The 213,177-nt window shown below is 41.0% G+C and overlaps 1 protein-coding gene and 1 long non-coding RNA gene across 7 annotated transcripts; one reads left to right on the top strand and one right to left on the bottom strand.

Annotated features, from left to right (window-relative positions):
* Positions 1–32,026: 32,026 nt before the first annotated feature.
* LOC117535833 (rho family-interacting cell polarization regulator 1-like) lies at positions 32,027–176,447 on the bottom strand. Of its 6 annotated transcripts, XM_034200429.1 has the most exons (16): positions 176,223–176,427; positions 145,791–145,895; positions 145,321–145,487; positions 137,243–137,383; positions 56,446–56,569; positions 55,745–55,897; positions 53,977–54,055; positions 53,631–53,654; positions 53,149–53,202; positions 43,048–43,197; positions 39,182–39,245; positions 38,539–38,582; positions 37,756–37,881; positions 37,431–37,579; positions 36,637–36,769; positions 32,027–32,203 (listed from the first exon to the last, which is right to left on the bottom strand). In XM_034200429.1, the coding sequence occupies exons 5-16, from the start codon at positions 56,541–56,543 to the stop codon at positions 32,042–32,044; spliced, it is 1,236 nt and encodes a 411-aa protein (XP_034056320.1). In that variant the 5' UTR covers positions 56,544–56,569; positions 137,243–137,383; positions 145,321–145,487; positions 145,791–145,895; positions 176,223–176,427; the 3' UTR covers positions 32,027–32,041. The 6 variants fall into 6 exon arrangements, with proteins under 6 accessions (XP_034056320.1, XP_034056319.1, XP_034056318.1 ...); XM_034200428.1 differs by lacking the exon at positions 145,791–145,895 and having other exon boundaries at positions 176,223–176,447; XM_034200427.1 differs by lacking the exons at positions 145,321–145,487; positions 145,791–145,895.
* Positions 176,448–201,492: 25,045 nt separating this feature from the next.
* Positions 201,493–203,316, top strand: LOC117535834. The gene is made up of 4 exons (XR_004567462.1): positions 201,493–201,820; positions 202,186–202,279; positions 202,466–202,677; positions 202,778–203,316. It is a non-coding gene; the product is annotated as an uncharacterized LOC117535834 (long non-coding RNA).
* Positions 203,317–213,177: the final 9,861 nt, after the last annotated feature.

The following is a 213,177-nucleotide window of genomic DNA, read 5'->3' as shown; positions in this document are numbered from 1 at the left end:
TTCCTCCTTCAGACCGGTCTCACCTACTCATCACCACCACCAGTGTCTAGACCCCGGGGATTTCATCGGAGCGGTGCTTTCCCTCCTGAATGATTATCCTGCAAACCGGGGCCTAATCGCCAAACACCATTACATTCTCCTGTTGTATTATCATGGCAATCATTTCATTCATATGACGTGTAAACAATAAATATGTAATTCTTACATCACGTCTCTCCCGGTTTGAACTATAGTAAAAAGCTTAATAAATGAGCTTCAGTAACCGACCTGGCAACAAAAGGAGGGTTGAGATGTTGTGATTAGCTGTGGTTCTTTACAGTGAAACTGCACCTTAAACTAAAATGTATTGTTGTTCTAATCTTTTTTGTGGTGTGATGTTTGCGCTAAAGTGGACTAAACATGTTAAAGACCTGATTTTGTACTGGCTGTTAATTGATATAATCCCTTTTATTATCTGAATGTTAACATTATCTTTGTAAGGCTTCAACTTTGTCTTTGAATAATAGTGGTTCAATCAGGAGAGACGGATGTTGGAATATATTTATTATCGGTCACATTATATAAATGAAACATAATGATGACAGTTTATAACAAGTGAATGAAATGGTGTTTTGGCGATTAGGCCCAGGTTTTGTAGGATATCAATCGGGAAGGGAAGAACCGTTTCCGATGAACCCCCCTGGGTCTAGACACTGGTGGTGGTGATAAGTGGTTAGGTCCGGTTGGAAGGGAGAAGGTTAAGCTTGGCCCTGAGTTGAAAGCAGGAGGCGAAGGGGTGGAGGAGGGTTGCGAGTTGACACCTGGAAGACAGCTGATAGGAAAGGGGAGAGCATATATAGAGGGATTAACAGGTGCGATAATTAGGCTTGTAAATGGAGGGGAGTGATAGGTTAGCTGAGGAGTGGCGCTCCCTGTCATTTAGTGCAGGGAGCGAGTATTGCCATGACGTGCAATACGGAGTGATAGGTCTTCCTGTCTGAACTTGCGCTAAGCTTCATTAGAAGAAATGCTTGGTTCTTTTACTTAGGTTAAAGTAATAATACCACAGTATAAAATACTCTGTTATAAGCAATAGTCTATGTACTAAAACTAAAAAAAAGTACTCACAAAGCAGAATGGTCCTTTATGGAATTATACACATTGTATCACATTATTTTAATGATTGACCCATTAATATGCACATCTTTGACACTTGGACATGGTAAAGGTGGAGCCAACTTTAATGGTGTTTTATATTGCCAGCTATCTTAATCTACAATAGCACTTGATTATTTATCAGACAATTTAATTGCTGTATTAATAATGTAACTTCCAAATACCTAACTTCTCTTGTTGGAAAAATGCAATGAGTGAAAATCACAAAATTGACTTCTAAATATTAGTAAAAGTATGAAGTAGCATAAATTAGAAATACTCAAGCAAAGTATCTCAACAATGACCTTAAGTACAGCACTTGAGTTTACTTAGTTACTGTCAGCCAGTGTTAGTAAGTGTTGGAAAAATACTGAATGTACTCTTCCAATATCAGAGTAGCACATGATAACAAAGGCCCTACGTAGCTGTATACGTAACCGGATGTATGATGACCTAGAAGAGCTTCAGGATACACTGTTTTAGGCATATGATAGCTATGTATGTACACTGTTCTAGTATTTTTTCCATGCAGCTCTTTATGTGATGACTACTTCCATTCTTGCAAGGATAATAAATACATGTATCCTGATGTTGAAGATCAAGCCGGTGACGAGTGATATTTTCTTAACAGTAAGGATGAGTACACACACAGCCATTTGAAACTCTTTGAGTACATTGTCTTATTGCATTCATCCGTGGAGACCTGTGCACATCCATCCTGTGGAAGCTTGGGGAACAACCTGTAAAAAAAAACCCTAAGAGGCTGCTTTCCTTACCTCAGAGACCTGATTCCAGCTTGAACATTGAGACATGAAGCGGTTCCCACGCCTCTGCCTTTAAATCACTAATCTTCTTCAGACAGATGGTGGGAGTGTGTGAGGTCTAGTCTGTGAATCTGCCTATGTGTGCATGTGTGTATAGGAGCAGTGGGATGTATTACAAAGGATGGTTTACAAAAGGCTTACCTAGAAGAGGGGGGCTTAACCATTGATTGCTCTTCATCTAATTTACTTAATTTCAGACTTTCGTTGAGCACTTAATTCTCTAAATCAATGAAAACGAGCTCGAGATGGAAATGGCTCTGCTTACAAGGGAATCATTTCATAATAGTTAATCTAAACCCAAATTCTAAAAAGAAAGTCATCCCATTGGCCAAAACAATTAGAAAAGTCAGTGATAAAACTGTAGAAAAAGGAATTTGAGGCACATGATTACAACATTTAGATTTACCAGATATATCCTCAGCATCAATAAAGTGTCTTAATCATTTTCAGTAAATAATTGTGCACGATTTAAGCTATGATTGAACCATTTAAGTGATTGTTGTACAGTCTGGGAGAACAGCATCCCCCGTATCCTGTAAAAGACATGCTGACAGTCAGATGAAAAAAATCAGGCAAATGTTTTCACTACAATTTTCAGAGATGGAGATTTAAAATGATCATTATCCAGCTTTTATGTTCCCCAAAGTGCTGTATAATTCTGCCATAAGAACACACTGGTCATTATAGTTTTTTAAATAAAAAACATCTTGTTGTGATGACCTCATTTTACAAACTTCTTCTGTTCTGAATTTAAATGGAAAGGGAGAGAAAACAAAAATGCTGACTATCCCTCAACATAAAGAACGTGTTGAAAGCTAACTTAAAAAGTTCAGCCTTAGAATATATTTTGTAAGCTGATGTTTCATCTGTGTCTTGTCTAATGTCCCGATTAAGCAAATGGTACAGGAATCACTGAGACAAGCGGTAAAGAAGAGTGCAGAGAGAGGTCATGATTTGTCTTTATATCATATATCGTTCGAGCAGCGCAACAGCAGATGTTGGCGTGAGTGTATTTGTAAAAGGTACCGTTGAAAAACTGCCTGGCAAACTGATTGAGAGAGAATATTATATATACTATTATGTTTTTCATCAATATATTATAGGTCTCAGATATAAGTGTTTGACTCGAAATACCAAACAGATCATTGTAGCATCCCATAACCCCCTCTGTTTCAGCCCTGTTTCAAAAGTGCTGATTCTCTGTCTTTTACTTTAGATGAAAATAAGGGTCCACTCCCCATGCCCCTCTGGGAGATATTTGGTTATAAAGAACACAATGGTGCTCTAGGAGGAGATTCAGGTGTTAAGGTGTGTGTGTGTGGGGGGGGGTTACCTTGGTTGGTTATTGGCTATATAAAGTGGCCAAAATCTGATCAGCTCATTTTCAGTTTTTATATAAATGGATCAGGACAACAAGAGAGCGAATATTTTTTCCTGAAACTTTCAGAATCTCTTTACACAGAGGGGAAACATGTTTATGTGTAAAAGACATGAAAAAGTAGATTTTGCATAATAGGTAACCTTTAGAAGAAACCAAAAGGTGTAGAGAAGACCAAACAATGAAAGCTTTGAAGAACAATTGCTTAGAGTACACGTTCCCAACCAAGGAGTGTGGTATTAGAGCAATTGATGGTGGTTTAAAGGAGTGAGTGGGAGTTGTTCAAGCCCTGTAAAGTGAAATGCCACTTAAGCTAATATAGAGGCCACTTCTAAAAGAAATGACTGAGGTCAGAAAGCATGTTCATATTGGCAAAGCTTTAGATGGATTCTGTGCCGCTGTACATTATTCATAATTATGTGTAACTGGAGACCGAAACAGAGTTGATGAGGCAGGGATGTGTAAATCTGCTGAATTATGTGTCCTTGCACGAGTGATGAATTCAAGATGACAGTGACAAAGAGGACACCTTGTTCACTCAAAAAACAGACATGTAACCTCCACTTAAATGTCCTGTTGTCTGTCAGCAAATATCCTCCCTGTCATTGTTAAAAAGTTGGATTTCCATGCATGCATTGAATCCTTTTAGTGTTCGGTTAATGCCAAGGTCGAGCAGCTGAGTTCTCATTTCATACAGTCACTCTTAGTAATGTCAATCAAGCCCAAGTGAGCAGAAGCAGTGGGATGGAGAGTGGGAATGAGCATGGTACAAGACTGAGTCGCTCCATGCTTAATGACCTGATCAATAATAAATCCCCTGTCTAATTATGAATTGGTCAAAACTAATCAGATTTCTGCCACCCGTTTTCTAATAAACCCATTATCATTTCCACTCACTCACAAATGATCAAATCTGCATATGTCATGGTAGTTGAAGCCTGAAAACGTTTTGTTTTTGCATGCATTGTTCCTACTGCTAATACGTGTTCAGTGCTGTAAAATAATGAAACTTCCTGTATGTGTATGTAGTTGTCTGATGTACTGTATTTTGCCCATGGGGCATTTTTCCCTTACACAATCTTTGGAAAATGCACAGCTGTAAAATTGTGTTTTTTTTGTTGCTCACTCCCTAAAATGACTCCTGTTGTCATTTAAGTTTCCATCCGTCGAATAAACTTTTGGAAAAATAGCAGAATGACTCCATTATTGAATCCCATTGCTGTGTGCAGGGAGCCAACACGAAGTCCAACTGATGTCAGATTAGGCTATCATAGTCATAAAATCTTGGCCACGAGACCAATCATAGCTCGCAGTCTTTCACGACTCACATGATTTCATTTGGATGAGGTGCTGGGGTTTAACTTTGAGGAACAGAATGTAAACAAACTGTAGCGGGATGTATGGTGCTGGCTGACCCCTTGAGAAGCCTAAAAATATCAATAAAAGCTGTGAACTTTCCTCTGTTTCACAGTTGCATTTCCAGTTCCAGCTGCAGCATTGATGACAACATCTATATGTTATCATCAGTTATCTTTTGCATGATTACATTAGCAAAGCTTTGTGGGTCAAAGTGACACACTGGAAGGCAAAGGATAAATAACATGCTGTTTTCTCTGTCGTGAGGTGGTTATTATCTAATCTCAATAAAAACCCAATACACAAGATTTTTCTGTTGGACTGGTTTTGGTTTCCTTTTAATAAAGCCCCCTACCCCCAGTGGCTTGCATTTTTATAGCAAAAGCGGAGATCGGATTTCATCTTCTAAGACACACTATTTCGGGACAAAACAATGGATTGACACAAGCGGCGCCTGTTTCATTCGAGCCGCTACTCTACAACGGCCAGGATAGTCTAAAACGGGCATATCAGTATTCAGGGGCGCCGTCAGGGATTTTGGGCCCTATGAAAAGATATCACATTGGTTACTTAAACATTTTTTTCTTAATGTTCTAAAATAGTTTGGGCCCCTGTCAGTCACAGCCCCTTAGAATCGTCCTAACTTTTCACCCCCTTACGGCACCCCTGTCAGTATCCACAGAGACTGATGTTTCTTGATGGCAGAGCGGAGTGGCACGTTCATCCAAAATGTTACCTGATTTTACAGTATTCCATCAAATCTGCTTTCATATAGAGTGACACCACATATTGAAGGGTTTTTGGGGAGGAATCAGTGCCTGAGGGTTAACAGCACAGCATAGATGCATGACATAATGTTTGGACAGCTGGAATTCAACCAGCTGCATTAGTATTTAGGCCCTTAGGCCCACATGCAGTTGATGATCCGATTACCAGTTGTAAAAGGTGGTACTCATTATATCGATGATATGTATGTTAATATGTATGTTAATGACTGATTGAACCACAGCAATATTGTTTTAGAGTTGTTATGTTTAACTGCTATGCCTGTCATCTTTGCTCTATGTGTTTGTGTTGTTGTCTCCTGGGTTCTGTAGTGCCCGGAGTCTGTCTTTTTTTTTTTCTTTCTCCCAAACCCCATCCCCTCAGGAAGCCTTTGCCTCCTGTCAGGTCATCATTGTAAATAAGAATTTGTTCTTAATTGATTTTCCTGGATAAATAAAGGTTAAAAAAAAAATAAAAAATAAATAATGTAAAAACATATCATCGATATAATAACAGTCTGTCAGCACACTGTGATTTCTTGCATGAGCTACTCGGAAAAACATGGACCTTGGTGTAACATGAAGGCAGCAACTTATTTTACTTTTTAATTATTGTTGACAGTAAACTATGTATGTGTCAGCCTAGCATAAAGGATGAGCGTGAATTTGGGTCATCCCCAAGCCAGCCTCAAACTCCACTCTGCTGCTGCAGCGCTATGAATAATCTTTTTATCAATCCAGCACACATTGCTCCAAAATGACTGCCTTTAGGACATGTTTTAGGATATGTTTTGTTAATAGAGGCTTGCAGGTGTGTAAGTTATTCTCCATAGTTATACTGTTATACATACTTATACATGCATTTTCATTTTGCATTCCTATTTTGCATGTAAAGTGACGATTTGATTGTTTTCCTACACTGAGCTCAAGACATCTTGGAACTACTTACCCGTTGATAAAGTTTGCAGTTCTGAAATCTTATAATACGTTTTATTAAGAATTCTTTGTTTTATCATTATCATTTTATCATCATCAGGAACATCATGGTGCCACAGATAACCAATTGACAATCTACATTCCTTGGTGAGGCATTAAATCACATTTTAGATCTCAGATGCAATTGGATACCATGGCACCATTTTCATTAGGGTCACAGTTTATTGAATTTAACATTTCTCCTGCCCTGCCCGAATGTACCAGTGAAAATCCCATCATGATCTGCTCCAGTGATTTACCGTTACTCATGGAAAATGAATGGGAGGCAGTGTCTCCACAGCATCTGGCAGAGACTCAAAGAGAGGCTGTTGCAGATTCATTTAAAAAGTGTTCGTTCGTTAGAGATAAGTTCAGATAACAGGGTACTGCATTTTGTGCACAAAGGAACCATTCATTTTAATAAATCAAATTAAAGTAACGGCTACTAAGTGATTTGATTAAATTGACAAAGTCCTATAATGAAGAAAAAAAAGAAAAAAGCCTGGCAGTGCTTGTTACCTAACACATTATGTAATCGTTGCTGTTTGGTAGTATGTGTGTGTGTGTGTGTGTGTGTGTGTGGTGTGTGTGTGTGTGTGTGTGTGTGTGTGTGTGTGTGTGTGTGTGTGTGTGTGTGTGTGTGTGTGTGTGTGTGTGTGTGTGTGTGTGTGTGTGTGTGTGTGTCTTTGAGGATAGCAATCAGGACAAGCAATTGAAATGTAGCAGATGTTTGTCTGTCTAAACTGATGAAGCATTATGTCTGTCATTTTTGCTAAATCTTTTCATGTATTTTATCGCCAGACTAAAGATACATCCTTGACAGAACAACAATAGGATAACAAAAAAAAGAAGATTACAAGGACAGTGAGTAGAGGACAGGTAACAAAATGCTTTCAATGGATCAGAGGAGTGTGTGTTTGGGTGCAAGTTTGTGTGTGTGTGTGTGTGTGTGTGTGTGTGTGTGTGTGTGTGTGTGTGTGTGTGTGTGTGTGTGTGTGTGTGTGTGTGTGTGGGGGGGGGGGCATTGTTTATTAGCCAGGTTACTTTTGAGAGCTTATATATAATATGTGTTTGTATTCAGTCAAACACTGCTCTCTGTGATTGCAGTTTATAAAAATGTTTTGAAGGAGGGAACACAACTACACGTATCTAGCCATTAACTGCAACTATTATTAAATGTGCTCTGGTAATTTCGAATGTTGCCATCTAAACATGCATTAGTACCTTTTTTATTACTGGACCCCCTGAATTATTTTAATCAATGTTCATATTCGGTCAAATACTGATGTCTTTAATTGCAGTTTTTCTAAGTTTGTTGAAGCATGCAAACACAATTATCCATCCAAATGTTACACCTATTATTAAATGTGCTCTAGTGATTGTTAATGTTGCCTACAAGCACCAATACTTTCATGTTGAACTTATTGTCTCTCTTATTGGTTGGACCTCTTAAACTCCTGTTGATTGAACACCCTGGGTTTCAACTTTTTAACAAAATAATAATTTCTGTACTGCACATGCATTCCAATAAACACACTTACAAAAACGCATAAATACTTAAATACAAGGGCATCTTGTCACAAGTAGATCCGTATGAAGTGGTTTGCCAAAGCCCTGAAGCCATGCAATATCTTGTGCCAATAATTAGTTTGAATATATTAGCCAGTTTATTTGGCTCAACTAACACTGAATAACGACTTGGAAATTAGTCCAAATTATTCATTGTTGATATATTTTGCTGCTTCACATTAAGGGAGTATAGAAAAACAGAGAACTGATCTCAGCTAATTGGTCTGTTGGTAATTCAATCCTGTTGTATGATATTGTGTTCACTATATGACAAAATGATGTTAAAAAAAATCAAGGCAAAGGTTGTGACACATTTGAAACCTGCATATTTCACTGGCACTGATGTCCTTACGTGCCCTTGGATGACACAAAAATAAAGGACACAAAACACTCAATGTCATTACGGGCAACCATGGCCATTCCAACCCAGTCTCACATTAAACGTGTAATAACTACGTTGGTCCACAACTTGGGACGTAGTATTTCTACAAAAACGCCTCTGAAATTGTAGGATCCCTACGTTTTGTATCACCATTCATTTCCAATGGCTGGCTGGCTGTATACCTCCAGCAATGTTAACTATGTTGAAGCACTTATTTTAACTGATATTGTATTATACTCTTATATGATGTATGTAGATAGTATAAGAAATGTGCAGAATATGACAGTTTAATGGTGGAGGAATACACACATATTGATAGATGTCTTGTAATGCACTGTTGAGGAACCTGCGACCCAAGTCCTTCATTGCATAACTACACCGTAGTTGTGTATAATATGATATGTCAATAAACCTTAGAAAATCTTGAAATCTTGAAAGGGATGTGCAAAATAGTCATTATATACAGTCTTTAATTAACTATTAGTAGAGAATAACGAGTAATTATACTTTATAGGGATCCTATTAATATCTAATAATAAAAAAATAAATTCAATAACGTGCTTTAACCACTAGGTGTCCCTTTTATCAGCTGTGCACCTTTATGGTGTAAATACAGCCTATCTACCAATTGGATCAAATATAAAAGTCAGCCGAATTAGTGTTGATACTGCAAGGAGACGTATTGTGTGAAAGAAATTAAGATGTTGTTTAATTGCTGATATATTTATGATCCACGTCACGTTTCAGTTTTGGCGGCAGTTATTCCTGTTTGTCTAGAAGTCTTCTCATCAGGGCTCTATAAATAGAACTACGGCAGATATGTAATATTTAATGCAGCCGAACCGTGTATTACAATGCCGTTATGTATGACTTTCAAAGAGAAAAGCAAGCACACTCGGAATAAAGTATTATTTTTAAAAAATGTTTTCGGATTTCACATCGCAAAACACCATTTCCCAACGTGCATTGCGGCTAAACCATCCAATCACCGAGCTGAGGATCTTGCCTACGTCTGTTTCCGGTATTTGTTATGACGATGTGATGTGAGATGTGAGACTGGGTTGGAGAATTGCACAGGGGAAAATAACGTATCTATGCCACAATTTTAGATGCGGATTTTGTTAAACTAATACGTTTGCGCTGTGGACCAACACTATACATTGACGGGGAAGGGGGTAGCAATAAAGATAACACCATTAAACAGTTACACAACATAACAGAAATAATATCGATAGCAGCGTCCCTAGCAACCACCTTGGTAACAATGAAAACGTTGTATGGACACAATTTCCTGAAGTAATCTTCGTAATAACTAGCAAACTAAAGATCATGTACATCCACTGCACACATAATCTGAAATAACAACTCATATTTCTCGCATCAAATGACATCAAAACGCATTTTAATGGCCAAACTAACCTTAAAATAGGCATTTTCCACCGAGAATAAAACGAAGGTCGGCCATGTTTTTTTTTTCTGCAGGGAGAAATTTGAAGATCACGTGACATAGACGCCAGCCATTGGAAATGAATGGTGAAAAAAAACGTAGGGATCCTCCAATTTCAGAGGCGTTTTTGTAAAAATACTACGTCCCAAGTTGTGGACCAACGTTTAGATGTGAGACTGGGTTGGCCATTCACACATGACAAATATCGACATGCTTACCTTACAGTTTCCTAATCTAGCGGATTGCCCCTGCCTTGACCATCATTGTTTTAACAAACAGCTAGCATGCTCATGTTGCAGACACCCGATCCACAGTCGCATTGATTTGCTGACTCATTACATCTATGACTTTGGAAAGGACAAATGGTCGTTGGAACTGATATGGCGTGAAGAGCAACATGAACCAGGCAAGATGAGGAGAGTATTTATGGGCTACAGAACATACTAACAGCACACGCAGCTGACTGGAATGGAGGGGATTAATTAACATTAGCAATAAGATCACGAGTTGACCTTGACCGGCTAACGTCTGCCATGTCAGGGATGTTGTAGTCAATTTATAGTGTGGACAGCAAAATTGTAAGAGCAACCACCAGATGGAAGGTGAAACATCAGTGGTGATGGTTTGAAGGACCCAAATGATAACATAACTTTATGCAATAAAGTCATCCAAAAAGTATACATTTAAATGATATATATTATAACAGAACAGAATACTTTTATTTTCTCTACAAGAGAAGCAAGTTTTTGTGGTAAAAAGCACATCAATCAACACTGTCACTACTGTCTAAAAAATGCAACTTGACATTTAATTTCCAGAATCAAAACCAAGAAGATAACACCATTGTTTCAGAAAAGGCATTATGTTTTTGTTATTACTACACACAATACCATTTCTATGAGATATTTCAATTTATTTTCTTCCTATGTCATCCCACGTCTTACTGTTTGAACAAAGGACAGTGGACTGCGTTGCGTAGGTGTAAGATAATAAGCAATCTTCAAAATAAACATATCCAACCCCTCATTGGTCAAACAATGCATATGTGTGTGTATTTTTAGCTGCTCCGTTTTTTTATAATTTCTGTAGGTTTTAATGTTTTGATGACTTGTGTATCTGGTTATCAAAGAACAAATAGAGGATATAATTTAGTAATGAATCAGGTGTGCAGCCATGCAGATGGACAGTAACACGAAGCATTCAATGAGCAGACGGTTGAGGGCTACAAAGCCAGATCTGTATCCCCCTCACAGCTGTGGAAGAGCTTTTCCTTTTAAATGGCTTATGAATATCTATACAAATAGATAGTGGACTGCTTGAAAAGTAAGCATGACAGCAATAATAGCCTTTGTGTTGTTAATACTTTTTAAATTTATGATCAGAGCACTTTCTGTTTCCATTAAACTTAGCTCAGAATGCCGTAAACATGCCTTTTCTGAGATTTTAGTAGCTATTTTGCAGAGGCAACCAACACCAATCTGGTGTCCCTTAAGAGCCCCACATTGCACCAGGCTGCAATATTACAACTGTAATGGATTTGATATTTTTGGCTACTTGTATCAATGGGCTCTGTGTTCCAAAATGGCAAAGAAACTGGAGTCTTTATCAGCGGCAGAAAGCTGATGGCTGTTCCATGAGTTTGGTCTCAGTACTTTTGAATATGAAGTCCGTTGTGAGTCTGAGTCTAAGGTTGTTGTTTGAAACAGTGCTAGGTAAGAATTACTTTTGTTGATAAGTTATAATTGGATACTTTACTATTGGTTTATATTAATCGGGTATTCCTAAGTTTGTAGGCTTGTTTGTGTTTTACCCTTCTTTTTTTCTTTTAGGGGTCAGGGTTAGAAGCCATATATATTTGTCTTATTTTAAGGTAAAATATGGACCTCCAATAATCCTGCTTGAACAGAAAATATTATGTTTGAATGTGGATGTTAACACTGATTCTAAGAGAGTGTGTTGTATTATACATTGAATATTGATAGTTGTATACATTTATTTTTGTGAACCCAGTGGTATTTCTTTGCCCAGTATGGTGGGGAGTACCAAACACACATTTGCTATTTCTAAACTCACTGAAGGGAGGTGCACAATGTAAAATAATCCTTCCCCCAATAATTGTGTAGACTGCTTCATCAGTCTTCTATCTGTGTTGTCAGGCTGTTATTAGCCATAATGAAAATAACACGTTGTTGAATTGCCTGATCACATCAGCTATTTAAAAAAAGTAAAATTAAGCTATGAATGTTTTTTAAAAAAGGATCAAAGTAGTTTTAAATGGAATGGCAATTCGGGAACGTTTGGTGTGTATTTGTGGGATGATGGTGTGGGTGTTGATGGGTGGGATGATTGAGGTTGAGAACAGGGATGAAGGAGGGTTGTGAGGTTGATTTCAGTGAAAGATTGGGGTTGAGGTCAGGAATTAAAAGAGGATCAGTTACAAAGGAAGGAACATGAGTTAAATGTTGGCCTGGTTGGATGAAGAGGGTCCAGGAGAGGAATGAAAGGGTTGGATTAAGTGGGGAAGAATGTTGCGATGTGGCTGGAGCACCTTTAGAAACCAGAGGCCAAACTGATTTACCTGTTAGAGTGTTATAGTACACACTTAGAAAAATATATGATGATATGATAAAAATGTTAATAATAAAATAAATACATGTTATCATAACGCTATTAAGAGACATTGGACTATTTCCTCAGATGATTTAACTGCAATTACGTAACGGATGTGTGCTTTGCATTTAAAGATGAGGATGACTAATACATTAATTTGGTCTCGAACTGGTGGACATGCAAGCCAGAGCAGCCCATTATTGAACTCAGAACATCTTTTTAATTTGGTGATTCATTCACTAAATCTATTCATGTAATTATCACCTGCATAAAAGCTGATGATCATAAAATGACTGTCTGAATGCTGCTCTCAGACAGTCGATGACAACATAACATTTCAATTTGATTAAAAAGTCAACCTAGGTGTAAATTAAAGAAATGCATTTTCATTTTCAGCGTGTCACTGTGCACATGGTGTGTTCATGAAATGTAACCATCTCATCATATCTGATGTCATAATTATGCTGATAACATTGGATGTATAAAATAAATTCACAATATTCTTCATCTATGAAGTGATCAATAGTGACCTCATAGATTCCCTTTTAATTTCTACTTTTTTTAATACAATGCATAATCCCCTAAAAAGGTGAAACAGTATTGGTTGAAAAAAATCGAATACACAACTAATCCACGATCGTCAAACCTCATCCTCTTTATTTAAGTAACAAATTAGCTTTAAACTATTTGAAAGTTTGCTCATGATCTGAGGTTTGTGGACATTTTCCCCAATTCATAGAATAAAAAAACAAAAGCCCTTGTTCGACTTTCAGCTCAAACCCAAAACAACACAACAGAACAAAGACTAGCAGCGATAAAAAAATGATAATTTTTTGGAAATTCAGTTTGAGTCAGCAGCATGGCTCTGTTGTTTTGCTGACATAGCATTCCTCATTAGAACGAATACCTCCTATATCCCCCCTCCCTCTTCAATCTTCTCTCGTCTTACTCTGTCCTTCCCTGTACTGTAAGTTCAACATCAAAGGGATCAATTAGCATATGGCGAGAAGGGAGTACTGAGAGCCAACCTTGTCTAGCTGGTCTAGCTGGTCAGTGGAGGGTGCTGATAGGCTGCTGACAGATGAAAGGAAACTGTTCTTCTACCCAAACCTCATGAGGACAGCCTCTTGTATTCCAACTTGCATGATAATAGATATTTCTCGCAGTAGAGGTTAACATCCTCACCACAATCATAATTATGGATTTAAAAGAACAAAAACATAAACATGTATGACCTCCAATGAGCTCCTTGCTGAATGATGTACCTGCTCGTTTTAATTTGAGTGCATTCACTATTATGTGCAATTTATCATTTAGATCAAGAGCTTGATAGGCAAACAGAGACTGTTGATCATGATAATAAGGGATTCTCCGCCAACATTAATAAAACCTTATCACAATAGGCGCGTTCACACCGGAGTACTATTCCCCGTACTTTTCCTGTTTAGTTCCGTTAGTAGGCCTACCCCTTATTTTGCGTTCACACCAAAAAGAGTACTTAGTGCCGGGAACTTTTACCCCCATTTTTAGTGCCTGCTAGAGAGGTGGTACTATCCGGGGGGAAAAGTACCAATTTCTATTGGCTGGGCGAATTGCAAACCACGCCCCGTAAAACTCTGAAAAGTGTTGTGAAGCCGCCATTGTATTTGCTGGCATTAGCATTATTAGCACCAACGGAGAGAGAATAACTTATGGCAACACAAAAAAAACATGGGAGCGGTGGAGTGATGAGGAGGTGTCGGCATTCTGGCGATTTACTTAGAAGGCTTCAGTAGAAGCTGAAGCCAGTAGGCTACCCAACTCCGGGGTCTTTTGGCCGGGGACTTCGGGTGGCAGTTGTATATGCCGTGGAGTTATTTGTGGCCTGCTAATAAGCCCAAAGCAGAAGAAGACGAAGTGACGTCAGTGGCTCATTTGCGTAATCTTCCCTCAGGGAATTTATTCCGGTGTGAACGCGATCTGTACTAAGTTCCATGGGGGTACTAAGTGCCGGCACTAAGTACGGCAAAGTACTTGGTGTGAAAGCGGCTATTGTCACATTAATCACAGTGACTGGGTTCATTCAGATTGTGTGCGTGTGTTTGGGTTTACAAGTCTGAGCATGTGTTAACAAGGCTGTATGCATGCTCTCTGCATCACTGATTCACATCACCTGTAATGAGATTACACGCTCTATATTCATGGCTGCACAAATACTGGCAGAAGGAGTGCTACACAAAAATTGCTATTTTCTTGACCTTGAAATTATCTTTCAAATCTGTAGGGTGTTTTTGTTCTCAGCGCACACGGCACACAGATAGCAGTAGGAGCTGCAAACAGAAGATGTCTTTGGAAGAAGCAAGCAAAAAAAGTTTAGTTAAAAGTTAGTTTTTTTGCAATAACATAGTCTGTATGATTGCTAACAATGGTTTCTGTGTAAGGGATCATTTAAACTAATACACATAGCACCTTTTTTTGGCAGAAAGGCGCTAGCAGGGCGCTCGGGAACGCACCAACCAAAACATATTTGCTCTCACACTTTTAATGAATGAGCATGTCCCTCTGTCTGACAGCCATATAGGAAGGGCAACAAGTCCTCCAACTCATACGGCCAAATAGGTTGATTGTTCAAGCCCTTATTACGACCAAATAGGTCGATTGTACAAGCGTTTTACGACCTATAATCACGTTTTAAAGTTTTCGACCTTTAGTGCTCCCGTTAACTGCAAACGCTCCAGAGGATCGTATATTCACAAATAACCCTCTCTGTAAAATCCTAAATTGTAGGATAGTTTGGCCATTAAAATGCTTTTTGATTCGATTTCTAGCGAGAAGTGTATATTGTACTTTTAGAATCCACGTCCAGTGGATGTGTAGGATCTGTAGTTTGATAGATATTACAAAGATGATTTGAGGTCTCGCCAGGAGAACGTGTAACGGCAGCGTCCATGTAAAGTTAGCGTCAACCCTCACGGGGTGAAAAGAATATTTCCGGTCTCGAAGTTTTCATAATAAAACCATATTCCCCTCACTGTCAACTGATTTTATAGTGATATCTGCCATACTCATCCACTAACAAACATCAGTTTATCCTTGTTAATAACACAACATTAATTGGTTTAAATTGTGTACACTGCTTTTGTGTTTTTCCCATAGATTTTTCCCTTTTGATACTGAGAGACACATTTCTTTTTTCAGAGGTTTTGATAGGCTAAAACATCGAACTACCTATAATCCTCAACTATCGTTGAAGCTCGGTGATTGGATGTTTTAGCCGCAATGCACGTTGCGATATGGTGTTTATGCGATGTGAAATCCGAAAACATTTTTTTTTAAAAATACTTTATTCCGAGTGTGCTTGCTTTTGTCTTTGAAAGTCATCACATAACGGCATTGTAATATACGGTTCGGCTGCCTTACATATTACACATCTGCCGTAGTTCTCTATTTATAGAGCCCTGATGAGAAGACCTTTGGACAAACTAGAAGAAATGCCGCCGAAACTGAATACGTGATGTGGATCATAAATATATCAGCAATTAAACAACATCTTCAATTTCTCTTCACACAATACGTCTCCTTGCAGTATCAACACTAATTCGGCTGACTTTTATATTTGATCCAATTGGTAGATAGGTTATATTTACACCATAACGGTGCATAGCTTATAGAAAAGGACTTGTCGTTTTTAAAGATATTACTGATTTTCTTTGAATTAAAGATTATAAATACTGTGTTGAGAGAATAGTCAGGGGTTTTGGGTGATGGGAGACACATCTATGGATTCAGAATTTCAATAGCTTACCATTAAATGACGGATATACCTCAGATATTAATGTGTAGAACTACAATATGTAAAATAATATAGCAATATCCTGTAAAATTACATGAAAACATGAATAAAACTACACATCTTCAGATGTTATACATACATAAGTGTCCTACACTAATAATACAAAGTTATTATGACATTGTATGCTGTGTGATATTTGTAACATCTTCATAAAGTATCATTTATTGTGTTAAAACTGTAAACTTGACAGTTTTTTAACCCGCACCGCCTAGTGGTTAAAGCACGTTATTGAATTTTGTTGTTGAATATGTTATATTTGATGAAAACATTTCAATATTAAGAGTAGCCTATATTCAAAATAGGGGGAAAGTAGAAGGTCAATGATAGAAATATAGAATAGAAAATATCAAGAAGATACTGTAGTGATCTCTCCAATAAAACAGCTAGTGGAGGACGTCCAAAGATTATAATAGGAGGATGTGCAAAACATACAAACTAATAAGGCTTTATTTAAACATTAAAGAATACTTTAAGTCAAGGTCTTCTTTTGAATAAGAAAGACACTTTGGGGGTATCCACTCTAGATCGTGTTTGTTGTAAGTTAAAAAGAGACGATGGAGTCTCGGAAAAGTTCAAATGAGTAATTTAATTAAGTACCGTGGTTTTGGATCAAACAAAGCAGGTCAACACAGCGCCGTGTCCAGAGAAGAAGAGAGGACGAGTGTCCATGCTGCGTGTACTGTGTACATGTGATTCTTGGCTCCTCTTCTCATTGGCTGCTTCAACGATGGGCGGGTCTTAGGTCCCCTTCGTTCCTCTGGATTCATTTCACATAAAATAAGAAGATCTAGACGTTGTGTGTTTAATGTATAACCCCACAAGCCTTTTCTCCTCATTTATGACTGTTGTGCACCGACAGAAATGTTAAGAGAGTTTCATTTTTATGTTGTTTTATGGTTGTTTTGTCACTCACCATTTACCTGTCATTCCAGGTTTCCTGATTATCCACCTCTTGTGTGTTTCCCATGCTCATCAGCACCAGCCCCGCCCCTGATTGTCCCCACCTGTGTCTTGTTATCCTGTGTTTAAATTCCCCAGTCTCCCATGTGTTCTTCGTCAGTTCATCTGGTCTCTTGCGTGGGTCAGATCTATGCTCTCCTTGAAACCATGATGTTTTTGTTCTTCACTACGTGAGCGATTTTCTTTTGTTCACCTTTCGTCATCTCATCAAGAGATTAGAAAGTGTTTATTTTTTTGTTCATCGACTTGAAAATAAATTATCTTACCAATACTTTACCTCTGTCTCCTGGGTCGTGCAATTGGGTCCTATACCATGAGTTTCTGAGTTCGTAACAATGACTTTTTGTTTGATACATTCTAAAAGGCTGAAAACATAGGCCGTGTCTCAATTCAGGGGTTGCATCGTTCGAAGGGTGCATTCGTAGACCGCCTTACGTCACTTCCGCCGAAAGAAGGCTGTCCCAATTTTAAAAAAAGACGAGACTCCTCCGAATGCGGCCCACGAATGCAGCCTACTTTTCCCCAATTTGAAGGATACATCTGATGTACACTCCGCGGCCTACCATATCCCAGGGTGCAATGCGCGCAGGGAAGAGGGACTTTTTTTCAAATGAAATGGCTTCCGGTCTCCCCAGCAGAGTGGATTTAAAAGCAGCAGCGAGCGGAGGAATCACTAATAAATGTGAGTATTGGGTTTTAACTTACTTTAAATTAACTAACGTCACACACGTCAAACCCAAGGGGCATTAAAACGTACATTTCGTTAAATAATACGGATAAATATGTGACGCTAACTAGCTAGCTGGACGTGCTGCACTGTTGTTTACACTTATTTTTAATTAAATTCAGAAGTTTACTAAAGTCATACAGAGATCTTGGCTCTGTTATAGATAAGTTTATCTACTTTATATTACATAAATAGACCAAAGTGAAAACATTTAGACCGATAAAGCCTACAGTACGGTGGGATTTATAAAACGCTACCCTGACGTGTGGCTGCTGTTAGCTTTATTTATTTTTCTGACATGTTCCAATTTTGTACTGTTTATTGAATTTTGGGACAACATTACAGCCTTTGTATTCAGCTCATGCTGCTTTGAGGTACCGCCAAAAAAAGCCTATTTTAAATTTTCCACCAGATTTGATCATCTTTTATTTAGGTTAAAGTGTATTTAATTTATCCTAATCCCATAGTAATAATAAGACAATCAAAAATAGACAGCATCCTTTAGCTTGATTTAGTTTGTGCTGTCAAAGGGATGCAGGTGTGACTGTCATTTCATCTCTTTAGTTTTTTAAAAACCAGAACAGTACATAATTTTAAATGATCCTTTATGGATTGTTTGTCTGAAATGCTGAGAATTACATTTTGCAATAATACTTCTGCAACACTGTTTTATATGATTAATTCACTTTTTTATTTTTCTCTTTTTTTTCTCTGTAATTAGGACAATTCTGGAGAAATGGATCTGCTGGAGAAGGACCCCTAACCCCAGCGGATCATCAGGACAGAGCTGCCATCCAGCTGGACCCCCCGTGGTGCTGAAGAAAGCAAAACGGTGATCAGGAACTTCCTCCACCCAGACCTCTGCTTACTGCCGTCCTACAGACTCGTGTCTTAGTTTCAGAATTTGATTTTGTATGTGTCCTTTCTTTTAATAGATATTTAACGATTATAGCTTGAGTCTGTCTGATTCCTCAAACAGCTGCTTCTATATACTTGCTGCACATATAATACAAATAAACAACTCCATAAACACACTTTTGCTGATATTTGTTTTACTGCTGATGATGTTAAATAACATGATTGGATTTCCTCTGTCTCAATGATGAAAGTTATAATAATAGAAAACATGAAGCTGCAGAGAGAGGATGGATATATTCTTACCTCTACTTTGTGATAAGATGAAAATACAATATTAAATTGTAACTGTTGTAACACATTGTTTATTTCATTTACTGAGGTTTTAACCATTATTTACAGCATGTGTACATAAGCAGTGGAATAATAGGATATCTCTAGGTCATTAAACTGTCTTCAGTTTAATTTGATTAATACAAAAAATAGGTCATAGAAAATGTTTAATTGTGTATTTCAGCAGAGCGGGGGGGCACGGTGCTGCTGGACCTGGAGGTGCTGACCTGGGGTCAGTGGGACATCATCTGGGCAGGTTTAGGGGAAGAAGGAGAATATAAACTGTTATAATTACAGCTATTAAGATTAGAACACTAATATTGTTAACAATCAATCTATACAACATGCTTTTGTTCATTTAAAAAACATATTGTTTTATTAGTACAGAAAAATTAAGACTTATTTTAAATATGAAATAATATGATTAAATTACATCAGCTATATTTAATTCATTTGTTAACTTACTAATGTAACATTACTGGGGGCTAAAGGAACAGCTTCATCTTATTTACCTGGCCATGGTTCTCTTTATTTCATCACCGACAGTGATCTCCAAAAAATGTAAAAGTAAAGTTTCTGGATCCTTTTCAGCTAATTTGCTAGCAGGCTACTGGAGGAACGCAACCAAACAGCGCGTATCACGTGACGTAAATACGAAGCGCTCCGTAGGCTAGACCGTCTCATTTCGTAGGCCGCTCGGTCCAGCCTACCCGGTCTACGTGGGCTGGGTCCTCCGTGGACCGCGTAAGCTGCGTACTCCGAAGGGTCCAGCCCCTGAATTGAGACACGGCCATAAATAATGTGAAACCGGAAGTGACGTCATGTAACACCGGAAGTGACATCATAAACGACGGGGTTGTCCTTCAAAATAAAGCTTTCCAAAATAACGGTGCATCCACTCAATATTAAAGTGTCATATTGATTTTAATTTCTTACGCTACAGATAAATATTAAGCCTGACAAAGTACTACACTGAATTGTCATCTTGAAAAAGGTACTCACAACAATTCCGCAACAACTTCATATTCATATTGTCTGCATCTGGACCCGGTGACAACATTACCTATTGACGCAGCAACCACTGTAGTTATATTCTTGTTTAATTAGACTTCTCGGTTTCATTTATTCGACTCTGTATAATTGTTACTGTAGCTAAAACGGCTAAAATCGCTTTTGAGAGATTTTAAACTCTCAGATCTGCTCAGGCGAAACCTGCTTTAACACGCTCTCAGCACTCAAGCCTGCATTATTAACATAGGCAGGGCCAGTCTATTGATTGCGTGAAGTAGAACTGCTTGACTCAGTCATCCTTTAGCTCAAAAAGCATTTAAATACCCGCATTTAGAAACTGATGAACTCAGTGTGCATCTGGACCCGGTGACAACATTACCTATTGACGCAGCAACCACTGTAAGTTATATTCTTGTTTAATTAGACTTCTCGGTTTCATTTATATTCGACTCTGTATAATTGTTACTGTAGCTAAAACGGCTAAATCGCTTTTGAGAGATTTTAAATCTCAGATCTGCTCAGGCGAAACCTGCTTTACAGCTCTCTCAGCACTCAAGCCTGCATTATTAACCATAGGCAGGGCCAGTCTATTGATTGCGTGAGTAGAACTGCGTGAACTCAGTCATCCTTTAGCTCAAAAAGCATTTAATAAATACCGCATTTAGAAACTGATGAAACTCAGTGTGCATCTGGACCCGGTGACAACATTACCTATTGACGCAGCAACCACTGTAAGTTATATTCTTGTTTAATTAGACTTCCTCGGTTTCATTTATTCGACTCTGTATAATTGTTACTGTAGCTAAAACGGCTAAATCGCTTTGAGAGATTTTAAATCTCAGATCTGCTCAGGCGAACCTGCTTTAACAGCTCTCAGCACTCAAGCCTGCATTATTAACATAGGCAGGGCCAGTCTATTGATTGCGTGAAGTAGAACTGCGTGACTCAGTCATCCTTTAGCTCAAAAAGCATTTAAATACCCGCATTTAGAAACTGATGAACTCATTGTGCATCTGGACCCGGTGACAACATTACCTATTGACGCAGCAAACCACTGTAAGTTATATTCTTGTTTAATTAGACTTTCTCGGTTTCATTTATTCGACTCTGTATAATTGTTACTGTAGCTAAAACGGCTAAATCGCTTTTGAGAGATTTTAAATCTCAGATCTGCTCAGGCGAAACCTGCTTTACAGCTCTCAGCACTCAAGCCTGCATTATTAACATAGGCAGGGCCAGTCTATTGATTGCGTGAAGTAGAACTGCGTGACTCAGTCATCCTTTAGCTCAAAAAGCATTTAAATACCGCATTTAGAAACTGATGAACTCAGTGTGCATCTGGACCCGGTGACAACATTACCTATTGACGCAGCAACCACTGTAAGTTATATTCTTGTTTAATTAGACTTCTCGGTTTCATTTATTCGACTCTGTATAATTGTTACTGTAGCTAAAACGGCTAAATCGCTTTTGAGAGATTTTAAATCTCAGATCTGCTCAGGCGAAACCTGCTTTACAGCTCTCAGCACTCAAGCCTGCATTATTAACATAGGCAGGGCCAGTCTATTGCGCCCATCAGCTGTAGATAGTTAACTAATTACTTCAGCTGTGAGAACTGAGCAATCAGGCGTCCATTTCGGGTAGCTCTTTCCTGGAGCGGCAGCTTCAGCGGCAGACAGGCTAAGACTGACAAAAGACATTAGAGTCCTACGGGAGTAAGACTGACAAAGACATTAGAGTCCTACGGGAGTCACTAGGGAGGCAAAGAGGAGGCAAATCCTACTTTGATTGAGCTAAGTATCGTTGGCGTTTTAATTTTACTTTTGTTGTTTAGCCCCTCATGCTATAATCATGTGTATTTTCTCCATTCCTGTTCATGTGTCTTCTCGCAATTATCACTGGCCCTGTGTATCTCCTAATCGATATAACCGGCCTGCTCTCGTCTATCCCACGTGCTCCACTGAGATCCATCAGTCTAGTTTCAGGTGGCCTGTGGAACTGCCAGTCAGCTGTTCCTAAGGCTGACTTCATCTCTGGCTACACCTCCCTGCAGTCTCTGGATTTCCTTGCTCTCACTGAGACCTGGATTACTCCATCCAACACATCCACCCCAGCAGCTCTCTCCACTGCATATTCCTTCTCCCATACACCCAGACCCACTGGCAGAGGAGGTGGCACTGGTCTCCTGCTCTCTCCCAAATGGAGCTTTTCCCTCTTCAAGCTACCTAACTTTACTCCTTCCCACCTTTGAGTTCCATGCCGTCACAGTAACCCATCCTATACAGTTAACCATTGTTGTTCTCTTCTACCGTCCACCAGGCGCCTTGGGGGACTTCTTGGAGGAATTAGATCATCTCCTCTCACACATCCCTGAAACTGGCCCTCCCGCTGTACTTCTCGGAGACTTCAACCTCCAGATGGGGAAGATAGACGAACTAACATCTCTGTTAACCGCCTTTTGCTTTCTCACTCTCTCCGTCCCCACCGACTCATAAAGCTGGCAATGTCCTTGATCTCATATTCTCAAGGAACTGCGCTACTTCTAACCTCTCTGTAAACCCCGCTCCACACATCCGATCACTTCTTCATTTCATTCTCTCTATCCCTTTCCAAACATAACAAAACTAATCTCTTCCCATCCTACACTTGTCCGCCGTAACCTTCGCTCCCTCTCCTCCCTCTACTAACCTTTGCCTCGTCGGTGCTCTCAGCCCTCCCTTCCTCTGATTCGTTCCAACTACTGCCTCCAAACTCTGCTGCAGAAAACTCTCCTCTCTACTCTCTCATCCACTCTGGACTCGCTCTGTCCTCTGACATCTCGGCAGGCTCGTCAGTCCTCTCCGGCTCCCTGGCTAAAATGATGCACTGTGTGCTAATAGAACCGTCCTTAGGGGCAGCAGAGCGGAAATGGTGGAAATCCAAACACTGTGACGACCTCCTAACCTATCAAGCTCTCCTCTCCTCTTTCTCTGCTTCGATCTCTCAGGCAAAAAGCACTTTCTTTCAAGATAAGATCCAATCTTCCTATTCCAATCCTAAAAAACTATTTTCCATCTTCTCCACCCTCTGGACCCTCCAAAAGCTCCTCCCCCCTCCTCACTTCTGTCAAGCGACTTGTTACCCACTTTGAAAAAAAGGTTAATGATATTCGCTCTTCTTTTTCTGACTCACCTTTACTCACCGCTGGGTCACCAGACCTTCCTTCCACCAACACACTAACCTCCTTTTCCCCTCTCTCTCCAAGTGAGGTTCTTACCCTCATTACCTCTGCCCGCCCCCTACCACCTGTCCTCTGGACCCTATCCCTTCAAACCTCCTTCAGACTATTGCTCATGATATTCTACCGTTTCTCACCCATTTCATCAACACTTCTCTAACTTCTGGTCACTTTCCAACAGTCTCAAGGAGGCAAGAGTAAACCCTCTCCTAAAGAAACCCACTCTCAACCCGTCTGATGTTATAAACTACAGGCCTGTCTCTCTCCTCCCGTTCCTGTCTAAATCACTTGAACGCGCTGTCTTTAAACAACTCTCCTGTTATCTCAATCAGAACAACCTTCTGGATCCGCACCAGTCTGGTTTCAAGGCAGGTCACTCCACAGAAAACTGCTCTCATTGCTGTCACGGAGGAACTGCACACTGCCAAAACTGCATCCCTCTCCTCTGTCATCATCCTGTTGGACCTGTCTGCTGCATTCGACACGGTGAATCATCAGATCCCTCCTTCGCACTCTCCAAAAACTTGGAGTTTCTGGCTCTGCACTTTCCCTCCTCACCTCATACCTGAAAGACCGTACCTACAGGGTGACTTGGAGAGGGTCTGAGTCCGACCCTTGTCATTTAACTACGGGGGTCCCTCAGGGCTCTGTTCTTGGTCCCCTCCTCTTCTCCTTGTACACAAACTCGCTCGGATCAGTCATTAGCCCGCATGGTTTTCTTACCACTGCTACGCTGACGACACCCAATTAATTCTGTCCTTTCCCCGCTCAGAGACCCAGGTCGTCGCACGCATCTCTGCTTGTCTAGCTGACATCTCTCAGTGGATGTCTGCTCACCACCTCAAGCTCAACCTTGACAAGACTGAGCTGCTCTTCCTCCCGGGAAAAGATTGTCCAACTCTTGACCTGACAATCAACATCGGCACCTCAGTTGTTTCCCCGACTCAGACTGCAAGGAATCTGGGTGTGACCCTAGATAACAACCTGTCCTTCACTGCAAACATCGCTGCTACAACCCGCTGCTTGCAGATACACGCTTTACAACATCAGGAAGATACGTCCCCAGCTGACTCAGAAAGCGACTCAGGTTCTGGTCCAGGCTCTCGTCATCTCACGCCTAGACTACTGCAACTCCCTCCTGGCTGGTCTACCTGCATGTGCCATCCGACCTCTGCAGCTCATCCAGAATGCAGCGGCTCGTCTGGTTTTCAACCTTCCTAAATTCTCCCACACCACTCCGCTCCTCCGCTCCCTTCACTGGCTTCCGGTAACTGCTAGAATCCACTTCAAGACACTGGTACTTGCTTACCGTGCTGCGAATGGATCTGGCCCTTCCTACATCCAGGACATGGTTAAACCGTACACCCCAGCGCGTGCACTACGCTCTGCATCAGCCAAACGACTCGTTGCGCCCTCGCTGCGAGGGGGACCCAAGTTCCCATCGGCGAAAACACGTGGGTTTGCTATCCTGGCTCCAAGATGGTGGAATGAGCTCCCCATTGACATCAGGACGGCAGATAGCTTGCACATCTTCCGGCGCAAACTGAAAACTCATCTCTTTCGACTCCACTTCGAGCGTTAGAACGATTAACGAAGCACTTTTATACCAATAAAGGACTGGATTACCTAAAGCCAGTTGAGTAGCACTTGAAATGTTTGGCTCTATGAAACCTGATATACTTATATGATTCTGTTTTCTTCAAGGTTGTGTCTTCCTGGTCGAATGTACTTATTGTAAGTCGCTTTGGACAAAAGCGTCAGCTAAATGCAATGTAATGTAATGTAATGTGCAGGCCTTCTGCTGTCCTGATGTCAATGGGGAGCTCATTCCACCATTTTGGAGCCAGGATAGCAAACCGACATGTTTTTGCTGATGGGAACTTCGGTCCCCCTCGCAGTGCGGGTGCAGCGAGCTGTTTGGCTGATGCAGAGCGGAGTGCACGTGCTGGGGTGTACAGTTTAACCATGGGGTGTACAGTTTAACCATGTAGGAAGGATGTAGGAAGGGCCAGATCCATTCGCAGCATGGTACGCAAGTACCAGTGTCTTGAAGTGGATTCTAGCAGTTACCGGAAGCCAGTAAAGGGAGCGGAGGAGCGGCGTGGTGTGGGAAAATTTAGGAAGGTTGAAGACCAGACGAGCCGCTGCATTCTGGATGAGCTGCAGAGGACGGATGGCACATGCAGATAGACCAGCCAGACCAGAACCTGCGTCGCTTTCTGGGTCCGGTGGGGACGTATCCTCCTGATGTTGTAAAGAGTGTATCTGCAGCAGCGGGTTGTAGCAGCGATGTTTGCAGTGAAGGACAGTTTGTTATCTAGGGTCACACCCAGATCCTTGCAGTCTGAGTCGGGGAAACAATAGAGGTGCCGATGTGATTGTCAGGTCAAGAGTGGGACAATCTTTTCCCGGAAGGAAAAGCAGTTCAGTCCTTGTCAAGGTTGAGCTTGAGGTGGTGAGCAGACATCCACTGAGAGATGTCAGCTAGACAAGCAGAGATGCGTGCAACGACCTGGGTCTCTGAGCGGGGAAAGGACAGAATTAAATTGGGTGTAGTCAGCGTAGCGATGGTAATGAAAAACCATGCGGGCTAATGACAGATCCGAGCGAGTTTGTGTACAGGGAGAAGAGGAGGGGACCAAGAACAGAGCCCTGAGGGACCCCCGTAGTTAATTGACAAGGGTCGGACTCGGACCCTCTCCAAGTTACCCTGTAGGTACGGTCTTTGAGGTATGAGGTGAGGAGGGAAAGTGCAGAGCCTGAAACTCCAAGTTCTTGGAGAGTGCGAAGGAGGATCTGATGATTCACCGTGTCGAATGCAGCAGACAGGTCCAGAAGGATGATGACAGAGGAGAGGGAGGCTGCTTTAGCTGTGTGCAGTTCCTCAGATACAGCAAGGAGGGCAGTTTCTGTTGAGAGACCTGCCTTGAAACCAGACTGGTGCGGATCCAGAAGGTTGTTCTGATGGAGATAACAGGAGAGTTGTTTAAAGACAGCGCGTTCAAGTGTTTTAGACAGGAACGGGAGGAGAGAGACAGGCCTGTTTATCCAGGGCTTTTGATTTGGGAATGTCCGTACTGAAACCTTCGGTACCACGTCATCGATGAATTTCCAATGTAGCAGATGACCGTGTCCGTGTGTGTATTGATGTTATTGTCCTCAAACACACTCCAATCCGTAGATGCAAAGCAATCCTGCAGTGCTGAATCTGACTCCTCACTCCATCGCTGTACTGTCCTTGTTACCGGTCTGTCCCGTTTAAGTTTCTGCCTGCAGCAGCAGTGAGATGTGGTCTGATTTGCCGAGGGCGAGCCTTATATCCATGTCGAAAAGGGGAATAAACATGGTCCAGTATGTTTCCCCCGCGCGTCGGGCAGCTGATGTGTTGAATGTATCTCGTAGAAATTAAGTTCGTATTATTATGCCGTGCAACGGTGTGTGGAGTTGATGTCGCCCCCGCAAGAAACACAAGATGTATGGGAACAAATAATACCATAAATATAAATTGATTTTTTATGAATAGTCCCAATTGTTTTGATACATAAATGAGTAAACACATATTGAATGCAGTAGGTTTACTATAATTTCTAAAAAGGGCAGAGAAATGACGTTATCAGAGTCACTCGATGCGTGTGGCCCTGTGTCTCATGTTTAGTTTGCCCCAGTCATGAGTCCAGACAGGAGGGATTCCCCGATCATTCCTGACAGTTTCTCATAAAGGGTGTCACCCCTTTCCAAAAGTCCCTACCGACACCCTGCCTGTATAAGGCTGTGTATATTTTGGCATCCACTGTTCCATTCACCAGAGAAGATTATTGACTTGTATCCCATCCCCATCAAGTACTTTGATTTCCCACACATGTACTTTCTTTTTGAGCCACTCAAGGCGTTTCCGACAATTGCAGGCAGTATAAACAAATATGAATAGGGGGGGGGGGTTCACTTACTATATATAGGCTACAGTGGGCATAACGGGAATCTTGCAAAGTTGATTGTGACTTATTAAGGGAAAAAGGCGTAGGCTGGTGTGTGCACTGTTTCATAAATCAGAATATTAATTTATTAATACTTGTGTAATTTTGAGGGAGGTTGTTAAAAATCACAAAACTCTCCTCCATACCTGCATCACCACCTCAACTGTCAATCAAGTATAGACCACACCCCTACCCTAGCTAATAAATCTCCGCCCTTCAGGCCGGTCACTCCCTTCTTTCCCTCTCAATACTGCAAGCAGAACAAAGCAAGTGAGTTTGCGTATGAACTTTTCACTTCTGTACATTACCCAATCGACATTTTTTATTTAGATGTTAACAGATTAAATTGTATTTGTTATGCTAGATCCATATTGATTTATCCCATGTTGTGAGGAAAAGGTAGACACCTAACACTGTTAATGCATTAATGTTAAGTCATATTTAAGACTAATTTTCCTAAAGGTCCTAAAGTGGTAGTGAGCTGTAGGTCCTATCTGTTCTATAGCTTACAGGCAGCAAGTCGAGAGACAGGATTGAACTGTGAATTAAAACGCTGGTGCCCATGCATATAATAAGGAAAGAAACATGTATTAGTAAGTGATGGAGGGCTGAGATTGTATTGCACAGAATTGCATATGAAAATATCTTTAAGGTGTACAGCAACAAACAAAGCATTGTGTGAGGCCTGCATCCTTGTTATGCTGTTTGACATGCAAAGCCTTTCTTGATTAAATGCTCTGTTAGTAGACTTAGTGGTTATTAAACCCTCAGAGCACCTAAAACAAACAGAGTAAACATTGTAAACAGTGTAACAGTGTGCTCTGTACTGTGACAATTAAATATATCCTAATCCCTGTGGAACATGCTAACATACGCCATCATTTCGTTGGCTAATCTGCTTTAGGACAGACTCAGCACAAAGTGTGTTGATGGCAACAAAGGATGCAGCCTGACAGGAAGTGCTGCTCAGAGCCTAGCATGACTGTTTGCACTTAGGCCCATTCCCAAACCGCCCCCTACACCCTACCCCTCCGTTTGCGCGTTCACGCGGAGGGTCCGCCATATCAAGGGCTGTTCCAAACCAACGAGTGTGGAGCGGTATGGAGGGGGAGTGGGCTATCAAGCCCTCAAACAGCGAGTCTGCAGCGATGTTGACTTGAGACTGGTCTTTACCTGACCGGAGTCACGCTGTGTGTGTCCGTCAGGAAACACGCTGTTTACAAGTAGTTCCAGCAAACATCCACTGATAAACTGCGATGTTAACAACCTCATGATAACCTCATATGTTTTTAACTTAGGATCGTACCTGTGTTTAGTCTAGAAAAAGGTAAATGTGTGCATTTTATTATAAAATTGTGTATATTTACAGACTGTTGCAAAAACTAAGAAGCTTATAAACATCAGGTTTAAAACTAAAAGAGCTTTACAAAAAAGTAACACAATTAAAGATGTTTGGAGTTTTATTTTAGTTATTAATTTAAATGTTTTGTCTATGCTGATTTGAAACCGTTGTTACATACAGTTACGGCATTTCCTGTTTCTGCCGTAGAGAGGGGAGGCCGTCCCAAAGCTTGCTGCTGTATTCACTCCCTCCATCTGACAGGAGGGAGCCTCGTTGAGCTGCGAGTGTGGCTACAGACGGAGTTCACTCCGTCACGGAGGCGTAGGGTCGAGGGAGTGGTTTGGGATTGGGCCTTACAAACAGGAAAGGGTATTTTCTATCTTTGTTTAGAGTGAAAGAATGGTATAATGGACGCCAGAGGTGAGAAGTAACTACGTTCACAAGCGACCCTGCAGTATACAAAGTCATTCAAACTAGCTGCACCTTTACCAGCTTTGAGAACACTTTAATGATCAATCATTATAAAACATATCATATATATTATTCTGAAATGGACCAATCTGCACAATGACTACTTTTACTGTCGCTACTTTAACTATATTTTGATGAGAATTAGGCATGCTCCGATCGATCGGTCACCGATCGAGATCGGCCGATACTCACTCTCTACCGATCGATCGGTGCTCTCTAAACATGCCGATCGCGAGAGCCGATCGCATGACGTAAAATACATGATACTTTTCTCTGTGTGCGGCAAAACAAGCTCGCCAAAATGGCTTCACCAGTCTGGCATTATTTTAAGGTGTCCGAAAAAGACAGTAAAATAGCGGTATGCAACGTGTGTGAAGCAGAAATCCTGCAGCTCCGCCCGCCGGACCGGTGAGCGGAGCGAAACACACAAGAGTTGGACCTAACACACTTTATCTACCTCTGGAACAAGCTAAACTAGTTATTATACATATATGTATTCTTCACTGTCGGGTCACTCATTACTGGATCAGTGAGCTGCATGAGATACTGACAGGCTGTCAGGAGAGAGAGAGGGGGGGAGAGAGAGAGGGAGAGAGGAAAAGAGAGCGCTTCCGCTCATTTCTCCCGTGTTATTATCCAAAGTGAATGTAAACTTGAATAATGTACATCATTTGAATGTAATAATTAAGTTGATTGTTGTTTGTGGAAGCTCCAGTGAATGAGCCCCATTAACTGAGTGTTAAACATCACTTTAAATGGAAGATTTAAATCTTCCATTTAGGCCCCGCCCACTCGATCGGATCGGCGATTGGTATCGGCCGATACTGATTCCGGCAATCGGCCCCGAAATTGGCGATCGGAGCATCCCTAATGAGAATACTTTAGTACTTTTATTTTAAACATTTTGATAGCAGAAATGTACTTGTAACAGAGTATTCCTAATCTCTGGTACTTCGACTTTTACTGAAGTACAAGATCTGAGTACTTCTCCCACTTCTGCTCATAGTAAAGTGTAAAAAGGATTCAGTGTAACATAAACTGTTAAATTACAGTCTGAGTATTTCTACCACCTCTGATAGAACCTCTAAATGAGGTGTAGTTTAGGTTGACCAGCCAACAGGAGTTAGTAACATATTCAAAATGTTCCTTCCACTCTCGATCTACACTGAACAAAAATATAAATGCAACACTTTTGTTTTTGCTCCCATTTTTCATGAGATGAACTCAAAGATCTAAAACATTTTCTATATACACAAAATAACCATTTCTCTCAAATATTGTTCACAAATCTGAAAAAATCTGTGATAGTGAGCACTTCTCCTTTGCCGAGATAATCCATCCCACCTCACAGGTGTGGCATATCAAGATGCTGATTAGACAGCATGATTATTGCACAGGTGTGCCTTAGGCTGGCCACAATAAAAGGCCACTCTGAAACGTGCAGTTTTGCTTTATTGGGAGGGTCTGGGGGGGTCCGAAAACCAGTCAGTATCTGGTGTGACCACCATTTGCCTCACGCAGTGCAACACATCTCCTTCGCATAGAGTTGATCAGGTTGTTGATTGTGGCCTGTGGAATGTTGGTCCACTCCTCTTCAATGGCTGTGCGAAGTTGCTGGATATTGGCAGGAACTGGAACACGCTGTCGTATACGCCGATCCAGAGCATCCCAAACATGCTCAATGGGTGACATGTCCGGTGAGTATGCTGGCCATGCAAGAACTGGGATGTTTTCAGCCTCCAGGAATTGTGTACAGATCCTTGCAACATGGGGCCGTGCATTATCATGCTGCAACATGAGGTGATGGTCGTGGATGAATGGCACAACAATGGGCCTCAGGATCTCGTCACGGTATCTCTGTGCATTCACAATGCCATAAATAAAATGCACCTGTGTTCGTCGTCCATAACATACGCCTGCCCATACCATACACCTGTCCATACCATACACCTGTCCATACCATAACCCCACCACCACCATGGGCCACTCGATTCACAACATTGACATCAGAAAACCGCTCACCCACACGACGCCACACACGCTGTCTGCCATCTGCCCTGAACAGTGAAAACCGGGATTCATCCGTGAAGAGAACACTTCTCCAACGTGCCAGACGCCATCGAATGTGAGCATTTGCCCACTCAAGTCGGTGACGACGACAAACCGGAGTCAGGTCGAGACCCCGATGAGGACGACGAGCATGCAGATGAGCTTCCCTGAGACGGTTTCTGACAGTTTGTGCAGAAATTCTTTGGTTATGCAAACCGATTGTTGCAGCTGCTGTCCGAGTGGCTGGTCTCAGACGATCTTGGAGGTGAACATGCTGGATGTGGAGGTCCTGGGCTGGTGTGGTTACACGTGGTCTGCGGTTGTGAGGCCGGTTGGATGTACTGCCAAATTCTCTGAAACGCCTTTGGAGACGGCTTATGGTAGAGAAATGAACATTCAATTCACGGGCAACAGCTCTGGTGGACATTCCTGCTGTCAGCATGCCAATTGCACGCTCCCTCAAAACTTGCGACATCTGTGGCATTGTGCTGTGTGATAAAACTGAACATTTTAGAGTGGCCTTTTATTGTGGCCAGCCTAAGGCACACCTGTGCAATAATCATGCTGTCTAATCAGCATCTTGATATGCCACACCTGTGAGGTGGGATGGATTATCTCGGCAAAGGAGAAGTGCTCACTATCATAGATTTTTTCAGATTTGTGAACAATATTTGAGAGAAATGGTTATTTTGTGTATATAGAACATGTTTTAGATCTTTGAGTTCATCTCATGTAAAATGGGAGCAAAAACAAAAGTGTTGCATTTATATTTTTGTTCAGTGTAGTTAACCAATCCTTAGGAAAGATAGTGATGAAGTAGATTCAATTATATTAAAGATACAAACACGGGTACACGTTGTGTGTTACCTTATGATGCGTAGAGGTGCGTAGCCCCCCCACAGACAGCCGAGGACTGGAGGAGTCATCAGAAGACTCAGAGGAGTTGGACCACGCTGTTCCGTTCTCCATGTCCTCATGACGCCGCAGCATGTTCTGGAAGAGAGCAGCAGTGTAAGAGGGAAGGCTGATGGGATACTGAGAAGGAGCAGATATATCCACATATTCCCTTTTATTCTTGTATTTTTTATGTTATTTGATTGTCTTTACTTTTTAATGACTGTTATTAAATACCATTTTATAATGTGTTACCGCAGCACTATTTTTTAAGGCTCTTAATGTCTTTCATTTTTTAAAAGCATTTGAATTGCCTTGTGTTGAAAGGTGCTATATAACTAAACTTGCCTTGCCTTGTCTTGCTCCCTGAGCCTCTGTGTGTGAAAGTAAAAAGGTGATTGCTGACTTTATTAAATGCACTTTGAGAAGTTGCTAAGAAGTGCTATATAAATGCAGTCCATTTACCATTTGTATTTCAGAGAAATCCATTAACCTGGAAACCTCAATTGTTTTCCATTATTAAAAATCCTGGAGACTACTTGACGAAAAAGCCTTTCTTCCACCCTGGATCGAGGCCATGAGCTTCAGCAGACTGATTCACTGATCACAGAACAAACTGCTTCACACATCTCACACACTGTCTGCCCCCCCTGATCATTCTCACTGAGTATCACTCTGGGTTCTTCCACTTTGCTGATCAGTCACACTTCACATGCTGTAAACAGATCAACTGATGTGTTGGTTTAATTGGAGGGTGTTTCAGATTAAACAATCTGGCAAATACACACTCATTAATTATCTTCGGTTCAGTTTCCACTCTGCTTTGTCCCGTCTACTCTGCTCCACTGACCACATTTTGTAGAAAACTGAGTACCCTGAACAAGAACAACCAACAGAGAAACTGATATGCAAACAAGCTGAGTGGACACACTCCCAAGTGTGTGTGAGTTTCAGAAAGTGTAAATCACACTGAACTGAATATAAACAGAGCAATGTGCTAAATGAAATGACCTGTTTTAAAGCTGCTCTATTGGGAATGTAAGGATTCTTTTTCAGTCATCAGTATTGAGTATAAAGTAATATTTAGCAGACTACATTGTTGTAATGGATGGCAGAAGTGTATAATTCAAACCAAATGCAGAAACAGAAATTCAACAACGTATGAAACAATAAGTGTGACCCGCACCAATCCAGAAAAATGACGACATTTTCCACCTGGTGTTGTGCTGTTTATCAGTCATAATTATCCTATTGTTGTCACAATGCCTCAGCGTTCTTCAAACTAAATGTACGTTGGATTGTTTAACGCAAACACATTTCACAATGATCAAATACATTGTTTTTTTTTATTGTGACAATCCTGTTATCTCACTGCTGGTTTTTCTACAGACTGTTTCTCAGATCTCAGCAGTAACTAGGAGAGTACAGTTTATTATCAACATGATCTATCCTTCACAACTACTGCCACAATATGTTTCTCTATATTATTTGCAGTCTTGCAGGTTTTACAGTGTCATAACTCACAATAACTTTCAGAACACTGTCATCCTGCTAAACTGCCTTCAGGACATCCGCAAGTGGAACATTTCCTGCAGCTTAATGCTGATAGGACAGAAATAATGATTACATGGCAAGATGATAGTTCAGTCACCAACATAACAAACAGTCTTGGTTCTCTGTCCAAAACCCAGTATTGCAGTCATATTTTCTAAACTGTAATCCATAATTTCATCCCCACCTCCAGCCGGTCCAACACTCTGCTGTTAGGATTTTAACTCAGACTAGGAAATATGACGACATCACAGAGATTCTGGCTTCCTCACACTGGCAACCTGTTGCTTTTAGAACCAATTTAATTTCAAACCTTTATTTAATCAGGTGAATCCCATTGAGATCATCGATCTCTTTTTCAAGGGAGACCTGCTCAAGTAGCTGCAAATCTTAGGATTTTTGTATTAGTTACAAAGCCCTGTAACTAGGCCTCTCCCTGAGTTATTTGTCAGACCTCTTACTGTTCTATGTCCCTTCTGCAACCTAAGATACTCAGATGTGTCGCTACTGGTCGTTCCAAATTCCTATATATAGGTACTATATAAATAAATATATAGCTTTTTGGAGTTGACCCTTTCCTGTAGTGTGTTATATAGGTTTTAGTGCACGTAAATGGTCTGCAAAGGCTAAAATGCCTGTGTTCCCTTTTCTCCCACACTCTTCCCCCCCCCCCCCCCCTCCTGCCTGAAACGCCTCCATTGGAATCCTTTGTTTAATTCAAGAACATAGTGACATCACATGTGCTTCTATTGGCTAGCGCTCCAACACATTGTACGTGATAAGCTAGAGGCAGGACATCTCTAAGCGGTTGACCAATCAAAACAGAGCCGGCCAGCTAACCAATCAGAGCAGACTGGGCTCTGGTTTCAGACAGAGGGTGAAAAGAGGTGCTGCAGCACAGGCAGTATGAGAAAAATAAAGAGCTTTTTGAACACTAAAGCATGAAGACATGTCACAGTAGAGACAATACATACTGATATGAAGCTGAAGATGAGTAGAATCTGAACTTGTTAAATATACAGAATTATAGGCTCAAGATTCTTAAAGGTTCCTCATTACGAGTTCATACCAGGGGGGCCTAATGTATGGTCTAGTTGTGTTGGGAGGTTCTAAATGACCTAAAGGCATTCATTAAAGCTCGGCTCTGTGTGTGTGTGTGGGAACGAGCCATTTTGAGAGAGCGCACCTGTACCGGAGATCGTAGTTGTTAGCTTCTGGTGCTAGCGAGCTACGCTAACGGATATAAGGAGTTTTTTCAACAACAAGGGGAGGAGAGTCCTCTCCTGTCAGACTGAGAGTCTCAGTGAGCTAAAGGACTCTCTGAGTGTTTAGATAGTTAACTTTAGTCTAAGTTATCTCAGTGGGTCTCAAACGTTTTGGTCACCATTAATGTAAACAATTATTTCCGAGGCACACGTTTATATGATCATTATAGTTGTAAAAAAACAAGAGAATAAATGAAAAATAGGTATGAAATACTATATGACAGTAAAACAAGAATAAAGTTTAAAAGGGTGATTTGTAAAATATCCATAAAGAAAAAGTAAATCTCTTTACAGTTCTGTTTCAAATGGGTGTTGAGAGATGTATCCATAGATCTCTTCATTTTGCTCTCAAAGTGCACCAGATTGATGCTTTTAACTTCAATATTTAAAAATAAATCTTCCCAGGGGAGCTTGCCCCCAGACCCTCCTATGTGAGGTACACACACCACCTATAAAAATAGCACTTTACCCCTGCTTACACCTATATGCCTCGAGCCTTCATTGTAACTGTCACACTGTGTATTTGCATGTGGGGATTGTTGCAGTAGAACATTCCACTGTAGCGACCGGCACATTAATCGGAAACCCTAAATGTTTGAGCACCCTCTATGAAACGTCAAGCTACCCCACAGCACCCCAAAATAAATATCTGGCACCGCCACTGAGCCTAACAATTTGTGTTGGGGGGCCCAACTTTTTTTTTTCTCCAAAGGGGGTGCCTGACAGAAAAAGTTTGAGAACCACTGCTCTAACTCCTGCTCTCAAATGGAAGCTGACACTCAGTGAAATCAGCTGTTTGGAAACTGTGCAAACATACCGCATGGCTCCACGAAGCTACATTCAACACATGGAGACTACTGTTACAGGTTTCTAATGTTCTACACCACTGTCTCTAGTCACTACACCAGTGGCTCCTACATGGTTGGGGGGTTCCAATCATCAGGACTTACTGCACTTGGTCCTGTAGGTGAGCTGTCATTACAAGGACAGCTGTGGCTAAGAGTGTCTCTGAAGATCTCCATCAGCGGCCAGTGCTGCCGCCGGCTCAGACTGCGGGGCAGAGACTGTGGGTCCACAGCAGGAGGACAGAGGGCAGCAGCAGTTTACACTTTCATTCTAAACCATGATATTTCAACTGTTCCCTTTTCAGCCAATTCCAGACATGTAATGAATCTAAATCCTTTTTTGCTTGGATTTTCAATTAAGTTTCCTAGGACGATCCCAGATGGCTGCCTCTTTGTTGTATTTAAGGGTTAATTGTTGTATGGTTATTGTACCTACTTATTTGTATATTTCTTATAAACTTTTTTTCTTTGCAATTTAAATTTAAATTAAAAATGTTGTAATGGTTCTATTTTTGCTCTTCTTTATTTAACAATGATTCCTGTAGTTAAATTCCTCTCACTGTGTGATACATGCAAACCTACTTGGCAATAAAACTAATTCTGATTCAGAATGTATATGAAATCTACAAACACTCGGCTAAAAGGCCAGAAACATACTAAATGAAGAGTCTATGATCATCCCTCAGTTGTCTGCACCTCTTGCATTTAGGTGTTTCATTCAATGACTAAATACAAAAACAGTGAATATCACACAAAATACCAGCAACTTTAAGCTTATACTCCAGAGTTACTATCTAATAAGCATAGTTAAAATGTTACTGTGGAAAGAAGAAGGTTCAAAGAGAGGCCACCAGAATAGAGAAGGGCTTACATAGAAGGCCTGTTCTCGTAGAGAGGGTGTGTCCGGCGGGCTCTGGTTGAAGATGGTGGAGAGTCTCTTACTGATGGTGGGAGCTTTGGTGATGGTGCTGGCCACTGACCCCATGTCATCTTTATCAAATGGACTGAAAGAGCGGGAACAAATAAGTGAGGAAGGGGAATCACAACATAACATTTCATATTATATTAAAGCAATAGAGTGGTGCAGCGAGGATGTATTTCTGTTGGCCAACATGGACGTTAGCATGGCATGACGAAAAAACAATGGGATTATTCCATTGGATTTTTGTAAAAAATAAGATCTGTCAAAAATATGTTTGGGATACTTACATGTTTTGTTCAACAGGATTATCTCCATATATATATATATATATATATACACTATAACACATTTTTACATCAGTTGAAACCTAAATGCTATTGCCCGAAGTAAAAGGGTAAGGTAAGGCTATGAGCTAACTACATCACTGTTGCATAAATTCATGTAACCACCGCTAAGCTAAAGGCAGCTCATGTTTGACATGATGACATTTAGCATTTAGCCCCTTGTTTGTTTATTTTTATGAGACAAATAAGCCTCTAAGGGTGTTGTTACCACACGCCTTTTGTAAGACATTTGACCAAATGTGTGGGATACAAGGCTAAACTGCTATGTCATCTCCGAGTTGTATGACTCAATTATGCATCACTATGTTTATTTAATAAATAACTCTTGGACAAAAAGTAGAGTACTCGTTAAGCTCATTATAATATTCAGTTTACAGCAGCATGTTTAGGAAAACTCACTTCCAGGTGACTTCCAGGCTCAGCTTAATAGTCCCAAGATCATTAATATCCACGGCAACCGTCTGGGGGAGTGCAGCAAACAGGTCCTTTGTCTCGCAGGAAACACTTCCTACAACCACGTGATTGGCTAAGCTCTTCAGCTCTGTCACCTAGGAGACCACAGATATATAGCCATGTCAATCATACACTGTTGGCGTCAGAGAAATTAAAGCAAGACAGAAAGTGAAAGATAGGACTGACTCACCGGTAAAAAAATAACACAACGTCACTAACAGAACCAGGAACAGACCAGAAGTCTCACATTAAACTATTGGACTTGACTGACCTTCACAGAGAGGAAGTCGCTGACGAGCGGCAGGAACACCATGTCCTCGCTGTCCCACACCTGTCTGCCGTTCAGCTCGATCCTGCCTCGGAGCTTCCACCGCTGCCGACCGTACCTCATAAAGATCTGAGAACGAACACACACACACACACACACACACACACACACACACACACACACACACCAAACACACACACACACACACAACACACACACACACACACACACACACACACACACACACACACACACACACACACACACAACACACTACACACACACACACACACACACACACACACACACCACACACACACACACACACACACAACACACACACACACACACACACACACACACACACACACACACACCAGTCTTACTTCACACATGAGCCATGTGTATACTTTTGTGCTCACAGTCCTCATAATTGTTTTACTTTTGAGGATGTTTTAATTGATTGATTTAATATTTTCATTGAGCATTCACTATGAATGTACATACATTAGGTGGTAGATAACACAGAGAGAGATACTCCCTCAAACTGACAAAACGACAACATATACATGTATTTTTAAAATAGTGTGTTCCCAATATTTAAACTATATTACATTTTATGTTCTCAAAATGAATCATACGCACGCACTCTGTTTTCCTCTTTGTCTTTTTTTCCGTAAAAATATATTTCACTGTATCGTATAATGTTTTCAGTATACAGTACTTTGGCAATATTGCATGTGATCATGGTCATTTATAATTAGACAGCCAGACAGACAGACTAACCTCATACTGGTCTCCAGCACATAATCTAGCGAATCCAGCCAGCCCTGAAAGACAGACAGAAAGAGATGCAAATCCTTTAGGAAGTTTGAACTAAATGTAAGTATTTAGAAGCTGCTGAATTAGTTCTCCCTATGGCAGCCATGCTTCTTCAGTTATCGTAGAACAACTGCTAAAAAGATCCTACATGTTTCAGCTGTAGTGTCCAATAGGTTCCTCTTTATGTATTTTAATATTGTTACAGAAAAGACAAAATAACAGATTGATGATCTGAGCGTTTGTTCACTTTTCAATTTTACAGAGTAGCTGCAACTCAACTATAACAGCGAAATGATTAGGTGTAACCATAATCTTTTTCCCAAAAATGTGAGTCCAAAGATGCTGCATGCCAAATGTGGAGATTAAACGGCTTGTCAATAATTCATGAAAAAATAGTTCTATCAAAACATCTTTTTTGTATTACGCCAGCCTCTCATCACCAGTGTGTTGTGGAGGGTGAACTCTTTCTCCAGAGTTGAGTGATATTTGTTGAGACACAGGTAAGTCAAGGTAAACAGTAGTTCAAGAAGAGGATGGATAAAGGAGGGAAGAAAACACGGAGGATGAGATTAAGGTTGGAAGAAAGCACAGATGGCTTCATTCTCACCTTTCATCTTAATGTGGAACTCCCCCAGATGGTTCTCCAAGTCGTTCTCCAACAAGCACATGTTCTACGGAGAGAAAATATTTATTTTACCAAACAGAAATGAATTACAGAGCTGCAGTTTATAAATGATCCACATTAGTTAAGCTTTTTTTATACTTTAATGTATTCCTTTACTAGTTGGTGGTGCAGTGATTATTTTATTTAACGGTGGCTCCCTCAACGAAATACAATGGGTCTTTTCAATTCAATTTCAAATAGTTCAGAAAATAAGATTTTTTTCAGCACGATAATAACACCTATTTTATAATTGTTTAAGCGTGAATACAATCTCCAGAAGTAAAAAGCTAACGTTAGGCTATAAACAAACCGCGTTTGACTTCATGTCAACACTGCTAAGCTAAAGGCAGCTAACGTTGCTAAAGTATGCTGAATTAGTCACTTGTTGGCAACCGCCGTTTTTATGACACATATAAGTTTCAGACATGTTGGGTATTTAGCAGAGGTGGGAGTAAGTCATACATGTGCAAGTCATGAGCAAGTCTCAAGTCTTAACCTACAAGTCTCAAGCAAGTCCCAAGTCACTGTGGTGAGAGTCAAGCAAGTCATAAGTCAAGTCATACGAAATTCTGATGAATAACCCCAGTTTCCGCATTTAAATCAGTTAAAATATTGTGGTTATAAAAAGTTTTAGTTTTATTTTCAACATAAACAACAATGGAGAGTGGGGCGCTGAAATTATTCACCCTATAAATTCTAAAAGGGCTCTAAAGTGATAACAGGATATTCTACCATGTTAGCCTCCTCCTGCCCTGGCTCTCCCCTTCAGCCGGGTCACCAGCATTTCTCCATGGTCTGTCTAAGGTGCTCCCAGATGGACACTGTCCCATTGTTTTTCCTTACTGTGTCTGTGCACAAAGAAATATTGCATCATAAGCAAATACAACGAATAGTGTGCACTGCACACACACAACCAACACACCCACGCACACACACACACACACACACACCACAAACACCCACATAAGGTCACACACAATCACACATACACACATACACACACACAATCACAACACACACACACACACACACACACACAACACACACACCAACAAACACACACACCACCACACACGCACACACACACACACACACACACACACACACACACACACACACACACACACACACACACACACCTCACCACCACACACACACACACACAAACCACACCACCCACACACACACAGAGAGCTCAGCAGAGCACAACAACAACACACATCATGGCGCCTTAGTGACCGGACCATTTCCTTCATAAAACGAGTAAATAGGAGATTAATCGGGCAGTTCGATGTGTGTAGAAGTGTGTGTGGTTAAAACACAGCAGCCTGTGGTAGCTCTTCAGCTGTTCTAACGAAAGTAAAGCCAGTGAAGGCGTTGCGAAAGGCACAGCTCTTTGAGCGCTGGTGCTGCACTTCTCAGATACCTCATTCACACCAACGGTGTTTCAGGGCCGGTTCGGAGCTGGAGCTTGAAAAGCACCGGGTTTTCCTCTTCACACGGCAGCGGAGCAGCCTCTTATACCTCATTCACACCAACGGTGTTTCAGGGCCGGTTCGGGGCTGGAGCTTGAAAAGCACCGGGTTTTCCTCTTCACACGGCAGCGGAGCAGCCTCTTAGCTCCGGAATCCGGTTCGTTTCAAGCACCAAAAAATGGTCCGGCCAGAGCAAAAGCACCGCTTACGGCGAGGCGGGGGAAGGGGCGGGATCAACTCCTGAACAACAACAAAAAGCCGGCGTTGTATCCAGTTTGTACACAACGATGGAGAAACTTAACAAGCAGCAGTGGTCCACTGACGAGACCAGCTACCTACTGGGAATCTGGTCTTCCGAAGAGGTACAGAGGAAGCTGGAGCACAATCGGCCATTGTTGTTGTTGTCAGTGTCAGCTGTGAGGGGTTTCCGCGCGGTTTGGCTTTATGAAGCAGGCACGCAAACGGTTACGTCATGACGCAAACGATGACGCAATGACGCAGCACCAGTCGGACTCTGGGCAGTGTGAAAAGAGCCGGAGCTAAACCGAAGAACCGGTTCTGAACCTGAAAAGCTCTAGCACGGAGCTTGAACCGGAGTTGCGTTGGTGTGAATGAGGTAAGAGGCGGAGTTACACGTCCCGCTGCCTCCTGGTGCTGTAGCGATTTCATGAAGTGAATGAGAGTCCGAGTTCGAAGTATATCCAAAATAATGTATGCACTGCCATTTCCCAACATAAACATTACAGTCTGCAATGAAACGGTTGTCTCCTGTGTGCTCCACTTCCTACTTGGTGCTCCGGTAACTCTCTCGTGCAGGGGCGGTTCTAACACTGACCTCTGACCCCCCTGTGGCCCCCCTAAAAATGAAAAGTGAAAAAAATGAAAAATGTATGATTTATTACACGATTTATTGAATGACGGAATAGGCGGAACTAACGTTATTGGTCATTCTAGTCGGACCCATTAGAGCAGTGCATTCAGGACCCATTAGAGCGGTGCACTCACTTTCACTGTCCGGCTGAAGCGCGCGAAAAACAAACACTTTTCATCTCGGATCATCAGAGGCTGTTGCATCCAAGAAAGACTGATTGAAACCTACGTTTCGAGAGACTACCACGATAATTGAAGGTGAGTTAAACTATTGTATCCGTGTAATTGTTACAAGGTAAGACTTTAGGTCAGTAAGTGTTGTTGTTGACTAACGTTAGTTAACGTGGTGTGCAAAGTAATCAGCGACAGCAAACAGTTTGCTTTCATCATCTGTCACCTGTCAGCGCCTTAAATGATGCCGTTTAAAATGTCAGTCTCGTGCGAACGAGATACAGTATCTTTTTTTTTTTCATTGCCCTTTAGGGGCTCCGTACAATACAAAAACAAATGCAAATATTTAATTTTAAAAAGTAAAGTCCTTTTGAGTCATTTGTCTCAAGTCAAGTCTCATGTCATGAATACCAAGTCAAAGTCAAGTCAAGTCTTTTATCAATGTTAGTCGAGCAAGTCTCAAGTCCAAAAATATGCGACTCGAGTCTGACTCGAGTCAAGTCATGTGACTCGAGTCCCCCACCTCTGGTATTTAGAGACACATTTCATTTTCCTAGAACAAAACATCAACATCTCTTCAGTTTGTGTTATTATGCCTAATTTCAGGCATCTAACCAAAAACATGTTTAAAAAAAAAGGATGACTTCAAACAACAAAACCGGAAGTGGTTAAATGCTTTTCAGGGTTTTAGGACTCATTCCTGCACCACTCCATGGCCCTGTTCTTCCTCAACACATTTACAATTGTTCTTCATCCTATCTTATTCCACTTTTTAAAAAAACATTTTTTTGTAGGGGACGGGTGGCGCAGTGGTCTGTGCATCTGATCATCAGATCAAGGGTGCTGGGGAACTCCAGTTCGAAACCCGCTCCTGCCGCCACTGCGTCAGGCCGTTGTGTCCTTGGGCAAGACACTTCACCCGGATTTTCTCCTGTGGGTATTGTCCACAGTACATGTATGATATCAATGTGTACCTGTAAAAGCGCCTCGATGACTTCGAGGCGTGAAGATGGACGGTGTGGCGCAGTGCGCTGTGCAATGATCATCAGATTAAAGGGTGAAACCCGCCGCTGCTGCGTCTGTTAAGCCGTTGTGTCCTTGGGCAAGACACTTCACCTGAACTTGCTCCTGTGGGTATTGTCCACAGTGACCATTGCATGTATAAAAAATATGTGTAATGTGTATTTGTAAAGCGCTTTGAGCATCTGGAAAAGCGCTATAATAAATGTAAGGAATTATTATTATTATTATTTTTCATTCCATCTCCCCACTCCTCCGTCCTCTTCATCTTACCTCTGTGTACTCTTTGTATCCTTTATTGGCTTCTGCTAGACTCTCCTTGGCCTCCTTGCTGCTCACAGAGGTGGTGTAAGCCTTCACCATCTTGTTCGCTCCGTCTCTGAGTCTCCTCTGCAGGCAGTACGCTTCGTAGAGCTCCTCGATCTGCGGAGAGGAAACACAGTTCATCTCCAATCCAAAGTAGACATAAGCCTCATGACAGTGTCATGTGGCCAAAAAAACTGTATTTTCACAAAAGGAGAAAAGATCTATTGCACCATATTTAAATATGTGCTAATTTCTGCAAACATTACATTCAAAGTTTAAAATAAAATTCACATTTAATTTAGGTTGGTCATAAAAGGTGTTAGCACTCGCAAATAACCTAAAATCCTTGATGCGTGAAAAAAATATGAAAAGTCTCCTATTATACTATTTTTAGGCATATATTATAGGTCTCGAATATATACAAATATATAAAACACATACCAAACAGTTCACCCATTCTAGCCATGCCTCATCCCCCTCTATTTCAGCCCTGTTAGAAAAGTGCTGATTCTCAGTCCGTAGCTTTAAAAAAAAAAAAAAAGATGGGGGGAGCGAATGCAGGAGAATTCTACCGGCAGATACTCAGCTAAATGCTGCCGTGATTAAACGCCATATCATAGCCAGAGGAATTTCATTTGAAACTTTTCAATTGAAGGTAAAACTGATCACATGACGTATCTGGGCATCAAGGCTACTAATCTGTATAGAAAGTTATTTGAGGAAAATGTTACCCCCCTTCTTGAAAGAAAGAAGGGGGGTAACAGAGTGTGGGAGAAAAGGGAACACAGGCATTTTAGCCTTTGCAGACCATTTACGTGCACTAAAACCTATATAACACACTACAGGAAAGGGTCAACTCCAAAAAGCTATATATTTATTTATATAGTACCTATATATAGGAATTTGGAACGACCAGTAGCGACACATCTGAGTATCTTAGGTTGCAGAAGGGACATAGAACAGTAAGAGGTCTGACAAATAACTCAGGGAGAGGCCTAGTTACAGGGCTTTGTAACTAATACAAAAATCCTAAGATTTGCAGCTACTTGAGCAGGTCTCCCTTGAAAAAGAGATCGATGATCTCAATGGGATTCACCTGATTAAATAAAGGTTTGAAATTAAATTGGTTCTAAAAGCAACAGGTTGCCAGTGTGAGGAAGCCAGAATCTCTGTGATGTCGTCATATTTCCTAGTCTGAGTTAAAATCCTAACAGCAGAGTGTTGGACCGGCTGGAGGTGGGGATGAAATTATGGATTACAGTTTAGAAAATATGACTGCAATACTGGGTTTTGGACAGAGAACCAAGACTGTTTGTTATGTTGGTGACTGAACTATCATCAAGATTTTCAGAGATGGGGCAATCTCCCATTATCGCTAATTGGACGCATTAATGTAGTGAAAATGAACATCTTACCTAAATTATTATATTTGTTTCAATGTATTCCAACTTGTATACCAACAAAGTATTTTAATACTCTGGACCAGCGGTTTTCAAAGTGTGAGGCTCGCCTCCCAGGGGGGGCGCCAGAGAGCTTCAGGGGAGGCGTAGCGTGAGAAAAAAATAATGAGAAACAGTGAAATCTAGCTTGTTAACTTCAGCTAACTTTATGCGAGCGGCAACATGGATTGATTTTTAGTGAAGTTACCTAAAGTGAGAGAGGAGACAGCGTCTGGCAGAAAACATCACTTGCATACTTTTGGCTGTCTGTGGAGACCGAGTTCCCCCACCTTGCCAAAAAGGCTGTAAAAGTGCTCATTCCCTTCACCTCCGCCTACCTGTGTGAGTGCGAGTTTTCCGCATTGACTTTGATCAAAAGCAAATACAAGGTCAAGCAGGGGCGGATCTACCGGTAATAATAATAACCAGTAATAATCCACCGCGAGCTTGGAAATGTGATTGTCGGCGATTTGATTTGAACGGGACGGCGGCGGCACAAAACGAGAAGCATTCGGACTCAAGTAGACGGAAGGAATGAGGTATTTGCGGTCTACAATGACAGAGAAGAGACTGTCAAGTTTGGCTGTACTCAGCATTGAATCAAAACGCACTAAAGCTTTAGATCTTAATACGTTTATGAGGCGTTTTGCTGAACAAGATGGTAATCGCCGCATTCAGCTGTAATAGGCATGCCAACTTGATGCTCTGCTCACGGATGACTCGATGAGCATAACAAACTGTTAAGATGATGACCTTACGTGTGTAAATATATTGTTTTCTTTGTGGGGGTCTGCCCCCAAAAAACAGTTTTAAGTCCTGAGAAAGTCAAATAAGACGTTGTGTAAAACTGCACTGCCCAGCCAAAAAAAAGTAACCACTTTCATTTAACTAGGCCAGTAGGTGGTAAGGGCATTTCACTGGATAATAATACCCCTGCATTATAGCAACAACAACAATAATAATAATAGCAATAATAATTGGGAGGGGGGGGGGCGCGGCTGTTCTTATGTTCTCTGAGGGGAGCAAGGGCGCCGGAAGCGGGGGGGCCAGGTGGCCATTGGCCCCCCCACTTTTCAGCCCTGCCCCACATTTTCACAGCAGCAGAATTATTTATTATAATATTTTTTTTTCCAGTCTTTATTTTTAACAGATTAAAAAATAACAAATAAAAAATAACAAATGTGAAAAACAGAATACCGTATTGTTATAATACAGTATTTATCCACATTCATGGTAATATTTGTATATTCAACAAAAAAAGTCTTCATATTAATAATAATAATAATAATAAATCATATGTGCCCGAAAGGGAGTAGGAGGAAGCAAATGCTTATTAATTCCCACCCCTTACTTGATCAATGATTGTCCTTTAAATCATTATGCAAGTTATTCCTACTTAGATTTACATTTATACATATACAATAATTTCTTGTCTTCAATCACCTTTCTTCATTCTCATATTTTTCCAAAAAAGTGTTTCTGTACATCCTTTTAAACTGAATTATGCTTGTGCTTTGTTTGAACTCCTGCTCCAAACCATTCCATAAAATCACCCCACAGATTGTTAAACTCATACTTCTCAGAGTTGTTCTGACCTTGAGTTGTTTCAAATGTAGATTTCCTCTCAAATGATACCCACCCTCTCTGTCTACGAACAATGTTTTTAATTTCCTAGGAAGTAGATTATGTCTTGCTCTGTACATGATTTGTGCCGTTTTAAATTTAACCAGATCAGTGAACTTCAATATGTGTGACTTCAAAAATAATACATTAGTGTGTTCAAGATATCCAACATTATTGATAACTCTTATAGCCCTTTTCTGTAATGTGCATAACGGCTGTAGGTTGGTTTTGCACGCGTTTCCCCAAATCTCCACACAGTAAATCAGACATGGCAATATTAGTGTGTTATATAGAGTATACAATGAGTTATAGTCCAGAATGTATCTGGCTTTTCCCAATATTGCGATAGTTTTAGCCAGTTTTGCTTTTACATGAGTGATATGAGGTTTCCAGCTGATTTTGTGGTCTAAAACCACACCAAGGAACTTCATTTCATATACTCTTTCTATGTTTATGTTATCTAGTATTAAGTGTATCTGTGGATTTGTTTTATGTTTTCCAAATAACATAATCTTTGTTTTGCTTATATTTAATGATAATTTGTTTGTGTCAAACCAATGTTTTACTTTAATCATTTCTGCTGTTATCACTTCCATTATCTCTTTCAAATTGTCACCGGAACAAAACATATTAGTGTCATCTGCAAATAAAATACATTTCAATATATTTGATACTCTGCAAATGTCGTTGATGTATATTATGAACAGCTTTGGACCCAACACGGACCCCTGAGGTACTCCACAAGTTATGTTCATGTATTCTGATTTATGTTCACTAATTTCAACAAATTGTTGTCTGTTGCTTAAATAATCTCTCACCCAGTTTAATCCCACCCCTCTGATGCCATACCGTTCCAGTTTTGTCAGTAAAATATTGTGATCTATGGTGTCAAATTCTTTTTGTAAGTCTATAAATATTCCCACTGCTTGTTTTTTATTGTCCATGCAGTTTGCTATTTCCTCACTTAATTCCATTAGTGCCATAGATGTTGATCTGTCTTTCCTGAATCCATATTGACTGTCGTCCAAAAGCTGATGTGTTTCCATGAAACTGTGCCGCGGAAAACTGTACAAATCCCGTTTCAATATTTCCCCTCTACTCTAAAGTCGCATCTAAAACGTGATCTGATCTAGCTGTGTATATTTTGTTATTTTTGATTGTTATATTCAATCTCACTAGCTACAGGCATGTTTGAAGCTTGTAAAGGGAAGATGACAGCTCTCACCACTCTGCTGTTCCTCAGCGCCGCCCCCCTCCCTCCCGCTGAAATTATGAATGTAAGGTGTAATCATAGATAACACGGCAGGGTCCGTTACAGTTTGTTTTGATCTGATTTCAAATAAGCAAAGTCTTGGCTTTCAGAATATTAAACTTGTTTCGGCAAATTCAGATGATAAATACAACTTTGAAGCTTCGGCATAATTACAAGCGGAGAACGGAGTCGCTTAACGTCACAGCAGGCATAACAACAGCCGGTGTTTCTCGTGAGTACAGTAATCCAAACGAAAATATCTTCCCTCCGTAGTATTTTGATCATTTGCTCCGCTAATAATCAATCATGATGATTGATGATGAGAAATGATGGATTCCAGAGAAGAGAAAACTTTAAAGGCCTTTTTCTCAAAATGATGACTCTGTAACAGTCATTATATAATGTGACATATTTTGCTTAATATTTGGAGTACAAAAACAATCCTGATATCATTAGAAAGCTAGAAATCAAAATGTGTCTTCGGGTCAATGCGACTGATTTCGATGGAGCAGGTCACTTTGCATTAGGTAAAATAAAGCAGGCAGACATGCAGTAACAGGAAGAATATGTACATTTTAACCCAATCAAATAGGACATTGTCACACCATTCAAATGTATCCATGTAAATTACAACCAATAAAAAAGCTTAGATTTGTTTATTTGTTACGTTGTTTACTTCATTTGTTACGTTGTTCTGTGTGTGTCAGCCGTTAACCAAGAAATAATATATACACTTGCAAACATGTCAGAAGAACCAGCGCAGAAGAAAACTAAATACAGTCAATCTAAACTTAAATGTAACAACTGGAAGGTCACATCCCTGACATCCACATCTCCGGAGCCTGGACCTTCATCAATCAGAGAAACAGCGAAGCCAGATGAACCCAAAAGCAGCACCTCTGCGGCCGCAGAAACTGTCAAAACCGCCGCCGCCCCCACCGCCGTTGTTGAACCGAAACAGGCTGGTTCCGACTGCATGGAGGTTCCATCTGACAGGAGGGAGCCTCATGTGTCACTCCACGGAGTTCACTCCGTCACGGAGGGGGAGTGTGTAGGTGTAGGGCGTGGTTTGGGATTGGGCCATACACACGCACTTTTTTTGCCCCCCCCCACTTCTAAAATGAATCCGGCGCGCCTGGAGGGGAGGCTCACCTTCCTACACTTTGAAAACCCCTGCTCTGGACAAATATATTTCTGCATTTATTTGGAAAGAAAATTATCTAGGATTCGTGAAGATTTCCTTCAAAGAACAAAACAATCAGGAGGGCTAGCCCTACCCAATTTCCAATTCTATTATCGGGCGGTGAAAGTACGGAATATGCTCTATTGGCTAAGTGCTCCTTCTATAGAGACACCAGCTTGGATTCTTATTGAATCGGCCTACTGCGGTAAAACTTAATTGCGGGCTTTGCTTGGATCAGCTCTTCCATTGGAATTGTATACCTACAACAGTAATCAGTTAGTATATAATTCTCTTTTGGGTACAGTGTAGGAAACGGTTTGGATTACATATCATGTCTATACGATCACCGATTTATTCTAACCATATGTTCCATCTGTGATGGATTCTGCTTTTAAGATCTGGAATAATGGGGAAATACGTAGTTTTGAAGATCTGTATATAAACAAGGTATTTGCCTCATTTAGTCAGTTGACAGACACATTTTGTATTCCACCCGGCCATCTTTTCAGATATTTCCAAATTCGAAATTTCACACGTAGCAAATACCCGCAGTTTCCAAATAAACCAACAGAAACAACCTTAGATAGGATTCTTCAAATAAATGTGCAGAATAGAGGAGTAATTATAAGTGTTGTATAATGTACTTTCCTCCCTGCATTCTCCCTCTCTTTCGACAATCAGATCTCAGTGGGATGATGATTTAGCATTTGAAATAACAGATGATAATTGGCAATCCATCCTTCAAAGAGTTCACTCTTCCTCAATTTGTGCCAGACATGGCCAATACCTTCATTTATCAAAGGAAAAGCTATCAAAGATGTATCCAGGGGTAAATCCCTTATGCAACAGATATAAGTCAGTAACAGGGTCCCTCATTCATACTTTCTGAACATGTCCAAATCTTCATAATTATTGGACATCTATATTTGATATGTTTTCTGAGATTTTTAAAGTAAAATGTACCCCTACTCCTCTTACTGCAATTTTTGGACTCGTCCCGGACGACATTGTCCTTTCCAGACATTATTCAAACGCTGTTGCTTTTGCTTCCCTAATTGCTAGGCGACTTATACTTATGAGGTGGAAGCAGGAGGCGTCTCCCACTCATGTCCATTGGGTGACAGAACTTATGAAGTTTCTACACATGGAGAAAATAAAGTGTACTTTGGGTGGCTCCATTTATAAATTATATAGGACATGGCAACCATTTTTAACGTACATGGAAAGTTTGAAACTGCCTACTCTTCCTGATTCTTTATTTTTTATTTTTTACATTTAATAAAAAACTGAATTTAGAAAACAGATTTTCTATAATCAACCATGACTAACATGTATTTTTTGGGGGGGTTAACACAAAATGGACAACCTGCACCTTTTTTTTTGTCACTGAAACTGTATGTGTTGTTTAAGAAAAAGGAAAATAAAGTTTATAAAAAATAAAACGCCATACAGTATGTTCCAAACCAGATCAAGGATTATTTCTGAATCAGTATGGAGCTCAAATGCTTTTTCTCTTGCAGGTTTACCACGAGGTGAGTTCCTTTTTATATCCTGCTTTTTTACACATACTCTCTCCAGTACAGGTTAGCCCTGAGTGTTAGCGATTATTGCTCATTTAATTTAATTTCAAACCTTTATTTAACGAGATTGGTCCCATTGAGATCATAGATCTCTTTTTCAAGGGAGACCTGCAGCATATAGGTTCCACATGAAACATAAAACAATAAAGGACATCATACATTATATTTACAGGATACATTTACATAGTTATAGACATTTACAAGTGCCCATAAAATGTAAACAAAGACCAGATTATTTACAAAACACGTAGCGCATTGTTTCTGATAGGGCCGTGGGTTTAAAGCCAGCACACATTTCCGATATTACGTCATATCGGCAGCAAATCTGGATCAGCTCCGTTGTACCCCAGTTTTTAGAGATTTGGGTAAGGAGGAAAAGAGAGAGGGTTTTGTTTTCTGACACTTTGTGAGTTCCCTGACACACCGGGGACACATATTTATGTATAAAAGACATTAATGCAAATTAATCACATTTCCATGTTTTTGTCGATATTTTAAGTGTCGGAAAATTGTCAGACTTCATGCCAACAATACAGAAATCATGTTATAATAAAGTTAAAACCGTCTAATTTGTCTTTCCAGTGTGTCATGCATGTCTTTATGACAACACCACACATGTTTTTGTCGCATCCCCTCCAAAAATACGTAAGTAAGTAAATACTAGTTTTAAACGTACTACTTTAATTCAATAATTTATCCAACATACATGTGTATTTTAACCACTACTACACCCAACACTCATTGCACACTGCAATATAAAACACAATATATTTCATTTCGACCTCTGCAGGATGCTTAATGTTGACTGAAAACTGACCAATACAATTGTTGCTAGTCAGTAGGGCTGTCCCAAATACCATTTTTCGGGCTCCGGATATTCGGTAGTAATCAGCGTGGGGGGGTGCGTAGTAATCAGCAGTGAACCGCTTCAACACGTGTATTTCGGTTTATTCACGGCATTCATTTTGTTATTCTACACTACAGTATTGTTGTTTTATAGTATACAACCCAATTTGTGTTCTTTGCAATTGAAAAGGATTTTTGTGTGTGTTACTTTCGTTGCAGTTGTATACGTCTTAAGTGTAATTTGGCTTGGCTTCCTATTTTGTATGGACATCATGCTTTTATTTTGAAGGAGAGGTAGCGCTCTTGACAGGAAGTTGTTGTTGCTATGGAAACAACATGACGGAGATTAACGGAGAAAAAGTAATAGTGATGGGCATTTTGATTCCCTTCGGGGACACGAATCTTTTGATTCAGTTCACTTTAAAGATTCGTTCACTGATTCGTTCACTGATTCGTTCACCAGTTCGCGAACGACTTCTGGTGATTTGCACGTTCGCGAACGATTCGTCTTTGTACTTAATTCTTTCAGTAAGTCTTCACTACTGCCGAAGTCCGTACAAGAAGTTTGCTGGCGTAAAAAGTATGATATTAAAACACATTTTACACCTCACCTTGTTGCCCCATGAATTATGCTCTGGGAATAGGCTACATATTATTCAAGAAATATAATTGGCCATTGTTAAATCTCATAAATTTGTGCATGACTATACGATGTATTACAGCAGGCTAGTACGTTATACTTTCAAACCCATGCACGTACTATGTGGCCTAACTTAAATCTCAAAGCATTAAACTCCATTTGGCCGAGTTCAAAGTGAATCAAAAAATATATCCTCTATATCGGTGACGATTTATTCATATTCTATGTACCCATCTATGTTTACCTTTAGCTAGCGGCTAAGCTAGTGGGACGCTACGGAGCCCAGCTATCTGCCCTCTGAAGCTTTTAGGGCCGACAGGGGGAGGAGAATGTCTCGCTAACGCTGTGTGTGTGAACTGTAGGAACTAGGAAGCAGTTCTGAACTGTTTCCGCCAGTTCTTCAAGTTCGTCGTTCGCAAACAGCTTTTCTTTAGCTTTTGGCAGAGACTCAAACAAACGAATCGTTTTGTGGGAGGAATCAGTTCATCTTGTTCATTTCAAAGATTCGTTCAAAAAGAACGAATCGTTCGCGAACGACCCATCACTAAAAAGTAATATCTACATATAAAGACGGATAAAGTAAACAATAACGTTTATGGTTAAGTGTTAGCACCCCCCGAAGAGGCACAAGCTCTTATGTTGATATTGGAGTTTTCAATAAATTCAAAAAAACAAACAAAATGAATATCCGAATAACGAAATTGAAACCCGAATAGTACTCCCTCGAACGAATATTCGGATATTCGGGTACAGCCCTACTAGTCAGAACTCTACTTAAGCTGCCACATGCACTGGTTATTTATGTTTGGTTTCAGAACAGAAAGGTAGGACATCTCCAACACTTGATATCTAAATATGACCATTTAGTCAGTCAGTGTCCACAAATATCAACCAGTATCTTCAGCAAAAGCTCTTTAGTCCAGGACTGATGCTATGTACTATAATGTTGTTACTGTTTAACCTGCCTCTGCAGATAAAGTAACCCAACAACAGATACAGTCATCCCACAACACAATCAAATGTCAGGGTGCATTAATGTGAAGACAGAAACACCTTCTAAACGTAACCAGACTGTAGAAAACAATAGTTGTTTTGGAACATTCCACATCACCCCCATTATCGTATCATTAATGGACTCATCCAAACGGCACCTGGTCGGTATGGCAGAAACATTCCTATCAATCCGCAGTGAAGCGACTACAGACTGGCATGTTTTGTGTGTTGTGGATATACAGTATGTACCAGCATTTTTAAATTTCATATACCGCTGATAAACAACAACGTTTTGCAGTTATAGGGATCAGACTGTGGACTGCCATACTTTAATATGAGTCAACTACACCTTCTAACAGAGGACAGGAACATCTAGATGCAGCACAACAGTATTCACATACACAGTGTCCCTTATACAGTTGTGTAACTTTTTCAAAATGTTCTTTCAAGTTTATTTTTCTTTAACATTAACTGCTGTCGCGAGGTATTAACTGAGATCATGGTGGTCTTACCTTGCTGAGGTGGAACTCCAGTCGTCTGATATACCGTTCTGTCACCTTCACTTGCTGTCAGAGGGAGGCACAGAGTCATTTTTATATCCAATTGGTCAACAAAGACTGGACTTTTTCCTTTTCTAAATAAAGGCTTAGGTCAGCGCTACAAAAAAAAGGCATATGCATACTAACATTTCCACAGCACACACAACGCAATCACACATATTTGATTTAAAGCCTGGAAGGAAGGGGCTTTGAGTGGTTTGAACGATTTTTATTGTGCAACATAATGAATGTAAAGCGTGCAAAAAAATCCCGGAGACGTAAAAGTGACTGTACATAATTTGCGAGAAGCGAAAGTGAGATGGATCTGTTGTACTGATGGAATTAATACTGCCGACATTTAAATTACACTGAATTATCAATGCAGAAGGGAAACACGGAGAAAGTATTGTTGAGTCTGCATTAATAGCGTCTCACTTAAATAGAGAGTAGCTCACCTTGTCCAGCTCATACAGGAAACCCTGAAAGAGAGAAACATTTGTTATTAAGTCGCAGCACAATATGATGTACACTCTTTATGTTAAGTAATATTTTACTATTTCAGAACATTTTCATTTTTACAACCTGAGTTACCTTCAAGATGTAAATGTTTTGTTGTGCCAGCAGCTAATTTTGATATTTTTCTCAACTTTAAAAAGAGACCTTTTCAAAACCTCTGCCTGCAATATGCCACAAAACTCAAGTGCTTCATGTCCACATAAAACATAAGAAAATGGTCATAGAATTAAACCGGTAAAGGAGCGTTTTCCTTTTCACCGGTAGTGGCGAGCCAACAGAACGTACCAGTCTGGAGTTCCTCTTTGATTCTTTCATCTGTCGGCTGAGGCTGTCCGAGTCCATCTGATGGACCTGTAGGTAAGAGCTGAGGGAGAAACACTGGTTTAACATATACACATCACATCACTAATGAATTCTCATAAAAAAATATTTGTAAAGCTTGTTTCAGGTCAGAACATAAAAGCACACATTCACTATCAGGGTTTAAGCTTTTAAGAGTTTTGTAGAATTGAACCCAAATTGCTGAAAAAAACGTTTTAACGTAGATAAGGATACATTAACACATGTTATTACATGACTTAGGTGAATATTGATTCTGATTGGTCAATTTGCACATTCAGTAGCCCGCTCCTCTTGGATAGCAAACCGCTGCTAATGAAGCTCTTATCAAGGGAGTATGTGTTATCATTAGGGCTGTCAAACGATTAAAAATGTTAATCAGATTAATCACAGCTTAAAAATTAATTAATCATGATTAATCACCATTCGAACTATGTCCAAAATATGCCATTTATTTATGCATATTGTTGTGGGAATGGAAAGATACATGAAAGAAGGCGGATATATCCATTTAACATACAGTATCTATGTTTATTATAACGTTTTTCTGCGTGTCAAAATGAAAGACAGCCCACACACCTATCAATCATCAAACCGTGGGGTCTTAATTAATTACTTGTTGATTTCTATCAACGGGGGAGTACTTCAGGAAAGTCGACGGGGGGGGCGGCTAATGGAGTACTTCGTGACCACAGAGTGTGAACGTTGTGATCAGCTGTTTTAGCGCAGTTCTCCATTTTAGGGATGGGGGGGTAGTCTCCCTCAGTAGCCGGTTGGCGTAGTTTTGGCACAATTCCGTTGTACAGACCGACGTTAACAGCAGCCCTGTCTGTGCACACGGAGACCGACTCTGTCGTCCGGTGATCTAACCGCCTTCTGGAAAAGCTTCACAAGTAGCCTACGTCGGTACGCAAATGCGCTTTGTGACACAAGTGACGGTACGCATTTCAGAGAGATTACGCACATAACCTGCGTACCAGTTATGTGCACCCCTGTACTACAGCAAAAGTATTCTCCGTCGGGACTTCCTGCAACAACACCACGCCGTTATCAAAGATGTTCTATTGAGAGGACGATCACTACGTGACAAAAGTTTTCAAAACCGTGGCTACTGAAATCAATCTTACTAACTGCTGTCTGTGCAATTTACTCCGCGCGAGTTGGCAGACTTTATTTTTGCTTCATTTAACATCATTTAACATCATTTTTCATGGTGGGGCTAAGCCATTTCTTGGTATGGGTGTATACCGCAGCCATACCCTGGCGCTGCCACTGGTGGCACGTATGGGGCGGGCCATTCTGCACATGCGTTAAATGCGTTAAATATTTTAACGCAATTAATTCAAAAAATTAATTACCGCCGTTAACGCGATAATTTTGACAGCACTAGTTATCATATAAATCCGCACAAAGTAGTCTGGTCAACTTAACATCAGCTCTGTCCACAAAAACAGACCTATAGCTTTCAGTTTATTTTCAGAAAACACCCCAAATACTTTGTGGAGATCATAACACTTTGGATTCAAGCCAAAACAGCGCAAGAGAAGAAAAGAGGTTAAAAAGTAGCAATAAGCAGGATCGTGTGTGTGTGTGTGTGTGTGTGTGTGTGTGTGTGTGTGTGGTGTGTGTGTGTGTGTGTGTGTGTGTGTGTGTGTGTGTGTGTGTGTGTGTGTGTGGTGTGTGTGTGTGTGTGTGTGTGTGTGTACACACTCACTGAAGGCCTTTTTTCAGCACCTCATAGACCTGATCAAGTCTCTCTGGTTGGGGGACTTTGGGTGGAGGGTTGGACTTGGTGGACATGGTGAACATCCTGCTGGCTCTGCTGGGCTTCCTGCTAACGCCTGGAGTGCTGAACACTGAGAGGCTCCTGCAAATCAGAAACACCAACATCAGACATATGACATTCTCAGCATCACATCACACTGACACCATCAGAACGCTGATCCTGTGCCACAACACATATTCAAGTTGTTCTATGTGTTGCTGGAGTTCTGAGCTCTTCAGACCTTTTCCCTTCTTCTGCACCTTGGAAGTAGCTGAAGTAGCATGTAAAGGGACGTTCTGTCCCCAGTGCAAATTGTTCATGTCTTAATGATATATTTTTCAAAGTATTCTGTTTTGATAAGCAGCTTTGTTTTGTTAAGACATTTAATATAATATGGTAGTGTATCACCTTTTGTCATTAGATCAACTAATGCCTTTGTTATTACACTCAATTGATCTTAATAAAAAAGTGAAATTTTTAACACTGGGACCAGTTTTTATTAATTAAACACTGACGAAGTATTTTAAAGCTACGATAGATATAACCCTATGTTGGTAAATCATTATGTAAAGGAGAACGTTTCACGATATATACATTATAAAGTTAAATGATACATTTTTAAACCGAGAAACATGTTTGAGTGTGTGTACCTGTAAGGCTTGTCGTTGGTGTTGACTCCAGTGAAGCTCTGGCTCCTAGTGATGGATCTGGAGGTGAGGCGTCTGGCGGGGCGAACAGAGAGCGACATGGTGGAGAGAGCTCGGGACGGACCCCCTAAACAGAGCAGAGAAGAAGAGCCATCAACACATGCACTGCTGACACACAGCATGACCCCACAGTCATAGAGCAACTAGAGCAGTGGGTTGCGAGCCAAAAGTGGGTCGCAGACCCGTTTGGAGTGGGTCGCGGATGTGTGAGTGAAGAAAAAAAAATAGAATTTTTTTTTTAATTGAATTGAATTTTTTTTTTTTGTGGGAAAAACTCAAACTTTTATTTTGAAGGCCCGATTTTCTAACTCTGTGCATGCAGTCGGCGTTGGACTGGAAGTACCGGAGACCATAAACGGTTTTGAAAACTTCTGTCACGTAGTGATCATCTTCTCAATAAAATATCTTTGCTGATGTTTTTTCGAGTCTTCTGGCCAATCAGAATCAAGATTGTTGCCGGAAGTCCCCACGGAGAATAACTTTGCGGTAGAACTCTTCTTTATACATCCATGAGTACAACTTCAGATACAAAAGAACACATAATCAAATATGACCCCGGTTTGATGATTGACAGGTCACAGAACAATGGGGGCTATCTACCCTTACCCACAATTTAAAGTAAGTCACACAGACTCTCTCCTCTTTGCTCTTCTCGCAGCAAGATGTCAGAACAAAGTGAAAAACAAACAATGGCATCAAATATCATTAATATGTCGGGTAGTAATAGATTTATTTATTTTCTTCTCAGTGTACCAGAATGCATAGTTTATGTTAGTATTTCTAAAAATGTCCTGGGGGAGAATCCCCCCAGACCCCCCTGCTGGGGTTGGGTTTTCAGCACGTGTGCCTTTTTATATAGTTCAGCTTTGATTCCATCATCTCATTAAACCTTTTTTAAAAGCATACTTTAGTTCTGTGAAGGGATATAAGGGATATATGCACTGTACTTCACTTTTATTAATATTGTATGCTGAAAAGGTATATATTACAGCACGTTTTTTTGTTGAATAGATTTGAGTGCTTCAAAATGTTGGGTCGCGATGTATTGACCAAGTAAAAAGTGGGTCCCGAGGCCTGACCAGTTGAGAACCACTGAACTAGAGAAAACTGAGTCAAATGGAAACTGAAACGAAAACAAACTTGACCAGGAGAGTATTGTTGCTGCCAGTAGCCCCGCTGGCTAGCCCCTGTCAGAGAAGAGCTCTTTGAAACCCTATTAGACCTTAACCTCTCTAACACGATCAGGTCACATGAGTTTCAGGACTCCCTGATAATCATATCATATCAATAATTTGAAGTAAAAAAGTGTATAATCCTCAACCAAGAACTCTAGCATTAAACAGTGCAAGGTGATTCTAACGTCAATGCTTTTAACTACAGTAATGCCTGCCCAGTGTCTACAGACAAATACTTGCCATTTGGCTAACTGACATATTATGTTCCAAACCACATCAAGCATTATTTCTGAAACAGTATGGAGCTCAAACGCTTTCTCTCTTGCGGGTTTACCACAAGGTGAGTACCTTTTTATATCCGGCTTCTTACACATACTCTCTCCAGTACAGGTTAGCTCTGAGTGTCAGCGAAGCTTGCTAAAGTAAACAAAGACCATATTACGTCCAAAACACGTCACACATTGTTTCTGATAGCGACGTTTATGACGAAATATTGGAAATGTGGGCATAAAGCCAGCCCACATTTCTGATGTTACGTCATATCGGCAGCAAATCTGGATCAGCTCCATTGTTCCCCCGTTTTTAGAGATTTGGGTAAAGAAAAGAGAAAAAAGGAAATGAGAGAGAGTTTTCTTTTCTGACACTTTGTGAGTCTCCTGACACACCGGGGACACATATTTATGTATAAAACTTTCTGATAGGGGACGATAGATTAGGATGTAGGCGGAACCTTGCCAGGATCTCAACGTAAAGCCATCCCACATTTGAGTAATGTTGTCATGAACGCAGCAAATCTGGATCAGCTCCTTTGTATCCCCGTTTTTTAGATATGTGGTTAAGGAGGGAAAGAAAGAGGGTTGTATTTTCTGACACGGATGTTATGTGACAGTATTTCTGAGAAAAAGTCAGCTGCTGGAGGGACAGAGACAGCGACAGGCAGACCTCACGGCCCAGAAGGCCAGAAAAGAGGAAGAAACATCTAAGCGGGAGGAGCTGGTAAAAATCCTGGAGGCGAATAACCGCCAGATGAAGAGCGAGCGGCCGCTAAGAAGCTGGAGAAGGTGAACAGCAGCCTGCAGCGTCACCTGCAGCGCAGCACAGAGGAGGAGCGTGAGAGGGAGCTCATCCATATGAAGCAGCAGATAGCCACTTTGATGCAACCGGGCGGATCCCGCTCAGCTAGAGAGGCCGCAGTCCTGGCTCTCTAAGAAGAAACTGGCAGAGGAGAAGGAAACTAAAGACAAGGAAGATGCTCTTCTGGCTGAGGAGGAGCGGGTGAAAATGGCCGAGAAGATCTGTCAGGAGAGAGAGCTCGTCAGACAGCAGAACCAGCAGGAGCGCATGAGGAAGAATCAGATCCCGAAGAGAAAGAAAGGGAAGCTTCACGCCCCCCCCCCCCCTGAGGAAACCATGCTGCACAGGGGGAAGCAGAAACCTTGCAGGGAAGCCAACATTTCCAAGACACTGTGCTTCCAGGGGAGAGGGGTGAGGAAATGTAACAGAGGTGATCTTTGGGGCCATAGATCTCGGCCTCCGTTATGAATTGTGTAGTTTTGTTGGTGGCGAAGTGTAGGTAGTGTGTGCATCTGTCTGTGTTTTAGTTTGTCTGTCTCTGTTTGCTGGTTTTATGTTGAAAAGTGTTCCTCCATGTCTGTTGCTGTTGATTGTGTGCACCTGGTGCCCCGTGTTGTCTCCCCCCCCCACCTGTGTCTAATTGCTGATTAGTGTGTGTGTGTATTTAGGCTCTGTTGCCCTGTCTGTTTTGGGGCAGGTAGTGTGTGTGAGATTCTTGTGGCTGGTGACTGTGCTCACAAAAACAGCAAGATTGAGGCTGTGTCCTGGGCTTGAGTTTAATAAATGCCCACACCGGGTTATATTTTTGGACGTTCTGCCTCCTTGCTTGGTCGGCTGCTCAATTGTCAGCTTCACAAAGTGAATCATTTGAGGAGAAATATGAATCAAACTATAAACACATTTCTAACAAATTATTTAATTATGAAAAATAAGAAGTGTACATTTAAAATGTAACAATTACAGATGTTGAATGTCTACTAGGTAAATGTAATGATAAACCACCAGGAGTGGATAATTTAGTTGCAGAGCCTATCTGCCATATTATAAATTTGAGTATTGAAAAATGTACTTGCCCACAGGCACGGAAAATAGCAAACATTATTCCACTTGCAAAAAATCCAGCTGGACCATTTTCTGGTACAAATAGCCGCCCAATAAGTTTGTTACCAGCGTTAGCAAAGATAATGGAGAGAATAATGTGTTGCTTTTGATGTCATTGACCATTCTTTGTTACACAAGCTAGAACAATATGGTTTTAATTTTGATACGCGAGGTGGTTAGAAAGTTACCTGACAAATCAAAGTCAAACCGTTTTTTTTTAATGGAAGTCTGTCAAAGATGAAGACAGTCACTTGCGGAGTACCTCAGGGTAGTTGTTTGGGACCACTTTTATTTTCTATTTTTACAAATGACCTACCATTAGTGTTAGAAAAAGCCAAAATTGTAATGTATGCAGATGACTCGACAATATATTATGCAGCATCGACTATAAGAGAGTTGACAAATGTTATGAATAAAGTTCTACTACTGATATCAGAGTGGGTCAAAAATAATAAGTTGGTACTTAATGCTGGAACAAAAAATCTTTAATAATAGGATCAAATCATCAGTTAAAAGGTGAACCAAAATTGCAACTACATTTAAACCATATTCAAGTTGAACAGGTCAAGGAGACAACATTTCTAGGTATAACCCTGGATCATAAATGATCTTGATCTAAACAAATTGATGTTGTATGTAAAATGGGAAGGGGTGTGTCACTTGTAAAAATAATTGCCAATGGATGTCAGTAGACAAGTTCTGGATGCTTTGGTTCTGTCGCAGCTTGATTATTGTTTGGTTATATGGTCTAGTGCTGCAGAAAAAGACTTAAACAAACTACAAGTGGCACAAAATAAGGCAGCACGATGTGCACTGCAATGCTCCTGCAGAACCAGAGTACCTGAAATGCTGGAGACACTGAAATGGCTAAGTGTCAGACAGAGGTCAACTTATATTTAGTTACATTTTGTCAGAAATATTACAGTGACTCACTCACCACATATATTATCACAAAGGTTTATAGCGCAGTATGCCCAACTATCAAACACGACATACAATAGAAGGAAGGTTTGTATTACCCAAATCTAAATCAAATAAGGGACAGAAAACAGTCATGTACAGAGCCATGGTCAGCTGGAACTCTTTACCCCCATATCATTCAGGAACCTTCTCAAGTACGTTTCAAAAGGTAGCAAAAAAAGTATTTAAGTATTATAAAGTACATTTGAACTGTGCCTGTGGCTATGTATGCAATGCATATATTATTATGTACACTTATTTGTATTTACTTTTTGTTTGGCCTTAGGATGGCGATAATTGGATGACCAATTTTCTTTTAATTCATACAGCACTGCAAATTGCATGAAATTATGAGCCGTTTTGTTTTATTTTAATTTTGTTGTATGTGTGTTTATGTATGTTTTGTGTGTGTGAGGACCCCAGGAAGAATAGCCAATGCTCATGCTAGTGCTAATGGGGATCCTAATAAAGACAATAAAGACAACAACAATAGAGCTGCAGTATGATAGCAGCAGAGATAATTATGATCTGTGTAGCTAACATTATACAGAGGGAGTCACAGCGGCTCAATGTGACAGTGGCTTTGTTGATGCTTTAGCTAAGTGTCAGAAAATGTTTGGACACCATGCCAATAGTTCAGAAATCATCTTATAATAAAAGAAAAAACCGTTGGATTTCTCTAACCAGTTGTCATGCATTTCTTAATTACAACAGCACACGTGTATTTGTTATATTTCCCCAAAATACAAGTAAATAGTAGTCCTTTAAAGCATCTGATAAATCATGATTGAACTTCTTTTTCTTTTCAATTGCCAGCACTATTTATAATATACTAATTAAAAAAATGTATAGCTGATGCAGCAAATGTCTTTATTTTGAAAATCATGAAGAGCTTCTGATGTCACTCACAACCCATCATTCAGAAGAGAGACGTTATATTGTTTGGCATTCAAAATTAAAATGGTTTTTCACTAGTATTAATGTCACATAAAAAAGACTAATCCAATGAAGCTGCTGTGGTCTTAACCCAACCTCTGAAGTCTGAGTCCTGAAGCAGGGAGCTGTTATTGTGGCTGAAGTCAGCGGTAAATATGTGTCAGTTCAAGCAGTGTTTTCCTACTGTGGCCTGTCCAGTGTCCTGCATCCTGTTTCTTCAAACAGCTGAAAGGCCTTCACAAGACGCCTTCCAGATCCCACCCCCCCTCCCACAGAACAGGAAATGTCACAATCCTACAGGAAGTCAGAAGCCACAGCCTCTCCTGACAGGAAATGTAACAAAGGGAGATAGTCCTGAGGGCCGCAGTCATCTGGCTCAAGAGAAAAGGTCAATTCTGCTGGAGTGGAACTGAATCACAGGGGATGGAAACAATACTGACTTAACTGATGCTGTTCAACTTTCATATTATCCTTTTAAGTCAAATACAAAGGGTTAACATGTGCTTTTACTTTACTCTTAACTGGGAGTAAGAATTCCTTTGAAAAGAGTAACAGCAGAGGAAGAATGCGTGTGTGTGTGTTGTGGGAGTCTGTGTCCAACCATTTGTTGACTTAACCTAGTTTAAGTGCTCAGAGTGAGAACATAGGAGAGAGCGATAAGAGAAGAGCACATTTCAGAGAGAGAAACTGAGCCTGACAGAGGTGCAGAGAGGACAAATAAAGCTAGTGGAAAAGTTGAGTCATGCTGGGTCCATCACATCCAGGCACCTTCCTCTTTAACTTCCTGTTTGAACATCATGTTGTGCACCATCTCTATCAGAAAGTCTAGATAATGAATTTGGTTTTGGTGGACTGTTCCTGCTCACTAAGAAGTCTCCACAAAACCTTTTATCTTAGTTCAATGGGTTATAGTCAGGCAGCTCATTGTGGAATAGCCTCCCAACTGAGATAGGGGATTGTCCCACACTCAATAGCTTCAAAGGTCAACTCAAAGAATGGTTGAGAAACAAACATCCGTGCAATCACCGCTAAATGCACTTTAATACAGGGGTATCTCCTCTTGCACTTTATGTAGCTCTTGTATCTTCTCTTGCACTTTATATGTCGTTGCTGCTATATTGTATTACCATGTCATAAATACTTGCGTATGCTGATCTTGCTCTTTTGCACCTTTTGCATATCATGTATTTTGTTTTTGCTATGTTTGTAAAATGTAAACTTCTTAAATGTTTTATGTGAGGGACTGCGAATGGAAATTAGCTCAAAGCTAAATCTGGCACTGTTACACTTGACACATTTGAATGTTTTAGGTGTTACTGTGTTATTACTGTGCATTGTCCCTGCCAAATAAACGATAAAAAAAAATTAGTTGTCAGTCTTTTACTAATGCCACCATATAATACGCCTAGATGTGTTGAGGGCTGCATCGTTATCAAACCTGTGACGTTTTTGGCCGTTTGGAGCATGTTCAATGGAGTTACGACAACATCGTGTTTTATGGCGAGGGATGCCATGGAAACGGCATATGATCACACCCCATAATTGACATAGAGCTGTTCAGGGCTGGACCATTAACTGTCATCTGAAGTCTGGTGCCGTTTTGGACCATTTTCCATTGAGTTACGACAACATCATGTTTTTTGGCGAGGGCCATGGAAACGGCATATGATGACACCCCATAATTGACATAGAGCTGTTCAGGGCCGGACCATTAGCCATCATCTGAAATCTGGTGCTGTTTGGACGATTTTCCATTGAGTTACGACAACATCGTGTTTTATGGCGAGGGATGCGTTGCCATGGAAACAGCATATGATGACACCCCAATGGACATAAAGCTGTTGAGGGCCGGACCATTAGCCATCATCTGAAGTCTGGTGCCGTTATGAGCATGTCAGTTGGAGTTTTGACATCATCGTGTTCCATGGCGAGGGATCGCTTAGCATCGAGTGAACGCAAACTTTGGCGCCAAATCACGGCTATGCCGTGCGAAAGAAAAAAATGTCATGATATCGTTTTGGCGCCCGTGTCTGGAGACGCTACCCGATGAATTTGGAGTCGTTCGGATAAAGTCCCTAGGAGGAGATTGCAGGTTTTTGTTTTTACTAGATTTATGCTTAACCTTGCCTGAAAATTACAATTAAAAAAGTTAATGCAGGATTTGATATGTTTTACGAGACATAAGGGCAGGAATTGCTACTAAAAACTGCTTTTTTTTACGTCATACGTCAAACGCGTCATATTACGTCACATGGGGGAGCAACTTTCTCACACACCTTCTCTGCCCAATCCGGGGTAGTAGTTTGTAGTTGGTTTGAGCGGTTGTGATTTAGTGAGCTGGTATTTTTTCGGTAATTAGTGCGAATGCTGTTTACAGCATTCCACTATAGTTCTTTGAATCTTTATTCTTATTTCAACAAATATTTTGCCGTTGAATAGCTTCAGCATACTTTCAGCTACAGAAACCATTCAAATATCAAACTATTCAGCCTTTCCAGCAATCGATGGGAAACTTTCAACTTTTTCTAAATATTTCATACTTTTTGAAATATTCAGCTTTTTAAACTCTTTTTTTAACATGGAAGTCAATGTCCTCTTTTACCTACACCTTGTGCCAAATGCTTCTCCTTCCACATACTTTGAGCTACAGACTTCATTCCAACTTTAAAATGATCACAAGACCTTTGTCACATCCTGGCCCTGGCTGATCGCCTCACTCCCTCACCTGTGTATTTTCGCTCCCTGTTAATCACCTGCCTGGTCTCAATGAGCCTCAGCTGTCCCTAATGATCACTCCTCACCTGTGTATTTAGTCTGTGCTGTTTCCTTGGTCAGTGCCAGTTCGTCTTGTCTGTATAGCAGAAGGTGCTCCATGTTTCTCTTCTGACGTAAACTATTGTTCTAGCTGCTTAGCATTTGTACCAACCTAGTTGGTTGTTTTTTTGTTACTTCAAGTCAGTACATTTTTTGATCATTGCCTGTTTTATTTTTACCTTTTGGATTAAAACGCTTGACTAAAGACCTTATTGCCTGGTTGTGCTCTTGAGTCCTATTTTTGCTCGTGCCCGTACTTGTGCTTGATAACCTTCAGCTATACAACTTGTTCTTTTTTAACATTTCACTTTCAAGTTTTCAACAAAATCATTGCAATGCATTTGAGCTGTAACAATTTGATTCAAATCATTTCACTTTTCTGCATTTCTCCGCTAAGTTCAGCACGACACTTACTTGGTTTGACTTGGAGACCATTCAACTAATAACATATTCAGCTTTTTCTGCTGCTAGCTTTCGTTCCTGGGTGCGTTGTGCGAGGTGCATCCACCTCCCTGCAGCACATACTCTCCACAGCTGATGCCTATCAAACAAAACGTTTATCAGGAAATTACATCTCTCCCCCCCCCTTCGCTGCTCTCTCTCTCCCCCATTTGTTCCCCTCTCTCTCCCCCCAGGGGTAGACATTAAGGGTAAAATTCCACTGGTCCTCCGGGCCAGTTGAATTTTATTGTCACTGGCCCCACCATTGTAACCACTGGCCCAAGAGCATTCGTCCAAAAAATCTACTAATAATGAAGACAATTAACACATTCGTTGCAATAGTAATTTATGCACAAACTACATTACTACTTGTACTACAACATTTGAATCATCAGTTTTTCCTAATTTTCCTCAATTGTTCATATTTGGTTTATTAAAATAATTATATTGTTAAAAAATATCTGCTATTATAATTATTATGAGTATTATTATTTGTATAATGCGCTTTCTGCCTTCCTGTCATTAAGAGTTAGACATGTAATGGCCAGGGGCGGATCTACCGGGGTGGTATGGGGTGGCAACTGCCACCCTAAACAATAGCCTTGCCACCCCAGCTGCCACCCCAGTTGGCATCTTTGTTTTGAAAGTAAAGTTGTGGCTCATCGGACATTTATGAGAGAAAGTCTCTAATGTCCGAGTGCAAGTGAATGCAGCACAAGATGCACGTCATGTAACCCCTCCCCCGGTCCTGGCGCGAGAGTGGAAATATGATTGGTGGCGAATTCACTTGAACGGGGGGACGGCGCAAAACGAGAAGCCTTTCGGACCCAAGCACTGAAGGAATGAGGTATTTGCAGTCTACAATGACAGAGAAGAGAATGTCAAGTTTGGCTGTACTCAGCATTGAATCAAAACGCACTACAGCTGTTGATCTTAATACGTTTGTGAGGCGTTTTGCTGAACAAAATAGTAATCGCCGCATTCAGCTGTAATAGACATGCCAACTTGATGCTCTGCTCACGGATGACTCGATGAGAATAACAAACTGTTAAGATGATGACCTTGTATGCGTGTATATATTTTTTTCTTTGTGGGGGTCTGCCCCCAAAAAACTGTTTTAAGTCCTGAGAAAGTAAAATCAGACGGTGTGTAAAACTACACTGCCCAGCCAACAGAAAGTAACCACTTTGATTTAACTAGGCCAGTAGGTAAGGACCTTCCACTGGATAATAACTGCAGCGATGTTTTAGCTGAATACACGTTTTTTAACCCTAACTGATGCAGTTAGTCACTTCTTTAATGTTTGTTCTTTCTGATGTAAAGTCAAGGTTGTAACTGTATATCAATAATGATATAATTACTTGTTTTCAAATTTGAAGGAGGGCGAGCAAGCATCTTGATGAACATTCATCATTAACTCCTCCAAAAAATATAGTTTATTCAATAATAAATGAATATGTGAATCATAACAGTTCTTCACTATATCTGTAAAGCGTCTTTGAGCACCTGTAAAAACGCTAACAAATTAAATCTATTATTATTTATTAACAGTGATTGACAGCTGTCAGGAATAATATGATTGTTAATAGTATCATATTCATTCAGACAAACATTAATGAGACAGTTAATTAATGTAGATTTGGTACCCCTGCTGGTCTAAGAGTGAGACAAACTCATTCAGTTATTGTTCAGTTAAAATTCATTAAATTACGTCTGCCACCTTGTAAGGCTTTACTGATGTGCCACAATAATATCACCTATGTGATTGAGTTAAAATATTAATATTGTGGCTTTCCAAGTTAACATTGATTGTAGGGGTGTAACGGTTCACAAACATTTCGGTTCAGTACGTACCTCGTTTTTAGGTCACGGTTCGGTTCGGTTCGTTACGTTTTCGGTACAGCAGAAACAATTATCACAAAACATTAAATATTTTTTTTTAATTATTATTAAACTGTGACTAATGTATTCAAATAAATACAAAATATAGTAAAATAAACATTAAGGTGCAGCATTTCGATGAACTGAAATAATCTGTATTTGAACTGTACTAGTATCTAAACAGCCAGCTTGACATTAGGACTTGCTTGTCATTGTATTTTCATGTTGTTTAAAGAAAGATGAACTTGTCCACATTGCTTTCTGAAATGGCAGATCTGCTGGCACTAACCATGTCTCCTGCTGTGGAGAACACCCTCTCTAGGGACAGTGGCAGCAGATACAGCCAGGTAGCGCTTTGCTAACATGGCAACATAAGGATATTTGGTGTTTGTAATAGCTTTGGCTCGGTCTGAACTTTCTGCGAGTGGTGGAGGCTTACATGCTAGCGGGAGTTGGGTTTGCACTTCAGTCTTTTTTCTTTTGGTACCGGTGATATTCACATTCGGTGATGCCTTTTCAAATGAGTGTGATGTATTGCCAGCCGCGTAACCAATGTTAGTTGAACAATGCCGACAAACAGCTTTGGTTCAGTCCACCTGTCTTTGTCCGTCATCCTTGTACGTAACTGCGAAACCAAAATGTTCCAAAACCGGAGACTACAATGATGCTGGAGGATTTTCAGCTCAACTTGATCTGCGTTCGCCATTTCCACAGTTCCTCAAATTACTGACTACATTTGAACGCATCCCTGTGAACAGCTCTCATAGTATGCCTCTCGTCCAATGAAATGACTTGCTCGCTCTATGATATATACCTGAGATTACTTCCAGAAAGTTGTTCATGTTCTCAATTTTTTACGTTTAACGCTATCGTTCGGTACCGAACCGAAGGGCCCGTACCGAATAATTTCAGTACGGGTACCGTTACACCCCTAATTGATTGATATGATTGCGATTTAAATCAGCATATACTTCTGTCAGGGGATACCACCCCTCAAAATCTCCTGCCACCCTCTTGCCACCCCATGAATAGTTGTCTAGATCCGCCCCTGGTAATGGCTATGTAATAGATTAGATCCGAACACCCAAGGCTCTATCCACTGCGCCACACGCCTCCTTTTAGATTTAGGGATGCTCCGATCGCCAATTTTGTGGCCGATCGCCGGAATCAGTATCGGTCGATACCGATCGCCGATCCGATCGAGTGGGCGGGGCCTATGGGGACCTTCCATTTAAAGTGATGTTTAAAACTCAGTTAATGGGGCTCATGCACTGGCGCTTCCACAAACAACAACCAACATAATTATTACATTCAAATGAAGTACATTATTCAAGTTTACATTCACTTTGGATAATAACACGGGAGAAATGAGCGGAAGCGCTCTCTTTTCCTCTCTCCCCCTCTTTCTCCCTCTCCTGACAGCCTGTCAGTATCTCATGCAGCTCACTGATCCAGTAATGAGTGACCCGACAGTGAAGAATAAATATATTTATAACTAGTTTAGCTTGTTCCAGAGGTAGATAAAATAGCTAAGTGTGTTAGGTCTAACTCTTAGTGTGTGTTTTGCTCTGCTCACCGGTCCGTCACAGCGGGTGGAGCTGCAGGATTTCTGCTTCACACACGTTGCATACCGCTATTTTATTGTCATTTTCGGACACTTTAAAATAATGCCAGACCGGTGAAGCCATTTTGGCGAGCTTGTTTTGCCGCGCACAGAGAAAAGTGTCATGTATTTTACGTCATGCGATCGGCTCTTGCGATCAGCATTTGTGAGAGAGTGAGTATCGGCCGATATCGATCGGCGGCCGATCTTTCAGAGCATCTCTAATTAGATTAGAACCTTCATTATCCTAAACTGCTGGGACATTTCCCTATAGCGAATATACCTTTATATTTTCTACTCTTCACTTACTTGTCAGCATAGGTCGGCATTGATGTACAGACCCACAAAAGACCTTGTTTATATTGGCATCATATTGAAGCCAACTCCATCGATCAAGCCAGTGTGGCTGAAACTTTCTCTCCCTCTTCTTCTCATACTCCCTGTCATTCTCCTTTATCTCCTCCAGTGACATTCTTTTATTTGAAGATTGTTTTTTTGCCTGGCGCTTGGCCGGTTACCGCTGGTATTAAAAACATTTTGGCGAATGGTTAGGTGGCGAGAAAGTCTGTAGTGAACGAGCGCGCTCCCGCTCCACAGCAAACAGCTGTTTGCTTTTCACCCAACAACGACAACTGCCTCACGAAACACTATGTTGTAGCATTAATAAACGAAACACTTTAACAAAATTGCTAGTCAAAATACCTATACCACCAACACAGTCTCACTCCCTGATCGTCCAATAGCGAAGCTTGGTCAGGGTCCTTTGGCGTGCAGTTGTGACGTGCCGAGCCTCCTTCAGCTTCATAAAGAAGAGCTTTCAAGTGATTGCAATGTATTCCCATCGACGGCGGTATTTGACGCTCAGGGAAGCACCGCATCGGTCCATGTCGGCGGCAGTTAAAGGCAATGTGAGCATCCATTCCATCCATTAAGTATTCTCCTTACTGTCGATTGATTTTACAGTGATATCTGCACTACTCATCAACTCAAAAATACCAGATTATCCTTGTTAATTACACAACATTGATCGGTTTAAATTGTGTACAATGCTTTTGTATTTTTCCCCTTCGATTCAGAGAAACAAGTATTTTTTCGGAGTTTAGGATTGCCGAAGACCAGTGGTGTAGTGGGCGTTGGACGGGGGGGTACGCCGTACCCCCACTTATTTGGAGCATGATCTTTTTTTTAATAGTCTAATAAATATGGGGGTGTGTCAGTGACACACCCACGGCCAGCTCGCCGCCCGCCGGTTTTGCGGCAGCTCTTTCCCTCAAGAACGCTAACGAAAAAGCTCTATAATGGCAGGCAAACATTTTTCACTTGACTTATTTTCTAAAAAGAATATAATTCACAAGAAGAAAGAGGCTAGCAGCACCGAAGCTTCAAGTGAAGCTGCTAGTACTACATCACCAGAAGAGCCGCCTAAAGACGTGGATAGTGGATAATGCTAGCACTAACGTTAACGTTAGCTGCGCTAGCAACGTTCCCCTGGCTAGCTCAAGCTCACCTTTCCCAGAGGTATGGACGGAGGAGATGTGGCGGAGGAAACAAGAGGCTTACCCGTGGATAGACTGCAAAGCTGGGAAACTGGGCTGTAAAGTTTCTTCATCCATTTCGGATTTATCAGTCTTCAAAACCTAAAGTGTGTGTGTGTGTGTGTGTGTGTGTGTGTGTGTGTGTGTGTGTGTGTGTGTGTGTGTGTGTGTGTGTGTGTGTGTGTGTGTGTGTGTGTGAAGCAGCGCTCTCTGCTTATTTGCAATATAGTCTAGGCCTAATCAGAATAATTTCAAGTCCAGATTCAATGTTGTTTGCATAAGTAGGCTATATTTTTGGTTTCGTTTATTTAATAAGTTAATTTCAGGACAACTTTGGGAATTTTGTGTATTTGTTATGAGTTTTAAATAGATTTTGAAAGTGGAGATAGAGAGAGAAGCTGCTTAGTTGCAATACTGTAGCTTATGCAATTTAGGCCTATAAATTGTTTATGTAATTTATGTGCCTGTGTGTCCATGGTTTTGAGTCTGTGTGTGTTGAGCGCAGCGACGTCTGCTTTTTGCAGTACAGTAACTAAAGTAGGACTAAGCATACCGGTAGTTTCTGTGGACCTGTCTGCCCGTTTTGTGAGTGCACTGCACGCGTGCGCACTTTTGTGGCATTGTTTGGGATGACCTGATTAAAATAGCGTCCCCCCAGTAAAAAAATCCCCACTACACCACTGCCGAAGACACTACACTACCCAGAATCCTCAGCTATCGTTCCGCTTTGCTCGACAAACCCCGTGACTAGTCCTCAAGCTCTGTGATTGGTTGACCTCCAACTGCATTCCATATGAAAAAAAACGTTTCGTAAAAGATAAAATCATACTTTATTCAGCAGTGCTTGCTTTACTCTTTAAAAGTCTAAACATGAATGTATATTTAATGATTCGGCTGCATTAAATATTACACATCTGTCGTAGTTCTTTATTTATCTAGAGAGATCGGGATTGCATTCCAATAGTCCATTTAGCTTAGGAACCTTCCTAACGGAGTGAAATGACCCGGAAATACGTCACTGGCAGCCATGATAAGTGCCGTTCCAATTCTCCAAATGAAAGGAAAGGAGGTTTTGATATTATTGTTTTTTATTAACTAGACCGCTGGGTCATGTTAAGACCATCTTTTCTGTGTTGCTGTGGGTTTTTTCCATCGCTTTTGTTTTACAAATATCAAAACAATAACAAAATATATCCGTCGTAAACTAAACCGGAAACAGCAGTATATTTTATTTTGTTAACACTGTAAACTTGACAGTTTTTTAACCCAAACCACCTACTGGTTAAAGCACGTTATTACACGTTTAGAGTAATTGCAATGCAGGAAGATTGTGTTGCTTTTTAATGACTGTTTTAAAATGCCTTTTTCTTAATGTCTTTCATTTTTGTAAAGCACTTTGAATTGCCTTGTGTTGAAAGGTGCTGTATAAATAAACTTGCCTTGCCTTGCCTAAGGTCTGTTCTATAGGGGGAAAGTAGAAGGTCAATGATAGAAATATAGAATAGAAAATAACAAGAAGATACTGTAAGTGATATCTACAATAAAAGAGTTTAGTGCAGGACGTCCAAAGATATTAATAGGAGGAAGTGTAAAACAGACAAACTAATTAGGCTTTATTAAAACATTAAATAATACTTTAGGTTAAGGCCTTATTTTAAATACATGTAAGCAAAAAGCTTTGGGGGTATGTACAGATAAATATTAAGTCTGACAAAGTACTTAAAGTCTAATATATTGCATGGTTTGTTTTGGGACTTGACAATCAACTTTCCTGCAATGTTAACTATGTTGAAGCACTTATTTTAACCGATATTATACATATGTATTGTACTCTTATAAGATGTATGTAGATAGAATAAGAAATGTGCAGAATATGACAGTTTAATGGTGGAGGTACACACATATTTATAGATGTCTTGTAATGCACTGTTGAGGAACCTGTGACCCAAGTTTTTCATTCATTGCGTAACTACACCGTAGTTGTGTATATGATATGTCAATAAACCTTAGAAAATCTTGAAATCTTGAAAGGGATGTGCAAAATAGCCATTATATAATGTCTTTAATGAACGATTAGAGAATAACGAGTAATGAATATACTTTATAGAGATCTGCAGATACATGTTTAGTCTTCTCAAGCACCAACTATCAAATATCTCGCCTGCTTGTTGGCACTTGACAATCACCTTCACTGAATTTTACTCAGGTGTAACTAAAGTCTGATTTAAGGGTTGTTTATATTTCACATCATTAATCAGCGCAGAACCATGGACCATCGGTTTCCTTCTCAGCAGGAAACCGATGGACTGTCCACTCCAAGTAGGGAATGAGTCCTTACCCCAAGTGAAGGAGTTCAAGTATCTCGGGGTCTTGTTCTCGAGTGAGGGAACAATGGAGCGTGAGATGGGCCGGAGAATCGGAGCAGCGGGAGCGGTACAGCAGTCGCTTTACTGCACCGTTGTGACGAAAAGGGAGCTGAGCCAGAAGGCAAAGCTCTCTGTCTACCGGGCCATTTTCATTCCTACCCTCACCTATGGTCATGACCTGGGAGCGCCTTGGGATCCCCCAGTCAGAGCTGGTTGATGTGGCCAGGGAAAGGAATGCAATACGACTATTAAACACCTGAACTTTGAAACAACATCCATAACATTCATCTGGCTGCTACATAGAAATTATGTATCTAATATATCATATTCCAATCACTTGTATATAGACTCTTATTGCACTATTTCCTATTTTCCTATTTTTCTTTTTGTATTTACTTGCACAATTTTTTCTGTGTATCTGTTTTATTGTGTTGCATTGTTGGAGGAGCCTGTGACCCAAGGGAGGGGGGGGAGGGGGTAGGACACGTTCGAGTCCTGTTTTGGATAGTGTGCCGTCGATGGGTTTCATTCCATTTCAAAGTGCTTTTTGACGCTCGGCGTAAATTTCGCGCACTGCCACTCCAACATCCAATCACAGAGCTTGAGGAATAATCACGGGGTTTGTCAAGCAAAGCACATGGTGTAGTCCCAAATGATAGCTGAGGATTATGGGTAGTGTAGTGTCTTCTGCCATCCTAAACTCCGACAAAGTATTTGTTTCTCCGAATCGAAGGGGAAAAATACAAAAGCATTGTACACAATTTAAACCAATCAATGTTGTGTAATCAACAAGGATAATCTGTATGTACTTGTACTTGTATGTACTTTTGATCAAAGTAAGTATTATTCAAATTAAAATAAAGGGCGGTGCCGGCCGACAACGGCCCGCTGACGACCGGCCGGTCTGTGCTTCTCCAGACCACACAGATGGCCAGTCCGCCCCTGCCAGGACCGGTCCATGAAAATCCTCGCTTCAAATAAACGTGGTCATCCGTTTTCTGCCAGACGCTGTCTCCTCTCTCACTTTAGGTAACTTCACTAAAAAACGATCCATGTTGCCGCTTGCATAAAGTTAGCTGAAGTTAACTAGCTAGATTTCACTGTTTCTTGTTATTTTTTTCTCACGCTGCGCCTCCCTTGAAGTTCTCTGGCGCCCCATCGGGGAGGCACGCCTCACACTTTGAAAACCGCTGCTCTATACCTTTCTTAATTGCCTCCAACCAAACAAGTAAAGAACACCATGACCTGTACAGACAATATAAAGGTTTCAACAAAGTACCACTACTGTGGCTTTGTTCTTCTACTGCAGTCCACCTTTGTGCTGTACCATTGTTTTACTGTAAATGAAGGAAACATTTTAGTACCGGTTGCTCTTCAACACGTGCTGGAGAACACACGGAACCAAGTATCCACACAGAGCATTCTGAAAGCTTGGTTTGGTTACGTTTGGAAGGTCACTTTAGTTAGGTAAGCCATTGAAAACCAAACAATAACTTTTCAATTAGCTAATACAGTCATATTCGAATATAAATCGGAATTAAGTTGATTGTCATAATGCTGTATTTGTAATAGACAATCCCCCTTCCCCCTTCTATTACCCCTTTCTGGAATAGCATAGTAAACAATTAACTAAATTGTCCAGCATAGGCAGCAAAATTATATTTGGTCATCTAGGACAAAATAAACACAAAAACATGTACAAACACAAACACACAGAAAACACACACTCAACGTTACAGTAAAACAATGGCAAATGAGGCTCCTTTTCATGTTTACTTTATTTATTTCTAACCCTGATCCTAACCCATGAACAATTATTCCAAAGTTGAGGTGTGTATTTGTACTATCATTCAGTACATAAACCCTAATGTAAAGCACCAACTTTGGCAGGGCTCCATGTCAGAGTTCCAGTTCAGACAGGGCAGTGGTAGTCGGCACATTCTGCCCCCCCCCTCTGTCCTGTCTGCTATCTCGGGCCTTGTTATTAGACTTTCATTAACTTTCTGTCAGCATCCAGTCTAGTTTAATATTCCGTCAGAAAAGTGTGTGTCCCTCTCTGCTGTATTCTGTGTTCCCTACCTGATGCAAACAGTGGTCCACTCCTGCCCAATGATAACAACAGATTCCAGCCACACCATCTCCTCTGTTATTGATGTTCTCATACACACTGTGGACTGTGGCTCTGTGCCACACACTCTGCCTTCCACACGCCTCTGTGGTGACAGTGTGGGACACCACACCTATTGTTTGATGCTCTCTGGCCTCTCTCTCCCAGAGCGTTCTGGAAAACCACAGCCAGGCCCAAACACACACACACTCAAACACACACACTTAAAAATAGGAAGAGTACTGCAGCATGTTGCCCAAATCATATGCTGCTAAAAAAGATCACACTAGGAGGTGCATATAAAGTAGATAACGATAAATGAAATAAAGCTATGGGTGTAGACTAGGACATCCCTACTGACTACAGTATATGGTATTACTATTATAATTTTCCTAGTCCATGTCAAACATGCAAACAGAATGGTGTTTTTCCATCTGTGTGGAACAACTCCATGATGAAACCTGCCCCTGATCTGTCATATAAGTCTACATTATAGAGGTAGCTGGATCAGCACACTGTATTAACTGCATTGAGGTCAATATTATAGACTTAATCTTTCAGAGTTTAACGGAATGTTGATGAATGAAAATAACGGGTTAGGAAAAGCATGGTATGTATTGATTATATTTATGGAATATCGTCTTTGGTGAGAACATGATTAGCAAAGACACGTTTGCTTATTTGGTTGATTTAAATTTTAGTTTTGATGATTGAATCAATAGAGATCTGTTGGAGTTAATGTGCTGGTGTTTGTAGTAAATATAACAGTGTCTTAAAAGCCTTGCCAATAAATAGGTACATTTCCAGATAATGCTTGCTTTTGAGAATGAGAAAACACATTCATAGTTCATAGTATAGTTTGCATTTTAGAATGCAATGTAGCAGAGCAAATATATATTGTAGTTTTGATCAGTGCTTTAAGAATGGGGATATAGAAATACTACCGTACAGAAACTGTCTTGGAGTTTTCTTATGCTTGTATGTCTACATTTATCCATATCCAAAGAGTTTTTTTAAAGACACCAACATCACTGGATTTGTTGCTAGATTGCTCAAATGTTATCAGTAAAAACACAACTGATGTGGCATGATATACACTTCAAAAATTATATTTATAATCACATTTCTGAGGGTTAACTTAACTGAAAATATAACTTATCTTATGAATAATACCTACAAATAAAAAAGTGAAATAATATAGTGGTATTTAAAACAACAGATAAACAAATGCAGCTTTTTAAAAATATATGTACCGCAATTTGTTTGCATATTTGTCATCACACACTAATTCGAGTACAATATATTTCTCTGTCATTAGCGATCGTATCTGAGAAGATACCAGCTGTTCCATGAAATTGGTCAGCTTTAACATTTATGCTACAACAACATTTTTCAATCACAAAGTACTCAGAGTTCCATGGCAATGGAAGCCTGTCCGGTTAAAATGAAAAACAACACCAGCATCGGTTAATGTTGTTGGTAACGCAGTGTGGTGGATTATGGGTGAAGGGTCTACCAGCTATAATGATTAAACAGTCTGTTTAAAGTTTAACTGCTCCTGCCTAAATCTATCACAGGTCTATGAGATGTATACTTTAGGCTGATTATTTGGACAGAGGCAGTAAAAAGATCACGTATCTCATAATTCATTGTACAATATACCATCAATAATGACCTCAGCTCATAAATAATGCTGCAGTTCAATATATCTAACAACTGCAGTAATAAAAGTGCTGAACATCACTGTAACTATTTAAGTCGTATGTATTCTTAGAACCCATACTCAGCAATTCTGGGCACAGTTGCTCTAATTGCTCAGACAGGATAAATTATATTGGATGTATGAGAATTAGCTTTGAAGTCTCAAGTTATTCACATCACTCATCGAGCAAACAACAAATAATGTGCTGTTTCGTATATTACTTTAGTCAATTATGGTGTTTATAGTCTAGCAGTGATAATAATACTTTGCTTTCCATGCTTTTTAATATAATTCTGGCTCATTTTAACCAAAAGATATCACCCTACATCAGTCTTATGTTTTACAAGTATTAAAGGTCTCCTATCATGCTATTTTTAGGCATATATTATGGGTCTCAGATATATAAAAAACATGATACTGTAACAGATCATGCATTTTAGACATCCTTCACATCCCTCTGTTTTAGCCCTTTTACTAAAGTTCTGATTCGGGGTGGAAGAGGAGGTGGAGCTAATGCCTGCTCAGAATTACACTTACATTCAGCCAAATGCCTCCGTGACTAAATGCCATCATGTTCCAAACCACATCAAGGATTATTTCTGAAACAGTATGGAGCTCAAAGGCTTTTTCTCTTGCGGGTTTACCACAAGGTGAGTTCCTTTTTTAATTCCTGCTGTTTTACACATGTTCTCTCCAGTACTGCGTTAGCTCTGAGTGTTAGCATGCTTGCTAATGTATACAAAGACCATATTACATCCAAAACAGTTGGGCATTGCTTCTGATAGCACCTTTCTGTGGGTCCCCATTTCAGATATTTCGTCATATCGGACACTAATCTGGATCAGCTCCATTGAACCCCGTGCATTTTGAACCCCGTGCATTTTGCATAATAGGTCCCCTTTAAGGTTTTAATTTAATTCTTCATTGTCTCTGACATAAAAACATCACATTCATAGTTCCGTCTGTCTGGTGGCAGTGGAAGAGCATGCGACGCCTGCGACGGTGTCATTCTGTGTTACATTGAAAAATGATTCAGATTTTAAAAAACAGTGATTCAGGTCCACTTGGGGATTATCAACGGATTATTTGGGTCATCAACATTTAGGGGACTTCCCATAAACTCCAAAATACTTCTATGGCATTAAATCCATGTTAGTTGTGAAACAAAAGGATTTACTACATTCTTGGATTGTGCGAAAAGGGAGTGCACCGGAGTTGAGGCAAATTGTTGTAGTGGTGGTACTACACTTTAGCCTCAGTGTCTTTTTTCAATTGATTCCAATGAGAAAAGAGCGCCTGCTGCCGCCTCCAGAAAAAGCACTGCACTAGCTTCTTTTTCTGAGCGCTTCGTCTATTTTGTGCAGCAGCTCCGAGAGCTTTGTGCTCTCTAAACATTTTAACTTTTCAGAAAAGCAACAGTGACCTGCCAGTGCCTTTTCTAGCCCTTACTTAAATAATTAGAGCCTAAAAAAGTTCTTCATTAATTTGACTAAGCTGAGAACGTCTGTAAAGGCTGCTTAAGGAAAACGCAAATTCACATGCACATACAGTGGATACGGAAGATCGCTAGAATATCCCTGGAAAATCCCCGGATTTTTGTTATCGAGAATAAGGCCATTTTGGCTTCATGCGTCACTGGGGAACTTTCATGAGAATGAACGGACCGCCTCCAACGCTGTATACAGTTCTCTTTATACATCCTCGTGAGATGTAGCCACTGACAACTTAAGTTCACAAGGTGAACACAGAGTCAGCATTCCTCTTGGGATCATTAATGCTTCATTTAATATTTATAATTTCCTCCCTTTAATACACAACTATTTCATACAGCTCGTGTTCACCTCCCCCCCCCTTCCACATTATGTACATAAAGTTTGGTTTCATAACTCCAGGCCCTTTCCTCCCTCATATTACTGTCTTTAGGAAAAGGAAACCCAGCAGGGAGTAGCATCCTGCGGGAGGGCAGGGTCAGGAACAGACTGGGGCAGTTAATGGATACACTGAGTCACAGGAATATCCCACAGTTTCCCTCTACTTCGCTCACTTCCAGGAAAAGGATACTAGTATCTGAAAATAAAATGATGAAGCTGAATCATAACGAAACTTTGACAACAATTTTAATAAGTGTATATACAGAGAATTGATAAGTGATTAATATTCCCAAACCCTTATGGGATAGTTTAGCATTTTGAGGAATGAACTTAGTTATTTTTCTTTCCAAGAGTGAGTTCAGAAGATTTGTTATCAATCTCATGTCTGTGTTCTATATGGGAAGCATGTTGATTCTACAGAATAAAGTGTGTTTACAGCTGTTGCAAAATGCTACTGCATATGTTAAGAAATAGCTTGAAGCTTGTTCAAGTTCCGGCTGCACAAACGGTGATAAACTGTTTCAAGTGGGAGTGGGGAGTTAGAAATATGTTACTTTACGAGACCTATGTACCAAGTTATTAACACCTTGCATCTATAAACTTGGAAATTTAAATAGAGGTTTTTGAATGAAATCCTCTTTAATCGTCAGACACATGTAGAAAACACCACTCGCGCAGTATTTAGCAGTTTGGGGGTCTGGTGTCTTACTGGTGTGAACTGGCACCTGTCAAAAGACCAGTTTACTCTCATACCTGGTCCGGTCTGGGACTTGAACCAGCGACCCCCCGGTTCCCAAGTCTAGTTCCTACAGAACGCGCTATAGCCATCCTGCCTACTGTATTTATCTTCTATCTAAATTCTAAACAATAAGAAGTGAATAAAAGTTACATAAACAATTTATTGATGAACCCCAGCGTAAACAAAGCCTCAGGAATCCTGCTGTAAGAGTCACCATGAACATGCAGATAGATAACAACATATTTCAGTACAATAATGTTCTGTATATCACATGTCTGGTCCCATTCCTTATAAAACCTATTCTCTGCCGAAATGAGTTATGTTCTAGTTCCGTGCTGGAGCTTATTTGATGCACAGTTTTTCCACCAACCAGTGCCCAAGAGGAGCTATGTCATGCCGTAACAGGTTACATCACTGCTTTTCTCAGCAACACCAATGCGGTCTAGCAACTTTTTGCCACTTCATCTTGATGCTACTAATTCTGCTACGACTTTCTACTGTTGCGATAAACTGTTGTTGCTCCAGTGTTGGTTCTCCAGTGGTACCAGTTTTTGTGGCAAAATCCAACAATACTAACTAACTACACAACCAAATGCCACTAACATGGTAATGTAAAAAGAAAAAGAAAAGAAGTGAAAGAAAAAAAGAAAAGGAAAAAAGTAATATAATGTAGCTGTCACACTGACTTAAACCCAACAACTCTAACAGTCGTGGTAGGAAAAGGTTAGTGAAATTGAATGTGACTCCCAGGGACGCGGGAAGTCAGTCAGAGTTGGGGGTGCGGGTGCATTTGCGGGGGGGGGGGGGGGGGGGGGGGGGCTGGCTAGTGGAGCCTACACTGTAGGTGCGCCGCATTTGCGCTTCAGATGAGGCTCCCTCCGCAAAATGAGGCCCCATCCACGAGGTGAGGCCCCCCACAGTCTGCGTGATCTGCGTGTAGGGAGGGGCGGCCCTGTATAATAACGTCATATTAAATGCAGTAATTTGGCCTTTAGCAACAGCTTGTGAGAGCAGTGCATTCATCGGTGTTCGTTTTAATGCTGCCAGTTTGTTGACGGCCTGTGTGTTGATGGGACTTATTATGCTCCCTAAATGCTTTTAATTAAACTATTCACATCTTAAACTGCACTGTAACTTTTATCCATGTATTTTTTATTTGAATGTTTATTTTATTATCTTTTAATGATTGATTTTAAATGCCATTTTCTTAATGTCTTTTATTTTTGTAAAGCACTTTGAATTGCCTTGTGTTGAAAGGTGCTATATAAATAAACTTTCCTTGCCTTGCCTTGCCTAAATGTTTCCCCTGCCTTTCGCCAGTTGTTAAACCCTGCTTTCACAAAACTCCCATCCCTGATCTTGTCTGCACTGACGAGCTTCTTTTCTATAGCAGAGCAACAGAAGAAGCACACCGCATGATCACTTTCTCTTATATAGTGAAGCTTTTTATAGACTTCTTACACTAAAATGCTAACTCAAAAATAGTAACTCAAAATAAAACTTTTTTATTGATTTGTTTAGTGAACTTTTTGGCGTTGCAGTTACAACTCTCCGCCAACAGATGGGGGTGCTGCAGCCCCCTCAACACCCCCCCTTCCCACGTCCATGGTGACTCCTCACTGTAAACACAAGCTCTATTTGCTCCTGTTAAACTGAAATGGAGGGAGTAGGGCTATTTATTCCAATGTTTTGAAACCACTCTATGTGTGTCAAGGGTATGACACTATGCAGAGAAGTAAAGCTACAACATCCATACTCAAGAAAAGGAAACAACCAATGCAAAAAGCTGATGTGGATATCAAATATTCACACAGTAGCTGCCAACATGTCTTGCTGAGTTATAACATATTCTACTTAATGCCAAATATACAATATAAGGGAGTATTTTCCCAAAGTGTGTATTCTTACATAACGATGATAAGGAAGAACCACGGAATTTTTATTTTATTTTGGCAGTTCCTTAAAATGGAACATGCTGATGATTTTACATGCTCTGCAATATGAATTATCAATTTTTCAATGCTCTTTTGTATTGTTTTTGATTTATGCATATTGCATACATATTCCACCTGCCAGAAAACTAATACTATAGTTTATATTCATTTGAGCACAGAGTAAACAAAACAAACAACAAAACATGATGAGAGCATTGTCTTTTGTCATGAATATTAGTAATGCAAGTTGCAAAAGTTTTATAATCCCAACATTTAAATCAATAAAATCCGGATGGATCCACACTTAATCCAACTACATTGTTTGCCTTAAGATCCTCTCATTGTGGAATCCAACAATCAAACAAAACGATCACTTAAATGGTCAGCTAAAAATAATGGCAACCATGTGATTATGTAATAATTGTGACAGAACTATATTCTCATGATGAGGAATTGTCAACAATAACCATATTTCCCCCAGATCCTGATCTCTGGATTGTATTAACTGCAAATACATTTTACGAAATAAAACGTTACAATTACAAATCCATATTTCATAAACATTTAGACGTAGCTTAAAACGGTCTTTAAAGAGCCTGTGACAGCATCCCAACAACTGTTGTGCAATGAAATATTGGGCTACTAGTAATCTCGAACCGTCAGTTTAAAAAAGAAAAAGCGATACCGTTCTGTTAAATATCAATAATTTCGAACATCGCGGGAAATTCCTTCGACTCATTTTGAAGTTTTTGGGGAAGCCGGAAGTGACGTCAATGCGGGAACGCTTCACTGTGCGGCGAGAGAGCCAAACACGGACAAAGTGTGTTGTCATGCGTAGAAATTGTGAATTACTGAGTTTAGGCACGTTAATAACGTTTTAATGAAGTTGACTACAGTATATTCATATTTGTCAGTGCTTTCATGTCAATTCGGCGAACATAAACATAAATGATCGTGGTGAAGATGATGATTACATTAGGATTAAAAATCGGTAGTGAGAGCTGCTGAATTTCCTCCCGTAGGATGTGATATAAAAACAAATCGATTATTTTTGTAGTTGTAAACTCAAGTGGATGAAACTACATATTAGTGCTTTTCATGTCAATTCGGCGAACATATGATACATTAAATGATCGTGAGAATGATGATTACAAATCGTTTGTTTGTGCCGGTCTGCATTTCCTGATGAGAAAACAAACCGATGCTTTTTGTAGTTGTAGTACACCAACATGGATTAAACGTGTGGTTTTTTCACCACAATGTTGGGGAAATTAATGGATAAAATGCACGGATTATTATTATTATTATTCCCACTCCGATCGGGACACTAGGTCCACCGTTTCCCCGCAGCGAGGCTCCCCCGTTGACAGTTTACGTGGGCTGGGTGCAGTGGCGGACTGGCCATCGGGACGAATCCCGATGGGCCGGTACCGAAGTGGGCCGGTCGGATAAGTCACTTGCACATCCCCCATAGGCGGCGCGTGAGGCTCAGGTTTGGGAAGGCTAAATCACTTTTTTTACCTGACGCTGCCCGCCTCCGGCGTCTATAGAAAAGAGAGCAACTCAGTGTGCGGAGTTTAAATCTCTCAAGTCATATTACAGGATAAAGGAAATACAGTTTAAACTGCCGTATGCAGAGAAGACGCCGACGTGTCGCACTTATCATTCATATTACATCATCAATCAGATCATCGATCATATAATATCATAATATATCATATATTTCCTTATCTGCCGTATCTGGTCGTGCAACACTTACAGTGTCACATACTGTATGCAGAAGTATTATTTTTAGCAACACATTATGTTGACGAAACACTCGAGTCAAATGTAATTAAAGTCAGATCCACTCGTGTCTTAGACGTGAACGCGCTCTCAGCTGGTGAGAGAAACCCTGGCTTGATTTACCGAGTTGATAACCAGCGTCGTAGGACCGCTTAGCGAGATCTCGCAAACTGAAAACTCATCTCTTTCGACTCCACTTCGAGCGTTAGAACTATTAACGAAGCACTTTTATACTAATAAAGGACTGGCTTACCTAAAGCCAGTTGAGTAGCACTTGAAATGTTTGGCTCTATGAAACCTGATGTACTTATATGATTCTGTTTTCTTCAAGGTTGTGTCTTCCTGGTCGAATGTACTTATTGTAAGTCGCTTTGGATAAAAGCGTCAGCTAAATACAATGTATTGTAATGTAATGTTAGTTTGTTGTTGTTAGTTAGTTTGTTACTCAAACATATCCAGGGTCTGTTGAACTGGCTTCGTAGTACAGGGCACAGGTGGCTAGCAGCGCTAATGTCAAAGACACACACATTGCATTATATTTGTATTTTACCAGGATGCAGTGACACAAATATTTACATATTTACATTTACTATCTACAGCACCCGCCGCCCCTGACATCCCCCACTCCCCCCGTTGACAATTTACTAGCGGTACCGAAGTGGGCCGGTCGAGAGTCCCGGGATGATTTTTAGTCCCATTCCACCACTGGCTACATGACCGTATGATCGCCCATATTGACGCACCTAATTCCTAAACTTCTAACAGATACAACATAAACCGATCCTTCAGCCTCATATGAGCTCTCAGACACGTTCAAAATGAAACTGTCTGAGCTGTCTGAGCTTGCTGCTGTGTGCACCATCGTGCGTTTACATGCAGATGCTGGGATCCTGAACGGTGCAACTGGAGCGCTGTGCCCGCAATGACGTCACACGTAATTTGGCGGGACTTGAAGAATCCCCGAGCAGATCCAGGAAATGGTCAACATTGAAGGGCAGATTAATGGTTATCAAAGTACAAATATCCAAAATCAGTTCAGTAACGGTTTTCAAGGGGACAATATTTACTCAAATTGATGGGTTTGGATGATGGGGGAAACTCGTGTCACAGGCTCTTTAAGTAGCATAATTAGATCACATAACATCTGATGCCGAGATTAATAAAGCAAAAGTTTGGCAGTTGAGTTTATTGTGTCACTGACCACTTCAACTTTATTCTAGAATCTATGTTTAGTGTGTAATGCTGCACTGACTTCCTGTTTACATTGACATACAGATGTTTCCTGGCAAACCATTTAAACTGATTCAGTAAATAACTAGTTTCAAATCAGCTGCTGGTTACTAAGAAAGTATGAAGGACATCACCAGAGATGGTGTTACTAAAAAAAAGTAATATATTACATATTACATGAAAACAAATTAATATATTACACTACTTCGTTACTCTCTACATAAAGTAACTCGTTAATTTACTCGTTACTTTACTCGTTACTTTACTCGCAGTGCAGCCCGCCCCTCCCTACAGGCAGATTACGCAGACTGCTAAAGTTTCAAATGTTCTCTTTAGTTCAGTTTCCATTGTCGCATAAGACTGATCCAGATAGCTCCTGAATGTTCTCCTATCTGACCATGGCTGTCCTCTGTCTCCTGCTATCTGTATTTTGCGCAGTATATCTCTGAACGATGGTGGTTCCACTGTGCAACTGGGCAACATTTCCTCTACTATGAAGGATGCTACAAGCCTGTCCATCTCTGCTACCGGTCCTCCAAATTCTAATTTGTGTTGCTTCGGGGTCGGCGGCGGCGCACTCAAAACATCCTCACTCTGGGTTCGGGGGTCCTTAGCTATTAGCTTCACCTTAGCATGTGTTCTTTGCAGGTGTTTGTTGAGGTTTGACGTGGTGTTTCCAGCAGTGGATAACAGCTTCTGGCCTGGACACAGTTTGCACCTCACCGTCACATTCCTGTCTATTCTTCGGACGAACTCAAAATAATGCGCATACCTCCACCCCTCGAAAGTTATCGCTGACTCAGCCATGTTTATGCAGCACTGCACGTGGAGATGTGGACGCGCAAATCGCGCAGATTACGTACATATAAACCTGCGGCGGAAACCTCTCTTGTATGTCAGTGTGATTATGACTGATTTTATAAAAGTAACGCGTTACATTACTCCGTTACCAACAAAAGTAATATTATTACAGTAACGCGTTACTTGGTAACGATGATGATCAACTTTGTAACGCGTTACACCCAACTCTGGACATCACACACCAACTTAGTGATACATTCACAGCCCAGACCTTAAGAGCCAGGCTATGACAGAGACCGCCTTCATTACTAATTTCCTCTTTCTCCATTCTTTATAAAGAATCCTGCTGAGTTTAGCTGATTTTGTCAATAAACTCAACACTTCCTCCTTCCTCCATTTGTACTTGCTGTCATGGTTACTTCATCATAATACTAATTTCTACAGCATGAATCCCATTGGGAGAACATTGTTTTACATGGCATTAACCATGGCCTTTGTCTTCTTTCTTGACCATTGTCATTCATACAGTCACAGTGTTAATAATTGAACATAAAACGGGATAACTCATGGGGAGAACGGGGAGGGGTCACAAAATGTGTCGTACATTTTAACTAAATGTAAACTCATATATAACATTGTTGTCTTCTTTTGTGTGTGACTAAAGTGAACTTTATAATTAAAAGCAACAAAAAAAACTATATTAATTTATTGCAAATAAAATTAAGACAAGTTACATCAATGTAATTGTTTCCTTTGTCAATACTAGCTGTTAAGTTATTGTAATGCAAGTATGGATAGATTTTCAAAACAAACATTTAGCGTCAACAGTCTGCATAAGACAGATCTAATGTGGATTTCTCAATGATTGTTTTACAAAGAATGTAATTTTCGAAAAAAACAGACTAAAGCCTCATATTAGCTCCAGCTGAACTTTATTGTATATGGATATTAATTGTTTATTGCACCAACACCAAACCTCTTGATCCCTTCACAGTCAGTGTGGACAACAGGAACAACAACTAAGAACTGTATGTCATGTCAGAAGTTATAAGACTCATCAGAAAATATAATCATAGCCTCAGTTCAATACATATGTACAGACTATTCCACTAACTTATCAAAAATGGATATAGATATGGAAACCCAGCCTGACTAAACCCTTATGTGTTGTGGCATATTCACACTGGCATAGTGATTTAAGGAGGAGTGACCAAAAGTATTTGTTTATTTGTAGAATTAACTCTTGTGTTGACACCACTGACCAATTCAATCAAGTCAAGAAAAGTTCTAGAAAAATACATTTGAGGCTGAGAGTGATGTTCAGGAAGGGACCTCCATTGAATCACATGACTTTGACAAACATATTAGGTTCAAAATAAGTGACAGAAGTTTCTGTTGTTAGGGTATTTTATGTGAATTCTCCATCCATCAACTCCGTAATAAGTGACAAACCTGTTAACCAGCGACAAACAGAGAGTTAATGATTAGAGTTAAGCTGGTCTGACTGAGATGCACCGCTTCATACCTCCATATCCACTGTACATGGTGCCGTGGTGGTGGTCGTAGTCAAGTGTTTCTAGCGAGGGGTCCACCCAGTTCCAGAAACAACCTCCCAGTCCTTACTCCAAGTGGACTCCTAGTTGGTAAACTTTCCTTTTGCTTTTAGCCACTCACTATTCTGGGCATTCGGTTCACTTTTCTTTCTTTCCCGATTTCTTTCCCTTTTTCTCTTTCCCCATATCCAGTGTCACAGTTGGTAATCCTTCGTCCACTCGCCTACTGATCCACTCTCTCTCTGACACAATGATAAGAGGAGGGGGGAGGAGGAGGAAAAGGAAAAAGCAAGGCGGTCCTCCCTCCATTTCTTCCCCACTGACATCACCGGTTTTTCCTGCCCCTCCTCCCTGCTGGACATATTGTTTCGGACCACACACACAACATCCTCCCGCCACACTACAACATCCATCTGTACTAACATTGAGCGGCATTACTGCATGTGCACTGCACTGAACTCATTTGTGCTGCTTTAAATAGTGTGGAGTAATTAATGACACATTATTTATGAGGAAGAACCTCGGGGGAATGGAAAACTTAGTGTGCTAATTTTGTGCTGACACAGATAAAGTAAAGTGATGACTAATTAAGAGGGTGTTGTTCTGGGTAATAGTGAACAAAATAAGGTTTTACAGTGGTGAATCTGGCAAGCCAGCTCACACTGTCCGCTCCAACAGCGAGCCCCGCAATGTCCCGCCAACACGGCACCCAGACCCCATGCAGCATTCTCATCTGTTTGTCATTGCTGGTGTCATTTTCTGGTTGCTAACGCCATAGTAACACATAATCACTGATGTTCCGCTGTAATGGTGGTGGACTCATCAGAACAGAGTGGGCGAGCTGACCAATCAGAGAACACTGGGCTCATAGGGAGGGGGGGGGGGCAGGAGCTCCAACATGCCGTTTAGGACAGAGAGTGAATACACATACAACAGAGATGTTGTATGAGAAACCAATGTGAGTTTGGAACATTGAACAAAAATCTATTCTAGTAGACCTCAACAATGGAATTATGATCAGTAGAAATGGCCATGACATGGGACCTTTAAGAGATGGGATACCACAATAGAGAGGTGAAGTCCCTCCCTTTCCGGTGGACCTCAAGGGACCTTATTTCGGAAAAGTTATGTATTAAAGTCAATGGCGAGAGAAAAGTTATCTTTCGATCCCGTTTGAATTGTGCCATGAATTACACATATGATGTTTGTCAATCTTAAAAAATCATTTCCTTGTCAAAAAAGTCACAGTTCGTCGTAAAACTGTTGAAATATAAGACTATGACAAATCCCAGAGTCGCGTAAGTGATGTCATAATTGTTTTCCTCCACTAAATATAAGAGATAGCTAAGATAAGATAACTTTACCAAGATACCTGTGTGCTTAGTACCAGGTTGTAATCATACCAACAATGGGTATTGCTCGTTCTTTCGTTTCCCGTCTGATGAAAGGACCAGGAGTGGCTGGATCAAGTTAGCTAACTAGCTAGTAGCAAGCACGTTAGTTAGCATTACAGCCTTAGCCTTGTCGTTTTTATTAGCCTTAACATGAAGTAACATTAAGTAACCCAAAATGTTAAACAGTAAGAGTAGTAGTCATATTTCGTGAACCCTTTGAAGAGTACTGTCACACCGGTGTGATCATTCTATAATACACCATTTAAGCCCGGATGCCCCCGGGGGAGACATGCTAACGCTAACGCTACATTAGCATCGTTGATCTTTTCTACTTCATGCTATCTACACAAATGATTAACATTGAACATTAAAAAGATCAGGCAGTTCAGAGAGAATCAAAGGAAGGCGGGCAGGCAGACAGCTTTGCATGACATTCTTCTGGACGTGTTTCATTGTGGTGATAGTGAGGGTAGTCAATCCCTTTTTTGGCAAGACCGTAGTGACGGCCATCTTGGTGACGTGTGTTGTTGTGCGAGACCAGAGATGGTTTTTTTTAACTTGCAAAATTATCTTTTAAATTGACAAACATCATTGTGTAATTCGTGGCACAATTAAAACGGGATCGAAAGATAACTTTTCTCTCGCCATTGACTTCAATACATAATTTTTCCGAAATAAGGTCCCATGGAGGTCCACCGGAAATGGAGGGACTTCGCCTCTCTATGGGGTCTTATCCAAGCCCACAGGAAGTGAGCCGTAGAAGCACATTTTCGTGGCGAAATGGTGATACTACATCTTCCGTGTCAGTCCGTTACCAAAAATACTTTCTCCCATTGCCTTACATCCGTATAGAGACGTCTGTTAATCAGTAGATTTTACTTTTTTATAGCTAAATTGAATACCTAGTACAAACACTTGAATAGCACTTATTTAAATCATTAGGGCATAAAAGTTGTAAAATGCACTTAAAGCTTGTTATTTACCCTCTCTAACCATTTGACTGAGCCGAATACGGCCATGCCACTGCTGTGTCATAGAGGATGGGAGGTAGCGCTTAAGGAAAACCCATCCGCAAATATATTTACTACGAGTTACATTAGATAATGTCCATCAATAAGAGATTGTTTCATTTACTTTATATTTTGACAAGACAGAAAGGAAGCCAGCTGCAGTGGCGCTGCCATGCAGTCTGTGTGGCCGCTTAACCTGTTAACATGTGGGTCAAAATAATAAAGCAAGAGGTCCGAGACCCAGTTTGGCCCCTTCATTATACGTCTGTCTGAAGTCCCTGATGAGGACTTCAAGCCTCTGTTTGATACTATACATGAGAACAGATGTGCATTTGTATCTGCATAACTAAAAGTCCAATAGTTCACAATTCAGTGAGATGCCTTTCTACTAATCCACCTGTGAAATTAAATAAATTACATTTAATAAAAACATTACATGGGACCTTGGAGTTCTTGAAGCATTTTAGACTGTGAGTGAGCAATGCTGGCCAAGCATATTAACGCCACAACCACCGGCTAGTGCGGCTACTTTATATTTAACTTGTCTCCACATTCTACCCATTCCTGTCATTTTTCTAGACCAGGTGTTCCTCTTCCTCCGACATTGATTTTGTCATTCTTTTACTTTTCTTTACAATTGTGAATCTCAAAGCTCTGCTGCATTTTTTTCCGTTTTTTGGATGCTTCAGGATGTATAGAGCCATATGGAGTATTCTTGTTAACAAAAAAGTTGTTTTTACATGAATCACTACAACCACCTAGAGGTCTTAAGAAAAAGCACTTTCTTCCTCATTATTAAAAGGTCCCATGTTTTGGCCATTTCTACTGATCATAATTCCATTGTTGAGGTCTACTAGAATAGATTTACATTGTTCAATGTTCCAAAATCACATTGATTTTCTCATACAGCATCTCTGTATAGTATGTGTATTCACTCTCTGTCCTGCACGCCTTGTTGGAGCTCCTGCAACACCCGCCCTCCCCCCTCCCTATGAGCCCACTGTGCTCTGATTGGTCAGCTCGCCCACTCTGTTCTGATTAGTCAACCACCGTTACCGTGGAATATCAGTGTTTATGTTTTACAATGGCGTTTGTTAGCAACCAGAAAAGGACACCAGTAATGACAAACAGATGAGAATGCTGCGTGTTGGCAGGACGTTGCAGGACTCGCTGGTCCGCCCTGTGGGGCTCGAGGAGGGGACAGTGTGAGGTGGATTACTGGTGTCGTTTCCTGGTTGCTGTGTGGGGTCTGCGTGCCATGCCCGCGGTGTCCGCGGGCATGGCACTTGGTCTATATCCAGCATCCAGGGAAACACAGCGGGAAATCTACCTCACACTGTCCACTCCGGGGGACTCGCGGGGCGGACTCGTGAGCTCCGTAATGTCCCGCTAACATGGCACTTAGTCTATATCCAGCATCCAGGGAAACACAGCGGGAAATCCACTTCACAATGTCAATAGGCCCCGGAAGAAAGAAATGGAAAAAGAAAAATGTCCAACGAGGCGTTCTGGGGCAGCATAGACAGGTATTTTCTGTGTTAGAGTTTTACTCGCTACAGGGTGTACTTTGAGGGTTTGTGACTCTGCAGACCGTTTACATGCAGAAAAACCTACATAACACACAAGGGGACGGGTAATAACCAGAAAAGCATATGGTGGGACCTTTAAAGTATGTTTTTAAATCTAAAATGGTTTATGTCCATGTTTAATAGCTTGTAGTCTTTTTTCTTACATTTGTTGCCCCATTACTACAACCTGTTTATTATTGGAATGGTATAAAGCTGCACACAATGGCAGTTAGCTCAGAGAAAAAGACGGTGTTTGCTTTTTCTTGAGGTGGCGACGACATGCACTCACAGCTAATGTGAAACATTGAAAAAATATGCTGCTGCTCAGGAAAAGGCTTAATGTGGATACAGGTCTTAACAGAGGAAGTTTGTTAGGAAAAGTAATAGGAAAACTCTACTTTACTTCGACCTGGACCGTAATAAGTAAAGACAGTGTGCAGGGCTTTTTACATCTGAGGTCGCAGATTGGAAAATGCACACATGAACATCACATATAGTCACTTCCTGATTGGTGTGTCTTAATCACTGCAGCTCTTCTTTCTCTACTCCCTCTTTTCTATCATCAAACATCATGGCTTTATATTACTTCGCCTCCTTTGAAGAGGAAGTGCTGCATTATGCTTACAACTATTTTATAGCAGACTGATCGAATCAGAACTTGCTGCAGTTAGCCAGTCGGTCACTTAGTCAAATATAATTTACAGACAGCAGAGACAGTGTTGAGACCTCCCTCTGCTGGTGCGTTTAAGGTCGCCTAAAACTCCGGCAAGATTCTAAATCCAGAACAACCAAATTCACATTGTCCTCTTTCCATATTTGCATATTTTCATACTTCCATATTTGTATATTTTTGGGACTGTACCTGTGTTTGTTATTCTGACACAATACTGTATAGTAGCTATTTTATGCAATGCTTTTCCGCCACTTTTAAAACATTTTACTGTAGTACTGGAATATTCACAAAAGTTTCCTGATCGAAGTACACAATACAAAATATGTATGTATGTATCTAAATATAAAAGAATAAAAAAATTCTGCAGGTTATTATTTATAATATAAAAGTGTAAAAATCTGTTAAAAACTGTTGAATGTCAATATATACAAATTAAAAATAATGGACTGGATGTAGGCTGATCAGGTGCCAACAAGCCACATGCAAGGACAAAGAGTATGTTTGTGTGGGACAATGTGGGACATGTTACTGCCATGATAAGAGTTAGTTTAGATTTAAATATAATTTAACCTTTAAAAATAAACATTTCTAGTGAATATATTAGCTTATCAATATTAATAACAATGCATGACTATAAAAGATGCAATTAAAAGTACTTAAATATATTTGGTTTGAATGGATTTTGTAATCTCTCAGTCTGAAAAATGACTGCAGGTGATAGCCCTTAGCTGTGTTTCCAAACAGCCAATGGTTAAAAGCCAAGTTTTAGAAGGGCGACTGTTAATCAAATGTGGGATATTATCTCAATTTGCAAGACAAATGATAAAAATGCTGTGCAAAGTGTGACACCTGGTCACTCTCACTGGATGTAGAGCAGTTTTAGTAGGTTTACGTCAGTCTGATAGGAGTAATATAGAAAATCATGCACATGAGAAACATTATAAGACGTAACATTTCTCAGGATAACTTCAGTTTATCGTAAAGGAAATGCCTGAACTTTTCCTACAGGTCGAGGTCAGATAGTGATTTATATCATAATGCTGCATTGTTATGTACCAACATCAGAAGTTCACAGCGTGTCCTTTAAAACACTGCAGGAAGAAAGCAGCCTTTTGTTAGGCTAGGTTTTGACGGTTAAATAATGGTTGCATATACATTTGGAAATGGGATATCTTTTATGTTAAAGATGTACAGTAGATGCTGTACAGTCAGTGACAGAGTGGGGGAGAGCGTGAGAGCTTTAGGGGAGGATTTCATAAACAGAAGAATCCAGAAAAATTCACAGAGAAGACACGGAGACTGGCACAGCGTGAGACTGAGATAAAACGCAGACCCCCTGTCCACACCAAGGGCAACACACACACACACACACACACACACACACACACACACACACACACACACACACACACACACACACACACACACACACACACACACACACACACACACACACACACACACACACACACACACACACACACACACACACACACACACACACACACACACACTCAAAATGTCTACCTCTTTTGAAGTTCATGCATCAATTTGTTATGGAAGCTTTTATCTAACTTTTCTTAAACTTGATAAAAGCCTAATAAAACCGTTCAATCCGTGATACATTTCAAATACATTTCAAAAATAAAAATCATTCAGATTACTTTTCCTCAAGTGTGTAAAACAAAAGACAAATGTAAGCTTAGAAATAAGAAACCAAGATATTTAGTATCAACAACGTGTGCCCTGCTCAGAGATCTGGAATAAAAAATAGTATCATTTACAAAGCATTTACCAATGTTTCTTCAATTAGATGTTGTCTCTGTGGATAGTTACATTACATTACATTACATTGCATTTAGCTGACGCTTTTATCCAAAGCGACTTACAATAAGTGCGTTCGTCCAACAAAATACAACTTGAAGAAAACAGAATCATATAAGTACATCAGGTTTCATAGAGCTAAAACATTTCAAGTGCTACTCAACTGGCTTTAGATAAGCCAGTCCTTTATTAGTATAAAAGTGCTTCGTTAATAGTTCTATCGCTCGAAGTGGAGTCGAAAGAGATGAGTTTTCAGTTTGCGCCGGAAGATGTGCAAGCTATCTGCCGTCCTGATGTCAATGGGGAGCTCATTCCACCATCCTGGATAGTGACAGTATATTAACAGCTGGAAGGCACAGCTTAGACTGAAAGGTAATGTTTTTTTCCCTTTTCCTGTATTGTGCCATTGTAATCCTGCTAGTACTCCCCATTAAAAAAAAATGCACCAGTAATCCGATTACTGTAAGGGTATATGATAACCTTTCTTCTGTATCGTAATTATGCAAAAACCTGTCTCATGTAATCTGTAACTCCCCAAGCCTTATACAGTTTATTCTTTTCTGTTAAACATTCTGATACTTCAGCTCCATCTGCATATAACACTAGTCTGGTGCTTCTCTTTTTCCTGTAAAATCTCTGTTCCTCACTGTGTGAAGTTCCTGGGTTCATTCCAATATAAGATCACATGCGGCCAGGGATTGCAGCGGGACTACAAAAAAAAACGTTCATATTCACACTGAAGATGCGGTTTAATGTGAATCAGTTGCATTTAATTAACAATCCTCTTAATAAGGTCAGAATCGCCGCCAAATCTGAGTTTGTGTGCATACCTACCGAGTAGTGATCAAGCTTCCAGGAAGTGAGCAGGGCGTTGAAGCACATTTTCGTAGTGTTTCTACATAATTAGTTTTAGTCCATGATGTTATTGTGCTCTGGAGGATTTTTTCCCATTGACTTTCATTGGAAAAGAGACGTCTGTAAATCAGCGTATACTTTATTTTTTTACTTAATGAACTTCCAGTAGGATCACTTCAATAGCCCTTGTTTAAATCATTAGGGTCTAAAAGTTGTACAATTCACTAAAGCCGAATCCAGAGTTATTTTCCATATCTCTTCATTTGACTGAGCCAAGATCAGCAGATAGGAGGCGGGGCTTAAGGAAAACTGAAAGTGCTCATGCTCTTTGGGCCCAAGTTTTGGAATGATCCGGGTAGTTCGACAGTCAGTCCATTTTTGGCTTCATACGCCCCTGAGCAACTTTCATTGGAACGAACAGGGCCCTGCCTCCAGTGCTGTTCTCTTTATACCTCCATGGTAGTGCTTCCCAAGAAAACTCATCTTCATATTTAAGGAAAGGAAAATTATGAAAACGAAATGTAAAAATGACAATTATGTTTGCAGATGTATTGGCAGAGAATCAAGAACAGTGCTGAAGCGTTTTTTCTGTGTGTAACCTCTTTTCTATTCCCTGGACATGGTTATTTTTAACCTTACCCAGGGAGTGTTAACAGAGCTCCACAATGTCTTGCTTCATACTTACATCATTTCACACGTGTTCTGGGGGACCTGGTGCCCAGGTCCCCCAGAAAACTCTGTTCTGGCCTGTGTTGCTGATGTTTTACAGCTTTTAAAACGTAAGGCATGATACACCATCAAAGCACACCCAATGCATTTTACCTATTGCCACTGATCATTTACTAAACCCTCCCCTGAACAGCACTTGTCCAATCACAACTAGCCAAATCAGGTTCATCTTTTGATTTCCAAATTACTAGAGTGATGCATGGGGGTTCCAGCTAGTTAGAGGGATGATGCTGAGGGCATGTCATTTTTTTGCATGTGTTTTTCTTCGCCAACTCATGCTGCTTACATGACACCCCAATATAGTTGTAACATGATGTTACTTCAAGACTGAGGACATACTGTGTTGAAGCCATATCAGACTTTAAGATAATGTTAAGGGCTGTTGTTTTGCTCTTTATTGGATTGGGGTTAATTGACAAAATCCGCCCAACTCATTACCTGAGATAGAGTTCCTAATTTGTTAGCCCTCATCCTTAAGCCTTCTCTTTTTTTAAAGCAAATTGTACAAATAAAAAAAGGCCACACAGGGATTGTATGCCTTTAGATGACAAGATATCAGGGAGAAAGATGTAACACAGTTCCCGGTTAGATATCAAAGAGGACATTGAGGTTCTTCGTCTGCGTCCTAATCCATAAATTAGGGTTGCACCAGTGATAAACATATTTACTTTTTTTTCTTGAAGGATTCGAATGAAACACTCTTTATTTGTCACACACATGTACGTCATGTACACAGCACAGCACACACACCTCTGCATTTAACCCGCCCTAGTACTAAGATGCAGTGGGCAGCTGTTGCACTGCACCTGGGGAGCAGAGGGTCCTGGCTGAAGCACACCACGGCAGGGACCAGGAAGTGAACTGGGTCCTCTCCAACACCAGTCCATAATCCTTATATGGGCTGTTTGACCCTCGAGACTGAGCTACTGCCCCCCACTGACCTACTGCTATACCTTATCATACTATACCATGATGCTAGGGCTAACTTTCTCTTGCAATAATGGAACTGACTGCTGTTTTTTTTTATTTCCATGACGTGTGCCTTATTCTTATTCTCAGTCTTAATTAGGATCCCCATCAGCACTAGCATGAGAAGTGGCTATTCATTCTGGGGTCCACACACACACAGTCAAACATACAGACAACAACAAAAACAGCTTATCATTTCATGCAATTCACAATTCAGCAGGGCCGTGGGAAGTAGGGGTGCTGAGGGTGCTGCAGCACCCCTTGGTGGAGGACAGGGGATCTGCACTTCCACAAGATTAAATACAAATATAATACAAAAAAAATGAATTTTCAGCCTTGATGTAACAACATTCATAATTAAGTAAAGATAACACCCTTTTCACCCCGGTTACATTTTCCATTTGCCCCGTACGATGGGTGCTGTAAGTGATGAAAGTGGGGGATGTTGGCTTATCAGGCGCCCGCAGCTCACAGCCAGCGTGAGAGAGAGAGAGAGATAGATAGATAGATAGAGAGAGGGGGTGCACCGGTACCGGCGGGGAATGTTGTTAGCTTCTGCTGCTCTAACGGATATAAGAAGCTGTTTCTACAATAATGTGGAGGGAGAGCTCTCCTGTCAGACTGAGAGGCTCAGTTACCTCATTCACACCAACAGTGTTTTGGGGCCGGTTCGGAGCTGGAGCTTGAAAAGCACCGGGTTTTCCTCTTCACACCGCAGTGGAGCAGCCTCTTAGCTCCGGAATCCGGTTTGTTTCAAGCACCAAAAAATGGTCCGGCCAGAGCAAAAGCACCACATACGTCACGCTTACGTCGAGGCGGGGGCAGGGGCGGGATCAACTCCTGAACAACAACAAAAAGCCCGCGTTTTATCCAGTTTGTACACAACGATGGAGAAACTTAACAAGCAGCCACTGCTCCACTGAAGAGACCAGCTACCTACTGGGAATCTGGTCTTCTGAAGAGGTACAGAGGAAGCTGGAGCACAATCGGCCATTGTTGTTGTTGTCAGTGTCAGCTGTGAGGGGTTTCCGCGCGGTTTGGCTTTATGAAGCAGGCACGCAAACGGTTACGTCCTGACGCAAACGATGACGCAATGACGCAGCACCAGTCGGACTCTGGGCAGTGTGAAAAGAGCTGGAGCTAAACCGAAGAACCGGTTCTGAACCTGAAAAGCTCTAGCACGGAGCTTGAACCGGAGTTGCGTTGGTGTGAATGAGGTAAGTGAGGTAAAGGACTCTGAGTGTTTAGATAGTTCACTTTAGTCTAAGTTGTCTCAGCGGGTCTCAAACGTTTTGATCACAATTTATGTAAACAAATATTTCCAAGGCACTCCTTTATAATTATTAGGATAAATAAAAACAGGTTTGAAATCATTCCAATGTATACTATAGGACAGTAAACCAAAAATATTGTTTAAAACTGGAGAGATTTAAAAAGCATAAATAAATGTTAACTGATAAAATAAGATATAAATGAACCACAAAAATAAAACAAGTTAGCCTACATGTATTTGTTACATGCTATGGTAGGTTATCGGTTATGTTATACTTATTTGATTATTAAAATGCAAACCGATCTTTTTCATATGGGTGTTTTAGAGTTGTATCCCCTAGATCAGTCTCTAGTAATTGGGCGCTCAAAGTGCACCAGATTGAAGCATTTTACTTTAAAATGTTAAAACAAATCTTTTACATGGGGGGCACCCCCGGACCCCCCTAGAGGATGTGAAGTCCACCCCCCAATTAAAACATGTTCATGCAATACTAAATACATTTGAAGCCTTTTTATATAAGCTGTCCACCATATCAATACGTTTCTCTGTTTGTAGTGTAGTGGTCTTTTGTAGAGGTTTTTCATTGCCAACTAAAATCTTGCCTAGGGCAGCAAATTGGTCAAAACCGGCCCTGGTGTCATCCCCACAGCACCCCCCATTTGAAACATGTTCCCACGGCTATGCAATTCAGTATGAATTGAAAACAGAAATGATCATCCTATTATAATCATCATTATGCCAAATATATATATATAATATAATTAGTTGTACATACCCACAGCCACATTTCAATTACACTTTATAATACAGAGATGTTTATTAATCAAACTGTACTTGGGAATTTTCCTGAATAATATAGACCAGGGGTGCCCAACCTTTTTTTAACCGAGAGCTACTTTTAAAGTTGCCAGTCTGCCGAGATCTACCAGTCCAAATAGAGAGGCGTAGTTACTGACAGCCTACTACCAGGTAAATACACACTTCTACTTGTATAAAACTGACCTTTGTACGATGAATACTTCATAAAATACTGCAGATCCTTTATCTTACCTCTTTCTAATCTTCACACATACAAGTATTTAACTGAAGTTACACAACAGTGTTGTTGATACGGAGTTGGAGTTTATTCACACGTCACTACAGTGGGTAATGTTTTCAAGAAACATTGAACAGTGCTGCCACATAAAAGAAAAGACTCTGAACCCTTTCTTTGCCATTATATAAAAATAGTGTTGCTACAAAAGTATAAATGAGGCTTACATAGTGGTATAGGTCTAAATGGGTCAGATACTTGGATAAATGGGTACTAATTGAATTGACTGTCAAGTGCCACTTTAAAATAAGTAATACCATGTTTTCAGTGTGAAAATGCAATGTGTGAAAAGGTACACTTTGGGTATCTGAAATGTCTGGAGACATTTATTATTGGGGGGGAGAGTGTGGCATACAGAGCCATTAGTGGGTTGATATACCTACATTATTAGTAATTACATGTTTAACATGATTTGCATTTAATACAGCTCATGTTCAGAGTGTGGTGAGAATTGTCTGTGTGTTTTCTGATAAGGAATGGTTGGTTTATTGTTGGAAAATGTAGTGTCTAACTCCGACCAGCAGAGGGCGCGTTCGCTACACGGTGTTGGGGACAAAGTGAAGTCTCGCGTGAATACGTTCAGAGAACGTAAACATACACTTGAGTGAAGTCACGGTGTGTGTGTGTGGCGAACTGTGATAATAATATATATATTTTGGCTCTTTGCAGGTAAGAACGGAGAGTTGGAATTGTGTAATTGATGAGTGAATATGTTATGTGTGAGTTGATGATCCCGGTTGGACTTTATGTAATAGTGTTTATGAACGTTACTTGTTCAGCAAACGTAACGTACTGAAAATGGCTAGCCAGTAGTTAGCACTGGTGGCCTTGTTAGCTTGAGCGAGCGTGAGGCGGGAAAGTAGAACAATGAGCCGGTCTAAAGAGCCCGGACTGCTCGTGTATAGTTAATAGATAAATAAATAAGTTAAAAGAGATACATAAGTGATTTGGTTAATGTGACAATGTTAGGTAGACATGATTGGCTGACTGTATCAGAGCAACAAATTGATATTGAATGTACAAGATGAAACTGGTCTGGAATAGCAATGCAACAGACATGATTATTGTTTGGATGTTGATGCAGATGTTCATTTTGTGTCTGTTAGTATAGAGAATACGTTCAGAGAACGTAAACATACACTTGAGTGAAGTCATGGTGTGTGTGTGTGGCGAACTGTGATAATAATATGTATATTTTGGCTCTTTGCAGAACAAAATAAAAGACTTTCAAATTAAATGTGTAGTGGAGGGCTACTTCACTCTGTACCACACAATGTAAGACAATTCTGATCTGAAGCTACACAGGAATCTGCTGCCAAAGTGCAATAAAAGACAAAATTAATAGAATCAAATCCTTTTTTTGTTGCATTTTAGTAGAGTATAAAAATAAATGCCTTTAAAATAGGATGCAAGCAACACTAGTTTCTTAACCTGAATTGATGATAGACTATAATCAATTTAAACAGAACAGATCTTAATGTTTGCATTCTTATACCATTTTGTACAATAATTGTAATGAATAAGTTCAAACAAACAAAAACTTACAGCTGATTAATAACGGTATCTAACTTGAGTTTTTATTATATCAAAAACCTGTTGAAATGCTACTGTTATTTTTACTGTCCCCCAAAAGCGCGTCGGCAGCCTCCAGGAAAGCTTCTTTCACAACTTCGCCGTCTTTGAAAGACTTCATGTGTTTCTCAAGAACGTGACTGACACGTTAAGATGCTATGCCTATGGTAGCAGCCTTGCTCTTGTTGTTGAGCCTGGTGAAAATGGACTGCTGTGCATTTAGCTGTCCTTTCAGGCCCCTCCCCTTTTGGGAGCGTTGGGCAGAATTAGAAGGGAATTCCGTCTCGTAGCGTTTGTGCACTGTTTTGAAATGCCGCTCCTAAATTACCCTTCTTCGATAAAGCCACGCTCGCATTGCAGATGAGACAGATGGACTTTGAATTGGAATAGATACACAAATAATCATCCTCCCACTCGGAGTGAAAATTATATATTTTGGGCTTTTTTGCTTCTGCCATAATTGTGGTCTTGTGTGACTGTCACTCCTGTTGACACGGACAACGTCAGCGAAATAGTGCCCACTGCTCACCAGCCACGCCCCGACACATGGGGTCACGCCGGCCAATCACAAAGCTTTGATGCGTTCAAGTGCATTATTCTGGCACGGGAAGATTATGTTATAGGACATTAACGATAAAACAGAATGTTGTTGTTCTATTTTTAGACACATCTCGCGATCGACTGGGAATCTCGCGATCGACTGGTTGGGCACCCCTGAATTATAGACCAATGAATTCCAGCTGACCATGACCTGAAACAGCTTTAGCCAGACATTAAGCACAATTTCTTGCATGTAGCTTGAGTGAATGTGTGACCCTTTTTCAGGATAGTTGTTTTAAACACGTTAGCAGGGGATAACGTCACAGGGACAAAGTTAATTAACTAGCTAGCTAGTAGCTGTCTCTGGCAGAGACTGTTGTCATTTTAGGCTGCAGCCACACGAGGACAAAAACGGCCGTTTGCGTTACTGTTTAGTGTCATATAGACCATTCGGCCATACGAGGACGACCGCATACGGCACTAAACGACTGAGGAAACGATAACGGGTCCCAAGGTGGATAGAACGGCATACGCAACGCTCTGGGGGGTCAAACAGCTCCGTGTGTACGCCCTATACGATCATTTTCTGATAATGATTGCGCAATAGCCCCGCCTCTCCCCACCTCTGCTGCTCACCTCCGCGTACCCCGCGCCATTGCTGATGTGTTTCGCCACCAACAACAACAACAATGGCGGATCGCAGAGTTGCTATCGTGCTCCGGACGCTACTGGCCATGCTACAGTTCTTTGTGCAACATCTACAGCAGACTTACACATCCGGGGGGATCTTACTCGCTGCTTTTGTGGATATGTACTGCAGCTTCAGCGATCATTTTCTGATAATGATTGCGCAATAGCCCCGCCTCTCCCCACCTCTGCTGCTCACCCCCGCATCAAAGTAAACTGCACACTGAATTCAGATTATTTATCTTTCTCTCGATATGGACATAAACGCGAGTGAAGTCTAATCTGACAGGACGGAGACACCTCTCAAACTACCTAAACTAGTTATAAATATGTTTATTTTTACTGTCGGCCGGGTCACTCATTACTGGATCAGCTGCTGCATGAAACAGACACTGACGCTGTCCGAAGAGAGGGAGGAAAAAGAGAGGCTCCGTGTATTTTTATTATTATATTATATAGAGTCGTTATTCATTTGTTTTAAAGCTCAATAAATAACAAAGAAGACCTTTGACCGGCACTTTTATAATTTTGTCGGAAGGTTTAAACTTTAATACACGTTGACTGGCGAAAAACTCTGCCCGGTTCCCTCGGCCCCCACCGCGGAGAATAAACAGAATGACAACCATGCTTCTTCGCTGCTTTTGTGGAGGAAGTTACAGCGCCACGTACAGGCTCCTGCATATGTACTGCAGCTTCTCCAGCGGTTGGAGCTAAACGGAGCGGTCTCGTGTGGGCAGACACTATCCGGATAACTATTGCGTGTGGACGGAAGCTTGTTTGCGATTGCGTTTGCGTTAATCCTATGCGTTTAGCCGTTTTTGTCCTCGTGTGGCCGGGGTCTCAGACTGCAAAATGAATACTCCCTGTCTCAATGAGTAGGCCTACTCTACTTTGGTCTCTGTGCATTAACCCATTTCTGACCAGTTAGGGTTAAGTTACTTCAACCAACTCTACACCTATGTTCTTATCTAAACAGCTTTTTTGAGAAGGAGCGGGAAGTGTTAATTTTGTGTTAAATAAAGCACAGTCAACACTAATACAAATGGGAAAGGTCAGCTCTGTTTACTCATGTCTTCATTTTGTCCCTATCTTATACTGATTGTTAGGTGGTCAGATAGACACTACTTAGATTGTGGCAAGCAGAGACAAACCCTGTACTGTATACTGTACTTTACTGTATACAAATTATTTAAATGCGTGCGTGCGTGCGTGCATGCGTGCGTCTGCGAAGTAGAGACTTTCTGGTTAATCTCCAGCTGGCCAATAAGCAGCTTAACTGTCACTGGAGTGCTGCAGGCTAATTACTAGTTTGTAGCAAGTCTAATATGGTTCTGAGTCACACATCACCATCCTGAATGAATCCCTACTCATGTAAAATTATATATTATGCACATAGATGTTTACTGAAGTGTTTTCTTATTGTTTTTAATGTTGTTTAATGTGCCTACATTTTAATGTGGAAGTGAAAGTGTTTGTGCAATTAACATAAGTCTTGTGAACCAATTAAGTTGTAGAGCAATTTCTCTAATGACACAATGTTATACAATAATCCATGCTATTGGGGAGAGCTGATTGTTTGGTCTGTGACTCTACACTGTTGGCCGGTGAGCAGCATGTGCACCCAGGGAAACTGTGTCATTAGGTTAACCCTTCGTGGAAGGTTAAGCTGCTGCATGGGCAGGTATAGAGACACATGTTTTAATCTGTGACCACAACCTGTTGATAGTGTAACACCATCCTCTGATCGACACGGAGGTAAACATTGGGAACAGCTTCCAAACTGTTACGTAGACTCACGACAGGGATCATAGCAGATTTCTGAAACTGTAATAAGGCATAGTGCTGATGTGAGCTCTCGGGATTTGGGTTGAATTTAACCGCTAACCTTGAACCCATATTATTTAAAAGCACCAATGAAACTGTCAGGAAAAAATGTACACCTGGGTCCCATTTGGGAACCCACTCAAAGTGAATCATCTTGTGAGTTCAACTGGCTGGCATTTGAGATATTATAATTTTTAATCTTGTTTCGGTACGCCAAGTTCATGATCCTATATACATGCTAGAGTAAGTCATAAAACACATCATCATCTGTACCACAGAAAAGGCTTTAACTGTAAAACTGCAACTGTAGTTGCAGGATCTATTATTTTTAGACTGAAGCAGCAGTAGCCCACTTTAAAACAGACCCCTTGACTTTCTTGCATACCTCTGCCCGATGGTTCACAACTCACCCCTGGTCTTCAGGTGGGAGCCTCTTGATCTAGCCTCCCTGTCTACCTTTATCCCTTTTGTAGATGGTGCCCGATTGCGATCTTGTTTTACGTGTTCCCACAGTAGCAGCGCCGGCTCTTGGCCCCAAATATTGGTTCAACTGGGTCACCAACAATCCACCAGCAGTAGGTAATACCCTATTGGAACACGAGCAGCATGCACATTGTTATTATTGTGAGGGATGTTCAGGCTGGGTGTTGCAGGAACATTACTGATGACGTCATAGTGTGGCTCCTCTCGCACTCTGGTTAGTGAAAAACCAAACTGGTTCTTAGCTGGTTGGCAAGTTGAACCAATTGCGAACCAAACTAGCCCAGCACACAACGAGAACGGATTTCAGTGGAAATATATTCCAAATATATTGACAAATATATTGTAGGGCCATACATATATAAAACATGTCTGTGAAGTTTTTTTTTCAAAATACCAAACAGATCATGCATTTTAGCCATGCCTCATTTCGCTCTATTTTCTCTTTTCCAGCCTGACCACGCCCCCCTGCAGGAGAGGGGAGCGTGCTCTGATCAGCTGCTGGGCTGTCAGAAGAGGGGGAGAAAAAGAGATCTCCGTCCTCCGTGTTTTATTCTTATATGATTATATATAGTCGTTATTCATTTGTTTTAAAGCTCAATAAATAACAAAGAAGACCTTTGACCGGCACTTTTCTAATTTTGTTCGAAAGATTTAAACTTTAACGGACATGTCGACCGGCGAAAAAAAATCGAACTGAAACTCTGCCGCACTCTGCTCGTTCCTTTGGAAGAGGCGGAGAGGTGGGTGTTTTTCATCTGCTGGTGGACTACCGGAGAGAATTACAGCGAGGGAGGGATTGCATTGAATTACAGCAGCAGGAGCAAAACGCTTGCCTCTGGGAGGGAGAAAAAGAGCCACAGCGCCACTTACAGGCCTGGCATATGTACTACAGCATCTCAGCGCTTTCGAGCGGCAATGGCCGGCCGTGGCCCAACCCCCCATTTCTCTGATAGGTGGAGCGTTGCCCATGTAGGCGGAGCGTCACCGCCCAGTATTCCGGGCTGACGTTGGGTCGGATGGAATCTGTTTCCGCTCGTTGTAGTCCCGTTTTTAAAATATTTGGGTATGGAGGAAAAGAGAGCGTTGTATTTTATGACACTTGGTGAGTTCCCTGGAACACCGGGGACACATATTCATGTATAAAAGATGTACAAAAGTGTATTTTGCTTGATAGGTCCACTTTAAAGAAGATCTATCCCAAACTGAACAGAGAAATGATTTAGTCTTACATTTTATCTAGCTGAACCTTTAAATAATAGCGACTTACACACAATTAAATTCCATCTTGCCCAGGGACATGTTTACTGCATGGGATGGGACCGAACCGGTGTTCCCCTGATTGGCAGATCCCCTAACGCCATTATTCCACTCTCATTGGCAACCAGTACAATTAACCTAGAATGCTGTTTGCCACCATCAACCAGCTACTGCGCTCCCCTGATGCCCTCCACCCTACAGGAGCGGGCAAAATGACCTAAATCTAGGGGTGTAACGGTATCCGTATTTGTCCCGTACCGTCACGGTTCGGACGTCACGTTTCGACACACGACGAATAAGCCTTTTTTTTAACGAGTGGGAAAAAAGTCTGTCATTCAGGGCAGTATCCACTACATTATATATAATCCAGGGGGCGGTATTGCGCCTAAAAGCTGTTTGCCAGCCGCCCTTAAACAACAAATGAAGAACAAGAAGAAACACAACAACAAAATGAACAAAATACAAGAAGAAGAAAAGTTAGTATGGCTAGAACCCACCTGCTTCTTTTAAATCAGCTGTGTGGGAACATTTCGGGTTCCCTGTGGACTACAATAACGATGGAGTGCGAGTGGTGGATCGGACGAGGACGGTGTGTCGGCGTTGTTCGATAGCGGTGCGGTATGCTAATGGTAACACACGCCAAACATGCTAAATATCAGAAGGCATCACCCAGATTTGCCAATCACGGAGCCCGGCAAAAGACAACAGCAGTTCCACAGCTTATCCCCGCTGTTTAAACCAATAGACATGAAAGCCGTGAGACCAAAATAAATTAAAACTGCGGTCGCACTTGTGCGCGCAGTGATGAGCGGGCCCTCGCGTCCGTGCGCCTGTCGGGGAGGGCGGCAGGTCGTCCCGGCGTCAAGCAGACGTGCGCGAGTCCTGGGAAATGAGCCGTTTGTCATTTCTCTAATTTTCGCGTCCCAGAATCCCAGGTGCTCCGGCAGCGACCCGGAAACGGATGTCGAAGGAAAACAAATTTCTCTAAAGGGTCGTCGAGGATCGATTATCGAGTCAGGCTGTCTGGAGGAGCCGTAACCGAGGATACACTGATTTAGAGGAGAGAGGAGTGTCTCTGGAGGAGCTATAACCGAGGGTACACTGAAGTATTCTCCTGAGACGATTTCAGCCAACAGTGATGTTTAAAAGAGGCGTGACGCATGACTGGACTTCTGTCAAATGAAGCACAGCTCTGCAAACTGTTCCCGTTGTGATTATAAGTTATTTGAGATGATCAAATGTGCATCAGACTTTCTGCCTTTACCGTTTGTTTACTCACTAATCACATGTCCCCTGGATGTTAGGTGATGTTACAGTGAGAACAGCTGCTGAGGTCAGTGCAGAAAGCAGAACAGTGTGTATAATATATATCGCTCAATAACAAATGTAACAGGCCTACATGTCACACTGTATTTGTAGGCTTTAGGAGATATCTACAAATAAACATTAGGGTTAGGGTTAGCGAGTGTCTTTTGTAATGAATATGCCGCCAGCAAAGGGCGTTGTTGGACTAACAGTAGGTGTGTGTGTTTGTGTGTGTGTGTGTGTGTGTGTGAGAGTTGATGTGCCAGGCAAACAGGCAGGCCTCAGTAGCTTATCTGACATATAATTGGTCAAAAATGGTACATTCTCCGTTAGCCTACGAGCTCCCCGTTTGAGCGAAGGACTATTCCTTCTCAATGTAGCATGACATTGGATATGCGCTGAAGTTGTCCTGGATTGGAATTGTTCCGATCATTCCCCTATGAGGAGTTTGCAGAAATGTCCTTAAAATGCATGAAAAAACGGCCAATTTTCAAAATGGCCGACTTTCTGGTGGGCGGGGCTAATGGAAGGCAATTTGAAATATGTGTGCAATCATAATAGCAATATGTATACAGCGTTTCGTGAATATCGGAAAAACTATATGCGACCAGTTTGGAGCAATTTGCGCCATGTGAATAGTCAAAAATGGTGTATTCGCTGTTAGCCTACGACCTCCACGAGTAATTTTTTTAAAATGTGCTCCTGAATTAAGTATCCTATTGGATAGGGGCTAAACCTGTCCTGCATTGGAATTTTTCTGATCATTCCCCTAGGAGGAGTTTGCAAGAACGTGCGTAAAATGGCTGAAAAACGCACATTTTTCAAAATGGCCGACTTTCTGGGGGGCGGGGCTAATGGAAGGCAATTTGAAATAGGTGTGCAATCATAATAGTAATATGTATACAGCGTTTCCTGAATATTGGAAAAAGTATACGCGAGTATTTGGAGTAATTTGTGACATGTAAATCGTCAAAAATGGAAAGTTCTCCGTTCGCTTACGAAGTCGTCGTTTGAGCGATCAACTATTCCTTCGCAATTTAGCATCACATTGGAAATGGGCTGAACTTGTCCTGGATTGGATTTTTTCCGATCATTCCCCTAGGAGGAGTTCGCAAGAACGTGCGTAAAATGGCTGAAAACCGCACATTTTAAAAGATGTCCGACTTTCTGGGGGGCGGGGCTAATGGAAGGCAATTTGAAATATGTGTGCAATCATAATAGCAATATGTATACAGCGTTTCGTGAATATCGGATTAACTATATCCGAGTAATTTGGAGTAATTTGCGACATGTAAATCGTCAACAATGGTGTATTCGCTGTTAGCTTACGACCTCCACGATTGAGCTATCAAAAATGTTCTTCTCCATTAAGTATCATATTGGATAGGGGCTGAAGGTGTCCTGGATTGGAATTTTTCCGATCATTCCCCTAGGAGGAATCCGCACGAATGTGCTTAAAATGCATAAAAAAGGCACATATTTCAAAATGGCCGACTTTTTGGGGGGCGGGGCTAATGGAATGTATGTACAAATATGTCCGCAATTCCATGAGGAATATCTGTGCCAACATTCGTGAAGTTCTGAGAAACTATATGCGACTACCACACAATAGGGGGCGCTAGTGAGCAGTTTTTTTGAAAATGTACGTTTTTTTTTAACATTATGGAAAAGGTCGTGGGCTGTGACTCGTGTACCAATTTTTGCGTAACGAAAACCATTTTAGCTCATCGTCATAAAAAAAAAAGTACAGGCCACGCCCACATTTGTCATTCGTTGTGACACTTTAAATATAAGTCCATACTCATCCCCAGAGTATGTCTACAAAAAAAAAAAAAATATTTCGTCCATCAGTTCATGAGTTAGACATTTGTCATGTTTTTGGCGCCCCCTATGGTCCAAAATGGAAATTACTTTTTGTGCTTCTTCCCCAATACAGACTGAACCTTACCACCAAAATGTGTGTTTTTTTGGTACATTGTTGATGAGTTATGAGCATTTATATCTAAGCCCCGCCTTTTTGCGAAGACATTTAGAGTAATGACGACCACATTTATCAACTGAACATGCTCATTTCCTACGATAATGTGTCTGACCCTCCGGCGATACTGTATACTGAGTTTGGTGTTGAAAAACCAAAATTTGAAATTTAAGTGAATATTTAACTGTTTTTCAAATTATGCTAATTTAAAAAAAAAAAAAGTAGGCGGAGCTTACGGGTACTTGGACATTATATGTAGAGCAGGTCCACCCGAGTAAGTGTGAAAAATTTCAGGTCATTTGGAGTTACGGTGCGACTTTGTACATCTTTCCAAAAACGGAAATGGCCATAGGTGGCGCTAGAGAGCATGTTGGAGAATTTGAACACATTGACTCCAGAATATCAAATTTTTCACCGATTCTGGAATGTGTGCAAAATTATACAACTTTCTCAGCATCCTAAAGGCCTGAAAATAAGCATTGAAATATGGAATAATAATAATAATACCACGAATAACAATAGGTATCCTTGCACTTCGTGCTAGGACGCCGTTGGGTCCTAGCACTTTCGTGCTCGGGCCCTAATAACGGAAGCTTTTGGCATATGTTTTTCAACGACTATGCGCTCTTGAAACACTTTCTTATTATTTATGATGTAATATTTTCAAGACATTATTTTTAGTTTTACAGCTTGATGAAACCTTTTTGTTTGACATCAGCCATTATAGATAATATGGCCATCTGAGTGTGTGTGGTACTGTTTGTGGTTTATTTTTAACTGTTTAATACAGTTAATTATTCAAAATGTCAGAGTTCCTTATTTTTAAACTGAATTGCACTACTGTTCAAAAATAAGTAACAACAAACCTGGAATTATGCATTTGGGACTTTTGCTTTTTCTTGTTGTACCGAACCCGTACCGAACCGTGACCTCCAAACCGAAGTACGAACCGAACCGTGACTTCTGTGAACCGTTACAACCCTACCTAAATCTATTTCACAGTTTGTTTGTTTTTTGAACAGTCATGCTGTTCCTATTACGTTTGGAGTTCTGAGGGAAAAACCGGACTCAGAGTAATACAAAATCGTTTTTTTTACCACTTAATTACATGAAATGAATTAAAGGTGCCACATCATTAACATAGATTTAACATGGAGTTACATTACATTTTGAATAATTTAACATCTTTGATGAAACTGAAAGCTGACAGAATGTTATAAATCTAAACCCACATGAAAGGGTTTGAAAATGACACTTTTGTGCATTGTAGATGCTGTTCATAGAGCATAAATGTCAGGTTAACCCAGTGGTTCTCAAACTTTTTCTGTCAGGCCCCCCCTTTGGAGAAAAAAAAAAGTCGGGCCCCCCCAACACAAATAGTCAGGCTCAGTGGCGGCGCCAGATATTTATTTTGGGGGTGCTGTGGGGTAGCTTGACGTTTCATAGAGGGTGCTCAAACATTTAGGGTTTCCCATTAATGTACCGGTCGCTACAGTGGAATTTTCTACTACAACACTCCCCACGCATATACACAGTGTTCCCGCAACTGTTACAATGAAGGCTCGAGGCATATAGGTGTAAGCAGGGGTAAAGTGCTATTTTTATAGGTGGTGTGTGGACCTCACATAGGGGGGTCCGGGGGCATGCTCCCCCGGGAAGATTAGTTTTTAAATATTGAAGTTAAAAGCATCAATCTGGTGCACTTTGAGAGCAAAATGAAGAGATGTATGGATACATCTCTCAACACCTATGAAACAGAACTGTAAAGAGATTTACTTTTTCTTTATGGATATTTTACAAATCACCCTTTTAAACTTTATTCTTTTTTTACTGTCATATAGTATTTCATACCTGTTTTTCATTTATTCTCTTGTTTTTTTATAACTATAATGATCATATAAACGTGTGCCTCGGAAATAATTGTTTACATTAATGGTGAACAAAACGTTTGAGACCCACTGAGATAACTTAGACTAAAGTTAACTATCTAAACACTCAGAGAGTCCTTTAGTTCACTGAGCCTCTCAGTCTCACAGGAGAGGACTCTCCTCCACTTTGTTGTTGAAAAAACTCCTTATATCTGTTAGCGTAGCTCGCTAGCACCAGAAGCTAACAACAACGATCTCCGGTACCGGTGCGCTCTCTCTCTCGCTCGTGCACGCACACAAAATGGCTCGTTCCACAGACACAGAGCCGAGCTTTAATGAAACACAGAGACCCAGATGTAATAGTTGTAGTGGACATTTTTATTATATCCTTATATGTTTTAAACCAAATGCTTCTCATTTCCTGAGATGTGCTGTTTTCTTCTTTCTACTCTACTGTGGGTTTATTCCCAAGAGCTTCAAGGCCACAGAGCTGTTTTGGCTACTGGGTTGAGACTCACACAAAGTCACACGAGAACTTCTACAGCTCAAGGCCAGGTGTCTAATAACAATATGACCGTGTGAAGACAGATTTCTGCACTTCCCACTCTTTCCTGTATATAAGCCTTGCTACCATATTGAACTGCGCACACTCCTGCAGACTATCATATACTCTGTGGAACCTGTGTCTTTATATTTTTATTGTATCTATGTATTTGAAGCTTCAAATAAATAACCAGAAAGACAACTCTGTCTGATTCACCATTTATTTGTTTTTGATCACTCTGACTTGTACTCTCCAGTGTGTTGAGTCTCAGATTTCCATAACATAGTACTGTACTGTATCATATTATTTTCGAATCAATAATTTTTCAAATTAGGATTTTTTTTTTTTTTTAAATAACCAATTTTCCTCCTGGTCTCTCGCGCCCCCCCTGTCATGCTTCTGCGCCCCCCACTTTGAGAACCACTGGGTTAACCACACAGAGATGATGGTTGTGGCGATCTTCTCCTAAATGTGGATGGCTGCTCATTCTGTCCTTCTCTAAAAATCCACAAACCTAGGTGTCAGTTGAAACTCCTCCCCTACAATCCATTCAAACATCATCTTTTTACTTTATTAGCATAATTTTTCATCCAGAAATATCCCATTTAGATACTAGATCTCTTCTTTCAGAGAGTTCTGGTCAAGGCGGCATCACAAGCAGCTTCATGTAAACATTTTCATATGTTAAAGCCAACACATTTCACATACAACTCAAGGATTGTGTAAGATACAAATCATAATGTTTGGTGTGTAACCCATCGTTCTTGCAACAGGGCCTCTTTTCAACTTCCTGTTGAAAGGAAACCTATCTCCTCCCAGGATGATAGATTTGCCTCTCTATTATCCCTGAATGGAGGAGGGACGCTGCAAAGCTGGAGTGAGTAACCCAGTCTCAGTGTCCTGCCCCTCTACTCTGTCAGTACACAGCTGGGCTTCCATTCCCCACAAAACTGTGTTCAGGGCACATGCCAGCAGCTGTGCAGCTAAGAAGCTGTATTATTCTTTGGTGGCTTACTCCGCTGCCAAACCTTCTATAAAAGGGAGTTTTGGCATGGGGGCTGACACAGAAAAAGGGCCGATTTTCAATTGAGGTCCTTGAACGTACCGCGGCACGCTCCCGTGGGGCCGCAACTCTGTCCTAATGCCGTCTCTTTGAAACGAACATTATGGTGAAAAGTGGAAATGTGGAGAGAGATGACTCTTACTCTGGGATAAATGCAATCGTTTTCACTGAAACGTTTTCAGCCCTTGGAAACACGGGGGCTCCCAGGAGATCAACACGGTCCTTTTGGAAAGTGCCACGCGCCGTGACCCCCCACACATCACACGGCAGGCAACGGCGGCGGCCACACCGCCGATCAAACTACAAATAATCGCTCTGATCTGGTGAGGTGGGGGCATCTCTAGCAATGAGCGAGATGCCCATCACACCCGTGTTTATTTGCAGTCGCCCTGTGGGCAGTGGGGCAGAGATCTTTTCAGCTCTAGCCTGATGCCCGCTGGGAGCAGCTGCGCTCCGCCGCCATGGTCATCACCTAGGGCGGTGGACCTCCATGGACCGGACCTGGAAGTGCCCGACAACGGCAAACAGAGCCATCCGCCCCGCTGGAAGGGCGAACGTGAATGGCACCGCCTCGGCCATATCCTGGTCCCCCAAACACTCGAAGCAGAGGTGATGGAGATCGGCGCCCGCTATTTAAGCCAGGGCACGAAGGACAGGCCCGGGTCTCTCCATGGAGGTATGATAACTCTTTCTTCTTCTTTCAAACGTTTGACTTTCTCCGCAGTTGTTACTCACTCGCTGAAGAGAATTGGATAGCGAGCGGAGGGCATAGCCGCCTTATATACTGTGGGCCTGCGCACGCATTCAGGTAGGCTCGCCCCGATTGGCCGGCTACGTTTACGTAACTCAGTAGGTGAAAGCACGCACAGCATGATAGAGAGTAGTACCCATAGAGTCCAGTAGAGGGCGGAGTATGAAGGTAGATATGGTGCAAAATGCGAGAGCGTGTAAAATCTGATGTGAGCACTTGTATAAAATATCCACGTAACTGTGAACCAAATTTGAAGTCACAGGAAAATGAACTTAGTGATTGTTACAGCCGCTGCTACCTTGTGCCCTTAACTCTGTTTGTGTATGCAAATTAGCTGTGCAGTTCCTATGCTGTCAGTGGCCGTCTCGACCTCGCAACATCCGCGGGATTGGACAGACGTCACCCAAGCCCTGCCCGCTTCTGCCACGTCATCCGGGGGAGGAGTATAAAGGCTGGGCACGGATACCATTCAGGAGGCTCTGTATTGTGTGACAGACGCCTCAAGCCTCTCCTTGTGATACTGCCTTCGTTCTGTGACTTCTGAGACTGTTTAGCCATGTGTATTCTGTGTTAGCTACACTGATTAGCAGTGTATTCAGTAGGGTTTCTGGGCGAGCACACTGATTAGCAGTGTGTCGTAGGGTTCTGTGTTAGTATAGGGTTTGTGTGTGTATATTGCTTAGATCCAGGTTGATTAGCACCTGTAGACCAGCATTCCCGTGTGTATATTGCGTAGATCCAGGTGATTAGCACCTGTGGACCCGCACCAGCTGTGTTTTCCCACAGCCCCGTTTTGTTTATTGTTTTGTTTCCACTTTAGAAGTGAGGTATTTCCTTTCCTTTTGTATAGTACTGGGCAACTCTCTTTTGGAGACCCTTTTGTGAGATAGTGACAGCTTGACCCGTTGTTGGGCCAAGCTGTTTGTGTACATCATTTTACCCAGTTGCCGTTACAAATAAACCACCAGTAACATATACCAAATTCAATCTGGTCGTGTCGTTTCCCTTTTGTATCCCTAGCCAAGAGGGAACGTAACAGTGATGAAATGTTCACTTGCAGAAAAATACATATTTTAAAAATATATTTTCCATTACAACTGCAACTTGGTTATATTACAACCTCTCAAATCAGTCATTACAACGTCACGAATCTGCTCTTTGGCAGTATAAATCGACAAATCTGCGGTCTTGACTTTTGCTACACTTCTTGCGATAAATGTGTCGCAAAAGTAATTTTCACCTGTAGATGTGGGGGAGGGAGGGGGGTTGGAGCGAAGGTCTCAGAACGACGATGTCAGTCACACCATATATCTATAAGTCACACAGTCACAGCCACAGTCAGGTCGAACCGAATGACTGCAGGGCTAACGGTTCGTGTCGCTACAAATCCGCTTGTGATTGAGGATTAAATCCGCTTGGAAGACCACCGTTTTATATTGTGCAGTTTAGCGGAAAAATAACGTCAGTTAGCCAGCTAACGCTAGCTTTGTTGAGTTTATGCTAGCTAAACAAGTAGTGGTTGTAGTCTACAGCAGTAATTCATATATTAGCCTACTGCTTTGGCTGGGTTTGGGTTGATAACCGTTTATGAAAATAAAACCAATTGAACTGTACTGAAATAATGACAAGTTTTATAATTGTCTTGGGCTCCTGCTGTGTTTTTAAAGCCTTTGTAAATTATCTATGCTATTTTCTAATTAGAACGAAGACTTCAGAATCTTAAAATCCCTTGACGCTTGTATGCAATTGTGCTAAATTCAACTCTGGAATCAAGCAAATATTAATATGTTTGCATGACATTAGTTATTTATATTTTGCCATCACTTAATTATACGTTTAATACATTTAAGTCAAGCTAAGGTACATGTGATGGTAGCTAGTTAGTACTCTTACCTGTGATGCCTCCTCCAAACAGCATAATAACCAGACTATCATTAAAACTAAGTACCAGTTCTAGATCCTTGACTTTAGACAAACAATTCAAAAGACTAAATGTATTTAAAGACCAATCTTTATTTGAAGGTGCCTCTTAACCTGGGATATTAGTTATACAGTAATAGTATTGACAATCTAAAAAAACTGAGCAACTCAACTGTCAACTTTATATTACTTATTGTCTAAAGCATTTATTAATTTCATTTTCCCCCTCTCATATTCAGTGTGGACGGATTGAGACAGCGTGGTGTCCAGAGAGCAGCAGAGACTTCAGGGAGAAACCTCTATATGATGGACGTCCAGTCTGTTGGTTTGGAGAGGACTGAGGGTCTTTCCTCTCCGAGGAGGACCAGGCCTGATGGAGGAGCCCATGCTGGGTATAGCTGATACCAACTGCACAGGCCTAGTCTGTCACTTTATTTGACTAAATGTGTTTACTTATACATTTAATAGGTTTACACCTTCTGTCCATATGTGCTTTTTATTTAAAACATTTGATTAACTTTTGGTTCACATTTCAATAAATTATATTTGTATTCCTTTTGTCCATTATTCTTACTGAAAATGTTAGATTACACATTCACATCTGACTGAAGATTGGCCCCATTTATTTGTGACGTTGCAAACTCTGCGGTACAAGGCACAAGTGATGTGAAGCTCATAAAGTGAGGCAAATACAAATAATCAGCTGATGGAGTGTAGATGTGGAAATAGATGCATCCCATCAGCTGACTATGTTTTTCGCCACACTTTATAAGCCTGACTATAACCAGCCCTTCGCTGAGGTGCAGGCAGCGTCACAAACAAATGATGGTCCTGATAGACTACAAAAATATTCGGTGTGCAGATCTTTATTTTCACAATATAAGTAGTTTCTTAGTGAATGTCCTGTACTGGTCTTAAAATCTCATAACATCAGCTTTTAATTTTCCTCTTGGATGTTCTTCTTGATCCTCAGAGAAAGAGGAGATGCTGAGTCGTGTCTTTCAGGCATGTCCTTTCCTACAAAAATGACAGGAAACATAAAACATATGATTGCAGAACAAGTGTGTTATTTATGAAAGAGGTGAGCTGTTGATATAATTATTTTTTAATTGTAATCAGATTATGAATGAACAGTATGAAATTCATCAACATTGAAATATATTTTATTATTAAAATAATATGTAACTGTTACAAAACGTAGTGCAACTGTAGAAGCTTGCTCTGTTGTCTCACTGAAAGAATAACTTTTACCATGTTTTTAGAGACAATATTGAGAGATAAATAGTAGCAGTTCTCACTATGTGTTAAATATCTTTGCCTTCAATACATTAAATTAGAAAGCTGACAAAGTCATAGTGCTTGTTAACATCTAAATGTAACCTTTTGCATGGAAAAAACCCTCAACTTCACTGATGTGTAGGTGATTTAGTATTTAGTATTGTTTAATGGAATGTATATCAGTGTATTCAAGTCAATACTTCATTTATTTAAACCAATATCTTTCTTGATTCCTCGTACAGTATGAAAAAAAGAGTCTTTGTACCTGTGCTGAAGTTCACTGTTGTGGAGAGTCTAGTTCTGTCTCTCACTCTCTGGTCCAGCCTGTCTGCATCACCTGGACACCTTAAACAAACAGATATATATATTAGGGCCGGGACTTTAACGCGTTAATTAAGATTAATTAATTACACAAAAATTAACGCGTTAAAAAAATTAACGCATTTTAATCGCACTTATTTTTGCACCGCGGAACGTTTCTCACTGGATGAGTTTCAGGCGTACCGATTATACTGGAGCACCAACTAACGTTCATGACTTCAGACAACAACAAACCACAGTGAACAACAGTGGGAAATGTTGTTTTAAAAAACGGACGGATGGAAGCGTCGATAAGAGCACGGTTGTGTGCAAATTATGCAAAAAGGAATTCGCATATCACCGCAGCACATCAAGCCTCAAGTATCACCTCAATGCAAAACATATAGCAGCTAGCGTGGAAGCTAGCGTGGACGTTAGCCTCTTTTATCGCGTTCACACCAAAAAGAGCCGGTACTAAAATTAGTTCATGAGAACCTTTTTACCCCCACGAAAGTCCCTGCTAGAGAGCAGAGAGCTGCTAGAGAGCAGGGACTTTCGTACGGCTCTCTTGTGAGAAAAGAGCTATATTTCTGATTGGCTGGGCGGATTGCAAACCACGCCCCATAAAACTCCCAAAAAGTTTTGTGAAGCCGCCATTTTTTCCCCCATGCATTAGCATTATTAGCATTAGCCCAGCGCAGAAACGCAGAGAGACTAACTTATGGCAACACAAAATAAAACATGGGAGCGGTGGAGATGAGGAGGTGTCGGCGTTCTGGCGATTTACTCGGAAGGCTGCTGGGACTCCCAGCAGCTTCTACTGAAGCCAGTCCCCAACTCCGGGGACTTCCGGCCGGGGACTTTGGGCGGCAGTATACGCCGTGAAGTGGTTTGCGGCCTGCCAGTAAACCCAAAGCAGAAGAAGAAGAAGTGACGTCAGCGGCTTCATTTGCCTAATCCACCCCCAGGTTCAAAGAGTTCTCATGAACTAAATTCTCATGAACCTTTGTGGGAAAAGTACTGCGGTGTGAATGCGCCTAATGGTATACTAAAATCCATGTGAAAAAAATTGCTTCTCACTGTTCTTAGGTCAAATATTTATATGTGACTAAAAATGCGATTAATTTCGATTAATTAATTACAAAGCCTCTAATTAATTAGATTAATTTTTTTAATCGAGTCCCGGCCCTAATATATATATATATATATATATATATATATATATATGTATATGTATATATATATATATATGTAAAGTACCATGTGTACAAACAATATAACTTATTCTCTTCTGTTGAACATGTTGGATTGTGTATTGTCCGAGTCAGGGTCCTTTTTATTTTACTGTAACTTTGGAAGTTGTGTTACCCAATGCTTACTGTTTATTTGATATCAATTTGGTAATACAATTAATAAAAACAACAAGGTCAACCAACTCCAGCTCAACCAACCATATTGTAATATCTAAGTAATCATCTTGAAATATGACATTAATAATTGTAATATACACACATCTTATTGTGAGGTTGATTTCACATACACTACTTCGACGTTAGCTAAATAGAAAATAGCATGGATAATTTACAAAGGCTTTAAAAACACAGCAGGAGCCCAAGACAATTATAAAACTTGTCATTATTTCAGCACAGTTCAATTGGTTTTATTTTCATAAACGGTTATCAACTGTTAGTGCCAAAGCAGTAGGCTATAATATATTAATTACTGTAGACTACAACCACTACTTGTTTAGCTAGCATACACTCAACAAAGCTAGCGTTAGCTGGCTAACTGACGTTATTTTGCCGCTAAACTGCACGATATAAAACGGTGGTCTTCAAAGCGGATTTAATCCTCAATCACAATAATAATATTCAAAGTAATACTGGACAAGTAACTTACCGTTGATTGACGCGCCATGTCAGCGGACTGGTAGCGACAGCGACACGAACCGTTAGCCCCGCAGTCATCCGGTTCGACCTGACTGTGGCTGTGACTGTGTGACTGACTCGAGCCTCGTCGTTCTGATAGCTCCTCCCCTTCGCTCCAACCCCCCTCCCTCCCCCCACATCTACAGGTGAAAATTACTTTTGCGACACATTTATCGCAAGAAGTGTAGCAAAAGTCAAGACCGCAGATTCGTCGATTTATACTGCCACGGAGCAGATTCGTCAAGTTGTAATGACTGATTTGAGAGGTTGTAATAACCAAGTTGGAGTTGTAATGGAAAATATATTTAAAAAATATGTATTTTTCTGCAAGTGAACATTTCATCACTAAGTTCATTTTTTTCTTCTGTGACTTCAAATTTGGTTCACAGTTACGTGGATACTTTATACAAGTGTAAATTTGGTTCACAGTTACGTGGATATTGTATACAAGTGTAAATGTATGCACACAAGTGCAGATTTTTTTTTCTGCAAGTGCTCACATCAGGTTTTACACGCTCTCGCATTTTGCACCATATCTACCTTCATAGCGGAGCCTGTGTGAGATATAACCTTGAAACTCCATAATACACACACTCAACAATGTGACTTTGGTGGATAGAGGTTGTATTTGTCTAAAAAGATGCATATGTCTTATGTCTTCCCTTCCCTACTAATGCTTAATTCCAACAAACAAAAGGCCATCTAATCCTTTTAGAATCCCTCTCACCTGAACCATCTGTATGTGCACACTCCACCAGAGACAGAGGATGACACGCAAAGAGACAATCACTGACACAAACTGAAAACATGTCAATGAGAATGAGGAAACTGTGGGGTTGGAAGAAGAAGAGACTGCAGTTGAACATGAAAAATGATGGAACATGCCAATAAGTGTGACTTTAGAACTAAGCTCTCTGTTTAACATGTCAGGCATTCTGAAATGTTAGAAAATAAATTAACAATACCACTATTAACCAGCGTCATGAGGTATGGGCAATGCTGAAGAAGAAGAATGAGAGACTGTGGTGCAGTGATGACGTATTTTTGTAGGCCGACCTGAAAGTTACAATTGCGGTGGATTTTTTCACTGGATTTCGGAATATTGCAGAAAATAAGATCTGGTCCAAACACACTACTGATTCTTAAAGCGTAAATGCATTCGCCAGAAGTAAAAAGCTCACGTTTTGATAAAAACAAACTATATCATGGTTGCATGACATTACATCACCAGAATCATATAAGTACATCAGGTTTCATAGAGCAAAAACATTTCAAGTCCTACTCAACTGGCTTTAGATAAGCCAGTCCTTTATTAGTATATAAGTGCTTTGTTAATAGTTATATCGCTCGAAGTGGAGTCGAAAGAGATGAGTTTTCAGTCTGCGCCGGAAGGTGTGTGAGCTTTCTGCTGTCCTGATTTCAATGGGGAGCTCATTCCACCATTTTGGAGCCAGGATAGCAAACCCACGTGTTTTTGCTGATGGGAACTTGGGTCCCCCTCGCAGTGAGGGTGCAGCGAGCTGTTTGGCTGATGCAGAGCGGAGTGCACGAATCCCATACACACTTCCTTTGGAACAGAAAGCTAGGAGGTCAGCACAGGGCTAAATAGCTCTTTGAGACAGTGCAATATGTGATTAGTACAACAGCTCTGTCATTAGTAAAGGAACCTGCTTGAGTCACTCTGCACAGCTCAGACACACTGTGTGAGTCAGAGGTCATGTCAGGCACAACTCTGAGGTCCTATAATCACAGGGATCAACTCCAGATTGTTTTCTTAAGGTTCCACCCATGTGTACTTACAGCTGATTCCAAAGGCTTTGACCACAGATAACAATAATTAATGTTTCACCCTACCGTTGACCACTGCTTTAAAATATAATACTCATCTCTTTAGGTTCAGTTTTAGGTCTTACTGTAGGGAATATCTTAACTCTTGAATAGTTATAAAAATAATTATTGGTCAGTTTTCTGAAGTCTTTATTTCTGGAAGCTGCAGTTTGCAATGCTGTTGAACTATAATGCATTATAGTGGCTGTGGTTAAGAGGGAAATAGGCGTCTACCAGGCAGAGGGTCAGTGGTTCGATCTATCCCCTGCAGTCAAAATGTGGAAGTGTCCTTGAGGAAGACACTCCATATTGCTATCATAGGCCCTTCGATACATTAAGATAGGGATAATGTGCAGCGAGGCAACAATGAAAAAGAACAACAACATGACAATCAGCATCCGAAATAAAAGCGTTGGAATCTTGCATCACCATGTCAGTGTTCTTTTTTAATTAATGATCAGGTCGCTGCACATTATCCCACTTATTACATGGCTACTTAATAAATAAACCAACAATTGATGACAGTATTGACTTAAAATCAGATTGCTTCAGATTGCTTCTGCTAAGAAAAAAATAGTACGTTCCACAGCGTACAAACAGCTGGAACTGCTGCGGCAGAAACGTATTTCAAAATGACGGCTGCACTGATCGAGGTTTTCTGTAACCGTCCAAGTCTGTTCAAATGTTCCTTTCTCTTTAAACACTGCAGAGCCCGTACTGTGTTTCTGTCAGTGTTTACTTCTTATCTCTTTTAAACCAGCACGGCCCTCTTTGATTATAGTATTTTACTATATTTGAGTGTATTCATACTCAATGTTCTCACATCATTAAATGTCTGTAAATATTGTCTTTAATTTGTATTTGTTAGAATAGTCTTAAAACATTTTAAATAGCTGTTTTAACAGTACTATTTGGCAACAGTACAGTACCTACTTGGAAATAAAACCGATTCTGATTCTTATCTGTCTTCTGCTGTTCCGATTATTGTTCACTTTCTGTCTGTCTTCTTCTGTAGATTGTTCTGAATTTCAGCGTTTTTCTGTCTTTTAATCTCTTTCTGTTTTTCTTTCCTTGCTAGGTACAGTTTAGCCATAATTAATCCAAAGTTTCTTGCTCTCCACAGCTGGCGTTACATTTACTGGACTTTTTTCTGCGGATTGATAGGATTGTACATAGTCCCTTGATCTTCCTTAGAAACGGTCTGTTCTCCTTAGCAGCAGTCTGTTAGCGAGAATGAACATATTCTGAAATGTCCAAATTAACCAATCAGAATCAAGTATTCAACTAAGCCATGTAATAAATGACATGTAATGTAAGGTAATAGTAGATGATGTTTCTAATATTCCCTGAACAATGTAAATAGGGCAGGTAAAATATTATAAACACCTCTTATATAGACAACTGTGTAGATCTCAACGTGTAGCAGGATCCACGCGATCTGTGTGGACGTAGCTGCCAGCAACGGCTGCACAAAAGGGAAATTCTTTAAATAATTACCATGTATGGTGCAGGTTTAGAAATGATGGCTCCTTGTACCTACAATACAACCCCACCACGCTCCCCATTTAAAGAAAATGTTCCAGGCTCCAATACACTGTTTATCTGACGGGTCAAAGTCATTTACTCTCATAATAACTTTAAGAGCACACACCAGCATGTGTGTGTGTATGTTTCTATGTCCATGTTTGAGAGGTTGTGTGTGGTAATTGGCTGTTTGTCCAGTTCTTCGAGGAAGTCTACTCCACCAGAGGAAGTCATTAACTTCAAAGGATCATGTGTACATATATGTGTGTGTGTGTGTGTGTGTGTGTGTGTGTGTGTGTGTGTGTGTGTGTGTGTGTGTGTGTGTGTATAACAGGGAGGGACAGAAGTCTACTGTCCAAAAAACTGAATGCACACTGGGTTAATCATGTCAGGTTGCTTTTTGGGCCTCAGAACGGCTTTACTGCCTGCCAACACATGTACATACACACATGCTTTACAATGTCACTTGCTGTGTGCTGATTACGTTTTATAAAAGTGAAGTCGCACTCAAATTCAAGCAGACAAGTTTTCAGTCAGAAGAGCAACACATGGGAATCAGTGGAATTACTGGCAGTCTCTTCTAAAATATATTCTTGTATTGCAAACAAAAAGTTACTCAAGTGAACTGTTTGGTATTTTGAGCAAAACACTTCATAGACATGTTTTTTATATATTTGTATATATCCGAGACCTATAATATATGCCTAAAAATAGTATAATAGGAGACCTTTCATATTTTTTTCACGCATCAAGGATTTTAGGTTATTTGCGAGTGCTAACACCTTTTATGACCAACCTAAATTAAATGTGAATTTTATTTTAAACTTTGAATGTAATGTTTGCAGAAATTAGCACATATTTAAATATGGTGCAATAGATCTTTTCTCCTTTTGTGAAAATACAGTTTTTTTGGCCACATGACACTGTCATGAGGCTTATGTCTACTTTGGATTGGAGATGAACTGTGTTTCCTCTCCGCAGATCGAGGAGCTCTACGAAGCGTACTGCCTGCAGAGGAGACTCAGAGACGGAGCGAACAAGATGGTGAAGGCTTACACCACCTCTGTAAGCAGCAAGGAGGCCAAGGAGAGTCTAGCAGAAGCCAATAAAGGATACAAAGAGTACACAGAGGTAAGATGAATAAGACGGAGGAGTGGGGAGATGGAATAAAAAAGTGGAATAAGATAGGATGAAGAACAATTGTAAATGTGTTGAGGAAGAACAGGGCCATGGAGTGGTGCAGGAATGAGTCCTAAAACCCTGAAAAGCATTTAACCACTTCCGGTTTTGTTGTTTGAAGTCATCCTTTTTTTAAAAACATGTTTTTGGTTAGATGCCTGAAATGAGGTCTGTAGTTAACACAAACTGAAGAGATGTTGATGTTTTGCTCTAGGAAAATGAAATGTGTCTCTAAGACCCCGGCCACACGAGGACGAAAACGGCTAAACGCATAGGATTAACGCAAACGCAATCGCAAACAAGCTTCCGTCCACACGCAATAGTTATCCGGATAGTGTCTGCCCATACGAGACAGCTCCGTTTAGCTCCAACCGCTGGAGAAGCTGCAGTACATATGCAGGAGCCTGTACGTGGCGCTGTAACTTCCTCCACAAAAGCAGCGAAGAAGCATGGTTGTCATGGTTGCCCTTCTGCTTATTCTCCGCGGTGGGGGCAGAGTTTTTCGCCAGTCAACGTGTATTAAAGTTTAAACCTTCCGACAAAATTATAAAAGTGCCGGTCAAAGGTCTTCTTTGTTATTTATTGAGCTTTAAAACAAATGAATAACGAATCTATATATTATAATAATAAAATACACGGAGCCTCTCTTTTTCCTCCCTCTCTTTGGACAGCGCCATTGTCTGTTTCATGCAGCTGATCCAGTAATGAGTGACCCGGCCGACAGTAAAAATAAACATATTTATAACTAGTTTAGGTAGTTTAAGAGGTGTCTCCGTCCTGTCAGATTAGACTTCACTCGCGTTTATGTCCATATCGAGAGAATGATAAATAATCTGAATTTAGTGTGCAGTTTACTTTGACGCAGGGGTGAGCAGCAGAGGTGGGGAGAGGCAGGGCTATTGCGCAATCATTATCAGAAAATGATCGCTGAAGCTGCAGTACATATCCACAAAAGCAGCGAGTAAGATCCCCCCGGATGTGTAAGTCTGCTGTAGATGTTGCACAAAGAACTGTAGCATGGTCAGTAGCGTCCGGAGCACGATAGCAACTCTGCGATCCGCCATTGTTGTTGTTGTTGGTGGCGAAACACATCAGCAATGGCGCGGGGTACGCGGAGGTGAGCAGCAGAGGTGGGGAGAGGCGGGGCTATTGCGCAATCATTATCAGAAAATGATCGTATAGGGTGCACACACGGAGCTGTTTGACCCCCCAGAGCGTTGCGTATGCCGTTCTATCCACCTTGGGACCCGTTATCGTTTCCTCAGTCGTTTAGTGCCGTATGCGGTCGTCCTCGTGTGGCCGAATGGTCTATATGACACTAAACAGTAACGCAAACGGCCGTTTTTGTCCTCGTGTGGCTGCAGCCTAAATACCAGAGGTGGGGGACTCGAGTTACATGACTTGACTCGAGTCGCATATTTTTGGACTTGAGACTTGCTCGACTAACATTGATAAAAGACTTGACTTGACTTTGACTTGGTATTCATGACTTGAGACTTGACTTGAGAGAGATGACTCGAAAGGACTTTACTTTTTAAAATTCAATATTTGCATTTGTTTTTGTATTGTACGGAGCCCCTAAAGGGCAATGAAAAAAAAAAAAGATACTGTATCTAGAAAGTTACCGGAGCGCCAAGGAGGATGTGGAGCACACAGGAGACTATGGAATGCCATTTAAGCCAAAATTAAATAAATACATAAATAATTAAATAAATACGCCTATGAAATAAATTCTGAAATAAATAAATGAGGCAATAAATATGTATACATGTACATTTAAATACACATTTATTTATTTCAAGAGACTTTTATTTCATAATGACACATTTATTTATTTCAGGGGACTTGTATTTCATAATGCCACATTTCCATTCCTTATATGCAAATGAACGGGGCATGGTTAGCTCACAGATCCAGACCAAAGCAATAGCACCACAACACTGACTCAATAGCTCTTGTTTCACACTCTAGTACTCTTAAGTGGTTTGCAAACTGCCAATAAACCAAACCGGTTCCGGTTCAAGAACCGTTCTTGTGCTTTTCTGGTGCTTAACTGGTTCTTCTCTGGTTCTGCTCCTTTTCCACCAAACCGGTTCCAGAGCCAGTTCTGGGCTAACCTGATTTAGCTCTGGTTCTTCCTGTTTCAGCCGCAGCGGAGCAGGCTCTAAATCAGGCACCGAAAACCGGTTCTTAGCTGACCCCACTTGGCTGCCCGGCAAGAACCAAGAACCACGCTCACGTCGGAAGGGGGCTAGATTAACCTGAGCCATAATAACAGTTTATGGCGAGTACGGAAAATGAAAGTTGTAACAAGCAGTAGCGCTGAGCAAAGTGACTAGACCACACAAAAAATAACATACTTTATAAAGTCAGACAACACTAACCAGGCTTCGTGTGATTCTGTTTATTTGTACCTTACTTTGACCATCCGTTCGCTGTTATTGATTGAAGGGTTTCTTGCAACTGTATATATATGTATTTATTTATTTATTTAATTTTGGCTTGAATGGCATTCCATAGGCGACCACCGTTTCATTGCAGACTGTTTATGTTGGGAAATGGCAGTGCAGATATATTTCGAACTCAGACTCTCATTCACTTCATGAAATCGCTACAGCACCAGGAGGCAGCGGGACGTGTAACTCCGCCTCTGAGAAGTGCAGCACCAGCGCTCAAAGAGCTGTGCCTTTCGCAACGCCTTCACTGGCTTTACTTTCGTTAGAACAGCTGAAGAGCGACCACAGGCTGCTTCGTTTTAACCACACACACTTCTACACACATCGAACTGCCCGATTAATCTCCCTATTACTCGTTTTATGAAGGAGATGTCTGGTCACTAAGGCGCATGATGTGTGTGTGTGTGTGTGTGTGTGTGTGTGTATGTTTGTGCTCTGCTGAGCACTCTGTGTGTGTGTGTGTATGTGTGTGTGTGTGTGTGTGTGTGTGTGTGTGTGTGTGTGTGTGTGTGTGTGTGTGTGTGTGTGTGTGTGTGTGTGTGCACTATTCCGTTGTATTTGCTTTGATGCAATATTTCTTTGTGCACAGACACAGTAAGGAAAACAATGAGACAGTGTCATATGGAGCACCTTAGACAGACCATGGAGAAATGCTGTGACCCGGCTGAAGGGGAGCCAGGGCAGGAGGCTTAACATGTAAAATATCCTGTTATCACTTTAGAGCCCTTTTAGAATTTATAGGGTTATAATTTCAGCGCCCCACTCTCCATTGCTGTTTATGTTGAAAATAAAACTAAACTTTTTATAACCACAATATTTTTAACTGATTTAAATGCGGAAACTGGGGTTATTCATCAGAATTTCGTATTACTTGACTTGTGACTAGGGCTGAACGATTAATCGATTTTAAATCGAAATCGCGATTTGAAATGATGCGATTATCAAATCGCAAAGCCTGCGATTTTTTTTAACATTTAAAGGTGGGGTAGGTAATTTTGAGAAACCGGCTCGAGATACACTTTTTGTTATATTCCATGGAATGCTCTTAACATCCCGATAGCAATGAATATCTTAAGTGCTTTGACAAAAAATCCATGAAAAAATGTAATCTGTGGAAGCCGTAATACTGTAAAAAGCACGACCAATTATTTTAGCCGGCCCGGCTAAAGTAACTGGATGGCCTACCTGCCTGTCAGCCTTCCATCGGGGCACAAACTTATCTCGTGCCCTCATTGGTCATGTGCGCGTTCGTGTGTGTTGGAGGAGGGGCTCTGTGAGGAAGTGGCAGATTTTCTCCGGTTGTGTATTTTCAAATTCTGGCGATCTCGAGCCGGTTTCTCAAATTTACCTACCCCACCTTTAATTTTTCTTTTTTTTCTCCATTCTTTTTTTTTTGGTCCTTCTTGTGTGTCAGTCATCCACACCAATCAGAAGTGCTGTGCTCCACATGTACCAGCCATTGTTAACCAATCAGCAGTGGCCCATGATAGAAGGTAATAGACAGATTGATCCAATCACCTGCCAAGTATTTTTGAAAGTGCTTGCCCTTTCCAAATGGCTTCCAATGGAGCTTTCCTAGATGGTTTGGTGAAACAAACCATCTGAGTCAGGTTAGTAATGCTCCATCACATGTTTTACATCTATTACAGGGTGAATCTTAAACTGAAGCGTGACTTTAAAGCAGGGGTGGGGAACCTCCGGCCTCCGGGGTAATTTATAAACACACGCAAAAAAGAAAAAAATGTAAGAAATCTAGACCGCACAAAAATTAAACAACCGAGTGCCTGTTTTTCCTGGCCAAGGACAGGGTCCTTGAACACAACACGAGCCTAACGTGTCATCACGTGGTATATGTCTCGACTGACAGGGGCAGTTCTGACGGAGTGCACCAGAACGCGGCTCCGGCACTTCAGAAATTGCAGTACCCATAAGGAGCCGTACACATGCCGCAGTTGTTGCGTGTCTGTGTCTTTAGTTGAAAGCCCAGTGGCGATCTGCTCATCTGTCATACTGATCATCAGTGTTGTGCTAGTTACTGAAAACCAGTAACTAGTTACCATTACTAGTTACTTCATTTCAAAAGTAACTCAGTTACTTTACTGATTACTTACACCAAAAAGTAATGCGTTACTGTGAAAAGTAACGTTTTAGTTACTTAAAAAAAGGGCTCCCATTAATGCCCTTATAGCCTTCATTTCAGTACTGTTATTGTATTGGAGAATAATACAATCTGTTGATCAACTTGACATGCATTATATGCAATCTGGATTGCATCAATATTAGCTGGCTTTCCATTTTTGTATATTCTTTCTCCAGGTAGTTGGAAAAAGTTTTCCGTCCCATATGCCGTGTGCCGCCCGGACATGGTATCATGCTAACTAGCTCCCTGAAAGCGGGTGACTCCACTGTAGCAATAGCCTGCATGTGTTCCACAACATACCGTGCAATGGCTTTATCGACTTTTCCCTGGCTAGCAGTCCCTTGGTTAAAATCCAGCCGCTGTTGCTTACGTAGGTGGAGGTGGAGTGGCGTTGGATGAGTCTGGGTCTGTGCCGGTCTTAGTTACTAGCTTCGTCCCAGCATGTTGTTTTTGCAGATGTTTTAAGAGATTTGAATTATTCGTTTGGGCAGTAGATAGGATCTTTGACCCGCCAGGACACAACTTACATTTAACAGAAACTCTCTTTTCTTTGTGCTCGACAAAAGTGAAATAGTGAGAATATCTCCAGGTGGAGAAACTAGACTTGAGCTCCGCCGCCGCCATGATAGTCTTGTTAGTAAACAACACAAACACGCCCACTGCCCCTCTCCGTATGTGACACAGGAAGTATCTAAGTACATTTACTCAAGTACTACACTTACTTTGTAACGCGTTAGTCCCAACACTGCTGATCATACAGTCAATAACTTTGTTGTTATTAGCATCTGGTTAGCTAGCTATGCTAACGAATATAAGAAGCTTTTTCTCCAACCAGTGAGGTACTGTAGAGGCACATCTTTATATGATCATTATAGTTATAAAAAAATAAGAGAATAAAGTAAACAGGTATAAAATACTATATGACAGTAAAAAAAAGTTGTTATTAATAAAGAAAAATACAGTTTGAAAGGAGAGTGATTTTTAAAATATTCATAAAGAAAAATAAATCTGCTTACAGTTCTGTTTCATATGGGTGTTGAGAGAGGTATCCATAGATCTCTTAATGTTGCTCCCAAAGTGCACCAGATTGATGCTTTTAACTTCAACATTTAAAAAAAAAATCTTCCCGGGGGAGCATGCCCCCCTAGAGGAGGTTAGGTCCCCCCCCCACTTAAATCATGTTCACATAGATAGGAAACTAAATACATTTGCACACATCTTGTGTCCATATCTTTCTGTTTTGGTGGTCACGCCACACCGTGCACGTGCATGCATGCGCGAGTCATGGTGAGATATCTGGATTAAGAGGTTGCTTTTTCTTTGCACAGAATGAAATGAATGGGCTGTGATTTTAGTTTTTTTAAGCAGAGGTCAATAATTTGTACGGCCCTCTGAGGATATTGTAAAAATTGAAATGGCCCTTGAGAGGAAAAAGGTTCCCCACCCCTGCTTTAAAGCAACCCAACGCATAGCCGCGGGAAGTAGGGGTGCTGGGGGTGCTGCAGCACCCCCTGTTGGCGAGTGGTGTACATTTGAAAAACTGAGTGACCACCTAAAGAAAAATGATTAAACTACATCAAATAGTTATGATTTTACTTAAAATAAAATTAGCTGTAATACAGTAGCATATAATAGTCATAGTATATATTTGTATATATCAGGTGGCTTGAATTTATTTTCCAAATAAGTAAAATCCGAGTCATCTAGGTCGTAGGTCTTGGGAGAGTGACGTAATTGACGCGACACACACACTGCAGAGTGACAACTTTCTAGAATGGCGCAAAAAAGGACACATCTGACTTTGATGCATGTCCATAGTAACATTTTGGACAATGTGGATGTATCTGCTCTAATGAGGGTCTTCATTAGTGCCACCCCAGGCTACATTTGGAGTTTTGTGAAGCCCCAACACAAGGTAAGACGATTTTTTTTCCTTTAATGCTGCTGCAGCTGTGCAGTGTGTTGCCTTGTCAATCAGTTAAAATTTAATTCATAGTTTTATTAATATTGTAAATAATATTTTCTGACTATTTGTAATGTTATGTAGGTTTGTAAGACCCATAGTTAGCATGTGGGCATGTGCAGCTGTTGCTAAGTGATGTAGGTCTAATGGTTTATTAAGCCTAGTTAAGGCAAGACACCCCAGGTGAATAGGGTAATTTCTCCAGTTAATTACCTACAATAAGGTAATTGTTTCTTATATTACAAGTTTTCTGAATATGCAAATTATCCATTATCTCATTACATTTGCGCATATTTTAACACATTTCAGGAACCGAAATCTGAACTTTGGATAAAGCCAGGTTCAAAATTCTCGTTTAATTTTGTAGTCATATTAGCATCTAAGGCAGGGGTGCCCAACCTTTTTTTAACCGAGAGCTACTTTTAAAGTTGCCAGTCTGCCGAGATCTACCAGTCCAAATAGAGATAATACTGAGAGCCTCCCAGGTAAATACACACTTCTACTTGTATAAAACTGACCTTTGTACAATTAATAATTCATAAAATACTGCAGATCCTTTATCTTACCTCTTTCTAATCTACACACATACAAGTATTTAACTGAAGTTACACAACAGTGTTGTTGATACAGAGTTGGAGTTTATTCACACGTCACATACTACAGTGGGTAATGTTTTCAAGAAACATTGAACAGTGCTGCCACATATGACACAGGAAAAAAGAAAAGACTCTGAACCCTTTCTTTGCCATTATATAAAAATAGTGTTGCTACAAAAGTATAAATTAGGCTTACTAATAAGACGACTCAGATCTGAAGCTACACAGGAATCTGCTGCAGTGCAATAAAAAAGACAACATTAATAGAATCAAACCCTTTTTTTGTTGCATTTTAGTAGATTATAAAAAGAAATGCCTTTAAAATAGGATGCAAGCAACACTAGTTTCTTAACCTGAATTGATAATAGACTATAATCAATTTAAGTTTGAATTCTTATACCATTTTGTACAATAATTATAATGAATAAATTCAAACAAACTAAAACTTACAGCTGATTAATAACGGTATCTAACTTGAGTTTTTATTATATCAAAAACCTGTTGAAATGCTTCTGTTATTTTCACTGTCCCCAAAAAGCGCGTCGGCAGCCTCCAGGAAAGTTTCTTTCACAACTTCGCCGTCTTTGAAAGACTTCATGTGTTTCGCAAGAACGTGACTGACACGATAAGATGCTATGGTAGCAGCCTTGCTCTTGTTGTTGAGCCTGGTGAAAAGGGACTGCTGTGCATTTAGCTGTGCTTTCAGGCCCCTCCCCTTTTGGGAGCGGAGGGCAGAATTAGGAGGGAATTCCGTCTCGTAGCGTTTGTGCACTGTTTTGAAATGCCGCTCCTAAATTACCCTTCTTCGATAAAGCCACGCTCGCATTGCACATGAGACAGATGGACTTTGAATTAGAATAGATACAAAAATAATCATCCTCCCACTCGGAGTGAAAATTATATATTTTGTTTTTTTTTGCTTCTGCCATAATTGCGGTCTTGTGTGTGCGCGGACTGTCACTCCTGTTGACATGGACAACGTCAGCGAAATAGTGCCCACTGCCCACCAGCCACGCCCCCACACATGGGGTCACGCCGGCCAATCACAAAGCTTTGGTGCGTTCAAGTGCATTATTCTGTCACGGGAAGATTATGTTATAGGACATTAACGATAAAACAGAATATTGTTGTTCTATTTTTAGACACATCTCGCGATCGACTGGGAATCTCCCCGCGATCGACCGATCGACTGGTTGGGCACCCCTGGTCTAGTGCAACCTCTGAACTGATATCAGTGAACTTGTTTTCATAATACCTTATCAATTGTTTTCCAGGACGAGTTGGATGAGACCTGTGTGTGGGATTCACATGTCATCAGACCATCAAAGAATGACAGAGTACCCAGCGGTCGGCCCAAAGTCATGTACATGTTCCCAGAACTCTACACAACTGAGGACTGCGTTTCCCCGGTGGAAGGAGCTGATGCACAGCTGTGTCGGAGTAACTGCACATTCAAACCAGCAGTGCCATGTGACACAGACATCTACCTAACATCTGCAACCTTCTGATGTTGGAGTCACAGTCGAATCTTTCTGCTGATTCTTATCAAGCGTTGGATTTGTACCTGGATTTAAGGAATACAATCCGATCTTCTCTGTGACTTCAGATGAAACGTTGCGTTACGTATTGTAACCCTTGTTATATTAGCACAGGCGGAGCCCTCTACTCGGACACTTTTTCTAATTTATTTTTTTGGCTGACGTTAAGGCAAGAAGCAAAGCTGTCTTCCACGACAGTGCTTTTAGGGAGGAGAGCTCCAGAGGCTCACATGGTTCTGAGACCAGAGCTTCGAGCACTAGGGGCAGGTCCCACTGCGGGGTGGAGGCGTGCACTACTGGGCGCAGCCTCCTGACCCCCTGTAAAAACCGCGACATCAGTGGTTGACTAAAGGCTGACCTGCCGCCAAATCCCTCATGGCAGGACGAGATGGCTGCTGCATACACTTTCACGGTGTAATGCGCAAGCCCTCTGTCCACCAGTAACTGTAAGAAGGAAAAATAGAGCCTAACTCACAAGATAGGGGCTCTATTCTCCGCTCCTCACACCATCGCTGGAATCCTAGCCACTTCGGCCAGAACTGGGGAACCGCCCAGGGCTGGTCCACCTTCATCTGTGTCATCTCTGAGTACCACGGCGCCCCGACGCGGTCCGGAGCCACTAGGATGACTGACAGACGTTCTCGCCTCACTCTCCCCAGGAGAGGGAGAATGAGACGCAGCGGTGGAAAGGCGTATAGCAGCTTCCTTGGCCATGGCTCAAGTGCAAACGTGTCCACCCCCAAGGGCGGGTCGTCGCTCAGGGCCATGGAGAACCACAGGGCACAGTGGTTGTTGCGCCGGCTGGCGAACAGATCCACTTCCGCTCTCCCGAACTGGGCCCAGATCTGCATCACCACCTCCGGGTGAAGCGTCCATTCGCCTGGCAGGGGGCCGCCCCTCGACATGAGGTCGGCCCCCCTGTTCTCCAGTCCCGGGATATGGAGGGCTCTCAGAGATACCACCACCTCTGAAGCCCATAACAACAGCCTCTCCGCCGTGGCCAACAAGGCGGCGGAGCGGACTCCGCCCTGCCTGTTGATATAAGCCACTGTGGTGCTGTTGTTGCTCCTGACCATTACATGTCTCCCTTGAATTAGGGGCATGAAATGCTGGAGAACTAACACTACCGCCCGTAGCTCTAGGAGGTTGCTATGTCGAGACTCTGTTAGAGCCCAGCGCCCACCTATAGCCCTCTTCAGGCAGGTCCCTCCCCATCCTGTTCTGGATGCGTCCGTGAACACTGTGATGTAGGAGGTCATCCGTCCCAGTGGAGACCCCCTCCGGAGGTGATCCGGGGACCCCCAAAACCGGAGGTTGCCCTCCACTGAGGGGGGGATGGTCATCAGCCGCCGTTTGTGCCTCTTGGGATCCAAACGCAGGCTGGAGAACCACGTCTGCAGGCGGCGCATATGCAGTAACCCCAGCGGGACCACAATGTGAGCAGCCGCCATGAGACTCAAAGTCTGCATGACAGTTAAAGCTGTCACTGTCGCCCCCTGTCGCAGCCTGTGAACCGCCCGGAGAAGGGACGCACTTCTGCTCTCTGACAGGGTGGCCCGTAGCAAGCCTGCATCGAGCACCACTCCCAACTACAACGCCTGTTGGTGAGGTATGGGGGTGCTCTTTTTTCAATTGATCGCAAAGCCTAATTTGGTTAGGTGTGTGATCAATTGTGCTGTGCAAAAACATTGCCTGTTCCCGGGACCCAGCCATGACTATGAGGTTGTCTAGTAAAATAAAACTCTCATGCCGTGGGCGTGCAGCGGTTGAAGCGCTGTGGCCACACATTTGCTGAATGTGCATGGGGATAGGGATTAGCCGAACGGTAGCCTGTTGTACTCGTAGGCTATCCCCTGGAAATCAAAACGCAGACACTTTCTGTGCTCTGGAGCAATTTCTACATGAAAGTACGCGTCTTTCAGGTCGATGGTGGTGAATCAATCACCTGGCTGCACAAGCCCCAGTAACTACAGTAATTATTTATTTATGAGCGACTAAAAGGCCTAAGGCCTATTACAGCCGTATCCTATTGATTGAACTGTTTCATAGTTAACATGCGGAATTTCCTGCAGGAAATGTGGCGATTCAGGCGCGGAGATCTAGAATAGGTCTGAATTCCCCTGTCCTCCTGAGAACCAGGAAGTACATGGAATAAAGACCCTTTTCTCTGTGCTGAGGGTGCACAACAGACACAGCCTGTTTCTGCACCAGAGCCTGAATCTCTGCTGAGAGGAAACAGATCTCCTCCTGGTAGGACAGATTTACCTCTTGCATGCCCATAAAAAGAGGTGGGTGTGGGACACCCACAAGACAGTGGTCCATGTGATACAGTGTATAGACATGTGGTACAGTGGGACGCTGCAAAACTGGAGTGAATAGCCCCGTTTCAGCGTCCTCCTGTCCCTCCACCTTGTTAGCACACAGCTGAGTTTCCATTCCCCAGAACATTGTGTTAATGGACAAGCCCTCAGCCGTGGGGTCGCAGCTATAAAGCTGTGATACTCTCTGGTGACCCGTTCCGCCGCAAAAACTCCCCGCGAAGGGAAGATTTGCCCATGGAGGGTTGACACAGAAAGGGCCGATTATTTACTGAGGACCCTGAACGCACCGCCGTCGGCCGCGCTCCACCCTAATGCTGTTCTCACCACTACGGTAAACAGCATTAATCGGAGTCTTTATAGGCGTAGTGTGTTTTACTAAGGTCCCTGAACGCACCGCCACGCGCTCTTGTGTGAGTGCGGGCTCCGCCATAATACAGCCTTTACCACTACGGGTAAACTGCATTGGAGTCTTTGCTCTAGGCGTAGTGTGTTCTCTGACAGCAATACCCCGGCCATAATGTCCCTGTACCCGCATAGCGCTCTCCTTTAGATAGCACTCCCTGCGGTTCATCCCTCTCATCTGCGCATGCCACCTCCTTTACAGGAGCTACAGCTGGGGCAGCGAATGGGGAATTTGTACGGTTAACATTGTGTGTAGGCCTAAGTGTAGCCTTTGTGGAAACAAAAGACACTTAGATTTGGATACAGATCAACCTCATTCTTATTAGAAAACGTAGTGATCTGTTCATTATACAGGGAGGAGGCGGGATTCGCCCCCTCGTCCCGGGCGGAGAGATTTTCTCTCCCCGCCAGCCAGATCCGTAAAGACGGAAAGCCCGTTCCCGTGAGTGCCGGCACGCCGGTTCCACGGGGTGGGCCGAAGAGGTGGAGGGCGCCGCGGGCACAGGATCTCCGTGCCGGCACCTCTCCCTTCGTCTCACCTCTCTACTGAAGTCTTTGAACGCACCGTGGCCCGCCCTCGGGGGAGGGGGGCCGCGCGCGCCGTCACAATGCCGTCTCTTTGAAACGGACATTATGGGGAAAAGTGGAATTGTGGAGAGAAATGACTCTTACTCTGGGATAAATGCAATAGTCTTTACTGAATGCATTTTTCCCACACACATACACCTCACTCCAGAACTAGAATTTACAAACGTAAACCACCGTTCTCCTGCGGGGGTCCCTGAACGCACCGCGGCCACTCTCACGAGGGCCGCGCGCCCACGTATTAACGCTGTATTTCCCATTGCAACGGTGAAATGCATTAATCGGAGCTATTATACCAGGCAAGGTGTGTTTTCTGACAACAGCACGCCGGCAATAGCGTCTCTTGAACCCGCACAGTGCTTTGACAGCACTCGGTTTATTCCACTCACGTGCACACGCCCACCTGCTGGCTCCCTATACTGGGGTTTACAGCAGGGGCGGGGAGTGTAGGACAGTGTTTCTTCCTCTGGGAATGGGCAAGAAGCAGCCACGCTGCGTCTACTCCTCATCCCGTGAGCAAGGAGATCGATCCAAAGAGGCCTTCCGTAAACACGGGGGCTCCCAGGAGATCAACACGATGCTCTTTGGAAAGTGCCACGCGGCGTGATATCCCAGGGACATCACACGGCGGGCAGCGGCGGCGGCCTGTGATGAAGTAGGGTCGACCCTATATCATGTGAAGCCACCGAGCACCGGTCCCCGGGGGAACCGGGCCTGGGGCAAGGCCCGTGGACCAAGCTACTTATTCGGCCTTGCGGCCCAATAATCGCTCTGACCTGGTGAGGCGGGGGCATCTCTAGCAATGAGTGAGTAGCCCACACACCCGCCACCATGATCATCACCCAGGGAGAGTATAGCCCTGGGCGGTGGACTTCCCTGGACGCCAGACCCGGAAGGAATGGCGAACGTGAATGGCACCGCCTCGGCCATATCCTGGTCCCCCAAACACTCGAAGCAAAGGTGGTGGGGATCGGCGCCCGCTATTTCAGCCAGGTAGGCCCGCCCAAGGCCTGCTACGTCTATAGAAGTCTCAGTGGGAGAATACTCGCAGGGTAAGGTAGTACCCATAGAGTCCAGTAGAGGGCGGAGCCTGTGAGAGATATAACTACATTTGAAAGGAACTAAATGTAACCAATCTCACAATTGATCAAATTTATTTTACATTTGTGAGTGAACTTTGAAGCAGTAGTGTATATACTTGGTGTTCATGTTATCTGACTGGTGAACTATAAATAAGGAAACGTAATAACCCCAGACAACCCTCTGATTATTGAGGGTTAGTTGAACTGAATGTATAGTCAAAAATGTTTAATAATTGTACAAAATATAAGCATAGTGGCAAGGAAAGGATTGTGTAAAGGAATTTCTTCAGATTGACGTCTCACAATAGTGGTATTACTTATTACTAGTGTTACTGTTTTCATTCTCAAGGTTTAAACATTTTGGAACTACACAGAAGTGACTGCTCTAGAAACACTGCTGTGTGAGATATTTTGTTGGGAAGTCACAGTAATATCTTTGTCATTGTTTATCAGGAAATGTATTTATACTTGCAAAAGAGGAATTTCATTAGAGTATTGCCTTTTCTTAATGGTGCTAATGGAAGTAGACCATTTGTTGTGTATGGGACTGTAATACTAGATGTAATCGCTCCTGATATTCTACCATTTCTCACACATTTAATCAACACTTCTCTAACTTCTGGTCACTTTCCAAACAGTCTCAAGGAGGCAAGAGTAAACCCTCTCCTAAAGAAACCCACTCTCGACCCGTCTGATGTTATAAACTACAGGCCTGTCTCTCTCCTCCCGTTCCTGTCTAAAACACTTGAACGCGCCGTCTTTAAACAACTCTCCTGTTATCTCCACCAGAACAACCTTCTGGACCCACACCAGTCTGGTTTCAAGGCAGGTCACTCCACAGACTCATTGCTGTCTCTGAGGAACTGCACACTGCCAAAGCAGCATCCCTCTCCTCTGTCATCATCCTGTTGGACCTGTCTGCTGCATTCGACACGGTGAACCATCAGATCCTCCTTTGCACTCTCCAAGAACCTGGAGTTTCAGGCACTGCACTTTCCCTCCTCACCTCATACCTCAAAGACCGTACCTACAGGGTAACTTGGAGAGGGTCCGAGTCCGACCCTTGTCAATTAACTACAGGGGTCCCTCAGGGCTCTGTTCTTGGTCCCCTCCTCTTCTCCCTGTACACAAACTCGCTCGGATCTGTCATTAGCCCGCATGGTTTTTCGTACCACTGCTACGCTGACGACACCTAATTAATTCTGTCCTTTCCCCGCTCAGAGACCCAGGTCGTCGCACGCATCTCTGCTTGTCTAGCTGACATCTCTCAGTGGATGTCTGCTCACCACCTCAAGCTCAACCTTGACAAGACTGAACTGCTTTTCCTTCCGGGAAAAGATTGTCCCACTCTTGACCTGACAATCAACATCGGCAACTCTGTCGTTTCCCGACTCACTACTAATTTCAATAAACTAGTTTACATTTAAAATTAAATTAACTTTGCTTTCTGGAACAAAATCATGCAGTCTCTTCAACCCCATTTTCGTATTATTTTTAGGGCTGTCAAGTTAACGCAAAAAAAAATTAACGCCACTAATTATTTTAACACGATTAACGCATGTGTATTTTTTTTCCTCGGCCGCCCCGTAGTTTCAGAGCGCATCGAGTTTAAAATACCATCTACAAGCTGATGCTGACAGCCCGCTCCTGCCGCCCGCTTGTGGCAGACCACTTCCACGCTCACCGGCAGGCACAGACTGGTTATTGGGAGGACCGGGAGGGTGTGTGTATGTGTGGCCCGAGGGAGCGAGAGAGAGACCTTACGTGCATTGTTGTTGTTAGCATCTGGTGCTAGCTAGCTGCGCTAACGGATATAAGGAGCTGTTTAAATGAAAACAGAGGAGCGCTCTATCCACACAACTGCGCCGAGCACTTGACTTTATGCAGGTAGCCAGACAGCGGGACATTGTACGAAAAGTCAGCACACTCAGCACGGATAGTGCGCAACGTCCAGGCAGCTCCCGTTCGAGCATATGCCTTGAGTTGCACATAGCTCCAACGATACAACACACACAACACACACACACACACACACACACACACACACACACACACACACACACACACACACACACACACACACACACACACACACACACACACACACACACACACACACACACACACACACACACACACACACACACACACACACACACACACACACACACACACACACACACACACACACACACACACACACACACACCATTTGTATTGTATTATTGTATGAGAGAGGTTCCAGGTTGAATTGAGGCGAATATTTGTAATGTTCAGAGGTTGTTGTGTTTAATATTCATGAGAATATTTGTCATTGTTCAAATGATAATAAACATTAGCATAAAGCATATTTGTCCACTCTTATGTTGATAAGAGTATTAAAAACTTGAAAAATATTCCTCTAAGGAACAAAATGTGCGATTAATTTGCGATTAATCGCGATTAACTATGGACAATCATGCGATTAATCGCGATTAAATATTTTAATCGACTGACAGCCCTAATTATTTTACATTAAATACCTGTGATTTATTCTAAACTAAGCTGTTGTCACCTGTAGATGATACCTAAATGCCACTAGAGGGCCATATCAACAACATAAATCAACAGTTTCTATATATCCTTCTTCAGATTTAGATAACTAACTAACTAACTGTTTGAAAAATGTCAGTTCAAACTGATTTCACTTAAAAGTATATAGTTCTAGGGTTTTCAAAAAGAGCCAAATTGAATGTTTCAACATGTTGGAGATTTTCAAAGCAATACTGCTCTTTTGAAATTCCTGCATCAACCAATTGTAGTTGTAAAAATGACAATTAATACAGAGGCTTACTTCTTCATTTTTGTCCTGCACTGAGTCGTTGGGTGCTGGATCTGAATCTGAGGATCTCTCAATGTGATGCACTGGATGATCTGTTCCAATCCTCGAGGGATGATATCTCCTAGGTTGGTTCCTCACCTGCTTTCTCCTGGTCTAAAAATGAAATTAGCAGATTAGCAGATGATGGACTTGTATAGACTGGAGAGCTGTTCAATTAAAATGTATGGTTTTGGATTTGCAAAGAAGTTAATAGAAATGTAAGAGCCAATATTTATAAATGTTTTATACATCTGAGCAGCTCTTCTAACTCAACTATTACTCTGACTGAGAAAATCAAGATATATTTTATCTTTTTAGGATTTTTTAATGTTACAAATGGATTGCACATTTATGGAAGCCCATTTCCGCCACTTGAAAAAAATAAAATCCCCATGAAAAGTCATAATTATGAGATAAAAAAGTCGAAATTATGAGATAAAAAGTCATAATTATGAGATAAAAAGTCATAATAATGAGATAAAAAGTCATAATTATGAGATAAGAAAGTCGAAATAATGAGATAAAAAGTCATAATTTTGAGATAAGAAAGTCGAAATTATGAGATAAAAAGTCATAATTATGAGATAAAAAGTCATTATGAGACACTTTGTCACAACAGACAAACTAGCAGCTCTTTGGCTCGAGTTCTCCTATTTATCTTGACACGGAAATGGATTGTGAGTACATTGAGGACTACTTTAAACGTGGATTTACAACAGATGAATTACTTAATTTGCTTGCTGATTCACATGGAGTTGTACTAAGCAAACGCACCCTTGAAAGGATTTTAAGCAAGAAGCAGCTCTGGCGTCGAAAGAATAAAACCGATGTGGCTAAGGTGGCAATCTTCATTGAACAGCAACTGGAAACATCTGGTCAGTGTCATGGTTACAGATGGATGCACCAAAAATGTTGGTTACATGGAATTGTGACTGACAGAGAAACAGTACGAATACTGCTACAGTTATTGGATGGTGAAGGTGTTGATCTGAGGTCAAGAAACAGACTGCGAAGGCGCATCTACCACAGCTATGGTCCAAACTATGTATGGCACATTGATGGTTACGACAAGCTTAAGCCATTTGGAATTGCAATCAGTGGATGCATTGACGGGTTTTCCAGAAAGATGATATGGCTTGAAGCTTACAAAACAAACAAAGACCCGAAGATCATCGCTGGCTACTTTATTGATGCTGTTATCAATGCTGGTGGGTGCCCTGCCAGACTCAGACTTGATTTAGGAACAGAAAATGGCCATATGGCTGAAATGCAGCAGTTTTTGCATTTTTCTGAGAACCAAGCTGAAACAGACAATGTAACCTTTGGTCCAAGCACTGGAAACCAGCGTATTGAACGATGGTGGCTGACCTTGCGAAGTGAGTGTGTCCAGTTTTGGATGGACCTTTTTGACAAACTGAGTGTAGATGGCTACTTCTCAGACAACTTCTTGGACAAGTCCTTGATCCAGTATTCAGAGTAGCTGTGTCAAATAAGTAGGTATTTAAGAATTTTTATTTTCGGGTTTATCCACCACATTTTTATAGCTGTTAAGATATAACATTAGTTGCACTGCTGCAATTTACATTTTACAGGTATTAATATGATTGTGCCAACCTACCATAGTACAACTAGAAGACACATCTCACAAATATAACAAACCATGGGTCAGGAGTATACTTGACTAAGGCAGTAATCACCACTGCCCAGTATTTTTATACATTCTATTTGACTGAATATGATTTGCCTCCTAGGAAAAACTTAATGAGGTTGTATTGACTTGGAACAATCACAGAGTCCGTCAAGTCCATAACTCACGATCACCCCATGGACGTCCCTCCATATTGCATGCAGTCCCTCATCTGTATGGAGGCAGAGATTGTTTGCACCACGTGGACCTGGAGAAAGTTCAAGGACTTCCCATGTGATGAAGATGTGTTCCATATCTGTGTGGATCTAATGTCAGAGTATAATCTGAAATTAACAAATGATGTGTTTGAAACTGTTAACCTGTATATCACACTCAGACAACTGATGAACAATGAACTGGATCATTAACTTTCCTGGGGCAGTGTCACAATTTATATTTCAGAAATGTGTATTTGTTTCCTGTTTCATTCCAGGACAAATTGAAATATATATACTGATTGCAATTGTCAGAATTATGATATACTTTAACCTGTGATGAATGAAAATATAATTGTAGCTGTTTGAGACACGTCAAATATGTACCTAATATTCTCAGTACATATATTTTTATGTATACACAAATAAAGTCATGTGTTGCCCTTAGATTGACTATGTGTAAAAACAGGATACAAATGCAAAATACACACATGTATTAATAGAATTATTTATTCAATTATTTAAACAGATAGCATACAAAATTGCTGTTTTCATTTTGACTGGATATAATTGTTTCCAAGCAGCTCTTTGATGGCTGAGTCACTGAGCATGTCCTGTATCATATCACAACCCAGTCTCACGGCATTTCGTGTTCACCAACACGATTTTTAATCTATTGATTCGTGTTCACCAACACGATTTGCCCCTTTTTTTCGTGTTGCACAGCACGATTTTAAAAGCAATGTATTTCTACTGTCTGCAGCACGTCTTTTTCTCCGGTCGGGTCGAGGAAGACCGGAAGCTGTGTGGTTCATAAAAACATGTTCTTACTCAATATCAAGCCACAGTTATTGCTTTTATTTGAAATCGTATAATTTCTGACTTTTGTTGCCGTCTGTGAGGAAAATAAATGGGGCTCAGAGCCTCAGGATACGGAAATCTGTATTTTTCAATATTTTTTTCCTTCTAATTCGATATTCTTTTCAAAATAACAGACTGTTATTTACTCACCAATAACACACAATTATCCTTGCTTTTATTTATTGGTTTAATTCCATAATCTCGGGCTTTTTTGACGTCCGTCAGGAACTGAATTTCAAAATAAAAATAACCGGAAACAGACGTAGGCCTATAAGGGACATTTCGAGCATCATTGCGATTGTCAACATTTCTGAGTTTAGGATGGCCGAAGACACTACACTACCCATAATCCCCAGCTATCGTTTAGGACTACAGTCCCCGTAAGGTTACGCAGAGCGTCAAACAGCTGTGTGAAATGGAACGAAACCACGCCAGACTATCCAAAACTGGAATCGAACGCCCCCCCAGAACTACACATGCTGGCTATTGTGTTTCGCAAAATGTTCTATGGGACGTCTCTACTGAACGTTTTCGTTTTTTCCCACAATTAGAAGTTGCCAGTATTAAACACATTGGTGTTATCAAATGTAAAACATATAATTAATAAATGGGTGAAAATCGCTTGTGTCCATAATGCGCAGCATTAATACCCACATGACAGCTCATTGTTACTTTGTCATTCTACTCCACTACAATTCAGAGGTTAACCTGGTATTTTTACTCCACTGCATTTATTTGAGTTACTTTGCAGATTGTGATTAATTATGTGAAATATAAACAACGATTCAATCAGACTTTAGTTACACCTGAGTAAAATTCAGGTAAGGTGATTGTCAAGTGCCAACAATCAGGAGAGATATTTGATAGTTGGTGCTTGAGAAGACTAAACATGTATCTGCAATTGACATGAATGGAAACGAGTAATAAAGTATATTCCTTACTCGTTATTCTCTACTAATAGTTAATTAAAGACTGTATATTATGGCTATTTTGCACATCCCTTTCAAGATTTTCAAAGGTGTATTGACATATCATATACACAACTACGGTGTAGTTATGCAATGAATGAAACACTTGGGTCACAGGTTCCTCAACAGTGCATTACAAGACATCTATCAATATGTGTGTACCTCCACCATTAAACTGTCATATTCTGCACATTTCTTATTCTATCTACATACATAAGAGTATAATTCATATGTATAATATCAGTTAAAATAAGTGCTTCAACATAGTTAACATTGCAGGAAAGCCATATATTAGACGTTAAGTACTTTGTCAGGCTTAATATTTATCTGTAGGTAGATACCCCCAAAGTTTTTTTCTTATTTAAAAGAAGACCTTAATCTGTTATTTAATGTTTAAATAAAGGTTAATTCGTTTTTCTGTTTTGCACCTCCTCCTATTAATATCTTTGTACATTCTGCACTAAACTGTTTTATTGTAGAGATCACTTATAGTATCTTCTTGATTTTTTATATTCTATATTTATACTTTCCCCCTATGAAAGTATGTACTCTTAATATTTTTTTAATCAAATAAAACACAATAATTCAAAACGTGCTTTAACCACTAGGCGGTGCACACAAGGTACACACAGCCATAATAACTTTGTATTATTAGTGTAGGACACTTTTGTTTTCGTACAACATCTGAAAATGTGTAGTTTTATGCATGCTTTTACATAATTTTACAGCATATTGCTATACTATTTCAGACTCAGTATTTACATTCTTACTTTCAAAGAAAATCAGTAATATCTTTAAAAACTACAGTCCTTTTATATCAGCTGTGCACCGTTATGGTGTAAATATAACCTATCTGTGAATTAGATCAAATGTAAAAGTCAGCCGAATTAGTGTTGATACTGCAAGGAGACGTATTGTGTGAAGAGAAATTGAAGATGTTGTTTAATTGTTGAATATATTTATGATCCACGTCAAGTTAACGTTAACTCTCAAAGCGTCTTTGAGTTTCATGAAAAGCGCTATAAAAGTCCCATGTATTATTATTATTATTATTAAGTATTCAGTTTCGGCGGCATTTTCTCAGTTTTTCCAAAGGTCTTCTCATCAGGGCTCTATAAATAAAGAACTACGGCAGATCTGTAATATGTAATGCAGCCGAACCGTGTATTACAATGCCGTTATGTGATGACTTTCAAAGAGAAAAGCAAGAGCGCTCGGAATTAAGTATTATTTTATTCTTTTAAAATGTTTTCCGGATTTCATATCATATAAACACCAAATCCCAGCATGCATTGCGGCTAAAACATCCAATAAGCGAGCTTAAAACCATAGCTGAGGATCTTGGGTAATCGCTCGAAATGCCTACGTCTGTTTCCGGTTATTTTTATTTTGAAATTCAGTTCCTGACGGACGCCAAAAAAGCCCGAGATTATGGAATTAAACCAATAAATAAAAGCAAGGATAATTGTGTGTTATTGGTGAGTAAATAACAGTGTGTTATTTTGAAAAGAATAACAAATTAGAAGGAAAAAAGATTTAAAAAATACAGATTTCAGTATCCTGAGGCTCTGAGCCCCATTTATTTTCCTCACAGACGGCAACAAAAGTCCGAAATTATACGATTTCAAATAAAAGCAATAACTGTGGCTTGATATTGAGTAAGAACATGTTTTTATGAACCACACAGCTTCCGGTCTTCCTCGACCCGACCGGAGAAAAAGACGTGCTCCAGGCAGTAGAAATACATTGCTTTTAAAATCGTGCTGTGCAACACGAAAAAAAGGGGCAAATCGTATTGGTGAACACGAATCAATAGATTAAAAATCGTGTTGGTGAACACGAAATGCCGTGAGACTGGGTTGCATATCACGATAAGAAGAACATCCGTTTAAAGGCAGCAGCTGTTTCCCTTTCATCCTCTCTCCTTCTGCATCCCTCCATCCTCCCACTGCTTTCACAATGGTGTGCTAAGCCAGGGAAGAGCAGGCAGCAGAGAGAGTGAGACAGAGCGAGTGACTTCCTCAAACACTCCTCGCTCCTTTCTCCCCCTCCATTTATCTGAATCCAACCAATCAGCTGGCAGACTTCAATAAACCTCTGAAACCAAAATTGCTGTTTTCATTTTGACTGCATTTTAATCTAACTTGCTACAGCATCAGCAGCCTTTAATCATAATCTATCGATACGTTTATGAGTGGTTTAAATGGCAAACTGTCTTTTGGTAAATAACAAGAACAGCACCTGAATAGAATAGTGCTTAACAAAGGAATATATACATTGTTGTCTGAAATAACTGATTTAGACTCAGGTTATTAGTGAAGTCTAGCAATATAAACCATCAATCTTAAACGACTTCCTTAACTGAGGTATTCACAGAAAGGTATCTGCATTGAAACGTAAACATGTTCTTAAACTGAAAACAATGTTCAACAAAAGTGGCTAAAAGCAGTAAAGAAATATTGACAAGATGTTGATGCGGTGGCACTCAGTAAGGTTAAACAAGCTGTATTACTTCCTTCACAATAATCTGGAAAACCTACAAATCCTAAACGTGAACCTCTGATTGCAGTCTAGTTGCTGTAAGCTGAAATGTTTGTATCTTAGACAATATCCATTACCCACACGTTGCTATCTAAGACTTTGTTCATTTCATGTCGAAAATCTGGGTAGTGGTCGTAACTGACTGGCAACTCCAAGTAACAGCCACATGTATGAGCAACAGGTCTTCTTTGAAATCCCTGAAGTTGTGTGAAGCTGACAGTGACGCTCTTTCCTGTGAACAAATCTGATCCTGTGCAAAATCTGAGGAAAAGGGAGAGGTGCTGGGTGTCTGACTCTCTAAGATATGCACTAACATACTTGACCATTTGTTTCTCCTGGGCATTCTGTGTACTGGGGTAAGTCATTGATCTCATGATCTTTCTTGATGTTGGTTGTAGCTCTTCATAGACTGCTGCAATCCCTTTCAGCTCTGATCTAAGAGGTGCAAGTGTGTTGTTCCACTGTTCAATCACAAAAGCAGGCTATTGAATCAGTTTTTGGTGAGCAATCTCCTTCAAGATTTGCTCAAAGTTATCTGCTGTTGGAAGCCGCCGGCAGTTGTGGATATCCATGATTTCCAACAATTATTCTTGGTCCACACCTTCAAAATCTGAACGACAAGATTCAAAGATCACCCGCTCAGACTCTGACACATACTTGAGAAAGCTGTCCACAAGATCACTCTCAACAAAGTCCAAAACAGCTTGCTCCAGAAGTACAGGTGAAAGTTTAACAGGAAGGTACTTCTCTTTTTTCCAGCCAAATGTGATTATTCGGCCTACACTTTCCCATTCTTGTTTACCAAAATCATGACGCAGGTATGGCACTTTGAAGCCATTTCCCATAGTGCACTGCTCATAAAAGTCATTCCAAAATTCGGACAGTATATCCCTCATAACACCTCCACCATCCACAGCTTTTTCAAGCTTTCCATCGGGAAGAATAACTTGGAAGTGAAAGTCATTCTCCATGATATTTTCCTCAGAAAACACTAGAATAAGTTCTCTGAGAATCTGTCCACGATGAAGAACAATAATTTTCTTCACTCTTTCTCTCTGATTGGCTTGTTCCTGAAACATGTCCATTGAAGGAGGCATGGATGATTCAATAGACAGTTCCGTAGAGAGAGGCAATGTATCATCAAGTACTCCATCAGAGAGATGCTGTCTGTGCGGAAAGTTACAATGCCACTATCATCTAAAGCACCGACATGAAACAGTGTTTCATGTTCTTGAAAACTGGATGCATCAGTTGGGTTGACTGTGGTGTAAAGAAGGGAAACACTATCACTGTTTTCATTTGCAAAAACTGTGCTGCTTCCAACAAAAATGTCATCTGAAGTACTTATCTCCACCGGATCTGTTACAGATGTGTCTGTAGAGAGGTGATAGATATCAGGTCTGGCATGTGTGTTTTCACCTTCTTGAGCAGTTGCATCACTATTGTTTTCCACCAGAGTTATGTCACTGGCAATGTCTCTCTTCTTGGTTGCTAAATAGAAACATAAGAGAGGTAATTTTGTCTTTTCATACAGTTCCTTGACTGTGATACTATCCTCTAATGAATGCCGCTGAAAGTCCGTTAAATCAATGTCAAAATCAGTAAGGCTCCCCTCTGCATTTTTTCCATCTGGAAAAAACAACTGTACAGCCTTTTCAATTAGGTTCTGTTTTGTACTGTCCTTCATGACACTCTCTTTTCTGGTCCCCCCACCCTTTTTGGTGTGTACCTGCACAAATTCCCCTTCTCTGAAATGCACCCATCCAATTTCAATCTTTCTTTGATTCTTCTGAGCATTCTTTGGAGCGGTTTGATGGTCTGTCTCAGACACATGATCACCTTTGTTTCTTGAGAGCTTTCCTCTAAGTCGCTCAAAGAGCTTTGACTTGGGTGGGTTCTTTTTCCTTCCGTCTACAGTATCCAAAAACAGCCAGTCGATCACCATAGGATGGCAGATACTCTCTCAGCTGGTCATCTGTCATGAGAGTTATGACACTGGAATCCATCTAAAATGAAGAAATATATCAAGAATTCTTAGGTCAAGTGAATTAAATTACAACAATGAAAAACCTGCATACATAGCACCAGGTATTATTTTCAAAGCTCTTCCAAACTTTGGTTTTTTTTATGTTTATTTGTGAATTGTCCAAATTAAGCATTTCCTATATCAAATCAAATCAAGTGTTATTTATAGAGCAAATTTAAAAACGATTTTTGGTCGAGCCAAAGTGCTGTACATGTAATAAAGACACTTTACTACAATAACAAGAAATGTTCAGAAATATAAAAACAAAATATATATAAACTACCATCTCCTGTTCCATTCGCTGTATGTCTTCCTCAGGCACATGTCGTGACCTTAAATAGTCAGATAGCTCGTCCATCTTGTGACAGTTGAAAAAACCTCTCCACCTCTGTTGAATGAAATGAAAGCTTAAATGTAACCTTAAATACATTTGATTTATAAAGTTGATTTTTACAAAATCGTTTTTGTTTGTCGTTTTGGTATTCAAGCATCTTCACATTAAAGGTAGGTTGTGTAAGTTTGAGAAACCGGCTCAAGATCGCTAGAATTTGAAAATACACAACCGGAGAAAATCTGCCACTTCCTTATAGATCCCCTCCTCCAACACACACGAACGCGCACATGACCAATGAGGACACGAGATAAGTTTGTGCACAGATGGAAGGCTGACAGGCAGGTAGGCCATCCAGTTATTTTAGACGGGCCGGCTAAAATGATTGGTCGTGCTTTTTACAGTACTACGGCTTCCACTGATACATTTTTTTAATGGATTTATTGTCATTCATTGCTATCGGGATGTTAAGAGCATTCCATGGAATATAACAAAAAGCGTATCTCGAGCCGGTTTCTCAAACTTACCTACCCTACCTTTAAATGTCATGTTTAAATAAGACTATAAACTATACTCCAAATTCTCCAACTAAGGAGGAAGGGGAGCATTATTTCATTTTATTAGATTTTATTGATGTTGTAATACTTAAAATAGGACTCTTGGTTATCAGATTTTCGTAAGTTGCCCTCTGATATGACAAATCCAATCTTTAAAGTGGTTAAGGGGAAATATTCACTCCTTTTGATTTTATTGTGAGGCAGCTTATGACATCGCTGAATGAAAAAGCACCTGCAGTGACTAGTTGACGATAACCTGTTTGGCTGGATGTTCAACAAAATAAAGAAGCCAATGGAACTTCAATTCATGTTTTTAAAATGCAATTTGTATTAAGAAGGGAAAGTTGTTACATATATGCCATGAGCGTGTTTATTTACTTAATGCTCTGCTTTTTTTCAGAACTGTGTAGCAAAAACTGATTTGTAAAAAAGGGTTGACCCGGCTTGTATTAATATTTTATGAAACAATTAGCTATCATACTGACATGGATGGCAACAACTTTCATTGTACGTTGATACATCTCAACAGCAAATGTTGCGTTGCATGTAAACTAACAGTTGACTATTTTCAGACTTGTTATAACATTCCCATTAGGCTTTTCCCTCTTTCATGAACATAAGTTACCTATAAGCTATACTTTAGTTGTGATTAAGACTATATTTAATATAAGGAAAAATGCAACATTTGTTCTAATTGGTCCCTACTCTTCTCCTACTCTGCCTCCTTCTCCTCCTCTCTTCCTATTCCTCATCTCCTCTCTTGCTTACTCCCTCTTCCACACTTCCTCACTCTCTCCTCTTACTCTAACTCGTATATTGCTAACACACTCCTGCCCGCATTATCAAGAGCCTGACTAAGTTCTAGATTTGCCAAGTAGCCGAGATATCCATGTGTTATGATATTAGGGTCATGCAGAATGAGATCGCTATGAGAGAGAGAGAGAGAGAGAGAGAGAGAGAGAGAGAGAGAGAGAGAGAGAGAGAGAGAGAGAGAGAGAGAGAGAGAGAGAGAGCGAGAGAGAGAGAGAGAGAGAGAGAGAGAGAGAGAGAGAGAGAGAGAGAGAGAGAGATAGAGAGAGAGAGAGGAGAGAGCGAGAGAGAGAGAGAGAGAGAGAGAGAGAGAGAGCGTGCATGGTGCGAGAGCGTTTTTATGTTTTCTGGAAGTAAAACGAAGCAGCAGAAAATATAGGTCTGTGAAGTATTTTGTGTAACAAGAAGAACTAAACAAATGCAACGGCCTCCAAAGAAGAGCTTGCCTCTCTCCAGTCATTTCGATATTATTGAACCTGAAGCTTGTTGCTTCGGCCCTGGGAGACCACAGAGTAATCCCCTGTTTCCTCGACTACGGTCTGGGAGCCGACAGGAAAGTTCAACACATGCATAATGAATGCTATCCATGTTATCTGACTGTACCACTTCGGTTTGGTGATGTTACTGAATAATCGCTATGGCATTAGCATTTCCCCCAGAATAGCAAACTGAAAAGCGATAAAGAACGACAGTGCAATGTACAATTAACGCATGACTTTTTAACCACTGCGTTACATGTACTGTAGGCTACTATAATTAGTGGTGTATGTACCGTAGCTGAGATAACATTTACGGGTTAGAGTTAGGCTAGCAGCAGCAGTATGCCTACACCAGTGGTTCCCAAACGGTGTGCCGCGGCACACTGGTGTGCCGTGAGGCAAGTCCGGGTGTGCCGTGGGATTTTGTGCAACCATACGTTATTATTGCAATATACAACTACACAAAAATAATTATTTTTTAATTTACTATCAGTACTTTGTAGGTTTATATTTATACATCATCTCTCCACGTGTAGTGCTGCATAAACATGGCTGAGTCAGCGATAACTTTCGAGGGGTGAAGGTATGCCCATTACTTTGAGTTTGTCCGAAGAATAGACAGGAATGTGACGGTGAGGTGCAAACTGTGTCCAGGCCAGAAGCTGTTATCCACTGCTGTAAACACCACGTAAAACCTCAACAAACACCTGCAAAGAACACATGCTAAGGTGAAGCTACCGCACACGCTATTTGTTGTTTGTTTATATCACGTAGTCTGTTCTTCTTCTCTGTCTTCCGGTTGTTGCCTGTTTTGAATGACAAATATACACTACCGCTGCCTGCTGGTAAGGAAAGTTATTGCCACTCACGCATGCGCAGTTCGTACGTGCTCGGCGAGTAAAGTAACGAGTTACTTTATGCAGATAGTAACGAAGTAGTGTAATATATTACTTTTTTTAAAGTAATACATTTATAATTTATAATTTGTAGTTCAGGACCATGGACAATGCAGCTTCCTTGCATTGACAGTTCTCTGTGCTGAATTTCTGCTGAGTTTCCTTTGCCTCATTTTTAATTTTGTGACTTGTCTGGTTTAAATGAGTGTGTTGCTGCTTTGATGAAGCCTAATTTGATAAAGTTTCAAATTAATTTCTGAAATATTTCGTAATATAGTTGTCTTTGTCACATTTTATTTGGCATTAGTAAATAATTATGCACATTTACAGATATTTTACATGATATGAGTGATAACACGTGTTATAAGGGCTATTTTGCACAATAGGTGTGCCTTGAGATTTTTACTTGTCCTTTGGTGTGCCTTGGGCACAAAAAGTTTGGGAACCACTGGCCTACACTATTGTCATTAGTGGCGTGAACGTTACCACAAAACTATAGGCATATATATTATAGTTCATAACAGGTCATATCAAAGCTATGAACTGCATTGTTGTAGTTTAGCTGCAATATAGGCTATATGTAACATCTAACATTTACAAAAGTCACCTTATTTAGGACTAGATGCCGTTTCCATGGTGGAGAGCAGCAAAGGTGATGAAGGGACCTTTGAAGACAGCGCCACTGCAGCGCATGCGCACTTATTATCTCATAATTATGACTTTTTATCTCATAATTTCGACTTTCTTATCTCATAATTATGACTTTTTATCTCATAATTTCGACTTTTTTATCTGATAATTATGACTTCATGGGGATTTTATTTTTTTCAAGTGGCGAAATTCCATACACATTACATTTAGTAAATAGTAGGGACTTTAACGTGTTAATTAAGATTAATTAATTACACAAAAATTAACGCGTTAAAAAAATTAACGCATTTGAATCGCACTTATTTTTGCACCGCGGAACGTTTCTCACTGGATGAGTTTCAGGCGTACCGATTATACTGGAGCACCAACTAACGTTCATGACTTCAGACAACAACAAACCACAGTGAACAACAGTGGGAAATGTTGTTTTAAAAAACGGACGGATGGAAGCGTCGATAAGAGCACGGTTGTGTGCAAATTATGCAAAAAGGAATTCGCATATCACCGCAGCACATCAAGCCTCAAGTATCACCTCAATGCAAAACATATAGCAGCTAGCGTGGAAGCTAGCGTGGACGTTAGCCTCTTTAATCGCGTTCACACCAAAAAGAGCCGGTACTAAAATTAGTTCATGAGAACCTTTTTACCCCCACGAAAGTCCCTGCTAGAGAGCAGAGAGCTGCTAGAGAGCGGGGACTTTCGTACGGCTCTCTTGTGAGAAAAGAGCTATATTTCTGATTGGCTGGGCGGATTGCAAACCACGCCCCATAAAACTCCCAAAAAGTTTTGTGAAGCCGCCATTTTTTCCCCCATGCATTAGCATTATTAGCATTAGCCCAGCGCAGAAACGCAGAGAGACTAACTTATGGCAACACAAAATAAAACATGGGAGCGGTGGAGATGAGGAGGTGTCGGCGTTCTGGCGATTTACTCGGAAGGCTGCTGGGACTCCCAGCAGCTTCTACTGAAGCCAGTCCCCAACTCCGGGGACTTCCGGCCGGGGACTTTGGGCGGCAGTATACGCCGTGAAGTGGTTTGCGGCCTGCCAGTAAACCCAAAGCAGAAGAAGAAGAAGAAGTGATGTCAGCGGCTTCATTTGCCTAATCCACCCCCAGGTTCAAAGAGTTCTCATGAACCTTTGTGGGAAAAGTACTGCGGTGTGAATGCGCCTAATGGTATACTAAAATCCATGTGAAAAAAATTGCTTCTCACTGTTCTTAGGTCAAATATTTATATGTGATTAAAAATGCGATTAATTTCGATTAATTAATTACAAAGCCTCTAATTAATTAGATTAATTTTTTTAATCGAGTCCCGGCCCTAGTAAATAGATATATCTGGGGGGAAAGGGGGTAAGAGGTGAATGTGCAGTTAATCGGCTTACACTAAATATGTTCACAATTTAAAAACCTTACATTTTGAAATGGGCCACCTTCATATTTGTTAAGAGTTAAATAGTGCACCTACACATACAGATGTAGTACTCCAGATCAGACTCAGATGGGTGTGTCCCAGTCAAAAGCCCAGTGGATGCCAGTGGCTGGGGGTGTTGCCAAATTGCTAGAGGGCATTGCCCAATTTCCCCATTTGTTCAATTACAGGATTTAATCATGAGATGGCGCTTCATTCACAAAATACACAAAGACAACTGGGTGTTGTAGAACTTAGTCTGTTTGCAATGTTTGCAGATCTGCAGTTGTGTTTGCTGAATACTGTAGCATTTAATCACTTATGTGTTACTGTATGGTTTTCACAAGCTACTATAATGAAAAAACATCAATATTTTAGATCAAATAAAGTATATAGTTTGCTTTATGCAGTATATTTCTTGTAATATTGTTGGGGTGTTTTTACACAGTACAGTAGATTGAAGTAAATCAACTTATACATTAAGATAAAATAAGATGGACCTTTATTAATCCCGTGGGGAAATTCAGTAGTTCAAACAGCAACAGGGTGAGAGTGAAAAACAGGACAGCACAGATTCACACAGATTAATAAAATCAAAAATAAGATGAGCGATAAAAATAATAATAATGAGAAACTATGAAATAAGAAATGAATAAAACTAAAATGTAATTATCATATCATATATTATAATGTATTGTATTATTGAGTAATATCATACATTAACCCCATTATAGCAGATGCCACATTGAATGGATGAACACATTTATGCATCAATAATTACAACAGAGTATTTCTAAATACAAGTTGTAAAAATACTTATATGTATTTAATATGAACCCTTTGGAGTCGACCGTCACGCCGGCGTGATCAGATCACATGACCTGTTCAAGCCGGTGCCGCATAAAAACAACAGTCCGGACAACATGGCCGTGTGTTTCTTTCGAAAGTACTGGCTTGAAACTATATCCCAGTCTTTGTTTCATGCAAAAAGACCCAGTAAACACGGAGATATGATGATATAAAGTTAATACATTTCAAAAGTATGAAAAATGGAAGCACATATTTGAATATCTTCGCCGTATTTGATCATTTTACGAAACGGAAAATACTGGAAACTGTAGATCCTGCTCAACAGGATGTATATGTGTATTTCTGTCGAAAGTACTGGCTTGAAACTATATGCCAGTCTTTGTTTCATGCAAAAAGACCCAATAAACACGGACATACGTTGATATAAAATTAATACAGATATATTTCAGAAGTATGAATAATGGAAGCACATATTTTAATATCTTCGCCGTATTTTATCATTTTACGAAACGGAAAATACTGGAAACTGTAGATTCTGCTCAACAGGATGTATTTACCAGGGAGGGGGTGAGGTAATCAGGTAAACGGAGTGATACGAAACGAGACGAAGAGGGATGGAGGGAGACTGCGATTGAAGTAAAGTGACAGACAAACATTGAGAATTTAGATATAGTTAGATAGATTTAGAGCTTTGAAGATTCAACTATGATGAAGAGAACTCTGAACGTGAGTCAAGCTTTAAGCTTGTTTTTCGACATGGAGGAGGAGGAATCTGTCATGTTGCCCTCTGTGTCGTATTGACAGAAACTACTTTGAAGCGTGGCACAGATAAAGACAGAAAAAACTGATTTTTGTACATAATGTGTATATATATATTTGTATTATATTTATAATAACACTTTTGCCTTATCAGAATGAAATCCCATGCTACCTCAATCAAACTTTCACATTATCATAGTGACATCCCATGTATATATTTCCAGCTTTGAAATGGTTTCGTTGTGTATGTTTGTGTTACCTATATGAAAAATAATATCATTTTCAAAATCTGTTTTTACGTTTTTTTTTGTGATTTTGGGTCCAAAATGTTCATATAGTAGAAGATCACTGCTCTAAACAAAGTCAAAAATCCTACATCCAAACGAAATACATATAATTAATTATGATGAATACGTTAAGTCTTGTTCATTGTTTTCACTTTTATTAAATGTTTGATATTTCCGGTGGAAATGGTGGACTATCGGACATTCAAAATGCAGCATATTTTCACTCTTACACACATATATTCTCCTTTTACATACATACATTTTCACTCTCACACACGTATATATACTCACACATTCATACATTTTGCTCTCATATTTCAATGCACACATTCATATATTGTCACTCACACATTCATGCATTTTGTTCTCATATTCATATAATTGAATGCTCATATTTATACATTTTGCTCATGCGAAATCTACTAAAACAAAGTATGTCATGGTAGTGGTCAGCTGTTAAACACAAAAGTGTATCTTAAGGGCTGTAAATATAATAAGCCTGTTGTCAATTTTAGACACAGGCTTATTATATTTACAGCCCTTAATAACATTCATTTTCTGGACTCAATGTGTGTCTTGGCCGTTTTCTTTGTCGCAAGCAAACGAGTGCTTTTTGTTTTGAAATCACTTCCGCAAGTTTCGCGGGCCTCCCCCCTCGCTCCACTGACCATTAGACCATTCAGTAAGGTAACAGGCAAAAGGGCAAAAACGCCTCTCAGACGCTCTTCCGTTTACTTTTTTAATAAAGAAAAACAAATGGTCCGTAGATACACGGACTCATATAGCCTATGTATGTATACTGTAAGGAAAATGTATGTGCGTGAGAGGATCAGTATGAATTACGGCATAGAAATATGCAAACACAAACCTACAGACTGGGGGATGGGAGATCACAGGAGTGGGGGGGGGGGGGGGGGAGCTGTGGAATGTGACCCTTGGGAGAATTCCTCCACACATTCCGATGGCCAATTCGTTTTAAACAAAGAGTTCGCAACACAGGACAGCATAGGCAACATGGGGGGTGGGGGCTGGTGAACGGTCTGGTCAATGTTTGTAAACACAATCCCCAGGATGTGTCCTAATCAAACCAAAAGAGAAAATGCAGATATCATTCTCTCTCTCAACTCGCTGGTATCTCGAGCTGAGCGCTCATTGGTGTTCATACTGCTCACAAGCTGGACTGCTGTGTATATCTAGTGTATTCATACTGTACCCCTCCTCACTGTTTATTCATCATTCAACCATTTACACCTTCCTTTTTTCCCGTCAAGAGTGTGACAACCCTGTGGTTGTCCACCAGGTGGTGCTGCTGTAACCTGTGTGTTTGTTGTAATCAGCAGTGATGGGACCCACCTGTGGCACTTGATTCCAGGATATAAGAGGGCTGCAGAACAGGCTCTCGCTCTCTCTCAGCTGCCCTGCTCGGTGCAGCAGGACACCGCTCCTCTGTTCTGTTTTATTGTTGTTGTAACCACTGTGTTGGATAAATAAATGATTGTTTTGGGCAACTCCGGTGTGGAACTGTTGTCCTTATTTTACAAGCAGAGCCAGCTTGTAACAAGAGGTTGAAAAAGATTGAGTCCTATGTTTCCAATTGGTTCCCAAATCTGAACATTGACCAGTGGCATAAGATCAGGAGCCGGGTAAATGAGAGATTGAGGAGCCCCCGAAAAACAGATCCCGAAATAGCTCGTCCTGGTTTCCGCAGTAGATAGGCCTACAGTATGGTGTCTGTTATGTCAGTTATTTTAAATAAAACATTGAAAACTGAACTTGAAAATTGTTTCCTCTTTTTATTTTATTTATCATTTTCGGGACGGGGAGAAGTGGGGAGACGTGTGTGATTAAAAATTAATTTGCAGAAATGTAAAGTGATCTAACTAAGTTCTATTCATATTCTTGACGGGAAGAGCAGTGTAAATGGGTGGCCATATGCATTTGAAAAGCAATATAAATCACACAGTTATTATACAATAGGCTATAAAAGCACCATCGATAACCATTACCTTTATCCAATTCAAACTTTGGACGGGAAAAAAGGAAGGTGTACATGGTTTGGCTATACTGTAGGCCTACTGTATACATACAAAGGCCATTCAAGCTAGAGTTCTTCTGGAAATGTTCACATCAGGCACCTTCAAGTTAAACAATACTACAGTAAACAATTAACACAGTAGGCCTAAATTATGTGGATTAAACCACATTTATTTCGTTAAAAATAAACGAAATATGATTTTGTTTGAATGATTAAATGTCATCAGGCACCTTCAAGTTAAACAATCTGGTGCACACTTTAATGTGCCGCTACCTCCGGACTCGGCTTGACTCGGTTTAAAGAATGCACAAATGTGTTTAATCGTTTATGTCAGATATGTACTAAGTAGCCTAAATACATTTGTTCTTGCTCAAGATTAGATTCAACTTTATTGTTATTGCACATATTGCAGGTACTGAGACAACGAAATGCAGTTTAGCTTCTAACCAGGGGTGCAACAAGCAGCGAAAAGTAATGTGCACAATACTACAGAAAACAATTAACACAGTAAATTATGTGGATTAAACCACATTTATTTCGTTAAAAAGAAAACAAAATATGATTTTGTTTGAATGATTAAATGTAGGGTGAATTGCCCTAATGTGGGACATTTTTGCATTTCAGACTTCGGGAATATATTGCGATATGAAGCCGATACAATACATCAAAATCCAGTACCATTCCGAAATCCCCAGTAATATTAGACACTAATAATACAGTAAACTATTAACACTGTACATATTATTGTTTGCCCGTGGGATTAGGATGATCGGTAGTGAGACCCGTGCTGCATTTTCCTCCGGTCGGATGTGATATAAAAACAAAGCGATTATTTTTGTTGTTGTAAACTCACGTGGATTAAATTTAGTGATACATTAAATGATCATGAGGATGATGATTGAAAATCGTTTGTTTGAGCCTGGATGCATTTCCTGATCTACAAACATAGCGATGGTTTTGTACTTACGCCAACGTGAATTAAACATTATTTTGTTAAATAAAAACATGGGGATGTTTAGTAAATGATTACATGTCTCTTATTTAGCACAGAATATGATCCTATCCCTGACATATGGATCTTAACAAATATCCGCTATATCAGATACCTGTAGATCAGCTGTTTATTTCACATGAGTTCCAGTGTGGCAGCTTTTCACGGCTCCCCCTGGTGGATCCATTATCCATTGCAGCTGGTTTCATTATAATTAAATGTATTTATCAAGGGGGCGTTTCAAGTCCTGCGGGGGGGTTTTCCTTTTCAGCAGGGGCCCACCCCGTGCCGATCACGGACCCGCACGGGTAGGCGTCTGAAATGGAGCGCTACATCTGTATGCTATATATTACTTGTATGTACTTTAATTGAAGTTTCACATTCCAAACAAACATTTTCACCTGTTTAGTACAATTATGTCTAAAGACTTCCACAAAAATACTTTTTTGACTGAATACAAAAGTGGAAAAAGACAAAAATAGCACACCTTGATTGGCCTATGGTCTGTGGGCTCGAAGTCCGAAGATGTGTCAGAGTCAGAGAGCATTATTGTGGCATCCTTAGCAGAAACTTCTTTATCCTTTTCCTTGGAGCAGGTGTAGATGTGCAGCATTCGTAGTTTGGTTTGATCGTAAAGCTGTTGCACTGTGTTTTCAAGGGGTACTGGGCAGTGACTAAAATCACGAACGTCAAACTTGAAGTCTTTCAGCGGTCCTTTGGCAGACTTCCCATTTGGAAAAAACAAGGCTTTGCCAATATCCAGTAGCTCCTCCATGGTCATTGTATTCTGGACTGACATGTGCCGTGTCCCACCTCCATGTCTTGTACGGACCTGGTAATATTTCCCTTTTTCAAAATTGAGCCATCCTAATTACACCCTCTGTGTGTCTTTGGAAGCATGTTTATTTCCAACACCAGGGCCGACATCAGGTTCTGCCTTTTCCGCTGTAGTCCGTCTCTTATTTTCTCCATGAGAGATGACTTAACTGTTGCTCGTTGTCCAGACTTAACTGTTGTTTCGTTCTTTGCCGACAAAAGGCTCGGAGTGCAAGTCGGTCACCATATCTCTCAATATATTGCCCCAACTCCTCATCAGTCATGACATTTATGACGTTAATGTCGATCTGGAGAAAGCAGGAGACATGTAAACAACGTTACCATACTAGCAAGTTAGCAAAATGAGGCTAACAAATTGGCCTATAGGCTAAAAACAGTGTAATGCTACATTTAGCTGTAAGTGCATGCAACAGGTAAACAGCAGAATAACTTACCTTGTCATCTTTCAGTTGATTGACGATATTATCGGGTATATTTCGGCTTTTCAGGAACGTGAATATGTCCACCTCCCCTGCCATTGTTTATGGGTTGGATGAGCTACAAAAATGCTACCTGAAAATACGAACGGAATATGCCGTTCGGAGATAATGTAACCGTGACGACGTGCAAGCAGGACCGTAATGTCCTCATAAGGAAGTCCGAGATTAAAATATACCTTTCAACTGTAATTTCACAATGTATACATAAAAGTCTGCATTGAAATGTTGGTCTACTGTGTGCTCCACTTCCTCCGTGGCGCACTGGTTAATAGGAAGTGGATTGAAAAATAAAGTCAGGATAACGGGTTGGTTTCTCGTGCACACGAGAAACGAACTCGTTTTCCTGACTTTATAGAACAACAATATTCTGTTTTATTATGTCCTATAACATAATCTTCCTGTGCCAGAATAATGCACTTGAACGCATCAAAGCTCTGTGATTGGCCGGCGTGATCCCATGTGTCGGGGCGTGGCTGGTGGGCAGTGGGCAGTGCACTAGTTCGCTGACGTTGTCCGTGTCAACAGGAGTGACAGTCCGCACACACACACAAGACCGCAATTATGGCAGAAGCAAAAAATCCCAAAATATATAATTTTCACTCCGAGTGGGAGGATGATTATTTTGTTATCTATTCCAATTCAAAGTCCATCTGTCTCATCTGCAATACGAGCGTGGCTTTATCGAAGAAGGGTCATTTAGGAGCGGCATTTCAAAACAGTGCACAAACGCCACGAGACGGAATTCCCTCCTATTTCTACCCTACGCTCCCAAAAGGGGAGGGGCCTGGAAGGACAGCTAAATGCACAGCAGTTCATTTTCACCAGGCCCAACAACAAGAGCAAGGCTGCTACCATAGCATCTTATCGTGTCATGAAGTCTTTCAAAGACGGCAAAGTTGTGAAAGAAGCATTCCTGGAGGCTGCTGACGCGCTTTTGGGGGACAGTAAAAATAACAGTAGCATTTCAACAGGTTTTTGATATAATAAAAACTCAAGTTAGATACAGTTATTAATCAGCTGTAAGTTTTAGTTTGTTTGAAGCTTATTCATTATAATTATTGTACAAAATGGTATAAGAATGCAAACTTAAATTGATTATAGTCTATTATCAATTCAGGTTAAGAAACTAGTGTTGCTTGCATCCTATTTTAAAGGCATTTCTTTGTATACTCTACTAAAATGCAACAAAAAAAGGGTTTGATTCTATTCATTTTGTCTTTTTTATTGCACTTTGGCAGCAGATTCCTGTAGCTTCAGATCTGAGTTGTCTTATTAGTAAGCCTAATTTATACTTTTATACTATTTTTATATAATGGCAAAGAAAGGGTTCAGTGTCTTTTCTTTTTTCCTGTGTCATATGTGGCAGCACTGTTCAATGTTTCTTGAAAACATTACCCACTGTAGTATGTGACGTGTGAATAAACTTCAACTCTGTATCAACAACACTGTTGTGTAACTTCAGTTAAATACTTGTATGTGTGTAGATTAGAAAGAGGTAAGATAAAGAATCTGCAGTATTTTATGAAGTATTCATCGTACAAAGGTCAGTTGTATACAAGTAGAAGTGTGTATTTACCTGGCAATAGGCTGTCAGTAATGGCTACGCCTCTCTATTTGGACTGGTAGATCTCGGCAGACTGGCAACTTTAAAAGTAGCTCTCGGTTCAAAAAAGGTTGGGCACCCCTGCTTTAGGGGCTCCGTATATATAGGTATGGCCCTACAATATATTTTTCAAATATAGCATGATAGGTACACTTTAAGTGCCTTTAGTAACAAACACTTCTTAACTGTAAGTAGATGCTACTTAAAATATACGTTGTTACATTTCCTTTTTTCAGTGCATGGCTGCCTTTGATGCGAACCAATTCAGCAGCTTCTAAATACTTACATTTAGTTCAAACTTCCTAAAGGATTTGCATCTCTTTCTGTCTGTCTTTCAGGGCTGGCTGGATTCGCTAGATTATGTGCTGGAGACCAGTATGAGGTTAGTCTGTCTGTCTGGCTGTCTAATTATAAATGACCATGATCACATGCAATATTGCCAAAGTACTGTATGCTGAAAACATTATACGATACAGTGAAATATATTTTTACGGAAAAAAGGACAAAGAGGAAAACAGAGTGCGTGCGTATGATTCATTTTGAGAACATAAAATGTAATATAGTTTAAATATTGGGAACACACTATTTTAAAAATACATGTCTTCATGTCCCTGCCTGGTTGTCTGGCCTCGCTGTGTGTAATCTGTGGACGCTTTGATTTTATTTTGTAAAAGTTGTCGTTTTGTCAGTTTGAGGGAGTATCTCTCTCTGTGTTATCTACCACCTAATGTATGTACATTCATAGTGAATGCTCAATGAAAATATTAAATCAATCAATTAAAACATCCTCAAAAGTAAAAACATTATGAGGACTGTGAGCACAAAGTATACGTGTGTGTGTGTGTGTGTGTGTGTGTGTGTGTGTGTGTGTGTGTGTTGCTCCGATAGGGTATGGGGCCGATCGCTGGAATCAGTATCGGCTGATCGGGTGGGTGCGGGGGCTATGGGGATCTTCCAAGTGATGTTTAAAACTCAGTTAATGGGGCTCATTTTTATATTTCTTCAGTTTATAATCGTAACGGATCGAAAAGTTCAGATACATTTTTCAATACATGATGCACTTCCACAAACAACAACCAACATAATGATTACATTCAAATGAAGCACATTATTCAAGTTTACATTAACTTTGGATAATAAGACGGGAGAAATGAGAAATATCCGTCTCAGTGAAGAATAAACATATTTATTTAGCTAGTTCCAGAGGTAGATAAAAATAGCTAAGTGTGTTAGGTCTAGGGATGGGTATTGTTAGGATTTTATCGATACCGATACCGCTTATCGATACCGGTATTTTTCAATAATTTGATGCTCAAAATTATAGACATGATTACAAGATGTGAAGATTAAACAACAGTCATTTTATTGTAATTTATTTGTATTTATTATTTAATGTAACTTTTTCAATGTCATACCAAGCAGGTATGAGTGTGTTTTTGACAGTGTGTCTCTGGAAAGGGGGCGTTAATTAGGGGCAGTTCATAAATCCATGTAAACATGACTATTATTCAGCTGCGTGTGCACCTCCTAAACCGGAAGCTCCGGTTGACTAACCATTATAATCCGTTTATTATTTATAATTGTAATGATGGATTATCAGTAATCATTTTAAAGTAATACAGAGACATTGGATTAACCGTTTTGCCCTTGAACACAACTTTTGATCACAAAACAGCAAAGGTAAGACTTATCATCATGGCTACGTAAAGTGAAGTTGTTTTCTTGCTCTTTCCTGGCTGCTAGTTCAGTGAGTTTTAGTCGTACAGTGATGAGACTTATACCAATGGAGTCTGTGGAATCTCAGCTTTTGTGTGATATGTTGTTTGTACAGATAAAATGACGTAGAAAATATCGCATTTGCCAGTTATGTGCTAAAGTAGTCGTTAGTCCCGTTAGCCCGTTTTGCTAAGTGTTGATTTAGACTCTTGGTGTTAGACTTCTGTTCTGTTCCGTGTAGATAAAATGGTTAATATCGTCTGTTAGCTGAGTTTATTCCCGTTAAGTGGGTATGCATCATTAATACGGATGTTAAAGGGGACCTATCATGCAAAATGCACTTTTTGATGTCTTTTATACATAAATATGTGTCCCCGGTGTGTCAGGGAACTCACGAAGCGTCAGAAAATAAAACCCTCTCTCTTCTCCTACGTACCCAAATCTCTAAAAACGGGGCTACAACGGAGCTGATCCAGATTTGCGTCCGATATGACGTAATATCGGAAATGTAGGCTGGCTTTACACCCCCTGCCCTATCAGAAACAATGCCTGACTGTTTTGGACGTAATATGGTCGGTGCATGTTTACATTAGCATCGCTAACACTCGGAGCTAACCTGTACTGCACAGAGCGTGTGTGAATAAGCAGGAAATAAAAAGGAACTCACCTTGTGATATAACCGGTAAGAGAAAAAGCCTTTGAGTTCCATACTGTTTCAGAAATAATCCTTGATCATCCATGATATGGCGTTTCATCACCACAATATTTGCCGGTAGAATCTCCCACATGAGCTCAACCCCCTCCCTTTTTTTATCAATTCTTTTTTTTTTTTTAAAGCTTTATACCTCAAATCAGCACTTTTGAAACAGGAAGTGAAATAGAGGGATATGAGGCATGGCTAGAATGGGTGATCTGTTTGGTATTTTGAGCAAAACACTTCATAGACATGTTTTTTATATATCTGAGACCTATGCTATTGCCTAAAAATAGCATGATAGGTGCACTTTAACCTGTTAAACCCCGAGCCTGTTTTTCAGGTCTCAGGCTCGAAAATGACATTCCCTGAACAAATACCATATCTTCCCTTCTAAAAGGGTTAAATTAATAATCTTTTTTCTCAAAGTAATGATAAACCTGTGAGTTGGATGTAGAAAAGTCAGAATCAATATAGATGTTTTTTATTTTAAAGAAAATTCAGATTGAACATGGTAAAAAACTGTAAATTATAGTGTCCGTCCAAAAAATATGTTGTATTTATAGTGAAAACTAACCTTGGATGATGGGTTAGTAGACTAAAAGCTTTAGGAATCCAAAGTACAACATATAATAAGTACCCTGTATCAAGATTGATGCAAAACAAGTTATATTTGACTTTTTTAGACAGATTTAGCAAAAAAAACCTCTTCTGGGGCCATTTGGGTGAATTTTCCATATCTCTGGCCCCCCTTGTTCGATTTTGACATGTGACATCTCTTTCTGACCACTACAGCGCCATATAGATAGAAGAGTTGCGACAACGGAAGTCCAAAATGCTTGATCGTCACGTGGTTCAAGGAGACTCAATAGTTCTCCGGAAGTTCGTGGCGGTTCATTTGAATCACGATTTCAATGCATTAATACCAGGATAGAAATGCAATTTTTGGTAATTAGTGGTCAATAAAGGTTTTGATTTGCAATATTTATACAACATATAGATATGTGTATGTAGTCACATCAATGTTTTTTAGTTTTTTTAAAGTAACATTTGCTAATATTTGAGGATTAAGATAAAATAAGAAGTACTTTATTGATACCAATTGGGGAAATGTTTACGCTGCAGCAGCAAAAGACAAGGCATTGTACATTAGACAGTTAAAAGACTATAATTAAACAATCGAAAATGTAAACATCTTAAATACAAATAAAATAGCATTACAAAAAGTAGAAAAATATACAGTGTGAACAGCTATCTTACCTGTTAACATATACATGTTAGGCTAACGTTGCCTTGGTTAAAGAGCCTGTTGTTTATTGCTTTGAATTCTTTAAAACAAATATTATCTTCTTAAACTTGTATGGTAGTCAGGAGCATCACATCCTAATGTTTATTGATATATTTAGAGGGAGGGAAGGAAGGTTTCAAAATTCTGATTAGATACATTTCTACCATTTCTTTAATTCATGGTGGTTTCAGTAATCCCATGGTAATTGAGGACATAAGTAATCTAAATGACTAATGTCATCTTTATGACTTTCAGAAAGGACAGGAGACCGACAGGTGACTATCAAAGGACTAGCAGCAGCATGATGAGGATGATGTTAAATGTGTTGTTTTAGGAACATCCATTGTAAATAAATGGAATTCAATAAACATTGAATAGCATATCATGCAGTTTGTCTGTGCCTTTTCCTCTGTGTTGTCCTGGCATATAGTCTCCCCCATGGTTTGCTGTGCTGCCGGGGGATGCTCCAATCGCTCAGAGAAAGGAGTACACATGTAAAGTTTCCCCACTGACACAGAGAGGAAGAAAGAATGGCTGGCTCAAGTCAGCAGGAGCAATTTAACTATCACAAAAGACAACAACAGCAACAACAACATATGTGAGGTAATCATAACGTCTGTTTAATCAAAATAAGGAACAGGGAGAGGCTTGCAAAACTCTGGGAGTTGAGACTCAGGCGCAGGGTGAGGGTCTCATTGCAGGTCTTCAGGCTCCATTGAATCCCCCTGGGGTTCTTGTGCTGAAAGAGGGAGACAGGAGAAAGGGTTAGATACATCTAGCAACCTATAGGATGGGAGATTGCTGACCTATTTTAAACTTACCTTGTGTTTTCACTCTCACTTAAGTCCCTCTCCCTTTGCCATCAATCCAAAATCAGCTGAGCTGCAACATAATACAGACAGGTAATAATCAACAGAATCACAAGGACATTAGATGGCTCTGCTAAAAACACTCACCCATAAATTACGTTTTTGTTTACTGTTTGGAAGTCTCAAATATCCACTCTAAATCCATATCAATAGCGATGTATCACAACAATAGCTCTCTTCCTTATTATTGTGTAACGTGAACTATATTATACTAGCTTGAACTCCAAAATGGATATCCTCATTTCACCACCTCCACCCACTACAATCACACGCCCCAATGTTATATTTAACTAATATGTAACTCCCTCCACCCCGGATAAAAGCACGTTAAGAAGCCCCTTTTCTCTATTTCCACAACGTTGGGTTGAAATAAAATTAAGAGAACGGATTAATAGGCTGTTCGTGGTTAACGTGTGTTGCTAACGTTATCCGGAATCCTAGCCTAATCTGTTATCTGTAAACGTTCCCTAAATCTACTGATTTAGGGATAATCTTCACGGAATCCACTAACATCCTTTAATACACATGTTAATTTGACTCAGATGTGCTGATAATATCCGCAATATACATCTATATGTACGTCTTCTTACCTTTCAAAGTCCAACACGAACGGTATGCTGCAACTCTACTGTGCTGCTAGCCGCAGATAGCCCCGCAAGTCAGCGGCAAGCTAACTTCCGGGGAACTATTGAGAGCTCCACGATCCGCCATTGCTGTAAAAAAAACTGGTCCATTGGAGTGAACGGAGATGTTGTAACTCTTCTATCTATATGGCGCTGGACCGTTAGAGTCAATAGAATCCAAGGGAAATCGTCCCGCACACACTCATGTTAAAAAAAAAGGTATCGTCTCTGCGCATGCTAGTGTTGGATGTGCACCTAGGATAAGTAATAAGGGAGCTAGGAGTGATTATCGGTGCAGTAATAGGTTAGCATTTTTCGCTCAGGGGTCATTTAGATGCTTCTTATGAGACTTGTGTTTTGTTTTGGTAAAAAAATGTGTATCGTCAGTTAGCTGAGATTATTCCTGTTAATCTGGTATAACACATTAATAGGTTCTTAAATATTAAGATCCCCTGAGACACAGTGTCGTGAAAAAAAAAAGGACCCAGATTAAGAAGCCTCGAGACGCTGTTTCTAGCAAGATGTTGCGTCTGCCCCTATGGTCTGCCCCCTGGGAGTCTCACAATAATAAGAGCACTGTTAGGAGAGATGACGAGTGACATTCACAGTGGCCAATCAGAGTGGTACTCAGCAGCACCGTTTGTCCAGCGGCTTAAAGGTATACCAATACCGTCCAATCAGGTATTGGTACTGACTTAGTACCGGTTCTCGATACCCATCCCTAGCTAGGTCTAACTCTTAGTTTGTGTTTTGCTCCGCTCAGCGGTCCGTCACAGCGGGCGGAGCTGCAGGATTTCTGCTTCACACATGTTGCATACCGCTATTTTATTGTCTTTTTCAGACACCTTAAAATACTGCCAGACCGGTGAAGCCATTTTGGCGAGCTTGTTTTCCGCGCACAGAGAAAAGTGTCATGTATTTTACGTCATGTGATCGGCTCTCCTGATCGGCCTTTATAGAGAGCACCGATCGGAGCATCCCTAGTGTGTGTGTGTGTGTGTGTGTGTGTGTGTGTTTGTGTATGTGTACATGTGTGTGTATATACAGGGCCGCCCCTCCCTACAGGCCAATCACGCAGGCTGCATGGGGCCCCGCCTTGCCCAGTGGGCCTCAGCTGCTGTGCACAGTTCTCCGTGCACCCCCTGCTGACACGCGAGAGTGAGAGGTGACAAGGGGAGCACGTCTGTAACCCGACACCGTTGCAATGAATCAACATATGACCAATCACGGCTTTGATACGGCCACTAGTGCAGGTGAAGAGATGTCGGTGAAAAGACAGTTTCAGTCTGGCGCAAGCAAGAGGGAAAAAAATAAAACATGAAGAAACTAGAGCATCACTCGAAGGTGGGTTATTGTATGAGTCAAATGTACAACTTGTGAATGTTTTATTAGTCAAATGTCAAACTTTTGCCAATTGCCATATTAAAACATCAGCTGCAATTCACGACATGAAGAAGGCAGTCCCTGCATAGCATATAGGCTAATGGAGATGCAGTTATTTCCAGCATTCTTTATTTAACATTCATTCAAGTATGTTATGCCTTTTATCTGCTAATGTACAGGAGGAAGAGTGATACACTGTCTGTCTAGTTGGCTTACATAACAGTTAAAGTATACAGCCTAAAAAACATGGAGCATTTTTTCCCCTTTTATTCAATTGTATGTCAATTTGCACATTTCATGGTGATGCTCAGCCTCTCCCCTTAACTCCTAACAGTCATCATCATGTCAACCACAACACAGAGAAATACTGATAGAAATGTGTGTGTAGTTGTTGATACATTGCTGACAGAGGGAACTACATTTGAATACAGATTTAAGAAATATCAGTTTTTGAGCATGTCATAAGCATGTTTTGTCTTGACTATATTACAACTATATTATAATAAAATAATACAGTATCTATATTATTGAATTGATTATGATTATGATTATTATTATTATTAGTAGGAGTAGTTTATTTGCATTAATTATATTTTAATCTTTCTGAGGCTAGTATTTGGCAGGAAATGCAGACGTATTCACCTGTAAACACATACGCACATTTACCATTTACCTCACTGTATAAAAAAGTAACTGTGTTGATAATAATAATAATAATAATAATAAACAGGAATTATATTTGCAAATTAGCCAACTATGTTTCCAAAAAAAAAGTTTTCACTCCAGTCGGTTGGTGGGGGGGGCCTCATCTCAAAATGTCGCTTGGGGCCCCAAGTTGGCCAGGGGTCAGCCCTGTGTGTATGTATATGTGTAAGAGAGAGGGACAGGGGTCTACTGTCCAAAAAAACTGAATTAACACTGGGTTAATCATGTCAGGTTGCTTTTTGGGCATCAGAACTGCTTTACTCTGTCACTTGCTGTGTGCGGATTAAGTTTTATAAAAATGAAGTCGCACTCAAATTGAAGCTGACAAGTTTCCAGTCAGAAGAGCAACACATGGGAATCAGTGGAATTACTGGCAGTCTCTTCTAAAATATATTCTAGTATTGCAAACAAAGTTACTGAAGCTACGTCTTGAAAGCAAAATCTTTACTTGTTTTTTGTTAGATGCCTGAAATAGGATCTGTGGTTAAAACAAGCATATGATATTTTCACATTTAATTATAAGACATCAAATTAGGGCTGTCAAGTTAACGCGTTAATAACGCTCACTGGCAGGCACCGACTGGCCATCGGGAGGACCGGGAGGGTGTGTATGTGTGGCGCGAGAGAGAGACCTTACGTGTATTGTTGTTGTTGTTGTTGTTGTTAGCATCTGGTGCTAGCTAGCTGCGCTAACGGATATAAGGAGCTGTTTAAATGAAAACAGAGGAGCGACATTTCGTCGACAACTGCACCGAGCACTTGACTTTATGCAGGAAGCCAGACAGTGGGACATTGTACGAAAAGTCAGCACACTCAGCACGGGTAGTGCGCGCAACATGATTGCAGCGTCCAGACAGCTCCCGTTCGAGCATATGCCTTGAGTTGCACATAGCTCCAACGATCCATCTCTCACACACACACACACACACACACACACACACACACACACACACACACACACACACACCACACACACACACACACACACACACACACACACACACACACACACACACACACACACACACACACACACACACACACACACACACACACACACACACACACACACACACACACACACACACACACACACACACACAATTTATTGTATGAGAGGTTCCAGTTATTAACGCGTTAACTTGACAGCCCTAATATAAACATGTACCAATGACTGAGTCTCCGAACAGTAAGTGATGGCAGACTTGCCCAGGCATACAGGGTACAGTGACGAGTAAGTGCTTTACAGTTTGTAACATATCTCAGCGCACTGTGATAGGCGGCATCTAACTTGATCAGGTAATGGGAAGGTGCATTCATATATATCAAATCACCATAGTCCAGCACAGGTAAAAAGGTCACAGAGACTAGCATTTTGCTGGCCTCAAGCGAGAAACAGGACTTGTTTCTGAAAAAGAAACCTAGCTTCACCCTTAGCTTTCTAGGCAGATTATTGACCTGAAGTTTAAAAGAGAGACAATCATCAAGCCAGATACCAAGGTATTTATAACCGGCAACAACTTCAAGTATTTTTTCTTGCGTAGTAACAATATCCAAAGTGGTGTCCGGTGTCTTTTTGGCTTTTAAAAATAGCATTACCTTAGTGTTATCCACATTTAAAAGAAGCTTAAGCTCAGAGAGCTGCGTATGAATAATATTAAAAACAGTCTGTAATTTAACAACAGCCTCCTTAATGGAGGGACCTGCACAATACATCACGGTATCATCAGCATAAAAATATAAAGTTGCTTCATCCACATTTTGACTTAAACTGTTGATATAGATGGAGAATAAAAGTGGACCTAAAACAGAACCTTGTGGTACACCATTTGTAATGTTTAACCACTCAGAAGTGAGCCCATCAAAATGAACACATTGGGACCTTTCAGAGAGGTAGTTCACAAACCACCCCACTGCATGGCTGGATATGCCAATACTGGCCAGCCTCTGCTTCAAGATTTGATGATCGACGGTATTGAAAGCTTTGGAAAGATCAATAAACAGAGCTGCACAACTCTGCTTTTTGTCTAAGATATTAGCAATATCATTCACCACTTTCATTGTCGCAGTGATGGTGCTATGTTGCTTTCTGAAACCTGACTGATGTTTACATAGTAGGTCATTGTTACTTAAAAACACCTTTACCTACTCACTCACTAGGCTTTCAAGACCTTGGCCAGAACTGACCATTTATGGCGCGTTTCTACTGCAGGCCTCGCTCGGCCTCGCTCGGTTTGGTTAGGCCTTATTAGGCCCGGCTCACTTTAATGCTGCGCTTCCATTACAGTTTAGGAACTGGGGCAGTTACTATAGTAACGCAGTGTAGGCGGAGCCGTGACGTCATCTTCAATGAGAGCCCCAGAAAAACAACACAGCCGTTAGCTCTTAGCACTGAGAGCTCACAGCTCCTCATATCTGTTCAGAAACTAGACAAAAGTTAAACAAGTACAAACCACAGACTGCCTGTGTTATGGCGAATACAGTCGCTGGTTTATTTATGTCTGTATAGGCCGTTGTTGTGAGTGTGGACGGTCGGAGCATATATAACATTAGCTTAGCCAAGCTACATTTAGAAAACACGCATTTTAAAAGGCTTTTTCGCCTGCTGTCTGTCTGCAGACTTGTCAAAGCATTAATTCATGGTTTTTACTAACCGGTATCAGTATGTTGTTACTTCGGCATCATTTTGAAACGTGTATTGCAATTAAATCACGGTCAAATATGTTCATCTTGTTGTAGTTGTAGCTCCCTTGCCAGCGATTCTCTCTCTAGTTTAGCATACTCAGCCCGACTCAGCCAGGTTGTTCCTGGCCCTAGAACCACGATTTTAGTTGGGCCAGAAAAAAGGTGAAAAAGTAGCCCCGGGCCAAAACTAGGCCAAGTGGAAACGCAACCAAAAACACGCTTAAAGCGAGCTACCCGCTGCAGTGGAAACGCGCCATTAGAGATGGGCCTATAATTATTTAATAAAGTAGCATGCCCACCTTTTAGTAAAGGCAGGACATAAGCTGACTTCCATATTTTTTGGAAAGAAGTAAGAGGTGGTGCAATAAAATCTGCAGCTATCTTTAAAAAGAAAGGTTCTACATTGTCCGGACCAGCCGGTTTTTTAGGATCTAAGGCTTCATGAACGACTTCAATAGAAAGAGGAGTCTGCTTTTCGGGAAACAGTTTGACTTGGCTTAGTTATAGATATGTTAATTGATTGGTATCCTGGCTTAAGAAAGGGTGGATCCAACTCCATATTGATATCAGGACAAAACAAGTCTACACGTCCTCTATCGCATGCTGAAAATCCACCTGTTTCCACTGCATGTTGACCAATAAACACAACAACAAATAGTACTTAAGCGCTAACAACGATTGGATGAAGCTATGTACCTGCATGTTTCTTGCTGTTCTGAGTTTGTATCTTCATTTATTGCACTTATTGTAGATCACTTTGGATAAAAGTGTTAGCTTGATTCGGTTTCGGAGGTGCTATTGACTTTTTTTTGTATTGGGATGTGTACTATTTATCCTCACTTTTTGTTGCAATCATTTTCTGTACCAAAAAGGAACTGTGAATTTGGAACTTCAAATCAAGGACTGCTGCATTCTGAGTTCATCCTCTCACTGAATCACTAGCTGTGGGGTTGAACAAGTATGCTAGCAATGTACCTTCAAGCAGAGTACAACGATGACAAGACGCATGGATATGTCAGCTTGTCTAACATTTTTATTGCAATAGAGCTAAACATTTTTTTTTAAAAACACCTGAACATGTAATATGCACTAAGCATGTCTAACTATAAGCAGAAAAAAGGTTGAACATGAGCACAGCAATCCATGATTTTACATTTTGCTTCATGGAACAATACAATACATGTTGAATGAAATCAGGTGAGTGAGAACAGTGTCTGCCCTCTGCTCTGGATCTGTTTCATGCAGCTAGTTAGCTCAGACCTGATTATTAGCTGAATTATGGCTGAGAGCCCTGCATGGCACAATGGACTTACTGTTCACTTGGCTCTGGGAAAGCAACACAGAGCGCATGTATGTGGTATCACAGGAACATTCCCACAGTCAGCCTGAGACAGATTTTGTCACCTATTACACAGGGTTCTTACACCTTTTCCAAAGTCAAATTCAAGCACTTTTCAAGCATTTTCAAGGTGCATTTTCCAGCTTTTCAAGCAGCTTACAGCTGTTGTAAATTACATTTATATACACATACTCAAATGATTATTTCCCTACCTCACATTAAATCAGATGTTCTTTATGCTATAAACAACCAAATGTGTGTTTCGTGATAGCATTCTACACGAGGATGAAAAATTAAAGAAAAGAAAACTAAGTTTAATATTTCAAAAGGAGTGACCTGTACGTAGACTGGGCATCCCATATAACCTGTCTGAGCCAATATAAAACAATCAGCCAAATAACTTTTCAATACATTATTGATTACTATTTTTGAGGTACTTTTATGTTGGAAGTGAACATAAGTCAGAGGTAAATGGTGTACTTTTCCTCCACTACATGTATTAAATACCTTCAGTTACTTTACAGATGTGGATGAATGATGTGAAATATAACCAAGTGTTAAATCAGACTTTAGTTCCACCTGGAGTAAATCCACAAGGTAATTTTGACTACTCAAGACACCTGACTTATACATCTTCAAAGGAAGACTGTGTTCATTCTACAATTACATGGGATTAAAGCAAAATGTAGTAATACTTCAATTTTATATAAAAGACAGTTTGTTTTCATCTGTTATCAAATAAACAAAGTATTGGCTTTCAGAATATTAAACTTGTTTCGGCAAATTCAGATGATAAATACAACGTTGAAGCTTGTAATGGCATAATTACAAGCAGAGAACGGACTAATGTAACATCACAGCAAGCATAACAACAGCCGGTGTTTCTTATGAGTGTTTCCCCGGTACACAAACGCAAAAATACACACACACACTCGCGAGCTTCCCCCAGACCAGTAATACAAACGAAAATGTGTCTTCGGGTCAATGTGACTGATTTCGATAGAGCAAGTTACATTTGGTTTAGGTACGAAACATACTACCAGTAGAAATACATTGCTTTCAAAATCGCTCTGTGTCGAATCAATAGATTATATTTCGTGACTATAACACGAAATGCCGTGAGTGCTTCATCCTCTGAACACTAGTGATGGGAATTCCGGCTCTTCTTGGTGAGCCGGATCATTTGGCTCGCCTCACCAAGAAGAGCCGGCACTTTCGGCTCCCAAACGGCTCTTCAGTTTACCACATATTATACCTTTTAATTAAATCAAATGTAGCCCTGTTTTGACTAATGATTTATATGTATACACATATATCACTTAAATTATTCAATACATCCTTTGTACTGAAGTATTCAAAAGTAAAAATTACATGTTTAATATAAATGATTTGCTGTGGCCAATTGTTTTCATTGCATTTACAGACCCGTGTAACTCTCTGATACCACCCAATGAATGCATTGACTTGCTTGTAGAACCACGCTACACAAAACAAATAGCAACACCTATAAAAACTATTTAAAAGAAAAGGGGCTACTATATCGACCTATAAAGTATATAAATATAGTTTTTTTATATAAAAAAAAAATAGAAGACTATATAGACCAAAAAGATCCTGCATTTTAGCCATGCCTCATTTAGCTCTATTTGCTCTTTCCAGCGCTGTTTTTGCAGGGGGCTGATTCTGTGAGCTGCAGCTGACCACGCCCCCCTGCAGGAGAGGGGAGCATGCTCTGAGATCAGCTGCTGGGCTGTCAGAAGAGGGGGAGCAAAAGAGATCTCCGTCCTCCGTGTTTTATTCTTATAGAAGTAAGAAGAGAAGTAATGGGGCAGAAACCCTCCTTTTTACGCAGCGGTCCAGACATAGACATCAAACGGCGACACATATTCAGTTGCCAGTTACTTAGTCATTAGGGCAGGGATATCTAGATACTTTCCAAGGTTTGACATCATGAATTGTGCTACTTTTAAAGCAAGCAACGATGTTTTCAAATCTGTAATCAAAAAGCTCCTCAAAAACACTATCGAAGCAGTTCCTGCCGTTGCTACGTTAGTTCAAAGGGTAACAACGGACTTAAATCAATAAAATCATTTTCTAAATCCATAAAAGCATTTAAATTAATATTGGGAGTCATGTCGTTACTTTGTTGAGAATGTGGCCGTGTAATAAGCGGGATAATGTGCACATTGCATAATGTGCCTTCAAGCCGATCTAGATCCCTCCGCAAAAAAACTAAAAACCGGCTCGTTTATCCCCTGCAATTATTATTATCCCTCAATCGAGTTCGCTATTCAGCTCGCTAACGTTAGCTTAAACAAACGTAACATGCAACGTTAGCCTAATCTAAAATGCTCTACTACGGCGTACCTTTCATGTGGCTCGTCAGCGCAGACTCTTGCATCGTTATGTTTGCAAACTTTGCAGGAGGCTACTCGTGGGCTTGACCCTCGTCTTAGCCATGGCTTGTATTTATTTGTCTTCTGCTAGCCAATGCTCGTTGAAACGGCAACCTCCTGGCACACAGTCATCTATCACTCTCATCAGAATGCCCAGGTCACACGTAACACAAACACTTGCAGGTCGCGCGCATAGCGCGGGAAGGTCGCAGCGGAGCTGTTTTATGTAGAAGCGAAGCAATTATTTTCTTTTAATCTAAAAAGCGAACTATTCAGTCAGACAGACATTTATTGTAAAAGTAAAGCATTTACATTTTCAAGCACTTTATCTCAATTTCAAGCACCATTCCCAAAATTCAAGCACTTTCCCAACCTTGAAAACACCACGTCAAATTTCAAGCATTTTCAAGGATTTCAAGCACCCGTACGAACCCTGATTACAGCAACATTTGGAGTACAATATGGGGCATCACAGTAAAGGCAGAGAAATACAACACTATGCGCTGAATTTCAAAGCTATGCCAAGAATGCTGTCAGTCAAATTACTTCACCACCACTAAGTTAAAGGAGGCTAATGTTTGCCGTGGTGAGCTTTAGTAGCCTCATTTAGCCACTTGTTAGCATCCGCTGTTTTTGTGACAATCAGAAGCTTCAGACATTCACCAGTGAGGTGTTTACTGACATCCATCCATCCATCCATCCATCCATCCATCCATCCATCCATCCATCCATCCATCTTCTCCCGCTTATCCGTGGTCGGGTCGCGGGGGTAGCAGTTCCAGCAGAAAGCCCCAAACTTTCTTTTCCCTGGCCACATCAACCAGCTCTGACTGGGGGATCCCAAGGCGCTCCCAAGCCAGCAAAGAGATATAATCCCTCCACCTGGTCCTAGGTCTACTCCTTGGTCTCTTCCCAGCTGGACGTGCCTGGAACACCTCCCTAGGGTGGCATCCTAACTAGGTGCCCGAACCACCTCAACTGGCTCCTTTCGACGCGAAGGAGCAGCGGTTCAACTCCGAGTCCCTCCCGGATGACTGAACTTCTCACCTTATCCCTAAGGGAGACACCAGCCACCCTGCGGAGAAAACCCATCTCGGCCGCTTGTATCCGCGATCTCGTTCTTTCGGTCATGACCCATCCTTCATGACCATAGGTGAGGATAGGAACGAAAATGGCCCGGAAGACAGAGAGCTTTGCCTTCTGGCTCAGCTCCCTTTTCGTCACAACGGTGCGGTAAAGCGACTGCTGTACCGCTCCCGCTGCTCGGATTCTCCGGCCCATCTCACGCTCCATTGTTCCCTCACTCAAGAACAAGACCCCGAGATACTTGAACTCCTTCACTTGGGGTAAGGACTCATTCCCTACTTGGAGTAGACAGTCCATCGGTTTCCTGCTGAGAACCATGACCTCAGATTTGGAGGTGCTGATCCTCATCCCAGCCGCTTCACACTCGGTTGCGAACCGATCCAGTGAGTGCTGAAGGTCGCAGACCGATGAAGCCATTAGAACCACATCATCTGCAAAAAGCAGTGGTGCAATCCTTAGTCCACCGAACTGCAGACCCCCTCCCCCACGACTACGCCTCGAAATCTGATCCATGTATATTACAAACAGGATTGGTGACAAAGCGCAGCCCTGGCGGAGGCCAACCTTCACCGGAAATGAGTCCGACTTACTGCCGAGGACCCGGACACAGCTCTCGCTTTGGGAGTACAGAGATTGGATGGCCCTGAGTAGAGACCCCCTCACCCCATACTCCCGCAGCACCTCCCACAGTAACTGGGAACTCGGTAATACGCCTTCTCCAAGTCTACAAAACACATGTAGACCAGATAAGCGTACTCCCAGGCCCCCTCCAGGATCCTTGCGAGAGTAAAAAGCTGATCCGTCGTTCCACGACCAGGATGGAATCCGCATTGTTCCTCCTCAATCTGAGGTTCGACAATCGGCCTGACCCTCCTTTCGAGTACCTTTGAGCAGTGCTTCTCAAATTGTGGTCCGCGGACCACTGGTGGTCCGTGAGCGCCCCCTAGTGGTCCGTGAGTATATTGGTAACATTTCACATTTGAAATAAATAAATACATTTAAGTTTTCCGCACTCTCGCGGGAATATCTCCGCAATGAAACGAGCTTACGTTTCTATTGCATGATAAAGCCCAGGGCAACACCTTCGTCACACATGTTGCCACTTGTTTGTACCATTTTCAGGCGATTTATAATCTGTTCTAGAAAAACGATGTGTTTTGGGATATTTGTGGAGTTAGGTGATCCGCGAGTGTTTTTTTATTGGTTAAGTGGTCCTTGGTATGAAAAAGTTTGAGAAACACTGCCTTACAGTAAACTTTCCCGGGGAGGCTGAGTAGTGTGATGCCTCTGTAATTGGCACACACCCTCTGACCCCTCTTTTTGAAAAGGGGAACCACCACCCCGGTCTGCCATTCCTTCGGTACTGTTTCCGACTTCCACGCAACGTTGATGAGACGTGTCAACCATGACAGTCCCTCAACACCCAGAGCCTTCAGCATTTCTGGGCGGATCTCATCCACCCCCGGGGCTTTGCCACTGTGGAGTTGTGTTTACTGACATACTTTATTTAAAAAAATATAACATGAAAAACTCTTAAGATTGTGTTAACTGCAGACCTTATTTCAGGCATTTAACCAAATACACGCTCAAGAAACCATTGACTTCAAGACGAGGTAACCGGAAGTGCTAAAATGCTAACTTATTCCTGCACCACTTTATTACCACAAATCACTTTGGGCTATTGCATCTTGTAACGGCAATTCATCACAAACTCTTGAAATCAATGAAACAACTTTTTGTTTACATTTATTTGAAAAGGAAATAAGCGGCATCATCAAGTTAAACAGGCCACCAGTGACTGTAGTTGTGACTTAATGAGTCTGTGAATTTACTGAATTTAAACTGCACATAGAACACCCCAAAGGCAACTCTAAAGTGTAAGAAATGTAACAAATAGCCCTAACTAGTCCTGCCAGGTCAGACTTCAGGTTTCATTCTTTACAGTAGCCTCAAGGATGGACAAATACTTGAAATACTGTTGATCATTTAATGTAAATTTGTTGAGGTTCAATAAATTCTTGTTTATTGTCAGAAATTAATGTTGACTTGTGTCTTATTACTTGCTTTAGACTAAATTAACTTGAAGATGAAGGACATACGTGTTTTGAGTCGGCCTTAACAATAGTACAAGTTTGCTTCAGACAGGGACATATTGGTAAGAAGACAGACCACTTGTTTAGATGGACAAAATGAATTAATTTTCATATTGATTACAATGATAGATGTTTGGTTTGTTGTTGCTACTTAGAATATGAAATTCAATGCAAGGCTTTTGTGAGTGAAGAAGAAGCCTTGGATTTATCCTTTTTTTTTAAGTTGTAAAAGCAATCTCACATTCGGATTTATTTAAAAAAATATATAATCAATATAAGCTATTATAATAAATGTTAAAAACTAAAAATGACATAATTCACAAACAAACACACACAATCTGTCATGTAAAGCTTTACCCACTTCCCAGTTTAGAGCAAGCACTCTCTCATAAACAAAAAGGCACAAACACACTTTTACAATTCCAATTTGACATATACGCCAATCATGAGACACATTTATGTGATACCTTATGATAACTTGAGGTATTTTCAGCATACATAATTGAAACCTGTTTCTATGCAAACGTGCATGTATGGGCGACCCAAACACTCACTGTTATTGCCTGTTTGGTTGTAAAAACGTTGCTGAATGTCCTTCACCAAGCAAACTGACCAGGTGACATTTTATAGACAGCTCTACACTGTGACTACAGCTCTCACGTGGTGCAGAATGAAGAGATTTGTGAACGGGGTTTGGCACGGTTCTGCCTCCATATCCAGCACAGCAGAGCCCGGGACGGACTGCAGCGGCACAAACACTGAAGATGTCCCGGGCTAACGTAAGAGCTAAGCCCCCCAACCAGGAATAGGAGGTAAACTCCGACTGACCCAGAGCAGATAAACATTGTGGCGTAATAGCTAGTTATGTATGAGCACGTAAACATTTAAATCAAGGTAACTTACATGTTTGCTGCGGTGTTCTGGCTCCTCTCCTCACACACAAATCGTTCTTTAACTGGAGAAGAAGAAGAGCTGCTGAGTGTTGTTCCGAGCACAGCCTCTCTCTCAGTCCATTATATTAACAGCGTCCTGTCAGGTAAAAACATCCACTATCTCCGCTCACTGAGCAGCTTTCTTCTGTGAACTGCAGCGTTCACTTAATCAGCATCAAGCTCTCAGCAAGTAATGTCAACACTTCCGGTCGACACTTTCAAAATAAAATATCGCTTGGTCGACTACCACTATACATCCGGTCATCACCAACTACTCACATGCAGTTCACTGTAGGCTCGGTGATTTAATTGATTGATATTTTTGATAAAGTGACTGATTTTCAATTTGTTGAGAACATTTATTTATAAATCACATTTCGTATTTGATTAAAGCTTTAAGAGCTGTTTAGAAATATATTTTTTGTTTTTAATATAAGTGTGTATATAGATAAATATAAAAGCCTAAACAATGTTAAAATATAATAAATGTGCATTGTCATCAACTAAAAATAAATAATCTCCCTGGCTAACTTTTGATAAAATGACCAAAAATCATGCATGTGCTGATCAGAAACATTACAATAATTTTAACCCAATTTAGTTTTTTTCCCGAATCTTCGTAATAATCTTCTACTCTGACCTCTAACTGACCCCCCATTACATTCCCTAACAGTGTTTATGTTGGAAAATATACAAAATATTCTGACCCCTTATGTCTCACCACTTCCACAACAAAGTGATGTCCTTGCATGCCATCACATAGCATGGATGTTAAAAAAAGACTTATGTCGCCATCTGCTGGATATTTAAGATTAGCAAGTATATAGCAAGTCAATAGGGACCTGGCAGATAGATCCAACAGATACATAAAACAATCTGTTAACTTTAAACTAAACATTTCATATCAAATGGTATAAGTACAATCAACGGAGAACTCCATGAGCAAACTCACAGTGGTTCCTTTGTTCTGCCTGCAGTCTCTGTAGGGAAAGAAGTTGAGTCACAGGCCTGAAGGGTAGAGTTTTATACGTTTGGGGAGTCATCTTCACTTGATTGACATTCTATTGATAGGTAGAGAGGAGATCTACACCTATTTTCACCACCTGATGTATAATACTATGCAAACATACCAACTTATATTCAGGGTTCATTTCAGTGACTTTGCATCTGCTTCAAAAGTCCAGTTAAGATAAGATAAGATAAAATGGACCTTTATTAATCCCCGTGGGGAAATTCAGTGGTTTAAACGGTAACAGGGTAAGAATGAAAAACAGGACAGCACAGATTCACACAGATTAATACAATTAAAGGTAAAATCAAAGATAACAATACAAATGATTAAAACAACTATGAAATAAGAGATGAACTAAAAATGAACATATATACATGTTTGGTCATATATATTAGATATATTATTTATATGAATGTGTGGAAACAGTGTGTATTTTATGTCCAGTAATTGTGTCAAATTGTTGACCCCTTGTTGTGCAACCTGATGGCTACAGGCACAAAGGACTGTCCGCGGCGCTTGGTGCTGTGTCGAGGAGGGATGAGTCTGAGGATGATGGTGCTCCTCATCTTCACTAGCTCTGCTTGGAGGGGGTGGGAGGGGTTCTCTAGGGGTTCCCAAAGTGGGGGTCGCGAGATGATTTCAGAATCCTCTTGATGTGACCCCTGAGGTGTTTTAAAAAATAGATATATATATATTTTTTTTATTATTATTTGTATTATTATTAATAATAATAACGTGTGCATAGACATTTTTTATTATGTAAGTCTGTTTAATAGGTAAGCTGGACAAATAAAGGAATTTTGATTCTGACAGATTTACGACAGTATCATTTGCAGCTCAAAGGTCACTTTACAGCATGGGGTGCCCAACCTTTTTTGAACCGAGAGCTACTTTTAAAGTTGCCAGTCTGCCGAGATCTACCAGTCCAAATAGAGAGGCGTAGCCATTACTGACAGCCTACTACCAGGTAAATACACACTTCTACTTGTATAAAACTGACCTTTGTACGATCAATACTCCATACTGCAGATCCTTTATCTCACCTCTTTCTAATCTACACACATACAAGTATTTAACTGAAGTTACACAACAGTGTTGTTGATACAGAGTTGGAGTTTATTCACACGTCACAGTGGGTAATGTTTTCAAGAAACATTGAACAGTGCTGCCACATATGACACAGGAAAGAAAGAAAAGACTCTGAACCCTTTCTTTGCCATTATATAAAAATAGTGTTGCTACAAAAGTATAAATTAGGCTTACTAATAAGACAACTCAGATCTGAAGCTACACAGGAATCTGCTGCCAAAGTGCAATAAAAAAGACAAAATTAATAGAATCAAACCTTTTTTTTGTTGCATTTTAGTAGATTATAAAAATAAATGCCTTTAAAATAGGATGCAACACTAGTTTCTTAACCTGAATTGATAATAGACTATAATCAATTTAAGTTTGCATTCTTATACCATTTTGTACAATAATTATAATTAATAAATTCAAACAAACTAAAACTTACAGCTGATTAATAACGGTATCCAACTTGAGTTTTTATTATATCAAAAACCTGTTGAAATGCTTCTGTTATTTTCACTGTCCCCAAAAAGCGCGTCGGCAGCCTCCAGGAAAGCTTCTTTCACAACTTCGCCGTCTTTGAAAGACTTCATGTGTTTCGCAAGAACGTGACTGACACGATAAGATGCTATGGTAGCAGCCTTGCTCTTGTTGTTGGGCCTGGTGAAAAGGGACTGCTGTGCATTTAGCTGTCCTTTCAGGCCCCTCCCCTTTTGGGAGCGGAGGGCAGAATTAGGAGGGAATTCCGTCTCGTAGCGTTTGTGCACTGTTTTGAAATGCCGCTCCTAAATGACCCTTCTTCGATAAAGCCACGCTCGCATTGCACATGAGACAGATGGACTTTGAATTAGAATAGATACAAAAATAATCATCCTCCCACTCGGAGTGAAAATTATATATTTTGGGCTTTTTTGCTTCTGCCATAATTGCGGTATTGTGTGTGTGCGGACTGTCACTCCTGTTGACATGGACAACGTCAGCGAAATAGTGCCCACTGCCCACCAGCCACGCCCCCACACATGGGGTCACGCCGGCCAATCACAAAGCTTTGGTGCGTTCAAGTGCATTATTCTGTCACGGGAAGATTATGATATAGGACATTAACGATAAAACAGAATATTGTTGTTCTATTTTTAGACACATCTCACATCTCGCGATCGACTGGGAATCTCCCCGCGTCGACCGGTCGATCGCGATCGACTGGTTGGGCACCCCTGCTGACAGCACCACAGTAAATATCACAGACGTAAAACACACATCAACTACTAGTATATTTCTTCTGAACAGCTCTTTAATACATCAAAATGAAACGTTGGTTAATTCCAACTAGTGAGAAGGCAGACAGACCAGCGGAGAAGGCAGCGGAGGAGAGCGGAGAGCCGCCATCACAAAGGCCGTCGACTTCTTGCGCGGGAAGAGGAGGAGGAGGAGGAGGAGGAGGAGACGACAACCGTAAGGTGGTCCATAAGCAGTCAGACCAGCCTTAATGCAAGTGTCGCAAATATCGAGAGGAATACATCCAGTACGGATTCAAATGCCTCATTATCAATGAAGCACAACATCCCCAATGTGTAGTGTGCACTGAGGTTCTTGCACATGAGCTTAAAGCCCGTAAAAAATGCTCAGACATTTAAACACGAAGCACCCCTCTCTTGCTACTAAACCAGCCGATTGTTTCCGCCGAAAGCAGAGAGAATTGCAAGGCCAAAAGAAAGTTAGAACTAACCAAACAACAATTAGGGTATTCGTTATTCTCGCGTCCCAGGAGAGAAGCTTGAAAAGTAAGAGGCCAATGGAGTCTCTGGCATAAGGTTCAAATGAGTACTTTAATTAATATGGCTCGGTAATGTTACAGGCAGAAGATGGTTCTGAGGGAGAGAGAAGCTGCAGCTTCCTCTCGCAGTGGCGGCCGTGGACAAGAGACTCAACAAAGCTCCGTCACCTGACTATTAGGGGTGTAACGGTTCACAAACATTTCGGTTCAGTACGTAACTCAGTTTTTAGGTCACGGTTCGGTTCGGTACGTTTTCGGTACAGCAGAAAAAATTATCACAAAACATAACATATTTTTTTTCAATTATTATTAAACTGTGAATAATGTATTCACTCAAATAAATACAAAATATAATAAAATAAACATTAAGGTGCAGCATTTCGATGAACTGAAATAATCTGTATTTGAACTGTACTGTACTAGTACCTAAGCAGCCAGTTTGACATAATGACTTGCTTGTCATTGTATTTTCATGTTTTTTTAAAGAAAAATGTACTTGTCCACATTGCTTGCCGAAAGGGCAGATCTGCTGGCACTAACAATGTCTCCTGCTGTGGAGAACACCCTCTCGCTAGGGACCGAGGTAGTAGCAGATACAGCCAGGTAGTGTCAGGATTATTATGTCATGTCACATGTCTATGTCTAGGTGTGGGTGTTTTTCCGTTCTCCTTGTCATGTTTTCCTCCCTATATATTGTCTGGTCTCTTTTCCCTGTGTTTTCATGTCTGTCGTTAGTTCCCTGGTGTGTCTAATTTCCTGATTGTTTTCACCTGTCACTCCTTGTGTGTCTCCTGTGCTCATCAGTGTCAGCCCCGCCCCTGATTGTTCCCACCTGTGTCTAGTTACCCTGTGTTTAAATTCCCCTGTCTCCCAGTGTTCAGTGTCAGTTCGTATTGTCTCTTGCCATGGTCAGGTCTATGCTCTTTTATGCTCAAGAATAGTTGTGTTCCTCACTACGTGAGCGATTTTCCTTTTGGTCTCATTTTTTGTCATCTCATCCTGAGATTAGTTAATGACCTTTTTTTTGTTCATCGTGTTTTTTCTTACCAGTACTTTACCTCTGTCTCCCTGTCTGCAATTGGGTCCAACATCCTAAGTGCCTGAGATCGTAACAGAACAAACTGACCAGAAATGGACCCAGCAGATGATCCTTTTGAGGTGGAACTACAAAATGTTTCCTTTTATTTGGCTTGCTGCTATGATTGGTGGAAGGGAGCGTCCAGTGTTCTGCAGAGGGAGGCCACTTTGGTAGAGGCGCACCGGTTGGCTATGGAGAAACCAGACTTGGTGAAATTCGTACCTGGCTGGATGTTGAACTTCCTCTGGATGTGTGATTTCCAGCCTGCTGACTGCAGACGTCTCGGTGTGTTCCGTCTGGGGTCAACCAGTGCTTCTGCCCCAGTTCCTGCTCCTGTCCAGGAGTCGTTTTCTGGAACTCGTCTGCCTTTTGGAGGTCCACGGAGCCTTCAGGCGGCTTCTAAGAGAAGGAGGCGCAAAGCCAAGCTAGCAGCCATGCCTCCATGCTCCAGTACCGGCCCACGTAGCTTTGCGTCCATACTGGATTACCTGGCTTACACAGCCAGGGTCCAGGCTTCTGCTCCGGACCCAACAGCTATGGTTCCGGCTCCAGTGCCGGACCCAGCAGCCATGGTTCCGTGCTCCAGTACCATCCCACATAGCCATGGTACCGTGCTCCAGTACCACCCCACACAGCCATGGATCCGTGTTCCGGTTCCTTGCCCAGCAGCCATGGTTCCGGCTCCAGTGCCGGCCCCAGCAGCCATGGTCCCTGCTCCAGAACCGGACCTTACAGCCATGTTTCCGGCTTCAGCTCCGGACCTTACAGCCATGTTTCAGGCTCCAGAACTGGATCTTACAGCCATGGTCCCTGCACCAGAGCTGGCCCATACAGCCATTGTTCCGGCCCCAGTTCCAGCCATGGTTCCAGCTCAAGTACCGGCTCCAGCAGTCATGGTCCCGACTCCAGCGCCTCGTCACCTGTTGACTCATCGGCCGACGCCAGCTCCCCGAGTCCTGTCGGCATACCGGCCGACTCCAGCACCTCGTCTCCTGCTGGCTCTCCAGCCGACGCCAGCTCCTCGAGTCCTGTCGGCGTACCGGCCGACTCCAGCACCTCGTCTCCTGCTGGCTCTCCAGCCGACACCAGCTCCCCGAGTCCTGTCGGCGTACCGGCCGACTCCAGCACCTCGTCTCTTGTTGGCTCTCCAGCCAACGCCATCTCCCTGTGTCCTGTCGACGTACCGACCGACACAAGTCCCCTCTCAGGTCCCCTCTCAAGTCTCTTCTCCAGTTCCCTCTCAGGTCCCCTCTCGAGTTCCCTCTCAGGTCCCCTCTCCAGTCCCCTCTCCAGTCCCCTCTCCAGTTCCCTCTCGAGTCCCCTCTCGAGTATCCTCTCGAGTCTCCTCTCCAGTTCCTTCTCAAGTCTCCTCTCCAGTTCCTTCTCGAGTCCCCTCTCCAGTCCCTTCTCAAGTTCCTACCAGAGTCCCCTCTCAAGTATCCTCTCGAGTCCCCTCTCAAGCCCTCTCTCGAGTCACCTCTCGAGTGTCCGATCAAGTTCCCTCTCGAGATTCCTCAAGTCAACTCTCAAGTCCCCTCTCGAGTCCCCTCAAGTCACCTCTCGAGTTCCCTCTCAAGTCACCTCTCGAGTCTCCGATCAAGTTCCCTCTCGAGATTTCTCTCAAGTTTCCTCTCGAGTTCCCTCTCAAGCCCTCTCTTGAGTTCCCACTCAAGTCCCTATTCAAGTGTCGTTGGAGGTTCCGCTGGGGGTCCTGCCAACTCTATGTCCTGTGCCGTTGGAGGCCCCGCTGACTACTCTCCTGCCGGGGGTCCTGCCAACCCTGTGTAGGGTGCCGTTGGAGGCCCCGCCGACTACTCTTCTGCCTGGGGTCCTGCCAACCCTGTGTCCTGTGCCGTTGGAGGTCCCGCCGACTACTCTTCTGCCGGGGGCCCTGCCAACCCCATGTCCTCTTCCGTGGGGGATCTTGCCGACACCTGTCCCTCCGGTTCCTGTCCGGTCAACACCGGCTCCTGCACGGTCCCCTGAGAGCTGTGGTCTTTGCCCCTCCTCGAACTCTGCCTTGCCCCCGGGCCGTCCGCCCGAGTTCCCCTTTTTGAACTCTGCCTTGCCCCCGGGCCGTCCGCCCGAGACCCCCTCCTCGAACTCTGCCTTGCCCCCGGGCCGTCCGCCCGAGTTCCCCTTTTTGAACTCTGCCTTGCCCCCGGGCCGTCCGCCCGAGACCCCTTCCTGGTCTGCCTTGCCCCCGGGCCGTCCGCCCGAGTTCCCCTTTTTGAACTCTGCCTTGCCCCCGGGCCGTCCGCCCGAGACCCCTTCCTGGTCCTCTACCGTGCCCTGGGCTGTCAGTCAAGGCCCGTCCTCCGGACCCCCTCCACCCACCCTGCTGGACCTTTTGGAGTTTTGTTTTGTTTAGGCACGTGTAGTATCCGTCCCTTGAGGGGGGGGTTCTGTCAGGATTATTATGTCATGTCACGTGTCTATGTCTAGGTGTGGGTGTTTTTCCCGTTCTCCTTGTCATGTTTTCCTCCCTGTATATTGTCTGGTCTCTTTTCCCTGTGTTTTCATGTCTGTCGTTAGTTCCCTAGTGTGTCTAATTTCCTGATTGTTCCCACCTGTGTCTAGTTACCCTGTGTTTAAATTCCCCTGTCTCCCAGTGTTCAGTGTCAGTTCGTATTGTCTCTTGCCATGGTCAGGTCTATGCTCTTTTATGCTCAAGAATAGTTTTGTTCCTCACTACGTGAGCGATTTTCCTTTTGGTCTCATTTTTTGTCATCTCATCCTGAGATTAGTTAGTGACCTTTTTTTTTTTGTTCATCGTGTTTTTTTTGGAAAAATAAAGTATCTTACCAGTACTTTACCTCTGTCTCCCTGTCTGCAATTGGGTCCAACATCCTAAGTCCCTGAGATCGTAACAGGTAGCGCTTTGCTAACATGGCAACATAAGGATATTTGGCGTTTGTAATAGCTTTGGCTCGGTCTGAACTATTTGCGAGTGGTGGAGGCTTAAATGCTAGTGGGAGTTGGGTTTGCACTTCAGTCTTTTGGTACCGGTGATATTCACGTTCGGGTGATGCCTTTTCAAATGAGTGTGCAAGTTTGATGTATTGCCAGCCGCGTAACCAATGTTAGTTGAACAATGCCGACAAACAGCTTTGGTTCGGTCCACCTGTCTTTGTCCGTCATCCTTGTACGTAACTGCGAAACCAAAATGTTCCTAAACCGGAGACTTCAATGATGCTGGAAGATTTACCGTTACACCCCTACTGACTATATATCTCATTTGGCTCCACCTCTTCAATGGCGGCTGTGGTGACGTGGGGGGACCTCCCGCCTCTGGTCTTCAATGTCCGTTATTGCACATAACAGAGGATTCAGACATTGTACATTCAATACATAACTAAACACGCCTTTTCTCCTCAGTCTCTTTCATGACTATTCATTTATTGCATTTTAACGGCTGTAATTGTTACTTTAATAATACTGGAAATACTTTACGGCAGTTATCATTTACGGTAGCCCCGGAAGTCGTCATATCTACATACGTCTGTAAACAAAACTTATTAAAATAAACTGTACCTTCATTTAATATTCAACAATAATAATATCTCAACGTCTATAGATGTAGTGTTAAAGTCAGTAGGTTTTGGTGTGCAACACTGTCATTTTAACTTTACATTTCTAGAAAGCGTAATATTAGCCACATGCTAAATGCTAACCGGAGATGAAGGATTTTCAGAATAAAACAGCATGTTTAAACTAAATTATGCCATAAAACATTGATTTTAATTTCTAACAATCCCTCCTTACACGCCTTTTAAGGTGTGTAAATAATACTGAAATCAATGAGTTCTTCATCTGAACTTTGCATAGTACATAACTCATACAAAAACATACAATCAAAATGTAATGGTTTGGTTACATTCATCAAAAATACAAAAAATACTTTGACTGGTCTTCAAACATAAGTTTCCCTTGTGCATAACTTCTAGTGTTAACATTGAATATCACTCTACAAAACAGCAGCAATTAGCTTGGTATCAGAACATTTCTTACTCCCTCCTTTCACAGAAATCGTTCTCATACTACATTCAGTGTTAAGGCACTTGTTTTTACAAAGTATAAAATAAACAAACTATTTAGAATAGCACAAAGTAATACTACTACTTTGTAGCTGTTCTTCATCCTAATGATTTCATCATTAGAAGTATCACATCATTTGGACATTCTTTGAACAATCTCATCATCGACCATCCATATAATTTGAAACAATCTCATCATTTACATCCATCTCTGTATATGGGGGTGGGTCGTCTTGTTCTGCTAGCATTTGAAACTGTTTCCTCATGAGAAATGTACCCTTCCTCCTTTCATACCTTTTAAGGTATGAAAGTAATATGTTCTCGAGAAGAGGCCGTCGTGATCAATCGGTACGTTAGGACATGGAATGCAACTGCAATATCTAGCACTCCCCTGGGCACCCCTATGCTATCCTTGTACCCTGGAGCCTAAACTCCACCTGGGACTGGTCTCTTAGCCCTACTGGCTTTGGGGTGTTTCGCCATGTTGATTAACTACATAAAAAACATCACTGGCTGTACTAGTGCACAGTTCCCAGTCCAATCCTGTGGCAAGACTGAGTACAAGGTTTTAGTTCCACGATACCACCAAACACCTACTCTGGGATACGGCATTTTAGACAGTCATTTCTGGGAGAAGATTTTGGTCAGTTACAACAGTTGTAGAATTTCATCACTTAAAAGTTCCTACTTCAGTACCTTTGGGTGGTCTGTTCTAGTGCAGTGATAAAGTCCCTGAAATGGTGTGAAAACCAGTGGAATATCAATAACTCATTATACTAATTTATCTTCAATTCTGTGGTCTACTTGAAGAACTATGCTAACCCCTTTAACAGTGTGTGGAACCTTGGGTGTCCGAGCATGTGATAATTACTCCCTCCTTTATCAAGGATTTTAAAAACAGAAGTTATTTCATCAATAGTTTGTAGTTCAATTTAGGAATGTTCACTTAAGGCAGATATGTTTCTACTTTAAATAACATCTCTAAATTTCAGGTCATCACTGATTAAATGGATGACCATTAGGAGGTGGTGGCACTTGTCTTTTAAAACTCATAATCTGGTGCTATGCGCTCCATGTGAAGCAGCAAGTAAGATTTAAAACATCTGCAGGGTGGGTTGAGTGACCCCTTCTCCCTGAACGATATTGGTTGTCAAAAATATGCACCATTACAATGAGTGATCCAAGGGCCCGCATGCAAGGGCGCCGGAAGCGGGGGGGCCAGGGGGCCATTGGCCCCCCCACTTTACGGCCCTGCCCCACATTTTCGCAGCAGCGGATGCCGCGGAACACTGTACAGATGGAGCACTCCAGATCAGACTCAGATGGGTGTGTCCCAGTCAAAAGCCCAGCGGATGCCAGTGGCTGGGGGTGTTGCCAAATTGCTAGAGGGCGTTGCCCAATTTCCCCATTTGTTCAATTACAGGATTTAACCATGAGATGGCGCTTCATTCACAAAATACACAAAGACAACTGGGTGTTGATGAACTTAGTCTGTTTGCAAAGTTTGCAGCTCTGCAGTTGTGTTTGTTGAATACTGTAGCATTTAATCACTTATTTGTTACTGTATGGTTTTCACAAGCTACTATAATGAAAAAACATCAATATTTTAGATCAAATAAAGTATATAGTTTGCTTTATGCAGTATATTTTTTGTAATATTGTTGGGGTGTTTTTACACAGTACAGTAGATTGAAGTAAATATATTTATACATTAAGATAAGATATCCCGTGGGGAAATTCAGTAGTTCAAACAGCAACAGGGTGAGAGTGAAAAACAGGACAGCACATATTCACACAGATTAATAAAATCAAAAATAAGATGAGCGATAAAAATAATAATAATGAGAAACTATGAAATAAGAAATGAATAAAACTAAAATATAATTATCATATCATATATTATAATTAGGGCCGGGACTTTAACGCGTTAATTAAGATTAATTAATTACACAAAAATTAACGCGTTAAAAAAATTAACGCATTTTAATCGCACTTATTTTTGCACCGCGGAACGTTTCTCACTGGATGAGTTTCAGGCGTACCGATTATACTGGAGCACCAACTAACATTCATGACTTCAGACAACAACAAACCACAGTGAACAACAGTGGGAAATGTTGTTTTAAAAAACGGACGGATGGAAGCGTCGATAAGAGCACGGTTATGTGCAAATTATGCAAAAAGGAATTCGCATATCACCGCAGCACATCAAGCCTCAAGTATCACCTCAATGCAAAAACATATAGCAGCTAGCGTGGAAGCTAGCGTGGACGTTAGCCTCTTTTATCGCGTTCACACCAAAAAGAGCCGGTACTAAAATTAGTTCATGAGAACCTTTTTACCCCCACGAAAGTCCCTGCTAGAGAGCAGAGAGCTGCTAGAGAACAGGGACTTTCGTACGGCTCTCTTGTGAGAAAAGAGCTATATTTCTGATTGGCTGGGCGGATTGCAAACCACGCCCCGTAAAACTCCCAAAAAGTTTTGTGAAGCCGCCATTTTATTATCCTCGCATTAGCATTATTAGCATTAGCCCAGCGCAGAAACGCAGAGAGACTAACTTATGGCAACACAAAATAAAACATGGGAGCGGTGGAGATGAGGAGGTGTCGGCGTTCTGGCGATTTACTCGGAAGGCTGCTGGGACTCCCAGCAGCTTCTACTGAAGCCAGTCCCCAACTCCGGGGACTTCCGGCCGGGGACTTTGGGCGGCAGTATACGCCGTGAAGTGGTTTGCGGCCTGCCAGTAAACCCAAAGCAGAAGAAGAAGAAGTGACGTCAGCGGCTTCATTTGCCTAATCCACCCTCCAGGTTCAAAGAGTTCTCATGAACTAAATTCTCATGAACCTTTGTGGGAAAAGTACTGCGGTGTGAATGCGCCTAATGGTATACTAAAATCCATGTGAAAAAAAATTGCTTCTCACTGTTCTTAGGTCAAATATGTATATGCGATTAAAAATGCGATTAATTTCGATTAATTAATTACAAAGCCTCTAATTAATTAGATTAATTTTTTTAATCGAGTCCCGGCCCTAATATAATGTATTGTATTATTAAGTAATATCATACATTAACCCCATTATAGCAGATGCCACATTGAATGGATGAACACATTTATGCATCAATAATTACAACAGAGTATTTCTAAATACAAGTTGTAAAAATACTTATATGTATTTAATATTAACCCTTTGGAGTCGACCGTCACGCCGGCGTGATCAGATCACATGACCTGTGCCGCATAAAAACAACAGTCCGGACAACATTGCCGTGTGTTTCTGTCGAAAGTACTGGCTTGAAACTATATCCCAGTCTTTGTTTCATGCAAAAAAGACCCAGTAAACACGGAGATACGATGATATAAAGTTAATACATTTCAAAAGTATGAAAAATGGAAGCACATATTTGAATATCTTCGTCGTATTTTATCATTTTACGAAACGGAAAATACTGGAAACTGTAGATCCTGCTCAACAGGATGTATATGTGTATTTCTGTCGAAAGTACTGGCTTGAAACTAGTCTTTGTTTCATGCAAAAAGACCCAATAAACACGGACATACGATGTTATAAAGTTAATACAGATATATTTCAGAAGTATGAATAATGGAAGCACATATTTTAATATCTTCACCGTATTTGATCATTTTACGAAACGGAAAATACTGGAAACTGTAGATTCTGCTCAACAGGATGTATATTTCTGTCGAAAGTACTGGCTTGAAACTATATGCCAGTCTTTGTTTCATGCAAAAAGACCCAATAAACACGGGCATACGATGATATAAAGTTAATACAGATATATTTCAGAAGTATGAATAATGGAAGCACATATTTTAATATCTTCGCCGTATTTTATCATTTTACGAAACGGAAAATACTGGAAACTGTAGATTCTGCTCAACAGGATGTATTTACCAGGGAGGGAGGGGGTGAGGTAATCAGGTAAACGGAGTGATACGAAACGAGACGAAGAGAGACGAAGAGAGACGAAGAGAGACGGCGGGAGACTGCGATTGAAGTAAAGTGACAGACAAACATTGAGAATTTAGATATAGTTAAATAGATTTAGAGTTTTGAAGATTCAACTATGATGAAGAGAACTCTGAACGTGAGTCAAGCTTTAAGCTTGTTTTTTGACATGGAGGAGGAGGAATCTGTCATGTTGCCCTCTGTGTCGTAGTTGACAGAAACCGCTTTGAAGCGCGGCACAGATAAAGACAGAAAAAACTGATTTTTGTACATAATGTGTATATATATATTTGTATTATATTTATAATAACACTTTTGCCTTATCAGAATGAAATCCCATGCTACCTCAATCAAACTTTCACATTATCATAGTGACATCCCATGTATATTTTTCCAGCTTTTAAATGGTTTCGTTGTGTATGTTTGTGTTACCTATATGAAAAATAATATCCTTTTCAAAATCTGTTTTTACGTTTTTTTTTGTGATTTTGGGTCCAAAATGTTCATATAGTAGAAGATCACTGCTCTAAACAAAGTCAAAAATCCTACATCCAAACGAAATAAATATAATGAATTATGATGAATTCGTTAAGTCTTGTTCATTGTTTTTCACTTTTATTAAATGTTTGATATTTCCGGTGGAAATGGTGGACTATCGGACATTCAAAATGCAGCATATTTTCACTCTTACACACATATATTCTCCTTTTACATACATACATTTTCACTCTCACACACGTATACATACTCACACATTCATACATTTTGCTCTCATATTATCATATTTCAATGCACACATTCATATATTGTCACTCACACATTCATGCATTTTGTTCTCATATTCATATAATTTAATGCTCATATTTATACATTTTGCTCTCATGCGAAATCTACTAAAACAAAGTATGTCATGGTAGTGGTCAGCTGTTAAACACAAAAGTGTATCTTAAGGGCTGTAAATATAATAAGCCTGTTGTCAATTTTAGACACAGGCTTATTATATTTACAGCCCTTAATAACATTCATTTTCTGAACTCAATGTGTGTCTTGGCCGTTTTCTTTGTTCCAAGCAAACGAGTGCTTTTTGTTTTGAAATCACTTCCGCGAGTTTCGCGGGCCTCCCCCCCTCGCTCCTCCCCCCTCGCTCCACTGACCATTAGACCATTTAGTAAGGTAACAAGCAAAAGGGCAAAAACGCCTCTCAGACGCTCTTCCGTTTACTTTTTTAATAAAGAAAAACAAATGGTCCGTAGATACACGGACTCATATAGCCTATGTATGTATACTGTAAGGAGAATGTATGTGCGTGAGAGGACCAGTAGGAATTACGGGATAGAAATATGCAAACAGAAACCTACAGACTGGGGGATGGGAGATCACAGGAGTGGGGGGGGGGGGAAGCGAGCTGTGGAATGTGACCCTTGGGAGAATTCCTCCATACATTCCGATGGCCAATTCGTTTTAAACAAAGAGTTCGCAACACAGGACAGCATAGGCAACATGGGGGCTGGGGGCTGGTGAACGGTCTGGTCAATGTTTGTAAACACAATCCCCAGGATGTGTCCTAATCAGGAGCCGGGTAAATGAGAGACTGAGGAGCCCCCGAAAAACAGATCCCGAAATAGCTCGTCCTGGTTTCCGCAGCAGATAGGCCTACAGTATGGTGTCTGTTATGTCAGTTATTTTAAATAAAACATTGAAAACTGAACTTGAAAATGGTTTCCTCTTTTTATTTTATTTATCATTTTCGGGACGGGGAGACGTGTGTGATTAAAAATTAATTTGCAGAAATGTAAAGTGATCTAACTAAGTTCTATTCATATTCTTGACGGGAAGAGCAGTGTAAATGGGTGGCCATATGCATTTGAAAAGCAATATAAATCACACAGTTATTATGCAATAGGCTATAAAAGCACCATCGATAACCATTACCTTTATCCAATTCAAACTTTGGACGGGAAAAAGGAAGGTGTACATGGTTGGGCTATACTGTAGGCCCAGGGGCAGCAGGTGCTGGAGGCTAGGGAAGGCTAAGCCTTCCCAAATATTTGTGTAACTGCATCTTGGTAAAATAAAAATATAATGTATTTGACATTAGCGCTGCTAGCAGCCACCTGTGCCCTGTACCACGAAGCCAGTTCAACATACCCTGGATATGCTTGAGTTATCTTAACTAACCCTAACAAACGCGATCTCGCTAAACGGTCCTACGGCGCTGGTTATCAACTCGGTAAATCAAGCCAGGGTTTCTCTCTCCAGCTGAGAACGCGTTCACGTGAAAGGGGCGGGGTTAGCTACATTTGACCAATCACAAACAGGGACAAGTGTACTGACAGCGCAACATCATACTTCATTAATGAAAAGTAAACTAATATTAGACAAATATGAACTTTAAACATCCATGATGACTTAAACATATAATCCAGGATAAGCCACATAGTTGCACCTGCAAGGAGAATACAGAACAACTCGTTAAAAAATAAACTACCGAGTGTTTGAAAGCGTACAACAGTTTTATGATACTGCCCCATCTAAAACACGAGGGGATCTGACTTTATTACATTTGAGTTGAGTGTTTCGTCAACTTAATGTGTTGCTTAAAATAATACGTCTGCATACAGTATATGTGACAATGTAACTAAGTGTTGCACGGCCAGATACGGCTCGAGAAGCTGACTCAGATAAGGAAATATTGTGATATCGATGTGAGATCGATGATCTGATTGATGATGTGATGTCAGTGTGATATGAATGATAAGTGCGACACGTCGGCGTCTTCTCTGCATACGGCAGTTTAAACTGCATTTCCTTTTTCCTGTAATATGACTTGATAGATTTAAACTCTGCACACTGAGCTCTGATCGGTCAGCAGGCGGTGCTTTCACTGAGTTGATCTATTTTCTATAGACGCCGGAGGCGGGCAGCGTAAAATGAAAAAAAAAGTTATTTAGCCTTCCCAAACCTGAGCCTCACGCGCCGCCTATGTGTAGGCCTACTGTATACATACAAAGGCCATTCAAGCTAGAGTTCTTCTGGAAATGTTCACATCAGGCACCTTCAAGTTAAACGATACTAAACAATTAACACAGTAGGCCTAAATTATGTGGATTAAACCACATTTATTTCGTTAAAAATAAACGAAATATGATTTTGTTTGAAAGATTAAGATCAAGTTAAACAATCAGGTGCACACTTTAATGTGCCGCCACCTCCGGACTCGGCTTGACTCTTTTAAAGAATGCACAAATGTGTTTAATCGTTTATGTCATATATGTACTAAGTAGCCTAAATACATTTGTTCCTGCTCCAGATTAGATTCAACTTTATTGTTATTGCACATATTGCAGGTACTGAGACAACGAAATGCAGTTTAGCTTCTAACCAGGGGTGCAACAAGCAGCGAAAAGTAATGTGCACAATACTACAGAAAACAATTAACACAGTAAATTATGTGGATTAAACCACATTTATTTCGTTAAAAATAAACGAAATATGATTTTGTATGAATGATTAAATGTAGGGTGATTTGCCCTAATGTGGGACATTTTTGCATTTCAGACTTCGGGAATATATTGCGATATGAAGCCGATACAATAAATCAAAATCCAGTACCATTCCGAAATCCCCAGTAATATTAGACACTAATAATACAGTAAACTATTAACACTGTACATATATTTTTGTTGTTGTAAACTCACGTGGATTAAACTACATGTATTAGTGCATTCATTTCAACTCGCGAACATATGATACATTAAATGATCGTGAGGATGATGATTGAAAATTGTTTGTTTGAGCCTGGATGCATTTCCTGATCTAAAAACATAGCGATGGTTTTGTACTTACGCCAACGTGAATTAAACATTATTTTGTTAAATAAAAACATGGGGATGTTTAGTAAATGATTACATGTCTCTTATTTAGCACAGAATATGATCCTATCCGTGACATATGGATCTTAACAAATATCCGCTATATCAGATACCTGTAGATCAGCTGTTTATTTCACATGAGTTCCAGTGTGGCAGCTTTTCACGGCTCCCCCTGGTGGATCCATTATCCATTGCAGCTGGTTTCATTATAATTAAATGTATTTATCAAGGGGGCGTTTCAAGTCCTGCGGGGGGGTTTTCCTTTTCAGCAGGGGCCCACCCCGTGCCGATCACGGACCCGCACGGGTAGGCGTCTGAAATGGAGCGCTCCATCTGTACACATCCCGTTTCAATAATTCCCCTCTAATCTAAAGTCGCATCTAAAAATAACGCCATCTGATCTAGCTGTGTATATTTTGTTATTTTTGATTGTTATATTCAATCTCATTAGCTACAGGCATTTTTGAAGCTTGTAAAGGGAAGAACACAGCTCGCCTCTCACTCGCCACTCTGCTCTTCCGCAGCGCCGCTCCCCCTCCCTCCGCTGACATTATGAATGTAAGGCATAGTAATCATAGATAACACCGCAGGGTCCGTTACAGTTTGTTTTCATCTGATTTCAATTAAACAAAGTCTTGGCTTTCAGAATATTAAGGCGAGACACCCCAGGTGAATAGGGTAATTTTTTTAACTTAAAGGTATCAGCTAGACATTTCTCCAGTTAATTATTTACAATAAGGCAATTGTCTTTTGTATTACAAGTTTCTGAAATAGCATGTTTAAATATGCAAATTAACCATTATCTCATTAAATATGCACATATTTTAACACATTTCAGGAATCGAAATCTGAACTTTGGATATAGCCAGATTCAAAATTATTGTTTCATTTTGTAGTCATATTAGTATCTAAGGCTTTTACAGAAGGGATATTGGATATCTCTTTTTATCATTCCATAAATCAGAAAATACTGTCAACAGCCCTAAAATATCAATTTTCGCCATGTTTTTAGGTATACAATGTTGTATAATTCAGGCTATGAATTATATATGAACAAACCCTTCGGTAAAAGCCTTCATAATATTGATAGGAATATAACTGGAAAGTTTGGTGTATGTACGTGCTACTGAAGTTGAAATTTTGAACTCAGAGTAGGAGAAAAAACTCATTTTGAGAAAACGAACTTTAAAGATTGCAGTGAGGCGCTAGCTAAACCCTCCTGTTCTCTGGATGACAGCTTGCGCATCAACGCACTCCGTGAAGGTATTTCATGTTCAGGGTCATTTTTTTTTTTTATAACCTTGCTTCGTGCAAGTGACAATTGTTGTCGTCTTCTCTGTGAACGTTTTTTTTCGCCGTTCTTTTGGCATTTTGAGATTTCAATTTCTAGCTGAAAGCTAACCAGGAAGTGTTTTAGCACACCACGTGACGCATCTGAACGAATCACGTTGTCAGAAATTGACACCAGCCAATGAGATTTTGTTTCTTGGTTTAAGACCCCTTTGTGCTTTCACGATTGGTTGCTGATACAAAGGAAATGACCATATTTGGATCTGATGAGATTGTGCAGGAGAGACACAGCTTTCCAGCGATACCTCTGTTGACATGGTGAATACAGCGGTCGCGGTACTTTATGTTACGTTAGGAGAAATCTACAGACGCAAATAGACAAACTATAGTAAAATAAACACTTAAATGTGTATTTTGTACGTTTTCCTTCCAAAAGCCTGAAAGAAAACATGTTATGGAATCAAAATTGACCAGTACTTGAAAAACGATGTTTTTGCCAGCCGTGTCTCGCCTTAAACTTGTTTCGGCAAATTCAGATGATAAATACAGCTTTTAACGGCATAATTACAAGCGGAGAACGGAGTAACTTGACCTCACAGCAAGCATAACAACAGCCGGTGTTTCTCCTGAGAGTTTTCCCCGGGAAACAAACGCAAAAATACACAAACACACACACACACTCGCGAGCTTCCCCCAGACCAGTAATCCAAACGAAAATATCTTCCCTCCGTACTACTTTGATCATTTGCTCCGCTAATAATCAATCAGATCGATCCAGAGAAGAGGAAACTTTAAAGGCCTTTTTCTCAAAATGATGACTCGGTGACAGTCATTATATAATGTGACATATTTTGCTTAATATAGTACAAAAACAATCCTGATATCATTAGAAAGCTAGGAATCTCCTCTTTCCAGCAGTGTATACAACTCAAAATGTGTCTTCGGATCAATGCGACTGATTTCGATGGAGCAGCAGGTCACTTTGCATTAGGTAAAATACAGCAGGCAGACATAACAGGAAGAATATGTACATTTTAATCCAATCAAATAGGACATTGTCACACCATTCAAATGTATCCATGTACATTACAACCAATAACAAAGCTTAGATGTGTTTATTTGTTACGTTGTTTACGTTATGTGTTACGTTGTTCAGTGTGTGTCAGCCGTTAACCTAGATAGATACACTTGCAAACATGTCAGAAGAACCGGCGCATAAGAAAACAAAACACAGTCAAACTAAGCTAAAATTCAACAACTTGAATGTCACATCCCTGACATCCACAACTCCGGAGCCTGGTCCTTCAACCATAGAACCAGTGCAGCCAGATGAACCCCAGTAGCAGCTCTGCGGCCGCAGAGGCTGTCAAAACCGCCGCCGCCGGCATCGTTGAACCGAAACAGGCTGGTTCCGACTGCATGGAGGTATGTTGTCGGGACATTGTGACGGGCAAATAAAAGCTTATTTAGGCAAAGAGAAAGGTACTTCAATGCACAATGGTACAAAAACAGAGAGTGGTTAATTATTTGCAAAACCACTAAACGAACCTTCTGTGAAATATGCAGATGTGCTGCTGTCAAACGGCTTGTAACTTTCTCCAAATGTGGAGATGACAGCTTTGTAAATACCGAGTTAATAACTGGAACTTTTCACAGAGCTTACTTCAGTCAAACACCAGTCAACATTCAGCTTGTCAAACAAGAGAGTAGCAGGAAAAAAGAAGAGATGGAATGAGCAACTGCGCTGTCATATGTGTGGGCTGGACCTGTGTAGTTTAATTTACAGGAAAGGAGTGAGCAGAGGGTTGAGTTGTCCATTCTTGTTCTGTTTTCTCTGACTATCTTCCTCCTGAAGACCCTCTCAGACTTTCATTTGCTCCCGCTACTAAAATGACACGTTACCACGGAAACCAAACAATGGTGTAGCTGTATTGAAGTCCGAGTGGAAACAGTAACATTTGGTGCGTTATGTTAGAATGAAACAAATCAGATTTAGTCAGAAATCGGGAGAAATGCGGGATAAATATGACCCCGGGAGGAAAACGGGAGTCTCCCGCGAAAATCGGGAGGGTTGGCAAGTAGGCTATGTCACATACACACGCACTTTTTGCCCCCCCCCCACTTCTGAAATGAATCCGGCGCCGCTGCCCGCATGTATTACTCCCAATTATATTACTTTTTTCAAAATTAAAATGTTCAATCGCTCTTTGCCTAGTGTCTTTTTAAAACTCTACATCTTGGACGACAAACAAATGTTATTTCCACCTTAACAATTCTCCTATGGTAATAACCATGCTACAATGGTGAAATCAATATTTTAGATTTGGAATACCATATTTGGCTTGGTACTAGCTCTACCTTTAACATTTTCCATACAAATAAAGATTTGTCTGCTCTTATAGAGTGCTTACTAAAACTATCCCTTTATACCAGGGGTATTCAACTAAAATTCAACGAGGTCCAGTTAGTGAAAATCTCCCCATGCAAAGGTCCGGAACATCAACATTTCTAACTTGCTTCATGAATTAGTGTGATATGTATTGAAGTGACCTATAGCTTTATCAACGTCTGCATGTAATCAATAACTGACTGCCAATCAAATAAAGAAAGTACAATTCAAAAACAACTATTTATTGTCAATTAACATTGAACTATACAGATATACAGTAAATACTGTGGATATGTGTAATGTTCCTCTCGGGCTGCATTTAAAAATAAAATAGAGAAAATAAATAAAATAGCTTTTGAAAATATGTGCATCTTAAAAGTGCTTAATTTTAAATAAATACAATAAAGCGTAGCAGCAGCTTGAGTTTCCCTTTTTCTTTGTTAACCGTTTCACATCATGACTTAACAGTTTCAGACAATTATAGAACAATATCAGTCTTTACACATCATAACAATTGAACAGTTTTAAAGTTTCTCTTTCTTTCCCTCTTATATTGCAGTCCCTCACTCACTTTTTTTAAATTCAGTGCGAGAATTGAGTTTGAGCTTGTCCTGCCAGGAGTTTGTAAATCTGGGCTGAAATGGTGTCAGGGCCATTCTCATACACATGCAGGTGCTCATTGGTTAGAGCAGGGGTGCCCAACCAGTCGATCGCGATCGACCAGTCGATCGCGGGGAGATTCCTAGTCGATCGCGAGATGTGTCTAAAAATAGAACAACAATATTCTGTTTTATCGTTAAAAACAGTTCTTGTTGAGAAAAACAAGCATATCTGCCTTCTCAGGCATACCTGGAAGAAATGTTTGAACATTTTAAAGCAAAATGCTTCAATCTGGTGCACTTTAAGCAGAATTACTAGAGACTAGATCTAGGGGGTACAACTCTAAACACCCATATGAAAAAGATCGGTTTACATTTTAATAATTAAATAAGTATGTGAACATAACCAATAACCTACCATAGCCAATAACAAATACATGTAACGTATTTTATTTTTGTTGTTCATTCATATCTTATTTTACTATTTTATTTATGCATATTTTTGTATCTCTCCAGTTTAAAACGATATGTCTGGTTTACTGTCCTATAGTATACATTGGAATGATTTCAAACCTGTTTTATCCCAATAATTATAAAGGAGTGCCTTGGAAATATGTGTTTACATAAATTGTGATCAAAACGTTTGAGACCCACTGCAATAACTTAGACTAAAGTGAACTATCTAAACCCTCAGAGTCCTTTACCTCACTGAGCTGTAGTTATCAGCCTCTCAGTCTGACTGGAGAGGACTCTCCTCCACCTTGTTGTAGAAACATCTTCTTCTAATATCCATTAGAGCAGTTAGCACCAGATGCTAATAACAACAGCGCGTACCGGTGCACCCTCCCTCTCTCCCTCGCTCCCTCTCACGTTGGCTGTGAGCTGCGGTTGCCAGATAAGCCAACATCCCCCATTTTCATCACTTACAGCGCCCATCGTACAGGGCAAATGAAAAGTGTAACCGGGATGAAAAGGGTGTTACATTTACTTAATTATGAATGTTGTTACATCAAGGCCGAAAATTAGGATGAGCACCAACGGTCAAAACGTTTTTTTATTTATGGCTATTTGTGCTGAGGGAGAGGTTAAAAAGAGAAGTAAGAGGTGGAGCAATAAAATCTGCAGCTAACTTTAAAAAGAAAGGTTCTAAGTTGTCCGGGCCAGCCGGTTTCCTAGGATCTAACTTGGATAATGCTTCATGAACAATACCAATAGTTAAAGGAGTAAAACTGAAAGGGTTTTCCAGACCACATTGTTCAGAGTCAAGGATTGGAGCGTTCACAGAAGCAGAAGTACAGTCAGTGACAGAATCAAATAGAGAGCCACAAGACACAAAATGCTTATTAAAGCAATTTAGCATAGTAGCCCTGTCTGATATAATGCCAGATGCTGTGGTGAGGCACGGAGGTAGCTCATTTGGGATATCACCAGTGGAAATCGATTTTATGGCTTTCCAACATTTCCTAGGATTATTCAGGTTTTCTGTGGTAACTGACAAATAGTATTTTGATTTAGCGCTTTTTATTTGAGATGTGAAGCTATTTCTTAGCTGTCTAAAGCGTAGCCATTCTACCTCTGAGCCTGATTTCCTAGCCTTAGCCCAAGCATTATTTCTCTCATGAAGTAGACTGGACAGCTCAGCAGAAATCCAGGGATTGTTTCGTCCCTTCACTCTAAATTTACACAGAGGTGCATGTCTATCTATAATTTCCATAAAACCAAGATAAAAATAAGACCATGCAGTTTCTACATCAGCACACAGATTGATTTTACCCCAATCAAAATCAAACAGATCATGTAAAAAACCCTGCTCCACAAAGTGTTTTTTGTCTCTCTTTGTGATGATACGTGGTTTAACCTTTTGGACCTTAGTGTCCCTAATTGTGGCTACAACACAGTGGTCACTCACATCATTAGCAAATACTCCCACAGATGAGTATTTATGTGGAACATTTGTTAAAATCAGATCAATTAAGGAGGATTTATTTGGGGACTTAATATTTGGGCGAGTAGGACTGTCTATAATCTGAGTAATGTTCAAAGAGGTACACAGGTTTTTAAAGTCCTCTGACACAGAAGTTAACCAGTCCCAATTAAAATCACCAAGCAGCACTATTTCCTTGTAGGAAAGTTGTGATAACAGTTTTGTCAATGACGATAAAGAGTCCTTGACAGCCGAGGGGGCCCTGTAGCAGCCCACCACCATGACCTGTTGACCCTTTGTTACCTCAATATTCACGGCTAAAAATTCTAGCTGTTTACTAACAGATTTGGAAACCATATTAGTTACACAAAACTTATTTTTCACATAAATGGCAACGCCACCACCTTTTTTAGGCCGGTCAGTATGATATACACTGTAACCATTTATGTAAATGTCAGAGGCCAAAATGGATTTATCTAGCCACGTTTCTGATAAGACAATGACATCAGCATCAGTCGAACTCGCCCAAATACGGACAAAATCTAATTTAGGTAACAGACTACGCACATTTAAATGAATTAAACCTAGCCCAGATCTAGATATAAAATCATCATGTCATCAGAGATATCGTTGGAAAGCTGTGTCTCTCCTGCACAATCTCATCAGATCCAAATATGGTCATTTCCTTTGTATCAGCAACCAATCGTGAAAGCACAAAGGGGTCTTAAACCAAGAAACGAAATCTCATTGGCTGGTGTCAATTTCTGACAACGTGATTCGTTCAGATGCGTCACGTGGTGTGCTAAAACACTTCCTGGTTAGCTTTCCGCTAGAAATTGAAATCTCAAAATGGCAAAAGAATGGCGAAAAAAACATTCACAGAGAAGACGACAACAATTGTCACTTGCACGAAGCAAGGTTATACAAAAAACAAATGACCCCGAACATGAAATACCTTCACGGAGTGCGTCGATACGCAAGCTGTCATCCAAAGAACAGGAGGGTTTAGCTAGCGCCTCACTGCAATCTTTAAAGGTCGTTTTCTCAAAATGAGTTTTTTCTCCTACTCTGAGTTCGAAATTTCAACTTCAGTAGCACGTACATACACCAAACCTTCCAGTTATATTCCTATCAATATTATGAAGGCTTTTACAGAAGGGTTTGTTCATATATCATTCATAGCCTGAATTATACAACATTGTATACCTAAAAACATGGCGAAAATTGATATTTTAGGGCTGTTGACAGTATTTTCTGATTTATGGAGTGATAAAAAGAGATATCCAATATCCCTTCTGTAAAAGCCTTAGATACTAATATGACTACAAAATGAAACAATAATTTTTAACCTGGCTTTATCCAAAATTCAGATTTCGATTCCTGAAATGTGTTAAAATATGTGCATATTTAATGAGATAATGGATAATTTGCATATTTAAACATGCTATTTCAGAAAACTTGTAATACAAAAAACAATTGCCTTATTGTAAGTAATTAACTGGAGAAATTTCTAGCTGATACTTTTAAGTTAAAAAAATTACCCTATTCACCTGGGGTGTCTCGCCTTAAATCAGTAGGTTTCGGTGTGCATCACTCCATGTCATTTCGCTGCTAAATTCACATCTATAGGAAATGATATATTAGCCACATGCTAAATGCTAACCGGAGATGAAGGATTTTCAGAATAAAAGCTTGGTATTGAGAACTTCCGTTTTTTTCCAGAATAAAATAGCATTTAAACTGACGGTATGTTTAAGCTACTTTATGCTATCAAACATTGATTTTAATTTCTAACACCCTATAGAGGTGAATATAGAAGTGAAATGACACGGAGTGTTGCACACCGAAACCTACTGATTTTAACACTACAACTATAGACGTCGAGATATTATTATTGCTGAATATTAAATGAAGGTACAGTTTATTTTAATACGTTTTGTTTACAGACGTGAGTTGGTATGACAACATCCGGAACTACCGTAAATGATAACTGTCGTAAAGTATTTCCAGTATTATTAAAGTATTGAAGCCGTTAAAATGCAATAAATGAAAAGTGATGAAAGAGAATAGGTGTGTTTAGTTATGAATTGAATGTACAATGGCTGAGTCCTCTGTTATGCGCAACAACGGACATGGAAGACGATTGGAGGGCCGGCCCCCAGCAGCGCCAACCGGCATACAAGGAGGAGCCATCGGAGAATATTTAAACAGCTGAAGTGCTGTTTCTCGCTCTCTTTTCCTTCACCCCCGGCAACCCGAGAACACAACCATAGAGGCTTCTCAATACTCAAATGTCCCCTCCTCGACTCCTCGGTCCTCCGGTAGTGACCCGGAAATGAATTTCAGCGCGCCATTTTGAAGGACATCTCATTTCTCGAAATGCACACCGAGGATCGAGCGTCGAGGAGGCTCTCTGGAGGAGCTATAACCGAGGATACACTGATGGTTCCTCCACGGCTCCTCCGCGGATGCATTTCCGGGAACGGTGGAGTATAAAAGAGGCGTGACACACCGCTGGATTCATTTAAAAACCATGGCGGGAGCAAAGCACACGTGTAAGTGTTGACAATGATACGTTGCATTAGTTATTTAAGAAGTGAAATGCGCGATCAAACTCCGCCCGTCTGTATGCAGTTAGAGCCTTCTAACCACATTCCTTATTGACATTTCACCTGATATTCTTTATGTTTGTATCCACATTTTAACTACACCCAATCCTGCTACAGCATGCTATGTTTAAAAGGGCAAACGTTTATTTATTTTTAAGAGTATTAATCAACACGAACTTTGTTTAGCATTCAGCACTATCATTTGATTTGGGCTATGTTGTTATATATACACTAGAATCAATTGCTCATTACAGAGTCGGTAAATCTTCCAACAGTTTTAAGCTACACCTTTTTACTTTGTCTTTTCACAGGGACAGAGGAGGAAACACTGACCCTTATTAAAGTGAGGGTCGAGAATGACGAGCTTTTCACAGGCCGAAGGCACACTGCCAAGAAAGCCTGGGAGTGAGTGACATTTTCCTGGTTGGGAACATCTGATCCTTAGCATTTACGTATTGGTGGTTACAATTTGTATTTTCATATTGTCTGCTGAACCTGTGAGTTTAAATATCGATTGCTTTGATATATGCACCTGTTGCTGCAGACCATATTAATTGCTGACCAGCTTGAAACCTCTCTTGTATCACGCAGGGAAATTCTAAACAACATCTGTCCAGGGACTACAGACGAAAAATAGCCTGTTGGCTAACTCTGGCGCATTTACAGAAATGTCAATCAATGTGCACTGTCCCTGCCAAATAAATATATAAATAAATAAATAAATAAAGGCCCTTGGGCTATTCGGTTCTGTAAGCCCCACACAGATCAGCAAAAAGTGGGACAACTTGAAACGAAAATACAAGGTAATTATGTTGTCATTTTTTCGTTTACTCTTGTGTGTCTGTAACCATGGTTGTGTCTGCTCAGCATGCTGATGTATAACTTTACTTCTTGTTTTTGTAGGAGTTGAGATGCCCCCCAACTGGGACAGGGACCGACAGGGGAGAGGCCACAGCAGCCACATGGCCATATTTTACGGCCATGCATGAGGCCATCGATGGGAGGCCATCCATCGACCCTCCCACCCTGATGGACTCGGCTGCTGTTGCTTCTGGCAGTGGCTCAACATCCACTGAGGCTGTCCAGAGCCAGGCCACAGTGGAGGATGAGGAGGCCGCCAAGTCTGGCTCGGACAGCCAGGAGGATGTTGAGCCATCCACCTCTGCCGGTCCCCCTCCCCGAAAAAAAAGAAAACGCAGTTTATTGCAGTTCCTGGAGGCGGAGGCGGCCAACGAGGGGGACCGCTTCAACCGCCAGCAGGCAGCCAGTGAGGAAACCTCCAAAAGATTCCTCGACTTATTTGAAGCGTTAGTTCGAAAAGAATAGTTTCCGTTCTTTGTTTTTCGTTTGGTTTGGATTTGTTATATTGTTTTGTGTGAAGTTTATGAAAATATTTAAGTTTGGAATAAAAATTAAGTTTGTCGTTAAATCCAGAACAAAAACCAACCCATGTTTACTGAAAATATACAAGGACATCTTTATTTTATACAAAGCTCAATATGTTATGATTGTGACATGACTAAAAAGCCAACGTTTTTAAACTCATTGTGCAACCCAAGGTATACTGAAACTCATAATGACCACTTTAATTTCTGAATTGTAAATCTCCTCAAATAATTCTGCGCCTAAACCAACCGTGTGTAAATTATCCAAATGCAATATCAGGGATGTTTTATTAATAAATCAATACAAATTTAGTCAAGTTACTGCATCGTTCAAGCCCTATAAGTAGCTACAATTACTAACACATGTATCTTCTTTCTTTTAAAGTTCAGTCAAAGCATACCAATATTTTATCACTGAACATGACTCGATTTCAACACTAAACGTAACACTTTCAGACGAAATTCTGTGATGGCCTATTTCACATCGCATACAATTTGTAATAAAGACATGTGTCTGTAAAGTCCTTTGCTCTAAATAAATGTGAGCAAGGTGACATTGGAAACAAGGCTTATACATGGCACAAACAAAAGAACAGAGAAATGCATCTGGCCAGTAAATGCATTTTTAACCTGTCAACAAAACTAATGGGTAACAAAAAAACTGGCCAAAAATACATATCCTCTCAGCAGTAATCGTGGTCCTGCAGCTGGACTGGGTTGTGGTCAGGAGCCAATATTTGGTCTGTCTCTCCGGCCCTGTCCACCTCGCTCCCCCCTCACAGGACGAGGTGGAGACCTCTCTACCCCCTCCTGCTCCTCCTCCTCCAACAGTTCAAGAATGTCTCCTGCAGTAAGGCAGATGTTGTGTAGGACACAGCAGGCAGTGACCACAGCAGGGACAAAGTTATGGTTGACCTCCAAGGCCTTCGACAGGAGGCACCTCCATCGCACCTTCAGTTTCCCGAAAGCGCGCTCTATTATGCTGCGTGCTTTTGCATGGCAGCCGTTGAATCGGCTCTGTACCCTCCCCTGCAGTGGCTCCCGATACGGGGTTACGATCACTATAGGGTGTACAATGCAGGGGTAGCCACCATCCCCCACAATGAAGTACCCTGGAAGAGGATAAAGAGCCTCTTTATAGAGGGCACTGTGCTTCATGACACGGGTGTCGTGGACTGAGCCCGGAAATCCTACAAATGTTTGTAGGAATCTCCCCTTCCCATCGCATACAGCCTGCAGCTGTATGGATGGGAAGAGCTTCCTATTCACGTAATCCTGGCCAGTGGGTCCGGATGGGGTCCTGATCAAGGGCGCCGGAAGCGGGGGGGCCAGGGGGCCATTGGCCTCCCCCACTTTGCGGCTCTGCCCCACATTTTCGCAGCAGCGGATGCCGCGGAACACTGTACACATCCCGTTTCAATAATTCCCCTCTACTCTAAAGTCGCATCTAAAAAGAACGCCATCTGATCTAGCTGTGTATATTTTGTTATTTTTGATTGTTATATTCAATCTCATTAGCTACAGGCATTTTTGAAGCTTGTAAAGGGAAGAACACAGGTCGCCTCTCACTCGCCACTCTGCTCTTCCGCAGCGCCGCTTCCCCTCCCTCCGCTGACATTATGAATGTTAGGCATAGTAAACATAGATAACACCGCAGGGTCCGTTACAGTTTGTTTTCATCTGATTTCAAATAAACAAAGTCTTGGCTTTCAGAATATTAAACTTGTTTCGGCAAATTCAGATGATAAATACAGCTTTAAAGCTTTTAACGGCATAATTACAAGCGGAGAACGGAGTAACTTGACGTCACAGCAGGCATAACAACAGCCGGTGTTTCTCCTGAGAGTTTTCCCCGGGAAAAAAACGCAAAAATACACAAACACACACACACTCGCGAGCTTCCCCCAGACCAGTAATCCAAACGAAAATATCTTCCCACCGTAGTATTTCAGATCGATCCAGAGAAGAGGAAACTTTTAAGGCCTTTTTCTCAAAATGATGACTCGGTGACAGTCATTATATAATGTGACATATTTTGCTTAATATAGTACAAAAACAATCCTGATATCATTAGAAAGCTAGGAATCTCCTCTTTCCAACAGTGTATACAACTCAAAATGTGTCTTCGGATCAATGCGACTGATTTCGATGGAGCAGCAGGTCACTTTGCATTAGGTAAAATACAGCAGGCAGACATAACAGGAAGAATATGTACATTTTAATCCAATCAAATAGGACATTGTCACACCATTCAAATGTATCCATGTACATTACAACCAATAACAAAGCTTAGATGTGTTTATTTGTTACGTTGTTTACGTTATGTGTTACGTTGTTCAGTGTGTGTCAGCCGTTAACCTAGATAGATAAACTTGCAAACATGTCAGAAGAACCGGCGCATAAGAAAACTAAATACAGTCAAACTAAGCTAAAATTCAACAACTTGAATGTCACATCCCTGACATCCACACTCCGGAGCCTGGTCCTTCAACCATAGAACCAGTGCAGCCAGATGAACCCCAGTAGCAGCTCTGCGGCCGCAGAGGCTGTCAAAACCGCCGCCGCCGGCATCGTTGAACCGAAACAGGCTGGTTTCGACTGCATGGAGGTTTGTTGTCGGGACATTGTGACGGGCAAATAAAAGCTTATTTGGGCAAAGAGAAAGTTACTTCAATGCAGAATGGTACAAAAACAGAGAGTGGTTAATTATTTGCAAAACCACTAAACGAGCCTTCTGTGAAATATGCAGATGTGCTGCTGTCAAACGGCTTGTAACTTTCTCCAAATGTGGAGATAACAGCTTTGTAAATACCGAGTTAATAACTGGAGCTTTTCACAGAGCTTACTTCAGTCAAACACCAGTCAACATTCAGCTTGTCAAACAAGAGAGTAGCAGGAAAAAAGAAGAGATGGAATGAGCAACTGCGCTGTCATATGTGTGGGCTGGTCTGTATAGTTTAATTTACAGGAAAGGAGTGAGCAGAGGGTTGAGTTGTCCATTCTTGTTCTGTTTTCTCTGACTATCTTCCTCCTGAAGACCCTCTCAGACTTTAATTTGCTCGCGCTACTAAAGAGACACGTTACCATGGAAAACCAAACAATGGTGTAGCTGTATTGAAGTCCGAGTGGAAACGGTAACATTTGGTGCGTTATGTTAGAATGAAACAAATCAGATTTAGTCAGAAATCGGGAAAAATGCGGGAGAGAATATGACCCCGGGAGGAAAACGGGAGTCTCCCGCGAAAATCGGGAGGGTTGGCAAGTAGGCTATGTCACATACACACGCACTTTTTGGCCCCCCCACTTCTGAAATGAATCCGGCGCCACTGGTCCTGATGCGTATGTGGCACCCGTCTATTGCACCCACACAGGAACTGAATGCCGGGCTGTTGGCCAACTACTGTAAGCCCTGCCCGACCTCCTCCAGCTCTGGACCAGCAGGCAGCTTGATGAGGGAATGCCGGAGAGCAGCGATGTCCTCCACTCCCTGGTGGACCAGTCTGTGGACCGTGGAGAGGGGTACCTGAAAGGCCCGGGACAACACACTGTATGACAAACCGTGTGCCAGCCAGTACACGGTCGTCAAGACAGTCATGTGGTGTCATCCTGAAGTCCTTCAGCAGGCACCCATCACCCTCGAAGTACAGTTTAAGCACTGGGACACTGCTGTTCAAACGTTTGTACATGCTGGGAGAGTGTGGGTGCTGAACCTACAGGAAGAATAACATGTACAGAGGTCAATACCTTTATCCCGCAATTTAAACTGCACATAAATATTCTGTCATAAGGAATAAAGCCATGGCTAAATCTGGCACATTTGATGGTCTCAAGTGCTCGTGTTAACTAATGTGCATGGTCCCTTCTTGAATAAATACAACTACATCATCCAAAACACAACTGTCTCTTTGACAAACATGCTTTTTCTCTGACTCTCTGGCTTAGGCCTATATGTGTCATGATTGTCTTGCTACAAGTAGTTGGTAATTTTTGTATTCCAATGAAAAAAGCCAGCTATTTTTCAACCATTTCAAACATTTGTAAACAAACACTCATAAATACCTCAAGATGAAGCAGGATGGCATTGCGCATTCTCGCTTTCCAGCGCTGGGAACGGCGTCTTTCCTCACGGTATTTTGTTTTCTGTAGCTTGTGCCACTGCCATAAGGCACACAGTATTGCAGTCTTCATTCTCAATATTGAGAATATAAATCAGAGGTGTGCCTGGACCTTATATAGCCTGTCAGGTCCCTCATGATTTGGTAATTGATTAGAAATTTGGTGCAGGTGTTTTGTCAAAGATGTGTGACTTGATGACTTATCATGTCATTAAGCCTATACTAGTTTAAAAGGTAAACATACTGTGTATAGTGTATAGACAGTCATTGGGTTTTTTAGGCGTTTGTGTGTGTGCATGTGTAAATATATCAAACATATATAGCACTTTGAGTATTTTCATACTAATATTTTAGTGCGCCACAATACAGAAGAGATGCAGGCCTATGTGTTACATTATACATATTCATACATTCTTGACATACTATGCCTTGTTGCAAATTGAATTAAAAGTAAATATGTGGGGGAACAATGTTCAGCTGATCTAACAGAGATTATAAAATACAGCGCTATTGACAAACACTCGACAGCTGATGCAGCTGTTGCCACGTAATAATGAACGGACGTCGCTTTAATATGACCGCTCAGAGGAGAGGAGTTCTCATTTCTTTAAACGTCTGCTGCTTCCCCTCCTCTCTCCTCGGTCCCCCTCCTCGGTCCTCCGCTCGCATCTCCTGTGGGCGGGACTAAGTCTCGAGGAGGGGGTCTCGAGGAGGGGGAGTCGAGGAGGGGAAATGTAAGAATTGAGAAGCCTCTCATATCTCTGATTGTAACATTACCGCGCCATTTTAATTAAAGTACCCATTTGAACCTTTCTCAGAGACTCCATTGTCTCTTACTTTTAAAGCTTCTCTCCTGGACGCGAGAATAACGAATAAGCTAATATAAGCCTCTTAAAGGTGGGGTAGGTAAGTTTCAGAAACCGGCTCGAGTGCACTAACATTTGAAAGTACACAGCCGAAAATAATCCGCCCCTTCCTTCAGACTTCCTTACAGAGCCCCTCCAACACACATGAACGCGCACATGACAGGGACGGGTGGCGCAGTGGTCTGTGCGTTTGATCATCAGATCAAGGGGGCGTTGGGGAACTCCAGTTCGAAACCCGCTCCCGCCCCACTGCGTCAGGCCGTTGTGTCCTTGGGCAAGACACTTCACCCAAATTTGCTCCTGTGGGTATTGTCCACAGTAGATGACCATTACATGTGTAATGTGTATTTGTAAAGCGCTTTGAGAGTCTTTGATAAAGCGCTATAATAAATATAAGGATTATTATTATTATTATTATTACATGACGTCAGCAGACTAGTGAAAGTGGCCACCTGTTGCTGGCGAGTCATTGAAGTACTGCTGCAATGCACGCCCAATGAGGGCACGAGATACATTTGTGCGTGCACGAGATGGAAGGCTGACAGACAGGACGGCAATCCAATCCTGGATCCTGGGGATTCTGGGTAGGGTAGTGTCTTCTGCCATCCTTTACTCCGAAAAAAATATTTGTTTCTCCGAATCGAAAGGGAAAAATACAAAAGCATTGCACACAATTTAAACCAATCAATGTTGTGTAATTAACAAGGATAATCTGGTGTTTTTTAGTCGATGAGTAGTGCACTGTAAAATCAATCGACAGTAAGGGGAATACTTACTTCCGGGTGTACAATTCTCCATTATCCAATGAGAATGGACGCTCACATTGCCTTTAAGGGCAGCCGACACAAACGAATGCCGTGCTTCCATGAGCGTCAAATCCCGCCGCAGATGGGAATACATTGCAATCAGTTGAAAGCTATTTGCGTCCCTTTATGAAGCTGAAGGAGCCTTGGAGCGTCACAACTGCACGCCACGGGACCCTGACCAAACGTCGCTCCTGGACGATTATGGTGTGAGAGTGTGTTGGCAAGGGAGGTATGAGATACTCTGGCCAGCCACGAAAAGTGAAAATGTGTACTGCAATCAAATTCTTCATTAGTTTAAAAGATTGGTCAGTTCCTGACTTTTTTTTTAAAGTTATTTTTGGGCCAGAGGGCCTTTGTTGGAGAACATAAAGTGAAAGGGTGAGACAAAGGGGCGGAGATGGCCCTGAATTGATCTGGCCTATGAGGCAGCGGTGACCGCATATGTGCTGCCAGCTCTAACCACTGAGCTATCCGGTGACCCAGTTCCTGACTTTTTGAAATGCCATGTTGTTGGCCTACTGTAATTTGATAACGTTTTTACGGGGTGTGTGAGTGTGTTAGCTTCATTAAGTAGGTGCACCTCGCATGGAAGCCCCTGCCTCTGTATGATGTGGTGTGACCAGTGGTTGTAGTCTACTTTTTTGTAGTGGGTATACTGTAATAATTGTATTCAATCCATCCTAGAGCGACACACATCGCGTGAGCGACACCCTGTCTCGAAGCAACACCTCATGAACACCAATCTAATGCATAGAGACTAGTCTTGAGACTGGTTATGTGTTATCAACATGTCAATGTATTATAAGCATTTTTATGTGACTTTTAACTGCCAGTGGGACATTAACAATAAAAAAATAAAAGAATGAACAATGACGGAAAAAAAGCCCACTTATCTTCTAGGGTATTTTGAACAATTAATCGACATTTTTATCAAACTACAATTTTCAAGTAATATACAATAAATATGGTCATGCTACAGATGTCCTGGCCCACACATCATATTCTACACTTAAAAAAACATCTTTGTTTCGCATAGATTTGCACAAATATCACACAATAATCATTTTAAACATATTTTTCAATGCATTAGATATTTATTCAAACTTGTTCAGCCCTATTATCTTCCATAAATCCTTGTCAAACTATGTACTGTATCAGCTTAAATGAAGCAAACATCCTTGAAGTGCTACAAGACAAATTAGCTTCAAACAAGAAACAAATTAACAAATAAGCTTCACCTCAGTAGTTATACTCATACCACTCTCGTCTCATTAGTATGCATAGAAAGTGACAGGTCACACCTCTAAGCCCCGCCCCTTCCGCCGGAAGTCCCGCCTCCATAAGCCCCACTCACTTCCGCCATCCATAAGCACCGCCCCTTCCGCCGGAAGTCCCGCCCCCACTTCCGGTTTTCAAAATAAATAAAAAAAAGAAATATTTTTTAAATGATCAAAATAAAAATGCTGCCCCTACCGGTCGCCCCCGCTTCCGGTTTTCAAAATAAAATTTGAAAATAATTTGAAAATGATACAAATAAAAAAATGCTGCCCCTACCGGTCGCCCCGCTTCCGGCAAAATAACATGAAATGTAACAACCAGGAGAAAATAAAATGCTGCCCCTACGGTTTTTACAAAATAATAATTTTATAATGAATCACATATGCATAGGATCAATGTCCCTGCCACCTAGTCACTTCCTGTGCGCCTGTATACAGCAGTATTGACTGCAACATTACAAATACTTGCTAATAACATGAAATATACAACCATATTATTTTAAAAGTAATGTCTCAGCTCTAAGAGCAAGGTACCGCCACCTAACCACTTTCCTGTGCCCCTGTATACAAGCAGTATTGACTGTAACTTACAAATACTTGCAAATAACATGAAATATTTTCAACCATATATTTAAAAAGTACTGTCAATCTCACTAACCTCTCTCTCTGCTCTAAAAGTGTGCCTTGAAAAGTTTTTGGGCATGTCGAAGACAGGTGTGGGGGGACACCATAAAACCCCCGACATTCCTCTACAGGCAAATGGTGGGGCGATGGGGAGGGGGAACACACACACACACACCACATCACACACACACACACACACACACACACACCACACACACACACACACACACACACACACACACCACCACTCACCCCCCTCTTCCGTTAGGGTTAGATAAATAAGAGCCATTCGTCTTTCTCACTCTCAATATTTTCTCAAGTCGAGAGAAATGGCCAAGAGACGTTTTTGATATGGGTGTAATCTGCGAGACACCTGTGACAACCTACAGCCATCCGCTGGGTGCTCCAATCAAGAAAAGATTGCGGTTTGTATGCCGTGTCCAAACGCCTCCACCCGAAGAACTTCAGGGAGAATGGACTCTGGAAAATGGCGATGTTTGGGGTTATGCATTCAACTATGTTGCGAATGAATTGCATTTCTACAACTTAAAGAAGGGGGAAATGTACGGACCACAGAGTGCTAATGTGACGCTAACCTCGACAGATTGGGCTGTGTTAACTCTGGTGTCTGCCAGAGAGCTCCACCCCACCACTGGATTGGAAGAAGAAGGAGTGCATCAAGAAAGCATAGGGGAACCAGCGGTGTACAAGATTTTTGCAAAGAAAAGTCAAGAAACGCAGACAGCAGGCGAGATCAAAAAAGAGGTTGCACCGTTGCCCATCAAGCTGGAGGAAGAGGAAGGAGATATTTCCCCGCAGCCAGAAGTGAAAAGAATCCTGTCAAGCACCGTATGGGAAACTAAAAGCGGACCCTCTGGGCGTTGGTATTACCGCTCAAGCCGTGTGGTGACGTTGGGTAAGCACCCCTCGGATGATTTTGTTTTGGAGTATTTCAACTCTACATGCAGGGTTTTCCAGACATCCCTACATGTGCCTCTGACTGCTTGGCTGAAAATGATTGATGAGAAATCTGTAAAGCTTAAAGAACTTTTAAACAGAGTCAGACATCGATCGACATTATACTGGTGAAAAGGACCCTCACTTATGCAGACGACCCCGCCCCCCAACCAACATAACAAGTCCCACCCCCCACCTCACCAGATCATTTAAAAACGAAGGACCCATCAAGAACGGTCTGTGATCAACAACAGCCATGGATCTGAAAAAAAAACAACTCTATCACCGCGAGCTGCAGCCTGGATCAAACGCCTCCAGGACCGCCATCCTCACCAACAATTTGGACACCAGATCTCGACAACTATATGGCGGACATCGATATCACGGGATGACTGGATATGCCTCAACCTCCATCCGACTCTCCAGGGGAATGTGCAGCAGAAGGCGTTGACATGTCATGCTATACTTGTGTTCCAGTGGTTCCTGATACAGAACGTGGAAGGACTTCATCATTCCTGAATACGGTAAAAGCTGTTGTAGCCCATCTGCTGGATAGGGTCGTGCAACTCTACAGAGAGGAAACATGCAACGGATGTCAAATCGCTCACCCCAGTCAGAGGCAGCACGAGTGTTTGCTTCCGACCAAAGACTACTTTCTGGATATCAATTACGACGATGTGATAAAGAGACTGTGGACCGTTCGTTTCATTCCAGCCATTCGGGATGCTCTGCACCAAAGCCAGCTTCATGTGTCAGAGAGGAGAGTCCTTGGAGCTACCGAGGCGATTCTGCACAATCTCAGAAACACCAGACTCTTTGAAGCTAAAATGGAGAAAATGTATGACCATTTGATAGACAACGACGAGAACCGTCTGAAGACCATAAGAGCAGCCTGGGTCTTTTGGCAGCAGTAGGACAAACAAATTTGATACTTTTCGTTAAAGTATGTTTTATATTTTACTTCTTTTAACATGTGTGACATATCAATAAAATGATTTGCAAGAAAAACTTTTGTACTCATTACCTCAACGGGGTGTAACAGGAAACATGTCTGAGAAACGTGCGATGCATAAGTGTATTACACACCTTCTAATCCAGGGAGTTTAGGAGGTGTGGATAAACTCCATAGAGCTGTACAGAATGAAATGGGTAAACAAATAAATGTAGAGAAAGTCAGGGAATATTTATCGGAGCAGGACGCATATACTTTGCACAAGCCGGCTCGGGTGCATTTTGTAAGAAAACAGAGTTTTCGTACTCAGACCGCTGCACA

The sequence above is a fragment of the Gymnodraco acuticeps genome, unplaced genomic scaffold (genome assembly GCF_902827175.1).
Source record: "Gymnodraco acuticeps unplaced genomic scaffold, fGymAcu1.1, whole genome shotgun sequence".
Taxonomy (NCBI): Eukaryota; Metazoa; Chordata; class Actinopteri; order Perciformes; family Bathydraconidae; genus Gymnodraco; species Gymnodraco acuticeps.
Note: the sequence above shows the minus strand (reverse complement) of the source record. Positions and strands in the feature narration are given on the sequence as shown.

What these genes read in the sequence shown, in the direction of transcription:
- LOC117535833 (XM_034200425.1), bottom strand. An exon ending in GTGCTGAAAAAAGGCCTTCA is followed by an intron (nt 54,056 to 55,744) that starts GTGAGTGTGTAC and finishes TTTCTCCCTCAG; the next exon opens with CTCTTACCTACAGGTCCATC. An exon ending in GATACAAAGAGTACACAGAG is followed by an intron (nt 39,246 to 43,047) that starts GTAAGATGAAGA and finishes TTCTCTCCGTAG; the next exon opens with AACATGTGCTTGTTGGAGAA.